At 33.9% G+C, this 288,358-nt stretch overlaps 20 protein-coding genes across 34 annotated transcripts; 9 read left to right on the top strand and 11 right to left on the bottom strand.

The window, feature by feature from the left end:
* Positions 1-95,314: 95,314 nt before the first annotated feature.
* LOC149376039 (laminin subunit alpha-1-like) lies at positions 95,315-106,781 on the top strand. Its single transcript, XM_089589709.1, has 31 exons — positions 95,315-95,348; positions 95,435-95,541; positions 95,935-96,118; positions 96,201-96,544; positions 97,021-97,218; positions 97,591-97,761; positions 97,846-98,006; positions 98,551-98,685; positions 98,802-99,069; positions 99,166-99,337; positions 99,960-100,181; positions 100,281-100,534; positions 100,618-100,729; positions 100,795-100,939; positions 101,020-101,332; positions 101,408-101,568; positions 101,653-101,791; positions 101,869-102,109; positions 102,174-102,347; positions 102,432-102,598; positions 102,748-102,906; positions 102,996-103,144; positions 103,212-103,499; positions 103,647-103,815; positions 103,901-104,323; positions 104,433-104,620; positions 104,738-105,070; positions 105,148-105,457; positions 105,557-105,995; positions 106,125-106,493; positions 106,578-106,781. The coding sequence occupies exons 1-31, from the start codon at positions 95,315-95,317 to the stop codon at positions 106,718-106,720; spliced, it is 6,672 nt and encodes a 2,223-aa protein (XP_089445835.1). The 3' UTR covers positions 106,721-106,781.
* Positions 106,782-108,227: 1,446 nt separating this feature from the next.
* On the bottom strand, positions 108,228-114,072 carry LOC106636212 (uncharacterized). The gene is made up of 4 exons (XM_089589703.1): positions 113,782-114,072; positions 113,435-113,568; positions 108,647-108,953; positions 108,228-108,371 (listed from the first exon to the last, which is right to left on the bottom strand). Exons 1-4 carry the CDS (start codon positions 114,070-114,072, stop codon positions 108,228-108,230), a joined length of 876 nt encoding a protein of 291 aa, XP_089445829.1.
* An 11,425-nt stretch (positions 114,073-125,497) lies between these two features.
* Patronin (calmodulin-regulated spectrin-associated protein patronin) lies at positions 125,498-184,717 on the bottom strand. 8 transcript variants are annotated; one of them, XM_023391288.2, is made up of 27 exons: positions 183,940-184,717; positions 181,683-182,051; positions 149,229-149,324; positions 147,034-147,249; positions 145,900-146,369; positions 145,704-145,819; positions 144,778-144,888; positions 143,383-143,464; positions 141,222-141,501; positions 139,589-140,213; positions 139,305-139,471; positions 138,132-138,365; positions 136,126-136,256; positions 135,905-136,058; positions 135,635-135,824; positions 135,290-135,555; positions 133,745-133,895; positions 133,390-133,670; positions 132,979-133,272; positions 132,662-132,898; positions 132,381-132,558; positions 131,663-131,782; positions 130,795-130,890; positions 129,873-129,971; positions 128,499-128,690; positions 128,145-128,427; positions 125,498-128,050 (listed from the first exon to the last, which is right to left on the bottom strand). In XM_023391288.2, the coding sequence occupies exons 2-27, from the start codon at positions 181,935-181,937 to the stop codon at positions 127,906-127,908; spliced, it is 5,469 nt and encodes a 1,822-aa protein (XP_023247056.2). In that variant the 5' UTR covers positions 181,938-182,051; positions 183,940-184,717; the 3' UTR covers positions 125,498-127,905. The 8 variants fall into 8 exon arrangements, with proteins under 8 accessions (XP_023247056.2, XP_089448600.1, XP_089448605.1 ...); XM_089592474.1 differs by having other exon boundaries at positions 131,678-131,782; XM_089592479.1 differs by having other exon boundaries at positions 141,276-141,501.
* An 875-nt stretch (positions 184,718-185,592) lies between these two features.
* On the bottom strand, positions 185,593-188,364 carry LOC106636213 (uncharacterized). Its single transcript, XM_014348534.2, has 7 exons — positions 188,146-188,364; positions 187,927-188,024; positions 187,554-187,763; positions 186,998-187,409; positions 186,723-186,920; positions 186,320-186,662; positions 185,593-186,217 (listed from the first exon to the last, which is right to left on the bottom strand). Exons 4-7 carry the CDS (start codon positions 187,319-187,321, stop codon positions 185,859-185,861), a joined length of 1,224 nt encoding a protein of 407 aa, XP_014204020.2. The 5' UTR covers positions 187,322-187,409; positions 187,554-187,763; positions 187,927-188,024; positions 188,146-188,364; the 3' UTR covers positions 185,593-185,858.
* A 3,332-nt stretch (positions 188,365-191,696) lies between these two features.
* Nopp140 (nucleolar and coiled-body phosphoprotein 1) lies at positions 191,697-196,700 on the top strand. 3 transcript variants are annotated; one of them, XM_089588801.1, is made up of 5 exons: positions 191,697-191,893; positions 192,645-193,946; positions 194,032-194,328; positions 194,970-195,189; positions 195,244-195,452. In XM_089588801.1, exons 1-5 carry the CDS (start codon positions 191,792-191,794, stop codon positions 195,444-195,446), a joined length of 2,124 nt encoding a protein of 707 aa, XP_089444927.1. In that variant the 5' UTR covers positions 191,697-191,791; the 3' UTR covers positions 195,447-195,452. The 3 variants fall into 3 exon arrangements, with proteins under 3 accessions (XP_089444927.1, XP_014204075.2, XP_014204076.2); XM_014348590.2 differs by lacking the exons at positions 194,970-195,189; positions 195,244-195,452 and adding exons at positions 194,675-194,755; positions 195,616-196,700 and having other exon boundaries at positions 191,699-191,893; XM_014348589.2 differs by having other exon boundaries at positions 194,970-195,452.
* Positions 196,701-197,849: 1,149 nt separating this feature from the next.
* On the top strand, positions 197,850-212,500 carry LOC106636215 (uncharacterized). The gene is made up of 5 exons (XM_089592517.1): positions 197,850-197,891; positions 206,787-206,968; positions 208,254-208,420; positions 211,963-212,131; positions 212,308-212,500. The coding sequence occupies exons 1-5, from the start codon at positions 197,862-197,864 to the stop codon at positions 212,498-212,500; spliced, it is 741 nt and encodes a 246-aa protein (XP_089448643.1). The 5' UTR covers positions 197,850-197,861.
* Positions 212,501-217,108: 4,608 nt separating this feature from the next.
* LOC106636319 (uncharacterized) lies at positions 217,109-219,801 on the bottom strand. The gene is made up of 3 exons (XM_014348683.2): positions 219,218-219,801; positions 218,363-218,746; positions 217,109-218,156 (listed from the first exon to the last, which is right to left on the bottom strand). Exons 2-3 carry the CDS (start codon positions 218,736-218,738, stop codon positions 217,600-217,602), a joined length of 933 nt encoding a protein of 310 aa, XP_014204169.1. The 5' UTR covers positions 218,739-218,746; positions 219,218-219,801; the 3' UTR covers positions 217,109-217,599.
* A 484-nt stretch (positions 219,802-220,285) lies between these two features.
* Positions 220,286-222,425, top strand: Naa40 (N-alpha-acetyltransferase 40). The gene is made up of 4 exons (XM_014348686.2): positions 220,286-220,342; positions 220,617-221,008; positions 221,122-221,280; positions 222,099-222,425. The coding sequence occupies exons 1-4, from the start codon at positions 220,337-220,339 to the stop codon at positions 222,187-222,189; spliced, it is 648 nt and encodes a 215-aa protein (XP_014204172.2). The 5' UTR covers positions 220,286-220,336; the 3' UTR covers positions 222,190-222,425.
* Positions 222,426-223,583: 1,158 nt separating this feature from the next.
* On the bottom strand, positions 223,584-228,248 carry alpha-Man-IIa (alpha-mannosidase 2). 2 transcript variants are annotated; one of them, XM_014348677.2, is made up of 8 exons: positions 227,775-228,248; positions 227,380-227,562; positions 226,649-227,283; positions 225,549-226,580; positions 225,170-225,478; positions 224,547-225,081; positions 224,319-224,471; positions 223,584-224,241 (listed from the first exon to the last, which is right to left on the bottom strand). In XM_014348677.2, the coding sequence occupies exons 2-8, from the start codon at positions 227,506-227,508 to the stop codon at positions 223,660-223,662; spliced, it is 3,375 nt and encodes a 1,124-aa protein (XP_014204163.2). In that variant the 5' UTR covers positions 227,509-227,562; positions 227,775-228,248; the 3' UTR covers positions 223,584-223,659. The 2 variants fall into 2 exon arrangements, with proteins under 2 accessions (XP_014204163.2, XP_014204164.2); XM_014348678.2 differs by having other exon boundaries at positions 227,380-227,559.
* A 1,891-nt stretch (positions 228,249-230,139) lies between these two features.
* On the top strand, positions 230,140-234,986 carry Wdr37 (WD repeat domain 37). The gene is made up of 5 exons (XM_014348679.2): positions 230,140-230,691; positions 230,777-230,902; positions 231,210-231,975; positions 232,061-232,307; positions 233,690-234,986. Exons 1-5 carry the CDS (start codon positions 230,418-230,420, stop codon positions 233,819-233,821), a joined length of 1,545 nt encoding a protein of 514 aa, XP_014204165.2. The 5' UTR covers positions 230,140-230,417; the 3' UTR covers positions 233,822-234,986.
* Positions 232,641-241,182, bottom strand: Arv1 (ACAT-related protein required for viability 1). The gene is made up of 4 exons (XM_014348684.3): positions 240,959-241,182; positions 236,133-236,286; positions 235,429-236,014; positions 232,641-233,982 (listed from the first exon to the last, which is right to left on the bottom strand). Exons 2-4 carry the CDS (start codon positions 236,214-236,216, stop codon positions 233,855-233,857), a joined length of 798 nt encoding a protein of 265 aa, XP_014204170.2. The 5' UTR covers positions 236,217-236,286; positions 240,959-241,182; the 3' UTR covers positions 232,641-233,854.
* Positions 237,620-240,812, top strand: LOC106636318 (aldo-keto reductase family 1 member A1). Its single transcript, XM_014348682.2, has 4 exons — positions 237,620-237,781; positions 239,541-239,708; positions 239,789-240,142; positions 240,217-240,812. Exons 1-4 carry the CDS (start codon positions 237,710-237,712, stop codon positions 240,592-240,594), a joined length of 972 nt encoding a protein of 323 aa, XP_014204168.2. The 5' UTR covers positions 237,620-237,709; the 3' UTR covers positions 240,595-240,812.
* A 3,306-nt stretch (positions 241,183-244,488) lies between the features above and the next one.
* LOC106636216 (uncharacterized) lies at positions 244,489-246,100 on the top strand. Its single transcript, XM_089589682.1, has 3 exons — positions 244,489-244,802; positions 245,405-245,678; positions 245,960-246,100. Exons 1-3 carry the CDS (start codon positions 244,489-244,491, stop codon positions 246,041-246,043), a joined length of 672 nt encoding a protein of 223 aa, XP_089445808.1. The 3' UTR covers positions 246,044-246,100.
* Adss (adenylosuccinate synthetase) lies at positions 245,723-252,461 on the bottom strand. Of its 2 annotated transcripts, none has more exons than XM_014348578.3 (7): positions 252,325-252,461; positions 252,033-252,254; positions 249,749-249,851; positions 248,506-248,869; positions 247,974-248,366; positions 246,654-246,910; positions 245,723-246,565 (listed from the first exon to the last, which is right to left on the bottom strand). In XM_014348578.3, exons 2-7 carry the CDS (start codon positions 252,237-252,239, stop codon positions 246,516-246,518), a joined length of 1,374 nt encoding a protein of 457 aa, XP_014204064.1. In that variant the 5' UTR covers positions 252,240-252,254; positions 252,325-252,461; the 3' UTR covers positions 245,723-246,515. The 2 variants fall into 2 exon arrangements, with proteins under 2 accessions (XP_014204064.1, XP_014204065.1); XM_014348579.3 differs by having other exon boundaries at positions 252,033-252,243; positions 252,325-252,460.
* A 5,762-nt stretch (positions 252,462-258,223) lies between these two features.
* Max (MYC associated factor X) lies at positions 258,224-259,677 on the bottom strand. Of its 2 annotated transcripts, none has more exons than XM_089591055.1 (4): positions 259,372-259,677; positions 259,214-259,270; positions 258,838-259,075; positions 258,224-258,562 (listed from the first exon to the last, which is right to left on the bottom strand). In XM_089591055.1, exons 1-4 carry the CDS (start codon positions 259,408-259,410, stop codon positions 258,369-258,371), a joined length of 528 nt encoding a protein of 175 aa, XP_089447181.1. In that variant the 5' UTR covers positions 259,411-259,677; the 3' UTR covers positions 258,224-258,368. The 2 variants fall into 2 exon arrangements, with proteins under 2 accessions (XP_089447181.1, XP_014204132.1); XM_014348646.3 differs by having other exon boundaries at positions 258,224-258,547; positions 258,841-259,075; positions 259,372-259,673.
* An 81-nt stretch (positions 259,678-259,758) lies between these two features.
* On the top strand, positions 259,759-265,098 carry LOC106636283 (ribosome biogenesis factor Nop53). Of its 2 annotated transcripts, XM_089598834.1 has the most exons (4): positions 259,759-259,835; positions 263,447-264,236; positions 264,309-264,817; positions 264,899-265,098. In XM_089598834.1, the coding sequence occupies exons 2-4, from the start codon at positions 263,466-263,468 to the stop codon at positions 264,972-264,974; spliced, it is 1,356 nt and encodes a 451-aa protein (XP_089454960.1). In that variant the 5' UTR covers positions 259,759-259,835; positions 263,447-263,465; the 3' UTR covers positions 264,975-265,098. The 2 variants fall into 2 exon arrangements, with proteins under 2 accessions (XP_089454960.1, XP_014204127.2); XM_014348641.2 differs by lacking the exon at positions 259,759-259,835 and having other exon boundaries at positions 263,296-264,236; positions 264,899-265,097.
* On the bottom strand, positions 265,070-267,568 carry LOC106636217 (uncharacterized). Its single transcript, XM_023391273.2, has 8 exons — positions 267,393-267,568; positions 266,850-267,121; positions 266,623-266,776; positions 266,303-266,482; positions 265,865-266,231; positions 265,674-265,789; positions 265,353-265,491; positions 265,070-265,267 (listed from the first exon to the last, which is right to left on the bottom strand). The coding sequence occupies exons 1-8, from the start codon at positions 267,566-267,568 to the stop codon at positions 265,070-265,072; spliced, it is 1,602 nt and encodes a 533-aa protein (XP_023247041.2).
* Positions 267,569-267,934: 366 nt separating this feature from the next.
* Positions 267,935-270,581, bottom strand: LOC106636218 (uncharacterized). The gene is made up of 7 exons (XM_014348539.2): positions 270,466-270,581; positions 269,983-270,254; positions 269,719-269,872; positions 269,380-269,629; positions 268,716-269,015; positions 268,453-268,632; positions 267,935-268,153 (listed from the first exon to the last, which is right to left on the bottom strand). Exons 1-7 carry the CDS (start codon positions 270,579-270,581, stop codon positions 267,935-267,937), a joined length of 1,491 nt encoding a protein of 496 aa, XP_014204025.2.
* Positions 270,582-271,097: 516 nt separating this feature from the next.
* On the bottom strand, positions 271,098-275,744 carry Hrd3 (HMG-coA reductase degradation 3). 2 transcript variants are annotated; one of them, XM_014348574.2, is made up of 7 exons: positions 275,503-275,744; positions 274,689-275,426; positions 274,233-274,480; positions 273,661-274,140; positions 273,344-273,572; positions 272,855-273,261; positions 271,098-272,691 (listed from the first exon to the last, which is right to left on the bottom strand). In XM_014348574.2, the coding sequence occupies exons 2-7, from the start codon at positions 275,257-275,259 to the stop codon at positions 272,245-272,247; spliced, it is 2,382 nt and encodes a 793-aa protein (XP_014204060.2). In that variant the 5' UTR covers positions 275,260-275,426; positions 275,503-275,744; the 3' UTR covers positions 271,098-272,244. The 2 variants fall into 2 exon arrangements, with proteins under 2 accessions (XP_014204060.2, XP_089446485.1); XM_089590359.1 differs by having other exon boundaries at positions 274,689-275,744.
* Positions 275,745-276,256: 512 nt separating this feature from the next.
* Positions 276,257-277,087, top strand: Spase12 (Signal peptidase complex subunit Spase12). The gene is made up of 3 exons (XM_014348576.2): positions 276,257-276,438; positions 276,602-276,661; positions 276,748-277,087. The coding sequence occupies exons 1-3, from the start codon at positions 276,394-276,396 to the stop codon at positions 276,931-276,933; spliced, it is 291 nt and encodes a 96-aa protein (XP_014204062.1). The 5' UTR covers positions 276,257-276,393; the 3' UTR covers positions 276,934-277,087.
* The last annotated feature ends 11,271 nt before the right edge of the window (positions 277,088-288,358 follow it).

The following is a 288,358-nucleotide window of genomic DNA, read 5'->3' as shown; positions in this document are numbered from 1 at the left end:
AGTAACCAACGCTTATTTTTTCTAAGTTTCAGTAAGCAAGTAATACACATAAGATAAGAAATAAAAAATATCCATCGTGACATCTGAAAATGAATAAATTACGAAACTCACCTCCAGAGTCTCTAACAAGGAAACTGCGTACCTAAGCTAAGATATTAGGACTTGGGTTGACAAACACTCACGTTTTATACTCTGTGGGTTACGATACTCAAAATTTATTTAAAAATTAAAAAAATACTCATGAGTTTGAAGATAAAGTAATTTCTACACTAAATTAATAAAAAAATTGTTGTAGGGCTACGTGTTCCATGGTTTAAATAGCCATGGATCAAAATCGTCCACATTTGGGAAAGCTAATGAAAGCAATTGTGATGCAAGCATAAAGCTGTATGTGAATTGTTAAATTTGTAGTACAGCCTGATAAAAAAAAAAAATTAAATTAAATTTTGAAAAGAAGTGAAAATAAATCAATAAAAAGTAAAAAATAGTAGTAAAAAAAAAAAACAAAAAATAAAAAAGTTACTGATAAAATAAAAAAAAAAGAAGTAAAAAAAAAAAAAAAAAAAAAATAGTAAAAAAATAAAAACATAAAACTGTAAAAAATAAAGTAATGAATATAGTAAATAAATAAAATGATGAATAAAAAAAATAGTTAAAAAAATAAAATAAAATAAAAAAGTAAAAAAATTCTATCTGAGAGTCCTTTCACACCGCAGGTGTTAGGCCATTCCATCCATGCGAGCACGAAAGGAGGATCGAACCTCGACGCGGGTGGTTTAGCAGCCATGCAGACGAGTCGCTCAGACCGCGCGGCCAACTTTGCGCTGTTACTACATCGTCTTAGTTACGGAGTTACTATCGTCCAACAGCACATTGCATGTGTTTGTACTACTAAGTGTTCTCGATCTCTCTCACATACTTTACTGACACATGCAATACAGCTCACACGTACAACAATAAAGCCATGTATATCTTATTTACAACTTATTTAAGCAAAATCTCATGCTGAAAAAAATATCATCGTAAAGTTAAGGAGTTAGGGATTCTAATTGAGATGATCAGGCTATTGGGAAATATCTTGATATTAATAAAAAAATTATTGACTTTAGGCAACCATATTTTCCGTGTATTCTCGTAACTGCGTGGACTCGCCATCCACACGGAAAGACCGAGTTCATTAAAAATCCTCTATTATACTTAGTTATGAGTTTTTCATAGCTTGGTACGGTTTTTCCCCGTACTACGTCTGTCTAAAACCTACGCTCAAGTATGTTATGTTAAATCTCCTTCTACTGCGTTAGGTATAAGTTTATATGAACACTAAGTACGGTATTATCTCATGTAAATAAATAAGTAATTGAATAATTCTACTCTCATAAAAAAATATTAGTGAGACATTGTAATTTCCAACTCACTAAAATATTTTTAACAAAGTCATCCATGATCCACTGTTAGGTTACTTTTAATATTTATAGTAACAACATTAACAATTCATCACTGCACCAGTATCCTAATTAACTGTTACTTATTTTTTTAACGCTGGTACATACATTTATTATGATAAAAATAATATTACAATGAATATGGATAATTTTTAATGTACCTACAGGTATATTAAAAATGCATACCTCAAGAAAAAAAAAACTGCTCTGCGCACTATTGTACGTCGTTAACATCTACTGGATACATCTTTTTTTCATAGCTACAGTTGGTAAGGGAAAAAGTCGTACCACCGTCACTAAATACTTGTAATGATATCTTAAAACTCATATACATGGCACGAAATTCAAGACCACTTAAGGTGACACTAAAAATTCTTGTGTTAGTAAGCAACAAATATAACGTTGGTGTAGTAATTCTTACGAGCAAATAAGGTAAAAGTACGTATTATGAATACAAATTTTATTACTATTATTGTAATAGCTCTTATCTTTTTAATAATTACGCGTGGAAAAATAAAATGAGTACTATTTGACGGGGAAACTTTCGATTTAGTAAATGCTTAAAATTAGAATTTAACTGAATAATTCTATTGACTATAAATTAATAATTTCAACGATGCCTTTATGTACATAGTATGGAACCCTTATTTTATCATTGTCCGGGTGTTTCATAATGAAAGTCCATATTATGAAACAATGATAAAATACGTAGTAAAATGTCGAAAAACATAAATACGCATGAAATAATGAGGTGAAAATGTTACAGAAATAAAAATAAAGTGTGAAATAGAAAATTAAAAAATTTTATTGCTAAAATATTAATACAACGAAGAATATCTTTGAAGAATACCCTTTGGAAAACACGAAAATTATTGTTTTTGTCATATAAAATGAGATTTAAATGTACTATTAACAAAAAGTAAAGTTGAAAAAGAAATTTTTAAACCATATCTATTTAAGGTTTCTCATTTTTAATATTTCGTATTTTACTATTCAAGTTTTTCGTTTGCTCAGTAAGCTGTTTTTTTTCTTCTTGTAATTTTTTTTTTCTGCTGCTTGTTCTTCTTTTTTGCTTGGTGCCACACAACCCGAGCCGCTTACTGGTCGCTTTGTTAATCAATATGATAAATAAAACAACACGAGCGATAATAACCACACAACCCGAGGCGCTCACAGGTCGCTTTATTACTTAATAAAATGAATTCTAAGACACAAGCGCCAATCACCACAAAACCCGGGGCGCTGACTGGTCACTTTGTTAAACATTATAATAAATAAAATAACACAAGCGCCAATCACCACACAACCAGGGGCGCTGACTGGACACTTTTTTAATTAATATGATAAATAAAATAACACAAGCGCCAATCACCACACAACCAGGGGCGCTGACTGGACAGTTTTTTAATTAATATGATAAATAAAATAACACAAGCGCCAATGACCACACAACCTGGGGCCCTTACTGTTTGCTTTAATAATTCATATAATAAATTTTATGACACAAGCACCAATCACCACACAACCAGGAGCGATTACTGGTCCCATTATCACTTTATAAAATGAATTCAAAGACACAAGCGCCAATTACCACACAACACGGGGCGCTTTCTGGTCACTTTGTTAATTAATATGATAAATAAAATAACACAAGTGCCAATCATTACACAACCTGGGGCACTTACGGTTCGCTTTAATAATTAATATAATAAATTTTATGACATAAGCGCCAATCACAACACAACCAGAGCATATATATATATCATGACCATAATATGAAACGCATAGAAGCGGTCATTTCAAGATATGGCACACACTAAAAATATGGTACACAATTTGAAACACGGTTGTAATTAACTTTACTATTCGTTTATTGAACTAAATTTCAGGAAATGAATACTTTAGGGACACTATTTTATAATAACAAATAAATTTTATCACCTTTAGCGACTTTGAAATACGAATACAACAATAACAAAAACTGCCTTGTTCCTGCCATCATCATTCGTGATTTTCGTTGATTTCGAGTGATTTTGGTAAGGGACAGAAGGTTTGCATTATTTTTAATATTAATGTGTATGCAATGATTTATATTTTTATTTTTCCGAAAAGTGCGTATTTTAGTTATTTTTAGGGTATTTTTATTTAACGTCATTTAGTGACTATGTACAAAAAAAAGGCATATTTACATACTTGCTTCATATTATGGACAGCTTTTGCGTTTGTTTTATAATACGTACATTTACCTTATTGTAGTAGGGGATTTTCAATAATCTCGGTCTTTCCGTGCAGCCACAAGTTGGCACTGGGGGGTTTTTATGCACAAAGCCCATAGAATTAGTAACTTAGCTATGTGTAAAGAGACCAATTTCTGCCTTATCATCGCTGAATATCTACTGTCAGTTGAAAGAAGAAATGTGAAGTTTTCTTAAACATTTAAATAAATTCGTTACTAAATTGAAATTTTCAATGTCAAAAAATTTGTTAGATACTCAATCTATATTTTAAAAATTTTATAAAAAAATATTTTGTCGAAGTTAAAAATCACTAACAGGAATTTTTTGGGGTAAAAACTAGCGTAAAATAATTAAACATAAATTGAGTAATTAGTAAATCTAATAATTGAAAACATTTTATTTTTTCTCTATGAAAGTTGAAGTCATCAAGTAGATAATCGTGTGACATTATTTTATGGTTTTTTATAGTCATAATAAAATTCAGCAATCACTCGTCTAGTACGTATGTATATTACTATTCCTGAAAAATTATGATATCCCCTTAAAAATAGTTTTTTACAAACCTTAAATTTTAAGTAAGTTTAATGTATTGAGTTCATATTTCGTAAGGAATTTCTGAACCTTCATACACACTGGCTATGAATAGTATTCTTCCTAATGAATGTGTAGCCTTAACAAGTTCTGAAATCAAGATATAAACACGGTTAAGTTTTTTCTGCGCAGCATACATTTTGTATAAAAAAAATCTTGTTCCGACTATTTCGAGATACACATGTCTCGTTTTCGTTGTTCTTACGCCTTTTTGACCTATATTTTTTAGTACAGTTGTAGACTAGAATTAAGGAGACTTAATTAAACCAAAATACATAAATACATAAATACAAAATACATAAATACATCAGGCATACCGGCAAATATACTTACTTTTCAGTATTTAAAAATTCGAGTATGCAAATCTAAAGTTAATAGAAGCACGGTCGCCAAGGCTTCGTCTGCTTTCTCAAACTTACCTCGATATATGTACGTATGTACTTTATTATGTATGTATTGATCAAAAAAACTATTTGAACGTTGTCTGAGCTTAAATTGTTGAATCCATTATTAAATAAATATTCTTATCACCTATCCCGCAAAAAATGATCCTTTAAGTCTTAGTTAAAAGTTTACCAAGACGCCAATCACTAGATAATAATCAAGTCGTACAGTTAAATACGTATAATGATATTTGCATATTCCTTCGAATTGACTAGTAAAATAGAATGACTGTCTTTCAAAAATCCGTCTTTTATAATTTGCAATTTCAAATTACAATAAGAAAGTAGTTTTTTTTAAGAAAATAAAGATTAAGTTGAATAATAAGATTCATGCGTTGATAATACTTCTTTATAAGTAACAATCGTTACAATTTTAGGTTACATACAAAATAAATTCATGTAAATATTTATCTAGTCCAAAAACATTTGTTTTAAAGTCATGCACTCAGAAATTCAATAAAAAAAGATTTAGTAACGTTTATTAGACAAGTTCTTTTCTCTTAAGTTTTTATTCTTAATTTATATCAATTTGGATATTCAAAGATTACACATTAGGAATACACAACAGTGAATACACAATGATAATAACAATACAACATTTTTCCATAGTTGATTCTTTAATCTTTGAGCATTGAGAGAAATAAATTATTAGCTTTATTGACCATTACGACTACTAGCAGTTAGAGAACGTACTTAGATGCTCTTGAAATCAGCAGCATCTTAATCGAATTAGAAAATACTAGACTATCATCGTTTCACATAGCTCTGCTAACACCCAAGGTTATTTATGAGAATGTGCAATGGTAGTCACATAGCAAACATATTTTAAAAATGTAATCACGTGAGGTGTGCCCAGAGCAGGGTACATAATTAATGTTTATAAGTTCGGTGCTTTGGACGAAAGTTTTTGAGCACATAATACAGCAGTACGAATGGTAGGTGTTGACATGCTTCTTAACATCCCTTTTGTTGGAGAAAGAATTTGAGCAGTACGGACAGTTGTTGAGTTTTCTGTCTTTACAATTAAAAGGCATCTTCAAAAATTAAACATCATTCAAACCAAACACAATATGTACTGTACATAAAAATCATTTACTAGAGTACACAACGAGATAAATATGACATAAAAAATTTCCACATATCATTTACACAATCAAATCTACAAAAGTAGGATTAAAATTTAGATTAATAATATAACTTTCAACATCAGTTACTGAAATAAACTGAAACCCACATTTTTTAATAGTTCTATTGATAAACCCAGCTTTCGCATAGAAACAGGACATTTACCTTGTATACAACATTTTATGGTATCGACTGGTTAACTTAATGGATGTATCATCAAAGATTAAAACCAAATGTCTATCCTATGATTTAAATGGATGTGATATCAAAGATTAAAACCAAATGCCTATCCGTTACCAAGGTCGTTTTTTAAAACAAAGTATCCGCCTCATAAATTGTATTTGCATCATGATAAGTGACACCATATTTTAAAAATTACCAGATTGGCTAAAGACACTCGTTGGGTTTGAAACTCAAAATCGTTTACTTCCTCATAACAAGAGATCAAAAAAGCCTTTCTACTGAAGTAACCAACGCTCATTTTTTCTAAGTTTCAGTAAACAAGTAATACACATAAGCTAAGAAATAAAAAATATCCATCATGACATCTGAAAATGAATAAATTACGAAACTCACCTCCAGAGTCTCTAACAAGGAAACTGCGTACCTAAGCTAAGATATTAGGACTTGGGTTGACAAACACTCACGTTTTATACTCTGTGGGTTACGATACTCAAAATTTATTTAAAAATTAAAAAAATACTCATGAGTTTAAAGATAAAGTAATTTCTACATTAAATTAATAAAAAAATTGTCGTAGGGCTACGTGTTCCGTGCTTTAAATGGCCATGGATCAAAATCGTCCACATTTGGGTAAGCTAATGAAAGCAATTGTGATGCAAGCATAAAGCTGTATGTGAATTGTTAAATTTGTAGTACAGCCTGATAAAAAAAAAAAATTAAATTAAATTTTAAAAAAAAATGAAAATAAATAAATAAAAAGTAAAAAATAGTAGTAAAAAAAAAAAACAAAAAATAAAAAAGTTACTAATAAAATAAAAAAAAAAAAAAGTGAAAAAAAAAAAAAAAAAAAAAAATAGTAAAAAAATAAAAACATCAAATTGTAAAAAATAAAGTAATGAATATAGTAAATAAATAAAATGATGAATAAAAAAAATAGTTAAAAAAATAAAATAAAATAAAAAAGTAAAAAAATTCTATCTGAGAGTCCTTTCACACCGCAGGTGTTAGGCCATTCCATCCATGCGAGCACGAAAGGAGGATCGAACCTCGACGCGGGTGGTTTAGCAGCCATGCAGACGAGTCGCTCAGACCGCGCGGCCAACTTTGCGCTGTTACTACATCGTCTTAGTTACGGAGTTACTATCGTCCAACAGCACATTGCATGTGTTTGTACTACTAAGTGTTCTCTATCTCTCTTACATACTTTACTGACACATGCAATACAGCTCACACGTACAACAATAAAGCCATGTATATCTTATTTACAACTTATTTAAGCAAAATCTCATGCTGAAAAAAATATCATCGTAAAGTTAAGGAGTTAGGGATTCTAATTGAGATGATCAGGCTATTGGGAAATATCTTGATATTAATGAAAAAATTATTGACTTTAGGCAACCATATTTTTCGTGTATTCTCGTAACTACGTGGACTCGCCATCCACACGAAAAGACCGAGTTCATTGAAAATCCTCTATTATACTTAGTTATGAGTTTTTCATAGCTTGGTACGGTTTTTCCCCGTACTACGTCTGTCTAAAATCTACGCTCAAGTATGTTATGTTAAATCTCCTTCTACTGCGTTAGGTATAAGTTTATATGAACACTAAGTACGGTATTATCTCATGTAAATAAATAAGTAATTGAATAATTCTACTCTCATAAAAAAATATTAGTGAGACATTGTAATTTCCAACTCACTAAAATATTTTTAACAAAGTCATCCATGATCCACTGTTAGGTTACTTTTAATATTTATAGTAACAACATTAACAATTCATCACTGCACCAGTATCCTAATTAACTGTTACTTATTTTTTTAACGCTGGTACATACATTTATTATGATAAAAATAATATTACAATGAATATGGATAATTTTTAATGTACCTACAGGTGTATTAAAAATGCATACCTCAAGAAAAAAAAAACTGCTCTGCGCACTATTGTACGTCGTTAACATCTACTGGATACATCTTTTTTTCATAGCTACAGTTGGTAAGGGAAAAAATCGTACCACCGTCACTAAATACTTGTACTGATATCTTAAAACTCATATACATGGCACGAAATTCAAGACCACTTAAGGTGACACTAAAAATTCTTGTGTTAGTAAGCAACAAATATAACGTTAGTGTAGTAATTCTTACGAGCAAATAAGGTAAAAGTACGTATTATGAATACAAATTTTGTTACTAATATTGTAATAGCTCTTATTTTTTTAATAATTACGCGTGGAGAAATAAAATGAGTACTATTTGACGGGGAAACTTTCGATTTAGTAAATGCTTAAAATTAGAATTTAACTGAATAATTCTATTGACTATAATTAAATAATTTCAACGATGCCTTAATGTACATAGTATGGAACACTTATTTTATCATTGTCCGGGTGTTTCATAATGAAAGTCCATATTATGAAACAATGATAAAATACGTAGTAAAATGTCAAAAAACATAAATACGCATGAAATAATGAGGTGAAAATGTTACAGGAATAAAAATAAAGTGTGAAATACAAAATTAAAAAATTTTATTGCTAAAATATTGATACAACGAAGAATATCTTTAAAAAATACCCTTTGGAAAACACGAAAATTATTGTTTTTGTCATATAAAATGAGATTTAAATGTACTATTAACAAAAAGTAAAGTTGAAAAAGAAATTTTTAAACCATAGTTATTTAAGGTTTCTCTTTTTTAATATTTCGTCTTTTACTATTCAAGTTTTTCGTTTGCTCAGTAAGCTGTTTTTTTTCTTCTTGTAATTTTTTTTTTCTGCTGCTTGTTCTTCTTTTTTGCTTGGTGCCACACAACCCGAGCCGCTTACTGGTCGCTTTGTTAATTAATATGATAAATAAAACAACACGAGCGATAATAACCACACAACCCGAGGCGCTCACAGGTCGCTTTATTACTTAATAAAATGAATTCTAAGACACAAGCGCCAATCACCACACAACCCGGGGCGCTGACTGGTCACTTTGTTAAACATTATAATAAATAAAATAACACAAGCGCCAATCACCACACAACCAGGGGCGCTGACTGGACACTTTTTCAATTAATATAATAAATAAAATAACACAAGCGCCAATCACCACACAACCAGGGGCGCTGACTGGACAGTTTTTTAATTAATATGATAAATAAAATAACACAAGCGCCAATGACCACACAACCTGGGGCCCTTACTGTTTGCTTTAATAATTCATATAATAAATTTTATGACACAAGCACCAATCACCACACAACCAGGAGCGATTACTGGTCCCATTATCACTTTATAAAATGAATTCAAAGACACAAGCGCCAATTACCACACAACCCGGGGCGCTTTCTGGTCACTTTGTTAATTAATATGATAAATAAAATAACACAAGTGCCAATCATTACACAACCTGGGGCACTTACGGTTCGCTTTAATAATTAATATAATAAATTTTATGACATAAGCGCCAATCACAACACAACCAGAGCATATATATATCATGACCATAATATGAAACGCATAAAAGCGGTCATTTCAAGATATGGCACACACTAAAAATATGGTACACAATTTGAAACACGGTTGTAATTAACTTTACTATTCGTTTATTAAACTAAATTTCAGGAAATAAATACTTTAGGGACACTATTTTATAATAACAAATAAATTTTATCACCTTTAGCGACTTTGAAATACGAATACAACAATAACAAAAACTGCCTTGTTCCTGCCATCATCATTCGTGATTTTCGTCGATTTCGAGTGATTTTGGTAAGGGACAGAAGGTTTGCATTATTTTTAATATTAATGTGTATGCAATGATTTTTATTTTCATTTTTCCGAAAAGTGCGTATTTTAGTTATTTTTAGGGTATTTTTATTTAACGTCATTTAGTGACTATGTACAAAAAAAAGGCATATTTACATACTTGTTTCATATTATGGACAGCTTTTGCGTTTGTTTCATAATACGTACATTTACCTTATTGTAGTAGGGGATTTTTAATAATCTCGGTCTTTCCGTGCAGCCACAAGTTGGCACTGGGGGGTTTTTATGCACAAAGCCCATAGAATTAGTAACTTAGCTATGTGTAAGGAGACCAATTTCTGCCTTATCATCGCTGAATATCTACTGTCAGTTGAAAGAAGAAATGTGAAGTTTTCTCAAACATTTAAATAAATTCGTTACTAAATTGAAATTTTCAATATCAAAAAATTTGTTAGATACTCAATCTATATTTTAAAAATTTTATAAAAAAATATTTTGTCGAAGTTAAAAATCACTAACAGGAATTTTTTTGGGGTAAAAACTAGCGTAAAATAATTAAACATAAATTGAGTAATTAGTAAATCTAATAATTGAAAACATTTTATTTTTTCTCTATGAAAGTTGAAGTCATCAAGTAGATAATCGTGTGACATTATTTTATGGTTTTTTATAGTCATAATAAAATTCAGCAATCACTCGTCTAGTACGTATGTATATTACTATTCCTGAAAAATTATGATATCCCCTTAAAAATAGTTTTTTACAAACCTTAAATTTTAGGTAAGTTTAATGTATTGAGTTCATATTTCGTAAGGAATTTCTGAACCTTCATACACACTGGCTATGAATAGTATTCTTCCTAATGAATGTGTAGCCTTAACAAGTTCTGAAATCAAGATATAAACACGGTTAAGTTTTTTCTGCGCAGCATACATTTTGTATAAAAAAATCTTGTTCCGACTATTTCGAGATACACATGTCTCGTTTTCGTTGTTCTTACGCCTTTTTGACCTATATGTTTTAGTACAGTTGTAGACTAGAATTAAGAAGACTTAATTAAACCAAAATACATAAATACATAAATACAAAATACATAAATACATCAGGCATACCGGCAAATATACTTACTTTTCAGTATTTAAAAATTCGAGTATGCAAATCTAAAGTTAATAGAAGCACGGTCGCCAAGGCTTCGTCTGCTTTCTCAAACTTACCTCGATATATGTACGTATGTACTTTATTATGTATGTATTGATCAAAAAAACTATTTGAACGTTGTCTGAGCTTAAATTGTTGAATCCATTATTAAATAAATATTCTTATCACCTATCCCGCAAAAAATGATCCTTTAAGTCTTAGTTAAAATTTTACCAAGACGCCAATCACTAGATAAATATCAAGTCGTACAGTTAAATACGTATAATGATATTTGCATATTCCTTCGAATTGACTAGTAAAATATAATGACTGTCTTTCAAAAATCCGTCTTTTATAATTTGCAATTTCAAATTACAATAAGAAAGTAGTTTTTTTTAAGAAAATAAAGATTAAGTTGAATAATAAGATTCATGCGTTGATAATACTTCTTTATAAGTAATAATCGTTACAATTTTAGGTTACATACAAAATAAATTCATGTAAATATTTATCTAGTCCAAAAACATTTGTTTTGAAGTCATGCACTCAGGAATTCAATAAAAAAAAATTTAGTAACGTTTATTAGACAAGTTCTTTTCTCTTAAGTTTTTTTTCTTAATTTATATTAATTTGGATATTTAAAGATTACACATTAGGAATACACAACAGTGAATACACAATGATAATAACGATACAACATTTTTCCATAGTTGATTCTTTAATCTTTGAGCATTGAGAGAAATAATTAATTAGCTTTATTGACCATTACGACTACTAGCAGTTAGAGAACGTACTTAGATGCTCTTGAAATCAGCAGCATCTTAATCGAATTAGAAAATACTAGACTATCATCGTTACACATAGCTCTGCTAACACCCAAGGTTATTTATGAGAATGTGCAATGGTAGTCACATAGCAAACATATTTTAAAAATGTAATCACGTGAGGTGTGCCCAGAGCAGGGTACATAATTGATGTTTATAAGTTCGGTGCTTTGGACGAAAGTTTTTGAGCACATAATACAGCAGTACGAATGGTAGGTGTTGACATGCTTCTTAACATCCCTTTTGTTGGAGAAAGAATTTGAGCAGTACGGACAGTTGTTGAGTTTTCTGTCTTTACAATTAAAAGGCATCTTTAAAAATTAAACATCATTCAAACCAAACACAATATGTACTGTACATAAAAATCATTTACTAGAGTACACAACGAGATAAATATGACATAATAAATTTCCACATATCATTTACACAATCAAATCTACAAAAGTAGTATTAAATTTTAGATTAATAATATAACTTTCAACATCAGTTACTGAAATAAACTGAAACCCACATTTTTTAATAGTTCTATTGATAAACCCAGCTTTCGCATAGAAACAGGACATTTACCTCGTATACAACATTTTATGGTATCGACTGGTGAACTAAATGGATGTATCATCAAAGATTAAAACCAAATGTCTATCCTATGATTTAAATGGATGTGATATCAAAGATTAAAACCAAATGCCTATCCAATACCAAGGTCGTTTTTTAATACAAAGTATCCACCTCATAAATTGTATTTGCATCATGATAAGTGACACCATATTTTAAAAATTACCAGATTGGCTAAAGACACTCGTTGGGTTTGAAACTCAAAATCGTTTACTACCTCATAACAAGAGATCAAAAAAGCCTTTCAACTGAAGTAACCAACGCTCATTTTTTCTAAGTTTCAGTAAGCAAGTAATACACATAAGCTAAGAAATAAAAAATATCCATCATGACATCTGAAAATGAATAAATTACGAAACTCACCTCCAGAGTCTCTAACAAGGAAACTGCGTACCTAAGCTAAGATATTAGGACTTGGGTTGACAAACACTCACGTTTTATACTCTGTGGGTTACGATACTCAAAATTTATTTAAAAATTAAAAAAATACTCATGAGTTTAAAGATAAAGTAATTTCTACATTAAATTAATAAAAAAATTGTTGTAGGGCTACGTGTTCCATGGTTTAAATGGCCATGGATCAAAATCGTCCACATTTGGGAAAGCTAATGAAAGCAATTGTGATGCAAGCATAAAGCTGTATGTGAATTGTTAAATTTGTAGTACAGCCTGATAAAAAAAAAAAATTAAATTAAATTTTAAAAAGAAGTGAAAATAAATAAATAAAAAGTAAAAAATAGTAGTAAAAAAAAAAAACAAAAAATAAAAAAGTTACTAATAAAATAAAATAAAAAGAAGTGAAAAAAAAAAAAAAAAAAAAAAATAGTAAAAAAATAAAAACATAAAATTGTAAAAAATAAAGTAATGAATATAGTAAATAAATAAAATGATGAATAAAAAAAATTGTTAAAAAAATAAAATAAAATAAAAAAGTAAAAAAATTCTATCTGAGAGTCCTTTCACACCGCAGGTGTTAGGCCATTCCATCCATGCGAGCACGAAAGGAGGATCGAACCTCGACGCGGGTGGTTTAGCAGCCATGCAGACGAGTCGCTCAGACCGCGCGGCCAACTTTGCGCTGTTACTACATCGTCTGAGTTACGGAGTTACTATCGTCCAACAGCACATTGCATGTGTTTGTACTACTAAGTGTTCTCTATCTCTCTCACATACTTTACTGACACATGCAATACAGCTCACACGTACAACAATAAAGCCATGTATATCTTATTTACAACTTATTTAAGCAAAATCTCATGCTGAAAAAAATATCATCGTAAAGTTAAGGAGTTAGGGATTCTAATTGAGATGATCAGGCTATTAGGAAATATCTTGATATTAATGAAAAAATTATTGACTTTAGGCAACCATATTTTCCGTGTATTCTCGTAACTACGTGGACTCGCCATCCACACGGAAAGACCGAGTTCATTGAAAATCCTCTATTATACTTAGTTATGAGTTTTTCATAGCTTGGTACGGTTTTTCCCCGTACTACGTCTGTCTAAAACCTACGCTCAAGTATGTTATGTTAAATCTCCTTCTACTGCGTTAGGTATAAGTTTATATGAACACTAAGTACGGTATTATCTCATGTAAATAAATAAGTAATTGAATAATTCTACTCTCATAAAAAAATATTAGTGAGACATTGTAATTTCCAACTCACTAAAATATTTTTAACAAAGTCATCCATGATCCACTGTTAGGTTACTTTTAATATTTATAGTAACAACATTAACAATTCATCACTGCACCAGTATCCTAATTAACTGTTACTTATTTTTTTAACGCTGGTACATACATTTATTATGATAAAAATAATATTACAATGAATATGGATAATTTTTAATGTACCTACAGGTATATTGAAAATGCATACCTCAAGAAAAAAAAAACTGCTCTGCGCACTATTGTACGTCGGTAACATCTACTGGATACATCTTTTTTTCATAGCTACAGTTGGTAAGGGAAAAAATCGTACCACCGTCACTAAATACTTGTACTGATATCTTAAAACTCATATACATGGCACGAAATTCAAGACCACTTAAGGTGACACTAAAAATTCTTGTGTTAGTAAGCAACAAATATAACGTTGGTGTAGTAATTCTTACGAGCAAATAAGGTAAAAGTACGTATTATGAATACAAATTTTGTTACTATTATTGTAATAGCTCTTATCTTTTTAATAATTACGCGTGGAGAAATAAAATGAGTACTATTTGACGGGGAAACTTTCGATTTAGTAAATGCTTAAAATTAGAATTTAACTGAATAATTCTATTGACTATAATTAAATAATTTCAACGATGCCTTTATGTACATAGTATGGAACACTTATTTTATCATTGTCCGGGTGTTTCATAATGAAAGTCCATATTATGAAACAATGATAAAATACGTAGTAAAATGTCAAAAAACATAAATACGCATGAAATAATGAGGTGAAAATGTTACAGGAATAAAAATAAAGTGTTAAATACAAAATTAAAAAATTTTATTGCTTAAATATTGATACAACGAAGAATATCTTTAAAGAATACCCTTTGGAAAACACGAAAATTATTGTTTTTGTCATATAAAATGAGATTTAAATGTACTATTAACAAAAAGTAAAGTTGAAAAAGAAATTTTTAAACCATATCTATTTAAGGTTTCTCTTTTTTAATATTTCGTATTTTACTATTCAAGTTTTTCGTTTGCTCAGTAAGCTGTTTTTTTTCTTCTTGTAATTTTTTTTTTCTGCTGCTTGTTCTTCTTTTTTGCTTGGTGCCACACAACCCGAGCCGCTTACTGGTCGCTTTGTTAATTAATATGATAAATAAAACAACACGAGCGATAATAACCACACAACCCGAGGCGCTCACAGGTCGCTTTATTACTTAATAAAATGAATTCTAAGACACAAGCGCCAATCACCACACAACCCGGGGCGCTGACTGGTCACTTTGTTAAACATTATAATAAATAAAATAACACAAGCGCCAATCACTACACAACCAGGGGCGCTGACTGGACAATTTTTTAATTAATATAATAAATAAAATAACACAAGCGCCAATCACCACACAACCAGGGGCGCTGACTGGACAGTTTTTTAATTAATATGATAAATAAAATAACACAAGCGCCAATGACCACACAACCTGGGGCCCTTACTGTTTGCTTTAATAATTCATATAATAAATTTTATGACACAAGCACAAATCACCACACAACCAGGAGCGATTACTGGTCCCATTATCACTTTATAAAATGAATTCAAAGACACAAGCGCCAATTACCACACAACCCGGGGCGCTTTCTGGTCACTTTGTTAATTAATATGATAAATAAAATAACACAAGTGCCAATCATTACACATCCTGGGGCACTTACGGTTCGCTTTAATAATTAATATAATAAATTTTATGACATAAGCGCCAATCACAACACAACCAGAGCATATATATATCATGACCATAATATGAAACGCATAGAAGCGGTCATTTCAAGATATGGCACACACTAAAAATATGGTACACAATTTGAAACACGGTTGTAATTAACTTTACTATTCGTTTATTGAACTAAATTTCAGGAAATAAATACTTTAGGGACACTATTTTATAATAACAAATAAATTTTATCACCTTTAGCGACTTTGAAATACGAATACAACAATAACAAAAACTGCCTTGTTCCTGCCATCATCATTCGTGATTTTCGTCGATTTCGAGTGATTTTGGTAAGGGACAGAAGGTTTGCATTATTTTTAATATTAATGTGTATGCAATGATTTTTATTTTCATTTTTCCGAAAAGTGCGTATTTTAGTTATTTTTAGGGTATTTTTATTTAACGTCATTTAGTGACTATGTACAAAAAAAAGGCATATTTACGTACTTGTTTCATATTATGGACAGCTTTTGCGTTTGTTTCATAATACGTACATTTACCTTATTGTAGTAGGGGATTTTCAATAATCTCGGTCTTTCCGTGCAGCCACAAGTTGGCACTGGGGGGTTTTTATGCACAAAGCCCATAGAATTAGTAACTTAGCTATGTGTAAGGAGACCAATTTCTGCCTTATCATCGCTGAATATCTACTGTCAGTTGAAAGAAGAAATGTGAAGTTTTCTCAAACATTTAAATAAATTCGTTACTAAATTGAAATTTTCAATATCAAAAAATTTGTTAGATACTCAATCTATATTTTAAAAATTTTATAAAAAAATATTTTGTCGAAGTTAAAAATCACTAACAGGAATTTTTTTGGGGTAAAAACTAGCGTAAAATAATTAAACATAAATTGAGTAATTAGTAAATCTAATAATTGAAAACATTTTATTTTTTCTCTATGAAAGTTGAAGTCATCAAGTAGATAATCGTGTGACATTATTTTATGGTTTTTTATAGTCATAATAAAATTCAGCAATCACTCGTCTAGTACGTATGTATATTACTATTCCTGAAAAATTATGATATCCCCTTAAAAATAGTTTTTTACAAACCTTAAATTTTAGGTAAGTTTAATGTATTGAGTTCATATTTCGTAAGGAATTTCTGAACCTTCATACACACTGGCTATGAATAGTATTCTTCCTAATGAATGTGTAGCCTTAACAAGTTCTGAAATCAAGATACAAACACGGTTAAGTTTTTTCTGCGCAGCATACATTTTGTATGAAAAAATCTTGTTCCGACTATTTCGAGATACACATGTCTCGTTTTCGTTGTTCTTACGCCTTTTTGACCTATATTTTTTAGTACAGTTGTAGACTAGAATTAAGGAGACTTAATTAAACCAAAATACATAAATACATAAATACAAAATACATAAATACATCAGGCATACCGGCAAATATACTTACTTTTCAGTATTTAAAAATTCGAGTATGCAAATCTAAAGTTAATAGAAGCACGGTCGCCAAGGCTTCGTCTGCTTTCTCAAACTTACCTCGATATATGTACGTATGTACTTTATTATGTATGTATTGATCAAAAAAACTATTTGAACGTTGTCTGAGCTTAAATTGTTGAATCCATTATTAAATAAATATTCTAATCACCTATCCTGCAAAAAATGATCCTTTAAGTCTTAGTTAAAAGTTTACCAAGACGCCAATCACTAGATAAATATCAAGTCGTACAGTTAAATACGTATAATGATATTTGCATATTCCTTCGAATTGACTAGTAAAATAGAATGACTGTCTTTCAAAAATCCTTTTTTTATAATTTGCAATTTCAAATTACAATAAGAAAGTAGTTTTTTTAAAGAAAATAAAGATTAAGTTGAATAATAAGATTCATGCGTTGATAATACTTCTTTATAAGTAACAATCGTTACAATTTTAGGTTACATACAAAATAAATTCATGTAAATATTTATCTAGTCCAAAAACATTTGTTTTGAAGTCATGCGATCAGGAATTCAATAAAAAAAGATTTAGTAACGTTTATTAGACAAGTTCTTTTCTCTTAAGTTTTTATTCTTAATTTATATCAATTTGGATATTTAAAGATTACACATTAGGAATACACAACAGTGAATACACAATGATAATAACGATACAACATTTTTCCATAGTTGATTCTTTAATCTTTGAGCATTGAGAGAAATAATTAATTAGCTTTATTGACCATTACGACTACTAGCAGTTAGAGAACGTACTTAGATGCTCTTGAAATCAGCAGCATCTTAATCGAATTAGAAAATACTAGACTATCATCGTTTCACATAGCTCTGCTAACACCCAAGGTTATTTATGAGAATGTGCAATGGTAGTCACATAGCAAACATATTTCAAAAATGTAATCACGTGAGGTGTGCCCAGAGCAGGGTACATAATTAATGTTTATAAGTTTGGTGCTTTGGACGAAAGTTTTTGAGCACATAATACAGCAGTACGAATGGTAGGTGTTGACATGCTTCTTAACATCCCTTTTGTTGGAGAAAGAATTTGAGCAGTACGGACAGTTGTTGAGTTTTCTGTCTTAACAATTAAAAGGCATCTTCAAAAATTAAACATCATTCAAACCAAACACAATATGTACTGTACATAAAAATCATTTACTAGAGTACACAACGAGATAAATATGACATAATAAATTTCCACATATCATTTACACAATCAAATCTACAAAAGTAGGATTAAATTTTAGATTAATAATATAATTTTCAACATCAGTTACTGAAATAAACTGAAACCCACATTTTTTAATAGTTCTATTGATAAACCCAGCTTTCGCATAGAAACAGGACATTTACCTCGTATACAACATTTTATGGTATCGACTGGTGAACTAAATGGATGTATCATCAAAGATTAAAACCAAATGTCTATCCTATGATTTAAATGGATGTGATATCAAAGATTAAAACCAAATGCCTATCCGTTACCAAGGTCGTTTTTTAATACAAAGTATCCGCCTCATAAATTGTATTTGCATCATGATAAGTGACACCATATTTTAAAAATTACCAGATTGGCTAAAGACACTCGTTGGGTTTGAAACTCAAAATCGTTTACTTCCTCATAACAAGAGATCAAAAAAGCCTTTCTACTGAAGTAACCAACGCTCATTTTTTCTAAGTTTCAGTAAGCAAGTAATACACATAAGCTAAGAAATAAGAAATATCCATCATGACATCTGAAAATGAATAAATTACGAAACTAACCTCCAGAGTCTCTAACAAGGAAACTGCGTACCTAAGCTAAGATATGAGGACTTGGGTTGACAAACACTCACGTTTTATACTCTGTGGGTTACGATACTCAAAATTTATTTAAAAATTAAAAAAATACTCATGAGTTTAAAGATAAAGTAATTTCTACATTAAATTAATAAAAAAATTGTTGTAGGGCTACGTGTTCCATGGTTTAAATGGCCATGGATCAAAATCGTCCACATTTGGGAAAGCTAATGAAAGCAATTGTGATGCAAGCATAAAGCTGTATGTGAATTGTTAAATTTGTAGTACAGCCTGATAAAAAAAAAAAATTAAATTAAATTTTAAAAAGAAGTGAAAATAAATAAATAAAAAGTAAAAAATAGTAGTAAAAAAAAAAAACAAAAAATAAAAAAGTTACTAATAAAATAAAAAAAAAAGAAGTAAAAAAAAAAAAAAAAAAAAAAAAAATAGTAAAAAAATAAAAACATAAAATTGTAAAAAATAAAGTAATGAATATAGTAAATAAATAAAATGATGAATAAAAAAAATTGTTAAAAAAATAAAATAAAATAAAAAAGTAAAAAAATTCTATCTGAGAGTCCTTTCACACCGCAGGTGTTAGGCCATTCCATCCATGCGAGCACGAAAGGAGGATCGAACCTCGACGCGGGTGGTTTAGCAGCCATGCAGACGAGTCGCTCAGACCGCGCGGCCAACTTTGCGCTGTTACTACATCGTCTGAGTTACGGAGTTACTATCGTCCAACAGCACATTGCATGTGTTTGTACTACTAAGTGTTCTCTATCTCTCTCACATACTTTACTGACACATGCAATACAGCTCACACGTACAACAATAAAGCCATGTATATCTTATTTACAACTTATTTAAGCAAAATCTCATGCTGAAAAAAATATCATCGTAAAGTTAAGGAGTTAGGGATTCTAATTGAGATGATCAGGCTATTAGGAAATATCTTGATATTAATGAAAAAATTATTGACTTTAGGCAACCATATTTTCCGTGTATTCTCGTAACTACGTGGACTCGCCATCCACACGGAAAGACCGAGTTCATTGAAAATCCTCTATTATACTTAGTTATGAGTTTTTCATAGCTTGGTACGGTTTTTCCCCGTACTACGTCTGTCTAAAACCTACGCTCAAGTATGTTATGTTAAATCTCCTTCTACTGCGTTAGGTATAAGTTTATATGAACACTAAGTACGGTATTATCTCATGTAAATAAATAAGTAATTGAATAATTCTACTCTCATAAAAAAATATTAGTGAGACATTGTAATTTCCAACTCACTAAAATATTTTTAACAAAGTCATCCATGATCCACTGTTAGGTTACTTTTAATATTTATAGTAACAACATTAACAATTCATCACTGCACCAGTATCCTAATTAACTGTTACTTATTTTTTTAACGCTGGTACATACATTTATTATGATAAAAATAATATTACAATGAATATGGATAATTTTTAATGTACCTACAGGTATATTGAAAATGCATACCTCAAGAAAAAAAAAACTGCTCTGCGCACTATTGTACGTCGGTAACATCTACTGGATACATCTTTTTTTCATAGCTACAGTTGGTAAGGGAAAAAATCGTACCACCGTCACTAAATACTTGTACTGATATCTTAAAACTCATATACATGGCACGAAATTCAAGACCACTTAAGGTGACACTAAAAATTCTTGTGTTAGTAAGCAACAAATATAACGTTGGTGTAGTAATTCTTACGAGCAAATAAGGTAAAAGTACGTATTATGAATACAAATTTTGTTACTATTATTGTAATAGCTCTTATCTTTTTAATAATTACGCGTGGAGAAATAAAATGAGTACTATTTGACGGGGAAACTTTCGATTTAGTAAATGCTTAAAATTAGAATTTAACTGAATAATTCTATTGACTATAATTAAATAATTTCAACGATGCCTTTATGTACATAGTATGGAACACTTATTTTATCATTGTCCGGGTGTTTCATAATGAAAGTCCATATTATGAAACAATGATAAAATACGTAGTAAAATGTCAAAAAACATAAATACGCATGAAATAATGAGGTGAAAATGTTACAGGAATAAAAATAAAGTGTTAAATACAAAATTAAAAAATTTTATTGCTAAAATATTGATACAACGAAGAATATCTTTAAAGAATACCCGTTGGAAAACACGAAAATTATTGTTTTTGTCATATAAAATGAGATTTAAATGTACTATTAACAAAAAGTAAAGTTGAAAAAGAAATTTTTAAACCATATCTATTTAAGGTTTCTCTTTTTTAATATTTCGTATTTTACTATTCAAGTTTTTCGTTTGCTCAGTAAGCTGTTTTTTTTCTTCTTGTAATTTTTTTTTTCTGCTGCTTGTTCTTCTTTTTTGCTTGGTGCCACACAACCCGAGCCGCTTACTGGTCGCTTTGTTAATTAATATGATAAATAAAACAACACGAGCGATAATAACCACACAACCCGAGGCGCTCACAGGTCGCTTTATTACTTAATAAAATGAATTCTAAGACACAAGCGCCAATCACCACACAACCCGGGGCGCTGACTGGTCACTTTGTTAAACATTATAATAAATAAAATAACACAAGCGCCAATCACTACACAACCAGGGGCGCTGACTGGACAATTTTTTAATTAATATAATAAATAAAATAACACAAGCGCCAATCACCACACAACCAGGGGCGCTGACTGGACAGTTTTTTAATTAATATGATAAATAAAATAACACAAGCGCCAATGACCACACAACCTGGGGCCCTTACTGTTTGCTTTAATAATTCATATAATAAATTTTATGACACAAGCACAAATCACCACACAACCAGGAGCGATTACTGGTCCCATTATCACTTTATAAAATGAATTCAAAGACACAAGCGCCAATTACCACACAACCCGGGGCGCTTTCTGGTCACTTTGTTAATTAATATCATAAATAAAATAACACAAGTGCCAATCATTACACATCCTGGGGCACTTACGGTTCGCTTTAATAATTAATATAATAAATTTTATGACATAAGCGCCAATCACAACACAACCAGAGCATATATATATCATGACCATAATATGAAACGCATAGAAGCGGTCATTTCAAGATATGGCACACACTAAAAATATGGTACACAATTTGAAACACGGTTGTAATTAACTTTACTATTCGTTTATTGAACTAAATTTCAGGAAATAAATACTTTAGGGACACTATTTTATAATAACAAATAAATTTTATCACCTTTAGCGACTTTGAAATACGAATACAACAATAACAAAAACTGCCTTGTTCCTGCCATCATCATTCGTGATTTTCGTCGATTTCGAGTGATTTTGGTAAGGGACAGAAGGTTTGCATTATTTTTAATATTAATGTGTATGCAATGATTTTTATTTTCATTTTTCCGAAAAGTGCGTATTTTAGTTATTTTTAGGGTATTTTTATTTAACGTCATTTAGTGACTATGTACAAAAAAAAGGCATATTTACATACTTGTTTCATATTATGGACAGCTTTTGCGTTTGTTTCATAATACGTACATTTACCTTATTGTAGTAGGGGATTTTCAATAATCTCGGTCTTTCCGTGCAGCCACAAGTTGGCACTGGGGGGTTTTTATGCACAAAGCCCATAGAATTAGTAACTTAGCTATGTGTAAGGAGACCAATTTCTGCCTTATCATCGCTGAATATCTACTGTCAGTTGAAAGAAGAAATGTGAAGTTTTCTCAAACATTTAAATAAATTCGTTACTAAATTGAAATTTTCAATATCAAAAAATTTGTTAGATACTCAATCTATATTTTAAAAATTTTATAAAAAAATATTTTGTCGAAGTTAAAAATCACTAACAGGAATTTTTTTGGGGTAAAAACTAGCGTAAAATAATTAAACATAAATTGAGTAATTAGTAAATCTAATAATTGAAAACATTTTATTTTTTCTCTATGAAAGTTGAAGTCATCAAGTAGATAATCGTGTGACATTATTTTATGGTTTTTTATAGTCATAATAAAATTCAGCAATCACTCGTCTAGTACGTATGTATATTACTATTCCTGAAAAATTCTGATATCCCCTTAAAAATAGTTTTTTACAAACCTTAAATTTTAGGTAAGTTTAATGTATTGAGTTCATATTTCGTAAGGAATTTCTGAACCTTCATACACACTGGCTATGAATAGTATTCTTCCTAATGAATGTGTAGCCTTAACAAGTTCTGAAATCAAGATATAAACACGGTTAAGTTTTTTCTGCGCAGCATACATTTTGTATGAAAAAATCTTGTTCCGACTATTTCGAGATACACATGTCTCGTTTTCGTTGTTCTTACGCCTTTTTGACCTATATTTTTTAGTACAGTTGTAGACTAGAATTAAGGAGACTTAATTAAACCAAAATACATAAATACATAAATACAAAATACATAAATACATCAGGCATACCGGCAAATATACTTACTTTTCAGTATTTAAAAATTCGAGTATGCAAATCTAAAGTTAATAGAAGCACGGTCGCCAAGGCTTCGTCTGCTTTCTCAAACTTACCTCGATATATGTACGTATGTACTTTATTATGTATGTATTGATCAAAAAAACTATTTGAACGTTGTCTGAGCTTAAATTGTTGAATCCATTATTAAATAAATATTCTTATCACCTATTCTGCAAAAAATGATCCTTTAAGTCTTAGTTAAAAGTTTACCAAGACGCCAATCACTAGATAAATATCAAGTCGTACAGTTAAATACGTATAATGATATTTGCATATTCCTTCGAATTGACTAGTAAAATATAATGACTGTCTTTCAAAAATCCGTCTTTTATAATTTGCAATTTCAAATTACAATAAGAAAGTAGTTTTTTTTTAAAAAATAAAGATTAAGTTGAAAAATAAGATTCATGCGTTGATAATACTTCTTTATAAGTAATAATCGTTACAATTTTAGGTTACATACAAAATAAATTCATGTAAATATTTATCTAGTCCAAAAACATTTGTTTTGAAGTCATGCACTCAGGAATTCAATAAAAAAAAATTTAGTAACGTTTATTAGACAAGTTCTTTTCTCTTAAGTTTTTATTCTTAATTTATATTAATTTGGATATTTAAAGATTACACATTAGGAATACACAACAGTGAATACACAATGATAATAACGATACAACATTTTTCCATAGTTGATTCTTTAATCTTTGAGCATTGAGAAAAATAATTTATTAGCTTTATTGACCATTACGACTACTAGCAGTTAGAGAACGTACTTAGATGCTCTTGAAATCAGCAGCATCTTAATCGAATTAGAAAATACTAGACTATCATCGTTTCACATAGCTCTGCTAACACCCAAGGTTATTTATGAGAATGTGCAATGGTAGTCACATAGCAAACATATTTTAAAAATGTAATCACGTTAGGTGTGCCCAGAGCAGGGTACATAATTGATGTTTATAAGTTCGGTGCTTTGGACGAAAGTTTTTGAGCACATAATACAGCAGTACGAATGGTAGGTGTTGACATGCTTCTTAACATCCCTTTTGTTGGAGAAAGAATTTGAGCAGTACGGACAGTTGTTGAGTTTTCTGTCTTTACAATTAAAAGGCATCTTCAAAAATTAAACATCATTCAAACCAAACACAATATGTACTGTACATAAAAATCATTTACTAGAGTACACAACGAGATAAATATGACATAATAAATTTCCACATATCATTTACACAATCAAATTTACAAAAGTAGGATTAAATTTTAGATTAATAATATAATTTTCAACATCAGTTACTGAAATAAACTGAAACCCACATTTTTTAATAGTTCTATTGATAAACCCAGCTTTCGCATAGAAACGGGACATTTACCTCGTATACAACATTTTATGGTATCGACTGGTGAACTAAATGGATGTATCATCAAAGATTAAAACCAAATGTCTATCCTATGATTTAAATGGATGTGATAACAAAGATTAAAACCAAATGCCTATCCGTTACCAAGGTCGTTTTTTAATACAAAGTATCTGCCTCATAAATTGTATTTGCATCATGATAAGTGACACCATATTTTAAAAATTACCAGATTGGCTAAAGACACTCGTTGGGTTTGAAACTCAAAATCGTTTACTTCCTCATAACAAGAGATCAAAAAAGCCTTTCTACTGAAGTAACCAACGCTCATTTTTTCTAAGTTTCAGTAAGCAAGTAATACACATAAGCTAAGAAATAAAAAATATCCATCATGACATCTGAAAATGAATAAATTACGAAACTAACCTCCAGAGTCTCTAACAAGGAAACTGCGTACCTAAGCTAAGATATGAGGACTTGGGTTGACAAACACTCACGTTTTATACTCTGTGGGTTACGATACTCAAAATTTATTTAAAAATTAAAAAAATACTCATGAGTTTAAAGATAAAGTAATTTCTACATTCAATTAATAAAAAAATTGTTGTAGGGCTACGTGTTCCATGGTTTAAATGGCCATGGATCAAAATCGTCCACATTTGGGAAAGCTAATGAAAGCAATTGTGATGCAAGCATAAAGCTGTATGTGAATTGTTAAATTTGTAGTACAGCCTGATAAAAAAAAAAAATTAAATTAAATTTTAAAAAGAAGTGAAAATAAATAAATAAAAAGTAAAAAATAGTAGTAAAAAAAAAAACAAAAAATAAAAAAGTTACTAATAAAATAAAAAAAAAAGAAGTGAAAAAAAAAAAAAAAAAAAAAAAATAGTAAAAAAATAAAAACATAAAATTGTAAAAAATAAAGTAATGAATATAGTAAATAAATAAAATGATGAATAAAAAAAATAGTTAAAAAAATAAAATAAAATAAAAAAGTAAAAAAATTCTATCTGAGAGTCCTTTCACACCGCAGGTGTTAGGCCATTCCATCCATGCGAGCACGAAAGGAGGATCGAACCTCGACGCGGGTGGTTTAGCAGCCATGCAGACGAGTCGCTCAGACCGCGCGGCCAACTTTGCGCTGTTACTACATCGTCTTAGTTACGGAGTTACTATCGTCCAACAGCACATTGCATGTGTTTGTACTACTAAGTGTTCTCTATCTCTCTCACATACTTTACTGACACATGCAATACAGCTCACACGTACAACAATAAAGCCATGTATATCTTATTTACAACTTATTTAAGCAAAATCTCATGCTGAAAAAAATATCATCGTAAAGTTAAGGAGTTAGGGATTCTAATTGAGATGATCAGGCTATTAGGAAATATCTTGATATTAATGAAAAAATTATTGACTTTAGGCAACCATATTTTCCGTGTATTCTCGTAACTACGTGGACTCGCCATCCACACGGAAAGACCGAGTTCATTGAAAATCCTCTATTATACTTAGTTATGAGTTTTTCATAGCTTGGTACGGTTTTTCCCCGTACTACGTCTGTCTAAAACCTACGCTCAAGTATGTTATGTTAAATCTCCTTCTACTGCGTTAGGTATAAGTTTATATGAACACTAAGTACGGTATTATCTCATGTAAATAAATAAGTAATTGAATAATTCTACTCTCATAAAAAAATATTAGTGAGACATTGTAATTTTCAACTCACTAAAATATTTTTAACAAAGTCATCCATGATCCACTGTTAGGTTACTTTTAATATTTATAGTAACAACATTAACAATTCATCACTGCACCAGTATCCTAATTAACTGTTACTTATTTTTTTAACGCTGGTACATACATTTATTATGATAAAAATAATATTACAATGAATATGGATAATTTTTAATGTACCTACAGGTATATTAAAAATGCATACCTCAAGAAAAAAAAAGCTGCTCTGCGCACTATTGTACGTCGTTAACATCTACTGGATACATCTTTTTTTCATAGCTACAGTTGGTAAGGGAAAAAATCGTACCACCGTCACTAAATACTTGTACTGATATCTTAAAACTCATATACATGGCACGAAATTCAAGACCACTTAAGGTGACACTAAAAATTCTTGTGTTAGTAAGCATCAAATATAACGTTGGTGTAGTAATTCTTACGAGCAAATAAGGTAAAAGTACGTATTATGAATACAAATTTTGTTACTATTATTGTAATAGCTCTTATCTTTTTAATAATTACGCGTGGAGAAATAAAATGAGTACTATTTGACGGGGAAACTTTCGATTTAGTAAATGCTTAAAATTAGAATTTAACTGAATAATTCTATTGACTATAATTAAATAATTTCAACGATCCCTTTATGTACATAGTATGGAACACTTATTTTATCATTGTCCGGGTGTTTCATAATGAAAGTCCATATTATGAAACAATGATAAAATACGTAGTAAAATGTCAAAAAACATAAATACGCATGAAATAATGAGGTGAAAATGTTACAGGAATAAAAATAAAGTGTGAAATACAAAATTAAATAATTTTATTGCTAAACTATTGATACAACGAAGAATATCTTTAAAGAATACCCTTTGGAAAACACGAAAATTATTGTTTTTGTCATATAAAATGAAATTTAAATGAACTATTAACAAAAAGTAAAGTTGAAAAAGAAATTTTTAAACCATATCTATTTAAGGTTTCTCTTTTCTAATATTTCGTATTTTACTATTCAAGTTTTTCGTTTGCTCAGTAAGCTGTTTTTTTTCTTCTTGTAATTTTTTTTTTCTGCTGCTTGTTCTTCTTTTTTGCTTGGTGCCACACAACCCGAGCCGCTTACTGGTCGCTTTGTTAATTAATATGATAAATAAAACAACACGAGCGATAATAACCACACAACCCGAGGCGCTCACAGGTCGCTTTATTACTTAATAAAATGAATTCTAAGACACAAGCGCCAATCACCACACAACCCGGGGCGCTGACTGGTCACTTTGTTAAACATTATAATAAATAAAATAACACAAGCGCCAATCACCACACAACCAGGGGCGCTGACTGGACACTTTTTTAATTAATATAATAAATAAAATAACACAAGCGCCAATCACCACACAACCAGGGGCGCTGACTGGACAGTTTTTTAATTAATATGATAAATAAAATAACACAAGCGCCAATGACCACACAACCTGGGGCCCTTACTGTTTGCTTTAATAATTCATATAATAAATTTTATGACACAAGCACCAATCACCACACAACCAGGAGCGATTACTGGTCCCATTATCACTTTATAAAATGAATTCAAAGACACAAGCGCCAATTACCACACAACCCGGGGCGCTTTCTGGTCACTTTGTTAATTAATATGATAAATAAAATAACACAAGTGCCAATCATTACACAACCTGGGGCACTTACGGTTCGCTTTAATAATTAATATAATAAATTTTATGACATAAGCGCCAATCACAACACAACCAGAGCATATATATATTATGACCATAATATGAAACGCATAGAAGCGGTCATTTCAAGATATGGCACACACTAAAAATATGGTACACAATTTGAAACACGGTTGTAATTAACTTTACTATTCGTTTATTGAACTAAATTTCAGGAAATAAATACTTTAGGGACACTATTTTATAATAACAAATAAATTTTATCACCTTTAGCGACTTTGAAATACGAATACAACAATAACAAAAACTGCCTTGTTCCTGCCATCATCATTCGTGATTTTCGTCGATTTCGAGTGATTTTGGTAAGGGACAGAAGGTTTGCATTATTTTTAATATTAATGTGTATGCAATGATTTTTATTTTCATTTTTCCGAAAAGTGCGTATTTTAGTTATTTTTAGGGTATTTTTATTTAACGTCATTTAGTGACTATGTACAAAAAAAAGGCATATTTACATACTTGTTTCATATTATGGACAGCTTTTGCGTTTGTTTCATAATACGTACATTTACCTTATTGTAGTAGGGGATTTTCAATAATCTCGGTCTTTCCGTGCAGCCACAAGTTGGCACTGGGGGGTTTTTATGCACAAAGCCCATAGAATTAGTAACTTAGCTATGTGTAAGGAGACCAATTTCTGCCTTATCATCGCTGAATATCTACTGTCAGTTGAGGAAGAAATGTGAAGTTTTCTCAAACATTTAAATAAATTCGTTACTAAATTGAAATTTTCAATATCAAAAAATTTGTTAGATACTCAATCTATATTTTAAAAATTTTATAAAAAAATATTTTGTCGAAGTTAAAAATCACTAACAGGAATTTTTTTAGGGTAAAAACTAGCGTAAAATAATTAAACATAAATTGAGTAATTAGTAAATCTAATAATTGAAAACATTTTATTTTTTCTCTATGAAAGTTGAAGTCATCAAGTAGATAATCGTGTGACATTATTTTATGGTTTTTTATAGTCATAATAAAATTCAGCAATCACTCGTCTAGTACGTATGTATATTACTATTCCTGAAAAATTATGATATCCCCTTAAAAATAGTTTTTTACAAACCTTAAATTTTAGGTAAGTTTAATGTATTGAGTTCATATTTCGTAAGGAATTTCTGAACCTTCATACACACTGGCTATGAATAGTATTCTTCCTAATGAATGTGTAGCCTTAACAAGTTCTGAAATCAAGATATAAACACGGTTAAGTTTTTTCTGCGCAGCATACATTTTGTATGAAAAAATCTTGTTCCGACTATTTCGAGATACACATGTCTCGTTTTCGTTGTTCTTACGCCTTTTTGACCTATATTTTTTAGTACAGTTGTAGACTAGAATTAAGGAGACTTAATTTAACCAAAATACATAAATACATAAATACAAAATACATAAATACATCAGGCATACCGGCAAATATACTTACTTTTCAGTATTTAAAAATTCGAGTATGCAAATCTAAAGTTAATAGAAGCACGGTCGCCAAGGCTTCGTCTGCTTTCTCAAACTTACCTCGATATATGTACGTATGTACTTTATTATGTATGTATTGATCAAAAAAACTATTTGAACGTTGTCTGAGCTTAAATTGTTGAATCCATTATTAAATAAATATTCTTATCACCTATCCTATAAAAAATGATCCTTTAAGTCTTAGTTAAAAGTTTACCAAGACGCCAATCACTAGATAAATATCAAGTCGTACAGTTAAATACGTATAATGATATTTGCATATTCCTTCGAATTGACTAGTAAAATAGAATGACTGTCTTTCAAAAATCCGTCTTTTATAATTTGCAATTTCAAATTACAATAAGAAAGTAGTTTTTTTAAAGAAAATAAAGATTAAGTTGAATAATAAGATTCATGCGTTGATAATACTTCTTTATAAGTAACAATCGTTACAATTTTAGGTTACATACAAAATAAATTCATGTAAATATTTATCTAGTCCAAAGACATTTGTTTTGAAGTCATGCACTCAGGAATTCAATAAAAAAAGATTTAGTAACGTTTATTAGACAAGTTCTTTTCTCTTAAGTTTTTATTCTTAATTTATATCAATTTGGATATTTAAAGATTACACATTAGGAATACACAACAGTGAATACACAATGATAATAACGATACAACATTTTTCCATAGTTGATTCTTTAATCTTTGAGCATTGAGAGAAATAATTAATTAGCTTTATTGACCATTACGACTACTAGCAGTTAGAGAACGTACTTAGATGCTCTTGAAATCAGCAGCATCTTAATCGAATTAGAAAATACTAGGCTATCATCGTTTCACATAGCTCTGCTAACACCCAAGGTTATTTATGAGAATGTGCAATGGTAGTCACATAGCAAACATATTTTAAAAATGTAATCACGTGAGGTGTGCCCAGAGCAGGGTACATAATTGATGTTTATAAGTTCGGTGCTTTGGACGAAAGTTTTTGAGCACATAATACAGCAGTACGAATGGTAGGTGTTGACATGCTTCTTAACATCCCTTTTGTTGGAGAAAGAATTTGAGCAGTACGGACAGTTGTTGAGTTTTCTGTCTTTACAATTAAAAGGCATCTTCAAAAATTAAACATCATTCAAACCAAACACAATATGTACTGTACATAAAAATCATTTACTAGAGTACACAACGAGATAAATATGACATAATAAATTTCCACATATCATTTACACAATCAAATTTACAAAAGTAGGATTAAATTTTAGATTAATAATATAATTTTCAACATCAGTTACTGAAATAAACTGAAACCCACATTTTTTAATAGTTCTATTGATAAACCCAGCTTTCGCATAGAAACGGGACATTTACCTCGTATACAACATTTTATGGTATCGACTGGTGAACTAAATGGATGTATCATCAAAGATTAAAACCAAATGTCTATCCTATGATTTAAATGGATGTGATATCAAAGATTAAAACCAAATGCCTATCCGTTACCAAGGTCGTTTTTTAATACAAAGTATCCGCCTCATAAATTGTATTTGCATCATGATAAGTGACACCATATTTTAAAAATTACCAGATTGGCTAAAGACACTCGTTGGGTTTGAAACTCAAAATCGTTTACTTCCTCATAACAAGAGATCAAAAAAGCCTTTCTACTAAAGTAACCAACGCTCATTTTTTCTAAGTTTCAGTAAGCAAGTAATACACATAAGCTAAGAAATAAAAAATATCCATCATGACATCTGAAAATGAATAAATTACGAAACTAACCTCCAGAGTCTCTAACAAGGAAACTGCGTACCTAAGCTAAGATATGAGGACTTGGGTTGACAAACACTCACGTTTTATACTCTGTGGGTTACGATACTCAAAATTTATTTAAAAATTAAAAAAATACTCATGAGTTTAAAGATAAAGTAATTTCTACATTAAATTAATAAAAAAATTGTTGTAGGGCTACGTGTTCCATGGTTTAAATGGCCATGGATCAAAATCGTCCACATTTGGGAAAGCTAATGAAAGCAATTGTGATGCAAGCATAAAGCTGTATGTGAATTGTTAAATTTGTAGTACAGCCTGATAAAAAAAAAAAATTAAATTAAATTTTAAAAAGAAGTGAAAATAAATAAATAAAAAGTAAAAAATAGTAGTAAAAAAAAAAAACAAAAAATAAAAAAGTTACTAATAAAATAAAAAAAAAAGAAGTGAAAAAAAAAAAAAAAAAAAAAAAATAGTAAAAAAATAAAAATATAAAATTGTAAAAAATAAAGTAATGAATATAGTAAATAAATAAAATGATGAATAAAAAAAATAGTTAAAAAAATAAAATAAAATAAAAAAGTAAAAAAATTCTATCTGAGAGTCCTTTCACACCGCAGGTGTTAGGCCATTCCATCCATGCGAGCACGAAAGGAGGATCGAACCTCGACGCGGGTGGTTTAGCAGCCATGCAGACGAGTCGCTCAGACCGCGCGGCCAACTTTGCGCTGTTACTACATCGTCTTAGTTACGGAGTTACTATCGTCCAACAGCACATTGCATGTGTTTGTACTACTAAGTGTTCTCTATCTCTCTCACATACTTTACTGACACATGCAATACAGCTCACACGTACAACAATAAAGCCATGTATATCTTATTTACAACTTATTTAAGCAAAATCTCATGCTGAAAAAAATATCATCGTAAAGTTAAGGAGTTAGGGATTCTAATTGAGATGATCAGGCTATTAGGAAATATCTTGATATTAATGAAAAAATTATTGACTTTAGGCAACCATATTTTCCGTGTATTCTCGTAACTACGTGGACTCGCCATCCACACGGAAAGACCGAGTTCATTGAAAATCCTCTATTATACTTAGTTATGAGTTTTTCATAGCTTGGTACGGTTTTTCCCCGTACTACGTCTGTCTAAAACCTACGCTCAAGTATGTTATGTTAAATCTCCTTCTACTGCGTTAGGTATAAGTTTATATGAACACTAAGTACGGTATTATCTCATGTAAATAAATAAGTAATTGAATAATTCTACTCTCATAAAAAAATATTAGTGAGACATTGTAATTTCCAACTCACTAAAATATTTTTAACAAAGTCATCCATGATCCACTGTTAGGTTACTTTTAATATTTATAGTAACAACATTAACAATTCATCACTGCACCAGTATCCTAATTAACTGTTACTTATTTTTTTAACGCTGGTACATACATTTATTATGATAAAAATAATATTACAATGAATATGGATAATTTTTAATGTACCTACAGGTATATTAAAAATGCATACCTCAAGAAAAAAAAAACTGCTCTGCGCACTATTGTACGTCGTTAACATCTACTGGATACTTTTTTTTTTCATAGCTACAGTTGGTAAGGGAAAAAATCGTACCACCGTCACTAAATACTTGTACTGATATCTTAAAACTCATATACATGGCACGAAATTCAAGACCACTTAAGGTGACACTAAAAATTCTTGTGTTAGTAAGCAACAAATATAACGTTGGTGTAGTAATTCTTACGAGCAAATAAGGTAAAAGTACGTATTATGAATACAAATTTTGTTACTATTATTGTAATAGCTCTTATCTTTTTAATAATTACGCGTGGAGAAATAAAATGAGTACTATTTGACGGGGAAACTTTCGATTTAGTAAATGCTTAAAATTAGAATTTAACTGAATAATTCTATTGACTATAATTAAATAATTTCAACGATGCCTTTATGTACATAGTATGGAACACTTATTTTATCATTGTCCGGGTGTTTCATAATGAAAGTCCATATTATGAAACAATGATAAAATACGTAGTAAAATGTCAAAAAACATAAATACGCATGAAATAATGAGGTGAAAATGTTACAGGAATAAAAATAAAGTGTGAAATACAAAATTAAAAAATTTTATTGCTAAAATATTGATACAACGAAGAATATCTTTAAAGAATACCCTTTGGAAAACACGAAAATTATTGTTTTTGTCATATAAAATGAGATTTAAATGAACTATTAACAAAAAGTAAAGTTGAAAAAGAAATTTTTAAACCATATCTATTTAAGGTTTCTCTTTTCTAATATTTCGTATTTTACTATTCAAGTTTTTCGTTTGCTCAGTAAGCTGTTTTTTTTCTTCTTGTAATTTTTTTTTTCTGCTGCTTGTTCTTCTTTTTTGCTTGGTGCCACACAACCCGAGCCGCTTACTGGTCGCTTTGTTAATTAATATGATAAATAAAACAACACGAGCGATAATAACCACAAAACCCGAGGCGCTCACAGGTCGCTTTATTACTTAATAAAATGAATTCTAAGACACAAGCGCCAATCACCACACAACCCGGGGCGCTGACTGGTCACTTTGTTAAACATTATAATAAATAAAATAACACAAGCGCCAATCACCACACAACCAGGGGCGCTGACTGGACACTTTTTTAATTAATATAATAAATAAAATAACACAAGCGCCAATGACCACACAACCTGGGGCCCTTACTGTTTGCTTTAATAATTCATATAATAAATTTTATGACACAAGCACCAATCACCACACAACCAGGAGCGATTACTGGTCCCATTATCACTTTATAAAATGAATTCAAAGACACAAGCGCCAATTACCACACAACCCGGGGCGCTTTCTGGTCACTTTGTTAATTAATATGATAAATAAAATAACACAAGTGCCAATCATTACACAACCTGGGGCACTTACGGTTCGCTTTAATAATTAATATAATAAATTTTATGACATAAGCGCCAATCACAACACAACCAGAGCATATATATATTATGACCATAATATGAAACGCATAGAAGCGGTCATTTCAAGATATGGCACACACTAAAAATATGGTACACAATTTGAAACACGGTTGTAATTAACTTTACTATTCGTTTATTGAACTAAATTTCAGGAAATAAATACTTTAGGGACACTATTTTATAATAACAAATAAATTTTATCACCTTTAGCGACTTTGAAATACGAATACAACAATAACAAAAACTGCCTTGTTCCTGCCATCATCATTCGTGATTTTCGTCGATTTCGAGTGATTTTGGTAAGGGACAGAAGGTTTGCATTATTTTTAATATTAATGTGTATGCAATGATTTTTATTTTCATTTTTCCGAAAAGTGCGTATTTTAGTTATTTTTAGGGTATTTTTATTTAACGTCATTTAGTGACTATGTACAAAAAAAAGGCATATTTACATACTTGTTTCATATTATGGACAGCTTTTGCGTTTGTTTCATAATACGTACATTTACCTTATTGTAGTAGGGGATTTTCAATAATCTCGGTCTTTCCGTGCAGCCACAAGTTGGCACTGGGGGGTTTTTATGCACAAAGCCCATAGAATTAGTAACTTAGCTATGTGTAAGGAGACCAATTTCTGCCTTATCATCGCTGAATATCTACTGTCAGTTGAAAGAAGAAATGTGAAGTTTTCTCAAACATTTAAATAAATTCGTTACTAAATTGAAATTTTCAATATCAAAAAATTTGTTAGATACTCAATCTATATTTTAAAAATTTTATAAAAAAATATTTTGTCGAAGTTAAAAATCACTAACAGGAATTTTTTTAGGGTAAAAACTAGCGTAAAATAATTAAACATAAATTGAGTAATTAGTAAATCTAATAATTGAAAACATTTTATTTTTTCTCTATGAAAGTTGAAGTCATCTAGTAGATAATCGTGTGACATTATTTTATGGTTTTTTATAGTCATAATAAAATTCAGCAATCACTCGTCTAGTACGTATGTATATTACTATTCCTGAAAAATTATGATATCCCCTTAAAAATAGTTTTTTACAAACCTTAAATTTTAGGTAAGTTTAATGTATTGAGTTCATATTTCGTAAGGAATTTCTGAACCTTCATACACACTGGCTATGAATAGTATTCTTCCTAATGAATGTGTAGCCTTAACAAGTTCTGAAATCAAGATATAAACACGGTTAAGTTTTTTCTGCGCAGCATACATTTTGTATGAAAAAATCTTGTTCCGACTATTTCGAGATACACATGTCTCGTTTTCGTTGTTCTTACGCCTTTTTGACCTATATTTTTTAGTACAGTTGTAGACTAGAATTAAGGAGACTTAATTTAACCAAAATACATAAATACATAAATACAAAATACATAAATACATCAGGCATACCGGCAAATATACTTACTTTTCAGTATTTAAAAATTCGAGTATGCAAATCTAAAGTTAATAGAAGCACGGTCGCCAAGGCTTCGTCTGCTTTCTCAAACTTACCTCGATATATGTACGTATGTACTTTATTATGTATGTATTGATCAAAAAAACTATTTGAACGTTGTCTGAGCTTAAATTGTTGAATCCATTATTAAATAAATATTCTTATCACCTATCCTATAAAAAATGATCCTTTAAGTCTTAGTTAAAAGTTTACCAAGACGCCAATCACTAGATAAATATCAAGTCGTACAGTTAAATACGTATAATGATATTTGCATATTCCTTCGAATTGACTAGTAAAATAGAATGACTGTCTTTCAAAAATCCGTCTTTTATAATTTGCAATTTCAAATTACAATAAGAAAGTAGTTTTTTTAAAGAAAATAAAGATTAAGTTGAATAATAAGATTCATGCGTTGATAATACTTCTTTGTAAGTAACAATCGTTACAATTTTAGGTTACATACAAAATAAATTCATGTAAATATTTATCTAGTCCAAAAACATTTGTTTTGAAGTCATGCACTCAGGAATTCAATAAAAAAAGATTTAGTAACGTTTATTAGACAAGTTCTTTTCTCTTAAGTTTTTATTCTTAATTTATATCAATTTGGATATTTAAAGATTACACATTAGGAATACACAACAGTGAATACACAATGATAATAACGATACAACATTTTTCCATAGTTGATTCTTTAATCTTTGAGCATTGAGAGAAATAATTAATTAGCTTTATTGACCATTACGACTACTAGCAGTTAGAGAACGTACTTAGATGCTCTTGAAATCAGCAGCATCTTAATCGAATTAGAAAATACTAGGCTATCATCGTTTCACATAGCTCTGCTAACACCCAAGGTTATTTATGAGAATGTGCAATGGTAGTCACATAGCAAACATATTTTAAAAATGTAATCACGTGAGGTGTGCCCAGAGCAGGGTACATAATTGATGTTTATAAGTTCGGTGCTTTGGACGAAAGTTTTTGAGCACATAATACAGCAGTACGAATGGTAGGTGTTGACATGCTTCTTAACATCCCTTTTGTTGGAGAAAGAATTTGAGCAGTACGGACAGTTGTTGAGTTTTCTGTCTTAACAATTAAAAGGCATCTTCAAAAATTAAACATCATTCAAACCAAACACAATATGTACTGTACATAAAAATCATTTACTAGAGTACACAACGAGATAAATATGACATAATAAATTTCCACATATCATTTACACAATCAAATCTACAAAAGTAGGATTAAATTTTAGATTAATAATATAATTTTCAACATCAGTTACTGAAATAAACTGAAACCCACATTTTTTAATAGTTCTATTGATAAACCCAGCTTTCGCATAGAAACAGGACATTTACCTCGTATACAACATTTAATGGTATCGACTGGTGAACTAAATGGATGTATCATCAAAGATTAAAACCAAATGTCTATCCTATGATTTAAATGGATGTGATATCAAAGATTAAAACCAAATGCCTATCCGTTACCAAGGTCGTTTTTTAATACAAAGTATCCGCCTCATAAATTGTATTTGCATCATGATAAGTGACACCATATTTTAAAAATTACCAGATTGGCTAAAGACACTCGTTGGGTTTGAAACTCAAAATCGTTTACTTCCTCATAACAAGAGATCAAAAAAGCCTTTCTACTGAAGTAACCAACGCTCATTTTTTCTAAGTTTCAGTAAGCAAGTAATACACATAAGCTAAGAAATAAAAAATATCCATCATGACATCTGAAAATGAATAAATTACGAAACTCACCTCCAGAGTCTCTAACAAGGAAACTGCGTACCTAAGCTAAGATATTAGGACTTGGGTTGACAAACACTCACGTTTTATACTCTGTGGGTTACGATACTCAAAATTTATTTAAAAATTAAAAAAATACTCATGAGTTTAAAGATAAAGTAATTTCTACATTAAATTAATAAAAAAATTGTTGTAGGGCTACGTGTTCCATGGTTTAAATGGCCATGGATCAAAATCGTCCACATTTGGGAAAGCTAATGAAAGCAATTGTGATGCAAGCATAAAGCTGTATGTGAATTGTTAAATTTGTAGTACAGCCTGATAAAAAAAAAAAATTAAATTAAATTTTAAAAAGAAGTGAAAATAAATAAATAAAAAGTAAAAAATAGTAGTAAAAAAATAAAACAAAAAATAAAAAAGTTACTAATAAAATAAAAAAAAAAAGAAGTGAAAAAAAAAAAAAAAAAAAAAAAAAATAGTAAAAAAATAAAAACATAAAATTGTAAAAAATAAAATAATGAATATAGTAAATAAATAAAATGATGAATAGAAGAAATAGTTAAAAAAATAAAATAAAATAAAAAAGTAAAAAAATTCTATCTGAGAGTCCTTTCACACCGCAGGTGTTAGGCCATTCCATCCATGCGAGCACGAAAGGAGGATCGAACCTCGACGCGGGTGGTTTAGCAGCCATGCAGACGAGTCGCTCAGACCGCGCGGCCAACTTTGCGCTGTTACTACATCGTCTTAGTTACGGAGTTACTATCGTCCAACAGCACATTGCATGTGTTTGTACTACTAAGTGTTCTCTATCTCTCTCACATACTTTACTGACACATGCAATACAGCTCACACGTACAACAATAAAGCCATGTATATCTTATTTACAACTTATTTAAGCAAAATCTCATGCTGAAAAAAATATCATCGTAAAGTTAAGGAGTTAGGGATTCTAATTGAGATGATCAGGCTATTAGGAAATATCTTGATATTAATGAAAAAATTATTGACTTTAGGCAACCATATTTTCCGTGTATTCTCGTAACTACGTGGACTCGCCATCTACACGGAAAGACCGAGTTCATTGAAAATCCTCTATTATACTTAGTTATGAGTTTTTCATAGCTTGGTACGGTTTTTCCCCGTACTACGTCTGTCTAAAACCTACGCTCAAGTATGTTATGTTAAATCTCCTTCTACTGCGTTAGGTATAAGTTTATATGAACACTAAGTACGGTATTATCTCATGTAAATAAATAAGTAATTGAATAATTCTACTCTCATAAAAAAATATTAGTGAGACATTGTAATTTCCAACTCACTAAAATATTTTTAACAAAGTCATCCATGATCCACTGTTAGGTTACTTTTAATATTTATAGTAACAACATTAACAATTCATCACTGCACCAGTATCCTAATTAACTGTTACTTATTTTTTTAACGCTGGTACATACATTTATTATGATAAAAATAATATTACAATGAATATGGATAATTTTTAATGTACCTACAGGTATATTAAAAATGCATACCTCAAGAACAAAAAAACTGCTCTGCGCACTATTGTACGTCGTTAACATCTACTGGATACATCTTTTTTTCATAGCTACAGTTGGTAAGGGAAAAAATCGTACCACCGTCGCTAAATACTTGTACTGATATCTTAAAACTCATATACATGGCACGAAATTCAAGACCACTTAAGGTGACACTAAAAATTCTTGTGTTAGTAAGCAACAAATATAACGTTGGTGTAGTAATTCTTACGAGCAAATAAGGTAAAAGTACGTATTATGAATACAAATTTTGTTACTATTATTGTAATAGCTCTTATCTTTTTAATAATTACGCGTGGAGAAATAAAATGAGTACTATTTGACGGGGAAACTTTCGATTTAGTAAATGCTTAAAATTAGAATTTAACTGAATAATTCTATTGACTATAATTAAATAATTTCAACGATGCCTTTATGTACATAGTATGGAACACTTATTTTATCATTGTCCGGGTGTTTCATAATGAAAGTCCATATTATGAAACAATGATAAAATACGTAGTAAAATGTCAAAAAACATAAATACGCATGAAATAATGAGGTGAAAATGTTACAGGAATAAAAATAAAGTGTGAAATACAAAATTAAAAAATTTTATTGCTAAAATATTGATACAACGAAGAATATCTTTAAAGAATACCCTTTGGAAAACACGAAAATTATTGTTTTTGTCATATAAAATGAGATTTAAATGTACTATTAACAAAAAGTAAAGTTGAAAAAGAAATTTTTAAACCATATCTATTTAAGGTTTCTCTTTTTTAATATTTCGTATTTTACTATTCAAGTTTTTCGTTTGCTCAGTAAGCTGTTTTTTTTCTTCTTGTAATTTTTTTTTTCTGCTGCTTGTTCTTCTTTTTTGCTTGGTGCCACACAACCCGAGCCGCTTACTGGTCGCTTTGTTAATTAATATGATAAATAAAACAACACGAGCGATAATAACCACACAACCCGAGGCGCTCAAAGGTCGCTTTATTACTTAATAAAATGAATTCTAAGACACAAGCGCCAATCACCACACAACCCGGGGCGCTGACTGGTCACTTTGTTAAACATTATAATAAATAAAATAACACAAGCGCCAATCACCACACAACCAGGGGCGCTGACTGGACACTTTTTTAATTAATATAATAAATAAAATAACACAAGCGCCAATCTTCACACAACCAGGGGCGCTGACTGGACAGTTTTTCAATTAATATGATAAATAAAATAACACAAGCGCCAATGACCACACAACCTGGGGCCCTTACCGTTTGCTTTAATAATTCATATAATAAATTTTATGACACAAGCACCAATCACCACACAACCAGGAGCGATTACTGGTCCCATTATCACTTTATAAAATGAATTCAAAGACACAAGCGCCAATTACCACACAACCCGGGGCGCTTTCTGGTCACTTTGTTAATTAATATGATAAATAAAATAACACAAGTGCCAATCATTACACAACCTGGGGCACTTACGGTTCGCTTTAATAATTAATATAATAAATTTTATGACATAAGCGCCAATCACAACACAACCAGAGCATATATATATCATGACCATAATATGAAACGCATAGAAGCGGTCATTTCAAGATATGGCACACACTAAAAATATGGTACACAATTTGAAACACGGTTGTAATTAACTTTACTATTCGTTTATTGAACTAAATTTCAGGAAATAAATACTTTAGGGACACTATTTTATAATAACAAATAAATTTTATCACCTTTAGCGACTTTGAAATACGAATACAACAATAACAAAAACTGCCTTGTTCCTGCCATCATCATTCGTGATTTTCGTCGATTTCGAGTGATTTTGGTAAGGGACAGAAGGTTTGCATTATTTTTAATATTAATGTGTATGCAATGATTTTTATTTTCATTTGTCCGAAAAGTGCGTATTTTAGTTATTTTTAGGGTATTTTTATTTAACGTCATTTAGTGACTATGTACAAAAAAAAGGCATATTTACATACTTGTTTCATATTATGGACAGCTTTTGCGTTTGTTTCATAATACGTACATTTACCTTATTGTAGTAGGGGATTTTCAATAATCTCGGTCTTTCCGTGCAGCCACAAGTTGGCACTGGGGGGTTTTTATGCACAAAGCCCATAGAATTAGTAACTTAGCTATGTGTAAGGAGACCAATTTCTGCCTTATCATCGCTGAATATCTACTGTCAGTTGAAAGAAGAAATGTGAAGTTTTCTCAAACATTTAAATAAATTCGTTACTAAATTGAAATTTTCAATATCAAAAAATTTGTTAGATACTCAATCTATATTTTAAAAATTTTATAAAAAAATATTTTGTCGAAGTTAAAAATCACTAACAGGAATTTTTTTGGGGTAAAAACTAGCGTAAAATAATTAAACATAAATTGAGTAATTAGTAAATCTAATAATTGAAAACATTTTATTTTTTCTCTATGAAAGTTGAAGTCATCAAGTAGATAATCGTGTGACATTATTTTATGGTTTTTTATAGTCATAATAAAATTCAGCAATCACTCGTCTAGTACGTATGTATATTACTATTCCTGAAAAATTATGATATCCCCTTAAAAATAGTTTTTTACAAACCTTAAATTTTAGGTAAGTTTAATGTATTGAGTTCATATTTCGTAAGGAATTTCTGAACCTTCATACACACTGGCTATGAATAGTATTCTTCCTAATGAATGTGTAGCCTTAACAAGTTCTGAAATCAAGATATAAACACGGTTAAGTTTTTTCTGCGCAGCATACATTTTGTATGAAAAAATCTTGTTCCGACTATTTCGAGATACACATGTCTCGTTTTCGTTGTTCTTACGCTATTTTGACCTATATTTTTTAGTACAGTTGTAGACTAGAATTGAGGAGACTTAATTAAACCAAAATACATAAAAACATAAATACAAAATACATAAATACATCAGGCATACCGGCAAATATACTTACTTTTCAGTATTTAAAAATTCGAGTATGCAAATCTAAAGTTAATAGAAGCACGGTCGCCAAGGCTTCGTCTGCTTTCTCAAACTTACCTCGATATATGTACGTATGTACTTTATTATGTATGTATTGATCAAAAAAACTATTTGAACGTTGTCTGAGCTTAAATTGTTAAATCCATTATTAAATAAATATTCTTATCACCTATCCCGCAAAAAATGATCCTTTAAGTCTTAGTTAAAAGTTTACCAAGACGCCAATCACTAGATAAATATCAAGTCGTACAGTTAAATACGTATAATGATATTTGCATATTCCTTCGAATTGACTAGTAAAATAGAATGACTGTCTTTCAAAAATCCGTCTTTTATAATTTGCAATTTCAAATTACAATAAGAAAGTAGTTTTTTTAAAGAAAATAAAGATTAAGTTGAATAATAAGATTCATGCGTTGATAATACTTCTTTATAAGTAACAATCGTTACAATTTTAGGTTACATACAAAATAAATTCATGTAAATATTTATCTAGTCCAAAAACATTTGTTTTGAAGTCATGCACTCAGGAATTCAATAAAAAAAGATTTAGTAACGTTTATTAGACAAGTTCTTTTCTCTTAAGTTTTTATTCTTAATTTATATCAATTTGGATATTTAAAGATTACACATTAGGAATACACAACAGTGAATACACAATGATAATAACGATACAACATTTTTCCATAGTTGATTCTTTAATCTTTGAGCATTGAGAGAAATAATTAATTAGCTTTATTGACCATTACGACTACTAGCAGTTAGAGAACGTACTTAGATGCTCTTGAAATCAGCAGCATCTTAATCGAATTAGAAAATACTAGACTATCATCGTTTCACATAGCTCTGCTAACACCCAAGGTTATTTATGAGAATGTGCAATGGTAGTCACATAGCAAACATATTTTAAAAATGTAATCACGTGAGGTGTGCCCAGAGCAGGGTACATAATTGATGTTTATAAGTTCGGTGCTTTGGACGAAAGTTTTTGAGCACATAATACAGCAGTACGAATGGTAGGTGTTGACATGCTTCTTAACATCCCTTTTGTTGGAGAAAGAATTTGAGCAGTACGGACAGTTGTTGAGTTTTCTGTCTTAACAATTAAAAGGCATCTTCAAAAATTAAACATCATTCAAACCAAACACAATATGTACTGTACATAAAAATCATTTACTAGAGTACACAACGAGATAAATATGACATAATAAATTTCCACATATCATTTACACAATCAAATCTACAAAAGTAGGATTAAATTTTAGATTAATAATATAATCTTCAACATCAGTTACTGAAATAAACTGAAACCCACATTTTTTAATAGTTCTATTGATAAACCCAGCTTTCGCATAGAAACAGGACATTTACCTCGTATACAACATTTTATGGTATCGACTGGTGAACTAAATGGATGTATCATCAAAGATTAAAACCAAATGTCTATCCTATGATTTAAATGGATGTGATATCAAAGATTAAAACCAAATGCCTATCCGTTACCAAGGTCGTTTTTTAATACAAAGTATCCGCCTCATAAATTGTATTTGCATCATGATAAGTGACACCATATTTTAAAAATTACCAGATTGGCTAAAGACACTCGTTGGGTTTGAAACTCAAAATCGTTTACTTCCTCATAACAAGAGATCAAAAAAGCCTTTCTACTGAAGTAACCAACGCTCATTTTTTCTAAGTTTCAGTAAGCAAGTAATACACATAAGCTAAGAAATAAAAAATATCCATCATGACATCTGAAAATGAATAAATTACGAAACTCACCTCCAGAGTCTCTAACAAGGAAACTGCGTACCTAAGCTAAGATATTAGGACTTGGGTTGACAAACACTCACGTTTTATACTCTGTGGGTTACGATACTCAAAATTTATTTAAAAATTAAAAAAATACTCATGAGTTTAAAGATAAAGTAATTTCTACATTAAATTAATAAAAAAATTGTTGTAGGGCTACGTGTTCCATGGTTTAAATGGCCATGGATCAAAATCGTCCACATTTGGGAAAGCTAATGAAAGCAATTGTGATGCAAGCATAAAGCTGTATGTGAATTGTTAAATTTGTAGTACAGCCTGATAAAAAAAAAAAATTAAATTAAATTTTAAAAAGAAGTGGAAATAAATAAATAAAAAGTAAAAAATAGTAGTAAAAAAAAAAAACAAAAAATAAAAAAGTTACTAATAAAATAAAAAAAAAAGAAGTGAAAAAAAAAAAAAAAAAAAAAAATAGTAAAAAAATAAAAACATAAAATTGTAAAAAATAAAGTAATGAATATAGTAAATAAATAAAATGATGAATAAAAGAAATAGTTAAAAAAATAAAATAAAATAAAAAAGTAAAAAAATTCTATCTGAGAGTCCTTTCACACCGCAGGTGTTAGGCCATTCCATCCATGCGAGCACGAAAGGAGGATCGAACCTCGACGCGGGTGGTTTAGCAGCCATGCAGACGAGTCGCTCAGACCGCGCGGCCAACTTTGCGCTGTTACTACATCGTCTTAGTTACGGAGTTACTATCGTCCAACAGCACATTGCATGTGTTTGTACTACTAAGTGTTCTCTATCTCTCTCACATACTTTACTGACACATGCAATACAGCTCACACGTACAACAATAAAGCCATGTATATCTTATTTACAACTTATTTAAGCAAAATCTCATGCTGAAAAAAATATCATCGTAAAGTTAAGGAGTTAGGGATTCTAATTGAGATGATCAGGCTATTAGGAAATATCTTGATATTAATGAAAAAATTATTGACTTTAGGCAACCATATTTTCCGTATATTCTCGTAACTACGTGGACTCGCCATCCACACGGAAAGACCGAGTTCATTGAAAATCCTCTATTATACTTAGTTATGAGTTTTTCATAGCTTGGTACGGTTTTTCCCCGTACTACGTCTGTCTAAAACCTACGCTCAAGTATGTTATGTTAAATCTCCTTCTACTGCGTTAGGTATAAGTTTATATGAACACTAAGTACGGTATTATCTCATGTAAATAAATAAGTAATTGAATAATTCTACTCTCATAAAAAAATATTAGTGAGACATTGTAATTTCCAACTCACTAAAATATTTTTAACAAAGTCATCCATGATCCACTGTTAGGTTACTTTTAATATTTATAGTAACAACATTAACAATTCATCACTGCACCAGTATCCTAATTAACTGTTACTTATTTTTTTAACGCTGGTACATACATTTATTATGATAAAAATAATATTACAATGAATATGGATAATTTTTAATGTACCTACAGGTATATTAAAAATGCATACCTCAAGAAAAAAAAAACTGCTCTGCGCACTATTGTACGTCGTTAACATCTACTGGATACATCTTTTTTTCATAGCTACAGTTGGTAAGGGAAAAAATCGTACCACCGTCACTAAATACTTGTACTGATATCTTAAAACTCATATACATGGCACGAAATTCAAGACCACTTAAGGTGACACTAAAAATTCTTGTGTTAGTAAGCAACAAATATAACGTTGGTGTAGTAATTCTTACGAGCAAATAAGGTAAAAGTACGTATTATGAATACAAATTTTGTTACTATTATTGTAATAGCTCTTATCTTTTTAATAATTACGCGTGGAGAAATAAAATGAGTACTATTTGACGGGGAAACTTTCGATTTAGTAAATGCTTAAAATTAGAATTTAACTGAATAATTCTATTGACTATAATTAAATAATTTCAACGATGCCTTTATGTACATAGTATGGAACACTTATTTTATCATTGTCCGGGTGTTTCATAATAAAAGTCCATATTATGGAACAATGATAAAATACGTAGTAAAATGTCAAAAAACATAAATACGCATGAAATAATGAGGTGAAAATGTTACAGGAATAAAAATAAAGTGTGAAATACAAAATTAAAAAATTTTATTGCTAAAATATTGATACAACGAAGAATATCTTTAAAGAATACCCTTTGGAAAACACGAAAATTATTGTTTTTGTCATATAAAATGAGATTCAAATGTACTATTAACAAAAAGTAAAGTTGAAAAAGAAATTTTTAAACCATATCTATTTAAGGTTTCTCTTTTTTAATATTTCGTATTTTACTATTCAAGTTTTTCGTTTGCTCAGTAAGCTGTTTTTTTTCTTCTTGTAATTTTTTTTTTCTGCTGCTTGTTCTTCTTTTTTGCTTGGTGCCACACAACCCGAGCCGCTTACTGGTCGCTTTGTTAATTAATATGATAAATAAAACAACACGAGCGATAATAACCACACAACCCGAGGCGCTCACAGGTCGCTTTATTACTTAATAAAATGAATTCTAAGACACAAGCGCCAATCACCACACAACCCGGGGCGCTGACTGGTCACTTTGTTAAACATTATAATAAATAAAATAACACAAGCGCCAATCACCACACAACCAGGGGCGCTGACTGGACACTTTTTTAATTAATATAATAAATAAAATAACACAAGCGCCAATCACCACACAACCAGGGGCGCTGACTGGACAGTTTTTTAATTAATATGATAAATAAAATAACACAAGCGCCAATGACCACACAACCTGGGGCCCTTACTGTTTGCTTTAATAATTCATATAATAAATTTTATGACACAAGCACCAATCACCACACAACCAGGAGCGATTACTGGTCCCATTATCACTTTATAAAATGAATTCAAAGACACAAGCGCCAATTACCACACAACCCGGGGCGCTTTCTGGTCACTTTGTTAATTAATATGATAAATAAAATAACACAAGTGCCAATCATTACACAACCTGGGGCACTTACGGTTCGCTTTAATAATTAATATAATAAATTTTATGACATAAGCGCCAATCACAACACAACCAGAGCATATATATATCATGACCATAATATGAAACGCATAGAAGCGGTCATTTCAAGATATGGCACACACTATAAATATGGTACACAATTTGAAACACGGTTGTAATTAACTTTACTATTCGTTTATTGAACTAAATTTCAGGAAATAAATACTTTAGGGACACTATTTTATAATAACAAATAAATTTTATCACCTTTAGCGACTTTGAAATACGAATACAACAATAACAAAAACTGCCTTGTTCCTGCCATCATCATTCGTGATTTTCGTCGATTTCGAGTGATTTTGGTAAGGGACAGAAGGTTTGCATTATTTTTAATATTAATGTGTATGCAATGATTTTTATTTTCATTTTTCCGAAAAGTGCGTATTTTAGTTATTATTAGGGTATTTTTATTTAACGTCATTTAGTGACTATGTACAAAAAAAAGGCATATTTACATACTTGTTTCATATTATGGACAGCTTTTGCGTTTGTTTCATAATACGTACATTTACCTTATTGTAGTAGGGGATTTTCAATAATCTCGGTCTTTCCGTGCAGCCACAAGTTGGCACTGGGGGGTTTTTATGCACAAAGCCCATAGAATTAGTAACTTAGCTATGTGTAAGGAGACCAATTTCTGCCTTATCATCGCTGAATATCTACTGTCAGTTGAAAGAAGAAATGTGAAGTTTTCTCAAACATTTAAATAAATTCGTTACTAAATTGAAATTTTCAATATCAAAAAATTTGTTAGATACTCAATCTATATTTTAAAAATTTTATAAAAAAATATTTTGTCGAAGTTAAAAATCACTAACAGGAATTTTTTGGGGTAAAAACTAGCGTTAAATAATTAAACATAAATTGAGTAATTAGTAAATCTAATAATTGAAAACATTTTATTTTTTCTCTATGAAAGTTGAAGTCATCAAGTAGATAATCGTGTGACATTATTTTATGGTTTTTTATAGTCATAATAAAATTCAGCAATCACTCGTCTAGTACGTATGTATATTACTATTCCTGAAAAATTATGATATCCCCTTAAAAATAGTTTTTTACAAACCTTAAATTTTAGGTAAGTTTAATGTATTGAGTTCATATTTCGTAAGGAATTTCTGAACCTTCATACACACTGGCTATGAATAGTATTCTTCCTAATGAATGTGTAGCCTTAACAAGTTCTGAAATCAAGATATAAACACGGTTAAGTTTTTTCTGCGCAGCATACATTTTGTATGAAAAAATCTTGTTCCGACTATTTCGAGATACACATGTCTCGTTTTCGTTGTTCTTACGCCTTTTTGACCTATATTTTTTAGTACAGTTGTAGACTAGAATTGAGGAGACTTAATTAAACCAAAATACATAAAAACATAAATACAAAATACATAAATACATCAGGCATACCGGCAAATATACTTACTTTTCAGTATTTAAAAATTCGAGTATGCAAATCTAAAGTTAATAGAAGCACGGTCGCCAAGGCTTCGTCTGCTTTCTCAAACTTACCTCGATATATGTACGTATGTACTTTATTATGTATGTATTGATCAAAAAAACTATTTGAACGTTGTCTGAGCTTAAATTGTTAAATCCATTATTAAATAAATATTCTTATCACCTATCCCGCAAAAAATGATCCTTTAAGTCTTAGTTAAAAGTTTACCAAGACGCCAATCACTAGATAAATATCAAGTCGTACAGTTAAATACGTATAATGATATTTGCATATTCCTTCGAATTGACTAGTAAAATAGAATGACTGTCTTTCAAAAATCCGTCTTTTATAATTTGCAATTTAAAATTACAATAAGAAAGTAGTTTTTTTAAAGAAAATAAAGATTAAGTTGAATAATAAGATTCATGCGTTGATAATACTTCTTTATAAGTAACAATCGTTACAATTTTAGGTTACATACAAAATAAATTCATGTAAATATTTATCTAGTCCAAAAACATTTGTTTTGAAGTCATGCACTCAGGAATTCAATAAAAAAAGATTTAGTAACGTTTATTAGACAAGTTCTTTTCTCTTAAGTTTTTATTCTTAATTTATATCAATTTGGATATTTAAAGATTACACATTAGGAATACACAACAGTGAATACACAATGATAATAACGATACAACATTTTTCCATAGTTGATTCTTTAATCTTTGAGCATTGAGAGAAATAATTAATTAGCTTTATTGACCATTACGACTACTAGCAGTTAGAGAACGTACTTAGATGCTCTTGAAATCAGCAGCATCTTAATCGAATTAGAAAATACTAGACTATCATCGTTTCACATAGCTCTGCTAACACCCAAGGTTATTTATGAGAATGTGCAATGGTAGTCACATAGCAAACATATTTTAAAAATGTAATCACGTGAGGTGTGCCCAGAGCAGGGTACATAATTGATGTTTATAAGTTCGGTGCTTTGGACGAAAGTTTTTGAGCACATAATACAGCAGTACGAATGGTAGGTGTTGACATGCTTCTTAACATCCCTTTTGTTGGAGAAAGAATTTGAGCAGTACGGACAGTTGTTGAGTTTTCTGTCTTAACAATTAAAAGGCATCTTCAAAAATTAAACATCATTCAAACCAAACACAATATGTACTGTACATAAAAATCATTTACTAGAGTACACAACGAGATAAATATGACATAATAAATTTCCACATATCATTTACACAATCAAATCTACAAAAGTAGGATTAAATTTTAGATTAATAATATAATTTTCAACATCAGTTACTGAAATAAACTGAAACCCACATTTTTTAATAGTTCTATTGATAAACCCAGCTTTCGCATAGAAACAGGACATTTACCTCGTATACAACATTTTATGGTATCGACTGGTGAACTAAATGGATGTATCATCAAAGATTAAAACCAAATGTCTATCCTATGATTTAAATGGATGTGATATCAAAGATTAAAACCAAATGCCTATCCGTTACCAAGGTCGTTTTTTAATACAAAGTATCCGCCTCATAAATTGTATTTGCATCATGATAAGTGACACCATATTTTAAAAATTACCAGATTGGCTAAAGACACTCGTTGGGTTTGAAACTCAAAATCGTTTACTTCCTCATAACAAGAGATCAAAAAAGCCTTTCTACTGAAGTAACCAACGCTCATTTTTTCTAAGTTTCAGTAAGCAAGTAATACACATAAGCTAAGAAATAAAAAATATCCATCATGACATCTGAAAATGAATAAATTACGAAACTCACCTCCAGAGTCTCTAACAAGGAAACTGCGTACCTAAGCTAAGATATTAGGACTTGGGTTGACAAACACTCACGTTTTATACTCTGTGGGTTACGATACTCAAAATTTATTTAAAAATTAAAAAAATACTCATGAGTTTAAAGATAAAGTAATTTCTACATTAAATTAATAAAAAAATTGTTGTAGGGCTACGTGTTCCATGGTTTAAATGGCCATGGATCAAAATCGTCCACATTTGGGAAAGCTAATGAAAGCAATTGTGATGCAAGCATAAAGCTGTATGTGAATTGTTAAATTTGTAGTACAGCCTGATAAAAAAAAAAAATTAAATTAAATTTTAAAAAGAAGTGGAAATAAATAAATAAAAAGTAAAAAATAGTAGTAAAAAAAAAAAACAAAAAATAAAAAAGTTACTAATAAAATAAAAAAAAAAGAAGTGAAAAAAAAAAAAAAAAAAAAAAATAGTAAAAAAATAAAAACACAAAATTGTAAAAAATAAAGTAATGAATATAGTAAATAAATAAAATGATGAATAAAAGAAATAGTTAAAAAAATAAAATAAAATAAAAAAGTAAAAAAATTCTATCTGAGAGTCCTTTCACACCGCAGGTGTTAGGCCATTCCATCCATGCGAGCACGAAAGGAGGATCGAACCTCGACGCGGGTGGTTTAGCAGCCATGCAGACGAGTCGCTCAGACCGCGCGGCCAACTTTGCGCTGTTACTACATCGTCTTAGTTACGGAGTTACTATCGTCCAACAGCACATTGCATGTGTTTGTACTACTAAGTGTTCTCTATCTCTCTCACATACTTTACTGACACATGCAATACAGCTCACACGTACAACAATAAAGCCATGTATATCTTATTTACAACTTATTTAAGCAAAATCTCATGCTGAAAAAAATATCATCGTAAAGTTAAGGAGTTAGGGATTCTAATTGAGATGATCAGGCTATTAGGAAATATCTTGATATTAATGAAAAAATTATTGACTTTAGGCAACCATATTTTCCGTATATTCTCGTAACTACGTGGACTCGCCATCCACACGGAAAGACCGAGTTCATTGAAAATCCTCTATTATACTTAGTTATGAGTTTTTCATAGCTTGGTACGGTTTTTCCCCGTACTACGTCTGTCTAAAACCTACGCTCAAGTATGTTATGTTAAATCTCCTTCTACTGCGTTAGGTATAAGTTTATATGAACACTAAGTACGGTATTATCTCATGTAAATAAATAAGTAATTGAATAATTCTACTCTCATAAAAAAATATTAGTGAGACATTGTAATTTCCAACTCACTAAAATATTTTTAACAAAGTCATCCATGATCCACTGTTAGGTTACTTTTAATATTTATAGTAACAACATTAACAATTCATCACTGCACCAGTATCCTAATTAACTGTTACTTATTTTTTTAACGCTGGTACATACATTTATTATGATAAAAATAATATTACAATGAATATGGATAATTTTTAATGTACCTACAGGTATATTAAAAATGCATACCTCAAGAAAAAAAAAACTGCTCTGCGCACTATTGTACGTCGTTAACATCTACTGGATACATCTTTTTTTCATAGCTACAGTTGGTAAGGGAAAAAATCGTACCACCGTCACTAAATACTTGTACTGATATCTTAAAACTCATATACATGGCACGAAATTCAAGACCACTTAAGGTGACACTAAAAATTCTTGTGTTAGTAAGCAACAAATATAACGTTGGTGTAGTAATTCTTACGAGCAAATAAGGTAAAAGTACGTATTATGAATACAAATTTTGTTACTATTATTGTAATAGCTCTTATCTTTTTAATAATTACGCGTGGAGAAATAAAATGAGTACTATTTGACGGGGAAACTTTCGATTTAGTAAATGCTTAAAATTAGAATTTAACTGAATAATTCTATTGACTATAATTAAATAATTTCAACGATGCCTTTATGTACATAGTATGGAACACTTATTTTATCATTGTCCGGGTGTTTCATAATAAAAGTCCATATTATGGAACAATGATAAAATACGTAGTAAAATGTCAAAAAACATAAATACGCATGAAATAATGAGGTGAAAATGTTACAGGAATAAAAATAAAGTGTGAAATACAAAATTAAAAAATTTCATTGCTAAAATATTGATACAACGAAGAATATCTTTAAAGAATACCCTTTGGAAAACACGAAAATTATTGTTTTTGTCATATAAAATGAGATTCAAATGTACTATTAACAAAAAGTAAAGTTGAAAAAGAAATTTTTAAACCATATCTATTTAAGGTTTCTCTTTTTTAATATTTCGTATTTTACTATTCAAGTTTTTCGTTTGCTCAGTAAGCTGTTTTTTTTCTTCTTGTAATTTTTTTTTTCTGCTGCTTGTTCTTCTTTTTTGCTTGGTGCCACACAACCCGAGCCGCTTACTGGTCGCTTTGTTAATTAATATGATAAATAAAACAACACGAGCGATAATAACCACACAACCCGAGGCGCTCACAGGTCGCTTTATTACTTAATAAAATGAATTCTAAGACACAAGCGCCAATCACCACACAACCCGGGGCGCTGACTGGTCACTTTGTTAAACATTATAATAAATAAAATAACACAAGCGCCAATCACCACACAACCAGGGGCGCTGACTGGACACTTTTTTAATTAATATAATAAATAAAATAACACAAGCGCCAATCACCACACAACCAGGGGCGCTGACTGGACAGTTTTTTAATTAATATGATAAATAAAATAACACAAGCGCCAATGACCACACAACCTGGGGCCCTTACTGTTTGCTTTAATAATTCATATAATAAATTTTATGACACAAGCACCAATCACCACACAACCAGGAGCGATTACTGGTCCCATTATCACTTTATAAAATGAATTCAAAGACACAAGCGCCAATTACCACACAACCCGGGGCGCTTTCTGGTCACTTTGTTAATTAATATGATAAATAAAATAACACAAGTGCCAATCATTACACAACCTGGGGCACTTACGGTTCGCTTTAATAATTAATATAATAAATTTTATGACATAAGCGCCAATCACAACACAACCAGAGCATATATATATCATGACCATAATATGAAACGCATAGAAGCGGTCATTTCAAGATATGGCACACACTATAAATATGGTACACAATTTGAAACACGGTTGTAATTAACTTTACTATTCGTTTATTGAACTAAATTTCAGGAAATAAATACTTTAGGGACACTATTTTATAATAACAAATAAATTTTATCACCTTTAGCGACTTTGAAATACGAATACAACAATAACAAAAACTGCCTTGTTCCTGCCATCATCATTCGTGATTTTCGTCGATTTCGAGTGATTTTGGTAAGGGACAGAAGGTTTGCATTATTTTTAATATTAATGTGTATGCAATGATTTTTATTTTCATTTTTCCGAAAAGTGCGTATTTTAGTTATTATTAGGGTATTTTTATTTAACGTCATTTAGTGACTATGTACAAAAAAAAGGCATATTTACATACTTGTTTCATATTATGGACAGCTTTTGCGTTTGTTTCATAATACGTACATTTACCTTATTGTAGTAGGGGATTTTCAATAATCTCGGTCTTTCCGTGCAGCCACAAGTTGGCACTGGGGGGTTTTTATGCACAAAGCCCATAGAATTAGTAACTTAGCTATGTGTAAGGAGACCAATTTCTGCCTTATCATCGCTGAATATCTACTGTCAGTTGAAAGAAGAAATGTGAAGTTTTCTCAAACATTTAAATAAATTCGTTACTAAATTGAAATTTTCAATATCAAAAAATTTGTTAGATACTCAATCTATATTTTAAAAATTTTATAAAAAAATATTTTGTCGAAGTTAAAAATCACTAACAGGAATTTTTTGGGGTAAAAACTAGCGTTAAATAATTAAACATAAATTGAGTAATTAGTAAATCTAATAATTGAAAACATTTTATTTTTTCTCTATGAAAGTTGAAGTCATCAAGTAGATAATCGTGTGACATTATTTTATGGTTTTTTATAGTCATAATAAAATTCAGCAATCACTCGTCTAGTACGTATGTATATTACTATTCCTGAAAAATTATGATATCCCCTTAAAAATAGTTTTTTACAAACCTTAAATTTTAGGTAAGTTTAATGTATTGAGTTCATATTTCGTAAGGAATTTCTGAACCTTCATACACACTGGCTATGAATAGTATTCTTCCTAATGAATGTGTAGCCTTAACAAGTTCTGAAATCAAGATATAAACACGGTTAAGTTTTTTCTGCGCAGCATACATTTTGTATGAAAAAATCTTGTTCCGACTATTTCGAGATACACATGTCTCGTTTTCGTTGTTCTTACGCCTTTTTGACCTATATTTTTTAGTACAGTTGTAGACTAGAATTGAGGAGACTTAATTAAACCAAAATACATAAAAACATAAATACAAAATACATAAATACATCAGGCATACCGGCAAATATACTTACTTTTCAGTATTTAAAAATTCGAGTATGCAAATCTAAAGTTAATAGAAGCACGGTCGCCAAGGCTTCGTCTGCTTTCTCAAACTTACCTCGATATATGTACGTATGTACTTTATTATGTATGTATTGATCAAAAAAACTATTTGAACGTTGTCTGAGCTTAAATTGTTAAATCCATTATTAAATAAATATTCTTATCACCTATCCCGCAAAAAATGATCCTTTAAGTCTTAGTTAAAAGTTTACCAAGACGCCAATCGCTAGATAAATATCAAGTCGTACAGTTAAATACGTATAATGATATTTGCATATTTCTTCGAATTGACTAGTAAAATAGAATGACTGTCTTTCAAAAATCCGTCTTTTATAATTTGCAATTTCAAATTACAATAAGAAAGTAGTTTTTTTAAAGAAAATAAAGATTAAGTTGAATAATAAGATTCATGCGTTGATAATACTTCTTTATAAGTAACAATCGTTACAATTTTAGGTTACATACAAAATAAATTCATGTAAATATTTATCTAGTCCAAAAACATTTGTTTTGAAGTCATGCACTCAGGAATTCAATAAAAAAAGATTTAGTAACGTTTATTAGACAAGTTCTTTTCTCTTAAGTTTTTATTCTTAATTTATATCAATTTGGATATTTAAAGATTACACATTAGGAATACACAACAGTGAATACACAATGATAATAACGATATAACATTTTTCCATAGTTGATTCTTTAATCTTTGAGCATTGAGAGAAATAATTAATTAGCTTTATTGACCATTACGACTACTAGCAGTTAGAGAACGTACTTAGATGCTCTTGAAATCAGCAGCATCTTAATCGAATTAGAAAATACTAGACTATCATCGTTTCACATAGCTCTGCTAACACCCAAGGTTATTTATGAGAATGTGCAATGGTAGTCACATAGCAAACATATTTTAAAAATGTAATCACGTGAGGTGTGCCCAGAGCAGGGTACATAATTGATGTTTATAAGTTCGGTGCTTTGGACGAAAGTTTTTGAGCACATAATACAGCAGTACGAATGGTAGGTGTTGACATGCTTCTTAACATCCCTTTTGTTGGAGAAAGAATTTGAGCAGTACGGACAGTTGTTGAGTTTTCTGTCTTAACAATTAAAAGGCATCTTCAAAAATTAAACATCATTCAAACCAAACACAATATGTACTGTACATAAAAATCATTTACTAGAGTACACAACGAGATAAATATGACATAATAAATTTCCACATATCATTTACACAATCAAATCTACAAAAGTAGGATTAAATTTTAGATTAATAATATAATTTTCAACATCAGTTACTGAAATAAACTGAAACCCACATTTTTTAATAGTTCTATTGATAAACCCAGCTTTCGCATAGAAACAGGACATTTACCTCGTATACAACATTTTATGGTATCGACTGGTGAACTAAATGGATGTATCATCAAAGATTAAAACCAAATGTCTATCCTATGATTTAAATGGATGTGATATCAAAGATTAAAACCAAATGCCTATCCGTTACCAAGGTCGTTTTTTAATACAAAGTATCCGCCTCATAAATTGTATTTGCATCATGATAAGTGACACCATATTTTAAAAATTACCAGATTGGCTAAAGACACTCGTTGGGTTTGAAACTCAAAATCGTTTACTTCCTCATAACAAGAGATCAAAAAAGCCTTTCTACTGAAGTAACCAACGCTCATTTTTTCTAAGTTTCAGTAAGCAAGTAATACACATAAGCTAAGAAATAAAAAATATCCATCATGACATCTGAAAATGAATAAATTACGAAACTCACCTCCAGAGTCTCTAACAAGGGAACTGCGTACCTAAGCTAAGATATTAGGACTTGGGTTGACAAACACTCACGTTTTATACTCTGTGGGTTACGATACTCAAAATTTATTTAAAAATTAAAAAAATACTCATGAGTTTAAAGATAAAGTAATTTCTACATTAAATTAATAAAAAAATTGTTGTAGGGCTACGTGTTCCATGGTTTAAATGGCCATGGATCAAAATCGTCCACATTTGGGAAAGCTAATGAAAGCAATTGTGATGCAAGCATAAAGCTGTTTGTGAATTGTTAAATTTGTAGTACAGCCTGATAAAAAAAAAAAATTAAATTAAATTTTAAAAAGAAGTGGAAATAAATAAATAAAAAGTAAAAAATAGTAGTAAAAAAAAAAAACAAAAAATAAAAAAGTTACTAATAAAATAAAAAAAAAAGAAGTGAAAAAAAAAAAAAAAAAAAAAAAAATAGTAAAAAAATAAAAACATAAAATTGTAAAAAATAAAGTAATGAATATAGTAAATAAATAAAATGATGAATAAAAGAAATAGTTAAAAAAATAAAATAAAATAAAAAAGTAAAAAAATTCTATCTGAGAGTCCTTTCACACCGCAGGTGTTAGGCCATTCCATCCATGCGAGCACGAAAGGAGGATCGAACCTCGACGCGGGTGGTTTAGCAGCCATGCAGACGAGTCGCTCAGACCGCGCGGCCAACTTTGCGCTGTTACTACATCGTCTTAGTTACGGAGTTACTATCGTCCAACAGCACATTGCATGTGTTTGTACTACTAAGTGTTCTCTATCTCTCTCACATACTTTACTGACACATGCAATACAGCTCACACGTACAACAATAAAGCCATGTATATCTTATTTACAACTTATTTAAGCAAAATCTCATGCTGAAAAAAATATCATCGTAAAGTTAAGGAGTTAGGGATTCTAATTGAGATGATCAGGCTATTAGGAAATATCTTGATATTAATGAAAAAATTATTGACTTTAGGCAACCATATTTTCCGTGTAGTCTCGTAACTACGTGGACTCGCCATCCACACGGAAAGACCGAGTTCATTGAAAATCCTCTATTATACTTAGTTATGAGTTTTTCATAGCTTGGTACGGTTTTTCCCCGTACTACGTCTGTCTAAAACCTACGCTCAAGTATGTTATGTTAAATCTCCTTCTACTGCGTTAGGTATAAGTTTATATGAACACTAAGTACGGTATTATCTCATGTAAATAAATAAGTAATTGAATAATTCTACTCTCATAAAAAAATATTAGTGAGACATTGTAATTTCCAACTCACTAAAATATTTTTAACAAAGTCATCTATGATCCACTGTTAGGTTACTTTTAATATTTATAGTAACAACATTAACAATTCATCACTGCACCAGTATCCTAATTAACTGTTACTTATTTTTTTAACGCTGGTACATACATTTATTATGATAAAAATAATATTACAATGAATATGGATAATTTTTAATGTACCTACAGGTATATTAAAAATGCATACCTCAAGAAAAAAAAAACTGCTCTGCGCACTATTGTACGTCGTTAACATCTACTGGATACATCTTTTTTTCATAGCTACAGTTGGTAAGGGAAAAAATCGTACCACCGTCACTAAATACTTGTACTGATATCTTAAAACTCATATACATGGCACGAAATTCAAGACCACTTAAGGTGACACTAAAAATTCTTGTGTTAGTAAGCAACAAATATAACGTTGGTGTAGTAATTCTTACGAGCAAATAAGGTAAAAGTACGTATTATGAATACAAATTTTGTTACTATTATTGTAATAGCTCTTATCTTTTTAATAATTACGCGTGGAGTAATAAAATGAGTACTATTTGACGGGGAAACTTTCGATTTAGTAAATGCTTAAAATTAGAATTTAACTGAATAATTCTATTGACTATAATTAAATAATTTCAACGATGCCTTTATGTACATAGTATGGAACACTTATTTTATCATTGTCCGGGTGTTTCATAATGAAAGTCCATATTATGAAACAATGATAAAATACGTAGTGAAATGTCAAAAAACATAAATACGCATGAAATAATGAGGTGAAAATGTTACAGGAATAAAAATAAAGTGTGAAATACAAAATTGAAAAATTTTATTGCTAAAATATTGATACAACGAAGAATATCTTTAAAGAATACCCTTTGGAAAACACGAAAATTATTGTTTTTGTCATATAAAATGAGATTTAAATGTACTATTAACAAAAAGTAAAGTTGAAAAAGAAATTTTTAAACCATATTTATTTAAGGTTTCTCTTTTTTAATATTTCGTATTTTACTATTCAAGTTTTTCGTTTGCTCAGTAAGCTGTTTTTTTTCTTCTTGTAATTTTTTTTTTCTGCTGCTTGTTCTTCTTTTTTGCTTGGTGCCACACAACCCGAGCCGCTTACTGGTCGCTTTGTTAATTAATATGATAAATAAAACAACACGAGCGATAATAACCACACAACCCAATGCGCTCACAGGTCGCTTTATTACTTAATAAAATGAATTCTAAGACACAAGCGCCAATCACCACACAACCCGGGGCGCTGACTGGTCACTTTGTTAAACATTATAATAAATAAAATAACACAAGCGCCAATCACCACACAACCAGGGGCGCTGACTGGACACTTTTTTAATTAATATAATAAATAAAATAACACAAGCGCCAATCACCACACAACCAGGGGCGCTGACTGGACAGTTTTTTAATTAATATGATAAATAAAATAACACAAGCGCCAATGACCACACAACCTGGGGCCCTTACTGTTTGCTTTAATAATTCATATAATAAATTTTATGACACAAGCACCAATCACCACACAACCAGGAGCGATTACTGGTCCCATTATCACTTTATAAAATGAATTCAAAGACACAAGCGCCAATTACCACACAACCCGGGGCGCTTTCTGGTCACTTTGTTAATTAATATGATAAATAAAATAACACAAGTGCCAATCATTACACAACTTGGGGCACTTACGGTTCGCTTTAATAATTAATATAATAAATTTTATGACATAAGCGCCAATCACAACACAACCAGAGCATATATATATCATGACCATAATATGAAACGCATAGAAGCGGTCATTTCAAGATATGGCACACACTAAAAACATGGTACACAATTTGAAACACGGTTGTAATTAACTTTACTATTCGTTTATTGAACTAAATTTCAGGAAATAAATACTTTAGGGACACTATTTTATAATAACAAATAAATTTTATCACCTTTAGCGACTTTGAAATACGAATACAACAATAACAAAAACTGCCTTGTTCCTGCCATCATCATTCGTGATTTTCGTCGATTTCGAGTGATTTTGGTAAGGGACAGAAGGTTTGCATTATTTTTAATATTAATGTGTATGCAATGATTTTTATTTTCATTTTTCCGAAAAGTGCGTATTTTAGTTATTTTTAGGGTATTTTTATTTAACGTCATTTAGTGACTATGTACAAAAAAAAGGCATATTTACATACTTGTTTCATATTATGGACAGCTTTTGCGTTTGTTTCATAATACGTACATTTACCTTATTGTAGTAGGGGATTTTCAATAATCTCGGTCTTTCCGTGCAGCCACAAGTTGGCACTGGGGGGTTTTTATGCACAAAGCCCATAGAATTAGTAACTTAGCTATGTGTAAGGAGACCAATTTCTGCCTTATCATCGCTGAATATCTACTGTCAGTTGAAAGAAGAAATGTGAAGTTTTCTCAAACATTTAAATAAATTCGTTACTAAATTGAAATTTTCAATATCAAAAAATTTGTTAGATACTCAATCTATATTTTAAAAATTTTATAAAAAAATATTTTGTCGAAGTTAAAAATCACTAACAGGAATTTTTTTGGGGTAAAAACTAGCGTAAAATAATTAAACATAAATTGAGTAATTAGTAAATCTAATAATTGAAAACATTTTATTTTTTCTCTATGAAAGTTGAAGTCATCAAGTAGATAATCGTGTGACATTATTTTATGGTTTTTTATAGTCATAATAAAATTCAGCAATCACTCGTCTAGTACGTATGTATATTACTATTCCTGAAAAATTATGATATCCCCTTAAAAATAGTTTTTTACAAACCTTAAATTTTAGGTAAGTTTAATGTATTGAGTTTATATTTCGTAAGGAATTTCTGAACCTTCATACACACTGGCTATGAATAGTATTCTTCCTAATGAATGTGTAGCCTTAACAAGTTCTGAAATCAAGATATAAACACGGTTAAGTTTTTTCTGCGCAGCATACATTTTGTATGAAAAAATCTTGTTCCGACTATTTCGAGATACACATGTCTCGTTTTCGTTGTTCTTACGCCTTTTTGACCTATATTTTTTAGTACAGTTGTAGACTAGAATTGAGGAGACTTAATTAAACCAAAATACATAAAAACATAAATACAAAATACATAAATACATCAGGCATACCGGCAAATATACTTACTTTTCAGTATTTAAAAATTCGAGTATGCAAATCTAAAGTTAATAGAATCACGGTCGCCAAGGCTTCGTCTGCTTTCTCAAACTTACCTCGATATATGTACGTATGTACTTTATTATGTATGTATTGATCAAAAAAACTATTTGAACGTTGTCTGAGCTTAAATTGTTAAATCCATTATTAAATAAATATTCTTATCACCTATCCCGCAAAAAATGATCCTTTAAGTCTTAGTTAAAAGTTTACCAAGACGCCAATCACTAGATAAATATCAAGTCGTACAGTTAAATACGTATAATGATATTTGCATATTCCTTCGAATTGACTAGTAAAATAGAATGACTGTCTTTCAAAAATCCGTCTTTTATAATTTGCAATTTCAAATTACAATAAGAAAGTAGTTTTTTTAAAGAAAATAAAGATTAAGTTGAATAATAAGATTCATGCGTTGATAATACTTCTTTATAAGTAACAATCGTTACAATTTTAGGTTACATACAAAATAAATTCATGTAAATATTTATCTAGTCCAAAAACATTTGTTTTGAAGTCATGCACTCAGGAATTCAATAAAAAAAGATTTAGTAACGTTTATTAGACAAGTTCTTTTCTCTTAAGTTTTTATTCTTAATTTATATCAATTTGGATATTTAAAGATTACACATTAGGAATACACAACAGTGAATACACAATGATAATAACGATACAACATTTTTCCATAGTTGATTCTTTAATCTTTGAGCATTGAGAGAAATAATTAATTAGCTTTATTGACCATTACGACTACTAGCAGTTAGAGAACGTACTTAGATGCTCTTGAAATCAGCAGCATCTTAATCGAATTAGAAAATACTAGACTATCATCGTTTCACATAGCTCTGCTAACACCCAAGGTTATTTATGAGAATGTGCAATGGTAGTCACATAGCAAACATATTTTAAAAATGTAATCACGTGAGGTGTGCCCAGAGCAGGGTACATAATTGATGTTTATAAGTTCGGTGCTTTGGACGAAAGTTTTTGAGCACATAATACAGCAGTACGAATGGTAGGTGTTGACATGCTTCTTAACATCCCTTTTGTTGGAGAAAGAATTTGAGCAGTACGGACAGTTGTTGAGTTTTCTGTCTTAACAATTAAAAGGCATCTTCAAAAATTAAACATCATTCAAACCAAACACAATATGTACTGTACATAAAAATCATTTACTAGAGTACACAACGAGATAAATATGACATAATAAATTTCCACATATCATTTACACAATCAAATCTACAAAAGTAGGATTAAATTTTAGATTAATAATATAATTTTCAACATCAGTTACTGAAATAAACTGAAACCCACATTTTTTAATAGTTCTATTGATAAACCCAGCTTTCGCATAGAAACAGGACATTTACCTCGTATACAACATTTTATGGTATCGACTGGTGAACTAAATGGATGTATCATCAAAGATTAAAACCAAATGTCTATCCTATGATTTAAATGGATGTGATATCAAAGATTAAAACCAAATGCCTATCCGTTACCAAGGTCGTTTTTTAATACAAAGTATCCGCCTCATAAATTGTATTTGCATCATGATAAGTGACACCATATTTTAAAAATTACCAGATTGGCTAAAGACACTCGTTGGGTTTGAAACTCAAAATCGTTTACTTCCTCATAACAAGAGATCAAAAAAGCCTTTCTACTGAAGTAACCAACGCTCATTTTTTCTAAGTTTCAGTAAGCAAGTAATACACATAAGCTAAGAAATAAAAAATATCCATCATGACATCTGAAAATGAATAAATTACGAAACTCACCTCCAAAGTCTCTAACAAGGAAACTGCGTACCTAAGCTAAGATATTAGGACTTGGGTTGACAAACACTCACGTTTTATACTCTGTGGATTACGATACTCAAAATTTATTTAAAAATTAAAAAAATACTCATGAGTTTAAAGATAAAGTAATTTCTACATTAAATTAATAAAAAAATTGTTGTAGGGCTACGTGTTCCATGGTTTAAATGGCCATGGATCAAAATCGTCCACATTTGGGAAAGCTAATGAAAGCAATTGTGATGCAAGCATAAAGCTGTATGTGAATTGTTAAATTTGTAGTACAGCCTGATAAAAAAAAAAAAATTAAATTAAATTTTAAAAAGAAGTGGAAATAAATAAATAAAAAGTAAAAAATAGTAGTAAAAAAAAAAAACAAAAAATAAAAAAGTTACTAATAAAATAAAAAAAAAAGAAGTGAAAAAAAAAAAAAAAAAAAAAAAAATAGTAAAAAAATAAAAACATAAAATTGTAAAAAATAAAGTAATGAATATAGTAAATAAATAAAATGATGAATAAAAGAAATAGTTAAAAAAATAAAATAAAATAAAAAAGTAAAAAAATTCTATCTGAGAGTCCTTTCACACCGCAGGTGTTAGGCCATTCCATCCATGCGAGCACGAAAGGAGGATCGAACCTCGACGCGGGTGGTTTAGCAGCCATGCAGACGAGTCGCTCAGACCGCGCGGCCAACTTTGCGCTGTTACTACATCGTCTTAGTTACGGAGTTACTATCGTCCAACAGCACATTGCATGTGTTTGTACTACTAAGTGTTCTCTATCTCTCTCACATACTTTACTGACACATGCAATACAGCTCACACGTACAACAATAAAGCCATGTATATCTTATTTACAACTTATTTAAGCAAAATCTCATGCTGAAAAAAATATCATCGTAAAGTTAAGGAGTTAGGGATTCTAATTGAGATGATCAGGCTATTAGGAAATATCTTGATATTAATGAAAAAATTATTGACTTTAGGCAACCATATTTTCCGTATATTCTCGTAACTACGTGGACTCGCCATCCACACGGAAAGACCGAGTTCATTGAAAATCCTCTATTATACTTAGTTATGAGTTTTTCATAGCTTGATACGGTTTTTCCCCGTACTACGTCTGTCTAAAACCTACGCTCAAGTATGTTATGTTAAATCTCCTTCTACTGCGTTAGGTATAAGTTTATATGAACACTAAGTACGGTATTATCTCATGTAAATAAATAAGTAATTGAATAATTCTACTCTCATAAAAAAATATTAGTGAGACATTGTAATTTCCAACTCACTAAAATATTTTTAACAAAGTCATCCATGATCCACTGTTAGGTTACTTTTAATATTTATAGTAACAACATTAACAATTCATCACTGCACCAGTATCCTAATTAACTGTTACTTATTTTTTTAACGCTGGTACATACATTTATTATGATAAAAATAATATTACAATGAATATGAATAATTTTTAATGTACCTACAGGTATATTAAAAATGCATACCTCAAGAAAAAAAAAACTGCTCTGCGCACTATTGTACGTCGTTAACATCTACTGGATACATCTTTTTTTCATAGCTACAGTTGGTAAGGGAAAAAATCGTACCACCGTCACTAAATACTTGTACTGATATCTTAAAACTCATATACATGGCACGAAATTCAAGACCACTTAAGGTGACACTAAAAATTCTTGTGTTAGTAAGCAACAAATATAACGTTGGTGTAGTAATTCTTACGAGCAAATAAGGTAAAAGTACGTATTATGAATACAAATTTTGTTACTATTATTGTAATAGCTCTTATCTTTTTAATAATTACGCGTGGAGAAATAAAATGAGTACTATTTGACGGGGAAACTTTCGATTTAGTAAATGCTTAAAATTAGAATTTAACTGAATAATTCTATTGACTATAATTAAATAATTTCAACGATGCCTTTATGTACATAGTATGGAACACTTATTTTATCATTGTCCGGGTGTTTCATAATAAAAGTCCATATTATGAAACAATGATAAAATACGTAGTAAAATGTCAAAAAACATAAATACGCATGAAATAATGAGGTGAAAATGTTACAGGAATAAAAATAAAGTGTGAAATACAAAATTAAAAAATTTTATTGCTAAAATATTGATACAACGAAGAATATCTTTAAAGAATACCCTTTGGAAAACACGAAAATTATTGTTTTTGTCATATAAAATGAGATTCAAATGTACTATTAACAAAAAGTAAAGTTGAAAAAGAAATTTTTAAACCATATCTATTTAAGGTTTCTCTTTTTTAATATTTCGTATTTTACTATTCAAGTTTTTCGTTTGCTCAGTAAGCTGTTTTTTTTCTTCTTGTAATTTTTTTTTTCTGCTGCTTGTTCTTCTTTTTTGCTTGGTGCCACACAACCCGAGCCGCTTACTGGTCGCTTTGTTAATTAATATGATAAATAAAACAACACGAGCGATAATAACCACACAACCCGAGGCGCTCACAGGTCGCTTTATTACTTAATAAAATGAATTCTAAGACACAAGCGCCAATCACCACACAACCCGGGGCGCTGACTGGTCACTTTGTTAAACATTATAATAAATAAAATAACACAAGCGCCAATCACCACACAACCAGGGGCGCTGACTGGACACTTTTTTAATTAATATAATAAATAAAATAACACAAGCGCCAATCACCACACAACCAGGGGCGCTGACTGGACAGTTTTTTAATTAATATGATAAATAAAATAACACAAGCGCCAATGACCACACAACCTGGGGCCCTTACTGTTTGCTTTAATAATTCATATAATAAATTTTATGACACAAGCACCAATCACCACACAACCAGGAGCGATTACTGGTCCCATTACCCTTTTATAAAATGAATTCAAAGACACAAGCGCCAATTACCACACAACCCGGGGCGCTTTCTGGTCACTTTGTTAATTAATATGATAAATAAAATAACACAAGTGCCAATCATTACACAACCTGGGGCACTTACGGTTCGCTTTAATAATTAATATAATAAATTTTATGACATAAGCGCCAATCACAACACAACCAGAGCATATATATATCATGACCATAATATGAAACGCATAGAAGCGGTCATTTCAAGATATGGCACACACTATAAATATGGTACACAATTTGAAACACGGTTGTAATTAACTTTACTATTCGTTTATTGAACTAAATTTCAGGAAATAAATACTTTAGGGACACTATTTTATAATAACAAATAAATTTTATCACCTTTAGCGACTTTGAAATACGAATACAACAATAACAAAAACTGCCTTGTTCCTGCCATCATCATTCGTGATTTTCGTCGATTTCGAGTGATTTTGGTAAGGGACAGAAGGTTTGCATTATTTTTAATATTAATGTGTATGCAATGATTTTTATTTTCATTTTTCCGAAAAGTGCGTATTTTAGTTATTATTAGGGTATTTTTATTTAACGTCATTTAGTGACTATGTACAAAAAAAAGGCATATTTACATACTTGTTTCATATTATGGACAGCTTTTGCGTTTGTTTCATAATACGTACATTTACCTTATTGTAGTAGGGGATTTTCAATAATCTCGGTCTTTCCGTGCAGCCACAAGTTGGCACTGGGGGGTTTTTATGCACAAAGCCCATAGAATTAGTAACTTAGCTATGTGTAAGGAGACCAATTTCTGCCTTATCATCGCTGAATATCTACTGTCAGTTGAAAGAAGAAATGTGAAGTTTTCTCAAACATTTAAATAAATTCGTTACTAAATTGAAATTTTCAATATCAAAAAATTTGTTAGATACTCAATCTATATTTTAAAAATTTTATAAAAAAATATTTTGTCGAAGTTAAAAATCACTAACAGGAATTTTTTGGGGTAAAAACTAGCGTTAAATAATTAAACATAAATTGAGTAATTAGTAAATCTAATAATTGAAAACATTTTATTTTTTCTCTATGAAAGTTGAAGTCATCAAGTAGATAATCGTGTGACATTATTTTATGGTTTTTTATAGTCATAATAAAATTCAGCAATCACTCGTCTAGTACGTATGTATATTACTATTCCTGAAAAATTCTGATATCCCCTTAAAAATAGTTTTTTACAAACCTTAAATTTTAGGTAAGTTTAATGTATTGAGTTCATATTTCGTAAGGAATTTCTGAACCTTCATACACACTGGCTATGAATAGTATTCTTCCTAATGAATGTGTAGCCTTAACAAGTTCTGAAATCAAGATATAAACACGGTTAAGTTTTTTCTGCGCAGCATACATTTTGTATGAAAAAATCTTGTTCCGACTATTTCGAGATACACATGTCTCGTTTTCGTTGTTCTTACGCCTTTTTGACCTATATTTTTTAGTACAGTTGTAGACTAGAATTAAGGAGACTTAATTTAACCAAAATACATAAATACATAAATACAAAATACATAAATACATCAGGCATACCGGCAAATATACTTACTTTTCAGTATTTAAAAATTCGAGTATGCAAATCTAAAGTTAATAGAAGCACGGTCGCCAAGGCTTCGTCTGCTTTCTCAAACTTACCTCGATATATGTACGTATGTACTTTATTATGTATGTATTGATCAAAAAAACTATTTGAACGTTGTCTGAGCTTAAATTGTTGAATCCATTATTAAATAAATATTCTTATCACCTATCCCGCAAAAAATGATCCTTTAAGTCTTAGTTAAAAGTTTACCAAGACGCCAATCACTAGATAAATATCAAGTCGTACAGTTAAATACGTATAATGATATTTGCATATTCCTTCGAATTGACTAGTAAAATAGAATGACTGTCTTTCAAAAATCCGTCTTTTATAATTTGCAATTTCAAATTACAATAAGAAAGTAGTTTTTTTAAAGAAAATAAAGATTAAGTTGAATAATAAGATTCATGCGTTGATAATACTTCTTTATAAGTAACAATCGTTACAATTTTAGGTTACATACAAAATAAATTCATGTAAATATTTATCTAGTCCAAAAACATTTGTTTTGAAGTCATGCACTCAGGAATTCAATAAAAAAAGATTTAGTAACGTTTATTAGACAAGTTCTTTTCTCTTAAGTTTTTATTCTTAATTTATATCAATTTGGATATTTAAAGATTACACATTAGGAATACACAACAGTGAATACACAATGATAATAACGATACAACATTTTTCCATAGTTGATTCTTTAATCTTTGAGCATTGAGAGAAATAATTAATTAGCTTTATTGACCATTACGACTACTAGCAGTTAGAGAACGTACTTAGATGCTCTTGAAATCAGCAGCATCTTAATCGAATTAGAAAATACTAGACTATCATCGTTTCACATAGCTCTGCTAACACCCAAGGTTATTTATGAGAATGTGCAATGGTAGTCACATAGCAAACATATTTTAAAAATGTAATCACGTGAGGTGTGCCCAGAGCAGGGTACATAATTGATGTTTATAAGTTCGGTGCTTTGGACGAAAGTTTTTGAGCACATAATACAGCAGTACGAATGGTAGGTGTTGACATGCTTCTTAAAATCCCTTTTGTTGGAGAAAGAATTTGAGCAGTACGGACAGTTGTTGAGTTTTCTGTCTTTACAATTAAAAGGCATCTTCAAAAATTAAACATCATTCAAACCAAACACAATATGTACTGTACATAAAAATCATTTACTAGAGTACACAACGAGATAAATATGACATAATAAATTTCCACATATCATTTACACAATCAAATCTACAAAAGTAGGATTAAATTTTAGATTAATAATATAATTTTCAACATCAGTTACTGAAATAAACTGAAACCCACATTTTTTAATAGTTCTATTGATAAACCCAGCTTTCGCATAGAAACAGGACATTTACCTCGTATACAACATTTTATGGTATCGACTGGTGAACTAAATGGATGTATCATCAAAGATTAAAACCAAATGTCTATCCTATGATTTAAATGAATGTGATATCAAAGATTAAAACCAAATGCCTATCCGTTACCAAGGTCGTTTTTTAATACAAAGAATCCGCCTCATAAATTGTATTTGCATCATGATAAGTGACACCATATTTTAAAAATTACCAGATTGGCTAAAGACACTCGTTGGGTTTGAAACTCAAAATCGTTTACTTCCTCATAACAAGAGATCAAAAAAGCCTTTCTACTGAAGTAACCAACGCTCATTTTTTCTAAGTTTCAGTAAGCAAGTAATACACATAAGCTAAGAAATAAAAAATATCCATCATGACATCTGAAAATGAATAAATTACGAAACTCACCTCCAGAGTCTCTAACAAGGAAACTGCGTACCTAAGCTAAGATATTAGGACTTGGGTTGACAAACACTCACGTTTTATACTCTGTGGGTTACGATACTCAAAATTTATTTAAAAATTAAAAAAATACTCATGAGTTTAAAGATAAAGTAATTTCTACATTAAATTAATAAAAAAATTGTTGTAGGGCTACGTGTTCCATGGTTTAAATGGCCAGTGATCAAAATCGTCCACATTTGGGAAAGCTAATGAAAGCAATTGTGATGCAAGCATAAAGCTGTATGTGAATTGTTAAATTTGTAGTACAGCCTGATAAAAAAAAAAAATTAAATTAAATTTTAAAAAGAAGTGGAAATAAATAAATAAAAAGTAAAAAATAGTAGTAAAAAAAAAAAACAAAAAATAAAAAAGTTACTAATAAAATAAAAAAAAAAGAAGTGAAAAAAAAAAAAAAAAAAAAAAAAATAGTAAAAAAATAAAAACATAAAATTGTAAAAAATAAAGTAATGAATATAGTAAATAAATAAAATGATGAATAAAAGAAATAGTTAAAAAAATAAAATAAAATAAAAAAGTAAAAAAATTCTATCTGAGAGTCCTTTCACACCGCAGGTGTTAGGCCATTCCATCCATGCGAGCACGAAAGGAGGATCGAACCTCGACGCGGGTGGTTTAGCAGCCATGCAGACGAGTCGCTCAGACCGCGCGGCCAACTTTGCGCTGTTACTACATCGTCTTAGTTACGGAGTTACTATCGTCCAACAGCACATTGCATGTGTTTGTACTACTAAGTGTTCTCTCTCTCTCTCACATACTTTACTGACACATGCAATACAGCTCACACGTACAACAATAAAGCCATGTATATCTTATTTACAACTTATTTAAGCAAAATCTCATGCTGAAAAAAATATCATCGTAAAGTTAAGGAGTTAGGGATTCTAATTGAGATGATCAGGCTATTAGGAAATATCTTGATATTAATGAAAAAATTATTGACTTTAGGCAACCATATTTTCCGTATATTCTCGTAACTACGTGGACTCGCCATCCACACGGAAAGACCGAGTTCATTGAAAATCCTCTATTATACTTAGTTATGAGTTTTTCATAGCTTGGTACGGTTTTTCCCCGTACTACGTCTGTCTAAAACCTACGCTCAAGTATGTTATGTTAAATCTCCTTCTACTGCGTTAGGTATAAGTTTATATGAACACTAAGTACGGTATTATCTCATGTAAATAAATAAGTAATTGAATAATTCTACTCTCATAAAAAAATATTAGTGAGACATTGTAATTTCCAACTCACTAAAATATTTTTAACAAAGTCATCCATGATCCACTGTTAGGTTACTTTTAATATTTATAGTAACAACATTAACAATTCATCACTGCACCAGTATCCTAATTAACTGTTACTTATTTTTTTAACGCTGGTACATACATTTATTATGATAAAAATAATATTACAATGAATATGGATAATTTTTAATGTACCTACAGGTATATTAAAAATGCATACCTCAAGAAAAAAAAAACTGCTCTGCGCACTATTGTACGTCGTTAACATCTACTGGATACATCTTTTTTTCATAGCTACAGTTGGTAAGGGAAAAAATCGTACCACCGTCACTAAATACTTGTACTGATATCTTAAAACTCATATACATGGCACGAAATTCAAGACCACTTAAGGTGACACTAAAAATTCTTGTGTTAGTAAGCAACAAATATAACGTTGGTGTAGTAATTCTTACGAGCAAATAAGGTAAAAGTACGTATTATGAATACAAATTTTGTTACTATTATTGTAATAGCTCTTATCTTTTTAATAATTACGCGTGGAGAAATAAAATGAGTACTATTTGACGGGGAAACTTTCGATTTAGTAAATGCTTAAAATTAGAATTTAACTGAATAATTCTATTGACTATAATTAAATAATTTCAACGATGCCTTTATGTACATAGTATGGAACACTTATTTTATCATTGTCCGGGTGTTTCATAATAAAAGTCCATATTATGAAACAATGATAAAATACGTAGTAAAATGTCAAAAAACATAAATACGCATGAAATAATGAGGTGAAAATGTTACAGGAATAAAAATAAAGTGTGAAATACAAAATTAAAAAATTTTATTGCTAAAATATTGATACAACGAAGAATATCTTTAAAGAATACCCTTTGGAAAACACGAAAATTATTGTTTTTGTCATATAAAATGAGATTCAAATGTACTATTAACAAAAAGTAAAGTTGAAAAAGAAATTTTTAAACCATATCTATTTAAGGTTTCTCTTTTTTAATATTTCGTATTTTACTATTCAAGTTTTTCGTTTGCTCAGTAAGCTGTTTTTTTTCTTCTTGTAATTTTTTTTTTCTGCTGCTTGTTCTTCTTTTTTGCTTGGTGCCACACAACCCGAGCCGCTTACTGGTCGCTTTGTTAATTAATATGATAAATAAAACAACACGAGCGATAATAACCACACAACCCGAGGCGCTCACAGGTCGCTTTATTACTTAATAAAATGAATTCTAAGACACAAGCGCCAATCACCACACAACCCGGGGCGCTGACTGGTCACTTTGTTAAACATTATAATAAATAAAATAACACAAGCGCCAATCACCACACAACCAGGGGCGCTGACTGGACACTTTTTTAATTAATATAATAAATAAAATAACACAAGCGCCAATCACCACACAACCAGGGGCGCTGACTGGACAGTTTTTTAATTAATATGATAAATAAAATAACACAAGCGCCAATGACCACACAACCTGGGGCCCTTACTGTTTGCTTTAATAATTCATATAATAAATTTTATGACACAAGCACCAATCACCACACAACCAGGAGCGATTACTGGTCCCATTACCCTTTTATAAAATGAATTCAAAGACACAAGCGCCAATTACCACACAACCCGGGGCGCTTTCTGGTCACTTTGTTAATTAATATGATAAATAAAATAACACAAGTGCCAATCATTACACAACCTGGGGCACTTACGGTTCGCTTTAATAATTAATATAATAAATTTTATGACATAAGCGCCAATCACAACACAACCAGAGCATATATATATCATGACCATAATATGAAACGCATAGAAGCGGTCATTTCAAGATATGGCACACACTATAAATATGGTACACAATTTGAAACACGGTTGTAATTAACTTTACTATTCGTTTATTGAACTAAATTTCAGGAAATAAATACTTTAGGGACACTATTTTATAATAACAAATAAATTTTATCACCTTTAGCGACTTTGAAATACGAATACAACAATAACAAAAACTGCCTTGTTCCTGCCATCATCATTCGTGATTTTCGTCGATTTCGAGTGATTTTGGTAAGGGACAGAAGGTTTGCATTATTTTTAATATTAATGTGTATGCAATGATTTTTATTTTCATTTTTCCGAAAAGTGCGTATTTTAGTTATTATTAGGGTATTTTTATTTAACGTCATTTAGTGACTATGTACAAAAAAAAGGCATATTTACATACTTGTTTCATATTATGGACAGCTTTTGCGTTTGTTTCATAATACGTACATTTACCTTATTGTAGTAGGGGATTTTCAATAATCTCGGTCTTTCCGTGCAGCCACAAGTTGGCACTGGGGGGTTTTTATGCACAAAGCCCATAGAATTAGTAACTTAGCTATGTGTAAGGAGACCAATTTCTGCCTTATCATCGCTGAATATCTACTGTCAGTTGAAAGAAGAAATGTGAAGTTTTCTCAAACATTTAAATAAATTCGTTACTAAATTGAAATTTTCAATATCAAAAAATTTGTTAGATACTCAATCTATATTTTAAAAATTTTATAAAAAAATATTTTGTCGAAGTTAAAAATCACTAACAGGAATTTTTTGGGGTAAAAACTAGCGTTAAATAATTAAACATAAATTGAGTAATTAGTAAATCTAATAATTGAAAACATTTTATTTTTTCTCTATGAAAGTTGAAGTCATCAAGTAGATAATCGTGTGACATTATTTTATGGTTTTTTATAGTCATAATAAAATTCAGCAATCACTCGTCTAGTACGTATGTATATTACTATTCCTGAAAAATTATGATATCCCCTTAAAAATAGTTTTTTACAAACCTTAAATTTTAGGTAAGTTTAATGTATTGAGTTCATATTTCGTAAGGAATTTCTGAACCTTCATACACACTGGCTATGAATAGTATTCTTCCTAATGAATGTGTAGCCTTAACAAGTTCTGAAATCAAGATATAAACACGGTTAAGTTTTTTCTGCGCAGCATACATTTTGTATGAAAAAATCTTGTTCCGACTATTTCGAGATACACATGTCTCGTTTTCGTTGTTCTTACGCCTTTTTGACCTATATTTTTTAGTACAGTTGTAGACTAGAATTAAGGAGACTTAATTAAACCAAAATACATAAATACATAAATACAAAATACATAAATACATCAGGCATACCGGCAAATATACTTACTTTTCAGTATTTAAAAATTCGAGTATGCAAATCTAAAGTTAATAGAAGCACGGTCGCCAAGGCTTCGTCTGCTTTCTCAAACTTACCTCGATATATGTACGTATGTACTTTATTATGTATGTATTGATCAAAAAAACTATTTGAACGTTGTCTGAGCTTAAATTGTTGAATCCATTATTAAATAAATATTCTTATCACCTATCCCGCAAAAAATGATCCTTTAAGTCTTAGTTAAAAGTTTACCAAGACGCCAATCACTAGATAAATATCAAGTCGTACAGTTAAATACGTATAATGATATTTGCATATTCCTTCGAATTGACTAGTAAAATAGAATGACTGTCTTTCAAAAATCCGTCTTTTATAATTTGCAATTTCAAATTACAATAAGAAAGTAGTTTTTTTAAAGAAAATAAAGATTAAGTTGAATAATAAGATTCATGCGTTGATAATACTTCTTTATAAGTAACAATCGTTACAATTTTAGGTTACATACAAAATAAATTCATGTAAATATTTATCTAGTCCAAAAACATTTGTTTTGAAGTCATGCACTCAGGAATTCAATAAAAAAAGATTTAGTAACGTTTATTAGACAAGTTCTTTTCTCTTAAGTTTTTATTCTTAATTTATATCAATTTGGATATTTAAAGATTACACATTAGGAATACACAACAGTGAATACACAATGATAATAACGATACAACATTTTTCCATAGTTGATTCTTTAATCTTTGAGCATTGAGAGAAATAATTAATTAGCTTTATTGACCATTACGACTACTAGCAGTTAGAGAACGTACTTAGATGCTCTTGAAATCAGCAGCATCTTAATCGAATTAGAAAATACTAGACTATCATCGTTTCACATAGCTCTGCTAACACCCAAGGTTATTTATGAGAATGTGCAATGGTAGTCACATAGCAAACATATTTTAAAAATGTAATCACGTGAGGTGTGCCCAGAGCAGGGTACATAATTGATGTTTATAAGTTCGGTGCTTTGGACGAAAGTTTTTGAGCACATAATACAGCAGTACGAATGGTAGGTGTTGACATGCTTCTTAACATCCCTTTTGTTGGAGAAAGAATTTGAGGAGTACGGACAGTTGTTGAGTTTTCTGTCTTTACAATTAAAAGGCATCTTCAAAAATTAAACATCATTCAAACCAAACACAATATGTACTGTACATAAAAATCATTTACTAGAGTACACAACGAGATAAATATGACATAATAAATTTCCACATATCATTTACACAATCAAATCTACAAAAGTAGGATTAAATTTTAGATTAATAATATAATTTTCAACATCAGTTACTGAAATAAACTGAAACCCACATTTTTTAATAGTTCTATTGATAAACCCAGCTTTCGCATAGAAACAGGAATTTACCTCGTATACAACATTTTATGGTATCGACTGGTGAACTAAATGGATGTATCATCAAAGATTAAAACCAAATGTCTATCCTATGATTTAAATGGATGTGATATCAAAGATTAAAACCAAATGCCTATCCGTTACCAAGGTCGTTTTTTAATACAAAGTATCCACCTCATACATTGTATTTTCATCATGATAAGTGACACCATATTTTAAAAATTACCAGATTGGCTAAAGACACTCGTTGGGTTTGAAACTCAAAATCGTTTACTTCCTTATAACAAGAGATCAAAAAAGCCTTTCTACTGAAGTAACCAACGCTCATTTTTTCTAAGTTTCAGTAAGCAAGTAATACACATAAGCTAAGAAATAAAAAATATCCATCATGACATCTGAAAATGAATAAATTACGAAACTCACTTCCAGAGTCTCTAACAAGGAAACTGCGTACCTAAGCTAAGATATTAGGACTTGGGTTGACAAACACTCACGTTTTATACTCTGTGGGTTACGATACTCAAAATTTATTTAAAAATTAAAAAAATACTCATGAGTTTAAAGATAAAGTAATTTCTACATTAAATTAATAAAAAAATTGTTGTAGGGCTACGTGTTCCATGGTTTAAATGGCCATGGATCAAAATCGTCCACATTTGGGAAAGCTAATGAAAGCAATTGTGATGCAAGCATAAAGCTGTATGTGAATTGTTAAATTTGTAGTACAGCCTGATAAAAAAAAAAAATTAAATTAAATTTTAAAAAGAAGTGAAAATAAATAAATAAAAAGTAAAAAATAGTAGTAAAAAAAAAAAACAAAAAATAAAAAAGTTACTAATAAAATAAAAAAAAAAGAAGTGAAAAAAAAAAAAAAAAAAAAAAAAATAGTAAAAAAATAAAAAAATAAAATTGTAAAAAATAAAATAATGAATATAGTAAATAAATAAAATGATGAATAAAAGAAATAGTTAAAAAAATAAAATAAAATAAAAAAGTAAAAAAATTCTATCTGAGAGTCCTTTCACACCGCAGGTGTTAGGCCATTCCATCCATGCGAGCACGAAAGGAGGATCAAACCTCGACGCGGGTGGTTTAGCAGCCATGCAGACGAGTCGCTCAGACCGCGCGGCCAACTTTGCGCTGTTACTACATCGTCTTAGTTACGGAGTTACTATCGTCCAACAGCACATTGCATGTGTTTGTACTACTAAGTGTTCTCTATCTCTCTCACATACTTTACTGACACATGCAATACAGCTCACACGTACAACAATAAAGCCATGTATATCTTATTTACAACTTATTTAAGCAAAATCTCATGCTGAAAAAAATATCATCGTAAAGTTAAGGAGTTAGGGATTCTAATTGAGATGATCAGGCTATTAGGAAATATCTTGATATTAATGAAAAAATTATTGACTTTAGGCAACCATATTTTCCGTGTAGTCTCGTAACTACGTGGACTCGCCATCCACACGGAAAAACCGAGTTCATTGAAAATCCTCTATTATACTTAGTTATGAGTTTTTCATAGCTTGGTACGGTTTTTCCCCGTACTACGTCTGTCTAAAACCTACGCTCAAGTATGTTATGTTAAATCTCCTTCTACTGCGTTAGGTATAAGTTTATATGAACACTAAGTACGGTATTATCTCATGTAAATAAATAAGTAATTGAATAATTCTACTCTCATAAAAAAATATTAGTGAGACATTGTAATTTCCAACTCACTAAAATATTTTTAACAAAGTCATCCATGATCCACTGTTAGGTTACTTTTAATATTTATAGTAACAACATTAACAATTCATCACTGCACCAGTATCCTAATTAACTGTTACTTATTTTTTTAACGCTGGTACATACATTTATTATGATAAAAATAATATTACAATGAATATGGATAATTTTTAATGTACCTACAGGTATATTAAAAATGCATACCTCAAGAAAAAAAAAACTGCTCTGCGCACTATTGTACGTCGTTAACATCTACTGGATACATCTTTTTTTCATAGCTACAGTTGGTAAGGGAAAAAATCGTACCACCGTCACTAAATACTTGTACTGATATCTTAAAACTCATATACATGGCACGAAATTCAAGACCACTTAAGGTGACACTAAAAATTCTTGTGTTAGTAAGCAACAAATATAACGTTGGTGTAGTAATTCTTACGAGCAAATAAGGTAAAAGTACGTATTATGAATACAAATTTTGTTACTATTATTGTAATAGCTCTTATCTTTTTAATAATTACGCGTGGAGAAATAAAATGAGTACTATTTGACGGGGAAACTTTCGATTTAGTAAATGCTTAAAATTAGAATTTAACTGAATAATTCTATTGACTATAATTAAATAATTTCAACGATGCCTTTATGTACATAGTATGGAACACTTATTTTATCATTGTCCGGGTGTTTCATAATGAAAGTCCATATTATGAAACAATGATAAAATACGTAGTAAAATGTCAAAAAACATAAATACGCATGAAATAATGAGGTGAAAATGTTACAGGAATAAAAATAAAGTGTGAAATACAAAATTAAAAAATTTTATTGCTAAAATATTGATACAACGAAGAATATCTTTAAAGAATACCCTTTGGAAAACACGAAAATTATTGTTTTTGTCATATAAAATGAGATTTAAATGTACTATTAACAAAAAGTAAAGTTGAAAAAGAAATTTTTACACCATATCTATTTAAGGTTTCTCTTTTTTAATATTTCGTATTTTACTATTCAAGTTTTTCGTTTGCTCAGTAAGCTGTTTTTTTTCTTCTTGTAATTTTTTTTTTCTGCTGCTTGTTCTTCTTTTTTGCTTGGTGCCACACAACCCGAGCCGCTTACTGGTCGCTTTGTTAATTAATATGATAAATAAAACAACACGAGCGATAATAACCACACAACCCGAGGCGCTCACAGGTCGCTTTATTACTTAATAAAATGAATTCTAAGACACAAGCGCCAATCACCACACAACCCGGGGCGCTGACTGGTCACTTTGTTAAACATTATAATAAATAAAATAACACAAGCGCCAATCACCACACAACCAGGGGCGCTGACTGGACACTTTTTTAATTAATATAATAAATAAAATAACACAAGCGCCAATCACCACACAACCAGGGGCGCTGACTGGACAGTTTTTTAATTAATATGATAAATAAAATAACACAAGCGCCAATGACCACACAACCTGGGGCCCTTACTGTTTGCTTTAATAATTCATATAATAAATTTTATGACACAAGCACCAATCACCACACAACCAGGAGCGATTACTGGTCCCATTATCACTTTATAAAATGAATTCAAAGACACAAGCGCCAATTACCACACAACCCGGGGCGCTTTCTGGTCACTTTGTTAATTAATATGATAAATAAAATAACACAAGTGCCAATCATTACACAACTTGGGGCACTTACGGTTCGCTTTAATAATTAATATAATAAATTTTATGACATAAGCGCCAATCACAACACAACCAGAGCATATATATATCATGACCATAATATGAAATGCATAGAAGCGGTCATTTCAAGATATGGCACACACTAAAAACATGGTACACAATTTGAAACACGGTTGTAATTAACTTTACTATTCGTTTATTGAACTAAATTTCAGGAAATAAATACTTTAGGGACACTATTTTATAATAACAAATAAATTTTATCACCTTTAGCGACTTTGAAATACGAATACAACAATAACAAAAACTGCCTTGTTCCTGCCATCATCATTCGTGATTTTCGTCGATTTCGAGTGATTTTGGTAAGGGACAGAAGGTTTGCATTATTTTTAATATTAATGTGTATGCAATGATTTTTATTTTCATTTTTCCGAAAAGTGCGTATTTTAGTTATTTTTAGGGTATTTTTATTTAACGTCATTTAGTGACTATGTACAAAAAAAAGGCATATTTACATACTTGTTTCATATTATGGACAGCTTTTGCGTTTGTTTCATAATACGTACATTTACCTTATTGTAGTAGGGGATTTTCAATAATCTCGGTCTTTCCGTGCAGCCACAAGTTGGCACTGGGGGGTTTTTATGCACAAAGCCCATAGAATTAGTAACTTAGCTATGTGTAAGGAGACCAATTTCTGCCTTATCATCGCTGAATATCTACTGTCAGTTGAAAGAAGAAATGTGAAGTTTTCTCAAACATTTAAATAAATTCGTTACTAAATTGAAATTTTCAATATCAAAAAATTTGTTAGATACTCAATCTATATTTTAAAAATTTTATAAAAAAATATTTTGTCGAAGTTAAAAATCACTAACAGGAATTTTTTTGGGGTAAAAACTAGCGTAAAATAATTAAACATAAATTGAGTAATTAGTAAATCTAATAATTGAAAACATTTTATTTTTTCTCTATGAAAGTTGAAGTCATCAAGTAGATAATCGTGTGACATTATTTTATGGTTTTTTCTAGCCATAATAAAATTCAGCAATCTCTCGTCTAGTTCTTATGTATATTACATATATTAATCTTCTAACCATGTAAGAATGAAAAAAGGTTTTTTACGAATTAATGTCTCACCCGAACCTTAATAATAATTTTTAGTAATAGTACCTTAATAATAATTTTTACACTACTCTGATGAAGATTAAAGAAAATTTTTTTACACTCTCCATAAAAAGTAAAAATAATGAACATTTCTTAATTAAATAAAGAAAAAACAAAACATATTATGTTCCTGAAAAAATCGAATTAAAAAAATTGTTACATATTAATTACTATAAAATTGTTACAGTCTTATAATTAATTACATAAAATTAATGTTTGATTACACTGCAGAGATTTACACTTAAAATTTATTAAATAAATTAAAATATTACCATGAAATTCAAGACATACAAAACAGTTTCTAAAAGAGGTTTTTTAAAATCGCGTTGAACTTCAAAATATCTGGAGTAACTATTTACCTATGAATGCCTGTAAGGTAAAGTATCCAAGTTATGGACACAGGCATCGTCAGGACCAATTCTTGGGCAGTAAGAGAATAATAATATCCCAAAGAAATCATGGTACAAAAATAGTCAGAAACAAATCTATTTACATTACCTAGGATCATAAGTGCATAATAAATCAAGTTATGTGTTGATATTCTCAATGCACCATCAGAAAAAAGTATTCTCCTGCACTGCATAATCTTGTATCCATAATTACCTCCTTTTTATTTGACTGTACAGATCCTATAGTTGGACACTTTTACAGTGTGAGAAGCATGATTATTTTTATGGATATACAACATGTGTTATATAATTGTTATACGATTCCTGTTTTTTTTTTTTTTTTTTACATAACAGGTGTCCAAAATCACCTCCATTTGCTCTGTCATTACCCAATCATTGGACATTCGTTTATTTTAAATGTGTGTCCAAAAACTGGTTCCGACGGTCCAACATTACCTTCTTCAATAATAATCCTATCCAACAACTGGGATATCATGAAAGAGTATTTTTTCTATCTACTTTATTTAGTTTGTTTACAACTTTTTTTTACATGATATATAAAAAACTCAAACTATTAGTGGTGAACTTTGTTTCACGCTTTAATGAGACAGTTATTTACAAATGGGAACACAAATTGTAATTTATTAAAAATTTTCTTACATTCTAAATTTGTGGACACTACCATAAAGGAGAACGTTAAATAAAGTTTTTCAAATAAACAAGTTTATGACTTGTACGGCACTATATTCCGTTATTAAAGATACAAGCATTTGTTACTCTTATAAGAATTTACTATCGTTTTAAACAATGTCTATAGTTTTCATTGTCAAACGGATACAGGCTTCCCACGTATAACGTACGTGCGGATGTACACACAGAGAACGCCGCCACCCCCAAGCGGAAAAAAGCTAATCGACAAAGCTCAAAGTAAGTTAAGTGGAAAGATTTCACGTTTCGAGTATCTCTGTAGGCAAGCCACGTAAGTAGAAGAACAAAAAGTAAAAAAAAAAAAATAAGAAAAGAAAAAAAAACGTGAAAAAGGAAGAAAACTAAGTGCTTGAAGAGGTAAGCGCGTTCTCGCGCTTCTTGAATATTGTACGTACACACTCAACACGTGTACACATGTACGCCGTAAGTACATGCGCCAAGAATTTTATCTCGTTCGGACCCACGGGTGATTCCGTGTTGGCAAACGAGAGCCCTATCTCCGTCTCCCGCGCTGCTATTAAGCAAGCCATCCTTCTCCTCCTTCTCTTCCATGCACGAAATTTCACATAGGAGACTTATCGCTCGGGAACTCGCGCAGCATCTCATACGCAGACGCGCGTGCTTAATATATGTTAGCCGTGCGTGCAACTTTATCCAGTGCAGTGCTAGACAGCTCGAGCAGGATGCAGAAATTCATAGATAAACGCCCACAGATTAATTTTCTAGGTTTCATTGCTGTTATTACTTTCTTTTAATCAATGCGCGCGACGTGATCTTATCGCTTTGGGCCTGCGAACGTGGATTCACGGCGAGTTTTTTTTTCCTTCAAGTATCATTGGGTTACTGTACTGTTGTACGTAAGGGCGCGTGTGTTTATTATCGTGTTAACGCACTGACTCATTTTGCACTCGTGGATCATATAACTTATGCATCTAAAGAATGCAAAAGAAAGTACACAGCGTGTTTTTGTCGTCTCTCAAATTTTAAGAGATTCGAAAATCAATTTTTGGTCGTGTTCGATTGATAAATTTTACTTAATATCTCGGACAAAGCTGGTTCTAAGTTTTTCTTCAATTTAATATTTAAAAAAACTTTTTTTTTTATAATTGTTATAAATATATTGGGAATCAATTCAAGTATGGTTTAACAAGCATTTAAAAATGCCTCTGTTTGAATAATCTGTTAATGCAGTTTTAACACAATTGAATTTGTGGTTATTATTTGTAACTATTCAATAAAACAAATTTCTTGCGTATGAACCTTTGAAACATCACTATTATTTCAACATTTAAAACAGTTGCTACTCAATTCATGAGGTTTTATTATAATACGAATATAGGTATTTCAAATTCATAATTACCTTTTATCTACATTTGATTTTTACTATACTAATATAAGCAAGATAATTTGTACTTGAGGCTCTTAATTAATGACTGTATACCATAAAATTTAGAGCGAAAAACGTACTTTTTAAACATTATTTGAGATTAATTCATTACACAAATCTTAACGGTATTAAAAAAGAGAATGAAAAAAAAAATTTTTTTTTTTGATGTACAACTTTTTTTGCTATTACTTAGTGGCTAAAGTAAAAATAATTTAAAGTAAATCCATATGTTCTAACTAAAAAGTAATTTAATTTTATACAAAATAGTATAACAAGTTTATATTAAATTTATATTTGAATCGGCATACAGTTTTGAGACATTCTTACATACTTGGTATTTTTCAATCGTACTTTTAGTCACGTTTTTTATTTGAAGGGCTGTTTTGACAATTGACCCTTCTCTTTCACAATCTGTACAACTTGGCTATAAGTACCATATGCTAATTATTCGACAAGTAACACCATACCAATAGTGAAATAGATGTTCCAGCACCAGATTGTTTACAATAATTTTGAACTTTGTAAACAATAATTTCAAATTTTTTTTAGCTTTTTTAATCTTAGAAAACTTTTTTTATACCTAGTATGCAAAGAAAAGTAGAAACTCATTTAAAGAAAAGTTTTGGAAAAAAATTTACTGTTAAACTTCTGGTGACGTTAATTTTCGTAAAAATTCAATACATTTTTTATAAAAATAAATTATTATTTAATGAAAGCTTATGAGCTCATAGATTAAATTTCTTTTTTCTGCTGTAGTTCTTATTAAAATAAAGAGTCCAAATACCAATGCTAATGGTGTACTGCTCAAGCAATGCATAGCGGTAGATATGTTTTCACGAGCAGAAAATCGTAAAAAACGGCCCATGACTACTATTTGGCTCCAATGTATAATTAGTTGCATTACTGTCCTACGTTCTTTGCACTAGTAGTAGAGTGGAGTCCGAAATATTAGAACTAACTACTACTTTTATCCTGATATCTGGTATTTTGACAGGTCAAGAAAATAATGAGAATTTTTTCGTACATATTCAGTGCCAAAAAATCATAGTTTGGATTTAAGCAGTATCTGACTTTTATTCAATGCTCGTTCTATTGTGTTTTTTTCGTTAATAGATATATTTGAGATAGTAAACAACACCAGGTGTCTAAAGCTTTAATGATTATGATCTTATAATAGGTGTGTTTTAAGAAAACATTTTTTTATAATTTACTGCATTACAGATAAATTTTTCCTGCTATTTGTACAAGCTCGTAAAAACTCATAAACTAAAATCATAATTCCTTCCATTCTAGTTGGCTATAAGCTTCCTCGCTATTGTGTCAAATATTGAAGAAAATTGTATCCACAACAGAAATTTTTAAAAACAATATTGGACTTCAAAATGATGAGGACTTGCGTTATAAATGAAAAAATAATACAAAAACACATTTTTGTTGTGATGGTAGGTTTACCTCGAAGATCTCACTAAGCCACGTTGCTTTTCTAGCATATACATACATACCTTTACTTAATTTTTTTTTAACTTGTTCTCTTTATCAAAAGCTCATTGGATTTCAAAAATAAAATAAATTAAGTGAAGTATGTTTGAGTTCTACTGGTAAAACGCACGAGTGATGTGATAGAAAATACCAACCTTGTAATTTCTTGCATTGTCATTTTTGTGAAACTGTACATCAAATTATGTTAAGGAAAGCTGTAGAAAATAAATAAAGTCATTGAAATATTCTTTTTTAATCTACTTCGTTATCTGTCTGAAGCTCTTTACGCAGCCTTGTTTTTGTAATTATTAACATCTACACAATCCCATTTTCAATTTTCATTGTTTTATACTTACATATAGCACACTTCATACTACGATTAAAGAATGCTCACAATATTCTTATTTTGTATATGTATAAATTAGTTCATACTTCGTCAAATTGTAAGCATACTTGTCATTTTTTTTCCTTTTATTGGGATAACAGAAACATTTTTTATATACATTAATGAAAAACATTACAACCATTTACAATTCAGGTATTTTATAATTAAAAAGCTAATTATAATCATCGTGGTTGAGAGATTTGAAATTAATTGCAAGTTATGTTAACAGTAATCAGCTGGATATTATTTTTACATTTTACTACTGTATTATAACTGCCGTAATTTGAATAAAATAATGGAATACGTTGCAATTGAACTTATTATTTAGAAAACATAATAATTAATTAATATAATAAATTATGATTTATTTAGGATATGATAATTTTCGTGTATTGATAAAAATACTTACAGACACGAATAATGATCTTTTGAGTGAAAAAACATTAAAGACTTGAAATTGGAGATCTGCAGTCTTGCAATGGTGCGGAAATAATAAGAGCTTAAACATAGTTTTATTATTTTTATAACATAATTTTCAGTTGTCAGATTATGAGCTTTAAATCTTACTTAATATGTCAAGCTATCAAATATAATGTTACCGTTATACATCGTGCATTTAATCAAGGTAGAGTTTATCTTTTTAATCTGTATCGAACATAAAAGTATTTGAAAATTATAATAATAAACATAATATTAAAAATTGCAATAAAGATAAGAAAATTTTCAATTATTAATCTATTACCTGTGGAGTGGCTGATTCAGCAGACTCAGTTAGTAATAAGATCATAACTAAGATGCCAAATATTGCTAATAACGATACTACTGAAGTGAAGACGGTAGTATTATTACTTTCATTAATAAAAAAAATTGAAATGTCTTGACAATAACGCAAAAGTGCCGCGATGTATGCAACAATACATAAAAATATTAATGTTGAGTACAAATCTGATACATCTTTTGATATTTCAATCAATGGTACAAACAATTTTCGTAGTTTTAATGTGATTGCATATTTTTCGCGTTTACTAACGAGGTTGTAATCAATGCTTGCCATATTAATAGACTGTTTAAAAATATTTTTTAAATAATGATCAATAATTTGGAATAAAACTCTTATTGAAATAATAAAAAATATGTACTGAAATACTATTGAATTTATAATGATAAGATCAATTTCTTTTATTAAAATTAACACTGGTTTTTTTAAATTATCATAAAACAAAAAAAAAGATTACCACAACCACGTATGAAGTATACTTAAAAAGAATATAGCAAACATATTTTATAATTCTGTGGAAAATTGTTTTATTATAATTTCATTGTTTTCTAATCCTTTAACTGAAGTTTTTATACAATTTAATTTTTTTTAAACAGCAACGTACTTTTTTTGTTTAACAATAGATTGAATCAAGATAAAATTGACCGAAAAAAAAAAAACTATATTATAAATGTATGCATACACTTGGGAGATTGGGTGTTTAATTTTACATAACATTTTCAGAAAATGTTGTAGGTAAAAACATTGAGAAGTGATTAATAGTATTAGTAAACAATTGTTGTAGATTATTCCTTTTTAAGAATATTTAAAAGGTCATTGTTTAAAATTATTGTTCGTTACTGAAATTTCTTTAAAATTCATAGTTATGGTCCCAAATATTCTATTGTAAAAGTAAAAAAACTTTATGAACGATGGTTTTTTCATAAACGATATCTTCTTTGGTCTTCTTCGTTTCAATGTTTTATTAATCATGATAACGATCAAGTGATTTGAACTGAAACAAATAAAAATAACTGATAAAAAAAACTAACCTTTTTTTCAATTCGATTTGATTTGTAATAAAATATAAGTTTTATAGTGACACTATCTCACCAACAGAAAGATCCTTTACCCCAACAAAAAATCAACTGATATTTATTTTAGTGATGTTCAATGAATGTACTCTTTGCTATTAAGTCAACAATAGAAAGTAACAAGGGAATATTTATTGATTTTTTGTCACTGTACATCAATAAATATCTTAGCCCGTCACGTGTTCCACAAACAAAGTACGAAACAAATTAAGTGAAGTACATATTAATTTAGACTTCATTAGTGAAACGTATGAGTAACAAGTTACAAGTAACAAGATACTGATCTTGCAAGCCCTCATATTGTCACTTCTGTGAAATAGTATTATTGAAAGAAAGACATGATATAAAGGCTATAGACAATATGTAAAGAAATTGCTATATTAATCTTTTATTTACTTGTATGTAATCCTCGTTCTACGTGGTCTCATTATTTTTTTTTAGTTTAAATATACATTCAGTTCTCAAATAATCAGTATTACAAAAAATCATTTTTTACTTCTATTATAAAAATTATTTTTTTAGTTTTAATTAATTTATTATCTAAATTAATTATCTAACTTCCTTCATATTTGAACACAAAAATCCATACGAGTCCATTAGACACACTCTGATAATCTCTTTGTTATTGTATACCATGTGACATGTAAATAATAATTATCACACGTGTGTGTATGTATTTATGATAAGTTTTACGGGTACAACTCCTTACATGCACACGTGTTAAAAAGTGAGCTGAATCCTTTTCCCTTATATTGTACATTCCTTCTTTTTTCTAACTTTTCAAAGCGCTTGCCATGTAAGATGTAGTACACATATACACATATTACATAAAGTATTATAAAAATGTAAATGATAAAACACGAATAGTTCCACTTTTGAATCCGTGTCATACTGCAGGATAGCATCAAGAAAATGCAAAAAAATTAATTAAATAATTCAAATAATTATTTTCAATAACACACTGTGAAAGGATCCTCCGACACAGTAGTAACAATAATAACTTAATCTTGCAAAGTTTCTCTTACGTAATTAATAGAACACATAATCATGATACTAAACCAAATTACATCTACATACTCTGAATACTTATGTATAAACAATGTGATATAATTCGTTGTTACAACTATATTTTTTGAATACGGTTTTATGGTACATTAATGTAATTTATGAGGACACATATAATGTTTCGGACGGTAATATACAAATTATGTTAGTTTCAAGGATTAATGAAAGTCTAAATGTAAGATATTAGAGTTCTGATTAATTTTATTTATTTATTCATTTCTCTATACATACAAGTGGCTCCAAAAAGATTAAAATAATTAAATAAAATAAAACAACCTTGTAAGATATCACTTGCAAAGTGCAATTACAATAGTATAAATCGTTATATTTGTCAGTAATTGCTATTTAAAACTATTACTAATACTGATTGTGAGACATCCAATGTTCGTAGAAATTTCTCACTTAATTGTTCAATTACATGGAAAAATTACTATTGCAATTACTTGCAAACTACATTACAGTTAACTGAAAAAGTTGCCTCTTATTGCGCATAGGTTGCAGATAAATGGTTAACAAGGTGATACTATAGTGATTTTACTGTGATTAACGAAGGCCTGACTGTAGCTACATATTTATAAGAATATCCCAGATTTAAGAAAATAGTTATTTATAATCATAAGTTGTTAAAGATATATAACATCAGTTCAAAGAACACATAGACACTAAACAGCTAACAATTATTTCAAATGTCTTTTTTATCGTACGGTTGCTGGAGTTGGAATAAGATTATTAAATAAGTTGAAATTACACTCATTATCTGAAAAATTAAATACACCAACTTCAGATAATTTAATACGAAATTACCTCCTTACGCCCATTAAATATTGTAAGTTTTAGGACATAGCTTCGAAAAATTAAATAAAAACTTACCGATAAAAATAATGCTCTTTTTAGTGAAAAAACATTTAAGGCTTGGAATTGGAGATCCGTAGTCTTGCTATGATGTGAAAACAGCAGAAGCTGAAACGTAACATATTTATTCCAACTTTGTTATTCCTTGTTTTACTCATCATCAGCTTTATATCTTACTTGATATGTGGTGCTATTGATTTTTATGCTATCATTATTCATCATGCACTGGATCAAAGTAGTATTTACACTTTTTGTCTAAGTAAATTATAATAGTGTTATGAAATTTTCATACTGGAAATAAGTAATGAAATTGCAAGTATTCAAAATTTACTACCTGTTCAATAGCAGATTCGGCAGACTCAGTTAATACAAAAATCATGATTAGGTGATCGAAGATCATTGTTATGTAGAGAATTGATTTTGACTTGGGAGATTCAATGTTTTCATCAATAAAAAAATTAAGAACAACTTGACCATAACGCAATATCCTCACAAAATACGTAAGAATACATAAAAATATCGCGGTAGAGTACAAATTTAATACATCTTGAGCTATTTCAATCAATGGTATGAATATTTTCCGTAATTTTAATGTGAACAGTAGTTTGTCTTGTTCTCTGACGAGATTATAATCAATACGTGCCACATTAGGAGACTGTTCAAAAATATTTTGCAGTTGACAACATATCATTTTAAATAAAACCTTAACTGAGATGATAAAGAATATGTATTGAAACACTACTCCATCTATGATCATAAAGTTTGTTATTCTTATTAAAGTTAAAATTGGTTTCCATGAATTTTCGAAAAATAAATAAAAAAGTAACGTAATGATTACATAATAAATAATCTTAAAGAATAAATAAAAAATATATTTTATGTTTGTTTGTGAAATATATTTGTCACCATACATATTCCCATTAAATTCTCCTACTGCTTCTTTCACGGAATTGAATTTATTTAAAACAGTTATGAGCGTATTTTGATTAAAAATACTTTGAACCAAAATTGAATTGACTGATAAAAAAAAGACTATATTATAAATATATGCAAACACCCGAGAGACTAGGTTTGGGTGTACATCAAATACTTCAACAAAAGTTCTTAGGTACAAATATTGAGTTACGAGTAGAAATATTAATAAACAAACGTTATAAATTATTCCCGCATAAGAAAATGTAAATGACCATCGATTAAAACTATTGTTTCTAATTGAAATCTCTTTGAAATTAAAGGTTATGGATCCAAGTATTCGATTATAAAAGAAAAACAGTTTTACAAATGATAACTTTTTTACAAACGAGAAATTTTTCGATCTGCTCCTTTTTCCTAATTTTTGGAACATCGTAACTGCAAAAGTTGTGGGCTGAAATAAATGAATGTAAATTTGTAAAAAGAGAACAAGAAAACTTTTTAAAATACGATCATTTTTAATAATAAAAAATATCCCACCAATACTTAGAATTTTAGTTCCATCAAAAGTTAAGGAAGTATGTAATGTTAACTTATTGAGTCTAAATATTACATCGAGATCTAACCTGTTCGAAGCTCCAAAGCAGACTGTTTATGAAAAGTATTCCAAAAGATTGACAAAAGTCTATTTACTTTATTTGATAAAGGAATCCACCGATGGTTTTCGGTGATGTTCAACGAATGTACTCATTGACGTTAAGTAAACAGTAAAAAGTAATAAAGTTATATTTGTGGTTGTTTTTTTTTAATATAGATAAATAAATTTCGGAGCCCGTCACGTGTTCCAAAAACAAAGTACAAAACAAATTAAGTGAAGTACATATTAATTTAGACTTCATTAGTGAAACACATGTGTAGCAAGTTACGAGTCAAAGACACCCATTTGTTAACCCCTCATGTTTTCACTTTGATGAAATGGTATACCAAATTATTTTATGGAATGCTTTGCTGCATCGTATTATTGAAAGGAAGAAATGAGAAAGAGGCTATAGACAATATGTAATGAAATTGCTATTTTCTTCTTCTAGTTACTGGTATGTAATCCTCTACATGGTTTCGTTGTTTTTTTTATTTTAACTATACATTTGATTTTAAGATAATCAGTATTTCGAAAGAAACTTATTTAATTGTATAGTAAAAATTATATTATTAGTTATAATTATTTTACATTATTTTATTCATTTTTTGTCAAGAATAGACTAAATTTAATTCCTCTTGTACACAAACTCGATATACTTCATATACAAAGTTTGTGAACAAGATATCTGGACAATGAACAAAGTAACACAAATGTGTATGACATAGACAATAAATGGATTGCTAGCGTCAATTTTAATTTTCGCTAGTGTCATACTCGCTTCACGCAGTCATTTTGTTTTTCAGTTATAAAAATATTTATAATCAAAATTCTAAAATAATCTTACAAGATATTTTTTTCTTGTAAGCAAGATTTCTTTTTATTTATTTATTTTTTTTTTTTTTCGTTACTTCGATACAGAAACATCAATATTCGTAGAGCTATCGTTTTTATTTCTTATTATTTTAATAGTGTACATAGAGCTCTGTACAATTAATGTTTATGTCCTGAAAACTTCTTCTACAAACATTCGAACCAAGCGACCGTTTGAAAGAACGCCACCACTGGCAATAGTCGGAGTCACTGGACCGGAGATGATACACGACAACATACAAAACTAATTTTTAAATATTTTTAAACATTCAGTAACTGTTACTGTTTGGATAAATTATGTTAGGTAATCAAAAATAGAGTATAAAATATTTATTTAAAGTAAAATCATTAATTAAAAATTATTGTTCCACATCTTTTGTTGTAGCGAAACATGATTTTTTTAATTAGAAGGGTGAGAAGGGGAAATTGTGTACCAAGAAATGGCAACATGTAAAAGAAATGTTATTTTTATTTTTTTCTTACCAACAGTTAAGCATTTACGTTGTCTCATTGTTTTTCTGTTTATAATAATAACAAAATACTAAATTAATCTTTGCCAAATAAGAAAACTTTAGTGATTATCTTTATCTACTGGAATTCTCTTTGTTAAAGTATATAATCTGTTCTGTGAGTAATTACACGTTAATTATTGTTTTTTTTTTTTTTTTTTTTTTAATTTTTATGTATCCACACTTGTGTACTACACGTTTCATACGAACGCATTAATACATAAGACTAATTTCTTTCCTTTAAATTTCTTCTTTTTACTACGTTTCCAATACTTTTGCATGTAAGCTGTAGTACTCATAATATACACATAGGTGCACAATGTAATGTAACAATAAATACGATAATTATTTAAAAATTAGATAATTTTACTATAAAACTCATGTTTTATTGTAGATTTGCATCAAGAAAACTTCAAAATTAATTAAATAATTCAAATAAGTTTGCAATAACGCAACTATAATAGGTTCCTCTGATGTAGAGGTCGCAATAATAACGATATCATGTAAAGTTTCTTATGCGTTACTCATAGCAGAAATAATAATATCGAACTAAAAATTCCACCTTCCTACTCTTAATATTTATGCAAAAACAATGAAGATACACTTCGCTGTCATAAATATTTTTTAAATACTAATGCGATTACATCAAAACTGTAAACTACATAACAGTTTTTTTTAACAAAAAAAGCTGCCTATTATTGCGCATAGATTGCAGATAAATAGTTAACAAGGTGATACTACAGTGATTCCACTGTGATAAACGAAAGCCTGACTGTAGCTACATATTTATAAGAATATCCCAGATTTAAGAAAATAGTAATTTATAATCATAAGTTGTTAAAGATATATAACATCAGTTCAAAGAACACATAGACACTAAACAGCTAACAATTATTTCAAATGTCTTTTTTATCGTACGGTTGCTGGAGTTGGAATAAGATTATTAAATAAGTTGAAATTACACTCATTATCTGAAAAATTAAATACACCAACTTCAGATAATTTAATACGAAATTACCTCCTTACGGACATTAAATACTGTAAGTTTTAGGACATAGCTTCGAAAAATTAAAAAAAAACTTACCGATAAAAATAATGCTCTTTTTAGTGAAAAAACATTTAAGGCTTGGAATTGGAGATCCGTAGTCTTGCAATGATGTGAAAACAGCAGAAGCTGGAACGTAACACATTTATTCCAACTTTGTAATTCCTTGTTTTACTCATCATCAGCTTTATATCTTACTTGATATGTGGTGCTATTGATTTTTATGCTATCATTATTCATCATGCACTGGATCAAAGTAGTATTTACACTTTTTGTCTAAGTAAATTATAATAGTGTTATGAAATTTTCATACTGGAAATAAGTAATGAAATTGCAAGTATTCAAAATTTACTACCTGTTCAATAGCAGATTCGGCAGACTCAGTTAATACAAAAATCATGATTAGGTGATCGAAGATCATTGTTATGTAGGGAATTGATTTTGACTTGGGAGATTCAATGTTTTCATCAATAAAAAAATTAATAACGACTTGACCATAACGCAATATACTCACAAAATACGTAAGAATACATAAAAATATCGCGGTAGAGTACAAATTTAATACATCTTGAGCTATTTCAATCAATGGTATGAATATTTTCCGTAACTTTAATGTGAACAGTAGTTTGTCTTGTTCTCTGACGAGATTATAATCAATACGTGCCACATTAGGAGACTGTTCAAAAATATTTTGCAGTTGACAACATATCATTTTAAATAAAACCTTAACTGAGATGATAAAGAATATGTATTGAAACACTACTCCATCTATGATCATAAAGTTTGTTATTCTTATTAAAGTTAAAATTGGTTTCCATGAATTTTCGAAAAATAAATGAAAAAGTAATGTAATGATTACATAATAAATAATCTTAAAGAATATATAAAAAATATATTTTATGTTTGTTTGTGAAATATATTTGTCACCATACATATTCCCATTAAATTCTCCTACTGCTTCTTTCATGGAATTGAATTTATTTAAAACAGTTATGAGCGTATTTTGATTAAAAATACTTTGAATCAAAATTGAATTGACTGATAAAAAAAAGACTATATTATAAATATATGCAAACACCCGAGAGACTAGGTTTGGGTGTACATCAAATACTTCAACAAAAGTCCTTAGGTACAAATATTGAGTTACGAGTAGAAATATTAATAAACAAACGTTATAAATTATTCCCGCATAAGAAAATGTAAATGACCATCGATTAAAACTATTGTTTCTAATTGAAATCTCTTTGAAATTAAAGGTTATGGATCCAAGTATTCGATTATAAAAGAAAAACAGTTTTACAAATGATAACTTTTTTACAAACGAGAAATTTTTCGATCTGCTCCTTTTTCCTAATTTTTTTAACATCGTAACTGCAAAAGTTGTGGGCTGAAAGAAACGAAGTAATTTTTAAAAAACAGAACAAAAAAATTTTTTTCCATGTAAAATCCGATACAATATCTAAAATAAGATCATTTTCATAAATAATAAATATCTGACTAATACGAAGAATTTTGATTCCAACAAAAGTTAAGGGAGTGTGTAATGTTATTTTATTGAGTCTAAATATTACATCGAGATCTAACCTGTTCGAAGCTCCAAAGCAGACTGTTTATAAAAAGTATTCCAAAAGATTAACATAAGTCATAGGTTTTTTCTATTTACTTTATTTGATAAAGAAATCAACTGAAATTTTTTTTGTGATGTTCAACGAATGTCCTCATTACCATTAGGTAAATAGAAAAAAATAATAGAGAATATTTATTGATTTATTTTACTATACCTTAATAAATTTCTGACTCCCTTACAACAAAGTACGAAATAAATTAAGTGAAGTACATATTTTGGCGTCATTTGTATAACGTATGAGTAACAAGTTACAAGTAACAAGATACTAATCTTACAATCGCTCATATTGTCACATCTGTGAAATGGTATTCCACATTATTTTACTAAATTATAATTTCCAAATTATATGAAATGCTTTGTTGCATCGTATTATTGAAAAAAACAAATGATAAAGGGGCTATGTATAGACAACAAATAGATTGCTAGTGTCATTTTTAATCTTTGTTTGTGGCACGCTCGCTCTACACGGTGTTATTGTTTTTCTGTTGTGTACATGTGTGTGTAATCAAAATTATAAATAAATCTTGATTATAGAAGCTGTTTTTTTCCTTTTACAACCTAGATTATTACTATCGTTATTATTATTGTCATTATTATTATTATTTTTTTTTTTTTTTCATTAATTTAATTTTTTATTTAGAGCAGGGGATGCGAAAATATTAATATTCGTGTAGCTAACGTTTTTGTTTTTTATTATTTTATTAGTGTATACAGAGCTCAGAAAAATTAATATTTATGCATTGAAAACTTTTCCTTTTTTTTCAAATAATATAGTTCACGTTTGCTGTTCAAAATGCGAATGAAGAAATAAAGGAACGAATTAATGTTTTTATATTCATCGTACTTGATTAATAAATTCGAAAAACTTTATGTATTATGTCTGTTTTTGTGATTATTATTATCTACATGGTGCAATTTTTATTTTCATCATGCTATACTCGTAAGGCGCACAACTTACTGAAATTGAAGTATGTTTACAATATTCTCATTATGTAGATGTATAGGTAAGATCACCCTTTATCAAACTGTGGTGACATTGGTCTTTTTTTTATTCATTTAAATTATGTAAGCACACAATTTTTTGGGTAAATAAAATTTTTTATTTCATTTACAGATTTTGAAGGGCTGAAATTATCAATTTTTTTTTGTCTTAATTATAAACGGGTTTATACCGTCATGGTGGCACAGTGGTAGAGTTACAGCTTCGTTGATCAAATTTTTATTGTTTAATGTAATTGTTTTTTCAACCACTTTCAATATTTTTTCTAAATTTTTTAACACTTAACTATTAAACTTTATTATGTATGATCGCTTGAACTTGCTACACAATTTTTTTCAGCTGAATAGGAGTATGTGGAAAAAAATTTGATGTTCGGTTTTTGTTTTGCATCAAATGTTTTCGTCACAAAAATAAATCTCCCAACAACATTTTATTACTCTCATTGTAGTTATCTCGTTAAATATCTTTATTCACCCTCTATCTCATAGAAAAACGTTGTCTCTGTGACTAGCAAACTGTCAAATGATCCAACTCCACCCTTGAACAGACTATACCTGTTGTATTTTCTTTATTTTAATATAAGCTATTTCTGAAACGTAACATACATTTTCTATTGTAAGGGCGCACGTTCTCTTCTCTCGTGCTTTACACGATGATCAAAATAAAAATTAGATGGTTTTATAAATGAATTTAGATAGATGCAATATATACACAAATTTTAAATGATTATTTATCGAAATGTACGTTACAACGTACAAAGTACGTCCAATATGTATAGTTCTATTTTTAGCAAATTTTGTTTTACTATTGAGTTAAAAAAAAAAAAAAATTATTGTTTTTTTTATTTATTCATTACAGATTGCAACTGCAACTCACTCGGATCGGTTACAACCCACTGTGATATCGTCTCAGGACAGTGCCAGTGTAAAAAGAACGTAATTGGCAGACAATGCTCGAGCTGTTTGGTAAGATTGGTCATTTCAAAAGCCTGTACAAACTTTTAAATTTTATGTCAATTCATGTCTCTGAAAAATCACACGAAAGAGAAAATTGCCATTGAAAATAAATGTTTTCACGGAGCACCTTGGAAAACAAAAATCCTATTGGTAATTCTTATTTGTGGCATTTACCCATCATGGATTACCATGGTATCTGAATGAAACCGTTGGTTAGATATGTATTTTCTTTATTCATTAAAAATATCCTGGTAATCTCAAATGTACAATTTGATGGTAAAGCACGAGCCGCGTATGCATTAACGTAAGCTGTTATGTGCCCGAATCCAGTAAAACAATGTGTTCGAGCAGTAAATAGTCAAACTGTCCTCCCCGTGCAAGTGTATACACGACCTCTTTTAGGCAAACCACTGGGGTCTCGTGACAGGCGCCGGTTGCTCGCCTTGTGAGTGCGACCCCGTGGGCTCTCACAACGCGACGTGCCACGATGCCAACGGACAGTGCCACTGCAAACCCGGAATAGGCAGACTGCGCTGCGACTCGTGCCTACCCGGCTACTATGGTTTCTCTCAAGACGGTTGCCAGCGTAAGCTCCGAAGATATTATATACCATATTCCCCCTTTGTTTCGCGGACCAAATGTTAAAAAAAAAATTTTTTTTAAAACAGCGTGCGAGCCGTGCGATCGTCCGGGTCACATCTGCGACCAGAGCAACGGGAGGTGCTCGTGCCCGGCCCTAAGCACCGGGGAGCGCTGCGACAGGTGCAGACCCGGGAGCTACGACCTACGTCCTGGGCTGGGTTGTCGGAGTTGCGGTTGCAGCTTGGCGGGGTCGCAGAGGCAACAGTGCGCCCAGGTGGATGGGCAGTGCCCGTGCAGGGAAGGCTTCGAGGGCCGTGGGTGCGACAGGTGTGCCCCAGGGCACTACGACTATCCGCACTGCCGGCCCTGCGGGTGTGATCCACAGGGCACGGTGGGACAGTGCGACGGACTTGGGCAGTGTCCCTGCAAGGTGAGCCTCCAACGGCTTGATGTTTCAGCGCCGATTTTTTTTTTTTTTTTTGTTTTTTTTTTATGGAATTCGATGCTGCCATCGCCACAACTAACCGTCAATGATAATCAAGTGGTAGAATCGGTGATTATCTTAATTTAACTGGTGTTGGCTGGTGATTCTGTGACAGTCGGCTGAAATATATTCTCCAGTCAATAATGCGTTCGCTGACATTATCAATACGTTTTTCACTGATTCGATTCAAACAGTCCAGGTTTTTCAATGTTTTCCTACATAGGTACCGTTTAAGTGCAGCTGTTTTGAAATAAAATTGTTGAATCCAGCCAAATCAGTAAAAAATTTAACGATTTTGTCAGTGGAAGCTATTTTTTAATACTCAAACTCCCGATGCTTCGAAGAGTTAAACGATAGGCACATTGTTCCAAAAACTAATTGAATAGCAAAATTGAACTACAACACGACGATTTGTGCACCAGACGAACGCGGTCGGGCGACGTTGCAACGAGTGCTCGGAGGGTACCTTTGGCCTGTCGGCCGACAACCCGGATGGCTGCACCGAGTGTTTCTGCTTCGGCCGGACGAGCGAGTGCCGCCAGGCGAGCCTCAGCTGGGGCCAACGCCGGCTGCCCCGGCCTCGGGTCCTCTACGTCAACGATACCGTTAACGAAGTCGTTGTAAGCCATCAGCCCTTACTTGATTTATATCTCCTTTCTCCCCCCCCCTCCACCCTCGCTACTCCTGTCTCGCTCTCCTGGGGCTCATAAAGCGCGTCCCGATGCATGTACATGATCTTCCTCCTCCTCCTCCTCCTCCTTCGTCCTTTCCAGACTGCTTCTTCTTCTTCTTCTTCTGCTTTTCCCTTGAAAAATACAACTCGACATCGTATGCATACACTCGCGAATGTAAATATGTGTGTGATGATCGATAGCCGCGCGTATGAATGAAAATGCATGGTGTGGATGAATCGTGCGTGAAGCCACGCGATAACGATCATCGTTTCGGGGGAAGCCTTTGAGAATAATATACGTACCCCTTTGGGTGTACAGATCACAAGTTACGGCTCGTCCCTGGTTCTGCCGTACTTCAACAGCGGCTTGAACAAAACGAGTGGCCTGTACGTCGTGCCCGGTACAGATGGAGACGTCACCCTGCCCGTCAACTTTTACCGCGAGTGTCCCATCTACTGGCAACTGCCGGATTTCTTTTTGAAGGACAAGGTAGTACACATGGACACTTTTTTACCTCGTTTTAATCACGTCAAGAAGTATCAACGAAAATAATGATTAATTTGCCCCTCAAAGGTCACGTCGTACGGTGGATTCCTTCGGTTCACTACGATAACCGACGGTGGATACGTATTGCGATCGAGCCATCGGTTTCCGCTCGTTCAATTGCAGGGCAACGGGATAGTGCTCGAACACTTTCCGGCCAACTCGAGCAACGACAATGGTCACGTCGTGAGGTAATGAGCTTTTATACATCTCTAATAAATATAAAGTGGGTGTTGATGATTTTTTGCTCATTTTTGGCTATTTCACAAGTTTGGTTGTCAACTGTTTCGGAAACTTTCTTAGGATATGTCTAGGGTTTTTGTATTACGTTAAAAGGGTCCTCCCAAGTCCTTTTATTTTGATGTTGCTATGAATTTTATACAAGTGCTGCAAATTGCGAACACGATGACTATTCTCACAAAGGAACGTGTTCTTGGAAAACACATTTGATCTATGTGAAAATCCATGCTGTCCATAGATTGACAGCTATAAATTTCGATAGGGATATTAATGAATCTTTTTTTTTCGGCCATCAATGTCAGCTATGGAGTTGCTTTTATAAAATCGAAACACGAAACTACCAACCGTTGTCGTGTCTTTTAACAATTTTGATAAAACTTTACGCTTGATCATGGACAATTGGATTAAAAACAAAAATTTGAAATTGTACTTTGTAAGAAAATGAAGTTCCACAAGAACTGGCAGCGATTCTTGATACCGATTTTTTGCCATTAGGTTACACGAGTCGTCGTGGCGATTGAAAAACAGGGCGGATGTACAGGTCACGCGGGAGATCCTCATGGTGGCCCTTCAAAATGTTCAACGCATTTTCGTCAAGACATCCGACTTCACGGACTTTTCCAGAGCAACGTAAGCACACCCCCACAGTCTCTGTACAAAACTACCGCGTGTTTTTACTTACGAGTATTTTTTCACTACCTTTCTTCAATTAAAACAAAAATTCTGAATCACCGAATCACCAACAGCCTTCTAGAGGCTTCGATCGACACGGCAGTGCCGACAGCGTTCTCGCAACCCCTTGCCAATGGTATAGAGCAGTGCGACTGTCCGACCGACTACAACGGCACCTCTTGCCAGGACCCGAGCCAGGGCTACTACAGATGGGTCGAGGTCAACGTGACCAGTGTCATAAGCGGCTCCTACGATGGCTACATCGAGCTCGTCGGACGTGCCAGGGCTTGCGAGTGCAACGGCAGGTCCGAGCTCTGCGATCCCGAGACTGGACACTGTCTGGTGTGTATGACGCTCATAATCTTCTCGCACAATGGAATCGTTATGGGTTATTTTTTTTTACTTTTTGTGACTTATCGAAGAATTTTATTGCAACAGGGATGCGGGGAAAACACGTCGGGCCCCAACTGCGAGATCTGCGCTGAAAGCTTTTACGGCGATCCAAACTTTGGTGGTTGCAAGGAGTGCCCGTGTCCCCAAACCGATAAAAAGTTCTCCAACACTTGTGTCCTGCGACCGGACAACGAGGTTGTTTGTGTCTGCAAACCAGGTTCGTAACGAAATAAATGTAATCAATCGAATTGGTGTTTACTTGAAAGTCCGTAATGAAAAGGTGATAATGATATTCCAAACGAAATAAATAAATCTATATGAAAATCAATTAAAACTAACTTTTTTTTCATTATCACCTTCTTGAAATATATGTTCTAGAGAAATCACGAGACGTCATAAATTTAAGTAAACTCTAAATATGAAACAGTGAATAATCGCTATTTCTTATAGTTACAAGTAGTAAGGACAGGTTTTCACCCTTTTTTTTTTTTTTTTTTAATTCTGTAAACGATGTACAAGTTGTTTGATAATGCTTTTGAATGTTTTAGTAATACCGAAAATACTTTTTCAACTATTATCTTGTTGAATGACTTTAAATCTGACAATCCACTTGAGAAGGCTAACTGTATTGGTCAGCGTAAACTAAGTATAGTGATAAGATAAAGTAGTAAAGTTTCACTAATTTTGGAATAGTACTATTTCACAATTTAGAAAGTGAGATCATCAGTTATTTTCCCTCATGGCCTCAACGCTATACAATTCCAATATCCCAAATATGCAACCAAACCTAATTTAAAAAAATAAAATAAAACAAAGCATCCTTGTTCCGTCAAACGCAGGGTACGCAGGGGCACGTTGCGAGCGTTGCTCGTATGGACACTACGGCTACCCGAGTACACCGGGCGGACGCTGCGAGCCGTGCAATTGCAACGAAGCGGGCAGCGCCAGCGACGAGTGCGATACCGAGACCGGCCAGTGCAACTGCAGGCCCGGATCGACTGGGCGCGATTGCTCCCAATGCACTGCCGAGCGTCACGTCTTCGTTGGCCCGAACTGCGTTTGTGAGTTCCCACGTCAAGACAAGATTTTGCATCTTTTACCCAACAGCAGTGCCCGAACGTAAAAATAACATGTCTACTTTTATTTTCATCCAAAAATAGCATGCAACGACAACTGCACCGGTTTGCTCTTGGACGATTTGGATGACCTGAAGTACGAGCTGATAAACGCGACGACCCACATTTCGGCCGGTTACATAGCACCGCCTTGGGAAGAGTTGGCTTACATGGACGACAATGTGACGAGCTTGTACGGGGAGATAAAAGCCAGGAGGCGAATCGAGGACGAAGTGAGGAGTATTCCCTGGGACGATTACAAGCTCATGGCGAAACGGGCTGAATCTCTGTTGAGTAAAGTAAGTTTCCTTGTCAATTTTTAACTCGGTAAATATCGTGATTATATTATTATGTATGACAACATTGTCACGTGTGTCGGAAGGTAATTGAGAAGGTCAACGACGCCAGGATAATAAAGTCGCAGAGCGGTGACATTCAGAATAACGCCTACAGTTTGAAGATGGAGATCGAGGGATTGAAAAAAGATATTAACGGTAAGGATGCTGCGAGAGAAGTAAATGGATGGTTGGGGATTATGTATACGTGTCTTTTTTTTCAGATACGATTTTCGAAGTGGTTTACTACGGGAACGATGATAAAAAGGTTGAGATTAAAAAGGTTCTTAAGGAAGCGAAGCAGATTTTGAATGAAATAAAACTTCTCGATTTGCCGAAGCAAACCAAAGTATTCGAGGTTTTAACCAAGTAAGTTTGAGATTCGTAACGCTTTTTTTTTTTACGTACGATACAACAGAATTACCAAAATTTTTGTTTGTAAATAATAGCGAGTGCACCGAGTACATTGACTGGCTGGATAGCTTGCTTGCTTTGATCGAACCGTTGGACAGTGCGAAAGAGAAAGCTCATGATTTTTCGGTAAAAATGAAGGATATGATGAAAATAATGGAGAATACGATGGAAACTATGTTCAGCTACGATACATTGTACAATGAAATCAATATGACTTACGAAGTACTGTCGTACCAACAAGAAGAAATCAGTGACATAAGTTCAGAAATCAATGGGTCACTTAACAAAGGACAAAATCTCATTGTCGAGGCCAAAGGATGTGTCGTCGATAGCGAAAACAACATACAGGTAACTTTTGGAAACTCCTAGCGTGCTACTACAACAATAATGTTATTTCAATATTTTACCATAATTTCATTGTAGGATATACCAGAAATAAAAAATAAACTATCAGAAGCTACGACCAACCTTTCTACTAAAGAACAAATCCTATACAGGTTGAATTACGAATATAAAAATAAGTACGTGATACCAGCAACATCTCACGCTCAAAATCTTTCCAACTACGTTGATCAATATGTGGGGTAAATTATGCTCTCAGAAATATTGTAATATAAATATAGTATTGTGAGGAAACTGTTTAAAAAAAAAAAAACTCTTTTGCACAGGTTATTCTCCGAAACAAGGGCTCAAGCAGCCAATCCTTTGAAAGCAAGTCAAGCTTACAAAAATATAGTTGACGGGCTGATGGAAGCTGAACAAGCAGCATACGATGCTAACGATATACTTGACGACGTTCATCGAAAGGTGCAACCATTATTTTTGCAACTACTCGCGTAATTAATTATTGTATTTGAAATAATGTTTGATTCGTCTACACGAAGGTATATCTTCGTGGTCCAGATTCCGATACGTTGTTGGATAATGCTCTGGATGTAGCAGCACGATCAACAGAACAAGTGGAAAGGACTCGAAATCACTATCAACCGATTTTTCAAGCAAGAGGACAATTAGAAAATCAAAAACAGGCAGTTTCGGACTTGAAAATATCCCTTAACAGCTCGGGCACGAAAGATAATCAAATCAACCTCAAACTACGTGAATTACAGAGCGATAGTCGAAGGAGTAAGTTATGAAACAATTGAAAAGCTAATATTGGAATTCATTCGATTCATTAATTTGTTTTTAGTACAAGAAAGATTAAATGATATATTGAAAGAAAATCAGGAAACAGCTGCGTCCATTGTCCAAACGAGACAGCTGATTTCGGATTATCAACAAGGTATTATCGACGTGCTCAATCCAAAATTGCAGGATTTGAAACGCGAAGGGGATTCTAAAATAAGCCTTGCTAGTGAAAAACGTAAGTTCATATACTTAGAGTATTAGATAGTGGTGAATCATTTAGGCAGTAAAAGTATATTAATTTATACATTTGCAACCGTAGTCGCCGAAGCTCAGAGCAATATCAAGAAAGCTGATGCCAAGCTGACAAGTATGACGATAGCTGCCATAAAACGGCAAGAAGAGTTTGATAAGTGGAACGGAACGTTGGCCAATAAACTGCAAATTCTGAAGGATAAGATTGCTGAAGCGAGAAATACGGCAGATGGAGTAAGTTAAAAATTATCTTTAAAAATGTACTTCCTACCATCTTAGAATTTCAAACTTAAAGATGCGTTGTTGAAAAAAGATTTTAAAAAAAAAAACAAAGGTTTTAATTGTTGCGAGAGAATTGTTGGTGTACTAGAATAACTTTTCAGATTCGAGTTTCCATAAAATCCGCTGAGGGTAAAAGATGCACTAGGTCTTATAGAGTAAGGAATTTGCAACCGTCGTCTACCACAACGATCAGTATGACGTTCGCCATTCCTCACAATCGAAAAGAAGGAATATTATTTTATCTTGCAAGCAGTATAAATGTAAAAGAAAACTATTGAAGTTCTAAAGCAAATGATACGTTGGATTGAACTGTATTAAAAACCTGCAAATTTTTAAATCTGTTTTTCAGGATGATTTTATGGCTTTGGAAATGTTTAACCGCAAAATAAGATTCGTATGGAACGTTGGTGGGGGCGTTGGAATGATCATTCATCCTGAAGTTCTGGAAACTGGGAGTCCTGAAAACGATTCATTGTGGTATCGCATCGAAGCCGAAAGGTATATCATTTATATGATTCATTAAATGCACCTTTATTTCGAAACATCACACAATTTGTCATTTCAGGATAAGGCACATTGGCAAGTTAAGTGTGATAAAGCAGTTGACCAAAACAAGCAAGTATTCTGCAGTCATCAACGAAACCAGCTCGGAATTCGGACTCTTCGATGTCACAAGCATGGATCGTGTGTGGCTTGGCGGTCTTTCAGAACTGCAGATGAAACCACCGGAATTGCTGGCTTCAAACGGCTTGCCAGGATGTGTTCACCAACTTCTACTCAATGGAAAACAGATCGGTCTGTGGAATTTTATTAGCAACGAGCCAGACGATGCTTGCCGGCCTTGTGTTGAAGGGTAATACAATGTACTTTGGTATCAAAAGTCAAATCTTCATATAATTGTTGATGTGTTACTATTTTGCTAACAGTTTTATAACATCTTCTCGTAAAATATACTTGTATGATTGAGCTGATGTAATTATACACGTACATCTCTTTGTAGGGTTGAAAACATAGGTAATGATCTTGCATATAGTTTCAATGGCGAAGGCTACGCGGTAAGATCACGAGTGATATCTGGTCCTTACAACAAATATATTTTTGGAGTCTCCATTAACTTTAAGACGTACGATGAGAATGCCATACTCTTCTTAGCCATTGATCCCGATAATGTAAGAATGAAGTTACTTTTTTCTGTAGCTTATAACATTTGGCGTACATCGGTCTCATTAAAAAAATATATATTGTTTTCACCAGCCCAATGGTCATGTCATGATATTTTTGAGGGACGGTCGCGTAGTCCTTCACATAGTTTATGGTAACAATATCAGTATGGAAATGACATCGTCGTCCCGCTACAACACTGGAAATTGGACGAAAGTGGATGCCTTTCGACAATTCCAGTCACGTAAGAACACCGAAAAGTGCAGTTTTAGCGTCGACGGGGAGTACGACAAAAAGATCGGAGCCCCGACACCTCAACCCCGACAGGAAGATATACCTGATTTATCGAATGCTAAATACTTTTTCGGTGGTGTACCACCCAGTTTTCGCATCGATGGATTTTCTCTGCCAACGCACTTCCCCTTCCTCGGATGCATGTCTAACATTGTTGTGCAAGAAGGATACGATCCTATGGCTGAGCATTATTACGGCGTTGAGCCTGGCTGCAGGCGTAAGGTTGGACTTAAAGAGTTTAATATTCATCGAACTAATCACAAATAGAAAGTTAATCATGAAATAAACCTAACGAGGTGCACTACTAAAATGGTCTTTAATTTTCTCGCAGCGAATGAATACCGTTGGTTTTTATGGAGATGGTTACTTGGAACTTCCTGGCCATCAGCTTCGTAAAAAATTTTCTTCCATCAGCTTTTCGTTTAGAACGTTGCAAAGCAATGCCATGCTTTTGTTGTCGACGTTCCAGGGACCTGAGGAGAAACTTTTTGGCATTCCCGATCCTGATCAAGATTTACTTATGGATACTGATAGTTCTAATAATACTAATGTAAATAATATAAATAAATTAATACTACAAAAACTTCTATGTGCACTTTCAACTGGCAAATAACACATACTTGATTGTCTTCTGCAGAAGGACAATTATTACTCTGTAGCTATAGTCGACGGTCACGTGCAATTTAGAATAAACGGAGGTAGAGGTGAGCTGATCCTGTTGTCCAACGGAACATTTGACGACGGTAAATATCATATGGTAACCGTGACAAAGAGAAGAAAAGACGTTGAACTTAGGATAGATGACGCTTATCAAGTGAATCGAAGACTACCCACGAGTGCGGCGGTCAAGGCACCGGAATCCGGTGGTCTGTACATTGGCGGGCTCCCACACCTTATCAACAATACAAAAATGGTATTTACGAATGCGCCACTGATTGGTGCGATCAAAGACATCATTTTTGATGAAGAGTAAGTGTTTTCCTTACAAAATAATTACGGTAAAACTAAAATTTTCACACTAATGAGTGTGTTTTTGAATCTTTCAGTAAAATCGTAAGTTTCGATGAGGCTTTGAGATTCGAACACGCGTACATTGGTCGTGCGGGTCCACTGATGGGCAAGGATTCTCCAGCATACTCATCATCGGCATCTCTGTCCAGAGGATTGTCTACTCAACCCGAGGGTTGTCAAAAGATCCCTTACTATTCTCTGGAACCCGGTGCGCTTAAATTTGGGGACAAACCTCAAAGTCACACCCAATTGTACTTAAATTTCGAAAATTTCTGGAATCAGAAGAAAGTGATAGAGTTCGATTTTAGAACTTACTACCCTAACGGTCTGCTTTTTATTACTCCGGTAAGTGAAACAAAGAAGAAGAAATGGGCATCGATTACTATTCATTGGTACAAATTTCGTTCGATTTGCTTCATTGGTGGCTTTTATCTTCAATTTCAGGGAATTCGTATTAAAAACTATTTGGTAGTGATGATCCGAGACAGCCAACTGCTTTTGATAATCAAGAGCAAACAAAAGAAGGAAATGCTATTTAAAACTCCGTTCAACGATGGCAACTGGCATCACGTGACGATCGGTCACGATGGCAAGAAACTGTCGATGATCGTCGACACGCAAACGCCAATGTCTGTAAGAGTGCCGAAGAAAATTGGTTTAACCAACGTCATGTACATCGGTGGTATACCAGAAAGTGGAACTCCGTTGCCGGAACAGATTGTCTCTAAGCTAGAAACTCTCAAAGGATGCATACGAGGCTTGAAAGTCAATGGCAACATTTATGACATGGTAGGCTCCACCAGCAGGCCAGTTAATGTTGGCCAATGCTTTCCAAATGTCGAGAGCGGCGCTTATTTTCAAGACGAAGCATATGCCGTTTACAGTAAGTTAAACGTATCTCAAATTCTTAATAACAAAAAAAAAGTGCAGTTTGGACTTGTGATGAGCAAATATATTTCAACAAACTTGTAAAATTATTAAACCACTCTCTAATGCTAATGTCCTTGTTTAGAAAAAAACTTTGAACTCGGACCCATCCTGGAGTTACAGTTGGAGTTTCGCACCTCGGAGTTGACAGGTGTATTGCTGTCCATAACGAGTTCCGAAGGCACGCCTTCATTATCTCTAGAGTTGTACAACGGGAAAATCTTAATGTCCAGCGACTTTGGATACAATCAAGTATTGCACGTAGAACAAGAATTCAAGAACCCGTACACAGTATGCGACAACCGGTGGCACAGGATTCAAGCTATTTACAACGACGAAGAGCTCACCCTTAAGGTCGACGAGTTCGAACAAAAGTATGGATTGCCAACTGAAGTCAGCGGTCACTTCATTGGATCTGTTATCACAAATGCTCTCTACATCGGTGGAATACCAGGTACAGGAGATGTTGTATCTTAGAAGTACTTACAAAAATTCGCATTTGTATTGTAAAAAATGTTAATTCCTCGTCTGTTTTCAGATTCTGCGCCTAAAGGAACTTTAATGACGCGGGATTATTTTAACGGATGTCTGCGTAACGTCCAGATTGGTGGCGAACGACGCGATTGGACTGATATGTACGAGCTCTACAACATTCATTTGAATTCGTGTCCAGTTCAATGAACACAAAAAATTAAAAATGTGTAAAATTTAAAGATTTATCAAAGCCAAAAGATGCTAAGAAACTGCCATATTATAATTAAACAAAAAAAAAATTTATAACTAGTGTAGTCCAATTGATGATGGAGATAAAGTCTCACAATCAAAAGGATCTCGTTTTGAAGCGTAGCTAGTTTAAAAATAATATATTATCAGAGATGATCGCGATGTACATTAAAAATGACTGTAATTAAACTTTTATCTTTTAAAACCTTTTTTATTCGCGACATAATAATATATTAAGGCTAGACAAGTGACATAATAGGTTTAAAATAAAAACAAATTTTTTTCGTGTTTATTATTATAGTACAGCAAGTCAGACCATTTAGGATTAAAATAATCTATCGTACTGTTCTTTTGCATTTAATTTATCTCTTAGAAATAGTATAACATCAAATAAATAAGAGGCGAATCGTGTGTCCAATGAAAAACAAGCATTGTTGTATGCATCTAAGTTTGAAAACGTTACAGATTTGCAATTTGTATAATATTGTGTATTACTTTCATATTAATTTCGAGGAGAAGTGTTATCGTACTTCAACCGAACTCTAGGGTAATTAAATATAAAATCGCACGTAAGCCATCAGTATTTATTATATTATTATTTATTCTCGGTTAAATTTAAGAGATATTATGTTTTATACTTAGCAATAATGTAAACGATAATTAATCCCACGTTTTATAGACTAAATTAGTTAATTAATTCAAAGATAAAAAAATCTAGAAAAAGTTTGTTTCACGCAAAAATATTGTATGAAATAAATAAACAAAACTCGACAGTAAAAATTCTTAAATGTTAAAGTCTTTTTTTAGTATTGATTCATTACTAATTAACCCGTCACTTTTTTTTACATTATTTATTATTTCAACAAAATAGGTAACGATTGCAGAAAATTATTGGGAATATAAAGAGAAATCACAAAAATCAGGAGTTAAATCTTTCAAATACATGTATTTAGTGTATGCATTTATAAATACCATATAAAAAAGCAAAGCCGGAAATTTCAGTCAGAATTATAGACACTAGCTCAAATGCAGTAATAAACACACAGAAATTGATATCGAAACAGTGAAATAAATTCAGAGATGTAGTTACACATATAAGTTAAGAAAATACTTAAGAAAATTTAATAAAAGAGTGAAGATAAAGGATGGAGGTATAAAAGATACAGGAACAAAGACACGATATAATCATGAAAATACGAGATAAAAATAGTGATACTCACAATAAGATAAATGTTTTTATTAAATAAATAGATCGATGTTCACACATTGATTTTTTAAACAACCGTACAGAGGAAAAAATCAATAAAAATCAATCAGTTAAAAATTCGTTTATTATTTTTCAATTACAATTGCACGGGTTGACAAGCAGAGTACACAGAGAGCCTTGTATAAACATTAGAAAACATGGACTAAAATTCAAATCGAATAAAGTTTTAAAACTTAGCGTTATTGGAATATTTGAATATTATGATTTGAATTGAAAAAGTATTACTAAATATGTGGCTATAGATTGAGCAATGGACAGTAATAAAGATTTATCCAATAAAAATAAATCGAAAACAGAAAACTTAATTGTTGTATGTAATAAGTAATGAGAAAACTGATTGACCTAAAAAATCATTTTTTAAATAAGTTTTATAATTTTTTAGTTATAGAAATAAATAATTTTTTTTTACCTTAGCAGCTAGTTTTTCGTCTTCGACCCTCATCAGATAATCATTCAGTACGTGACCAGTTTTCTTACTCTAGTTTATTAACATTTATTATTATTGTTATTACTATTATTATTATTACTGTCAGTAATATTACTATCATTAATATTATCATTATAATTACATTAACCTATGTCTATAATGATATAATTATAAACAAATATATTTATACCTCCTGCACAACGGCACTGACAGCAGTGGTTAAAAAAACCACAGTAACAGCACAAAGTGACCAGTAGAAAAGTACATGAGTAAACATCAACTTCGAAAGATCACTTTTTCCCAAAACAATTGGTTTTGCTAGTGTATAAGCTGGAAAAATCAAGGCTACAAAAATATTTATCGAGGCCAGAAACATAGGGTACGAGTATAAATCAGACAAATCGCGCGACAGTTCGCTCAGGAGCGAGTACAGTTTGTGCAACTGTTCCAGCCGGTCAATTTTCGTGGTCTCGTATCGTATCAATGACAATCGATCGCTGTACCAACACAAAGAGTGTTTGGAGAAAATTAAAAGACTGATGTTTAGTTTTTTGAAGAAAAATTTTGTCAGGTGTAAAATTAGCGTGTATTGCATGAATAAGTTGGTGATCGTTATGACGCAAGAGTACATTGATAAGAAGTAAATTAAGAATTCATAGTTCTCGATGAAAGCAGTAAATATCAGAAATGACCAAATTGAAACGTACGTAATAAACACGAGTATTATTTGCTTCGACGTTGTGTTGTCAATATTATCGCGAATTTCGATGCCGATCGATCTCGAGTGACGTATAATAGTGCCGATTTCGTTACCGATTTTTACCGATTTTTCTCGATTAATGCAATACATTAAGATAACAACAGCAGACGAGACAATTGATAATATGTCCTGAACGATATCGATTATCCTGTCAAAATCGATTCGTAAAAAGTTTTTGTAATAAAATAAAATAGAAAATACACAGAAAATTGTGATTGTCAGCATCAACATCATGTTATAAACAACACTATATTTACAAGAGGTAAACAGTTGATACGGAATAGTATTGTTGTTATTCGTTGCAGTTTTAATATTCAAATTTAAAGGTGCGATTCCAAAAAATTTAAAGTAATAAAACAAAAATTTAAGGAGAAATTGTTTATCAAGCACATAATTTTTAAAACACATTTTTTATGAATTTTAGTCCGTATAGTTTAAAACCACTGAACATGCACTTTTTTTACTCGATTATCATAACAGTAATCGCGTTCAATAAGAAACATTAGCCTAATTAAAATAAAAAAATAATGTCACTCAGGTAATGAAAAGAACAAATTAGATGCTACGATTAACTATTATTTTTTTATATGCTAATGCATACTATAATTGAACATAAGACATCAAAATGTCACTATTTGATTTAAAACTTTATTATCTTTAGGACGTTAACACGATTGTGAAGAAATAAGCAATTCGCTATTTGGTGGTAGCTACCATAATAGATTCAAGTTAATGCAACTTTTTTTATTAGTTGTGAAATCTTTTTACTAAATGCCTATTTTTTACTAAATATCTCATTCAAAGGAGCTATAAAGAGATTTCTTATCTACCACTTTATTTTATCTGCTATGTGGGATTTAACATGACGCTCTCCAGCTTACTGTATTAAATTTGTCACACATCCTTTTATTTTATACCCATATGGAAAAATTTTTTTAACTGAGCAACCAATACTTTGAAACTAAAAAATTTCTTTTATCTCGTTCCGTTAAATATTTTATTTAATAAAACGAAATTTGTGGTAATTTAAAAAACATTTTATTCAATTGAATATTTTTTTTAGTATGGCGAATTTTTAATACAACTATATAAAATACTTTTTAAATTTACTAATTTTTTTTAATTGTAATAATACTTCTTCATTTGATATTCATATCAAGAGGATTACAAAAAAAAGCCATTTTGTGGTGGTGGACACATTGGATTTACCATGATATTCAATATACTGTATTATTATGGTATTAAGAGAACCAGAGGTTAGCTAAGCATGATTTTAGTACTTGAGTAAATATCGAGTTGTTATAAAAACGATTTCCAGATTTCTCCCAGACAAACAGACAGTAAACAAAAAACAAAAGCTAGTAAATAATATTTATTTTGAAACAGTTCATATAACCATCAACAATAATAGTACTACAAAATGTGTAGACATTCAACATCTCAATAAAATACATATATTACCCTATTTCTAAAAATTAAATAATTGTAACAACTAACGCATATTGACATGTTTATACCGCAAAATATTTTCTTCTGAATATTACATTTTTAATACATATAAATGTTGTATACGATTATTTAAATTCATAGATATCATATTTGATTATACGAGGCATTATCTTCATATCGTATAAACAAAATATTTGCAAATAATCATTTTTACATAATTATTCTCAGCTAACTGTTATACACAAGTTTGAATTATTTAATTCAGCAGATCATTTTTTACATAATTTTTAGGTCTGTCTACCTTTAACTTTATGTAATATTTAATTCACTAATATGCATATAAATTTTCCAGTCTCCTTGAGAAAATCTAAAAAACTCAGATATATTGTAATCAGTTTACATTTGGTCACGATATAGTTATTCGATCAAACCCCTACACCACGTTTTATAATTTTTTTTTTTTTTTATTTCAATCTTGTCTAAAATATTTAATAAATGTCTTAACCACATTATGTATGAAAAAACGTTTATTCATCCGCATCATTAAAATATAAAAGTGTTTAAAAATTTGTAGAACCACATTCATATACATAACTAAATTCTTATACGCATCTGTATAATCATTGTAATAAGCTTACATATGGTCACTATATAATCCTTCGATCAAACCACCACACCAAATTTTTAATAAATTTTTTTTTATTTTAATCTTGTCCAAAATATTTTAATAAGGCTCTCGATCGCATTATATGTATGAAAAAAATTTACTTATCCTCATAACTAAGATATAAAACTGTTTGAGAAATTTTAGAAAGATATATTTATCCTATAAAAATTACATGAAATTCAAAATATTGATTTTCCCATGCATACATAAATACTATCACACGTACATAAGAAAATTCTTATACACACCTGCATAAGCATGGCCATTTTTTTTAATTTGTAGATATTATTGAACTCAGCAAAGTAATAATAAAATAAAGTTTGACAATTCCCTTAGCCCAATGTAATATAATTATTTCAACATCATTCTAAATTAAGATAATTAAACAATACTAGAATTATACTACTTTTTCTAGTTTTAGCTTTTCGAAAACATCCGTTTAAAAAAAAAATTGGATCATAAAATAATTCTGATTACATGTACGCCACATACAGTGCACATAAATCCTGCCTATCCCATTCAAAAAATTAAGGGTAAAAATATCCGCACTTATGGTGAAAGCTGTTGCACCCTAAGCAAGCAAGACATGATCACTGTTCGTTTGTACGCGCTGACTTCATTGAGCGACATTTGTGCTGATTAACCAAATGAGTTATAAGATCCTCGTGTTTTGAAAAACCTGACGAGCAAAAAGAGCAGTGGTAAGGGTGATAGGTTTTAACGTGTCTAACAACGTCCTTTTTTCGGGAAAAAGAGTTTGTGCAATACGGGCAGTGCTTGAGCCTTTTGCGCGTGTAGTTGGAATCTTTCTTTTCGCTTTTGAGAATATTCGACAACAGCATGGTGGAAAAGATGGACAGTAGCAGATGAGTCATGGCTTATTTTTGTTTTTTTTTGTTTTTTAAGGTCGTACTTCTGGTTTTGCTGTAAGTTAAAGACAAGGAAAATATGTTTGATAAGTAGTCATGTATGGATGAAATGGAAGAAATGATAATTGCTGTACCGATTATTATTACATTTAACTTAAGAAATCTGAGTTTAGTGATTTTTCTTTTATTCAATTTATAAATGCATAGTAAAATTAATTGCACACGCTTCGATCATTAATCCATTATCTCATCAAGATATAGTTTTAAAATAATAGTAGTTTACATAAACAAAATAAAAGTAGCGCATGTAATAAAATTTAGAGGAAATTTAGATGCCCTTGAATTTAAATATACTTACGCACTGGTTCATTATATCAATGCACATCGAATCTGATTAACAACATTAATTTAATGACAATGGGATTAACATCCTGATGCTGAGTTTAAAAAATGTTTTAATGATAAATTGTGCCATATGTATATTTAGAAAATATCGAACATTTGCGATGATAAGCCACAGTTTAGGACAAAAAAAATTTTTTCAATTACTTCATATAATATAGTATCGATTGAAATCTTTTAAAATTTAATATATTACAGTTTAAAAGAGAAAAAAATGTAGAAATGTATTTCAAATGGTAATACGAAAAATTTTTCTCAGTAAAAAAAGTACCTCTAACAAAAAAAAAATTGTTCAAAGTGTTTAAAAATGTATAAAATAATTCTACTTAACTCTTATAAGCCACAAAATTTGAGAGCAGGAATAAATCACAAAATTACGTTCATTTTTTAAATACGACTATGGTTCATTGAAAAAAAACATATGTACATCATAATGCTATGCATTTCGTAGTGTTAAAATTTTTAGTGTGATACAAAAATTTGATGTATTTCTAAACGTAACTGTATAGTACAAGTACAGAATCAACAAATCCCAGAAATATGCAAGCAATCTTATTTTATTAAATTTGTCTTAATTTATTGCTAACATAAATCAATTTTTCTCACTACACGTACATAATTGACCTTTTCAGTACTTGTTCTTTGTTTCTTATTTTGGTGTATTTGAGGCACACAATAACATAAAAGAAATATTTGCTAAACTATACTTAAAATGTTTGTTAAAACAAATTTCTCGTCTTCGTGGTTAGAAAATATCAAAAAGAGTACCTAAGTATGAGTAAATTTTTATGTCCAAATTATATTTAAATATTTAAATATTATGATAATTTAAATTGAAAAAGTATCAATAAATACGTGGCTATAGATTGAGCAATGGACAGCAATAAAGATTGGCCCAATGAAAATAAATCAAAGACAAAAAACTTGATGGTTGTATGCGATAGGTAATGAGAAAACTGGATGACCTGAAAAACCATTTTACAATCAGTTTTACTTTCGCTCAATGATTTATGAATTTATTTTTACCTTAGCAGCAAATTTTTCATCCTCAACTCTCATCAAATAATTATTGAGTATCTGTCCACTTTTTTTACTCTAGTTTATTTACATAATATCATGATTATTAGATCAATCTCAATTCGTATCTGTAATAATACAAACTTAAAATGAAGACCCACCTCCTGCACAACAGCACTGACAGCAGTGGTTAAAAAAATCACAGTAACAGCACAAAGTGACCAGTAGAAAAGTACATGAGTAAACATCAACTTCGAAAGATCACTTTTTCCCAAAACAATTGGTTTTGCTAGTGTATAAGCTGGAAAAATCAAGGCTACAAAAATATTTATCGAGGCCAGAAACATAGGGTACGAGTATAAATCAGACAAATCGCGCGACAGTTCGCTCAGGAGCGAGTACAGTTTGTGCAACTGTTCCAGCCGGTCAATTTTCGTGGTCTCGTATCGCATCAATGACAATCGATCGCTGTACCAACACAAAGAGTGTTTGGAGAAAATTAAAAGACTGATGTTTAGTTTTTTGAAGAAAAATTTTGTCAGGTGTAAAATTAGCGTGTATTGCATGAATAAGTTGGTGATCGTTATGACGCAAGAGTACATTGATAAGAAGTAAATTAAGAATTCATAGTTCTCGATGAAAGCAGTAAATATCAGAAATGACCAAATTGAAACGTACGTAATAAACACGAGTATTATTTGCTTCGACGTTGTGTTGTCAATATTATCGCGAATTTCGATGCCGATCGATCTCGAGTGACGTATAATAGTGCCGATTTCGTTACCGATTTTTACCGATTCTTCTCGATTAATGCAATACATTAAGATAACAACAGCAGACGAGACAATTGATAATATGTCCTGAACGATATCGATTATCCTGTCAAAATCGATTCGTAAAAAATTTTTGTAATAAAATAAAATAGAAAATACACAGAAAATTGTCATTGTCAGCATCAACATCATGTTATAAACAACACTATATTTACAAGAGGTAAACAGTTGATACGGAATATTATTTTTGTTATTCGTTGCAGTTTTCTTATTCAAATTCAAAGGTGCGATTCCAAAAAATTTAAAGTAATAAAATAAACTTTTAATAAAAAATGGTTCATTAAAAAATAAATTTCTAACACGCATCTTCAATAGAATTCCATAGGTCTGTATGGTTTAAAAAACACTGAACATAAATATATTGTACTCCATTATCGTGACCACACTCGCATTTAATGGACATTTCTTGATTAAAGTGAAAAGAATGTCACTCAGGTAATGTAAAAAAGAATTTAGACATCATAATTGATTTTTTTTTTCATTTGCTAATGAAAGTGAACAAAAATGTAATACTAAAAATATCTAAAACGTTCAAGTAATATACGAATGATAATACTGTCTAGATGTATGTGTCAAGTGTAATAAAGCTAGAGTTTGCATAATGGGTAGGTGTGATACCATCGGTAACTAGTTACCTCTCAATATGCATGGAATAAATAATAGAAACTTTTTTTTACCAAACAATTTTAATAACTCTTGCTCTTTTAAAAATGAAATGCATATTATAAAGTTCTTATAGTATTCAATGTTTTGAAAAGTATTTAAAACTCGTACCTCTGAAATTCTACACTCTTCAGACTTGATTCCTTCCTAATTTAGTAAAATAAAAGGGACCTATTTTAGTTTTAACAGTCCTTTTTTTTTGTTCAATAAATATATCAATTAAATACAATGAACTAATAAGTTGTTTAATCAATATTGAAAAAAAACAGATGTCTGATAGGTACTTCATAAGGTATGACGTTAAAAAATATATGAATGTCTTATGATCAAGAGAAGTTAATATCAAACCTTGTAAGATAGTAAGGTAATCACTTATACTTGACATGATAGACACATGCAAATTTAAATGTGGTTCCACCTTAGTCGAACCAAAAGTTTTAAAATGTGAGCATTGCCATGTTTATAGGTGTATGCATATTTAATCATAACTTACTTAACTGCTGTATCAGTGAAAAATACCCACATTGACTACAATTAACAGCTAACTGTACCTGTTTAAAAAAAATTATTAAAATATTCTGGATTTGTAGATTCACTGTTTTATACCAGTTACAGTTACGCTTTAGTGTTAAAAAAAAGACCAAAAATATTAACTTCCGAAATGCAGTTGTTTCAGTGCTAGAAACTTCGAAAATCATGAGTTTTGATCATTGCGTAAATGACACATCAAGTAACACGACTATCGAGTAATAATAAGCAATAGGATAAATAAAGTTGTTTGTTATTAATTTAATTGTCGTAGAAGTTAAAAACAATAATAAATATTAAATTACACTCATCTGTGCTTTATTAAATAACACACGTAGTTTCTCATCACAAATTGTAAAATTTATTCTGATTTATGCTGCTCACCTTCCACCTTCATTCGATAGTATGTAGACACTGGGAGATATGTATTGTTAATCAAAAGTTAGTACGAAAACTGAAATCAAAATATTAACCAAAATCGAAATAAAAGCATGATCCGTACAATCAAAAGCTAAAAATACGAATGTGTAACACATGATTCCCAAATTCATAATCTATAATCAAAAAGATATTGTTAATAGTGTAATAATTGATTTTTGCTGAGCATATTTAGTCAGATGTTGTTTAATCTATACTTCTTGGTAGTATATGAATAACAGTCTAGTAAATGCCAGTACGCTTTTCGTAGAGTCATGAATAAAAAAATAATGTACTCAAGTAAATAAATAACACGAGTGGGCTTAACTATATATTATATATGCAGCATTTTTATTTATCAGTGCGTAAGTTAAGAGCTGAATAAAAATATTATACATTCACACTACTTACACCTTGATATACATATAAATCAGCAAAATAATGTTCTTTAAAAATTAGTTAATCATTTTTCTTGAAGTGAAGATCTGGTTCAAAAAAATGTTTGAAGATAAAGTAAAATAAAAACTGTTGATGATTTGGCCACAATTTTAACGATCAAATTTTAATTATCGACGTGTATTAATTATACTTCGATTTCATTAAGTAGTATAACGGAAGCTACAAAAGTGCACCCGTAGATGGAGAGCTGGTAAATCTGAAATTAAAAATAATTAAATTCTGAATTAAATATGAATTACCATACAACTACTTGAAGTATTTATTAACTTCTTAACTAAAAAAAAAAAAAAAAAAAAATGATTATTTAATTAAAATTTTTATCTTACATAAAATTTTTTTTGCGTAACATTAACAGTATTTCGATTTAATATACTAACATTATAAAAAGATGTAGAAACTACCACTAAATTTATAAAGCTTGGGTGTAAATCGTCAGACAACAGTATAAAGATTCAAGGTAGATGGCCGTATAACCGTGGACGATGCACAGTGGGGCAGAATCCAAAAAAGCTGGCCAAAATTAAAAAAAAAAAATTTGCTAGATAGGATTTTTTTTCTTTGGGTTGGCTAGAGGACACCTGTACTAGTAAGGAATCAGTCACGAAAGGTTAGATTTTCTTTTACGGACTGTGAAATATAAGTTGGAACTTTACTCTTACTTGGTTGTTGTGAAAAAGTTATTTTTATTAAAATAGTTGCACATGTCCCAGGCGACATAATAAATTCAACTATTCCCTGTTGTTGCGGTCCAATAAAAACCAATAAAATTTTACAATGGGATTTTTCTATTAGTTTCTTATCGGTATTTGCACCCGTAAATCCAAATAAAATCCGAAATGGTTAAAAATAGATTTTCTATATCATTTATTATAACTAGGACATGATTGAACAAAAATAAATTGACAAATTTATGTCATACCATCCGGATGGTAACATCAAAACGGGGGGATTAGAGTATTTTATATGTAAATTGAAAGAAAAGTTAGTTATTAATTTTTATTAGAATTTTGTAAAAAATACTTTAGTCCCCCCGTTTTGGTGTTACCATCCGGATAGTATGACATAAATTTGTCAATTTATTTTTGTTCAATCATGTCCTAGTTATAATAAATGATATAGAAAATCTTTTTTTGACCATTTCAGATTTTATTTGGATTTACGGGTGCAAATACCGATAACAAACCAATAGAAAAATCCTATGGTAAAATCAATGAATTTTTTATTGGTTTTTATTGGACCGCGACAATAGGGTTAAGTTATTGCAGTCGGAAAAAATGGAACCAAATTCAGAAGGTATGTAAAGTGTAAAAAAATTTTTTAATATACCAAATGAGCAAGTATATAATATTAACACAGTAGCACCTCTAGATAATTGTTATGAAAAAAAATTGTGTAATTGCTATACGTTTTAAACAAAAAGTAATATTGCCCCGCATTGCCCCGCAAAAAAACCTGCTGGATATTGTAGGTAAAATTATTATGTTTCATATAAAAAAAAAATTGGCTGCCCCAACCTGCCCCCCTACGTTTTAACAAAGTTTTAAAGAAAAAAACGATGATAGTAAAAAAACTACCGCAAAAAGCAATTGAAAGAAATCCCATGTATCACTGCTTAGTATTAGTTCAACCTATAAAAATTTGTTTTATTCTTAAATATATGTACATTGTCGTTTGTTTATGAATGCATGTACATGTATAGATACATATACATGTGTGAGTACAGTGTATACTGCCTTATTAGTCCGGTCAAATTGAACTTTATTTGGAAACTAATTCTAAATACAAAACAAAAACATATTTGAATCTACAGTATATGTGTACTTAAATATGTTTATGTATGCATGTAAGTGTACAGTGTATACTGCTTTATTAGTCCAGTCAAATAAAACTTTACAAATGTTATGGCATAAGGATTGGGTAAAAAAAATTTGTACTTGACAGTGAACTATAATATGATTTATTGCCATAACAATTTTCAGACTGCAGCAGTCCTGTTGTTGAAGCCTTGACAAGAAAAGAATTGTATGAAGCTGTGAAACACAATTTTAATATGGAAGCATCTGAAGTTTATTTAATTGTTGAAAAGCTGATGTCCAGTAAATTACAGTCATCATACAGTCTAACAGAGACTTATAAAAGTGATGTGAGAAGAACATTTTCCAAAATTAAAGGAAGGTGGACTGCCAGTAAGAGAACGGAATCACGATTTTTAGATAATAATGCAGAATGGTTGAATGGATTTATTGCACTACAAACATCAGAAATGGTTAACAAAAAATCAGGTGCAGGCAGACCTTCATCAAGCTTTGAGTCTTCATCCGACAGGAGTAAGCGCCGAAAGACTGAAATACTGCGTACACAATCATCCACGTCAGAACTTGCATATGCAACTCAAATGAAATTGCGTGCTGAAGGAAAAGTGGATGCTGCAAAATTTATACAAAAGGTAACAATAGGAAGTCCCACGAAAGCAAAAATTTGTCGCAAATCTATGGAGGTTTCTGAGGATATAAATGTATTTACTGCTGATGAAGCACTGTCTTTACTTATTGAATTAAAACTGTCTAAAAATCAATATCAATCATTGCGTAATGCTTGTTTGAAAAAAAATGTCAAACTTTTTCCGACGTATAAAGAAATTTCAGCAGCTAAAGAAAAATGTTATCCTACATGTTCTATGGAAATAAGTGAATCCAAGGTTGAAGTGCCAGTCCAACCTCTGCTTGATCATACAGCTGATAGATAACTGGAGTTGACGAAGATCTGATTAATCAATTCTACATCATTTTACAAGCCCTGTCATCTGGTTTTGATATAAATGTTGAAAAATTCCATCAATATTCATTGGATGTCTGAAGATGCCCAAGAATCTTGTAACAAATTAATTAAACAATTTCGTGAAAACTTTGCGAGAAAATTTTCTCGAACTAAAACAATACATGATGTATTTTCGAGATTCTTGGTAAACTCTGACCCATATATATCCAGTTGTTGAAAAGTACCCGCAAAATCCACTAAGGCCATGTCAAAAGAAGTTTTTACTCTTCTACAACCTCCACGATCTATTATTAAACACTATCTGTATTATTACGTGTTAATATATTAAAATAAACACTAATTTTAACTTTGACAATTTCGTAGGCTATACTATAAATATATTTTGATTTATACAGAAAAAAACTGTCGTGCATAAACAGCATAAATAGTTCTTAACTGTTTCTGTATTTTTGATCAGACTCTTGATAGTTTGGATTGGCTCGATACTCAAACATTGTTTGTATACATCAAAACACTAAATAATTTAATATTAGTTGATCACTCTATCGTAAGAAATTGTTTTTTTTTTTTTTTTTTTTTTTTTTTCTAATGCAAAGTATTTTTGATTAATTATAGTAATTTACAAACCGTATACAGTGCACAGACTGCCTGTCTATCCCACACAAAAAAATTAGGGATAAATACCTGCAGTTATTGTTGAAGCCATTGTATTCTTATCCACAAGCCACTATGATTGTTCACCTTTACGTGACTTCATTGATCGAGTACTGTGCTTATTGAGCACATGAATTATGTTATCTCGGTGATTGGTAAAAGTCGATGTGCACGAAGAGCAACGGTAAGGGTGATATGTGCCAACGTGCCTTTTAATATCCTCTTTACGGGAAAAAGCATTCGAACAGTACGTGCACTTGTTGAGCTTTTTACTTAGGCAGGTTGAATCCGGTTTGACGCTTCCAACCATGTTAGTTAATAATACAGAGTAGAGGCTGTAGTTGTGTTTGCTTTTTGTGATCTGGAATTTAAAGAAAACGGAAAAAGTTACTTTTAAAAAATCCACTTTCTACTCTTTAGGGTTTCAATCAGCAAAAAATTAGCTGCATACAATTTATTTCTCAATATTACTATTTTCGGTTACATACAGCAGTTATCCTTTAAATTAATTTGGATACGCAATATTATTGTTAATATGTATTATCATTACTTTGAATCAATTTGGAAATTATTTTGTAAAATCATAGTACTTGATAAAAATTAATATTATACTACTAGGTAGTTGTAAGTCTTGCAGTCTATAATATAACTATTACGTAATATGCACATTACAATGATAACAAATAGAAAATAAAAAAATTTTGTATTTATTCCATAATTGTAAAATTTATTAATAATACGACATATTTACTTTTGATAACTGCTACATGAGTACCCAGTTGCGCTTGATCAAATAACAAATATGACTTATGATGCTTACCTTCAACTCAAATTAGATAGTATACTGTAGTCAAAATATCATCTATGTCCACTTGTTACTGAGGGGAAAAAAGTCTCAATCAACACGATCAAAAGTTAATAATGCGAAAATATTCACAAAAAAATGATTTCAAATACTGTTTAAGCTACGCTTCTTGGCAGCATATGCAACAGAATGAAAGCCTGAAAAGTCAGTACGTTTTACGCAGAGCTATAGTGGATTTACCCAAATTTATAAAATGTAATAGATATCGTCTTAGAACATAATTTTAAAAATAGTTTTTTAACATCATCTAAATAAGTGAGCTTGGAGTCATACAGTAAATTTAATATTGTTCCCGGTATTTTTTATCATAAAAATATATAATTGTACACCTTGAAACTCTAATCGGGAAATAACCACGTAGATGATAAATTTTAAAAAGTTATTGGAACGACTTTTGGCCTCAATAATTTTTTTAATAATAACTAATTTTTTTAAACTACTTTAGTGACACTACTCGAAATGATTACGTTGTTATTTTTACTCTGTTGAATAAATTATCATTCCACATTTTATGACCGATAGATCAGCTCAAAAAATATCATTTTAAAATAATACCATTCGAAAAATTTCATACTATTATCATGCATCAATAAAACGCTGCAAACTTCGTTTTTTTATTTGTTAGACTGACCGAGTCAAGAAAAAAATGTATTTATTCTGTCTAATAATTAAACCTTAAAATAATAATTTTTATTTATTTTATTACATTTTTATTGTCTATAAGTAAATCTTACTGTAGTATTTTTACTTAAAAAACTAAAATTCTCTTGCAAAATATATTTATCTTGTCAACATTGAATAAGCTTTAACATTTCATCAGCTTTACATGAGTAAACACTTAATACTTCTGCAAAGTTTGTTAAAAAAATATTGCATTCATCAATACAAAAAAGACTCGTCTCATGTATAATATAAATTTATATGTTATCAAATTGCAAAAGTTTCAGTAATTTCTTAATAATTTATAAAAGGCTGACGATATAAAAATCATACGATCATATCTTAAAAGACTGATCGTCACGTGACTGACGCTTTTTTATTCGTTTGTGATTGGATAAAACCAGTCGAGGGTATTGTTTAGCGGGATTTTTCTAAGATCAATTGCATTAAATCGCAGAAAAAATAAAAATGGAATTAGTTTATCGTACAAATATAATTTTTTAATTAATACTTAACTATTCACATTAATATAAGTGAGTAGAAACGTAGCCACAATAAAGCAAATCGCGCAAAGTACGTTTAAAATAATTGATTTAGTTAAAAAATAAATTTTATGTTACTATTTTCTACTCGTATACTACACTGAGGACCCCCTCTTGCCTCTCACTCTCCGAAAAAATACTTTTGAACCTCCTGAAAAAATAGTGATGCGTCACTGTTTCAAAACGTGATTTGATTGGCCGTCGATGTTTGGAAAGTTAACATATACGTTTTTCCTTACCACATATAGATATACTACAGCGTTCTATTAGTGCGGTTACCGGTGTAATAGCACGATAACTTTATTTTTATAAACAAATTAAGCTTTTAACTATCATACATTGCGCTTATTATTCGATATTTCATACATTTTACTAGCGCGTTTTTAATGCGAAAACAACGATTGCAGAGATGCGAAGCTTATTAGTTATTTTAAATTGCATAAAAATATTAATTTTTGAAATTTATTTTCACTGTACTCATAACACAGCTTTCAAAACAATAATTATGGTTTTAAAAAACACGATAGACGTGTAACGTATGTTAAATTTATCATGTATTTTCGAAAAGTGAACCATGTACTTTTTCAAATTCAAAATTTTAATTTATGACAAATTATTAACGTAATTTTTTAATGTAATGAATTAATTATTTTTATAAATAAATACTAAAGTACAATATACTAATCTATATACACGTATGATCAAGCTCATATTTTCAAAAGCTTTTTATTTTCAATAAATTATTTTATTCGCTTTTTTACCAGTGTTTTTATATAATAGCTACATTTCATCCCTTTACTCTTTATTGCGCATAAATTATTCTTACAAACTGTATCCTTAACCTGATTTAGCATCGTAAATTATTTTCTCGGCGATACTCCTCAGAAAAAAAATCTAGATCCTATCCTGAAATTTAACTCTCGATCCTTCGAGTCGTATTGCGTATACAAAGTTGGCACACTAACCACTGATTTTTGACATGTAAAACTTTCAGGCTTGTTTTACACTGATACATGGTGGAAAAAATTCATTGTTTCTTTCAACAATTAATACAGAAGCCTTCCCTTATAAATATTTTTGTAGTTTAAAGTAAAGAACAAAAATCAGAGAAATATCTTGTTTCGAAGTTTCAGTAGTTCAGGTCAACGAATAGTCAGGCAAAGTCATTATCAAGTTGTTGTTCTGATGTAAATTCATGACAAACCGTAGTTACAATTTAGCCAAATAGAAAATTTTAAAATAATATCACAGTTTGATAATCATTAGCTTTTTGTGAACATATAATTTTATAAAATATACCATTTTGAAAGGAACAAACGTAGGAGCTAATTTACTTACGTGAGCCTGTTTCGATCTTTCGTGTATCTTGTAATTCTTACAACACAATGTTTAATATAAATTTGTAGTTGTAAATTAAATCTGGAAATTTTATGGGTCGATAAATACTTGATGCACATGAATTTTTTCACACTAAATTAAAAATTTTTTAGTCATTTGTTACAGAAAAAAAAACTGCAATTAATATTTGTGGTTAATTGTGAGTATAAATCGATTTTTTTTATAGACATCATAATAAAATTTATTATAGTTATTAATTAATATGTTTGAAGTCTGGTACATTGATATGCTTTTTATTTTATTTATTTTTAGCAATTTTATTGGATTGAAGCTTGAGACCTCGTTATTTATTTTTTACTGTGGACGATAAAATAAAAACTAAGACTTTGGACTCATTACTGAATTACTATTCTATTTATCTTCCATTCAATCAATATTTTGAAAAAATTTATTAATCTTACTACAGGAAAAAAAATTTTTGAATAGATAAATTGACTGAGAAATATTTTGGTATAAACTGCCTAGGTATGGTGAATGAATTAAAAAAAAGAATGTCTCGTACTTAAATAATCTCCAAAAGTTTACATTAGATTAGACTTACATGTTGTAGATAGCTTCTATTCGTTTCCTTGTACAACCAGTTAACAGTTACAAGTCTAGAAAATTTTTTTAAAAAGAAAAATTATACTAGCTGTAAGACTGTAAGATTTTGTAAATTTTTAATTTATCAACTTACTTGTAATCCTCGAAAAAATACGATTTGCAACCTTTTTTATTACACCAGAAAAAATGGTAATCTCACTCTAAACACCAAAAAAGTTTTTTAAAAATCTTAAAAATCAGTTTTTAGGGCTGGAACTTAAAAAGTTAAGGTCTCTAACTTAAGTCTATAAAAAAATTATTGGGTCTTAGAAAAACACCATTTTAAAACTATTTTTATTTATTTTTTAATCTTAACTCTTCGAACACTAAAGTAAACCTTAAAAAATATTGTTACCTGGGTTTCTTGATTAATCAATAAATTAATCAATTTTTTGTTTATAACCTTTACAACACAAATTACACTTTCAGCCAGTTATTTATTTTTCAACAATCAATACCCAATAATTCAAATATAATATTTTCGTACGGAAAACTGGTAAACAAAAAAATTAGATGCTCACTAACGCGTACCATAGACAGAAATACTTAAATATCCTTGAATCCCTTTTATAACTTAATTTCAAGATTTATTCAGTCAACGATATATAAGTTTCACTTCACTTTTTGCTGCTTCTGCGTAAAATAATATCTAATCCCCGCAATGTATTGCTTTGCAACAAATAAAAATTTGAAAAATAAGGATGTAACATAAATATTAAAAAATGAATAATTTACGTTTTTACATATGTCTAAGGATATTAGTATAAGGATAATCTTTTGTAATAATTTTATAAGCAAAAATCAAACGACTATTGGTTATTTCATTTTTATTAATGACATCTTTTTTCAAAGATATACTAACAGTAAAATATTATTCGAATTTTACTTGTGTTTCATAAATATATATATGTAGCGGTTTTTCTTCTTTCGATTCGTCGTATGTATACATATAAAAACATAAATATTTACAGACATGAATAAATTACCATGTTATAAATAACGCCTTGTAATGTTATATATTATGTTATGACTTCAAATTACATGTTTAAGAACCACCTTCGCAAACTATATTTATAATTAGTAAGGGCAATTTTCTTTTCGTTTGAGAGCAAATTAGATTCTTTTTTTTTTTTTTCTATTTTTGTATAGTTTATAGTTTTCATTTTCCTTGCTCTTTTTTCCAAAGGCTCTCATTTATTCGGTCAAACATATCTTGTTAGTATTTTTATTTTTTTCTCAACAGCTTCATGGAGCTCCGAAAAAATTGTTTATATTTTGTTTTTTAGCGAAAAATATAAATGCTAAGCCCAAGCTGCTTGATACAGTTCATAAAAGTCATCTCTCTGTTTGTATGACATTTTAACACACTTCATTGTGTCTTAACGAGACGACGAAACTCTTATAAATAATGACTATGTTAAATTTCATCAATCATTCTCGTCGACTTTAATTCTCTGCCATTGATGTACTCAGTAAATTTTTTTTTCTTTCATTACAATATTGTCATATCGGGTTTTTGCAAGAATTAAATTTGTTGCTACATTATGTCTATGATTTTTATAATGTAAACTTTCAATTTTACAAAGAACTTTGATTTATCAGTTGCTTTCGAAATTTATAAAATTGACTTTTTAAATTATGGCACTGAAAATTTACCAATGCATAAAATGCCCTCATATACGTGTAAATGCATGAATTTTATTTTCCTACATGAATTTGTTTAAAATTACCCATCAGAAATATTTTAAAGTCATTAGAAATACTAAATAGTATAAAATAATCCAGTTAAAAATTGTACGTTAGCGAAAAAATGGTCACCACTGCCGTTAATTTCGCAATTTTCGTAAGTTTGGCAATAACGATGCAAAACTATTTTCCTACGTATTATGTAAATATTTCGATATTTTCGTATCATTATAAGAATGAAAATGTTTGCAATGCAGTATGAATGTGATAGGCATTAGAATTAAAAAACAAAATAAAAAAAACATGCCAGAGAATTAAGGCGAGGAACCGCTCTTTAATGTGACATTCACACCATGGATTCGACAATGTATTTTGTCTGAACGAATAATTGTCATTTTGTAATTTATTTTATTTACTCTCGAAATTTTTTTCAATTTATTGAAATCACTGTGTGTTTTGCAGAAATACCCTCTCTATTTATTTTTATGCCAAATGTTGTGTTTGGCAAAAAAATAAAGTTGGAATTCCAATGAATTTTGTAACTGGTAAACAACATTTTTCTGCGTTGTAAATAGGGAAAAATTAATGACGAAAAATAATTAAAATAGTACCAATTTTATTTGATATTCAAGTTCAAACCAAGTATGTAATCTTGAATTCAAAGATAATTCGTCATAATACTGCGATTAAAGTTCCTCGTAAAAATTCATAAGCTATTACTCTTGCACAGAACACAATACTGTTATAAAAGAAGTTCGTTAGACTTTAAACAATGAAAAAAAAGTTTCAAGATGAAAGGTATGTTCGAGGTATGTTTTTAATTATATATTCAACTACTTTGGAAATTTTAACATATAATATTTTATTTTGGCATTAAATTGAAGAAAAGTTATTTGATATAGAGCAAGCGTTCTGCTTTACACAGTTGTTTTGGTTTTGTGTAACTGAGTACAAAAAAATGTTTATTTTAATAAGATTCATCCTGAATTTGATATAATTTATTGTTTAAATTTCATGCCTATGGATTCAAACGTGTACAATGTTGATGTACAATGTAAAACTGGCTTGTTCTGTAATGAAACGTGGAATTTCAAATTTTATCTTAATAACGCATTGGAAGTTTTCACTCCAATCTGACAATAAATACTTTGTATATAAACGGTCACGTCAAAAAAATGGAATTTAACACGCATCTTTATGAATAGAAAACTACAAAAAAGTATTTAGTATATTAAAAATGAATTTCTCTTGAATAAAAATTTTTAAGTACATCGCAATATTATTAAAATTTACATCTAAAACTTAAACAAAATCGTAATGAACTACAATTAACATAGAAAATTGTATAACTTCAATGACTTGCCGAATGCCGTACAATTTTAAGAAAAAAAACAATCATTTTTAATGAAAACATATTGACAGGTAGATCATTGTCGAATTGAAGAATCAAATGAATCTACTTTCACAAATGGAAAAGAAACCAATGTTTAGGATAAGAAATTATATTAGTAGTTGGCTAACAAGAATAAATACTATAATACAGAATTATAGGTAAATTAACTTAAATTTAAACTGAATAATCAGGAGAGCGGCGACAATGATTGAAAAAAGAAAAAATGTAAAAAGTTTTTTTTCTTCTTTACGTATATAAACTGTACATATATAATATAAACTAGCTATGTATAGTCTTATGCAAGATAACAAGATAAAACGTCGCGATAATGAGTTAGTCGCCGATACAATAAGCGTTGCCGATAATTAACAATTCCTGTATAGTAAATACCGATATATTTTATAGCGATAGAACATACATCGGTGCTGACGACGTACTCCTGACGGTAATTAAAAAACAAGCAAGTCTTAAAGCAACGCATATTTATATATTTATAAAAAAAAATGTTAACGCTCGATAAATTGTTTACACACATCGAAAAACGATCGTACGAACGTCCGCTGTCAGCACCGATCAGTGACGAAGTTGTTTATTTTTTCTTTTTTTTCATTCCTCTATTTTCTTTTTCTCTCTATATTCATTCTTCGTTCATTCACCTACATACGTATTATTATTTAACTTTTTTTTTTTTTCTTCCTCTCAATACAAAACTGACTAAGAACGCAGCGCGTTTTTTGTTACAATTTAATATGGGCCTGTATTAAAATAGTAACTATGAACAACAGAGGGCACGTTAGCATAATGTTAAATTTGTTTCTCGTGTAAAACTATATGACGAGCGCCATATCCTTTTTGTTTGGTAGATTCACCTTTTTGCCTTGCCAAAGGCTATTGTGTATCGTAAAGGCGTCAATGGTGACAGTCAGGTGTTTCGTGTGTACCTGGGAAAAGCATTTTCCACCAGAATTGTATCTGAAAAAAAATAAAACAAAAACACCATAAACTCCTGTCAGTCCTATGTCAAATGAAAAAAAAAAAAAAAAAAAAAAAAAAAATAACTACTCACTTGAAAAACTTGTCGAACATTTTATCCACCACCTGTTTCGGCCCGGTCCCGTACAACTTGCTGATCTCGTCTCTGTCGGGGCAGTACGAGTAAAGAGCTCGGAATTGACAACCAGCGTCACGGAAGAGTATGAGGAAGTGCTTGCTCTCCGACCTTGAAATCTCGTCGAGTACTCGGCTCTTCGCCTCTCTGTTTACCGTACCCGGGAACACACAATATTCCACGGCGTTGAGCATTATCATACGATTCGACTTGGTAGCCGGCTGCTTGTATAACCGCGGACCTGAAAATCATCACAAGGACGATTAGCTTATATGTGGGAGAACATTTGAAAGGTACGAGGAGTTTCATTACCGTTGTAATCCATCATGGAACTGGGTGTGCTGCTGATGTCACTGCTGCCGTCGTCGAAGACTCTTCGCTTGGTCATGAGACCCGGTGGTAGGGAACCAGGTCCCGAGGGCGATGGCAGGTGTCTCATGCTTCCCATGCCGGGACTGGGCGCGCGTCTCGGTGGCGTTGCTCGGCCTAATCCACTGTCCGTATCTGCGGGTGACAAGATACATTAGATATCGTGGGATTTTTCCACAATGGATGGCTGTCATGTGATGAAAAAAAGGTTAAACCAAAATGTTAAAAACCCATTAAAAAAACACCCTTCGTCTTAATACGATGTATTAATTGTTTTATTATTTTTTATTTTCCTTTTTTTTCTATTGTCAAAAAGAAAAAAATTAAGTAACTTGTCAAAAGCACTATTGATTAATCTAAACCACCACCGATGCTAACATGTAGAGTATTAGGACAACAAACTTTTTTAACAAGATATCATACTTTTTTTTCTTGTTTAAATCATTCATATGATGACATTAACAATACGTGATGATAACTATTAATTAAATGACATTTGATTCGAATGATTTCTATGCTGCACCTTGAACTACGACTAATATTTATTATCATGTCAACAAACAGCAGCATATCTCCAACAGATTGTGAAAATTACAAATTATCATTGCGCCAAAAGCTCACGAGTGTATTATATCTAGGTTTGTTGTGATGTAAGAAAAAAGGTACTTGGAAAAAATGGATCAAAAGAAAAGCTTATTCAAAATGTAACTTTAAAACGTGTTAAAGTACTACGGCTTAATTTTAATTTTTTTCCAGGTACCTTTGCACAGTTCAAAGCTTAAGTATATTGTGGGTAAACTTGACTACGTAGGTCCAAAGCAACAGCAGTGCTGTAAGGGTACGTGTGTGTGCAGTATTGAGGTGTAAACGCAGTATATTATAGGTAAGTGTGGTGTTTTTTCAACGCTTCCACCAAAAAATTAATTGTATCTATTTGTTCTGCCAGCTGCCACCATGCGAGAGAGAAAGAGACAACTATGTGTGTGATGTTATGGAAAATACGGTTAAACTTTAGTATACGTTTATTGCATAATAATTACGTAAAAATGCTAAAAAGGCCTATGTAAGAGAAAAAAAAATGTTGTTCAATTGTAACATATTATGCTTAGTGTGTGTCAAAGGAAACATATATAAAAAAGACTTGTATAGCATCATGATAACACATAAACAGAGTATTAAAAAATGTACAAATAATGTCGACTGGTCAGGGATATGATGATATTAATAATATAATTATACATAAAAAGTAGTATTATTATTATTATTATAATATATGTGTGTGTATATGTTTCCAAGTGTCACTCTGGTGCTCCTTACCGCACAGATTCATCAACGAACTAGATTTTCTTCCTTTAAAGTTTTGGTAACTTGGATATTTAGGCCTGCCTCTAACTTGTTGCTGAACTTCCTGCGCATCTGCAATTAATATGCAACGTTTCCGTTGTGTTACAATCGCTCACACACTCTTCTCGTACGATTGATTTTTGTATTAACATTTTTAATGCTTGTTTTTTTTGGGCGATTGGGGGGGGGGTGAGGGTGGAAAAGAGATAAGAATGCTTGGCATAATTATCATTACTTGTACCTTTGATTACAATGTTAACACCTTACGTCTCGGATACGTTGACTACGAGCCGAGCATCAGAGCTCAAGTTACATACACATTACACATACAATGAAATATAGGCAGTGCATACTTCTGGTGCGGATGATAAAATATTGCATTCAAATTTATATGAGGTACATAATATTATGTGGATAGTAAAAGCTGGATAATAATATTCAACACAAATTACATCCTACTCGCATTTGACAACCACATACGAAACGAAACATAATATACACTAGCACAAAAAGAAACTTAAAAGTATGTTTGTGAGTTTTTTGTTATAGAGTTTGGTTTGTATTATGTGGTTTTTTTAAATTTTTTTTATTGTTCTTGTATCCTTGCTGTAAATGAGCTTTGTTTTACGATTATACGCTCATACCACATAGCTATAACGAGCCTGTAAAAAAACAATCAGTCTCTACGCAACTATATCGCTGGTAAAATTATAAACAATCAAAAATCAATAGCCGGTGCGCATATAATGAGTATATATATATATATATATATATATATATATATATATATATATATATATATATATATATATATATATATATATATCAAGCGAGACGAGTAAACGGAAAAAAATTAAAAATAAAGTATAATGAGCCCCAAAAGAAAAAAACTCACCTCGTGACGTTTTGTAGGAGCCACGCCGTCCCAACTGGATGCCGCTTCGCGACGGCGAAGAGCCTCTACCATCGTCAGGTGAATCTACAGAAGATACTAAAATAGAGGGCAACAAACTATTATATAGTACAGTTGATTTAAAGCTTTATGATTATGGTGGACTAATGGATGATGGTTTTAGTAATGGGAGATGAAAGTTCGACGCACGGAACCTTTATTATCATTTTTATTTTTTTATTATTTCTTTTTTTTTTTTTTTTTTGTTAATGCACGATGTTGAGATTGTGATGGGGTGTTATTATTTTCTTCAATTCTATCTAGAGGTACTAACAAAGATGCAAATGATGGGCATGCAGTGCTTACGGAATAGAAAGTAGGTATGAGCGTGGGGATGTTCAAGAGATATCGATGTGTTGAATGATGAATGAGTGAAGTGAAAAGTCTAAAGAAATCAGTCAGTGAAAAAGATTGAGAATTAAAAATTATGTATCCGAATACAACTTTTGTCTTGTAAACACGTGAATGATTGCAATTGAAACTGTTGTTGGAATTTCCAAAATTTACTATGTACTTTGTAAACAGAATGTTGTTGCGAAACTCAAGTTTATTCATGTTGTAAAAATGTAGTTAACCATTATTTTTTTGAAACGTAATGAAAAACAGTTGATAATCAAGTAGATGTTACAAAGTGATCAAGATATGACAGAATGAAAGATCTCGTATGATGCTAAATAACGAAAACCTCACGTTAAAAAGAAAAAACAATTATAATATATGTCCTGCTTTCATTCAAAGTAAAGTGAAAATAATGCACAGACTATAAGCTAAAATGTTAGTGTCGGTGGTGTATGTGTGATCATGTGCATACCCCTGAGGCTGCTACCTCGATATAGGGAATTGGAACGCCGTTCCTCGAGATGCGCCGCAGTGAGACTGTCTTGGGAGCCTCGATAGTAGTCTCGCCTCATTGTCGGTGACATCAGCGACGCTATATAAGTGTTTCAAGTGCCAAACAATTGTCAATCAGCTCAAAATTTCTATCCTTTCGTTCTTTACTTAAAAACTTGTACTTTTTGTAAAAGATGGCATTGGTGGAAATTAATCGTTTAATCAAATACTGATCCCCTCTGTTACTTTACGAGATCACAAAACCAAGTACAGGGTACAGGACAGAATTTTTTGAGCTCGTCTTGTTTGTGTTTAAGATAAATAAATAAATAAGTAGAAAACACACGTGAAAAAACATCAAGAAAGCTCATTAAGGACGTAAAAACGTGGCACTATCTAGAGTATCAAAAAATGCTTTTTACATATAAAAACTTATGCCATGCAACATACGAACATTAGCGACATTAATCAACTATGACAAATTTATTAACACTGATAATCGAGGGGGGTCGGCAAACTCCTAAAATTCAGTTCACTTACAAACTATTTCTCGGAATTCGTTCACAAGTGTGTAAAAACCAATCGTTAAGTGACACGAGTAATTTTTTCAACTTTTGATAACTGATCAGAGCTCGAATATCCGAGAAACATGTACCAATATTCATCAACGATTTCTGCAATGCAGCTGTCAAATTTACCTGTACTCAGATTCGAAGACGAACCCTTTTTCCCCCTGCTTGGCGTTAACACACCAGAGTCCAAATCCGTACCAGCATCGACGTGTATCGTTTTCGGTCGCGGTCGACCGGAAGCGGCCTTGTTTCGGAGCTTAGCTGGCTTCAAAGCGTTCAGCAAGTCTTTGTCAATTACTTTACCCTGATTGAAGAAAAAAAAAAAAAAAAAATTACATCACTATAATCTGAACTCAACTGCGCCGCTTGTTTTTTCGACACAGTCTTTATCCAAAGAATTTATTTACTTCTCTCTCAGCTTCTTCTATGGCTTTCTTCAATTTATACTGCTCCAGAATAGCGGCTCTTCTTTGCCTTTCTTCCTCTTTCTTCCTTGCCTTCTCCTCTTCTTTCATTTTCTCCTCTTCCCGGCGAGCTTGCAATTCCGCTTCTTTTCGCTCCTTTGCTTCCTCTTGCTGCTGCCTTCGTTGCAGCGACAAGAGCATTATCTTTTCCTTTTTCTTTTCCATTTCATCTATGGAATTCTGCAAAGCACGATACAATAAACAACTGCGGCTCAACGATTTCTCAAAGAAAACTAATTGGGCACAAAAATCACACTTACAGGATCTGGATTCGCCAGCTGGTTGCCTATGACCAGGCCGACGCTACTATGCCGACCGTCACCTTCGCTTTTCTGCCGTTCCCGCTGTCGTTCTCTGGCTATTTCCAGCTGCTCCTCCCTTTCCCTCAATTCTTGCTGATGTTGGTCGCGTTCTTCGGCCAATCTCTGTTTTTCTTTCTCCAAATCTTTTTGTGCGCTTTGACGCTGTCTGTCGAGAGTCGCGCTCACGGGTGGCGACTCATAACGTGCCATGTAATCCTCCTGATGATCCAAATACGCGGATAAGCTTCTTTCCTGCAATAATCACCAGAAATTGTTGTAACATAACGTCACCGAGCCGACAGAACTACCAAAAAAAGATATCTTGAACTTATTGCTGGAAGCATTTTCATTTGGTTAACTTTGACTAACCTTTTTGGGAGAGGCTTTTTTCGTCCTGAGCGAAGGTTTGGGCTTTTTAGGTGCGTCGTCGAACGAGATGTAAAAGCCCTTCTCGCCGGCATCGCTCGAGTCCAATGGCACAACTTCCGCTGCGTTGCCGGACGGCGACGGAGTCGTTTCTCGCAGTGACGTGTGAGGTTGAAACGAGTTCCTCGACAGCGATGGCCTCGTCGGCGATGGTATCCTGTACGTTCGGCTGCCCGACGATATATTCAAATTTCGAATGCCCTGGGTGAACTCTTCTTCGTTGGCTGAAAAGACCAGTCGTGTTTCGTTGGACGGTTTATCAACACACAGTAATTATTCCGCACTAGTGCGAGCTTACCCAAATATGACATATTTTGTGGCTCCAAGTCTTCAGGTGGCATCGAGTTCATTTTCTTATCCAAAGGACTTTCACATGACATTGGCATGTGGTGCATGTTTTGCCTTTTAACATCTGAACTGTCGTTCATCAACTGACTTATTCGATGAACCTTGAACAAGTATAATTTTTATTATACGACAAATAAACTGATCAATTTTGTTTCGCGTGTAAAGAAAACAGAAATGTATAGAAGCAGTACAGGGCAAAAGAAGTTCCAAAGTACTAATAATAGATGCTTTATTATTCAAGTTTGAGAAACTCTGATAATGTGAAATACGGCCAGTCGGTGTTTTTGGGGGTACTAATTTTTTAAACGCCAATCGAAGCTGAACGCGTGATTTTGAAATAATTTTAATACATGACGATAGAAGAAAACAGATAACACTGGAACGGCGAGTCCCGATAAGGCACGTCAATTATGTGAAAATAAAAATGTTGACAGCTATCAACACAGTCTTTTTAATTATTTAATGCGTTAGAAACGTAGCGCACTGGATTTTCATATTTTTCATAATCACTCCAACGCGTGTTTGAACTCAGCATCACGTAAAACAATCAAACAAACGTGACAATCGTATCGAAGAAAAATTACACAAAACAAAAGGAAAAAAAAAGAAAACACAGCCTCCCCCCCCCCCCGGTTAGTATATTACACATGTACAAACACCCACGAGCCTACTAACATCGGCAGCTGGAATAACAGCGCAAGATGAATGAAAACAGATACACTCGTTTCGTGCAGACATTAGAAAACACCGGGCACTCAAGTGTGTTTGCAGGTGACGTGCGTAATACAGTGTAGATTGGGAAAGACCGAGCACTAGAACTGCAGACAGCAGTAAGTGCACGAAGCGCGTGTGGGAGAGAGAATAGAGCGGGTACCTATAAGTAAGTAGTTTGTGTATCTGTATATCCGCGCTTTGACCAGCCACGCTGCAGGGCTCTGTGCACTCCCGGTATCTATCTATAAGTGGCGCCTTACATCACCAACTGGTTTTGTTGCCTTCCCCTCTTCCTTTCCCACTGTCTTCTTTTTTTTTTTCTTCTTCTCTTTTTCCCCGTACACACCCACCCGCGAGTTGTTCGGCGAGCAAAGGTATATTTGAGATGTGTTTTCTCAATGGGGAAAAAGAATGGTATAAATATACACGTATGCGCGAGGCTCGAATCCGCGCGCTCGTAAAAGCGGCTATGCATACAATGCTGAGCGACTCGGCATACCGGCTGGTTAAAGTGCAGAGTGAGGAGAGTATCGGTGACGCGTTGCGAAAATTGTTTTACGATTAACTAGTGCGTGAAATGAATTGGAAAAAAATCATGCGCAGCTCGTGTTGAAGGAATAATATTCTACGCCGAAAAATATTACCATTCACGTACTGTTGGGCGTTTTTCGTTTTTGCCATAATTTAATTCAATAGTAAGAAATAAAATGTTTAATTTACACGATTACACATCCCCCCTACCCTCACCTCCAGTCTGATAAAATAATAACAAAGAACTCACAGCATTGCGATGTTGTGGACTAGCAGAGGATGGTGGCGTCTGATTAAAAAGCGTTTGCGCGACCGGGTACGAAGACATGTGATGCTGATTGCTCGGCAAGCTGTGCTCGCCACCGTTAAGGTATCGCTGCTCCTGCGACGTGTCATGTAAAATAAAGCCCTTTTGTTGCTGTTGCTGTTGCGGCGGTGGCTGGGGCTGCTGTTGCATCGGCATCGGCATGCCCCACGCTCTCGTGTCTTGATACATGCGCGAGTCTTGTTGATACACTGTAAACAATTGTTTGTCAAGAGTGGATTTTATTTTGTTTGTTCTGATTGCACATTTAAATCAATGACAATTTGCCACCTGAGGGAGGAACATAACGCGTGTCCATGGACTGATTGTATCCAACGGCAGACATATCGTTTCCTAATTGTATTGGCTGTGGCTGACCCCACGTACGTCTTGGCACTTGTGGTTGATCGTGAAGGTAAAACTGAGACTGTTGTTGCTCGTGTACCCTCTGCGTCATTGGATTTGGCGGAGTCACGCCGTACTGAGGAATAAAGAGAAAAACATTGACGCCACAAAATCACGAAATAAAGAAGAAGAAAAGAAAAAGTGTTCAAAACTAACGTGTAAATGTTGCTGACTAAGACTGTGAAGTTGTTGCAGCTGTTGCTGCATTTGTTGCTGATGCTGCGTCATCAGGTGATGCTGTTGGATTTGATTCTGCTGGTTGGCCAGACGCTGAATGTCCTGCTGAATTTCGCTCAAGCTGTTGTTCATACTGCAGAGAAGAGGAAGATTAATAAAGTGTTCAACCAAATGGATCGTGATACACACAAGACACTCACTGGGATATCGATTGATGGTACTGTTCGTAGTCCATGTTCTCGATGTCCGGCGTCCGGCGCGTCTCCACAAAGGGCGCGGCGTCCTGGTCAAGCCACTTGTGCTCCACGTCCCGCACATCTTCGCTGATCTCCTATTTGTTTTTTTTTTTTTTTTTTTTTTCAGATTTGTTGAAAAACACAGATTTATATAGTAATTTGCTCAAAGTATATAATTAAATTATTTATTGAAAAAAAGAAGGGGAAGAAAAAAAAAATGTGTATTCTCGTTAGAAATATACCGTACATTTTTGTACATGAAATACTTGGCCACTCTCCGGAAGCTCATGTTTCATCGTAATCGTGATGAAAATCATCAAACCGACGAGATAAACTGACCCATTACCAAAAGAGAAAAATTTTTTCATATAAATAACAGTAATTTAACCGGATCAAAAACCATACGATACGCAAACGGAGAAAAGACACTTTGGCAGCAACGACGAAACGCCAGTTACTTACATAATAAAAAAAAAAAAATAATAAAAAAGAAGAAGTCGAAAAGAGACAAACTCGCCCACGAGACCGTACAGGTATATGTAAAAATCCCATTTGTCCTTCCTGTTTGATCAATAGGAATATATATATTGTGTACAACTTAGGAAAAAGAAAAAAAAATAATCTAAGTACAGGATGATGTCAAGGCTCTTAGCCCAGATATTGCACAGTCCTGTCTCTCGACTGTATATCCTTACACGTGCATCAATCATATTTGCGGAGGAAATCAATTGTACACGCTCGCGAACGAGATCCCAATGGGAGTCTCGCATCAGTTTAACGGAGCAACAACCACGGCTCAACTTACAAACCACATTTGCACACAGTTAATATTGTAATATACCATCACCACCACCTTAATAATAATAATAAATAAAAGTGCATAAAGTTAAATCAACGTTAAGCAGTAACAAATAAAATTAACCCACAAGCCCACGGTATAAAATAGGTGAGTAAATTATAAATGCGGGAACTATTGGTCACTAAACATTATATAGTATGTACGTTCAAGTGTATCGATATATTATGCGAGTTAAAAATGGTTTCCGATATTTCGTCGCTTGTGTCATTGGTTTTTTGGTACAAGGTAGTTGTTGATTTAACAAGCATAAAAGGTATAAGCAAAAGAGCACTATAAAAATGTATGTAATTGCTCAACAATGGTTCGAATAAAAACTTGACAAGTGAAAAAGTTTTGTTGCACTTTGCACTCTCGGACTCGCAAAATAATCACTCTTGTACTCCGATCACGTGGTTATTGTGAAAATAGAGTTTTTACTGTAATTTTTTTTTTTCACATGGATCACAGTAATTTTGCTGAGAATATAATATTAGATTTTACGATGTTTTCGGTAAATTATCGGAAAAACAGTGTGTTAAAACCAACAGAGAGTGCAAAGTACAAGGAACAAATTCTAACACGTAACATTCGCAGTGAAAATGACCAATCAACGAAACAATTAATCATGTCACAAGCATAATTACTTAAATTCCTGACAAAAGTATACAAGTACTCGAGTCGACACTTTTCTTTTCCAACAACAACATTGCAAAGTACTAAATTGCCAAACTAAATTTCGCAATGATAAAAATAATGAAACGTGAATTCATGGACGAACGGAAAAAATTCAATGTCAATGTTCAATACCCACGATTGCACAAATAATTTACAATAAAGGGTAAATAGCCATTAAACTTTCCCAGTTCTTCAATTATTTTACACTGTTTAAAAATATTTCAATTTTTGTCAAAAACCCATATTGTACACTAATGTAGCCAAACATGAAATTTTTTCCAGGAGAAAAAAAAAAAAAAACTAGTGGAGAATGACGTAAATGTCCCGTATTTATGGTAGAAAATCGGGAAAAGGGAGCAAGTTGACACCTATACAATATATGTAACATGGGAACTGGGCTGGCCGCCGTTGCTGCTGCTGTCGTAGTGGTTGTTGTTGTTCAATGATGATTGCCTACCTTTAAAGAGTAGGGCCGTGGTGGCCTGTCCGTAGAAGGTAAGTGCTGATTATTGCCTAGAGCGGACTTCGCAGGAGAAGAAGAGGAAGAAGAAGAGACGACGGACGAGTGCTCATCGACGGCAATGCACTGGCTACTACTGCTAGTTATGGTCGCACAAGTAGGAGGAGGAGGGCCCATATCCACAGGACTGTCGCCACCGGATGTCGACGAGGACGGGGACTTAACTTTACCCTGCAACGAGCCAACCACCACACAAAGGCGTGCCTGGTTAGGTACTCACACACAATCCACCACCACAGAACATCTTTCTGTTGATTAAGTACTTGCTATAGCTTGCTTTTTTTTTTTTTTTTTAGTTCATTGTCACATTAAAAGCGACATTTTAGTTTTGTGCTTGGGTTGCTTGGTGAGCTTGACCATTTCTCTTCTGCTGCTCAACTTCATTGATATACTGAATTTTGACTTGACTTTAGAAGTGACGATCAATGCCGATGTTTCATGAATGCGACATGTGATATCGATAAGCAAGATTTGCCATGGCATTTGGTGTACACAGCAAATATCATGCTTTCTATAATGTCAAATTTTATGGATCAGTGGCGTGATTTTTGCTGTGTACTACTGCTGTGTCATTTGAATCTCTAGCAATGCGATTTAGTGCAATGATTTTACTAATCTAAACAAAGCACTTGCTCTATGGCACACAATGCCAAAGTTAAAAATACGAAAAGACAGTCAATTCTGTAGTTTTTCGTTTTCTATAATCATCCAATGAAGTTAAACATCAACAGAATCTCAGCAACACAAGTTATACTTGTGCGTACAGAATTGGACAATCATTGCGAAATTGTGTATACTTAGCGTGCGGTGCATATTAAAGAGGAATTTTAATAAAAATATTAAATCAATTGACATACGCATTATTTAGTAGTAAGTAAATGAAACGTGATATTCATGCAGCGGGCATATTTTTTAACAAACTCCGTGAACTTGATTAGAAATTGAATTGAAGAGGGTAAATAATAGTAACAAAAGTAATCGTACAAACACACTCAAATACACTCCAGAATCGTCGAGAGGTCGCATACGTATATTCCAAACGCTTCGATCAAATTACTCAACCAAAAAAGAAAGGGGGAAACAACGGGAGGATTGGAAGAAAAAACTTACCTTCGTGACAGCCTGAAGAAACGCAGCTTTCCCGACCTTCTGTCTTCGTTTCGACATGACGATTTCTATTTTTCGCTTTTCGTTTTCGATGTGTCGTTTTTTCTCCTCCAACTTCAGCCGAATGTTGTTCAGCTGGGATGCCATGACCACGTTGCCGTTGCTTTCATCTAAAAGAGAGCACAAAAGCACACGTTCACCACACAGCGTCGGTAATTTCATAAAAACTTCATCCCCCGGCGCAACACGCGAGAGCAGAGATACCGTAATGCGCATCGCATAAGCACCTGTGGAGGATCGTTCGGCAGTGACCGGCTGCTGTTGCCTCTGCTCCTGCCAGCTCGTCATATTCGGCAGGGTGGCAAAAGTGGCTTTCTTCTCCACGTAGCCGTTGTTGTGTTCGCTGGGCGCAGCTGGTGGCTTCTTACTGGTCTTGGTCAGTAGCGGCTCGACCCTGGAGCTCTGTCTTGAATCCTTGCTCTCCTGGTAGGTGAGATTGATCCCCTTGTCCGAGCTCTTGCTCAGATTCGCGAAGCTCGCCATCTTCGTGATACTCCCGTTGCCGCCGATCGTGCTTTCGGCGCTGGACTCGCTGTCCGGCATCGCGGCGGGAGTACTGCTACTGGTGGCGTTGCCACTGTTGGCCGCGCTCGTGCTGCTGCTTGTACCCTCGTTCTCCGTGGAATGTAGTATATTCTTGAGCGACACGTGCCGCCTGAGCCTCGCCGGAGGTGGCGCGTCGTCGTTGTCCGCGTGCCCGTTGTCAGCGATGATCAGGTGGACGCCGCTGCTGTACGCGTCCTGGATGCTGGAGCGGGCCGGCAGTACCGGCTCGGCTACGAGCCTCGGGTGCCGGGGTATGTGTTTGGCCACCACCTTGTCCGGGTTGCGGCCGATGTTGTGCAGGTTGTCCTGGAACGAAAAATAACAACACACCCACACCTCGTATCTCGTTACATTCGACACCCAGTGTGCTGCTAGTCGACTCGCCAATGGGGAAGTTGATTTCGTCGCGAGCTCCGGGTTTTTAGGGTGTGCAAAACTACGGTTCTGTGGTGTGCGGCTATATAATGGCAAGGAGAGCGGGTGTCTAAAGCTCGGGACACCAGAATTACGAGGTTCTAGCCAAGGATTACTATCGTGATGGTTGTATAAAATGTGGTGCTCTAGGCGATTGCAGGTGTACATGATGAAGCTTTGAAGATTTGTTTTTTTTTTTTTTTTTTTTTTTTTTAATTTACTTTGCGAGTACGCAGACTTATGTTGAAGCTTTTTAATGAAAGATCAAGCAAAATGTTTGGAAAATCCAACAAAAACCCCACAATAAAAATGATTGATGATGTGCACAGCATTACAACAGATAGATTGTTAATCACTTTTGAGTTGATAGTGATTTAATGAAAACCAATTGCAAGGAATGACTATATTTGTATGCAAGGCATTGAAAAATCGTACAGCTCATATTTACTGTTAATGTTTTTAAAACAGACAATAAAAATATTGTTAACCACTTAAGAGAGAGAGTTGCAAATTTTCAAAGTTACATTTTCAAGTGGATTAATCAAAGTTACATTTTAAACTAAATATGACTTGCATAAGAGACGATTAAATGTACTCTGTGAGGAGCTTTGCGACACTCATTGGCGAGACTAGCAGCGAAAAAGTATAGTTATGGACTAATTTTCTATGTCAAGCGCATATAAGTAACTCTCGTTCCACAAGTGTGTGAGGATGAAAAAAAAAAAAAAAAAAAAAAAAAAAGTAGAAAATACTTAATAACAAAAGAACCAAAACAGACAATACAACGGATAACAGAAGTACGAACAGATGAACGAACAACGAACAAACGAGGAGTAGAAGAAGAAGAAGAAGCCTCTAAGTAGTAATAAGAGAATATAAAATAATGTATCCTAATCTTACTCTAATAGCCTCAATTTTTTTTAATAACGTCTCGTGAACAAGATTGTTTCTCACTTGGGACCCTCCGAAGTTTTCTATTGTTAGTTGCGAGTCTTCGGCCAGGGTGACGCTATTGCGTCGGGATCTTCGACCTGCGTACGAGCTCCGCCGCTGATCTTCCCAATTGCTCGGCCGACCAGCGGCCTCCGTACGTATCAACGTTTTGTCATCGCACACTGAGCTCAGCGTTGGCACTCGGTTGCGCGGTGGTACCGCTGGAGCCTCGTCGCCGGTCATTTTTCTGTGAACACAACCGAAAAACGTGCGTCGTTTTTCCAACTTTAGTCGTACAATTTTATAATATTTTTCCTTTGTATTTTCTACTTAATTCGTGGTTATTAATATTAAAACAAGCTTTTAACTGGTCATTTCAGTTACGAGGTCTATCTGACCTGTTTATCAGCTCGAACATGCAAAAATAAATTTACAGAGGGAATCGAAAGTCCGATAATGGCAGCTATAGTCAAATAAGGCATGTGGCTCACTGAATTTCGTCATTAGTTTTTAATCAAGAAGTTAACAGAGTTCCCTCAATATATATTATGACCAATGACTAATTTTGACCTTATCAGGAGAAAGTATACTTTATCAAAGTGGTGTCCAGTTAATTGCTTCTACAGTATATCTTATAATAGTTATATATTTAAGAATTAGGAATTCTCATTAATTTTACTTAAACACCAAAAATTTCATAATACAAGTATTATTCGACTAATTGCAAATGCGTGTTCCACAAACAATAGGAGATAACCTAATTTGTTGACAGATGCAAGCACAATTTCCAAGGTCAGGCAGAAATTAAATATGCAAAAGTAATTAGACTAACGTGGTTGGATAGTAGCACTGAGCTATATACCTACAACACACAACAAATTCGTAACTTCAGTCGTACGTAAACAAACTTGACAAAAGCTTGTGAGTATGTGTCCATGAATTGAGTTAATCTTGCAATAAATTTTACCAATGACGTTAATACAAAAAAAAAATGATACGAAGTTGCAAATTACCCGTTTGAAGTCAATTTCTCCATGTTAAACTATAATGTAGGAGTCTTAAAAGAATCACTTCTTAAAACCATTGGATAAAACTGATCACTTGCACGTTAAATAAAAAAAAAAAAAAGAGCTCGAGTAGACTTTCGATTCCCGACTGTAAAGATAATTAGTCTTTATTTTAAATCGCACAGCATACAAGTCTAAATGACAATGATCAAATTTGCTTTGGTTAAATCATAATTGCACTTATCAATCAGCTGATTGTGAAAATATAGGTTAGAGTGGCCGGCAAAGAAGGTTAGGTAATCAAGCGCTGTATTTTGAATTTTCGCAATTAGCTTATGCAGTGAGACGTTTGACTGTTGTTTTTGTGTCAGTAGTGAGTGATTAAATGTTAATACGTATCTTGCAATTAGCTGTTAAATTTTGCAGTTAATTTATAAATTACTCAATCAATTTCAATACTAGATTTTACAATGAAAAATTGTATCACACACAAACCGTAAAATTTAATATTTTTCTTCACCATCCACAGCAATTACTCATTTAGAATTTATATATTATACACAACTATTTTATGCGTAAATATATAATTTCCATCAGGGTGTGTTTAGTTTTTCTGACATATAAAAAAATTGTGTTAATCCCAAAATATACTAAAACTACATCATAGCTTTGACAATTTGTGTAAGTTTGTACCTTTTACAGATTAATTATCCTGCAAGTACTTGATAACTTTATAGAGTAAAAAATTTCAGGTACTTTTGATTTTTCGCCTCCGATTTATTTTTTGAGAGCAAGTATTGTAATTTTTGTAGCTTCAATTTCATGAATATTTATTTATGCAAAATTCTAATACTCTTAAATTATGTATGCTTATTTACAGATTTTTATTTACACGCCAACCATGTAATCACTAAACTAATATTTTGAAATGTAGGAAAGATTGCAACGGACTTGAAATAATAAATTGCTCATGTTTTACATAACTGAATGAAAAAAAAATTTTAGAGATAAAAAAAGGTTTAAAGACAAAGTATGTTGTAATTTACGTCTGAAATAATTTTGAATTTAAATTGTAGTTAAGATTAAAACACTTAAACTAGTAATTAATAATAACGATATACCTTTCATCGTTTTGATGAGATTCCACAGTTTGCTGCATCGATTGTGACTTTTTTAACATGTTTTGTACCACTGGCTTGGTAACTAAAATTAAAAAAAAATCTTATATAGTAATCGAAAATTTGACAAGTAGATATGAAAACACTCATTACTACAAACTTATCATCTAAAACAACAAACAAACACAAAATAGTGCAAACAAAATGATCATATTTATTACAACTATATGTATTACGTTGAAATGCAAACTATTCGATAAAGTGATGAATTTTTTTGACATGATTAATGAGTTAAAATGTTAACATTTCATACAATTATTCGTGTGCAGTTTCATAAATTTATACATCTACAGCAAACGATAATGTTAATATTAGTTTATATTTTTAATAAATAAAAAATACGGGTTTAGATGCATTAAAAACCATGGATTTAATCTAAAAAAGTAAAGAAGAAAAATAAAAATAAAACCATAGCTCTAAGTAATCCGATAAAAATAAAAAAAAATTATAAAAATCATCTAAACAATGCTATTAAACACACTTACTATGGATGATTAAAAAAGAATACAATATAATTACAAAAGAGTTGCACTGAAAATAATAATTAGTACGATTATATTTTCACTGCGCTAACGACATCGAAGCATTTGAGCAAATTTGCAACAGAAATATTCCCACCAAAGCTTATAATGAAAAAAAAAAAAAAAAAAAAAAAATGGAGTACAGCAAAAACTAGAAAAACAATGCAAGTGATAAAAATGTGAGTGCAAAATAATTGCAAAATAATGTGAATGATTGGAGTGCACTGGAAGTCCTTTGGGTGATTCAGTAATCACCATTGGATCGAAAATAGATAAACATCATGCCAAGTAAAATTAAGATGAAAGCTAGCAAGCGTTGTCATTAGCACCATATAAGCCATGAGTCTGTTTTCAATATTTTGACACAATGCACATCTTTATGGATTTTCTGAGGTGATATGATTTTTTTCGTTTTTGTATCGATGAGTTATTTTGCAGTACCAATGAATCTTGGCACAAACTCATTCGGTGGTAATTAGCAGTTGTAACTTGAGTCCAAGATTCTTTAACGGTTCAAATGATCGGACAGTGCGGATGTTTGGTAAAACAATGCAGACACTACGTAAAAAACAAAAAAAATCCCTAACGGAAGGACATTCTCAAACAGTACTATAACACATAAAAAAAAAAAAAGTGATAAAAATCACAAGATAAAATAAACACATCGACACTATTGACTAACTCGACGAGGATAAAAAACAAAAAAAAAAAAAAACAAAAAAAAGAACAAAGAAGGAAAATGAAAGAAAAAAGGTTCAAACAAATCGATGACACAATATGCATGAAGTTGTTGAAGTAGCCGGGTGTTAAAAAGTACCTGTGAAGCCCGGGGCGGACATGGAGAGGTTGCTTCTCAGATCAGGTATCGGAGTGACGGACTGCGGCAGGCTCCGCTTATGGGGCACGCCGTGATTATTGCGTGGGAACTCTGTGTATGCGTCGAGAAAGGCGATAGAATGTGTTGGGTGGGTTTTTTTTTATTATTTTTTATTTTTTTTGTTTTTTTTTTCCGAAGCCATCGGAGCGAGATTGAGGATTGTTTTTCAAGGAAGCACGACGATTACCACGACGCCCCGTGTGTCCAGAAGAGTTTTGACACAGACATGTGAGAGATCAACAAAACACGTCAGTTATTTTATTTCATTTTCTTAAAAATACTCCTGTATAGAGATTCATTGCTGTTGTTGTTGTTGTTATTGCTGGCCATTGCTCTTTACCCCCGTTTGGCACGTATGCGCGTGTGCTTGTTGGCAGCAACCGAGAGTTTTAATTTTTGGTCAATTTAGTGCAACGGCAACACATACAGCCCAAAAACAGCGTGCGCGCGTATATAAATCGACACCGAAAAGAAGCATTACACGTCACTTTGATTGCACACAAATCGATGAAAAAAATATACAATATTTTACAACCAATGTACACTGCAATGAATAAACGAATTTTTTTATTTTTTTTTTATTATTTTCTCACAAACCGAAGCAAGAAAAAAGCATTTGTCTGCAATCAAAATACACGAACGCAGTAGTATATTTATATTGAAAAAAAAAAAAAGAAAAGTCGCAAGTAAATTTCGAGACGTGCTGGCCAGCCCATCCATCAGTGGTTTTGTACAAAATGTATTATCTTACGACCCGCCACCAAATCAAATAAAAAAAAAAAAAACTGATTATATTCATCCCGATTTGCGCCAAGATTTTACTGTCATCCCACCAAATTGTATCTCGAGACGGATATAACACTCACCGTCCAAGTACTGCTGCGCCTTGTCACCGCCAGGGTAGCGCACGCATTTGGCCGGATGTATCTCCAGGACGTTGTACATGTCGGCCAGAAAGACAACCAGATTTTGCTTCATGGACCTGATGGGGGGGGGGAGACTCGTGTCAGCCACTTGTTTACGATACAATGGGGGGGAAAAAAAAAAAGAACCAACACGTACCCCCTCATGTAGGTAACGTCCTCGGGTTGCATGTGGAAGATCGGGTAAGGCAGACACCGCAGGCAAAACGCGTGTACGAGGGCGAGGTTGTGCAGGGCGTCGGCGACGGAGGGCCTCTTGGACACCCGTATGTCCGTCCAGCTGAGCTCGTTCGGGCAGTAGTAGGCGACGACGGCGGCCAGACCAACGCCGTCGCACAGCGACTGGAGGTCCTTGGCTGGGGGCAATTCGGGCAGTAGCTTGCCGTTGGCGGCCGGGTCCTGCTGGTGTTGCCCCGATTGGATTTTGGCGACAAGGCCGGCCGTGGCGTGGCTTATCCAGAGCAGGAGGCCCCGCTCGTGGTCCTGGGGAGGACTCATGTGCTCGGGATGGGGCTCGAAGCGCTGCACCGCGGCGAGCACGCGCTCACCTGTCACCACCTCCTTCGCGTACAAGACCATCAGGCCTTCTATCACAGCCATATGCGCGGACTACACGGGAACACGTGCAAATGTTTTAGTTGCAGGACTATTTTGTGCGCGCGTGTGTGTATATTATGTGGTATACGACGAGAGGTGTTTTTTTTTTTTTTTTATTCGTTCATAATTTAGTAATTGAGAGTGTTTTTTAATTAAATCAATGCAGATACTTGAATTTATTTTTTTTTTTTTTTTTATTGACCGAGAGTATTCTTTTACTTTGGTTTTTTGTACTTGAAAAAGCATTTTTTATTTTTTATTTTTATTTTTTTTGACAAGTAGTGTGCCCACCAATTCTAGTTATTCAATTTTCAAATTTTTAATAAGCGTTTTCAAAATGAATCGACATGATTTTTGTAAGCATTTGACTCTTTGACCATCACTGCTGAATTAGATAGTTTAGGACAGATTTAACCCATTTTTAAAAGTCGCAATAGTTCAATTACTTAATAGAGATGGTGAAACCATTCAGCAAATCGATCATAGTGAAAGCGACATCTACTTATAAATTTTTGTAAAAATTATAAAAAAAAACAAAAATAATAATTTTTCCCATTAGAAAACATACAAAGACGAGTAAAATACTATTGCTCAAGTGAAGAAAAAAAAAAAAAAAAAAACACCCCCTTGTCACCCTTGTAAGTGTACTTTTGCAAAACAAAGGTTTGTAAATTACCATTTTGAGTGGTGAATTCTGGATGAGGTTGGTCTCGGTGAGCGGTGTGCTGTTTGGCTCGGCAACGTAGACACCCTTGCGCGCCAGGGCCTGCAGTATGCCGGTGTGATTTTGATTGTGGTAATTTGGGTCCGAGTATATGTTCGCCAGGGCCAGGCAGTACAGTTCCGCGTTCGACAGCGCGTGCACGATTTGCGGCTTCAGGTGCTCCTGGTCCTGAATAACGTTTGTTTTTATCAATTTTTTTTCATTTCTTACACTCCATTCGCTCGATATCTTGTTGATTTTTTTATTTCATATTGCAACCGACTGACTCTTCAAACGAATACGCTCATTTTCACCGCGACAGAAAAAAATTAGAAAGTCCAACCGATTTTTTTTTTATCGTACAACAAAAAAAACACCAGTACAATCCTAACTCAAGATTTTCGACTCGCCAAATTTGAGCACATAAAAACATGTGCGGTGTCTTGAAATACGGCCCGGCCCGCTGAATTTCCGGAAGCGATCGGCAAAGTACACGAGACCGGAATAATTGCTCGTGGGAGGAGGACAATTATTTATAGCTTGGGCGGAACCGACAAGATAATTGATTCCCGATGACTGTTGGCCATGTGAGGAAAAGTTTTGGAGAGATCCCCTTTAATTGGGCCGCTTTAAACGCTATCGCTACCAATTTCCAACGATCGCTATTGCTGGCAAGTACGGCCATGGCTGTTTTAAAAAAGAATTCTCAAGCAACAATGGATCTTCGATTCGTTGTTGTTACTGTTTGTTCGACTAGAATGTTAATTATACCAAAGTTTATACTTCACTGAAATTCAATAATATATATTAAATTTAATAATTTTGTAACTTTAATTAGATGACACGAACATTAAAATTGGATAGTAATTTTTAAAATATTTTATGTGTGTGAATTTTTATAGATAAGTGTATTTAATTATTTATTACTATTATCATAATACGTTCAATATGAGAACGCAATTTTTAAATATTTATGTAAAATGTATAGTTTAATGAGTAAATATTATATATTAAATTTTAATTATAATTTTGTAAAATACGTTGAATGAATATTATAAAATGATTCCTACAATAAGAATTATAATTGTTCAACAATATACTACAATTTTTGAATACTTGTAAAAATTTATTTCAAACTTGATAATTCCGTAGCTAGAAAAAAATATAATTCACGAAACAATCAAAATTTGTGCTGGTTTATAAAACTAACTAGAAAAAAAAAATAATAAAATTTTGCAATTCATGCACTTTATAAAGTATAGCAGGGATCATCAAGTTAAATATGATTATGTTAAATTTTTTTACTAAAAAATACAATTCAATACGTAATCTTGTTAACATCAATGAGAAAACGTAATTATTTATTAACAAAAATATTTATAAAATTAAATGAATTTTTTTTTTAACACTATAAGTTATATTTTATCAAATTTACCGTAAAACCGATAAAAATTTATGAATTAATTTGCGCCTAATATACCGAATTAACGAGCCGAGCATGGAATTCATTCCAAAGTCCGTGTTTTTTTATTTTACGATAAAAAAAATAATAATAATAATAATAAATTGTAAAAAAGATTTATTTTGAAATCAACTGCGTGCAACGAAAAATTTGTACGTGAAAATAAACCCTGAAAACAATTTACAAAAGAATGCACGAAAAGCAGGGCCAACCCGATGCGAAACAAACTAGTTCACCAAACTCGTAAATTCGGAATTACAAAACGCGCATAAGTACTGAAACTTTCTCAAAAGTTCGCGCGCCGCTCAAAGATGATAATGCCTTGGCACTGTTACATGTATACGCCACTAGCTTTTTACAGGTGTATTATGTTCTGCCAACTAACTTCCACGACTTTTTTTTTTTTCCTCGCACATGCACATATTTAAATATATACGAGGTATGAAGTTAATCGCTTAAAACAAGATCATAGCATATTCACCGCCCTTTTCTTACGTAATACGGATTCTTATTTATTACGCCGCGTACGAGCGTATGAATTTAATTAGAAGCATCAAAGTGCACGAAAAAAAAAAAAAAAAAAAAAAAAAAATCTAATTTAAGATTAACGGTAAGCACGCGAAGGAAATATTTTTTTCCCACATATAACTCAAAGTACAGCCGCATGGAAAATGTGTATATTAATAATAATGTGCGAATACATTACCTCGTGATCGCGGTAATAAGGCTCCCGAAGTTTGTCGGGTACGCGGTTGTTGTAAGCCTTCGAGAGGAGCCATTTCACGGAGGCACGTTGTTTGGCCTGAAACGAGAAAATGAAATTATGACTTTTCCATTAGCAAACAGTAAATTTAGATGTAATTACATTTTTTAAATTATAATAATAATATTACATCTTTATAAGTTTCAAGGTGGTCGGGAGCGTGTAGTTCAAGGTCAAAAGAAAAATGTTAAAAATTTATTTAAAAAATATTCCTACATGTGTTTGAAAAATATTGTTCCTAAATAATGTAAGAATGATTTCATTGGCTATACCTTATAAAGAACGATTTAATAATATTTTATTTTGTTTTTTATTTCAAATTATTTGAGCATGTTCAATACAATACAATATTGATATCGAAATCATTTAAAATAAAAAATTATGTATGATATTCCATAAAATGATTACATTTTGGTGGAGAACCAAATCACTTATTGAAAGATGTTATAAAAAAAAAAGTTACAGTTAATTTTTAAAAATGGGTGCTTGATTTTTTATATACAGTTGAGCACATATAGTTTCCAATCCTACTAGTAAATATTTTCTAGTACTAAAAACAAAGTTACTAAAAATTAAACTTAAAATTTGATTCCAAGATTATTTCATAAACTCATGGATTTTCATACACGAGTGTACATGATTACAGATCGATTTAGTTAAAGAAGGTATAAATGATTTCGAGGATCAAATATCCAAATTTAAGTATCGGAATCTGCTATACAGAAGGGTTGAGAAATGTACAGGTGTACCCATCTGTTCCTCTCTCGAGTTTTCATATTAATTTCATAAAAAACAGAGAAAAATGGGAGCTGCTCGAGACGCAATTTCAAAAAATTTTACGAGTACAGACGCTCCATAAAATACTTCACACATGTAGAGAGAGACACACACACACACGAGACAGCTCGTTCTCGCAGCAGCTGCAATTGAAGTCTAAAAACGAACAATTGACCCAGTTAGGTCGCCTCGCAGTAGCTCGCGCGTCCCTTCTCTAATCGAGTAATAGGGAGTGTCGAGGTACAATCGGTTTTCGTACAAATGAACTGCTTGTCGCGCGTTCAAGAAGCAGCAGAGGAACAAAATAATACGAAGAAAATGGTATCATCATTTGGATGTGCTAGCATATAATATAAGTACACTTGCCAGGTGCGTTGCGCAACAGCAGCACAATTTTTTTTTTTTTTTTTAGTGAAACGTATCGTTGAGTGCAGTTAAAATTTGTTTATTTATTTGTTTTTAAATCGATGCTTCGATATTCGTACCTATGTCTGGCTATTCTTATCACGTGTTACACGAAAACAAAAAAAAACCTCGTCCAACGAGTAGTACGCGGTACGAGATAAATATACACGCATTTGCATATACGTATGTGTATACGAGCGTGCGGAAGAAAATTTATTCCTCGTTTATTCATTTTTATTTTTTTTCCAAAGCGGCGTTTCGATGTGATGATAAATACGTGATTTATACCCGTCTCCTGGAAAAACAGTAATTTTGGAGAGAGAGAGGGGGGGAGGAAACGGCTCACGTCCGACAACCGCGAAACTTGGAAGTTAAACGACCTGCAGAGTCACGTATATGATCATTCAAATTGCGGGCTGAACTGAATCTTCGTAAGTAGGGCGACGATTTCGGGATTTTTTTTTCTTCTTCACGGATACGTGCCAACGCGTACGAGCTGTTAAAGGGTTACAAACCAATATTTTTTTTTTTTTTTTTTTTTCAACAAATTATTTCTTATTTCTCATAAAAAGAGTTGAAACTTATCGACAAGCAATAGCTCTGAAATAAAAATATAATGAATAATAAAAAATCTCATGCTCGCGGACCCGCTTGGGAGGATACCTAAATTGAAAGCAGCTCTAGCGTATAAGAAAAAAAAAAAAAAAAAAAAAGAAAAAAAAGCTCGAGGAAATTCGGGAAAGCGCATCCACGCCCACATTGAACTTAGCGAAGCAGATGTGGTGTATAAGCACGATAAAAACGAGCGATGTATACTTTGGGACGTAGCTCCGCTGACGTGTAAATGAGAAGCCGACGAACGAGGCGTGAAATTATGCGGATAAAGAAGAAGAAAAAAAAAAAAAAAAAAAGAACTGCTACTTCTGTCGACGCGACGTGTTCTTCTCCTATCCGAACGTGAAAATAAAATATGACAGCGCACTATACTAGGTACATTATCTGACGCTTTGATATCTGTATAAACGATTGCGCTCTTGTACAGCTGCACGAGCTGCTGGCGTATCTTCGAAAACAGAACTGCCCCTGTATATCGGAGACACGTGCAGACTGTATGGATTTGCCTTACGTATATATGGGTAAACGTGCGTGTGTCGTACTGATGCACTCTCGAAGCGTAATATGTACGCGATGTATAAATATAGTCCATACTTTCGGCTGGTGATGGTCGGGTGTAAATTTGGAAATTAAGTGCAGCAACGGAAGAGCGGGACTATGTGTTCAAAAGGGGGATTGTCTCCGTCGTCGTCGGGCTCCATTAGTTGCGTAATCGTTGGATTGATTTTCCTTTACGCCAGTGACTGCATATATGTATTCTTGTCATTGACTGAGACATTATCGAAGCCAGGAGTTGACATTCGTACACTATTACCGGTTACTTGTGCATTTTTTCTTTAATTTCTCAAATTCGAGCATTGGCACCCACTGCTGTATACACGTAAATGCATTTTCGGTTCATGGTCCATCGGAAGCATCTGAATTACTCTAGACCTCTGATCGTAACTCCAACTTAATGTATAAGAGATTTTAACTATATCCACGCCCCTTCCAGGAAGCTTATAGGTACCACGATTTCAACATATTGTAGGACAATTCTCTTGCCAAAAAAGGTCTTCCTTCTTGAAGATCGTCGGAACCTCTCACCAACTCTTGCCTTCACAATTGTGAATACCTTGTATTCCCTTCGGTATATCTATCAGTACCAAGTGCATCGATTGGTTTTACTTCGAAACGTGACCTGTAATACGTACATGTTTCAAGTGCAAGCTCTTCGAAGCTTAAAAAATGATCTGAGAACCCATGAACATCTTGAGACATTTTTTTACTGGTAAACTTAGTAAAGATAAACCATAAATGAAACCAAGTACTTCAGTACCTTCATGAAATTGTACCCATTTTTAATTAAGGCCATGTTCACGTCTTACTTTACGCTTTTTCCAAATTTACCAAAAACAATGTCACCTATTGATCCTTTTTATTTTTTTCTTCTTTTTCTCAAGTAAACGTCATCCCTTGTCTGGTCAGTCTTTTTTTTTTTTTACTTAACATGTAAGTGACTTTACATCAAAGTCAGCGCTGGCAGCTGGTACTTATGACATACACATCATAGGGAACTTTAAAATTAAAATCCAAGAAGGCTGGTTGACTTGGAAAGAATAACCACGTCGACAAATGTGCCAAATAACAACCCCTTGCCCAACAATGGGTGATGATTAATATCTTTCCATCTGATGGTCATCATACTTTCGATATTCAATATGTCGAATTTATCAAAACGTTATCAATCATCCCAGACAACTACGTTGCGTCCAAGATATACCTAATCCATAAAGAATCTCCCAGCCTCGGTGTGATTCGCCAACATAAAATCAACGTTTTTAAAACAAAAAAAAAGTAGTGCAAAAAGCTACGAGTCCCCCAAATGGGAAGAAACAAAGAATCCGATGAGCTGAAAATCGTTTCCGTCAGTCGTGTGCAGATGAGGGATTCGCGAGTAAATAACGAGGTCACGCTCTTGGACAATCGGGCCGAAAACTACGGGTATACTCGAGAATATCTCCTCCTGGTGCAAGTGTAAGCAGCTATTTTTTTTTCTCTCTCACACGTTCGCACATGAGAGCCAAGCCAAGAGGAGTACCGATAGAAAGAGGGAGAGAGCGCGAATAAGTTTACGGGCCGTTGGCTGCATCAAGCCTTCCGTAATGTGGTGTCTGTTGCACCGGGACGACGAGTGCACAACACGTTATTTTTTATCCATACGTGCACCCACCACGTGTATACATACACACGAGTATACACCTTTCGCGCCACACCACCACGTGGTGTGTTTTACCAATACATAGCCGTGGTCCGCTTTGGCTTGGATGTATATATTCCACACTGCGTGTCTATAAGGAAGTCGCTCTCTTGTACATGGTACGCTCTCCTGGAATGTGGTGCGCGTATATGATGCATCCGCGGATGCATTCCTCCGTTAAAGGAACTGGAAGAAGAGGGAAACAGAGCAGGTACCGCGTGATGCTGCCACGGCGAGGTGTTTGAAAATATATTTTTCTCTCTCTCTCTGATTAATTGAGCTCCCCTACCATTTTTTTACACGACTGGGACGGTAACTTGTGGACATGATTTTTTTTTGTTCCTAAAATAGTTAACCAGGCTGTGGTGCTTATTCCACACTTGGTCCAGAAGAAGAGTTTCATGGGTAAGAGTGGGACTGAGACGTAGTTTATCATGCACTCACACTGTAAACCCAGAAATACTTGTGTACAGAGGTCATGTAAAAAAGCAGAAAACGAATTCACTGGTGTAGTCGCTGAATTAACGCTTCTTATCCACCATTAGCAAAGAAGTGGCTTCATCTTCGGACGTCTCGGTGAATTGTCGACAGAACGAAAGTGAGCTTCGGAAAACAGGTACACCTATATAAAGTGAGAAATTACCCAAGAATTAAACCACAGCAGCAGTTCACTGACCGTACAGCCGCTCGTTCACACACGCAACTCGTTACAAAATGTATATATATTCGGTAAGAGAGAGAGAGAGAGAAAAAAAAATTGTTTTACAGCCTCAAAGTTCAGAGCTAAGGATTCTACGGTGGATATAGCCAGTGGCTGCACTTTATAGCGTAATTGGGTGTCCGGCAAAATGTATCATTAAAAGAGAAATACAGTCATTAGCCTCTGTTATTTAATTAAACGTATATCATTGCGTATTAGTATTATTACCCTTTTTTTTTTTTTTTTCTTTTTTCTCTCCTACCGAGTTTCATGTAACTTTCATGCTTGAAATCCTTTAAAACAACTAAATTTTGACATTGAAAATGATGATTTTACCACAATAATCGATAAGAAATTAAACTTAAAATAAATAAGAAAATAAACATTGCCCAGGCAGTGGTGGTTGTCCAAACGCCGTCCGAAAGCACCCTGCGGTAACCCCCGAAACCCCCGGGCATTGCTCTTAAGATTCAAGTGGGAGTATGGGTATAAAATTATCCAACGCGTGTAAATTGTTTAGCGCACACCAATGAAAAAACATAATAATAATAATGATAATGTACGCGCAAGGAGAGTCCTATTTATAGATCGATAAGGCGCTTGGGCGAAAAAGGAGAACACGTACAAGCAGTGTATGCAAATTCTTTGGGGTCATACGGGGCGATGGAAGGGAGGAAACTGCGCCCGTGCACGCAAACTAGGCTACGCACACACTGTATTAATGACGTCGCGCGTCGACAATATATATTTATGTGTATGCAAGGTAGACGACAGTATAGTAGTGTTAAATGTATATATATACACACTGGCTGGATTCGTTAAAGAGTTGTGTATACGATATGCGGATACACGTGATAAATTGCATGTTTAGATTCAAGAGAGAACGTTGGTATGACGTTTCCTTCATGTTATTGTACAATGCCATACATTCAAGTATAGTGAAAAATTGGTGATGATAAAATTCTCTCAAAACAGAGTATTCAGCAACATTCGCTTTGCCAAGACTAAGGGGAATCGCAAGAAACACCGACACCCTGACACCTACGTCATATACAAATAGTCCCGAATTTTATCGCTCTCAGTGCTAAGAAAAAACTTTTTTCTTTTTTAGCCACAAAATAAGTATACATTTCAGGTAAATCTTTCGCTCAGCTTTTTTAAAGCAAATTTCCTACGCATCGCCGATAAACTTTTCAAGATCCTCGAATCATCCTTCCTTGCCGGGCAGCGTTAAAATACACTGCATGAAACCACGAGCCCCTCGCGCACTCAAACCCAACTCAAATGCAAAATAAAAGTACTAAAAAAAAAAAAAAGTCCCAGTGGACGAGAAAAGGTAATTGCAAAAAAAGTAATGAAAGCGATAAAAAACAGCACAGTTCACTACACTCTTTTGCCGGGGAATCCAAGAGAGAGAGAGAGAGAGAGAGAGAGATCCTTATCGAGTTTGCGTTTCATGCGAAGTGGTTGCGCGGCGTCGGCCAAAGGCCTTGCGCGCACACAACTCTCCGCATACACGTACTTAGCAGAGAGTCTCGCTTGGCCGAGCAAAAGCCGCAGCCGAAGAGGCTCAAAATTCGCGGCCGCGTGCCTTTTATTACCATCATCGCGATCATTGTTGTTGAAGAACCGCGAAGTTAGGGGGGAGCCGTAAAAGACATTGACGAGCTTCAAAACGCGTTTCCGCGGTGTTGACCATTTGGGCTTGAAAGGGGGTGATGGAGGAGCCGATGGTTTTGCAAAAATTGAAAATCGACAGGCCGCTGATTTATCCACTCCGTAGCTTCGTTTATGACTCCCTTGGGTGTTTTTACACGGTGGCAACGGCAATGCCCATCGGATTGATGTTTGGAGTGTATCGGTGTATACCTACTCTTTAACGAGAGTGTATATGGTTTTTGCGCGGTGATTTTATTGCGTGAGAGGTGTCGGGCAGAGTGGGCTCTCTCGTGCTAATGTGTCGGATGTCGTTAGCGGCGAGTGTGAAAATTGACCAGAGATATATTTATGCTGTACTATGTGACCTACATGATTTGTTTCAAAGTAATAATAATTATTTACTCATACTTGTACATTTTGCTAAAGTATGCATATAAAATTTAAAAATATTGAAAAAACCACCACTTTAATATTAAAGCAGGTGGTACACAGTCAAGATATGGCTTTGAAAATAATTTGACATAAATGTACCTTACAAAGAGAAGTAGTAAAAATAAACAATGTATAGAGGTTTCAAGGGATAGTAAAGATAAAACTATACATTCAGGATGCCCCTAAATGCAAATGAATTACAAATAGAAAATATATGTAGTACTACAAGTAATCAAATAAAATAATAGAAATATAATTTTTAAGTATAGAAGAAATATAAATCTTACATTGTGTACAACATCGTATTGTATAGGCGAGTGTACAGGTAAATAGTGAAACTTTTTTTACTTTTGGGCAGATGTTTTTGCATCATTTAAGACAGTGTAAACTTATTTAGTAAAAAAAAATTTGTGCTATCAGGTCATACGTAGAGGTTATCGTTTTACAGATAATGTTAAGTCTGATTATCTTTTTGGTTTTTTATGATACTAAATACTTTCTTGTCGTTATTTTAGTTACTTTATTATTACTTCGTGTAGTTGCATATTTATAACTTTGAAGCAGTGATATTAAAATTATTTAAAATTTTCAGAGATACATTAAGAATTTAATGTAAAATCGTATGAAGATGGCAAATAATCTCAATTGTTGTACACTCGTGCTTATCGCACTGTTTTGGATCAAGTGGTTTTCAAGTCCCACAAGTGCGTAAAAGACGACGATAACGTGTGATGACTAACAGTAAAGTGGCTTATTCATTGCGGGACACGTGACAGGCAGTCGCATACACACTCGACGATAATGATATATCACCATACTTTCGTAAAACAAACATTTTCATCGTTTGGTCTGGGTTGTAACATTGAACCAGGCAGTGGGTCAGTTCAAGGACCGTTTTTTGCCATATAATTTTTTTTTTTGTTCATGTGTGCGAGTAGATATCGAAATCGAGTTACGAGAGTAAAATATAGTAATCGCGTTTTGACAAACAATGTTTTCTGTTCACACGATTGTCCAAGATATAGCCCGTGTGACGAATTGACGCGAACGAAGAAATTTCTCTAGATTTACGATACGATGAGACATCCAATTCGTGACGATTTTTCAAAACCAGATAATCTACGTAAGGATGTGGAGTATGAGAAAATTGACGCGGTATCCCAGTTAAGTGCACTGATTTGTCGATAAAACAGGAAAGGGAGATGGGCGATTGGGATTAGGGAACCTCATTGTCCTCTCTCCCCTTGCAAATTTTGGTTCGACTATGGGAAACAAAAAAAAGAAAAATCGGTTGATCAAATTCAAAACTTTCTACGCGCGAGGACGTAGCTCCGAAGCCACATTCGTCAACTCACACGGACTCTGGGAAACCATCGTATATGTATATATGTACACACGCTCGGGACTTTTTACCCGTGATGAATTACGACTAGTGTACGCAACGCGCTCCCCGGTAATGACGGCTTTCCTTTTACGCTCAAAAGAAACGCTTCGGGATCTCTCCTCTTTCTCTCTCCCGCAAATTGCATTCCTTACGTACTTCGTACGAGACCCTAACGGACTATAATGCCCGAAGAGAGGAAAAAAAACACCCCAATGGATACACACACGTATATACGTGTGTATATATGTATTTATCAGGTTATATGATATTGTGGCCTTATACGCTGCAATTGTACTTTCTACAATTGAATTTGTCCAAGACTGGGTCGCTGTTCTCCAAGCCAGTGTATACACGGATCTTGAGACAAACTCCCGATAAAATTAACTTCGTCGTTCTCCCAGCAAAAACTATAAGGTGATGAAAGCTCTTGGGTCGCTGCTACTGCGATGTAAGTACTCCGTGGAAAAAATGTTCATACAAAGTATCCGTCGATGCGAAGATTTTAATTAATGGCTGAGGAGTGATTAATCGATGAGATTCAAGTGTAATTTAACATATTAACACGATGATTTTTCAAGCTTTCCTCTATTGATGATAACAAACGGCGAGTCTCTGTAGTGGCTATCAACATATTTCATTCAACAATTAATCAACAATGTTCGCAGTAATTCCTCATCTCAATTTATGTGAGACTGCATTATACACATCCTTTGATTGTGAGAATCATTTCAAAATTTTGATTTAAAAAATCCATCCTTAATACGTGACTGCCAACTTGAAACGTCAGATTATCTGTATCTACTTGAATTTGTTGTAAGTCTCTTTAAAAAAAGACATTGGCAATTATTCTGAAATTTTAACAGGTTACAGGCGTCATCTGGATAAGTCTCTAACAAAAATCTCAACAAAACCTGGCAAAAATCGTTTGGATCACCAAATATTTCAAAGCACAATGCAAACATCAACAATAAAAAAGTTTAATCAAATAACGCGCGTCTTTTGGCGTTCGATTTTTAACGAGAGTAAAAAATGTAGAGAAGAAAAAAAGAAAGAAAGGAGATATACGCCGAGGAGATATGTCACGCCTTTGTGCGGGAGGAGACTCGGTAGGAAGGCTTTTTCTCGCGCACATTTGCCATGCATTCCGGCCACGGACGTCGGTGATTTTTCTTTTTTTTTTTTTTTTTTTTTTCTTTGCTGCGCCTACGTTGTGTTGTGTGTGTATATTGGTTTTTATCTATCGCTACTCTCGTCGTTTTCATTTTCTCGCAGTGGGGTGACGACGCCTCGATCATTGTTTCGAAAGACCCTCGACTTTTACAGATTTTCTTTTATGCACTAATTTAGTTCTCATTGTATGGAGTTGATGGAAAACTATTTTTAGACATTAAAAAAGAACGATGGCAGATCTCATTTAGTTTCATTTCTACAATGTCGAGTCGCTTGAATTTGTGGTCACACACGCTTCGACCATTCAAATGCCCACTTCATCGAGAGACACACCTAAATTCATGTTTACCAAAAACTATAAAATTTTACTACAGAATCTTTTGGTGGCACTTTCAACCACGCATGACTTGCACGTTTATACATTCGTGCCAATTGTAGCCAATGTTCGCTAACACGAGTCACAACAGCCGTAAAACTGAAAAAATCGTTTAGCTTAAACATTTTTTTCGACTAAATTAAAGAGGTCTTTTGCCGAACTTTTGAATCATTCGTTTGCTGCCTAGTAGTAAGTATTGTATTGCTTTACCAATTTTTTTATATGAAAAAACATGCGATTTTTAATAAGTTGATTACATTTATTCACAAAAGTCAGAACAACGATTCCTCATCAATTAAGGTACATCAATCACAAAATAGTATCCAAGTAGTGTACTTCATCACGACGATGATTAGCAAATGATCTTTTTTACTTCTTGCAAGTTTACTTTCACGATTGTGCACGTTAATTATGGCGGAGATAATAGAAACTTTATTCTACACTTGAGATTGAAACAAGTACAGTATAATTGTTACATTACACACAATTGCATAAGCATATAGTAAGAGTATATAAGTATCAAATAAACAAGCAGAGACAGTTCAGTACACGTGTGATACGTATATGCTTTTGGTTATGGTTATTTGTTTATTCATTTTATATCCATATTAATGCGTTGACACAACATCTGCTCCATCTCATCAACACACGACGTCAAGGATTTGCATTTCGTCACGTAAACCTGTTAATATGGTATTCGATGTGTTTCGCGCCCACGCGAAAAAATTAAAAGTAACTTGCACAACGACAACGAACATTGTGTAAGTGGTCGTTGAGTTTTATCGGGACCCACTGTTATTTTTTGTTCTTACCTTTTGCGAGCTATTATTTTTTCGTACCGGACACACACACACACGTGTGTAAGAGAAAGCTTTTTTGGGTGATATAACGAATTTGAGTACTTTACGCCCACGAGTGTAACAAACGATGATGCGAGATATTTAACAGTCTTTAATACCCTATTGTTTTTACAGGTTGCTACGACTCTCTTTCTCTATAAAAGTTAAACGCGTGAAAAATGAATTTATGCGCATTGCCATTTCAGTGTCTTTTTATTTATTTATTTTTTTGTTCAATATGTTAAACCTTCGGTAGCGCGCGTGCGGATGGAAAAAATTAAATCCCACGCTTCTCAATCTTGGGTAGAAACAAACTCTGAATTTGGTCGATTCCTTGAAAAACGCTTTGCAAGTTCATCAGTTTATTTAAAACCAATGGCAAGTGTCAATAGTATAAAATTTAGCGATGCCGTTTTATGAGTTTATCATATATTTGCTTTTCAGCTGGTAAAACGTATGTATTTTTTTTTTTTTTTTTTTCCAATCCAATGGTCCAACGACGACGACGACGACGCAACTCTTGTAGAGCACTTGGAATCTTACAAGGGTATCTTACATAGTCGCGACTTCACGGACAATTAAATCCAGCTCGAGTCTAATGCGCTACGATTTCTACCGAACAAAAGTGGTCTATAGAGAGAGAGACGGGAGAAAAGGTGGTCGCGTTGGCTCGTCCACATGATGGTACAGAAATAGAAAGACTCGTGGACCATCGCATAAAATTTTCATTCGATTCGGACTGCAACGATTAGTGGTCCGGACGCGCAGAGAAAAAACAAGAATCTTTACTATGTATATACAAAAACATACACCCATCAAATAAAAGATCGAGTGTTACGTGACTCGAGCCTTTTTTTTTTTTTTTTTTTTTTATTCGTTCCGTAATTGGCTGGAACTAATAGCGCGGCTTGTTTGGCATTTTCGAGCATTAATAAAAAATATAGATAACATTCGTTCGTCTATTTAGTACTACGTCCTCTTACAATGTAATGGGAATTTTATAATATGTGTAATATTTGAACAGAAAATCTTTAAAGCCTATAATGTATGTTTAATATATTTATTAATTGGTATGTTTCCAAATGCAAATCAATTTACAATATTTTTACTCTCTCGACATATGTTTCGTTCTTCTTTTTCCGTCACGGTTTGTTGCCTCAATCTCATTTGCATTGCATTTTTTCTAATTTGTTCAATAGCACAATAAATTTTGATTTAATTACCTCTTTTATCCTTCCCTATCCAATCTTTGTTTTTATTGTTTTGTCGTTTCATTTACATTTTGGTCTGTATTCGTTTTTGGTTTTGGTATCAACGACTACCGTCTCAGTCTTTTTGGTTCTTGCTCCGTACGTGACTTCAAAATTTTTTCTAACTCTCTACTACAATGGCACATTTCAGCTTTTATTTCTTTTGTCATATCTCTCTTGTCCTAAAAATTTCACTTGGTCATAATTTATCAATTCCTTCTACCCACTTTTTTTTTTTTTTTTAAGTGTTTTCCTGTCATATGTCTAAAAAACGTATAATTATCGCTGTACGTCGATATAATATCCTATGCTTCTACTAAATTTCTTGTTTTATTCTCGCTAAAATACTTTTCTTTATCTTTTCCTCGATTTTGTTCATTTTATTACTTTCATATTATTATCATTACTGCATTCTCAACTTCCTGGCACACCCTGACTTCTTGGCCCATTTCTACAGCTATTACTGTTTAATGTTCCTCTTAATCTCTTTTTTTTTAAACAATCTGATACCCACCTATCCTCTACCTCTTTTAAAACCTCATTTATTTCATCTTATATTTTTTCGTGATTTAATTGTATCGCAACTAAAATTAATCCAAAAATAGTAATGACCATTATAATTTATTACAATTCTGTAGGTGAGACATACTTGTACATATTTAAGAAAGAAAAATTATGTACAAATGAGAAATTAATTTTCACTTGATATCATCGTAATATGACGTACCCATATTAACAATCAAACAAAAGTGTGACAATGATGACCGAAATAACAAAAAAAAACACGAGAAGCGTATCTATCTTACCTAGTATTTTTTTAAAAACAAAATTGTTAAATGAAAAAAAAATTACTTATTATTTTTTGTTGGTTAACGATAGTGTTCCTGTGTATTTATGACGATACTTTTATCGAAAAAAGGCAAGGTCTCAAGCTATAAGCTCCACTTGATAAGGCGACCCTGGCTGTACAAACCAAGCCACAAAAACCTTGCTATAAATCCAACAGTCTTTCCGTAAAAAAAAATTTTTTTTAAATATGAAAATACATATATATACTTTCTCATGGTTTCAAATGAATCTCATCAATAATTTTTTCGTCCCACGTTTTACCAGCGCTTTTAACACGATGTAATTACAATGAAAGCCGATAATGCATCACGCAAGTATCAAAGTACCATCGTTACCACTGACACAATTAAAAGGCCAAAAACACATCCCATCAAGGAGACGCGTCACGTTCATTAACTTTTTTCCCCCGTCTCCTTCTCTCGTGTCCACCACCGTTAATTCGCGATATAATTCAAGTTCCCTCTCGGCATACGTACGCACTCACTGCAAAATCGAAGAAATAACTCCCTGCTCGCAGGCTACATGAAACCGCGCTCGCGGCAAAAACCAAAATTGATGTACAAAATACGAGGAAAAGCCAAGATTACGAGAGCGTATTACAACGAGCCCGTTCGAAATCATTACCGCATGTGTATATATACCACCACACCGCGGCGGGCAATTTAATCGAGGAGGGGAAAAAAAAAAAAAAAAAACAATATTATCGGTACAAGTGCCCACAAACGATCTGAAAAATGAGTGCTGCCCCCATACCTTACTCGGGCTACCGTCATTAAATCCATAAAGAGTCACCCATAAATAACCGGGACGCTCATAAAAGAGCGCACCACCTTACCGCCCGTGGCTACCCATCTCATCCCGATCGAGTTTGCGTGCAGAGCACAATAAACAAAACAAAAAAAATCGCTTGCTCCTTCTGTATACGATTATATTTATTTGTACAGCTACATAATATGTACTTAATACACGGTGCACAGAGAGAGAGAGAGAGAGAGAGAGTCGGAAGAGTCGATTATCGCTATACACCTTATAGAAATGCGTCCGCCTTGTTTTTTTGGTAGAGCACGTACAAGTAAGTATTATTGTGGTGGTCGTCGCGTTAATTTTCACCGCAAGCGTACATACACATCTCCACCGTATAGAATAATATTACGATGTACCAATATGCGCATGTGTACACATCAGGTGCGGTTCGTCCAGAGAGAAGGAAGGGGCTTACCGTTGCACGTAAAGCGAGTTACATTATAAACGCGTGTGTACCTATATATACTAAGAGAGGCAAAGAGGAGAGAGAGAGAGATTAGCATCCGATTCTTAAAAGGCTCGTGGCCTCGGTAGCGCGAAAATTTGCATCCGCGACGATATGATGCCGCGCTGGCCTTCTTTTTCTCTTCTTTCTACTTTGCCGGATGACGCGGCGCGACTTTGCTCGGTCGTCGCTGCCGCGTGTACTTACATGCTATATGCTGTCGCCGGCGGCGGCGTCGATAAATAATTTCGAGGTCTGGTATAATTGCGTTGCACGCGCGAAAGATCGAAGGAGCAAAGTTGTGGCGCTATCGGAACGAATGGAGCGGTGAGAGGAGACGTTTGGCATTAGGTATAGACATGGATGTGCGGGGTTCTCCCGTTGACGGAGCCATGAAAGAAAAAAGAAAAATTAAAAGAGGAAACTCGGCGGTGCAACGTGAACGATGTTCTTTGACGCGTGCCGATTTTTTTTTTTTTTTTTTTTTTCCAAGCGCATATATATGCGTAAGCTGTACGGGTCTCGATGGGAGATATTGCGGCTTAGTTGTAGGATGCAAAAATAAACTACAAGGCTTTTACAATGCGAGACCTTACAATCTTTGTTTTATAACAAAAACGGTCGATTAAACATCGGGAGTTTGTCCACACGAATTTTTTTTTTTTCAAACATCTTTAATATATTAATAAAAACATAGGTCAATATCTCTCATCTCTTTTACGTAAAAAGTTACGAATATAGTAATGTTCACCGTTCGACCAAAGTACGGAGTCTCTCTTCGTTAAAATTAATTAGTAAACTGACCTAGTGAGGACATTATAATTGTCAGTGTCAGTTTCCATTATACTAAGATGGAGTTTGAGTTCTTGTGGTACGTATGTATCAAATGACCACTCGACGGAAAAGGTTGTTTTTATTATTTTTACAAGTAAATAAGTGAAAATAAGGTCACTGATTCTCCAATGACTTTAATTTTCGTACATCGCAGATAGTTCAATTAATTATTATTTAGTGAAAAGTACAGCACTAACCAGTTAGTGACTGGTAAGAGAAAACATTTGGAGGTAATCAGTACTTCAATATTCATTGATTCGGCAGTTTTTGATTGGAACTTGTGTGAATTGGTAAATATTGAATGATTACTAGGCATTTTTCAATAAGTATCAGTAAGAGAAAAGAAAGGGAAAAAATTTGCCGAAAATAGTGGGTCAAGATCACCAGAATCTTGAAATATAAAAGCGAGAGGCTACGAATCGTGGGACGCCCAAATGTGACAGGGAAGGATCTATGATACGTGACAAATATATATGAGATTTGTTTTTGCATAACTTGCCTAAAGATGAGATTTTTTCGATTTCACGCCCACCACCTACAAGATTTCGAAACGAGACGTAATGGATGTATCAAAACTATATTTCTAAAACGTAAGAATTGTAACGTGAACTAAATTTATCATAAAACTTGGAATGAACTTGATTATTTATTACTACAACTGTTGCCCGGATAATGTCACAAATCTTTGTTTGAAATACATTGCAGTACAAGCATTACAGGTTGTTGTATTATACTTGACCAGTTCGACAGATTACATGGACGGATGTTATTCATGTTTGGAATATCCCATAGTTTTCACGACACCATAAAGTATACTTATTATTATCCTTCAACAATATAATAATAATGCATCCTTTAAAACAGCTCGAAATCGTTGTACCGTTGTGCACCTGCTTTCATGATCAACTTAAGCGCATCAATATACCCTTGTAATTCGCGGCAAGGGAAGAAAAAACAAAAATTACAGGCCACAGTTAACACGCCAATGGTCGAACCCACACGTACAGGGACGCAACGCCCGTTCACACGTTATCACCACCCCGACCCTAGCCCACAAAATGTTAAAATTTGCAATAAAAAAAATATCAGTACACGTATTTTGAACTGCACATTTCGCCTGTACAAATTATTTTAATTGCACACGTCTGAAATGGGCAAAAAAAATTAATAAACATCAGCACTTTTAGGGGGACACTAAACGGTCCATATCTTCGTAATGAAGGCTTGTATTGAACTGCACACACTTCAAAAAAACTGCACATTACACGATCTTAACTGCACACTCAAATTTTGTAATTGCACACCATTATTTAGTTAATAAATCGATAAAAACTAAATGTCGTAGCTCTACTGTAAATTGTTGTGCATTACTGCGCATGCGCGTGACTATTGGCCAATCATGTGCGTTACAGTGTGCTTGCAGTACTTGCACGTTGGCGGGTATTTACAAAATATTATTTACGTAAATGTAATCGTCCTTTTGTATGTAAACATAGAAATGTCTATGTATGTGTGTATAACTACATGTTTACAACGAAAGCAGCAAATCTGGATAATATTGAGGCAGAAATTAAATAATCTTTATAGAAATAAATATAACAAGAAAAATATTATTGATCATGGGTCATGTTATCCATGGATACAACATGTATGTATGTGTGTATATACACTCCATTGCTAATGCAGAGTGCACCGACATTACCGATGGTGTAAATAGTATTACGGTTGAATTCCAACAACCCAATAACCAATGTATTTATTTTTTTTTATATATATACAGGAAGATTAAAAAAAACTTTTATCCATCTAGAAGTTACAAATATGTTTTGAAACTAAACATGATTCCTTGAAAAATATGTAAAGATTTAATTAAAAAATTTTATTTAGGACTAGATGTATCGTGCAAATATACTTTTGACATGAATAATCACTTTTTTGGCTTTAAAAATTATGCTTTGATCAATTGAATTTACAAATTTACCCCGGAATTATTTGTATTTACACATGAAAAAAAGCACAAAGCTTTCACCCAGCTAAATTAATAATGATTGAAAATAGATAGTATGTAGAATCAGGTATCACATTGACTGTCTCAGTAATAGTGCAAAAAAATTTAATCATCAGGGAATTCTGCACGAAGTCATCAAGTATCGTCAATACAATGCGGAAAAATTTTCATTCCCAAAGACGACCACTTTGACCAAATACTTACCTTGGACGGCGTCTCCCGGAAACTACGGCTTAAAAACTTGTCTCAACTCAATGGTACAATGATGAAAAAATAATTCACTACGAAAATTCACAAAATGACGCATAAATACTTACATAGAAAAATACGTTTTTAGCAAAACTTTACTTTGAAACATGGCGTGCATAACACAAGCGACATGGATATGAAAAATGAATTGTTCGAGCAGCTAGTCGGTTTGATTGATCTTGTTGCTCATCCAGAAAACGTGCTGATTCATATTTTGCTTAAATACGGTTACGATATTGAAAAACTTTAGGTTCTCAGTCCTGTCGAGCTTATAATTGTAAATATAGTAACTTCTAAAAAAATAAAGTTTTTTTTGTATTATTTACTTCAATTAAACTGATGTCTCTATTTTTTCAGCTCTACACGTGTATTGATAATCAAACGTCGCACGAGTATGATTTTAAAAAAGCCTCGATTTATTAGATTACATAGATAAAAAAAAAGAAGAGATATCTTACAAAAACAAGATTTGGTCTCGGGCAACATTAAATAAACAAATCAACTGTTTTTATTTCTTTTACAGCATTATTGAACACAACACGAAAATAAACACTTAGTTGTGCAGTTAATCAGTCTCAAAAATTCTAATAGTAGATATACAGCACTTTTTACCGGATTTTTGCGGATGCAAAATTGGAAACTCATCGAAAATTTTTCTCGGCTTCAATCGCCACACCCCTAGTCTATACTTGTACCTAGAAATTATTTGACCTGGAAACATAAACAGCTTTTATGTTAAGGGAAAGTTGCCTGATTGGTTGATGATATTCAGATTGTTGTAAAATTTTATTTTTCACTTTCTTATGTAAATATAGTGTTGTCAGAGTATTATTTATTAAAATATTGAACAAAGTGAAAGTTAAACTCTACAAATGTGTTTAAAACGTAGTGTTTATGCAGCATAAAAATTATTATGTATGTATTACGTAGAAAATAAATATTTTAAAAAATGTATACAGGAGTTCTAAAAATTAATTGACCTTAAATTGGATACAAAGGGTTTGTTGCTGATTTTGCAATTCAACCAATCAACATGCACATTATGATGGTCTAGATATTTTGTCGAAAAATAAAGAAAGCTAGACGTTAATTGAGATGGTTAAGTTTCTAAAGTATAGAACAATGCATACCTAATTAAAAAAATTTTAATTGAATTTTTGTGCTTTTTTTCATGTGTAAATACAAATAATTCCGGGGTAAATTTGTAAATTCAATTGATCAAAGCATAATTTTTAAAGCCAAAAAAGTGATTATTCATGTCAAAAGTATATTTGCACGATACATCTAGTCCTAAATAAAATTTTTTAATTAAATCTTTACATATTTTTCAAGGAATCATGTTTAGTTTCAAAACATATTTGTAACTTCTAGATGGATAAAAGTTTTTTTTAATCTTCCTGTATATATATAAAAAAAAATAAATACATTGGTTATTGGGTTGTTGGAATTCAACCGTAATACTATTTACACCATCGGTAATGTCGGTGCACTCTGCATTAGCAATGGAGTGTATATACACACATACATACATGTTGTATCCATGGATAACATGACCCATGATCAATAATATTTTTCTTGTTATATTTATTTCTATAAAGATTATTTAATTTCTGCCTCAATATTATCCAGATTTGCTGCTTTCGTTGTAAACATGTAGTTATACACACATACATAGACATTTCTATGTTTACATACAAAAGGACGATTACATTTACGTAAATAATATTTTGTAAATACCCGCCAACGTGCAAGTACTGCAAGCACACTGTAACGCACATGATTGGCCAATAGTCACGCGCATGCGCAGTAATGCACAACAATTTACAGTAGAGCTACGACATTTAGTTTTTATCGATTTATTAACTAAATAATGGTGTGCAATTACAAAATTTGAGTGTGCAGTTAAGATCGTGTAATGTGCAGTTTTTTTGAGGTGTGTGCAGTTCAATACAAGCCTTCATTACGAAGATATGGACCGTTTAGTGTCCCCCTAAAAGTGCTGATGTTTATTAATTTTTTTTGCCCATTTCAGACGTGTGCAATTAAAATAATTTGTACAGGCGAAATGTGCAGTTCAAAATACGTGTACTGATATTTTTTTTATTGCAAATTTTAACATTTTGTGGGCTAGGGTCGGGGTGGTCACGTTATCATATGTTATACCCATGATGATCAGCTATGTCCCATTACAGTAGGCTCGGCGCTGAAAATATATACATATGTCACGTATATATTATATATACACAATGGTAAAAGACGACGTGTAGCGTTAAGGAGGCTTGGGCGTTTGGTGTCGTATCTATTGAGGGGCCCCTGTGGGGTACTTGTCATACAAATGATTCTTTGTAATATTTTTTTTATAATCATTTTGATTATACACATGTGTGAACAAAATAGCAATAAAACGCGGAAAAGTCATTCGGAAAATCGATATTAAAAAATTTATTAGTTTTCCCAAGGTACCTTGTGTAAAGATGACGGCCCTGCCACGATAAAGGTAACAACACTGTACTCTCTTGCTCTCATCTGCTATTATATACCTATACTTGTGTTAGACTTAAATTTTCATGCTTGTATGTTTATGAATGTACAGCGCATGCGCACTTACAGTACCTGAACAAAACAATTCTCATGTTCGATGTTTTCCTCGCTATTTTCTCAAAATTTAACGTGTTGATCCTATTCTTTTTTTTAAATAATAGATTCTTTATACTTTCAAGTACATGTACCAATTTAATGTGTGGGCCCACAGCTTTTTATTGCGGTACGGTAGTCTATTGAATTTCGGGTTCCGTAAGGTTGCGTGTTAAAATGACGAATTTTCACAAGCGATTTTCTCGAAAATAAATGTGTTGACCTACCTATTTTGTTTTGCTAAAAAAATCTAGCAAACTTTATCTATATAATCTCTGAATTTCAGACCTAGCCAGCATTTAATTCAAAATCGCCCAAGCCTCCTTAAAAGCCGCGGGCTGCTGCTGGGCAAACTCTCCCGCGAGTAGGTCGCTAGGTTGCTCGGTCGATCGCGAGGAGGAGATTGCGCGCCCGACGACCACAGCTGTACAAAGGTACGGCTGGAGGAGGAAGAAGGGGAGAGAGCTCTCTCGCGAGCACGTATATACGTGTATAATATATATACATGTATAAGTGCAGCAGAGAAAGGCACGCCACGCAGAGGTATCTCTCTCTCTAGGCTTGTAGCTTGTGGGGTTGTACCGTGTGCTCTTCCAAAGCTTATCACTTGTACAACCTTCGGGAAACTATTGCTATTACCGGTGCCCATTCTATTGTGTATATTATGCTGGTTATCCGTGGCTGATTTTGGTGGCTGTGGCTCGGTGGTATTTCGGTTTCGCGCGTCCCCTTTTTCGGCGAGAGATTCGGCTCGACGATACTTGGCACGGAAGTTCGGGCTCGCGTGCCCTATGCTATAGGATCTCGGGCGAATGCTCGGATACAGGCAAAGTGAAAGCTTAGAGAGCTGGACTACATGCGTTGGTATAATGTGCATTGCATATATTATATACATACACAGTTTTGCGGATTTTATAGTTTATCCCACGGGTATACGTAAAAATCTTTGTGGAAAGAAAAAATTTAGGGTGAGAGTAATTTTAACGGAACCGGCAAACTGTCGATTATTACGAGGTACAAATTGTTCAAGGTTTACGGAGGACATGCGATGCATTTCATACGATTTGTATTGTTATTCCATATTGTTTAACTACATACGTTTTCAACCAAAAAGTGGAAAAATTAATACTGTAAAAGTGTTGAATTTTGTAAAATTTTATACTTTTCAAAAATGAAACCACCCATTTTTCTTGTTTTTTTTTTTTTTTTTTTATTTTTTATTTTTATATAGAAGAAGTGAAACTGAACCATTTTTACTTTCAAGTAAATAAATAGTCATTTCTGCTGTACAGAGTGGAATTCACTCAAGTAGTTCTTACATTTTTTAAGTATAAATCTGATATGTGTCATAACAAATTTATGGAGTTTCTGCAAGTGACACGTATTGTCACGTATTTCTACAACTGGATGATAAATTTAGACGTGATGTGCAGGTAGTTCCTGGTAGGAAGCGTACAGACAACTCTAAGTTGTGTCGTTTAAAAGTGGCGACGATCACAACCTTTGCGACTGAAAATTTTAGATCATCGCACAAAAGTTTGCTAGCTCGCACTCAACAACCAATATTGAGTTAAAATCCAGTGGTACGTTACATTGGCAGCATCTTTGGTGTTCAACGACCATGAAAATATTTTATCAACGAATAGCAAAAAGTACTTTTGTTTATTGCCGACGTACTTGAAATAGCCAATATATTATACAATGAAACCAAAAAACAACACTTTAGGGTGGTGGTAACTAACTTTAAGAAATCCAGATAAAAATGCAACATGTACTATAAAACTACAAAATGTGGCTATCAACGATTGTAAATTTGATGTATCGAAGCAGGTGAATATATAATTCTTATAAAAGATTACAAGGCTTAGTTTGTATGGATTTATACCTCGATGATTATGTAACTTTCGGGTATATATGTATAGAGTGTAATTCAAAACTTTGATATCGATTCGGATGAACTTGAGATAAATACACACATTCAACGCTACGGTTTAAAGGGTCAAACTGTTTCGTACGCGGAGCACCTCGAGCAACTGAGCGCACAATTGGAATAAAAGTAGGATAATCAACAAATTCGTAACGCCGCATCGACCCAATATAACGATTTACAGCAAGATGAAAAATCCATGTCACGTACGCAGTACTAGTAAGAAATAGAAAAAGAAAAAAAAAAAAAAAAATAGTAGCTTCGGCTAGTATTTTCTCACACATCGCGAGGTGATTAAACCGAAGAGTTGGAAAAAAAGACAGTGAAAGTCCAACGTCCCAAGCGGCCTAGTATCGGCAAAACAACAACCGAGATTTCATTACCAAGTTAATAGAGTCATTCGAAAGCATCGCCAAGCACACGTGTGTGTACCTTATACACGGCACTTGGATTCGTATATACAGGCAATCTAATGCCGACGAGTCGATCGTGCCGATCACTGTATAGACAACGACACATACACACACGCAGAGAGTTCCACTGTTTAATACAAATACCCATCGACTCGCTTCTTTTCTCCTCTATGTATATATGCGCTCTCGAAACTCGCCATGTTCCCTCTTTACTATATATTGTTACGTGTATGTGTATACCTTTACATCTCACGGCGTGCCTTGGATTTCTCTCTGCATGTGTGTCCTGATTGCCTCCTCTCGCGACTCTCAAGTTCACTTGTCCTATATATTCGTACAAACGCATCTTCAAAGTGCTCTCACACTATCGACTAATGCTAATGTTTTTTTTTTTTTTTTATCGATACTCGAGTATACCACGTATAGGGCTTGAATCGTGTCAAGAAGCTTTTTCCTGGATTTGGACGTAAGTATACCACCGTTTGATGAACTTTTCTGTCATTTTTGCTATGCTACACCTTTCGATGTTCGATGACCGCAAGAAAAATTTAGATACAATCACATAAGTATCCTCTCTGCCTGAGTACGCGTTGGCAAATACGAAAACCTCTCTGAAGCGCAGCAGCATCAAACAATACACCCGCGCGGCGACAACCGTGTAACCAATTATGTCTACAAACAACAGCCTTAAATATTCATGAATTGTGTACAACGAAAGAGGAAGAAAAAAAAAAAAAAATTAATTACTCCCGTTACATTCATTTAAAGATGTCGCGGTTAAATAACATTTTAATCGAGATCTGTTGATTAACATAACTCGAAACCTCCATCCGCGCGTTTCCTGTCTCCGATGAACGTAAGTGTATAGCACTCGAGCAGAGTGATAATGATTATATGTAGCCAGTAATTGAGAAAATATTTCTCAACGTGTAATCGATGGATTTGTATGAAAAAAAAAAAAATAAATAAATAATGATAATAATAATTTGAATTCAGCAATGTGTAAAAAGCACATAGGTATAGTCGTGTCGTAACGGAGTCAAGCCTCGGGCGACGAAAACAAAAGCGTGTATTACAATAAACAACGTACACACCCCACACCAACGGCACACAAATCATATTGTGATCTGGTGAGCTAATGGAAAATCTAGTGGCACGAAAATGCAGAACTATTATAGGTACGGAATGCGAGAGAGGGAAGAAATAAGATAAGATATGCGTATAAGCGCATTGGTCTGGCGTATCTAATGACGGAAATATCACTGCACTTGCACTATAAAGTGGCGTATGGAGAGAGGAAAGCTTTTTTTTTTTTTTTTTCTATACGAATCTCTTGAGAAATGCAGTCGTGTATAGCCGTCGTAGCCCACGTGCTCCGGTGTTGTTGCGACAAGCTGTGCGTATTATGTATACGTACGAGAGATAGCGTGTATTATACAAATTATGTAGGTACAACGCTATATGGGATTTCGCGAGATAAATTAAACAGCTTGTTACATATATGTAGTAAGGACTATATGGAGTGACTGTTTGTATATACATACGTAACGATCGTGAGATGTGTGTGCGTGGGCGTGATGTGGTATACATTTAGACAGATCGATAAAATCGAGGTGCAGGTGGATGATGGTGCAAACTGTGTGATTTTCATTACTTTTTTTGTGCTCTCTTCTGATATAGGGCGTTATTTGCGCGATGATTGGCCGATTAACCCCGCCCTATGGGCACTGCCGGTGGTGGTATTATTAGTTTTGATTTTGCACGCCTGTCCATCAATTGGGTTATCGATTTTCAAGATTTTGCATCGGTTTTTAAATGAAAATCCATTTTTTTTATAATTTTAGGGTTTTCTTATAGAGTTGGAACAGTATATTTTTATTTTATTTTTGACTGTCTTCGTTGTCTTTTTATTTGTAATTGGCAAACAGACTTTGATGTAATTTTTTTTTTCCTGAATAAAATGCATTATTTTGTCTGAAAATTATTTTTACTCATTATCATATTTACAATGCAACGCTGAGAAAAATTGTTTGTTTGTTTTTTTTTTCTAGCAATAAGTTTTGAACATTCAAATTCACCGATAAGTATTTGAAATAATAAAAGTATTCGATACTTTCACTCACTTTGTGTTCCTAAATTATTTTTTTCTTCCATAGTCCAATTCACTGTTTTCGCTGGGGAAAAATTTTGTTAAGCCCATTAGTAATTTTTCGTTTCTTTTCAACATAAAACCAATGCATCAAATTACAAGCAAAAAATGTACGTTTGTCTGCAAAACAAACAAACAAAGCGTCGCAGGAGTCAAATGTCAAGGGACTAACGGGGAAGCGCGCCACCGTTGGCGCAGTCAATAACCCAAACAGAGTTATGCAATGGGTTCATTCGCGGTTAATCCGAGGATGCACCCGCTTATATGCACTTAGAACAACGTGGAAAAAAAAAATGTTGCAAAAAAAGGGAGAGACTTTGTGCACTGCTCGAATGCATTACGTGTATACTCTAAACGGGTCTAGGGGCTAATTGTGAGCGACAACGGTATACGCAAAACGGCATGAGCCTTCGGCGCGACAAGCGCATAACACACACACATGGGACGGGACAACGGTACCCGGTAAAACGCAAGAGGGAGAGTCGCGTGTCCCACTCCTTTTAAAGCTCAATGCCTATCTCTCTCTCTCTGTTTTGTGCACCAGCTCTATACTCTCTCTCTCGCGAGCGAGCGGCACTTGCAACGCGTGTTTTATCGCATAGCAAAAAGAGGAGGAGGAGATATTACTCGTGGGCGTTGAGTTAAGAGAGAGAAATGCTTCTGATGGCTGTGTGTATTGTATCCGCAGATGCTTCGCACGCCCCTCGCGTGTGTGTCCTTCGGTGGCGCGAGACTGAGAATACTTGGAGGCTCGTTTCATTTTGCGAGGAGAGCAACGCTTTGTAGATTTTATGGTGGCGCGATAAGGTTCAAGTACCTATTATGGGATGTCATCGGGGAGTGTTGTATTTCGTACTTTGATTTCAAATGAATGGTAGCAAGTCTGGGCACAATTTTTTAAAATAAAATGAAAAACTAGTAGTAACCAAGCAGTACAATAATACTAATGAATTTTCCAGGATTAAGTACTGTACCTAACGAAGGGATTAGCTACTCTTAGGGGTGTACCTCATTTCTCTGTTGTGAAATGCCCATCGGACATAACTTTTATGTTTTTTGTTCCAAACAACTAAATATAAAAGCAGTTGTAAGTAACCCCTGGATTAATAAATTTCATGATATGGACTACCAAAAATCGAAATGAGGTATCTATGTAACTTTTTTTCCCCTATTTTGAATCAAATGTAAAAAGAGAACAAATGTATCATTTTTCATGATGAATATTAAAATTAAAATTTTTTGTTACAAAGTTCAACACTGAATAGGCTTAAAATAATTTTCACACAAGGTATGCTAAGATGCAATAACAGTTGTTACGAAATTTCATAATAGGGACAAGTTATGACAAAATACGGTGAACTATTGAGCATCAGCTTCGATTATATAGATATATATTAATCAAGACGATGTTATGAAACTCTAAGAGCCTGTAATTGAATCTCATCTCGAGTACTTGTAATAAAAATTTGCGTCAAATCTCTACGTCAAATGAAATAGAAAAATAATATTTATGAACACAAGACGCAATCATAAAACCGCGAAAAACTAATTATATACCGATAAAGATTCACCAATAGCTTTGTGTTCAAACTTTCGATCACCATAATCTCAAAAACAGTGTTGCTAAACCGAGCTAAACCTCCTCAAATCGCAATGTAACATTCCAATCTCAAATGATACCTTTGGTCTTTCACAGAATTCTCAACTCAATCGTCAAAGTACCTCATGGTGAAAAGAAAAAAACGTCTATTTTGCAACGACAGTCTACACTTTGCAATTTGATTTCTCAGAAATCGTACCGCCCAATTACCCTGTACCAAAATTAATTCGTAGCCATTTTTTTTTTTTTTGCTTTTCCAAGCACTCCTCAAGCCAAATCGATGTATTGTAACAATTTTTTTTTTTTTTTTTACCCATCTCCAACTCAACCGAAAGGCAAAACAAAAGAGAAGATACGTACATGTCCTTTCCTGCGACACGTGTGCGTTCGTTCGTACAAAAACAAAGAAATAAATCTTTGAAACGGCACGCAAGCGATGCATCAGACGCGCACGATCTCCGCATTACTAGCACCTCCTCGAGCTCCATGCCTGTCATTGCTCCGGTGAAAAGTTCCGAGAACGTCAAAATGAGAGAGAGAGATTGCAAATAAAATGTCCATTATTGCCCCCCGAGTCGCTCGAGATGGGCTTTTCTGCCTTTGCAATATGAAGCAAAGCAGACTGGCAGGTGTATACACGCACGACGCGTATATGGAAGTATACGCTCGGGTAACTGAACCGGTTGTTTAATGTACGGCCCAAAACAGATTCGTCAGGTGGATGTGGACGCGTATTTATTTAACAAGCTGACGCGTCGTTACCACCTTGGTGCAACCGGTACGCGGTGGTGGTGGTGGCCAGTGCGATTTCGTTGGGATTAAACACGCTTGTTTTTGAAAAGAGATAAAGAGGTGGGGGGAGTTCATGGTGCCGTTGAAATTTTACGCTCCCCATAAGGACCAACAAACGTTATAGCTTCGGTACAATTGATTCAAAAAGGGGAATAACAATCTTGTCAAGATTAGTTTCGTCATTCGTTTTTGGCTACACGTATCTTGGTACTTTCTCGTATTTTAAAACAACACGCAGCATTGATGGTATATCTTGTCGAATCCTTTTAACATTGACATTAATTTTTAAGTCGGATACTTTGAAATTCGTGTGAAATTATTATGATACTTAACGGTTGGGCCACTGGAGTGCCTTTAAAAAGCCACTATAGGGATTCTCCTAAATGCACGCGTTTGCGTACTTCATATGCATCTGAAAATAAGAATATACGTACGTAGTATAGGTATGTTAGAATATGAATAAATAGTCTTAGCAAGTCCCATTTCCTTCTTGTTCCTATATTTTTGTACGGCCGTAATACAATGACCCATATATTTTATATGAGGATATTTTTCTTTTGAGCGCATTTGAACAGGGGGGGATATACCTAGTCCATCAGGGGCTAAAAGGAATCAGTATGTTTTCAACAACCAGCTTTGTAACGCATCCTGACGAAAAGAAATAAAATGAAATTAAAAAAAAGAACGAGCCCTTACCAAAACAAGACGGAGTATCCAAATCATTCGGAACCAGAATCAATGGACCACCACAACCATCGACAAGGTCAGCTCGCTCATCGCTCTGTAATACTCGATCGGACAACGTTTAAAGCACTTGTAACGATTTCAACGTCAAAAAAAAAAAGGGGGGGGGGAAGATCGACGGAGAACCACTTACGGGTGACAACAGCTAAAAAAAAACAAACGAAAAAAGAGGAAGGAAGCACTACTCGACACTGTATATTAGCTCTGGCAACAGCATTAGGACAAGCGTGTGCTGCGAGCAGGGGCGATCATTGACGACTGAAGATGGACTTTTTTACTCTCTCTCTCTCTCTCGCTCTCTTGTTTCTCCTCCGAGGAGTGTAGAGCTATCCGTTTGCAAGTGCAGCCCAGGAGCTCGCACTGTTTCGCATGTGGATCGCCGGGCACGCACCGGTGATTTTTCTCTTTTCTTTCTCTCCTCCTCGCGCATTAACCGTGCAGCTCTGTGTATATATACATATATGCACGCCTTTTCTTCCTCGTCGTCGTCTCTCTCTCTCTCCCTTCCTTCCTTCCTTCTCTATCCCGTACAGTATACTTATTCAGCGCAGCTTTATGCCATGCACCGAGCGAACAAGTGCATTCTTTTCCCTCCCGCCTTATACTTATTAGCTTCCCTCTTTTCTTGCCATATATATTGTATAATTAGCGTCTTGTCGGCTTACAAGCCGATGCGCTCCTGCTGCACTGCCGTATACGTCGATGCGCCTCATCGCGCTTCCGCTAACGATTTGCCTCCTTCCTCCTCGTGCCATACTTTTTCTTTTCTCAGCCTGATTATTGCCATTGCTGGAGGTGGTGGTGGTGGTGTATGTGACAACTCCATCTACATTATCAAACACTTTTCATCTCCTTTTTTTTATTCTGAGCGATTTTTTTTTACTTTGGTTGAGTTGAAATGAGTTTTTGCCAGTCAAACCATTTGCCAAAGGGCTTCGAGCTTGGTACCTAAAGGACATTTTTTGATAGTAATGCATCAAAATATACTTTAAATGTACATTCTACGGGTAATTATTTGTAGCGTTTTACGATTACCTACATCATGTATAAGTTTAAAAAATGTTTACACGTGGACACTTTAATACAACATATTGTAGTAAATAATTAAAGAGCTTCGTGCAACGCGACTCCAAGTGAAATTCTCAAAATTAGCGTCGCCACTTGAAATTTTCCTTTCTCGGCAGGGCTATACTACTATCCAGCCCAGAAATTTGGACCTGCCCCTGAATCGGTCGATCGGCCGTTGAGAAACCAAGTGAAAGCCACAAAGTTTCAAAAGTCGCGCTGCTATGTATGCATGTATATTTACAGACTTAGAACGTATTTTCGCTAATTTCGTCGAGCACCCGAAACCATAATATACACGCAAAAAGAAAAACTTTCCATGTGCACATGTATATACATGCTAACAATTAATTGCCTGTGCATGTTGAGTATCGATCGAAGATCCTATTTTAAATTTACGAGAAAATTCACCGCGAAACGTTGAAAATACCTCTTTCAGAAAAAAAAAAATATGTATATACGTATAAATGTGTACATACTTGGCTAATAAAAAAAATTGACGCTCAAATTAATCCAATTTACAGTCTGCGCCCAACAAACTGGATTATACCTAAATCAAATTACATGTTGTAGGCATCTCTCTCTCTCGTTTGCTTCTTTTGCACATAAGCATCCCGTTGTTTTATTTTCTAATCAATCTACTCGTCCCGAAAAATGTTCCCAAAGACGATACCCTGTAAAATCCATCGGAAGCAAAGACGGGACCACCAATAAAAGCAAAAGCCACCAAAAGAAAACGACTCGTGATGCCGATCAACATAAATATGAAAACACCTACGCGCCCGGCCGCCGCTCTCTCGAGGATACATCGATGTTATACAACTCGGAAGATTTTATCTCTGGACCCACGGCATCAGCCGAAAGGGAAGCCTTCACGAGCGGCGCCCATAGGCACGTGAAACATCATCGGAGTGATGGCAAAAAAAAAAAAAAGGAAAAATAATCCAACTCCTTACACCGCCCATGAGGACAAAATAAAATAAAAGCTCGTTGGCGGTGTCCGAGGTATTGCTCAAATCGCGTAGGATTGGAATCACGCTCCCGCTTGCTCGTGCGTGTACACACACATATATATACGTAATAATAACGCGAGAGGCCCGAGAGAGAGACGAACACCTACACCTTATCCTTGGCGCGTAAGAGCCAGTTTGCATCAACGAGAGAGACACACACTTTTTTCTCTTCTTTCACATGGTCTATGCAGATATTATATACACGAACACACCTAGAGAAAAAGATCGAGGGGAATCAACTGGTTTTTCACAGAGATAGAGGAGGTATATGGGTAAACCGTAGAGGAATTGTGTCAGTTCTTGATTTCGCTGGTTTTTTTTTCTCCCTTTTTTCTTCTTCTTCTTCTTTTGGTTGCGCAACTCGCGCGCGCGACGACGACAGACACGGGGATTTGTTTCTCAACACATATATACGCGGACAGTACGAGCAAGACTCACGTAAATCGTGGTGACTTTGATGTTGCAGGTCATCTCTCGGACGTCCTCGGTCTCGAGCTTCATGGGCCGGTGGGTCGCTGTCAGAGCCAACATGATGGAGCTCGCGTTTTGTCCTGCACCACGACGGCGATTGCGACGATCGAGGGATCAAAGTATACGCTACGCTCCTTCCTTTTTTCCAACCGAGCGCATCGCGATGGGCCTTATTTCCCGTCGCGGTTGGCACAACACACATTGGACATTATTATTACTGGGCACCTTCACTTTTCACATTGAGGCATTCGTCGGGCTGTCGATGACTTTTTGTTGGCACTTTTTTTTTTTTTTTTTTTTTTTCCTTTCATCCGATGGTCACTTTGTTTCGTTTGGTCGTGGCAAGTGAAGACCGGAGAGCTCCTTACGCGGGAATAAAGGCACACTGGGCTACACGACTACTTACACACGCGTTTCGTTGTGTACTCGTTGTCGATTTAAGGCACTTTCTGCGCAATACGAGATAATACATATTATACATTTACAGTGGAAAGATCGAGAGACGTGGATTACTGCGAGCTTGACCCGGGTGGGATGGGTTTGCAACTTGCGCGGCGTATATATAGTTTGGTATAGGTGTTCTGGAATATTTGAGGTGTAAAAATTATCTGGACGGTTTCATTAGACATCGGATACAAGCTAATGAAGTAAATACGTGCCGAACTCGAGAAAGTTAAGGGAAGACTCGGTGGTGCGAGGGGGGTTTTCTAGTATTTCGGAGCATCGTAGCTGTACTTGCGTTTTGAACTTTGTAACAACTTTGGAACTTTGCTTTCTTCTTTTTCTTCTGTTTGACTTTGAACAATTTGGGTAAAACCCCGCAGCGCGTCTCACCTCGTTATTGACGGCCGCTTTGAAACTTTCATTAAAGGGACGCGACGTTTGTTTGCTCGGATATTGAAATTAAAAACAATTTTTCTCTCTACTTATATAATTTTGCATCTCGCGTGCTGAATAAGAATTACCGAGTATAGTGAAAAGTATACCTGGAGCAGTAAAAAAAAAAAAAAAAAAAATACCACTGTACCAATGACAATGACAATTACAGTGGACTTCAAGTAACTACTCTAAAAATTGTACAATTTAACACTCACCGGTAACTACATTGAAAACGACCGTAACTTGTTTCAATTTTCACGTTTACAAAAAAAAGAAAAAAAAAAAACCATCAGAAGCATTCCAAAAATACACTACTGCGTTTTCGATCAATCGATCAAACACCAAGTACAATATGCACCGCAGAACACCCAGCCAACTATCACCGCGAGCGCCCGTTGCTTTCTAAGCCACACGCCAAACCTTCTCCGATAGTAAAAGGGAAAGGTGGAGGAGGTGGCCCCCGGCAGAGGTCAAGCTCGCAGCAATCGAGCCCAGCTGCAAAGGATGAAACGAATAATCACCGAATACGCTCGGTCGTCCGTGGAGAGGAAAAAATAAAGGAAGAAGAGCAAAACGGAGCGGTCGTTTTAACACAAGCGATCCCGCGATCGCGAACGCGACGAGCGAACTAAACAGAGGAGAGGAGAGACATGCCGACGCGAAACGCCTGGAAGAGCGTAACGGACTGCGGTGCTGCTCGATCGGCCGCCCGCTCGCGGAGTGTGTGTGCACACCTAGTCTATCCGCTCCTCGTCGCCGTTGTTAGTTCTCTCCTCGGATGATGATGAGGACGGCGAGGGGGAAACGCTGAGCTCTCTCTCTCCCTCTCTCTTATACTCCGGTGGACGGTATAAAGGAGCCGGGTTTGATGCATCCAGAGTAGCTTAGCTGTAGGTATAGGTGTATATACTTGTACTCGGGCGCGTGTCGGCGACTCGAGCGCTTGCCCAAGTGTATACCTCGGTGCAGGATTCCACTTTGCGAAAGAGTTCGATGGAAAGTGCATCTGGTTTTATCTCGGTGGGCATTCGTTGTTTCAAAGTGCACTCGTTGCTGTTGCCACCAATTTTCTCTTAAATCGAGAGAATTTTCTTGCGGAGCAACCATTTTTTTTTCGACCCACTGGCTTGTTTGTTATTTCCTTTTTTTTTTTTTTTATTTCTCCTTTCAACTTGTTTTGTACGTCTATCGTAACGAGGGGGAGGGAAAGTAAAGTAAGATGACATTGTGACGGTCGTTACGAGTTGTTTTTGTAGTTTGGAAGAAGAGTGACGATATCATTATGAAGAATAGTTCGGATATTCGATTGACGCTTAAAATCAATGCGTTGATTAATTCATGCCATGAACTTGTAACATGAATTGCTAACGAAATAGTATATTACAAACACCTGGACTTTTCTACTCGTGTTCTAATACAATAATCCACTGTTGATGATAACAAATGTATCGTAGTTCAACTGTGAAGTGGGTGAAGCCTGAAAAGTGCATGCAAAAAATCAAAAGTTCTTGAAATTGAACAAAAAAAAAGTGACTTGATCCATTACCTTAATGATCATTTTTGAGATTTGCCCAAAGGTTCATAACGTTTTTTTGGACTCAAAGGCAACTTTATCACAGTACTTTATCGGTTAGGAATAGGTGAGTGTATTTCAATGAAAAGATAAAACACCAACCTGGCGAGAATCGATGGAATCCGTGGAGTGCTCGGAATCTCCGCTGGCAGAAGAAGAATGTTGCTCGCCAAAGAGCCCTTGGCTTCTTCGTCTCTCATCTGCCATGTTACGATCCATGGAATTGGAAACATCGACAACCGCATGAGCCACTGGCACTACAAATTCGGGCTTGCTGGCCTTTTGGTCTTCAATACCGAGGAGACATGACTCTTGCGTCGTCTTGCTACCAAAGATTCGCGATATCACACTCCACATTCAATAATCACAAAATCCAGGCTCTCCCTCCAACAAACTGTAATTTCCATTTCTCTTTTTTTTCTCCACTTCAATTCCTCATCGTAGATTCCAACTGTTCTTACTCACTGTTTCCTAAAAAGAAAAACAACGATTTAAGCAACAATCTTAGATTTTCTTTTTTCTTTTTCAAACAAAACGGAGCACCGCAGCAGGAGTTTCATGAGACATTCATTGAGTCACGCAAAAATTCGCACACACGTTGAATTGTGCTATACTACAGAGTACAGACACGAGCATCAGAGACTCACACATCGCGCACGCAGAGCAAATCCGAGGAAACGAGGAGAGAAAAGCGAGCAATGACCGAGCAAAGTCCGGTAATAAGCATGTAGCAGTACGCAGATAGAGAGAGAGAGAGAGACGCGCACCATCACGTAGACCGTCGGGTTCTCTCGGAAGTCGTCATCCCCCCGGCGACGTGCGCTATCTCTATTTTTACCCCCCGAAAAAGTCAAAAAAGCACACACACGTCGTCATCCTCTCGGCCCTTTCACGCGACGACCTGGAAGCAAAAACCCAAGAGACGCAACTCGAGTATGAGAGAAAATAACACAAGTTATACCGCAAGTGTTGTGCACTCACACTGTACATATAAGTTTTAGTGTACAGTCGTCGCGTCCACGCGCCGCGCACACACAGAGAAAGAAAGTATCGATTATTTTCACCCGTGTAGTTTTATTGCACGTATACAGCTGGAGGATATAGATTTTTTCGAAAGTCCAAAGTCCGAGATGATCGTAGAAATGCACCCTACGTGATCACCCATCTAATCCCGCGCGTGTGATGACCCATGAGGGGCGAGGAAGCACGTTTTTCGCTCTCTACGATATATTATACCGTAAGCACGTCATATATTTGGGGAGAAGCTGCACGCGATGATTTTACAATAACCGGAAAAATAAGCTTATGCTTCTTGTGCTGGAGGAGCAGAAGTTAATTGAATTTTCAGGGTGTGTATACATGCTGTTGCAGAAGACATCGACAGCCACGACTTTAAATTCATACACGCATGATGTGTAATATCTATGTACACAAAAATACCCATCTCACCACGCGCGGTATGTCCCTCCTCCCCTTCCACTGTCTCACTGTAAATACAAAACAAAAAATTTAAAAGACTCGATGTGTCATTAAGCGTTACGGCGAGAGCAGCACGTCACGTCAGAAGCCAAAACTGTGTACATATATATATGATTCACCTGTCAAAAACGTATCGCGTACAATTTTGTCGTATGATCGGAATATAAAAAGAGCGAACAAAAACAATGTAATCCAAAACTCCATCCGTGTATATACAAAACGGCTAATATATATACATCTGCATGTATATATACCAGACTAATGTTTATGTATAGCTGTCTGCTTGACAGCAGCAGCCGAGCAGCGGCGTCGTCGCAAATATATACGTATCACCCCCGATATACCCCCTTCGTGTGCAATTTTCTCTCACTATTATCACATCACACACCTTTTCCATGTTATCGTCATCATTATTTTCATTAATTTTCTCCCAGTACACCGGTATACCTAAGTACAGGTACTACTGCTCTTGAATCATGGTTTTCCTCACCGAGTAAATTGGAGTACAATTTATGTATGTATATACTTTTGCAAAAAATAAAAGGTGTACGCGTCGCGTCAACGCACTCAAGTACAACGAACGTATACACACATAAAAGCGACGACGAAAATGCACACAAGGTAGGAATGTATGTAGAGGTGTGTGTACATATAGATGGAGAGGATGAGAGAGAGAAGAGCCTACGGTGATGATGGGAAAGGTCGCTCCCCCGCTGCCTCCGCACTCCGCGCACACGCACCCTGTACCCGCCCCCTCGACCACTGATATTACACACACGCGATCTGATTCCCTGGCTACTAGTGTATCGTATCATCATACATACCTATATGCGTGCACTACACTTATACACTTAGTTAGAGACATCCCTTCGAAGCTCACCTCGTTCTTGGTATGCCTCGTTTACTGGAAAATCGCTAAATCCATATAGATATTATATTGATGGAAGTGTATCAACCCCTTTGATACTGATATTGTATTTACGTATAGATGGTAGGTATACGTATAGTAAATATGAGCTGATCCCAATAATATAGTGGAGGAAGTGACGACTGATATATGCTGTGATGCTCACATCAAATCGGCAGCGGTACTACATCTACTCTCTTAAAAACTAAAGAGGTTTAGGTGTATACAATGACTTGTATTGTTAAGTATAACTTGGCACATTTTTGTTTCACTCATTCGAGAGCTTATCATCTTCGTCTATTTTACAGGACTCACTCTCTCTCTCTTCGATCCGCACCGTATATGAGTTTAATTATAATTGCATTCGATCCCTCCAAGAATAAAGGCCGCGGGTGAGCCGACCCAAAAGAGTGAACTCGACTCTCTGCTGCAGTTAGTTTCTTCACGTGCACGGCACTTTTGTATGTTAACAACAGAAAAACTATAACGAAAAACAAGACAACAAAACTAAACAGTTCACTACACAACACTATGTAATGTATACAATGTATAGGTGTAGGTAAATGCTTGGGCGTGCGTGTATAATGGCAAGCAAAGGCAACGCGATGAGCAACAGAGCAATGTTTAACAACGCTTATTGGCTTATTTCTTTTTTTACAAGCCTTTCCTACTTCCTGTACTTTTCTGCAACTACTACACCTCAGTATCCGCAGATTCGCAGATATATCTCAAGTGATGCTCTCTTATTTGAGAGAACATGGCGAAAACTATATAGGTAGTGACACTCTCTCTAAACATATCTATACCTATGAGTCTGCCATTTTCAGTCAGACAGTGCGCGGCATGATTGATTTAAACCTGATGCATTTTTTTTTTTTTTAATGTTTACGCAATTAAAACTCTTAATAATATGCAATACTTAATACACAACACTGATAAAGTTTAATAAAAATTATTTTAGATGTATTAACATGAAGTAAAAAGAAAATTCATCGGGTTTAAATCGTGCCTCTCATTGTTTGGATAAAAATGGTGGACGGTGACGGAACCCTATAGCAAAAATTGTTACTTCAGGTTACCGTACAAGCGGTACAAGTGACTGTTGTTTTTGTACTTTTTTTTTTTTCCATTTTCCAACACGAGAGTTGTTTAAATGAAGATGCTGAATGGCAAATACTTCCTACAAACACCACAAAATTTTAAAGTTTGAATAACAAGGGTAATTTAAAGGGAAATAGTTTTCTCTGCTTGTGACCATCATTCAATATGTGATGACCTGTTTTTCAGGGGTATTTTAATTTCAATACAGTTGACTTTCTATTGATGAAAAATTCGCACGATGTATAGGGAACATTAATTACTTTAATCTCTGAGTGAAAGACAGAGTTAATGAGATAGCCATCGGAAAAAAATTTTGCATCATTTCCAACTTTAATCTATGGTTACTTAAACAGAAACTCGGTACATTTTATTTGAATTATTATTATTTTTTTTTTTTTATTGTAACTCATAAAAGTCATCATCACATTATGTACTTACATTAAATTATTACAATTGCTTTATTTTCTTCACAAACAAAAATGAGTTTTCAATCTAACTTTGAAAGTACAAACGTAACTAGTGATTGATAAGTCAGTGCAAAAAAATATATTAAATAAATTAATATCCAAAGTACCTAAAAACTCCACTATAATTATTTTTATAACTACGCAACAACTATGCATAAAATATTAATAACACGTTATACAATATCATTCAAGAACACTTTAATAATGTACCTTGTTAATCGCGTTATGCATGAGCCAGGGGCTTATTAACATTTAATCATAAAACTAGACCCACATCATTCATTAAATTCATTATAAAAATATAGTCATCTAGCAATTTACGTGCTAATCCTGAACCATTCTTTCTTCTTGAGATTTCAATACACTCGTATTCTGCTTCTTGAATATTGGTTCAGCTCTAAGAGTCTCTGATGCCGCACTATAAACATTACTTTCACTTACGGCGTTTTTATTCTCAATTACAGAATCTGGTAACGTGTCAATAAAATCTTCGTTCAGTAAATTAGAACAAATCACTAACGCTTCGTTCATTGTTATAAAATCCCTATCTAGTCTGTCCCAAGTTTTGTACATTTTTCTTTCCCTCTCTTCATCCTGAGGAACTAAATAGTAACTTAAAACTTCACCTCTTTCCAATAAATAAAGATCTAATCTTGTTTTAACTAAAACATTTTTTATTTTTTCTGGAAAGAAAATAATGAAACAAACATACAGTAATAAATATCATTGATGCATAATATTAAAAACTGCATAAAAATATATTAATACAGTTTGCAAATACTTACCAATAAATAAATGAGGAGACAATTCCTTGCCTATTTTAAAATTTAGTCTATATTGATAGCATTCTAAAAAATTCTTCATAAAATGTTTAAATCGATAGATACTCAAAGCTTCTGGTGTCCATACGTTTAACCATTCTTTGGTGTAATAATCAATAAACGAATCAAAATAAGTTCCATGCTTGGATTTACATTCAGTCATTAGACGATTGAAACTGGATAAAATGTAATCTCGTGGTAAAAGTGACAGAGCCATAAATTTTCGCAACACCACATGCTTTTCTGCGTTCTTGGTCCTATTGAATTTAACTGCCGCATGGGTTCTTATTGCATTCTCGAATATACTCTAAAATAGTAATCAACTATTAGTAATGTATCGTAACTCTTTTGCTGTTGATGTTCTTACTTGTATTTGATGCAAAAAAGATGGAATGATGTCAATGTTTGGTAGAGCATTTTTTAATCCATTCTGTATATTCTGATCATAATCTACTACTGCAACTTTGGGATTAAAATAAGGAAATAAAAGTTTTATAAACTTGAAAAGTATTTGATAACAAAATTCTTCGTCCCCACCCATTAATATCCAAAAGCCTGCTAATGCCTATGTAATACAGTAATACAGTAAAAGTTTATAATCAAAAAAATGCAATTGAAGGTGGAGTTCAATTGAATACTTACTTTTTCATACTTTTCAAACATAATTGTTATCAAGTGTGTTCCACATTTTTTAGGAACTATCGATACCATTCTATGAACTATAATATGTCTAGCGTCACTGATAACATCCATCAAATCATTGTCGTACAACACAAGGTGTCTGTATCGCCCATCATTGATTAATTTAGATGTAATTTGATGTGAACGGTTTCTGTCTGAAATTACTGTGCTGTAAGTACATAGATTATGATTTTGACTCAATAGAGAAGTAAAGTGTTCCACGTCTTTGATTTCTTCTTTGGGTAAACTGTTTTGAGATTTATTTTTGGACGAAGATGACTTCATTTTTATTTCAGAACGATGCTTCGCGTTCCACCTTCTAAATGTGTAAGACAACGATCTGTAAGATTGATTTGAAATCACCTCTGGATATCTAAAATTAATTTATTATCATATGTATCAAAACCAAACATCACAATATTTGGTTGGTTTATTTTAAGTTAACATAAGTGAAACAAAGTTTTATAACTTTATTTATACACTATTCTTCATTAAGCAATGATTAATTTATACATACTCTCTGGAAAGCCTTTCGTAGCACTCTTTGAAAGAACCAAGATTTTGTTGGGCAGCTACTTTTATGGCGCTGTTTAGTTTACTCTTGTCCTCTAATAATTCATCTGGAGGATGATTGTGTTGGCTAATTTCTTTAATTCTACCATTATCCAATATAATACGACCTCTGCATTTCAGTTTTAAATCACTTTTTTTTGAACAAGCCAAGTAACTGGAACCAAAAGAAATTTACAACGCATTAGTTCTTTCACTGTAGGATGGATCTAAAATGTTTATGTTACAACATGAAACTAATGGGAGTCAACTTTCACTGTATTAATAAACATTTGTAGACATAATATATGTACATAAAATTTTAAAATAACATTGAATACCTTCATGGTTTCCAGTGATTTTCAAATTTCAATAGTCATCAAAAAATATCGTTACGAAGCTAGGTTACTTCTTAACGATATTTTATTCTACATGTTACCTAAGCAAAAAATGGGATCTTTCGTACTGAGCAGATGGTATGTCGCTAAATTTCTTTAAAAAAATCACCTAATCGTTATCAACTACTACAAAGTAAGTAAAAGTTTCGTTTATGCACTCACCAACGGTTTTTTGTTTTATATTTCAAGCGGTACGCATAACCATTGTGAATTCGAGAAATTTTAGTTCCATCTTTATAAGGCAGTTCGAATAGATCGATCGTTTCCATTGTATTTTTTTATTAAATGTGTGCAATTCATTTTAATCTAAGAGAGATTACGTATTTCGATGGCATAAGAGGGCAGTAGCGCAGCTGTTTACATATAAATTTATCTATTAAACTTAAACAAAAAAAAAAAAGACGTGAGCAAGTTGCGGTGGACGGTAAGACCGAAAATTTGGTAAGTTTACACTGACTGGTCTGTCGATTATGTTAAACCATATTAAGTAGAATATCTATATACTTTTGAAGGTCGATTTTCGGGTGAAAGGTAAACAGAATATTAGCCGCAAATAGTTCAAACAATGTTATCTGATTATTTTCTATCTGCAATATTAGTTGCGGCTGGTTTATAATTGACTACATGGCTCTACTATATAAGCAGAGTAGTAATTATTTGGATCAGCGCCATCTAGCGTTGCGGATTTCTGAACTAAAAAGTGGCCCTAAACTTTTCAGCCAGAGCTTTAGACGTAGAGCCATTTAATCACTTATAAACCAGCCGCAACTCATTTTGTAGCTATAAAACAAAAAAATAATAATACATGTGTTTTTGGCGGCAAGTTAAAAATTTATTTTGTACCAAAAAATCGACCTCCTATGTATTTATACTTTTAAAGATAAAATTTCGGCAAAAGATAGATTGTTAACTTGCCGCCAAAAACACATATATCGTTATTTTTTTATTTTATAGCTTTATCATGCATTGCGGCTGGTTTATAATTAACTAAATGGCTCTAAACGCTAAAGCTCTGGCTGAAAACTTTAGGGTCACTTTTTAGTTCAGAAATCTAAAACGCTAGATGGTGCTGATCCAAATAATTATTACTACTTGTAGCAGAGCCATATAATTATTTATAAACTAGCCGCAACTAAATTGACAGAGAGATATTAATAAGTCGACATAATTGATTTTGCGGCAAGTTTACAATTTATCTTCTATCCGAAAATCGACCTCCAAAAGTAAAAATATGTAAATATGAGGTCGATTTTTGGATAAAAGATAGATTGTAAACTTGTAAACTTGCTGTAAATCGACCATATTTACCAGTCAAATTTCGAGTAGATTATATATAACAGTAAAAGGTCTGAAGTATTGTACTTTTGTAAATATGGTCGATTTTGTAAGCCATATAGGATAAGTAGAATATTTATACATTTGGTGATCGATTTTCGGATAGAAGATAAACTGTAAACTTGCCGCAAACAGCATTAATAATGTCAACTTATTAATATCTCTCTGTCAATTTAGTTGCGGCTGGTTTATAATTAATTAAATAGCTCTGCTACAAGTATAGTATAATTATTTGGATCAGCGCCATCTAGCGTTGCGGATTTCTGAACTAAAAAGTGGCCCTAAACTTTTCAGCCAGAGCTTTAGACGTAGAGCCATTTAATCACTTATAAACCAGCCGCAACTTATTTTGTAACTATAAAATAAAAAAATAACGATACATGTGTTTTTGGCGGCAAGTTAACAATCTATTTTATACCAAAAAATCGACCTCCTATGTGTTTATACTTTTAAAGATAAATTTACAAGCATAAGATAGATTGTTAACTTGCCGCCAAAAACACATGTATCGTTATTTTTTTATTTTATAGCTTCGTCATGAGTTGCGGCTGGTTTATAATTAACTAAATGGCTCTAATCATGAATGCTCTGATTTAGAATTTTAGGAGCCACTTTTAGCCAAAAAGTAAAGACCGCTAGATGGCGCTGATCCAAAATAATTATTTCTAGTTACAGTTAAGTCATTTTAATAGTTATAAACCAGCCGCAACGAATCTTAAAGATAGATAATAGAAAGTTAACATTTTTTGTGCTACTTGCGGCAAGTTTACAATTTATCTTTTACCTTAAAATCGACCTCCAAAACCATCAATATTCTACTTATCTTTTAGATGGCTCATAAAATCGACAATATTTACAAAATTACAATACTCTTGACCTTTTACTATTAACTAATGAAAGAACAGCCCTTCAACTTTAGATTTCCAATAAACAGTTAACTTATATAATATGTACATAGCAAAATTTGTGTTACAGAAATCGTAAATCACGATCAAATATACACGTAAATTAATCAGTCGAAAAGATACAACTGAAGAAAAAAGGTCTTAAAAAGAAGCAGCCACACGAAGAGTCTCCTAGGAATGGAGCATCGGATCTCACTAATTGAAAAATACATTTATTACAGAGATGTAAATTTTAAGTGTTTTAAGTAAACAAAGAACCCAACCTTCTCTGATAAAGTGAGATCCAATGCTCCATTCTTGTATGAGACTTTTCGTGTGACTGTGCTTCTTTTTCAGGCCTTTTTTCTTCGGTTGTCTCTTTAATGGACTGATTAATTTGTGATTACATGAGTTAATGGTAAAAGGTCAAGAGTATTGTAATTTTGTAAATATTGTCGATTTTATGAGCCATCTAAAAGATAAGTAGAATATTGATGGTTTTGGAGGTCGATTTTAAGGTAAAAGATAAATTGTAAACTTGCCGCAAGTAGCACAAAAAATGTTAACTTTCTATTATCTATCTTTAAGATTCGTTGCGGCTGGTTTATAACTATTAAAATGACTTAACTGTAACTAGAAATAATTATTTTGGATCAGCGCCATCTAGCGGTCTTTACTTTTTGGCTAAAAGTGGCTCCTAAAATTCTAAATCAGAGCATTCATGATTAGAGCCATTTAGTCAATTATAAACCAGCCGCAACTCATGACGAAGCTATAAAATAAAAAAATAACGATACATGTGTTTTTGGCGGCAAGTTAACAATCTATCTTATGCTTGTAAATTTATCTTTAAAAGTGTTAACACATTAGAGGTTAATTTTTTGGTATAAAATAGATTGTTAACTTGCCGCCAAAAACACATGTATCGTTATTTTTTTATTTTATAGTTACAAAATAAGTTGCGGCTGGTTTATAAGTGATTAAATGGCTCTACGTCTAAAGCTCTGGCTGAAAAGTTTAGGGCCACTTTTTAGTTCAGAAATCCGCAACGCTAGATGGCGCTGATCCAAATAATTATTAATATAAATATACTTATAGTAGAGCCATGTATTCAATTATAAACTAGCCGCAACTAATCTAATAGGTAGAAAATTAAAAGTTGACGTTGTTTGTGCTGTTTGCGGCAATTATACAATTTATATTTTATCCAAAAAAAAGACCTTCAAAAGTATAGACATTCTACTTGTATGGTTTAATAAAATCGACCATATGGCACTACTTAGTGATGATTACTATAATTACTACACATAACTTTACGTATATATTACACCGTGGACCGTGCTCTCTTTACCAGAATGATAAATTCAGAGGCTGCGTATTCCTTGAAGCTTGAAGGCCACTTTTCAGTTTTCGGCGTTTTCGCAAAAAACCGAGAAAATGAATACCGTTAGATGGCGCTGATCTTGAACTTTTCGTTTTTTTACACCCACCCCACCGACTCGGCTCCGCTCGCGAGCCCTCCGAGGTTTCCGACAATTCCGAGTCACAGATCACAGCAGTTCATAGTTTAAACAACATTTAACGACGACATGGCCGGCACTGAGGACTTGGGCATTAACGCCCTGGTCTACGATTATCTGCTAAAGAAAGACTCGAGTCTCGCCAAGGTTTTCCAAAAGAAGACGAACGCCGTAAGTTATATCCTTTACCCTTGTTTATTGGGTGATTTATTTCTTGATATCGAAGACCGGCTACACCGCCACCTCGTGCGCGTGTTTTTGCGGCCCGCCATTCTGCTCCTTCTCAATACCACGTGACGGCCCTTTCTTTGCCTTTTTTATATGAAAACATTTCGATGTTTAATAACTATCAATAAGTACCAATTGATTTCATGGAGACAAAAATCTGGTATCTTATATTGCACAGCCTCACACCGGTGTAGCATAACCGATTGCATTTTTTGTTATATTGGAACTTGGTACCTTTTTTTTTTTTTAAACTTCTACTTAATGTAGCGGTTTGCCAATTAATGCCGTCAATTGAATCTTAAATTGTGTCCTGGTAACGTACTTACTTACTTATGTAAATTCAAACGCTGCGCATGAAAAAGGTACCACATGTCCAACGACGTGCACGCTAGACGCCGTCACATTGCACCGCACTTTATTAATCAGCTAAAGTTCAAGCAGTGCTTTAATTAATAAATAAAATATGCTGTTTTTCAATGCAAGTTTTCTCATAAAATGAGTGGCATGATCGTTTTGCCACTATAATTGTAACATTCAGGTTCATAACCTAAAAATACACATATCGTAACATATTCTAGAAAACCTTACCCTTCAAATAAACTAATGCAACGTTATCCAATCAAACTGTTTCAATGTATTAAAAAAAATAAATGTATTATTTAATGGTTAATGTTTGCTTTTGGTATCGTTTTAGCCTGCACTTGCCAAAGGATGTCCATCAATATCAGAGGTTTTTAGTCATTATCAGAAAACTTCAGCCAAAAAAGTTTCCGTGAAAAGTGTTAAACAGAGTAATGGCTCGACCTCGAGCTCTGAAGAAAGTGATGACGAAGAGCCCAAAAAGACTGCTCTTGTCAATGGCAAAGGCCCAGCAAAGCAGCCCGTTGTTGCTAAGAAGGCACAATCATCGGACGATTCCTCAGACGATTCAAGCAGTGACGCTAAAACACCGGCAAAGCCTCCAGCTAAGGCCCCAGCTAAAGCTGTAGCCAAAAAAGCCTCATCTTCAGATGACGATTCTTCCAGCGAAGATGAAAAGCCAAAATCCAAAGCTCCTGTCAAACCGGCAGCTGTGCCAGCAAAGACTCCTGTCAAGCCCGCTGCTACGCCGGTAAAAACCCCAGCTAAGGCACCTGCAAAGAAGGAATCATCTTCTGAGGAGGATTCTTCAAGCGAAGATGAAAAACCAGCACCCAAAGCTAAGGCTGCCAAAACTGCAACAACTAAGGCTGTTGCTGCTACCCCAGCTAAGGCTCCAGTAACTAAACAATCCTCTTCCGACGATTCTTCTAGCGAAGATGAGAAGCCAACTCCAAAAGTCGCTGCCAAACCAACACCGGCAAAAACTCCAGCAAAGGCAGCAGCAAAGAAAGAATCTTCAGATGATGATTCGTCCAGCGAGGATGAAAAATCTGCAGCCAAGGCACCCGTCAAGTCTGCTGTAACACCAGCAAAAACGCCGAAACCAGTTGCAAAAACACCAGCAAAGAAAGAATCATCCTCGGACGATTCGTCAAGCGAAGATGAAAAACCTGCAGCCAAGACCCCAGTCAAGCCTGCTGCGGTGCCAGCAACAAAAGTGAAACCAGCAGCCAAAACCCCGGCAAAGAAAGAATCGTCCAGTGATGACGATTCTTCGGATGAAGAAGCCAAGCCTGTGGCAAAAACACCTGTTAAACCAGTTGTTGCTGCCAAAGCTACTCCTGCGAAGCCCGTTGCAAAAAAAGAATCTTCTTCCGATGATGATTCCTCGGAAGAAGAGAAATCACCGAAAAAATCTGCTCCGAAAGCGGTTATAAAACCCGCCGCAAAACCACCGGCTAAAAAAGAATCGTCTAGTGAAGACGACAGCAGTGATGAAAATGAACCTCCTGCGAAAAAAGTTGCCGCAAAGCCAGCAAAGAAAAAATCCTCAAGCGAAGACTCAAGCGACGATTCGGACGAAAAACAAGCTAAACCCGTGAAAGCGGCAGCAGCAAAAGCCACGCCTGCAAAGGTAAATACAACATATGCTTGTAGTTTTTTTGTTTACATCAAATAATTTTTTACCGGTATTTTTTAAATCAAAAAACGATTTATAGGCACCAGCAAAGGAATCTTCAGACGATGACTCTTCAGATGATTCTGAAGAAAAGCAACCAGCAGTCGAAACTCCAGCTAAGGTTGCCAAAAAGTCAAAGAAAAAAAAAAAGTCGAGCGATGATGATGATTCCAGTGAAGAACAAGAAGTAAAAGCTGAAAAGGTGGCCTCGCCGAAGAAAAATGAGAAAAAAAGGAAACACAGGGACGAAGAGGAAGAAGCTGAACAGCCAGCGGCTAAAGCCTACAAAAACAACTACAGTAACTTTGTAAAAGGTGGTCAAGAAAATGGTGAAAAGGTATGTAAAATATTTGATTGTTTTATTTTATTTTATATTATTTGGTCTTACGTTTAGGTTTTAACATAAGAAAATCAAGATAAACACTGGTTATTTTTAATCAAGTTGGTGCTAATTGCATGTTTCTACTCAAATGTATTAAGATGCTTTAAGCTATTTTCTATCAATAACACGTGTTGATAAGGAGTTTAGACCTCTCTGAATTACCTTTTTGCTTGGATCAAGTAACATAAGGGAATTTAGAAGTTTAAACCATAGTTTGGTTACAAAATTTAAAATTAGACTCTCTTCTTTAGTAAAATTATTTTATAACTTAATGGGTTTTTTTGTGTATAATATTTTACAGAAGAACGTACCATTCAGACGAGTTAAAGATGATGAAATAGAGTTGGATCCTAGGCTGGCAAATAACTCATTTGAGGCAAAGGTAAATGCTTGGAAACATCAAAAGAGAAACACAGGTCAATTGTTTCCTAGCATTCACCGTTGTGTATTGTCAAGATCACTAGCTTGAAATTAAAAATACAGTGTTTGAACAATAATAAAAAAAAAAAATAAATAAAAAAAAAATTACAACATAGACCAACCATCATACTCATGCTACGACGATTGACCTGTTGTTTCTCTTTTGTCATTTTTAGGAAGAAGATGGTGAACAAAACGGCGACTTTAAGAGGCATAGTGGTGGCGATAACTTCAGGGGCCGAGGCGGTTTCGATCGCGGAGGTCGCGGTCGTGGAGGATTCAGAGGTGGACGCGACGGCGGTGATCGTGGCGGTTTCCGAGGTGGTTTCCGTGGTGGTCGCGGCGGCGGTGGTTTCCGAGGTGGTCGCGGCGAAGGGGGTGGTTACAGAGGTGGCCGTGGCGAGGGAGGTGGTTACAGAGGTGGCCGAGGAGAGGGAGGTGGCTTCAGAGGTGGTCGAGGCGGTGATCGGGGAGGTCGTGGTGGGTTCGGTGACAGAAAGTCGTGGGGTGGCAACGACAGAGGTGGTAGAGGAGACGGTTTCAGAAAATCGTGGGGCGATGGCGGTAACAGGGGCGGTTTTAACGACAGAAAAAGTTTCGGCGATGGTGGTGACTCGAAACAGCAAAACAAGAAAATAACATTCGACGATTGAACTTAGGTAGTTATTTGTGGTTTTAATATGCACATTGAGGCATTATCATGGATTTTCAATATTTATTTCCTTATCTCGTTAGAAGTATTTAGTACTACTTACAAGTGACATTCTACTCTAAATACTCAAAAATGTTTTTTTTTATTGTTTATTTTTTTTTATTTTACAGAAAAATTCAAGAGGCTCATGGGGAGAAAAAGCAAACTTAGATTTAAAATATACGAGAGGTAAATCTTTTCGACACGAAAAGACCAAGAAGAAGCGTGGCAGTTATCGAGGCGGACAGATAGACACGAGTGTAAATTCCATCAAATTTGACGATTAAGTCTCGCAACGTGCTAATGAATAAGTATAGTATTTTTAATTGCGCCATATCTATAGTTTATTGTGGAAATTCATATATTTTATTCACTCCAACAACACTAGATGACTTTTCGTTCTTATTTTCACAAGTTAACTAACTCCTGTTCACATCTCTTGTAGTTTCTTAATCTTCATGTATTAATTTTTTTATCATATCGTAGTGTCTCAATTCTTTGACCTCATTATATTAAATTATATTGAAAGGTGAAAAACGAATTTCATCAATATTTTTAAATGATTAAGATTATATTTAATTGTTCCAAAATATTGACGGTACATTGTACAGATTACATGTTGCGACTTTGTCCAAACAAATAACTTATGGATATTTTTGTTAAAACTATGCTTTACACGTATATCATATTTTTTAAAACTAATGTTGATTGTTACTCAAATTAATTTACTTAAGTCCATTACAAAATTGATTTTACTGTTTCAATTACGTTAATATTTTTTTTTGTCTATAACCACACAATTAGCTTATTCGTTTCAATTCAGTTTAAAAAAAAAAATTCACAAGAGGATACACATCATTAATCCTCGCTATTTAGCAGTTCAAATTATGTAATGATTTATAAATACGAACTCCTACTTGGTTTAAAAATATGTGCTAGATGTGAATTTAGGTAATGAGTGTATACTTTTCTTTACTTTGTAGTTTTCTCATTCATAAGCTAGTAAAACATTTTGTATGTAAGGAAAGTGCTGAACTGACTGTTTTATTTAAATTTACAAAATAAATGTAAGTCATTAGATAGCATTACACTGGAGTAAAAAATTTTGTACCTAAACGTCTCGTACGTTTACAAGACTCCTATTGATTGTAAAAAAAAACATCAAATATTAATGGATTGAAGTAATAGGAAAGCAAATACATTTTTAAAATATTAATTGTTCAGTATTTTATTCTAAACCATTTTGTCCACGTACGTATCCGTATACTTTGATTTTAATCGCGGCTTTTCATTCCGTTTCATATCTACTATCAATCACTTCTACTATAGATTCAAAAATAGAATTCAGGTCCATTGCTTAAAGCTGTGACGTGACCTCTTGAACACGATAAACAAAAGTTTGTTAAATTGTTTGTCGCTCCAACATTTGTTTTTGCTTTTAACCAATGTACAGGAAACATTCCGCGATACCCCTGAGAAAACGAAATTTAAAAAAAAACGGTATCAGCCAATTACTGGCGTCGAAGGAAAAAAGGCCGAGATCGGTAGAGGTACATGGGATCAAAAAAAGCTCGACTTATCACGATCGACGAGAGAAAAACATTGGAATCCGCGCAATGCAAAGAGAGCGATACTCTTGCCCACAGAGAGAGAGAGAGAGAAGAGGAAAAGACGAAACGAGAGCGCGCCCGAGAGCCTAGAAAAAGAGGAAGCAAACTTATTTTCTAGAGGAAAAAACCGAGCGGACAAGCACACAATACTATACGTGTAGGGCCTCATCTATATATGTGTGTGTGTGTATAGGGTCCCGCATAGTTCTAGAGCACACCATATGCTCTCCATCCTCATCGTACCCTTCTTTCTCCGAGAGAGCGATGTGTACATATATATACGTATTATAGCAAGAGCCGGTTCCTCCTGTAGGCAGCGAGCGAGAGATATCTTTCTTCCCTCCTCTCTTTTTCCTAAGCGACTTCTGGGCCCAAGAGAGAAGGTATGTGGGAATAGGCCGGAAAGACTCGCGCCAGTCAACCTCTGGACATCCACCTGCGAGGATCCCTCTCCTTCTTTTTCTCATAGGCTCGCGGTGCCGATTCTTATATACTCGCGAGTACCATTTGCACGCGTTTACGGTGACATGGGACTACTGTTGCTGTTGCGCGGCAGTTGCGCGACCCTGTGACCCACTTTTGTCGAATCGGCCAAACGGGTTTTTTTTTTTTTTTTTTTTCTCACTTTCGTGTGTATAAGTACTCAAAGAACTTTTTTTTCTCTCGAGGACAACGTGGACTCTTGGTCGTACCGTTGATTGGAAGGTAGTGCCCGTTGGCGCAGCTTTTGAGCTTTTCGAGATCGACAGAGCGGAGCGATCGCTGACATGGCGAGGACAGGAGTTTTTGCTTACGGGGTGAGTTGTTGTTTGTTAAGTACGTAAATTATTCCCTTTTTTGGCGACTACCAGCGGGAAACAATAATCGGCTACACTTAATAGCCCGTTACCAAAGTGCATAAGATGGAAAAAAAGTCCATACCTATGTACTATGTCACGCGCAAAGCGGCGATCGAAGCTTTTCAATTATACCCGACATGTGCTCGTATGTATAGACGAGAGCAATAATTCGCGAAAATGGTTTTTTTAAAGGGAAACAAATTACATAGATGAAGGTAACCGCAAACGCTCACTTAACGAAGGGATACAAATGTATACTAGTCCGGCTGTCAGTTGTACACTCCAGGAAGAAAATCCAAAGAGAGTACTGAGATCTTTTTTTTTCTCTTTTTCTTATTCTTGTGGTGAAAAATCAATCTCTCTTCCCCTCCTTGTATTTTTCTCGCTTTTTTGTATCTTTGACTCCAAAAATACACCAACCCACATGTTGGATTCCTTCGTCGAACGTAACCGATTTTTTTTGTCGTTTCCGAACGACAGCTTGTTAAATCGTTCGGAGCTCTTTATTTCCCGTTCAAACTGAGAAACACGGGGCTGTTATCCCAATCGATCGCGTGGTGTAATAAAACGATCGAGGAATACGCGAAAAAGATCGGCAAAGCAAAAAAAGTTAGGGGGATCGGTAAGGAGCTCGATTTCGCGGATTCGAGTGTATACTCTTCCGAGATGATGTTATAATCGAGTGTTGCGAAAGAAGCGCGTCTCCCGCGTGATGATCGAGCAGCATTGCGATCGAAGGATCGATTTCCAATACCGATCTCCACCGCCCAGATGACCATTATCTCGATCGGCGAACGGATGAGACGGAGCGTTTTACAACAGGATGGTGGAAGTTATTAAGCAAAGGTCCATAACGCGTACTTGTATGTATTTGTACGCAGTTTACATTGACGCGTGATTCGATCAGCTCTCCTCGCGTACCCGAAAATTCCAGTTTTACGCGGCGTGTAGGTCCGACGATTTTCGTGTGGTTGTACGCACGTGTATACATATATACAAGTACACCGTTAACCGATGACTGGGCTCCACATACCTGCAATTCCACATGTGTCTGACTGTATTTTTTTTACACGCGATTGGAATCGGTAAAATTTGCCGCACAACTGTTGATCGGTGAGAAGTCGGTTAAAACCTATTGGAAAATCAATCCAATGGCGATTTTTTTCTCATTGTAAATGGCCGAGAGATTCCATTGGAGTTAATTTTCATGTTTTTTGGAGAAAGAAATAACCTTCGAACCTTTGCCAAAAGCACATGGAAGCTCTTTCACGCTTAATTTTTCTCTTATGTATGTATACGGGTATGCGTGGCTGTGACTCTGAATGGAGTGCAGTGCCCCTATGGTGTGCTTAACCATCGCGGCACGCGACAACTGTTGAATATGTAACGCTATTATACAAAGAAGCGCCGCGCTTACGGCTTTAGTTGGACATTTTTTCCCTGGTTGTGTTATTTTTTTCACAAAAACCCTGTCCCATTGAGATTCGAGTGATATTTTTTTGTTTCTCCCCAACGATCGATTTTTACTAGCTAAAACCTGAAAAATAACGTAAATATCGATTTATGATACATGTACTATCGTTTCGCCGGAGCCTTTCTTTGCATTCCGTTAGATTTAAAATCTTTCGGCTGTTTGTTGCGTTGTTTTTTTTTTTCCACCTCTGTACCGTTGTTGAGATGACGTGTGCTCTTTTCCGCTATACGTATACATTTAAATCTTACAAAATATCGTTTCAAAAGTTTGCGGCTTGCCTATGAGTCGATGTTTATTTGATCAAAAGCATCCTTGATTATTTATGTGTAAAAGGTCTTTGCACTAATTTCAAAGTTAAAAATATTATATAGGCTCACGAAATCAGTACTGTATCGAATCTCACCGAGTCACGATTTTTTTTACTTGAAGATAAATTGTATAGAGTTACAATGGCATATTGTCAATGTACAGGGTACGCATATTTTCAAGTGATTTGCGTTACGTTCCAATAAATTCAAATGACGTTTAACGCTCGCATTAAATTGCGCGTCGGATTATCGTTGGTATGACTTAATTCACGTATACATAATTCTTGGTTCATGCATCATACACTCGACAGACCATATGGTTTTATGTGACGTTAGCACAAAAGTGATGGTAAATTAAAAATTTTTTTTACTCTGTATATACAAATAAAAATGGAATGATTTAAAATAAAATAATTATGCTTGTAATGCCATTTGATTAATTTATTAACGTAAAAATATTACTTTGCAGTTTGTGATAAAGATTTATGCATACGTGCCACGTATTATACGGAAACCATTCACCGTCATCGATAACAGGGTCCCGCGAAAAAAAAAAAAAAAAAATTAACTTGATGAACTGTGCTTCGAATAAAAAAAGAAACGCGTCCGACACGATCGTAATTAACGTAAAAATACACGCCACAACGAAATTAAGCTGCTGAAAAGGCGTAAAATGAGATGAAGGTACATGCGATCGGTTGGCGTGTGAATTTACCGATTCTCATGCCGATGAACGGAGCACCTTGCAACTTGAGAGGATGATTTGTGACTTTGCGTGCGAAAACCGTCCTCCTCGATACAATTTCATCGGTGGCTCTTCGAAAGAGATCCCATTCATTATGTAAGATGCTTCGTCGACTGATGCACCTGTGCGAAAAAAACTCCCGCTTTTGTTGGCTTCCTCTTCTGGATTTTATTTTTTTTTTTTTTTTTTTTCGTTGGATCATTAACGGTGCGGGTTGCCTTGGCTGGGGAAGAGTACCGCGTTTATTCGCTAATGAAAATAAATTTTTTTTTTTCGAGTGCAACGGTACGGCATTTTTATCATTCATTCATTCATGACTTTTTCGTAAAACAAGGAGATATTTATAAGAATGAATTGTTTTTTTTTTCCTCGGACTATTTTTTATCCATTGAACGACCCGCAAGTTGTCAATATGTTATCTACTGCTTCAAAAGTGAAGCGTCGATTTTTCTTGTACCTATGGCGAGAAATTTAAGAGATCTTCCTCGTTTGTTCACTTTGAGGCTAGTTTTTCTGTTTCACTCGAGCACGAAAGCAAACGAAAGAGTTGTTAGTATTCTGGTTGTTGATGAAATGCGTGTTAAACTGTTTTCATTTGCAAGTGTGCCAACGAGTGCCTTCGATTTTCACGAGAGCAAAAAGTAGATGACCCAACTTGATCGTCAATTTTTTTTTTTTTTTCATACAACAATTTACATTTGGATTAAAGTTGCGTGGGTCGCAACCTCATGATCATGTATGAAGCAATTGTTTCATCGTTGGCTAAAAACTTCCTAGCGCTTAAATTGAAAAGTTAAAAAAAAAGTTTCATTTAATTTTTCGCCATGGTGATTTTAGAACTTGATATTTACATTATCGGCAACTGAGAAAATTTGAAGGTTAACAAAACATAAATCAATTAATTTTTAACTATTTTATTGGACCAAAAAAGTGATTTCCATACGCTAAGAGACGTAAATAAAAAACAATAAACTCTAGTTATACACGCGTATATTTACTACACCATAAAAAAAAAAAAAAAAAAAAAACCTGAAGCTACAAACAACGGCAGTATTCAATGAACAAGATATCCACTCGTGAAACAATGCGTATAAACCCAGACTCTTAACGGCAAAAATCGTTTCTCGCGGCTCGTTAATCCCCCTGATCGGTATATTGATAAAACACATACCTTTCTCTCGTAATACAACTCGCGTAATGTTGGCAGAATAACGAAAAAAAAAAAACAAAAACATTCAAGCGCTGCCGACGAGTCGATCGCGCGAAAACTTTGCTTTCCACGGCGTTTTCCCTCGACGCCCATCACAGTGAAATCGCGTGGAGCGTGAAACACGCATAAATACCTATAAGCATCGATGGCGACGACGTGCGAATTTATATAAATTTCCTCGCGCGTATCCCGGTAGTATTTTTTAAACATTCCACGTGCCATGCACGTCGCATTTGGAATTATTCATTGTCCGCTCGTAAAAAACCAGTACTTGGTTTATTTATCGGACGCTAAATCGGGTGTTCGCTTATAGCCTTTACGCGAATGTGTACTACTGCAAGCATTGTGGTACTGTTCGAGTAATGGGAGCAATTGAAGTCTTGACAATTTTCTTCAATTATATATCGTATAGCTCAGAGCACCGAAAAATTGTTTGGATACTTGTTCAAATACTAATTGCAATGTAATTTTTTCCTGAACATGTGATACGTTATTTTTATGTTTTTAACTTGAAATAAAAAAATTATTTAATTTTTTTTTTTTCTGAAAGTATGCAAAACTATTTTTGGGCTGGGAAATTTTTTTAATGCACAAGTATTAATGACAAAAAAATTTTTGAATAAACAAAAGTACAGTTTATTTTTAAAATAAAACATTATTCCAAAATAGTTAAAAAGTTACAAAATAATCGTGGCGTAGTCAGCCAGCATGCTAAAGGATATTTTTTTTTTTTTCTACTTAACGAAGTAATAATTGAATAAATTACGTATGGAATTCCAATAAACAGATGTAAATTTTAATTTTTTATCCCTTTGTTTATCATTAACATTACGATTACTCTGAAAAATTGAAAAATATATTTTCAATTAAAATTGTATGTATGAATGAAATGGCTCAAAATTCATCGGTACATCTAACAATATAGTTTTTCATTCTCGATGGAGGTACTAACACTTATGTTTCATTCAATACCTCGTGATTGTTTTGATGATTTTACACGTAACTCATAAAAATCTAAATTTTTTCTTTGACGACGGCTATAGTTGTCGAAAAATACAGAAAATTCTTTGTATTATCCTTTTATAGAACAGCATCACTGCCATATGAGTTTAAATAAAAAAAAACAACAACAGTTTCAATTACCGTACCTTTTTTAATAAAAATAAAAATTCAACGTGCTCCGTCGACAAATAACCCCCCCCCCAAGTTTAACTAGAAAACATATTTTCTCCATCCCACGGTCCACAGAGCACATCGGACCCTCTCTCTCTCTCTCTATGAAGAAAAGATTACATCAGAGGCGTGCGTCGTCTCGCCTCATCAAGCGCGATTTCGATAAAACATCTAGCTATGTAATAAGCAAACAAAAAAAAAAAAAAATACCTCTCCCTTCCACTCGCTCTCCTCTGGCCCTCGATGCTTCGCTCACACAAATATATTTATACGATAAACATACTCAAGTACTGATTTCTCGAATGTCAAGAGCTTAAAAGCACGAGCAGAGAGAGAGAGAGAGAGTCGATGTATGTGTACAGCATGTATGATTTTACATACATATATATATATATATATATATATATATATATACACGTATACTCACACGTTGCGGCGGTCCATGACACCTGTTACGGTCAACGACCAGCCTTCAGAGTGTTCTCTCTCTCTCTCTGAAAGAAAAGAGAGGCGCAATCTCCTCCTTCTCTTTCATCGTATCTCCCCTTCTAGGAAGCAAAAAGGCTGCACGGACACTAAAAAAATATACGAGCAACTCCGCGAAAAAAACATTCGCCCGTGTGTGGGGGTTTACAAAAATTATTTTATTTCTCGGGGGAAAACGCGTCTCCGGTTGGAGACTTTTGATATGGTATTAGAAATAACAGCAAGTACAGTTTGGATATGGTATACGTGTGTTTTTTTTTTTTTTTTTTTTTTTATGTAAGGAAAATTCGCTTGGAAACCGTGTTTTTTGTTTCAATCTGACAAATTGCGTAATCGCTCAAAAACAATTGGCTGTAAAATATTCTGGAATAATGTATGTTATACGCGTTATGCAATAGCTCGTAAGGATTTTAAAAACATTTTTAAAATATATTTATCATCAACATTTCGAAGTGTACAAAATAAATAAAATTGAAGGAGGAGCCAAAGCGACTGCACATATTTCCAAATTTCACCATATTTATCAATGGTACGGTCCGGGAAAAAAAAATCATTGTCCCAAAAGTGTGGCTCGCAAAAATATTTTGTCCTCCAATTTATCGAATACTTTTTTGCGGAATCGCTCGTATATATACCAAGGAGAGGCTCTTTTCAAGGCTACATGCGTTACTATACGCTGACGCAAGGCCTTTAATTCGATTCAAAGCCCTTCAAAGAGGTAAAATGTTTAATAGTCCAACATAGGACAACGCTCCCTTCACCACAACATTTGTAACTCATCAAAAACAATTTTGCCTTAACAATACAATTACATCCACAATAAATTGCTGTTTATAAGCAAATCAAATTAATCGGCATCTATAAAAACCAAACGCACTTTTTGTGGGGTATTTTCTCTTCCAACCCTTTTTTTTGCGCCTGTTTGTCCTTTATATTGCTCCACGCGATAACGGTCCCGATTTACTTTTTTCCGCTTCTCCCGAGTTCGATCGAACGATAGTCTCTTCAGTTTTTTTTTTTCTTTTTTTTTTTTTTTTTTTTACTGCAAAGCGTATTTACAATTATTACGAGATTTAACGCGGCAGAGGAGACCGAAAAGGAGATTAAAAAATAAACATTATCCCTCGTGCTCGTTTGGGTCTTGCTACAGGGCGTTTGCAGTTTTTCTCGGTCAATGTATAATATGTATAAAATAGAAAAAACAAAGTCTTTCATCAAAAATGAATTTCAAACAATGGCAAAATCCAACCATTTGTGTCCATCCAAAATTCGGTGGGAAAAAAACCCCCCGTTAAGATACGAATCGATTTCACGCCCAGCAAACCTTTTTATTGCTTTTTTCCCATTATACCTCCAACGTAAATGGGTGTAACGAAGAAGGTTTTCCTTTTTTTTTTTTCTTTCATTCAAACAAACATCACTAAATCGCACCATTTCCATTTGCTCATTCCCATGTGATGGAAAAAAAAGGGTCCACGGCGAAAGTGACACGAACAACGCGTCACGTATTCTTGATGCATCGCAATGCATAACAATAATAATATATATATGATTTCACTTGCGTTACCGATCGTCGCGTCGTCAGAATACCAATGGGGCGATGAATTTCACTTTGTACCAGCTCTCTCGGGTTGGAGAAAACTGATTTTCGGACACCGGAAGACATTTTGGAAAAATGGCCCCGACCGGATATATATATACATATATTTTTTACGTGCATGTACGTGCGCTCGCGGTACATATCATACGCTGTGTGCTTTCACTCATTTCGTCTTTTGGTTTTTTGTCTTCTCCTTTGAGTATATGCGTATATGTACTTATATTTATCTTATGTGTATTATACGTACAGCACATAAGCACACGCGTACTTGCTGTATATATACCCTGTACTTGTAGTACATTCAGACGACATAACGGAATTTATGTAGATCGCAACCCAGAAACCTCAAATCAATGGAATATGTCCAAGAATTCCCACGTGCATTGTCAAATTTTTGTTGCTTTTCGTAACGACGAGATTTTGGTTGTTTTTTTTTTTGACTATTTTAAAATATTACTTTATATGTAACGCGTTCCCCCCACTTGTTACCCATATAGTTTTTACATTTTATGTATTAATAAGAAATATTGATTAAAAAAATAGAAATCTGCATGCTCTTCTCAATTGAAATCGATGAAAGAATAAAAGGTCAATGGGAATATGTTATTTTAAAATATTCTTTTTTAATGGTTGGACATGAGAGATGAATAGATTTTACCAACAATATTGCAAAAAAAAAAAAAAAAATATGATGAGCACAGGTAATATCCCACAGGTAAACGGAAATTCAACGGGAGCGCATTTGGGCTTGATACGAGTTACGCAATTTCGTCCTGCGGCTTCCTCAATTTGCTCGCTCGCGGGAGGTAGTGGGTATATTTTGCATCTTGTACTGTAAGAGTATACTTACACTATAGAATCGGTGTGCGGGGCGTGTGTGCACGAATCGAGTTGATGTTTTTTTTTTTTTTTTTTTTTTTTGCTATTGCAGCTGCGCGACGACGACGCAGGCGACTTTTGCCGGCTCTTGAAAACGGTATAGTGTAATTTATACAATTTAATTCACTGTGACCGTGAACGGGGAGAGAACGTGCCCGCCAGCTTGCGTACGTCACATTACCGTAGGCCCACATATATATGGCAGTGCTAGCTTACACCGTTTGTGGTTTTTTTTTTTTTTTATTTTTTTTTATTATGGCTTCTGGGTGGAATGTATCTTGATGGATGAACGATGGTGGGTTTCATGGATGAGCGTGACGGTGCAAAAAACAAAAGTCCAGCGTTAGAGTCTTTCGAAACTAAAAAAAAAAAGAAAAGTTTTTATTTCAAGAAACCCTGTTTTTTTTTTTCTCAGGAAAGAGAGAGGAAGAGGATTATAGGATAATGCACAACCAGAAGAGGGCTAAATGAAAAAAACCAGTACAAAGATCATTAAGTAGTTAAAAATTACCCAAATGTAATTTTTCTTTATCTTGATCGCCAACTGTAAACAAATATAGATGTATTATTTTTTTCGCAATACAATTTTTTTTTTTTTTTTTTTTTTTTTTTTTTTTTTTTTTTTTCATTACTATTGAGTACATACTACATCCATTGTATATATCAATGCACAGTTGTCAAAAAGAGTACGCTAGAAATAATATATATGTACTAGAGCAACAAAAAACAAATAAAATACATTCACCCACAGAAAAAAAAAAAATAAAGTACCTAGATCTCACGTGCAGCCGGAGTAAATAATTATTTTTCTTACGACCAAGAGAGAGCCTTTGCTTTGAAGATGAAAAATACAAACGAGCAAAAAGCTCACTGCGCGAATGTTATCAAATATGCGGGACGTATGAAAAGGCAATTAAGGACCCGCACTGCAGTCGAACGAGCTGTAAAAGGAAAAAAAAACAACCTTTTTGTTAGCAGATGTCCGGCCGTCTGTGGCTGTCGGTGAGGCTGTCGCTGTTACTGGCCCTGCTAATCACGGAGACGAGGGTACTAGCGGCCAAGAGGTGCGAGGGCACGGGCTCGGGACTCAAGTACGTCTGGGGCGACGCGCTCACCGACTCGCCCGACTGCCTCGGACCCAACAACATGCAGTACCCGAGGTAAGTCGCATCAGATTTTTCCTTTTTAACTCGTCCATCACGCGGAGCCGTAAGATAAACATATAGATGATCGAGCTTTCTGGTGCACGAAAATGTTTTTTAATCTCATCTCCAAGGCGACCCGATGGAAAAACAGTAGCAGCAACACGGATGTCATGTTTATGGCTGTGTATATGTATAAATTATACATATACAGTTGTAGGAGAAGATATATAAGATGATACGTAACGGACGGAGCATCTGTTTAATGGCACCTCATTCGTTTCTTAACCGTCGTAAAGTGCAATCGTGTATAGAGTATATAGCTACGAAGTAATTGACATAGGATACATTTGTACATAACGAAGCTTCGAGTAGGCTGAAGGATTCATCATTTCGTCGTTATTTGGTTCTATTTTTAGCTTACATTTAGCTTGCAGAAAGGTTTTTTCTCGTATTTATGTTGCAACAGGTGCTTCTGATCGGTATGAAAAATAGTGAGTAATGTTACAGAAGGAGAAAAAAATAATCATCCGTTACGGGGTTCAAGTTTTTCATTTGTATATTAAGCTGGTCTTACTTTGTTTATTTATTTTTTTTTTTAAATTGCGCGTGATTAACGATAAAAAATCGGTATTACGGGACTATTTTTAGAAATACCGGTTTTTCAAAAAAATTCAATCACTTTTCTTTGCACTACTTTTTTTTGTTTAGCAATGGTTGAAAAAAAAAATTAAAAAAAAAAAAAACGTTCGACCGTTATAAAAAAAAACGTATTTAGAGATTTGAAATTTTTTCTAAAAATTTGTTTGAGCACCTGCTGATTTTGCGATTTTTTCCATGAAACTTTTAACTAGAAAAAATTCAATTGAATATAAATGTACATTTTTTCCAAGTGTTTTACAAAATAATAATGCAAAATAAAAGTTAACCACATCCATTATTTATTTAGGACCATCAAACTCCGTCACAAAAAAAAAGTGACAGCAATTTTATAACATTTCAACTATTTACTACACGTTGGAACAACGGATGATTTTTTTTTCTCGAAAATTAATCACGTTCGGAGCATCGAATTACAGGATCACCGAATCGACCTACATTTACACCTACACCAAAAATGACGAAGTCAAAGAAAAAAAAAAAAAAAAAAAAAAAAGCAGAGATCGTGTAACCATAGCTCGCAGCATAAAATCGCGTACAATAGCAGCAGTCGCTTTATATACGACACGAAAAGCACGTATTATCCTCCGACCGCAATATAAGCCAATAACGAAAATTCGAAAAATCTGAATTCCGATTGCAGCGCGGCGATATCTCGCAGCTTCAAAAGCCTGTGGTCGGGCAACAGCCGGACGGCCAGGCACTACCAGCAACAGCGCACGATCGACCCGGCATTGACGAGGCAAGCCCTCCTCAACAACTACAGGGCGGCCCAGGGCGATTACAGCATAGCCGGCAGTTCGCGTTCAGGTGAGTTATTGCAAGGAGACGCCTCCTCCTCCTCCTCCTCCTATATATACCGTATACTTCGTTCATTGCTCTATTGTCTCGATCGGGGAAAAAATTAAAAATCGGCGCCGAGGGAATTCGAGATCTGTATCTGTGCGCAATCTCACCCCGCACCGACTGCCCTGCAGGGCTGTTGTGCTTATCGCGCTTTGCTTCTCCATAAAGAGCTTTTTTTCCGCTCACTCGTTTCACCTCTGGCGGGATCGGATGAGTCGTATAGGGTGCTTTTTTTTACTTACACATACCGATTCTACGGGTTGTATATAGGGTGTGGTTCGTGAATATGTTTCCGCGTGTATTATGTGTTTGGATTTTGATTTTTTTCGATCCTATATATAGGTAAGAGATATGGTTTTGGTGACCTGTTTTTTCGATAGGATGCCACTTTTTTGTAAAATAAAACCGGTAACGGATGCCGAACCGTGTACTTATACACGAGGTCGTTGACGATTTTCGAAATTACCGTTGTGCACATTATGAGAGACCGTGTGTGCTTGGGAAGAGAGAAAGGGGAAAACAAAAACTTTGATTGCCCCCCCCCCCCTGACACGAGAGGTAATGGATAGCGTTACTGCAGTCCGTTGCGTTGATTTCGTCGTTATAAAATTAAAACAAGATCGCGTTGAAGTTTGCAATAAATAAAAAAAAAAAACTGTGTCCATGTGTATAATTACAATTTGACCATTGGGTACCGTTTATCAGTACAAAACAAACAACCAACGAAGCTGCACTACTTGTATTTACCTCTTTCTTTCCTTTCATAACGATACCGATCTTAGATGATTGTTATTCTCAGAGGAATCAAAACCAACGGGGACGATTGTTATGTAATGTACGATGTTGTCTATTCCGAAGGTTGATTTGAGAAAAAGAAAAAAGAACTGGTACACCAAAGTGTAATAATAAATTTGAATTTAGTTCAAGCTCTTAAAACAGGTGTATAAGATAAAAATGGGAATTTGAAAACAAAAAAATATAAAATTTCATTGGTTGTTGAAATAATCCAAGTAATGCCTTTGGTAATTTATAAACACCTCTGTCTTATTAAAAAGCGGCTCGTGTGACTTTTTGGACAAACGAGAAGCTCGGTATATTCTTTGTCTTTCACCAACAAAGAGAAAAAAAAAAAACCTAGCCTTGCACGAACTTTAACTCTATACCGATCTTCCTAAAACCCTCGTTAGATCGACCTCGCGAATAACAACAATACGGGATTTTTTAACGGCACAAGCGTATGCAAACGCCTTTACCAGCTTATTTCGCTAATTAGGCACGTATACATGTAGGGTATATTATATCCTTGTACACGTGCACGTACAAACGCGAAAAAAGAAAACAAAGAGAGAGAGCAAATGACTTTCCAAGCTTTTGTTTATACGCAACGCGACTGGCTAGAACATCGTTCGCATAAATTATAGTGTAATATAATAATATATAATGTGTGTTACTCGCGTATGAGTATATATATATATATACACACTCTATACGTGCGTATAACATATATACTTACGAGGAATTCAGGTTCACGGTGTAGCTTTAAGGTCAATGAAATCGCCGCGTATTCGCGTGCTACGTGCACCTATATAAATATATATATGTGTGTGTAAGTATGTTAAGAGAGAGAGAGAGTGCATGTACAAAGTGTGCCGTTTGTATACGTATAAATGTATGTAAGTAAGGAAGTAGGGAAAAGCCTTCGGGGGCGTTGGAATTTTTCTGAATATTGAAAATTGAAAGGACGAGGGGGAAATAAGGAAAATACCTACCATCTATATATATATATATATTATATACTGCAGGTGTTGTAATGTGGGCCGACGCGCGAATTCCCGAGGCGTATAAAGTGTTTACCACCTACAAGTATGCGTGCGAAATTCCCGATTGAAGATGTATATTATGATTGCCTGATGGTTGTTATATAAGTATAGAAGTATATTATATACACATTGTGCGCGCAGGTGTATGTATATATATATATATATACACGCGGCTTTGTCCTTATGACACGAAAACCCGATTCGCAAGCCGATGTTAATTTGTATACATTTAAAATGTAAAGGGATCGGCAACAGTTGCCGGGCTGCTGTATACAAATGTAAAGCGCGTGAACGAAGTAGCCCTTGTTTATTACATTTGTATATGAAAATAAGTATATACCGGTATATTCCTCACGAGCTTTTGAGCAATCGGTAAATTTTTTTTTTTTTTTTTTTGCAAGCGCAGTCTCTCTTTAAGGGTCGTTTTTACGGGGCTCTTTGGTTTTCGAGGCGCTGCGAATCGCCAAGTATATAGCCTACATCTTTTTAAGGAGAGATCATTACCACCACCCACAAAAATGTACCGAACCGTGACGACCGATTCCACCATACACCGAAACACACTAAAATCCACACGCGCGACTGTCTCTCTCTTATTTCTCGAGTGCGTATCTCCACATAAATATATACATAGGTAGCGTATTATAACGGGACGCGCACGACGGACGAAAGAGCAAACGAGAGAGTATGGAGTCGCGAGGTAGAGGGGAAGAGAGTGTAATCGGTGACGCGTTGCTCTTTCGCGTCCTCCTTCTTTCTTCTCCGCTCTTCCAATGTATATATACGTATATATTTTGACTAACTACCGATATACGTACCCCACATAGTCATGCCGATCTTTCTCTCTGTGCTATATTGCGCCTACCTGTATTTTGTACGCTCGTTAATACCGGCGCATCGTTTCTCCTCCTCGTTTATTACCATCCCCGTGGATGGGTACTATTTTACATCCTCCTTTCTGTCACGAGCTCACCTGATGCACTCGCACACAACTCGTCCTCGTTACCTTTACAGAGGTAATTGTTTACCCGTCTCGTGCCTCTCACTTGGGATAAGTACTAACGCTATACAAATGGACGAGTATATAAAGCAGATGGAAAAAAAAAATGACTCGCCGAAGAGAGTGCAGTGGGTCAGTAACTCAGATGGTGCGAGGGGGGATGTATACTTAATGACGTTTCTCACGCTGTTCCTGTGTATACTTATATCATCCACTTCGACGGATTAACGAGACACGTGCGCGCAGTTGCCGAGCGAAATATAATAGTATGTAACCCAAGGCGCGTTGTTTTTTTTTTTTGGCACGTGTGCTAGTTTCTTTTAATATTAGTATAGTGAGGAATCAACGTCCATTGGGGTTGTTAATACTTTTGGCGCGAAGGAAAAAAAGATCGGTAAGACATTGGATCGCCGAAAGGGGAAATAATTCGATACGTAAAGCGCGACCAACAAAACGTTTGACTCGCCTTTGTGTATCATTATTTCGGAAGGAAGACCATCGTGTATAAGATGTATATACCGATCAACCGATTTTTCGATCTCAATGGAACTCCCAGCTAATGAATCGTTCCTTACAACAATAACCAATTATAATAGCTATGTAACTGCACTTGCCGAAAGAAAAATGTATGTTTAATACTGTTTTCTTTCCGTTTTTTTTTTTTTTTTTTCTTCCCTCCCACGCAGCTCGTTCGTTCTCGCCGAAGGACGCCTGCGGCTCGCCCGCCCGACTCTGCAAGACGAGGTACAACACAACCGCGCCCATGTACGGTGTCAGCCTGACGAGCGGCCAGCCCGTTACGATCGTCCAAAAGTTCCCGGATCTCCTCCAACAGGTCGTCTTTGAAGTTTGCGAGTGAGTATATTACGCATACGTACACACATGTGTACCGATCACACGCCTCGAATAAATGACGATCGGTAACCACAAAAGTCCATTTGCAACGATTCGCAGTGACTTTGAATAATTGTCAGACAATAATTTAATAACCGATCAATGCTTATACGTAAATAATGTTTTTCGAATTGCAGATCAAAAGAATGCGACCTCGTGCACGGAGAGTGCACGCAGACGTACGTGCCGTACCTGTTCCTGGTGATACCCCTGGGCCCGGTCACACTAACCGGCCAGGACTACGTCCTCGTGGAGAGCGGCTGCGTTTGCAAGCCCAAGAACAGCTACTCGGCTGACAGCTCGGACGTCGTGTCCGTGCCCTCCTACTGAATAACATATTGATTTGGTTTTTTTTTTTTTTTTTCTTTTTTTTTCTTTCACGTTGTTGTTTTCGTTAAACACGCGCCGTGTTGGACTTTAGGCATATACATATATATGTACAACGGGATCGGCAACGAGAGAGAGAGAGAGATAGAGAGAGCGATTTATGCCGATCTCGGAGGATTTTATCGCACGGAGATCGATTCGCTGTGCGATGTGTGTGCGTACATGTGTAGTGACCGAGGACTCGAGAGTTTGCGTGCAATTTCGTTAGAATCATTGTAGATTGTACCGTAAATGAGAGTGCGATGCATGCCCCCTCCCCCATGTCTCTATTATACTTATACATATAGTATATCTGTCGAGTCGCCGATCGCGCATCTTTAGGTAAAAGCGTTTGGGCAATAAGTATGTTGTGAATGCCCGAGTTTACGTAAACTAATGTATTTTAACAAATATGTATTAGCTTATTTATTTATTCGTCACGGTTATTCACGGCGACTCGAGTGACCCACGTTAAGTTGAATTGGTGAACAAAAAGAAAAATAACACGAGGAAAGAATTTACCGGCGCGCGCGACCGCGTAGCCTCGAAAAAAAAAAAAAAAAAAAAAAAAGTAGTAAAAGGCAGGTATACGGTAAGTCTCAGCCGATCGCTTCTGTAATACGACGAGGCGGACGAAGGAGAGAGAGAGAGAGATGAGTGTCCGGAGATCGGTCGTAATACACTTATAGCGATGACCGGTACCGTGTATATACGTGTATATACGACACGGGCCGCGAGTACAGCCGGTTTTTGCGGTTTTTTCTCTCAGATTTTTTTTTTTCGTTCACGTATATATATATATATATATATATATATATATATATATATATACACACACGTGCAATGTCGATCTAATATGACACTTTTGTTCCGGGGAATGGTCGATTCGTCCGCGTTGCCGATTTTTTCTTTTTCCATCGTTTTCCAATTTTACTTTTTTTAGTTACTAGAGTACTATCGGGATACAAATTTGTGGGAGGAGCGATGGGGGTTTATTTACAAGCAATAACCGCGTATCAGACGTGCTTGACTTCACTTCCGCCAACGTGACACGAAACGCGAACCAAACAAAAAAAATTGTCTGCACCTCGTAGTTTGGTGAAACCGATGTTGGGTCCTCGATCGAACGAGGATCGAGCGATAGGTTTTGTTTGAGCTTTTTAAAATTAGCGATCGATTTGACGCTCGAAACGAGTATGTTTTCGCACTGGCAACGCGTTCGATTCCAACCGCCCTCCCTTGTTTTTCGACTCGATGCGCGAACGTTCTTTCACCATCTGATATATTATATATAAATGTGCAAACGAAAAATCGCGCTTGACCCAAAAATTTTGTAAGTGAGAAAAGCTCCGTGTCTGCGTGTTTCCGTCGCGAGTGTCATTATTTACCCGAAGAGAAAGAAAAAGAAATCCACCGCCTAATGATTCGTAACGGTTTAACGGATCCGACGACGTCGGTGTCGGCCGAGTTAACATAGTCGAGGAATGCCGAGGTGTTCCTCCAGTCCTGATATCTTATACCTGTCCAGCTGTACGAGTTTGATTTTTTTTTGTTGTGTGCGCGTGTTGCGTGTGTCTTTTATCTATACTCAATTTTATGGCTTAACTATATACTTGTACATTGTGTCGTGGATGGGAGCCGATCGGTATATGCATAAGGTACAGGTGAAATGACAAAAATGCGCGTGTGGTTGCGGACGAAATTATTTGTTGATACCTAACATTATATTACTCACTGTTAAAGACTAAGAGAGAGAGAGTTCACGTCGAACTCGTCGCGTGTGTACATTTTACATCAAGACTTTGCGTGTATGTTCGATAGATTTTAATTCTGCAATAACTCGACATCGAGAAAATTATTTATTTATTTGCATAAAATAACGATATAGGTACATATATTTAAGGAAAAGAGTAACCCCGTAACTTTCATCCGATACTGTGTATAATCATCGGCTGAATACAGTGGGCAGTATAAATATACTGTGTTCTGCGTCTATAACAATTTTTTTTTTTTTTTTTTTTATCTACTGTATAATAAGTTGTTTATTGTTTATTACATCGCCGCGTGTAAGGTTTAGTTAGAAAATTTAATTTTAATCGTAAAAAAGTATATACACATAAAATGATATATATTGATTCGATATGCATTTATAAAAGTGTAAAGATTATATAATATATATGATGTTCGTAAGATCAGTCCTTGTCGCGATAATTTTGTATGAATAAACTAGTGATTTTATTAACATTTCTTTGTTTCCTTATTGAATAAAAAGAGAACAAAAAAGTCCGATAATCCAATACCAATCATTACCGATTTCCTGATCATACCGATCACTACTCGTCAGACACAAAAAAAAAAAAAAAAAAAAACACCCGAAATCGGCCTCCAACACCCAACATCATGAATCATTACCGATCACGGTTCGTTAGAAACAAAAAAAAAAAAATCGGTAAAATCGCCATCCCATACTCGTACCAATAAAATTCCGCGTCACGAGGCGGAAGAGCCATCACCACGAAATGTGGAACTCGGCAACACTTGTCCGTTGAATGCGCGTGTACACGTATGTATTATATACACAGAAGAGGGCCACTGACCCAATGGACCCGTCCTCCTCCTCCTTGTCGACGCTCGGGACTGTCGTCGATCCTACACGTGGGGGAGAGGGGGGTAGCGGCAAATTCCAACGAGAGAGTCGCCGGCGAGTGTATATATAATACACATTTAAGTCCCCGCTCGCGTGTGAATGTGCGGGGTGTACCGTTATCAGCCCCGAGCCCCCCCCCCCCGCCACTGTGTCTCGTTATATTCTCTCGAGGTTGTACCAAAGTGTATACATACATATATATACATACCAGAGAGGTGCGAATGCACGTGAGCGTATACGTATAGACATGGCGAAGGTGAAGGCCCGTCGTCGCGGCCTTAGCTTACTTTATTTTCCCTTTTGTGGGTATACGCGAGAGAGAGAGAGAGAGAGAGAGGATCGTGCATCGGGCCCGCGGGCGGGCGCCCCGATATTTATTCCTTTGGCCTCTCTTTCCCTCGCGGGACACGACTGACCCATTTGCACCGATATTTTCTTCCTCTCCTCTTCGATGCCACGCGATCTGTCTGTGTATATAGGACATCTCGATCGTGCTTCACTTTTTTTTTTTTTTTTTTTTTTTGGAGCTCTATTCGGCTACTCGCATCGGCAAGTTTTTGGCTGATTTTAGTGGGTTAATTGGAGCATGTGTAGCCTTTGTTTTTCTTACTTCCTGTCGATTATACCGTGTTTCAATCGTATCTTTCGTTATTTCGTCCTATTCAGCTACCTGCAGACTTGGGCCCAATTTTGTTTTATGGGTTATTGAAATTGAAAATTTGATTGTAATTGAAATAGAATCCGTACCCAAGTCTTAATCTTTGTCTGAATGGAGGAAAAAGGGCTCAATCCGTTATTACCTCATAGAAGCTTTTATCATTAGCATTACGTACTCCGTAGCGATACTTTTAATTTGAAAAATAATAAAAATCTCAAAATTACAAAAAAAAAAAAAAAGAAAAAAAAATCATTTCGAAAAACTGTTCATTGAAACACGTACTTAATTCTGATCACAAAAGTGCCTTTTGAACACAACTTATTATTTACGTATATCCTTACATATAAATGATTTTTTTCTAAAGATGTGAAAGGTTTATTAGTACATGCAAAACTGTCGGTAAGGATTAAATAGTTTTTAGACCCTTTTGATTTGGATTTTCGTGACTTACTTATTAAAATCACTCATTTTCGAGGAATTGTCAATTCAGAATTAGGGTGTACTTATAGGTTGCAATTAATAATATTCCTTTGGATGAATTTTTTAACGTAAAACTATACTTTTCTCAAAAAAAGAGTAAATATTACAAAACTTGGTGAGTACTAGAATAAAATATTTTTGTCAAAGTGTCTAAAAAGCGCGAGAGTGTAAAAAAATTGTTTTGTTTACTTTTTTTATATGCAAACTATAATATAATCTTCAGAAAGCATTTGGAAATATTTTTACGAGCGCTACTTTTATCTAGTTCATATGTCAAGTATCAACAATAAGGTATAACTTATTTGAACGGTTCAAATACGAGTTTACGGTGCTTTTACGCGGTAAAGATGGCACCACTATCCAATCCCTCTTTTCTCTCTCTCTCTCTCTCTGCATGGGCTGCTGCTGCCATGCTGCCTGCTTTTCCGTAATTGAACTTGTCAGTTTTATTTCAAAAAAAATACATTCAACCAAATCTAATTTTTTCCATACCATGTATACACCTAGTTTGTTTCTTCTTCAATTACATCTCTTTTATTTGTTAAAAATTAATTTCACATGTGTTAAACAAATCTAATATTTTATGTTGTGTGGTATGCGGCAATGTAAGTTTATTTTCTAATTTTCACATTTCACTGGTTTAGTATTTCATATTTGTGCTGTAACTCAAACCTTGCAATAGTTCTTAATATAACATGATTATAATGGTATGTAAGTTCGGTACAAATAAACGATGGAAGACTTTTTTTTAGATTATATCGTTTATTTTTATGAAAATAGGCAATATATCAACAATAAAATATATACGTTTTCATCACACAACTGTTTCACAGTATTAAAAATGTCTTGTACATTTGTACAAGTCCCTATTTTAGTCGTTTCGTTAAAAAATTTTTTTTAATTTACAGACAACTGCATGAACTTTAACACAATCAACTGATAACTTTAAACATTAACCGAACAAGTGATAAAAATTTTTCGACCTTTCCAGGGCACGTATTTTTGTCATAGTCTGGCGTGTATCGCATCCATCTTAAAAAAATATTTCGTTGAATATAAAAATCAATCGTACAATGTCTACATAATCCTTAAATTATGGAAATAAAATTGCGTTTACAAGCGTAATGAAAGCAATATCGACGGCGGGTCTCCCAAAATTCTGGCAACACCCAGAGTATAAGCTAGCACCAATTGCACATTATTACAATCGCTGCGATGTTTGTGTTGATAATAAAAAAAAAGTAAAATAAAGTAAAATAAAAAAAAAAAAAATAATTATCATTGATCCAGGCCGAAGAGTTTAAGAGCCGTGAATGCGGTTGCAAGCGCGACTTCTTCGGGCTTTTTGCGCATGAAAGCTGCGACCATCTCTACGATGGCAGGCAGGGCACAAGGCTCGTTGCGCTGGAACGTGCAGTAGCGTTGCAAGAACGTCATAGACCGTTCCGTCAAGGCGTCTTTTATGTGGGTTGGTAACTTGCTGGCCCGTGTATTTGGGTACATGAAGGGCGCATCCGTCTCTACGAGAATTCGGTCGAGCGTCACTTGGCCGCCCTCCAGTAACTGTCGCACGCCACTGTCCGATTTGTCCTTGCACAAGTAGCCCGTTATGCCGAGATAAAAACCGTGGTCGAGGTATACTTGTGCCTCTTCGGCTGTGCCAATGAACGAGTGAATGAGTACCGGAGGTAGTCGATCTGTATAGCGATCCAGAACTTCCAGCACATCGGCTTGAGCTCCTCGCTCGTGAATGATCAATGGCTTGCTTATGCGACAAGCAAGCTCTACTTGCTTCTGAAAAACGGACTTTTGAACTTCGGGTTCTGAAAAGTCTCCTGAAAAATTAATTTTTAAACGTTTTAGAAGCCATCGATACAATAGGTATTCAATTATGTTCACTGTTGAGATTTCTGTTGTTAGAAAATTTGATTTATTGCCTCAAATAAGAATGGATTGTATAAGAGAAGCTATTATACTCGGGTGTAATTGGAATAAATATTGTTATGAAATCGTTTAAATCAATAGCTTGTGCCTCACTTACTGTTATAATCTAACCCACACTCTCCAATGGCAACGCATTCAGGATTATTGGCTATACTTTGTAATTCTTCTAGGGTCTCTGGATCTTCCCAAGATTTGGCATCGTGAGGATGAACTCCAGCCGTGGAATACAAGGTACCGGGGTAAATTCTTGTCAAACGTAAAGCCTCCTTACTCGATCGTATGCTCGCTCCTGTGACCATTATTTTCTGAACCCCTGAGTCTTTGGCTCTCTGTATGACACTGTCCAAATCTCGACTGTACTTTTTGTTTGTTAGATTTGCTCCTACATCCACTAGAACGTAATTATCATAGCACTCAGTCATTGCTTCCACGGCTTTCTCGTCCATTTTTGAACCACTTGCGTCTTCCGACATTAGTGTGCCTGGAAAATTATTTCAAATGGAAATTGTTACTATACCAAATCTTTTCCTTTATCACAAGAGATGCTATTTTAAAAAATACAGATTTATCCTCTACACAATCTCTTATGATGAAAAAATGCAGATGAGATAAGCCACGATTTCACAGGTACAAATTTATTTAAAACAGAGCTTTAAAAGAAAAACTGAGGAAAAGATACACACAGATGAGCTCCAAAAACCAACTGCATAATTAACAAAAGCGACTGTCAATAAATGTACCAATTAAAAAAAAAAAAAAAAAAATCATGTCAAGTTTTGGGTAAAGAAGGAAAAAAAAACATTCTCTGGAACTCAACTAAAAATAAAACTGACACTAGACTGGCATATTGGCAGCCGCTGAGCACGAAATTTATAGGTACACCGAGAACTCTCTCCACGCCCATTATACTTTATTACTCATATCCTTAGATCTAAAAAAATGAATGGCTTACGTTTTAGGCCAGCACTCGTTTGCTTTAATATCTATTGTGGAAGAATTCGCCAATGGTCCAGCTGGGGTTGATTGAGGAACTCGATGACGTCGTCGATGCGTGTGTGCGTTGCTTGATTTCCGTCAGAAGCAGACGAAAAAAAAAAGGGAATCGGTCATCGGTTCACTTGATCGTGAAAACAAATCAAAACAATCTCGGTGCACTGCACTGCACGCGCGGAGTCGCGGACTCCCTTGCGTTTGCTTCGTTTCCCCGTCGTCGTCGTCGTCGTGTGCGCAAGGTTATACACCTATATTTTTGTACTTATCGCGATACGCGATACCTTCGTCAGGGGCAATAATTGGGTACCAAGATTTTTTGTGTTGAAATAAAAAAAGAAGTATCGAGAGAGTACGTAAACTTGATAACTTTTAAAAACTGCAAATGGGGAGAGGCTCACGCTGTATAATCTATTTGAATTGATAACTTCCGTGACTCTTGTTGTGTCTCACAAGTCAAAAATTATCTTTCATCATCATCTCTCCAGTCCGCTCATACTTATATCGCCGTTGACGACGACGAGAATGAACATTCTTTCTTCTATTGCATTAAGTATCTCGCCCACCGTAAATTAAAGTACCTATCTAATGTCCGCCGCAACAATCGGAGTTCAGAGTACTACAATATAGTTATATGTATAATAAAAAAAAAAAATGACAATTGACAGTTCGGAGTTCGGACTCCAGCGGGCATAAAAAATTCATTGCAAACAGCAAATTAATCACCTAATTTTTGGTAAAATTATAAGATTTGTATCATAACATAATATTATAAATGAATTTTATACAGAGAAAAATTTCATACAGTTTCGGATTAGGTTATGACATTTCCAATTAATTATTGTGAAACAAAGCATATAATTGATTATTAAATAAAATTAATTTTATGGCTGTCAGTTTAAATTACCAGCTGAAATTATATGTAAAATTTATGAGACTTGTCCATGTGAACGCACCCTAAGCTAAATCTTCGGAGTCGGAGTGTTTTTTTCCCGCGCGAATAATGTTTACATGCAGTGTCTCTCTGTGTTCTAAACACACTGATGCCGACAGTGCCGACTCCGAAACAACTCAGCACACGATGAAAGTAAGTTCGTTATTTTTATTTTTCTATCAAAGTTATTTATCTAGATTTTACATAATTTTTTAAATACGTTTATAAGTCATTGTTTAGTTCTCAAACACATTAATTTTCCAACTGCTTATTCAAAGCAAAATTGGTTATATGTGATCTTCTGTCTCTGCCTTAGAACACTTGTATTTGCGACCTTGGAAAAAAGTTTCTCATTAGATTTATTGCACGTTATGAATAATTGAAACATTAAATATAAACAAAAAGTTGAAAATGTTTTGTCTTACAGAACAAAACACCACGTAAGACAAGAAAACAGCTTCAAGCAGAGAAAGAAACTGCCTCTCAGAATTTGGTGCAAAAAGCAAACGCCAAAGACGATCCGCTAGAAAAATTGACGAAATTTCACAGTCTCACCCTAAATGATGGGTCTACGGTCGAGTTGAGCTGCAGCCGTGTCACAGAACTTTCTGGTGAGACCATCGTTTGGATATTTGATCTGATGGAGAGAAACATGAAGACATTGTACATAGAATCGAGTTGGGGCTGGGACGAGCACAAAAAACAGACTGAGCTCACGGAAGAATGTGCTTATTACTTGATTGCAACTCACCGAGGTAGAATGGTTGGTTTTTCACATTTTCGATTTGACATGGATCATTCTGTGGAGGTTTTGTATTGGTAATAGTTGTTTCTTTTTTTTAAATTTCTTTTTGAGAAATCCAGTATTTCTTGGAATAATCAATGCCTTGATATTTTTTAAATAAATTCTTTATTCAATGCATCGTATGCAGTTATGAACTACAACTAGAGCCATCGGAAAGGCGTAAAGGAATTGGTCAATTTATGATGCAAGCTCTTGAGGCCATGGCTACCGACAATCAAATGCAAAAAGTTGTTTTGACAGTACTTACAAAAAACCCCATAGCCTGTTCATTCTTCCACAAACTCAGGTAATTGGTTTTACAAGTATTTCTTCAAGCTTTTGTATTCAATCGACCGCATACAATACAAAATACAGCTTAATTCTGATTTACTAAGTTGCAAATGACATTTTCATTTTTCACACAAAATTCTTTAAAAAATACTAAAAAATTTTCCATTAAAACTGCACTTGTATAGATATACTTTTCTATTATATCGAACTTCACATCTCTACCATCTACAAGCACAGACACAATGTTCATTATTTTCTTCTAACAATTGCTGACATTATTCTGACAGTAAAGTTGTTAAAAAAAAATCAATCTACACACATGCTCATTAAAACTCTAAATACTGCCAGTCCACTACTTATGTATGTATAGATATAATTGCTTAATGGAAACAAATATTTACAATAATTATTTTTCCTTTCTAATCTTAAAAATATTTGAGACAACTTGCACTATATACTATATAAAATGCATTACGTATAATTTGTTTAAATATTCTTAATTATTGTTAGCTGCATGAATTTTGTTAGTTTCAGAAATTATAAATGAAATTTCTATTTCACTATCTCCTATGGTTATTAAAAATATACTTTTTAGAGCTGCATGATTTTTTCAGTGGAAGAATATGTTTGTTGTATCACACAATGTTGTACCACACTACTTGCACACTACTTGCAATACTTAAGGACTATTTAAAAGTATATAATTGTACAGGAGATTCTATAATTGCTTACGGGATTATTGTTGTATTGCACATGACTTATTAAATTCATACATCTATCAAGAAAAAAAGCAATAGGTTTACAGTATTTTAAATAATTATAATACTGTTTCAGATACAAAATTGACGTGACAAGTCCACCATCCTCAGAGGACACTACTTATTGTATTTTGAGTAAGCAAATCTACGTACAGCATAAGCGATAGTAGTCTCGTTATTTTAATATTTATTTATTTTAAACGAATCAATTGATGTAAAAGTTTGAAAAATCCTCAAATTTTTTTGATAATGTAAACAAGCATTCGATTTTTAAAATGATGTTTATATTTTTTTTTAATAAGTGTTTTTTATTTTGCAAAAATATATTTTGATAAAACTCACGAAAACTGGCAGTTTTTTTCTGATTACAGTTTTCATTAATTTTTTAATGATCACCAATTATGAACACGTGTAAGTTATGTTACATACGATATGCAACTTCCCACGTGACTAATCAATTTCATTAAAAAATTGAAAAAAAATTTTTTTTGTACAGATACAAATTTTCATAATCTTTACTTATATAAAATAACCTAACAAAATCAATCAATTTTCATTTGATAATTTTTTTTATAAACTAATAATTTTTTCCAAATAATCACACAGCTCTTATTTTGGATCCCATAACCTGTTTGATACTTTTGACAATTTTCAACATGTATGACATGAAAAAATCTTCGAGAATAGCATCAGTTTAAAAATATTATGTGCATTAAGACCCTATTAAGTATTTTCTATTGAAACATAATTTGTTTTCAAAATGACTGTTCTTCATGTATCACAGCATGGGCAATTATATTGTATTGCCTGAGCTTACATTTTTTTCCTACTTATAAGTTTTATACAGATTTTACTCTTACAAAAGAGAATAACACTTCGTTTATAAAGTATTTCCGAAATGTACTTTTTTCACATACTTTGAAAATACAGTGTCCATTATTTTGGCAATTGAAATTAACTATAGTACATTTGAAAACTAAAAAAAAAGATTTTGTCTATAGAGTTGACTATTAAAATGTGTGAGATTATAGATCGACTAAAGTGCACTTTTTTCTACAGTTTTAGAGATTACATATACATCAGGTGCAGCGAAAAACAGCAGAAATATAAGCACAAGAAGTAAATAAAAAAATCAGTACAAATTAAGTCTACGAAACACATAAGTTTCAAATTAATTTTTCCAAGTGAATGTTTTTCAAAAGCAAAAATAATTTTGACTTAAAGTTTCCTATATCCATGACTGATTGACAATAATAAATACAGTTTCTTAGAATTGTTGATTGATTGAAGGGCGAGTAAAGTTTCAAAAATAAATATTTCGCAATTTTTCTATAGTATTTGTCGAGCTTGGCAGCTCTTTTGCTCGACCAGCTTACTTAAGTGAATTTACCATCCATACACAATATATGCCGCAGATTTTTATTATGCTAATATACCCAAGTTGAATATTTGAAATTATCAGCTGATCGTCCTTAACTGTCTATTTTGTGATTTAATAAATAATTCTCAAAAATCAGCTGCTCGAAACACTAAATAGATAAAAGTTAAAATGTTGAAGAAAAAAAAAAAAAAAAAAAAAAATGTTAAACTTTAATACTATGTGTAAACATGCTAAAGATCTTATGCTTCTTTGCACCTTAAGATTTGTAAAACAACAATGAGAGTAGCTCATGTGGGCACAAGCTTACCATCGGCGACTGCAACGAAGATTCGACTTTTGTGAACGTGAGCGGCGTCTTGCTAATGGTCCAATCTTGCATGGATACAATAAACTTACTTAGATCAATATCACCAGTTTTCGCGACCGGGAAGCGTTGCTGCAAGCTTTTATCGCCCCAGCAGAGACTCAACCCCTGACGATGCAACACTAAACCTACACCTTTGCCCGCGCCGTCGGGAATATCAATAACGCGTAGACTGACGACACTCAAGTCTACTGGAAAGTTGGTACCGAGCGCCGAATAGTTCGGATTGAGATTTAACGGAGCCATTTGTCGTGGATGCAAACCAGTTATTGGATGAAGCATGTCATCCAAAGATAAATGTCCAGCGAGAGACAGAAGTCCCGCCGGATGTTCAGACGGTGTCTCAGAGTGCGCGCAATTTTTTTGGCGTTTTTCAAGGATTAAAGTGAATTGATGGAAAGTCAACAAGTTGTCTGTTACACCCTGGCTCAAGCCCCGATTGTCGTCTTGCATTAATTTTCGATCTTGTATGATCTAAAATCAAAAACAATATACTCTTAATTTAAAGAAACAATATTAAACTGATGCCACATTATTAGGAAATTTCATACTTCAAACTGTCCAGAAGACATAGAAGAAGCTCCCAAAGGTTGTCCAGTTACTATGGTCATTCTCAGATCGTCGTCTGAAATGTAGCCAGCTGCTGCCAGAGGATAGAAATTACCTTGCGTTGGAATTTTCGAGAACCTTTGTCTTTTAATCATCTGCAAAAGAGAACGTCAACGATACAATTCGAGAGAATAAGAAAGGTGTACCAGTATCGAAACAACGATGCTTACGTTCAAACCATTCAAGTCGGTGTAAAACACGTCTCCCGAAGCAATGTTGGTATTGATTCTCATGGCCAGTTCAAAGTTTTGTGTTTCAGTAACGTCAACTTCGTTTGTAATGTGCAAGCCCAGTCCATCGCTACCCGGTGAATTGTAAAGAGTACATATGTGCTTGACGTGGGGCAAATCCGTAAAAACTCGAGAAAAAATGGGTCCCGTGATCAGATGAACAATGCGATTGTGGTTGTTGTCAAAAACTGGATCAGGCTCGGGCTTGTCGGGCAGAAACAGGTAGGCTCCACTTCGGTCCTGACCGACCCCTCGCGTTCCGTACTTGACAAACTCCAAGCGCACTGGATGCGTCATTTCATCAATTCGCAGAGCCTTGAGCAAGCCTTGGTTACCAAAGGACGCGGACAACTCGGGTCGCTGGCTGATGGAGAATTCTTGCATGCGTGGGAATGTTTGTACGGCGTCGAAACCAGGTACCACTGATAATGGGATGGCTGTGTTGTATACCGTTACATTTGCCAGATGGCATTCCCTGTTAGAAAACACAAGAGTAAATTTTTTAACTAACCATTTCGATGGAATCATTTGTATCTGTAGTAAAGTATACATGTCCAACATACTCTGGCAAATTTTGTCCGTGCAAGGAATGAACTACGTATGTGGTGACGCCAAAAGCAGGTATAGTGACTAGAAAAGACAATTCGTATCTCGCTGCAGACATAGCTGCTGGGCTGACCCAGACCGGCGAGATCTGACACGTGATCGGCCGGCCCGTTCTATCCGTAACTCGGACGTACGGTGTCGACACGTACACGCTCTCGACTCTCGTTCGCGATCTTGGAAGTGAGTTGTAAAACAAAACTTTTTTCAGAGGAATGTCACTGCCAAGTGAAATAACGTACTTGTCTCCCGGACTTGTGTGATAAGACCTGTGGGGAAAAAAAACAGTCAAGCGATGCGATTTTAGCAAGAAAGTACCAAAAAGTTCATCATATTTACCTAGTCTTATCTAAAGACAGGTAAGTATCATCAAGATCGAGGGCCGCCTTTTGCGGAGTCCTCATTAGATGCATGATCGATTGCTGAAGAATATGAGCCGAGTTATTGAGTGCGACAATCATCTTTTGCGCATAATCGACGACAACGTGATCTCTGGCAGTGCCGGTGACTCCGTCGTGATGCTGGAAAAGCGAATGCCAGCGTCTGGCCACGTCTAGCCTTGCAGCCATTCTCTCCTGGAGCAGATCGTTACCCTTCATCCAGGCTATCGTAGCCATCAACTCCGAGCCTCTGAGCGCTCCCAGCAAAACCCTATCCAAGCGCTTGTGAAACGGCCTCGAGGTATAGTAACCGCTCCAGTAGTTATCGTCACGATCGGAGTACGTAAAAAAGTCACCACTCAGGCTGGGGTACGAATTTACGTCCTCCTGGCGCCTCACCGCCTCGAAGTAATCTTTCAACGTACCGAACTGTATGTGCACGTTCATTTGTCGGTCGCTGTTCATGTAATCGAACAACTTTTGGTAATTGTTGAATTGAGCGTCCCACTCGGTGACATGGGAATAGCGGAAGTCGTCGCCCAGCGGCGCCAGCACAACGTTCGACCTATACAGCTCGGACTTTTTTCGATACTGTTCGAGTAGCACGGCTGCACGTTTACCAACGTTGGACTTTGAGATGGCCTTGGGAGGTATCTTCCAGGGACAGCTGAAGCCAAAGCTTGGCAGCCGGTAAAAGTCGAACTGGCAGCAGATCTTGGGATCTGGGCCGCAGGAGTGCGGGATGTCGTAACTGTAGAAGGGCATCATGTGCGTGAATATTTCGCTAGAGCCGTCATTGTCCCACAGCTGCCGCCAACGGAATTCCAAATGCTTGTCTTGTGCCAACTTTTTCTTCACAGAGTAATGAACCCTCTGGATAAGGGTGTTCTCCAGACCAGCTTTTTTTAAGAGATACGGCATCGTGGGAGAGAGCCCAAAGGGATCTATGGCCCAGCCGGTCTTGGGTATGTAATCCAAATTTGCTTTCAGCCTGTGAAGTTTTTATTTTTTTCTGGTTAACAGATCACTCTAAAATTTATCTATGAAATTAATACTCACCATTGATGTCCCTCGGTTAATTGTGTAAGCTGAGCCATCCAGTGGGATACTGCTTCGTCAGGCATAACGTAGCCCCCAGCAACTATTTCCAATTGACCGTCGTGCACAAGTTGCTTAACTGTTTCACGAGTAGCTTGAGATTGATCGTCCCACCAAAGTTTAAGGTATGAGATTTCTGCCCAAATAAATTTCTTTCTACTATCGCTAGCTAACTTATGTACCATATTGTCAAGTACACCTTGCGTTTGGTATGAGTAATATTTTTCAAAAGTATTCAACCATCCCGGATCATTGTGAGAGTGTGGCACCACAAAGACCTGCAGCTTATCTTTAGAGGACCATTCTCTTTCGTTATATCTGATATCCCAACCTTGTTTCCACGATCCACCATCTGGATTGTCAAATTTCAGCTGGTTGTAAATATCCAGCATTTGAATATCAACTTCTGGTAACTGTCTGAAATTCACGGTGCACTCTGAGGGTTCGCCAGACTTCATATGTAAACCAGTACTATCATCTAGCTCTGCAGTTTCTCCATTTCGCTTTTTCTTCACTTGAGAAGCTGCCTCGTGGTGATGATTTTTAAACTTGTTTTCCAGTTCCAATAATCGATTTTCAAAATGCAACCATTGATTCTGCAATTCATAAAAATGTCACAATATAAATTTCTCATCGACAAAGTAGCGACAAAAATTGGTTTAAAAAAAGAAAAAAAAAAAGAAGGCACTTACGTCCTGAAAATTAGTCTTTGTGCCACGATTTTGAGGAAGAAAAGTGACATCGAGTATCAGGTAAATCATGATGCAGCAGGCCACAAGCAGGCCTGCTCCAAGAGCAGCAAACAATTTCTTTGCCTTCATAGTACCTTCTTCTTCGGCCTCCTTAGCTAATTCTAATTAGCTTTACTTGCACTTCTGGCCAAAGGTACAAAAACATATGTGATGTGACACATTAATACGATTATGTTAATGAACAGGGAGGCAAGACGGGGGGGGAGGTAAGCATGTAACAAGAAATACATCACTTATGTGCTCGGTTAGTTAGTTAACCCCCGATTTTCGAGTCAGAGAAATTATTTTGCAAAGGAGTAAATGTTGATATTCAATTTAATAATTAATATACTCACACGCAGTACTTTGTAGAGAGAGCATGAAATACGAATCATTCGAAAACGACTAGTGCCACGAGACAACAATAGGTATTAGAACCAAGTAATGTTAATATAGTTGATAATCTCAGGCAGATATGGTAGAGATTCGGCGGCCGTGGCAGCAAAGGTGGGAGACGAATGTCACGTTCGAAAAGGCACTGTGAAATCTATGACCCATTGTACTTAAGTAGGGCTGAGGCTGAGATTCTAGGTTTTTCCAATTTTCGTATCTTCGGTCTTCGATGAACTATAAGTACTTATACCAACTTCTTATAAGAATCCTATAGGATTCTCTCACAAATCAATTGGGATTTCTCTCTCGCAGTCGAGCTGCCGTTCAGGCTAATCAGGCTGCTCAGGCACCGAGACATCGACTGGTGAGTTTTAGGTGTGTTTAGTTTAGTTACTTATGCGGAACGCAACTCTGTTAGTTTTAGTTTTAACCAAATAAAATATACAGGTATAAAGTATAAAGTACTTAAGTACCTATACCTATATTTATACTGTTCAGGGACCGACCGACGGACCGACGACCGACCGACCGTCCGACCGACCGAGATTCGGCGCCCAATACTAACCTTCCTTTACCAAAAATACATAGCTGTTGTATATCTATATTGGTATTTTGGGCAACCCGGGGACCCCGGCCACCCTGGGGGTCGCCCAATCTTGGTCTAGCGAACAAATCTAATATCATGGTGCACAATGCACAAGTAGCACATTTGCACAACATGCACTCATGCCATGCACTTGGATCCTTGGATGATGGTGAGGTGAGTTAGTGTGAGGTGCTTCAAAAAACTATAACCAACCTAACCTACAGCTTTTCGGAGCATCCCGAATAGCCCGATGCCCGAGATAGAACTTAGAACCAATAGCTGAGGTCGAAGAGTGGTCAAAATTTTAACCAGCCGCCACTCTCATAGTCTCATCAGAATTGAGAAACCTTATGATTCGAGGAGATCCGAAATATTTCGGTCATATTTCATAGTGGTGAAGAGTTATGCGGTAATTATAGAAGTGCTGTATAGTCTTTTTTATTAACTAGCCGCAGCTTACACCAGTGGATAGAAAATAAAAAGTTGTCGACCAATATCGCCATTTGTGGCAAGATTAGAATGCATCTTGTACCCGAAAATCGACCTCCAAAAATATAGACTCCCTACCCGACCTTATCTGTAATACTCATCTAAGATAATAGATGAGGCATTATAGATAACGTTGTAGATAAGAAGACAATATCTACATTTTTGTAGGTCAATTTTCGAGTACAAGATGCATTCTAATCTTGCCACAAATGGCACTAATAGTCGACAACTTTTTATTTTCTATCCATTGGTGTAAGTTGCGGCTAGTTAATAAAAAAGACTGTACGGCACTACTATAATTACCGCATAACTCTTCACCACTATGAAATATGACCGAAATATTTCGGATCTCCACCTCTCCACGAATCATAAAGTTCCTCAATTCTGGTGAGAGTGGCGGCTGGTTAAAATTTTTACCACCCTTCGGCCTCAGCTCTTGGTCTAAGAGCCGAGAGCAGCCGTCTGCCGTAGGTACAATTCTGATGCGTACCACCCTACCCCCCGCATATTTGCTTCGTCCATGAGACCGTCAGACCATCACCCATTGCCGGATCGCCCATCGATATCGATTGCCACCCACTGAACTGAAATGATTCATAAAATAATACTGCGTAATTTTAGATTTTATAGCTGATTTAAGTATTTTGGAGCATATGTCAGAGTGAAGTGAATATTACCTATATGTTAATGTTAACGGAATGTTAATAAGGTAAAAAGTCATCAAGTCAGTGATGTGTATTGTATTATACTGTGTGCGTGAAATGGGAGCATATACTTGATTTACCTACCTTTTTATTCTGCAATTTCTCTATTAAATACTGTTCTTAGCCCTACGTAAGATTATATTCAGATTTACAGTACATCTAATCACATTTTTTTTTTGTTTTGTTCAAAATTTTAAGATATGAAGCTAGATTCTTCATTATCAAAAATCACTTAGGAAAATGTTTTCAGTGTAAATTTCTCGCGAGACTGAATACTTTTTAGTTCAAGATGGCAGCTATTGCATAATATATCACAAAATAAGTTGTGCACTTGTCAAATTTAGCTTGTCATAATCATTGTTTATATTTTAGACATTGTTGGAATAACTTTACATTGTCGGGTCTGTGTGTTATTAACTCTTTAAGCATAATTTGCTTGTTGAATATATATTCATTGTATCAATTAATTTACGTTAATACTAGGTCGAATATCTTCTTTCTATGTGTTTTTTTATGTTTTCATATATTTTTATTTACCATTATAGAAATATCTGTAAACAACCACATCCAGTCAAAACGGTGGAGGCAGGAATAATTGAATATTTGACAACCCATCGTCATTTGGTTTCATATTCCACCACGTAAACCATTTATACCATTGACAAGGAATCTCTGCTGAAAATAAAATAAAAAAAAAAAGAAGTTTTGCCCAAATTTTCAAGCAAGTTATACTGTAAAAGGCAGCGATTTATGTCGCGTGAAGATCGCCCGAGACGCCTCAGTGTTGTTCATCGCGAGCTTTCTTGTCGTAAGTCATAGTAAAAACCATGCCCGGAGAACCTCCAGTCACCACAGGCAACAAATCCAGTGGCAAAGTCAAAAGAATATCGATACCTCGCGTACAGAGCGGCACAGATACAGAACTGCAGTCCCAGCAGAGCGGATCTACTCCACTTCAACCAGTAACGGTGTCCCAGTACGCCAGTTTTCGCACAGACGTCGAGGACAGCGCCATACCTCCAGTACTGCGTTCAAAATTATTAGACCTCTTCCAGCAGATTGAAAAAGAATTCGAGATGCTCTGTGCAGAGAACTCTGGCCGTATGTTTCTCACCCAGATTTTTATTTACTTACATTCATATAATGCTGTTTCGTTAATTTTCTAAATAATTTGTACCATTTTTAGTGCAAGAAAAGATAGAGGCGTTGAACGAGAAGCTGGAAAGAGAATGCTATGGATCTGCGGAGCGAAATCTACCTACTGGAGATTTCCAAGATTTTACATATGCTAAGACTCTTGTTAAAAGTAAATGTAAGTCTCACAAATGGTTTTCAGTTTAATTCAATTCATCGCTTGATATCAATTTTTTTTTTTTAAGAGAACATGAAACCAATGAAAAGCTTTTTATGATAAAAATAAACAAACTCAAACTGTTTTATATGCATTACCAAGCCAAATTGTAGTAGTGCCTATGACGCGCATACTGGTCCATAATTCCTTTTGTTACTGCTTTTTGCTCTTGCTGGCTTTGATAAAAGTAGTGATTCGATCAATAAAAAACAATGCCAAAATTCTAAAGTAAAATAAAAAGTCAAAAGTCTCTTTGTCTATGTTTCAGCTCTCACCGGTAATCCCGCTCACAAAGTCAAAGCGTCGCACAAACTGAAAGCTCAGACGAGTAAAATAGTCTCGAGCTTCAAAAACCCAACAATGACGTGCAGCATGCAGCGGGAGTACCGGGGACATCGAGACGGTGTCTGGGAAGTTTGTGTAGGCAGATCTGGCCAACCGGTAATCGCGACCGCCTCTGCCGATCACACGGCCCGCGTCTGGGGTATAGACAGCTGTCGTTGCCTGCTGCATTACACGGGCCACAGTGGCTCCGTCAATTCCGTTAGATTCCATCCGTCGAGAGATCTGGTGCTGTCGGCCAGCGGTGATGGCTCAGCTCACGTTTGGCAGGCGGCAGTCAACTGGGATCTGCCAAAAAGACCGTCCACAGAGGACGTCGCTATTTCCGGAGGGGATCGCGGCTCCGGACCGATGGGCGGAGACAGCTGCCCTCCTCAAGAGGAGGAGGCGACTCCAACCCTCAGAACTCCCATCAAAGAACTTTTGGGCCACACAGGAGTCGTCATGGCAGCTGACTGGCTTTTTGGCGCTGACCAAATTGTGACCGCCTCCTGGGACAGGACTGCCAATCTGTACGACACTGAAACCGGAGAGATAATACATACTCTCTGCGGCCACGATCAGGAGTTGACCAACGTTTCGACTCATTACGCGCAACGCCTGTGCGTTACTTCTAGTCGGGACAGCACTTTTAGGCTCTGGGACTTTAGAGAACCCATTCACTCTGTATCTGTATTCCAAGGGCATACCGAGTCAGTTCTTTTACTGGGCACAATTTATTATTCAGTCACCCAGGTAGCATAGCTCGGTCGTTGAACTCTTTCTTTTTGGTTTTAGGACGGTAACTTCAGCGGTTTTTACGAGAGAGGATAAAATAGTCTCGGCTTCGGACGACAGGAGCGTCAAAGTTTGGGAATTGCGGAATATCCGAAGTCCGTTAGCCACTATCCGCGCCGACAGTTCGGCAAACAAATTGGCTGTATCAAGTACTGGAATGGTGGCTATTCCGCACGACAATAGACAAATTCGGCTATTCGACCTGAATGGCCAGAGATTGGCGCGATTGCCCAGAACGAGTCGACAGGTAATTTCAAATGAAATTTAGATTTGTTACTCTAACTTATCTCTATCGTATTTGCAAGAAGTAAATAATCCCATCCCAGAGACTTAAAGTAGTAAGCTTCAGAGTTCAAAACCCTTATCTATCATACATAGTAAGCTGCACATAAATATATTATAACGAAAAAACACAGTGCGAAATAGATGTGTAGTCGTCAGGAAAAGGAAAGCCGGAGCACAAAAATTGAAAATAAACAAGAGGTGAATTATTAGTAAAATGTTTAATGGTAGTAATGTCTTTTTGAGTTACGTTGCAGGCCGTCGATACAAACCTTTCTCGCTCGCTATCATTCGACTATACTGGCCAAGCTGGGCGGCCCAGCCTGGGCCGCGCTCATGCACTCCTCCCTTAGTCCCTTCTCTCTCTCTCCCCGCTTCGCATTCGCACCTACCCCTTCCTTCCCTCACTCCTGTCTCTTTCTTTCTTTCTCGCATCTGCACTCGCATAGTATTTCAAATTGTTCGCATTTATAATAGTTTTAGCTGATTAAACACATTCGCCAAATGAATTAAATAATATAATAATAATAATAGTTACAAATAAAATTCACATAATATCTCGTCTATTCGACTCGCGTGGACAGAACTGGTAGGGCAAGTTGCATATCAAACATTTGCCGTCGATCTGACTCAAGGCTGTCGCCCTGCGGAGCCGCGTTTCTTAGCCTGACGGCCCCAGCCCTACCACTTCGCGCGTAGGTCCGTGCCCATTAGTGACCTTCATTTTCGAGGAGCAAGCTCCACGAAGTCCATGTTTTCAATCAATGGCTTGACTACTACCAGGCATCCCCTGCGTCAGCTCAAGACCTGCTCCTCCTAGGCTTAGCCCTACGTGCTCGCCCCTGCCTTCACCACTTCAGTCCTTTCATTTTGCGCATTCTCCTCCCACCATCACTGTTATTATGCCACATCGCATGTGCTAACGCCTTTTTTGATCGCTTACAATATGTATATATTTCATTTGTGTCCAGTACTATAAGTATGTTTAACACATATTGTTTATATCTTTAAAAAAAATTTGCAAAAGTTATAATGATTTTTATTTAAATAATATAAAATATTTATTATAAAAAACTACATATCTTACTTCATAATACGGCAATTCTTTTAAGCCAGACAATGACTACGTTTATGAATACTGTTAAATTTAGAAAACTCAGGATCGAAACTTTTAATTTAAAAAAATTTTGATAAAGCTTATTTGATAAGTCTAAAATTTAATATAGATAATCTGTATTAAAATTTGACATTCGAGAATAGAAACCGATAACAATAATATAAACTTGCAAGTATTGGTGCAAAAAAAAAAATAATAATAATAATACATTTTACGTAATAATTCCACAGGGTCATCGACGAATGGTGTGCTCAGTTGCCTGGGCGGAAGACAGCAACAGTCCCTGCAGTCTGTTTTCCTGCGGCTTCGACAGGCTCGTACTTGGCTGGAGCATATTGCCAATCAAAGAAAAGGATGCTTGAGACACAATGCGCGATCGCCGTATACGCATGACCTTAAGTTTGCAACAGAGTCACGTTGGTGGTCGGTAAATACTGTCCTAGTATTTTGTAAACGTAATTGTGGACCCAGAGCCCGACAGTCAGTGCGATCAACGAGCTTGCTCTTCCGCTTTCGCAAACGACTAAACAAAATAATAAAATATAAAAAGTTGAAGTTACTCGTCCGGGACTTGAGTTTACGTGTTGTATTGAATTTAAAGCATCAACATCGTATGGTGCAAATGTTGAATTATTTTTGTGAACGCAGGCTTTGATTTATGTAGATATGTACGTGTAAATGTAGGTGTACATACTCGGTTGTAGTTGGATCAACAAAACCGTGCCGGAAATGAAGAATACTAATATATCATGAAAAAGTATTACAAAGTGGATTGAAATTTATTTTGCGATGCTGTGCAGGCATGCAGCCAAAACAAAAGCTGTTGGTAGACATAAGTTATAACTATGCCATTGGTATTTTTAGTTGGCAAACGCATGGTGATACAAAAACCAAATATAAATAAAAGATTTTCGTTGAATTATATAATTTTTAACAATCGTGTTTAGTCATTCAGAAATGCGACATAAATTTCAAGAAAAATTGTATTGTAATAGAATACTTAACTCGTAAGTAAATATGAAAAAAGCAAAAAAAAATTCAATCGAAGTAGATCCAAATGTTATCTTGGATTTTTTGTTCTTAATAATAATGGTCAATATTAACAAAAAAAATTTTTTTTTTCAAGTAGATATCTTCGAGTAAAATAACGTTGTTTGCTATTTAAAAAAAAGATATATAACAAATAGTGTAATCGGTGTTAAATGCGAAAATTTGAGTGTAATCAATTTTACCAAGGTGCTATTTTTCAGCTATATTCATGGAAATCAATGTACCTATGTAATTGTAAATGTTAAAGCTATATCGTGTTTGTGTGTGTTAAACTGCTTGTAAACTTAGCAAACATAACAGTATAGAGGAGCATAGTAATTTTAGGAAAGACGTGTGATTTGTTTATCAAAAGTTTGATCGTATTATAGATAAATTTGTTATTTTATTTTTGAAATTTTATAGTTTAAATGGACGAGTATTTATTTAAGTGGTGTATATTTTAACATAAGAGAAAATAAATATCAATAATGATTACAATATGGTTACAAAATAAATGGTTATTTAATCGCATGATCACTTTTTATTAATTAATTTATTCGCTAGATTGTGTATTATACTGAATCATAAAAAATAAAAAAATGTGAAATAATATAAGGAAAATAAATAAAAAAAATTATTTATTGTCACAAATTTCCGATGTACATACAAAGTGAATTGTTTGGCGCGTTTGTGAAAGCAGTCAACTCTTATCGTTAATTACGGTAACATCGTACCATAATCACGCACGCCATGACTGAGTATGCTAAATGTAAATGAACACATGATAAAAAAAAGCGTAAAAAAATAAAAACTCAGTAAAATCGTATCAATGGTGTTAGCATTTTGGCAAAACAATTTGGTCAACGTGGAGCGAGTGTTGTGAGTAGAGTTCCTCGGAAAACCGCGCAAAGTTATTACTTAATTCTTCTGAAACTCAAACCTGAGTAAGCCGTGAGCAGACAGAGCACAGTGTACCCGTAGATGAGGAAGCCGTGGGGTTCGGGATCTACGTGGTGCCACACGATACTGAGGAGATCGAGCAGCTTGGCACAGCCGCCGATCACGAGAGCCCGAACGAGGTGTTTGGGCTCGTAGCTCGAAGGTCGGCCACCGAAGACGCGCCAGCGAAGCTCCGTGAAGAAGAGAACGGCGCAGACGAAGCCGCCGAGGGCGAGGGCCGTGTGGCCCAGCAGAAAGTAAAAGTCACGCTCGCTTTGAAAACCAACGAGGTCCATCGTCTCGTTTCTAAACTCAAATTTGTACTCTGGTCTGTGGTTGACGCTCGACAAGAGAAGAGGTGAACTCGGCGATGGTATCAGACCCGAGGCTTTGAGCTGCTCTTCACGGTTCGTCCATTGGCGGAACGACTCACCGAGGATCAGGACGATCAGGAGCTTCCAGTACGCGTTAAAGTCGTTGTTGTAGAGCAGGTGACGGTAGGCCGGCTTCTCCAGCAGTACGAGGTCCACTAGCACTATCACCGGGTCATACTCTACATACTTGTCGGCGAATTTGCCGCAATTTTCCTGAAAGGCCATGAGATGGTTATTACTATATAGATAATTCAGTACCCCCGAAGCGGTTATTTATGGTCACCTAGATTTTTTATGAATACAAACAAATGTCAAGTTATATACTACTTACACATTTTACGATTTTTAGTACGCTCGGACTGTAGCGCCGGTAAAGCTTGTCCACGTGAGCGCCACAGTTTATGCAGGTGTACATTTTTCATTGCCTCTTTCCTCGCGTTTGGGCCATTGTTCTTTTTTCATTAATGGTACGTATATAAATGTGCCTGTTGGTAAAAAAAAAAAATTTTTCAATCCTAATTAACCATACACTTGTATGAGCAATTACATAAAAACAAAGCAAACAAAAATTGTTAAATAAGAAAGAAATTATCGGAAAATATGTGGTAGTGGTATATAGAGTATGCAGTAAATTATTCATAAACATACAAAGTTTCTCTCGGTAAATAATCGGTTATTGTACGGCAACCTTGCCAGTACCTAATTGGTGTACAAACGAATGATCGATTTTGTGGGTGTACTGTACAATAATGTAGATCGCAAATATGTATTTGAAACTCAATGGCGATGCCAAATTATCACTCGAGGCTCCAGAATCGATTAGCTTTTTTTCAATTACACGTGGAGATTTGAAGAAAAAATCGCATAAAAATTTCTAAGTCTGAATCTCTAAAACTTTCGCATTCTCGGAATTTAATGGTATTTTATTGCACGTTATTTATAAATAAATCACAGATACAAGAATACATAGGACTCGAATCATATGTTATCCACAGTATCCAGCGAACCCATCAACTATCGGATGAATATATGTATATAATTTTTATCATACAAATAACAAGAATCGCGAACAATCGTTGATGTGTTACATAAACTATGTTCCAGCTAATCGTTAATAGCGTATACATGTAACCTCGAGAATAAAAAAAATGCGATTGTATCGCTACTCTGTAAGGACAATGCAGCGCTGGTACATTTTATGTTTACGTTTAAGTGTATATATTTAACGGGTCGAACAGGAACAACGTTTTGTTTCGAGTCGATGAAAAAACAGAATAGGGATGCTTTTGCTACTGAAGTAGTAAAAATAAAATTAGTTGGGGATATTGTGAGGTAATCGCTTATACTACTATGAGGTCAAACTAAAAAAAAACAGAGATGATTGAGTTAAATTAATTACAGAGAAAAAAGGTATACTTATATATCCAAATACGCCGTATAAGTAGTACAAATAAAAATTGGAATGTCTATAATAATCCGACGACTGTAGTGGAAGTTTCAAATTGAAAATTACTATGAAAAAAATTAAAGATCATACAATCGTAGATTCGTAGTCAAACGTAATTCTGGTCGTAACGAAAACTCCGATCATTGCTATACCTACCCACAAGGAAAAAAAAAAAAAAAAAAAAAAAAATGGCACACAAACTGACATTTGCCGCTAGACGTGTGATTAAAAAGAAATGATGTACCAAGTAGCGGTCGTTTCAGCCGGCCATTAATTGAAAAATAATGTTGCCCTGCGTCTATGATAAGAACATGTCTAGTCGACCGAGTGAAAGTCACATCGTGACGGGAGCAACGGGACAGAAGTGCTTCCCCACCCAGGGGCTGCAGAGTATAGGATCCCTCAGTCCGTCCGAGTCCCTCCGGTGGAGAGGACGCGCTTAGTTAAAACACAGGATAGCGATGAGCGAGTCGACGAGCGTGGTTCTGCCGAACGGCCGGTGTGCACCTATCGTCGGCTTTGGCACCTGGCAGGTGAGTGAACTCTCGCGATGGGGAAGGACCAACGGGAGTTTTCGAGTGTACCTCGTCGGGTTTGGCTGACCGGTTTGCAAGAGCACCTTTTCTACCTTTCTTTCTTTGCTTTTCGGGTCAGAAAACTATCAAGTAGAGGATGAGAGGTTGAATGTTTTTTTTTCTTTTCTTCCTTTCACACGCTTTTGACAAATGTTTCCTTTTTCATATTTCATGGGAGTTCATTGACTACTCAGTTTCACGGGGAATCGGAGGAAAAAACAGTTGTGTACATTGGCCAACTAATGTATAACTTGGGACATTTTTCGCTGAAAGTGTAATACTTTCTTTATAATAAAAAAATAATAAATTGACAGTTTGACAAAAATTTTTTTTTTTTTTTAGCAAATAACAATAACCTACTTACTATTAGTAAAAAAAAAAATACAAACTAATATTTTGCACTAATAAGGATGATTTTAATTGGGAAAGAAAATCTTTCAAATTATTTTCAAATCCAGAAAACAATTATATCCGAGTATTTGATAAAATTTGACAAAACGGGGTTGGGAGAGGGTTGATTTGTGATTACAAATGCGTTTTAAAAAGATTTCATAAGCATTTTGGTACTTTAACATTTATGAGAACGGAAGGTACCTATGAATCGATGATTTTTTTAAAACAATAATTTCTTTTTTTTGCTTGTATCGAGAAAAACGTTGAGAAAAAAAAAAGAAACGATACAATTTCCTATTTTGTTCGTTTGCATTCTCAATAATAGCTACTTAGAAATTAAAAAAAAAAAAAAAAAAAAACTACACAATGCGCATAGAAACGCGCGACCTTCCCCGTTTTTCTAAGTATACTTTAATCGTTGACTGTGCAATATTGCAGCATATTCTCATGTCAATGAATGAAATATACGCGTAAGTCCAAGGACTAATTTATCTTTTATAGCATCTCAGTTAAAAAAAAAAAAGTTTCAATTAAAATATTTTACATACGATTATACGTATAGTTGGTTTCTAGTGATTAATCAAGTTTTGCAAGAAGGAACTTCTTCTCCACCAACTTTTGTTTGAAAAAAAAAATGAGCCAAAAAACATTAAAAATTGGAGCGATTCACTTGACTGCCTTCAGCAGTCTATACAATACAAAATTACACGTAACAGTCGATCGATCGACCAAAAAACCGCACCTTTCGATTGCCACATTGTAAGTATACAATGGAATAAAAAAACATGACGAATCAAGTCGAAAGTACCTAAGATTTAGCGCTCAATCACAATCATTGGGACATAGAATACTAAAAAAAGGGAAACTGTTAAGTTTTCGTACCTCAATTCCTTGTACGAATGACTTTCAACAAAACATATAGAGACTAAAATCCTTTGTTGGTCAATAAATGTGTTATCTACCAACCATGAAGAATCAAATTTCCGAGCTTGAAAAATTCACGTAAACAAACGTTTATAATGATTTTTTCAAGGTACAGTCACTGATTGTTATAGTAATACAGCTTGCACGTGACCTTGTAAAACAATGTTGTGAATATTTATTAACTTTCCAGATGCGTTTGAATTTATGCACTTTTGCTAGCTTGCGCTCTTTCAAAGATCGAACAATCCATTATCTACTTTTACAATGCATCGTGATAAAATTTTTTAGTATTGTTGTTTTACGGAAAAACAATAAAAATCGGCATCCTTGAGCTCTTGGTTACAATGGCTAAAACAATGTTCTAGATCGTTAATTTTTTCCCTCACGATAATTGTTTTAGGCATCTGAGGAAGAATTGGAAGCTGCTATAGATAACGCTATAGAAGCTGGTTACAGACACATTGATGCAGCTCCAGTTTACCTGAATGAACACGTGATTGGAAGAGTTCTGAAGAAATGGTTCGACTCTGGCAAAATAAAGAGAGAAGATTTTTTTATAGTCACAAAAGTAAATTTAATACTCATTGTGAAGTCTAAATAAGTTTTATAAGTCTATGTTAATATTTAATTTCTTTTTTGTGCTTAAAGCTACCTCCAACTGGAAACAGACCCGAGAGCGTTGAAAAATACTTAAAAAAGTCTTTAAAAGACTTACAATTGGAATACTTGGATCTCTATTTGATTCACACGCCGTTTGGTTTTGTCGAAGAGGGAGACGACTTGCACCCTAAATATGAAAACGGCGACATGAAAATGGATATGGCCACAGATCATCTTGCTGTATGGGCAGAAATGGAGAAGCAAGTAGTAAATGGCTTGACTAAAGCAATAGGATTGTCAAACTTCAACTCAAAACAAATAGACAGAGTACTGAAAGCTGCCAAAGTACCAGTCTCGATGTTGCAGATTGAATTGCATTTATACTTTCAACAGAAAGAAATGGTACAAAATATTGAAACACACATTTTTCAAGTATAAATAGCACAAGTTGACCTATAATTACACTATTTTTCCAGGTTGATTTCTGTAAGAGCAGAGATGTTCCTATAACAGCCTATTCACCGCTTGGAACAAGAGGTTTGGTACAACTGTTGGGCAAAAATGACACTCTTCCTGACTGTATGGCAAACTCAAAAGTTTTAGAAATAGCAAAGAAGCACAGTAAAACACCAGCACAAATTTCATTGAAGCATTTGATCCAAAAGGGTGCCATTGTGATTCCTAAGAGTACTAACCCACAACGTATAAAAGATAACATTCAATTGTTCGGTTGGATGCTCGATGCTGAGGATGTCGCAGAACTTGATAATTTGGACCAAGGTGCAAAAGGGCGTATCTGTGACTTTTCATTCTTGCCCGGAACCAACAAGCATCCGGAGTTCCCATTCAAATAAATTTTATCAATATCTCACTAAGGTGTTCAAATAGAGTAATTGATTTCAGTACTGTATTTGAATTACAAAATATTACAACCCGTGTACCTTGTAAACAATAATGCTTTTATAACCTTAAAATTACAATTGTTATTGTGTCACTTTGATTTTTCTTCAAAAGTATTCACTTTCAGTTTTTAAGATAAACTTAAATTACTCTCTAAAGTAGGTTAAAATATGTTAAGAATCTTTATATTCATGAAATAATAATTAAAGGTGCAAAGTAAAGTATTCACTCCAAAATGACGTTAGAAGAGTTAATTATTATGTTACATCATTAAAAATAAAGTAATTAACATGCAAAAAATTTTTAAATACTACTTACTCATGTGCAATTTCAATCAATTATTGTCTATAATACCCTATTATTTTTACTAAGCCTTCAAGAGGTATCTAAGCCCGCACACCTTAACTGCAAAAGTTGCAAACAGCTCAAGTTTTACACTATACTAGCAATTTAGTATTAATTTTTGGCTTTTGCGAAAAGTCGAGCTAAAAATTTTTATATTCAAATCAAAAGTTTTTAAGTTAGTTTATTGGCTTTGTATTTTCTTACATATGCCAGTCAAATCAAAAGATGGAAAGTTGAAGATCAGCGCCATCTAGCGTTGTGAATTTCTGAACTAAAAAGTGGCCCTAAACTTTTCAGCCAGAGCTTTAGCGCGTAGAGCCATTTGGTCACTTATGAACCAGCCGCAACTCATTTCGTAGCTATAAAATAAAAAAATAACGATACATGTGTTTTTTGGCGGCAAGTTATCAACCTATCTTTTACTCGAAAATTCATCTTCAAAAGTATAAACACATAAGAGGTCGATTTTTTGGTAGAAAATAGATTGTTAACTTGCCGCCAAAAACACACGTATCGTTATTTTTTTATTTTATAGCTACAAAATAAGTTGCGGCTGGTTTATAAGTGATTAAATGGCTCTACGCGCTAAAGCTCTGGCTGAAAAGTTTAGGGCCACTTTTTGTCTCAGAAATCCGCAACGCTAGATGGCGCTGATCCAAATAATTATTACTAACTATACTTACAGCAAAGCCAAATAATTTAATTATAAACCAGCCGCAACTAAATTAACAAAGAGATATTAATAAGTTGACATTATTAATGCTGTTTGCGGCAAGTTTACAATTAACCTATTACCCGAAAATTGACCTCAAAAAGTACAAATATTATACTTATCTTATATGGCTTAAAATCAACCATATTTAACAGTCAATTTTTTAGTAGATAATATACATAATAGCATAATAATATTATAGTAGAGCCATGTATTCAATTATAAACTAGCCGCAACTAATCTAATAGGTAGAAGATTAAAAGTTGACGTTGTCTGTGCTGTTTGCGGCAAGTGTATAATCTATCTTTTATCCAAAAATCGACCTCCAAAAGAAACAGATATTCTACTTGTATGGTTTAATAAATTCGACCATATGGCACAACTTAGTGATGATTACTATAATTACTACACATAACTTTACGTATATCTTACACCGTGAACCGTGCTCTCTTTACCAGAATAATAAGTACAATCAGATCAGAGGCTGTCTTCCGCAAATGCTGCCAGCAGTTACGCTATACGTATAGTATAGGTCGTTGTAACGCTAGCGACAACCTGCGAACTGTCAGTGACTATTCGGCTCGGTGGGTTCTGCATGTCAACAAACTCCGAAATATCGGGTGGCATGGGAGGGAAAACAGCAAAAATTAATAAATTATCGAAGTTTGTTGACATGCGGCACCTACCGACAATCAACAGTTTCAGTTTCCATGGCCATGGCCCATGGCAATATGGCATACATTTCGTACATCACAGGCACGTTAAACGATGAATGCTGTGGCATCAATTGAGAGATTCTCGATGATTTTTTTTTCTCCAGTAACTGATAAACAGTGACCTGACCATTGGAATATCTCTGAGAGGCGTATGAAAAAAACAAAAAAACATGTCATTTTCACACAACAGGTAGCTCGCCAGATGCGTGTGATGGTCGAGCTGTTGAAGGAAGACGAGCGCGCGAGTCGTGAAGTCAACCGGCTTGAACTAAATACTGAAATAAGAGATTGATCTTTAGCCATAAACGTTATTGATTGACAAAAATGGCCATTGACTGATTTTGTAAAAGAATAAACGACCCATAGAAACGGCTACTGGTACTTTTATTACCAAAAATGGCCACACTAAAAATGTTTCTCTATCTACCTTTACGACTGCAGTCCCCGGAAATCGGTGAGGACTGGACATTGGAAGATGCTGCCGATCAACCGACGATCATTAAATAAGGCCTAAATGGCCATTTACGACATTTTGATTGATGATTTTCGAAATAAGATCATACGGTAATTTGTTTTACTTTTTGTATACTGAACGATTGTTTCTTAGAATTTTTATTAATATGAGATATAATGTTAATATGATGTCAGATCGTTGAATAAGGAGCTGTCTTTGGCTCAATGGTTTTAGAGTACTTTGCCTTAGAAACACGGCTGCTCAAGGAGGGGAGTCATGGGTTTGAATTCCAGCCGGATAACGCAGTTTTTTTTTGTACGCTCAAGCTTAGGGTAAGAACTTCGCCAAAACAGTATAACATTAATAACCCACCATGTCTGAAAAAGCTATAACTGTACTAAGTACATCCATGTAAAGCGTATATAAGACATGCAAGGTGTAAAAGTTCTATTAAATAAAGTTCAAATACTTAATTCAGATGGTAGTTATACAACATAAAGGAAGAAAAGTAAATAGAATTAAACTTACCTGCAAAAATGAACTTTTAACGGCTCAAGGTGTGAGTAAATAAAATTATCAACATCACTCTTTTCAAGCTTCGATTGGCATGTACCTACCTGATTTATAGAATCACACGTCATATTGTATAAGAATTATAAGCCAGAGATGAGGAATAACGAAATCTTAGATGATAAAAGAGAGCCAAAGTGAAACTTGAACGGTCCCCATTACAGGAAAAAAAAAAGCAAAGCAGTGGCGCAACATCTCTTTTCTCTTCATTGAAAGCACAAAAACCGAGCACGCGCCACAATTTCGTGGAGTTTATATGTACATTCATGCAAGGAGCCAATATTTACATCAGAGCAAACGAGAGTATTACCGGATTAGAACGAGAAAAAGAGAGCCTCTCTCTCATCATCAGGCTCTGCGTGACCCCCGTGGCTTTTCGATTAGCCAGGCTTCGCTGCACCTAGTATGTACCTACATCTGCGTGCTCTTCAGAGCCTTATAGTCACATGAAAAAAAGAATCGACGACGCTTACAGGACGACAACCACCATGCTATTATACAAGGAGTAGTTACAGACAAATGTACATTAGGTAGTGGTGGTGGTAGTCGCTAGCCGGCCCGGGAGCCTCCTGGTGTATCAATTACATTGTTGTTATTGGGGTAGAACAGGCGAGCCAGCCACCCCGAGATGCGGTCGGAAGATAATACACTGGCATAAGAGCATGCACAACAAAAGGAGGGTTGGTAGGGGGTCAGGTACTACCTCTACCTCTCTCTCTCTCTCTGTAGGCCCCAAAACACAAATGAACATGTAGGTATATGTGTATATACATGTACCGACCAGGAGAAGCTCCAGCCAGGCGTGCTAATACGCAACGCGATAGCCATCTCGCAGTTGCCGACAGCATATAGGGTATTAGCTATTAGCAGTGCAACTATGCGGCTAATTTGGATTTGCGCCGGCGAAATGGATACCGAGGCCCAGAAGAGGCGCGCGCCCGAAATAATAATAATAATAACGATAAGGGATACGGCACAAAGATTGAAAAAGTTTCCCGTACGGGGCTACTGCTTTTGCTGCTCCTGGTTCTACACTTCTGTCAGTTGCAAAATGAGCGAGGAGCCGCGAGGAGTTATCCCGGCGCCCAGGCGCGAGTCTAGTGATTTCAGCATCGAGAGGATCCTTTCCAAGGATACCACGCCATCCTCGTCATCGTCGACATCCGCAGCCGCAGTCAAAAGATCCTTTCCATCGTTAAGTCCAGCTTGTACGAGCGTTGTCGATCAGGATCTTCTGACTCAGCATCCTTCTGGCTCCTTTGGCGTCCGGAACAAACTTGATTGGCTCAGGAACTTTTGTGACCTTCAGTCAAGTAGAGCGCGACTACAAGCTGATAAATCCAAGTTGGATGCAAATATTAACAGGTTGGGTACATTGATATAATTTTTGCGAAATCTCATACATGCTGTTTGCGCGAAAACTTTTTCAAGAAAAACATGCAGTGGTGGATTAGGCAATTTTACGATCGAGCAAAAAAAAGTAATTTGTTTTTTTATTCAATAAGAATAAAATGTTGTGTCTATCGTTTTAAGTTGAAGAGATAAACTATAAGCACAAATTTTTTAGACTTCGTAATTAACAAAAACCAGCCAATTCTTAACTAATATTTTTAGGTCTAATGTCTGTTGTTGTTTACTGATTTATTTAAATCAGTTTATTGAATCCAATTTTTTTTGGTTTAATCCGTTTTAATTAAATCAAACGATTAATATTTATCAAATTCTATTGTACGATATTCCTAGAATACAAGAATAATTTATGTCGTAAAAAAATTTCTGTTAAAAAGACACTTTAAGCATCATTATTTTTCGTGAATACCGTACACTGCAAACATTATCGATTTGTCTCCAAGTTTTTTACTATTAACTGTAATTATAAAAATGATAGAAAGCAGCATTTTTTGTCATAATAATTACCGAAAATTCTTGAAACTAAAACAAGTTATTTACTTTTGTCGTGGATCCAGCACTGGAAACGTGACACGGCACAAAACAATAAATCTAGAAGATTTTAATGGCGAAGAACTTTCATGGTTACGGTGTACGAGATACTGTCCACCAAAATTACCAAGAAAATCAAGCGTCGGTAAAAACCTCAAGAGAAAACCAGGGTCGCATCCAAGGATACCATTTACGAAATACCAACTCGAAGTTTTAGAGGACAAATACAAAAGCAACGCTTATCTAACGAGAAAAGATGTTGTTTACTTGTCTGATTTATTGCACCTGCCTCAAAGTAGAGTAAGTGTTTGGCTTTTAAATAATGATTATTACTTGTTTTCTCATTTGAGATTCTTTATTTCTACAAAACGCTGAGTTCTTATCGCAAAAAATATAGGAAATTTTTGAGCATTGAAAAAAAAATTTTTTATAACATTATTGCAAAGCAACGTTGTTCTTTCAAACGGTGATATTGATTGGTGTTATTTTACAAAAATATTTTCAATTAACACACTGCGATACATTACTGTTTTCAAAAATACTTGCTATATATTCAGAAACAAATAATCGTTATGTTTCAGATAAAAATTTGGTTTCAAAATCGGCGCGCAAGAGCGAGACGAGAATCTCAATCAAGTGATCAGACACATGCAATCAAATTATAATCACGGATTTTCACAACTCGATTCGGCATTGAGAAGTGTATGTATATATAAGTAGTAAAACTTGAATGACCGTAATATACATAAGCACACTATGAAATTAATTAAGTGATAACCGAGGGTTTATAAATATTTGTACATTTTTTAATTCATTACAGTACAACGGAGAAAAATACTCGGGAATAACAAAATCCCCGTTCCACACGACTCGGATTAGAGTTCATCTAGATGAATCTTAGCAAGTCATCTGTTATTATCATTATTATTATTATCATTCTATATATATTTTTTAAGAACGTACCAGACTTTTTCTTCAATGCAAGGCTCATTTTTGCCTTACATACTTTAAGTAACCTTGTTTCAAATTCCTTTACGTTATGTGTGCGCATCAGCTCCATATTGTAAACAATACAGTAACAATTAACCTTAATAATACATTAGAACTGGCGCAATGCCGTCACTCCTCACTCGAGTGTCAAATGGCAATTATACTTTCTCGGCCAGCACCCACACCAATCCATTTAACTGTAAATATGAAAAAAAAAGAAAAAAAATTTTATAAGTAAACGAATAAAAATAATTAATCGATGAGATTTGAGAAATGATTATTTACCCGGAATTTCCAAGCAATCCTCTAGGATTTGTACGTATTTTTGAGCACTCAATGGTAAATTATCAAAAGAGCGGACTCCTTCCGTGCTTGTCTTCCATCCCTCAAACTCCTCGTAAATCGGCTCGACTTTCGCCAAGTCGGTTACACTGCTGGGGAAATAATCAATCACTTTACCGTTCAGACGGTATCCGATGCAGACTTTTATCGTTGGCAATGTATCTAAGATGTCGAGCTTGGTCAGGCATATAGCCGTATAACTGAAATAGATAAAATTTACTCGTGTTTAAAAAAGATTAAAATGTCATGCGCATTTTTACTACTCTCGGAACACACGTTTCATTTAAAATCATTGATAAAAGTCAATTGCTAATAAAAGTAACAACAGAATATTAAATAGAACAAAAAATTAATTTTGCCAAAGGCTTTTTCTCATAAGTACTTAATATCGGACTTCAAATTTGCCTAAAACAAAAGACTAACTAGCTGGACCATATACTTATACCTTAAATCTAGAAAAAATAGACTCGATATAGGGATATAATATTCAATGGTAAAAAACATTACTCCTTGAATTTCATATCCCCTGAATTTTTCACATATTTTCGTCCATCATCATTTGTTAATTTAAAGCACATTGTACTAAATAATGCAATGCACACGGTCTGTGTAGGCAAAAAATGTTTACAATACCAACAGAAAGAAAATTAAAAATGATTTATTTCTTGTCAAAAATACATTATACATGATGGGAATTTCACACAGCCAATTTTAAAATCACTTTCATGAAATAAAAAGGCTAAAAAAATGATTCGTTTATATTATTGCAACAGAAAGTAATGTTGAAAAAAAAAATATATATATATATAACAACCTCGGCGTGAGATTAATAAAATAAATAAACAAACAAGTTAGTAAAGATAAAGAATTTTAAAATTAATTTTCTGCAAAGAAAGTTTAAAAACTAAAATTATTTAAATATTTTTTTATCATTAAAAACAGATTGTAACATGAATTAATATCAGATTGGGAAAAGGCAGTACTAATAAATATGAATAAGCGAGTTTTTCATTTATTTTGTGAGTAAAACAAGAACGAAGAAAAAAAATCACAAATATTGATAAAAATAGAGCAGTTAAAAGTTTAGTAGTGGGGTAGGAGATGCGCATTACGTAACAATTGCTGCTGACGGGTATATTATTCTCTCTCCCAAAAAATGACTTATTAAGTACGTATTTATCAAAGAAAAAATAATATTCAAAAAGCGCTAAGCCCGTTGTCAATATTTTGCAACGAGACAAAGAAATGATATACAGCACTCACCCATTAACGATTGCTGTGAACTTCAGCAATGCCACATCAAGCCATCCACAGCGCCTTTTTCTTTTGGTTGTGACTCCGAATTCAGCCCCTCTTTTCTGCAATATATCACCCGTAGCGTCCAACAATTCAGTAGGAAATGGTCCATCACCGACTCGCGTGGTGTAGGCTTTTACAACAGCCACGATGTCGCCAATGACAGTTGGTGGTATTCCAAGACCAGTACACACGCCACCAATACTGCAATTCGAGCTCGTAACGTACGGATACGTTCCAAAGTCTATGTCTAATAATGCTGCATTAGCACCTTCCACCAATATCTTCTTGCCCTTCTTTACCGCGTTGTGCAAATAATGAACTGTTTCCTTGACGAGCGGCCTAATACGCTCTGCGTACCTTTAGTAAAAAAAAACATTCAAAGATGACCAAAAGATCTGAGAAAATTAACATCTACAACAGTTCAGTTGGAGCATTCAATTTAAATTAAATATAAAACTAAAAATGATGTGCTTCCAATAAAAATGAAAGTACCAACCCTTTGTAACGCTTCAATTCATTTTCGACATCAACTTTCAAAGAGGGGAAAATTTTTTGATGGGATGCAACCAGAGTTACAAATTTCTCGGAGAACTTGTCAAAGTCCCCGACAAGATCTCCTATTCTAATGCCAGTCCTTGCAGCCTTGCTGGCGTATGCCGGACCAATGCCTTTCTTCGTCGTGCCCAGAGAGCCTTTGCCCTTTTCAATCTCCTGCAGCTGATCGACCTGTTGGTGAAAGTCAAAGACAATGTGGGCTCTGTCCGATATGATGAGTCTGTCCTTCCATTCCCTAAGGCCTTGAGCCTCATTTTCTTCCAGCTCGTCAAATAAGCCTGGCAAATGAATGACGACTCCATTTCCTGAAAGCAGATAAGTCAAGTGTATGAGAGGACAATGAAATGCGATCGCTAACAAGCAGTATTCTGCTTTGTTAAATCAATAAAATCGCAATAATATCACAAGGTTGAAAAATAGATCATAACAGTTTGCTTTTAGAGAGCAATTAATCTTTACATGAAACATTTATTGTACTTGAGTAGTAGATAGATCAATAAAAGTGCAGTTACATGAAAATTATTTCAATAACCCTTGTTTCGTTCTTTTTTTTAAATTTTCTATAATTAAGTAAACTAATCAAATAGTTTTTATAAGTAACAAATATAATAAGCTTTACAATGTTATTGGAAAAATCACAATTTTCGAAAAGAAATGAGTTATTTGGAAATAATGATTGAATGTTTCAATATTTGATTTTAATTTAATATTTCTTCAAAGCATTAAAATTATGAAATTAATAAAACTTTGTAATTTTTATTTCAAAGTAATGTTCCGTGTTCATTAATTAAACTCCGCATTTATAATACAATTTTGCTAATCTTCTTAATTAATAGTAGCAGTAGGTAGATAAGTAATCTTACATGATTCAATGAACGTTTTGTGTCTAGTACTTATTTGAAATGATGAAATTTCAAAGGACAATCGTGCATATTCACTTTGATAACACTTGAAAATAGTTATCTAGATTAAATTTTTTTTTTTATTTCATCAATAAAGCAAAAAAAATTATGATTTTTTACTTTTAAGTATAATTTGAAGTATTAAGTATCATTTGACTTAATAGTCTAACTTGAAATATTTGTAAGTAGTATTGTTAAAATATTATAAAACAAAGTAGAAAATTTTATTTGAAGAATAGAGCCAATGTATTTAAACATGGATCGATTTAAATAAATTATTACCTATAATTGATTTACATCTGGGATTGATTATTCCACTAGGTAGAAGGTGAAAGTGGTATTCGGCACCTTCTACAACTACAGTATGACCTGCATTACTTCCTCCCTGTGAAATTACAGTAATATTTGAAGCACAGGATTCTTGGAATCTCTGAGCATAATATTAATGCCTAATTTTCTTCGCATAAAAGTGGAAAAAATTGAGCTTTAATACGACTACTATTAAAAAATTGTGCCTCTTAAATTGCTGGTTATCACACATAAAAATTAATGTCTTTCATCAAAAGCAAATAATGGTAAAACAAAATCATATATTTCGAAATTTACACAACTTTATTTCTCCTTTTGATGATGATTAATAAATGTAATATTATATTTTCATACCATATTTCACATTCTACTTGAGATATGTGTAGCTCTGATGAAAGAAATTCATGATTATATTTTGATCGTATATGAAGCAGTAAACATCTCAAGTGATACAAATTTTATGGACTAAAAAATTTACAGTATTTAGGTATAAATATTCAATGAATGAAAAATAATCACAATTATGGGATGTGATTAGCTTATTACAAAAATTATCTTAAAATTGAACTTGAAAAATCAAAAGTATGAATGGCTTTGATAAAAAATAGTGATATAACAAAAACTACTAAAATTGATAAAAAGAAACTTAATGGTTACTAATTAATTTTTAAATTACTTTGCTTATACTATTTTGAAAAAAATATATATATATGTTTACGTATGCATGTATATTTACATGTAGGGAAGATAAATTGTGGAACAGCAAATAAAATGCATGAATCATTTAGGCATGATAATTTCGATTTGTAAATTGCAGAGCAATCGTAAACTGTTAGTAATTACTTGGCTAACATAGGATCTGACATCTTGCTGTGAAATCATACGTCACAACACAAATAGTTGCTTATCTATAGGCATGTGACATTACGTCATACAAGTCACAAGATGCTTGATAAATAAAAGCCAATGACTTAAAAAAGTTTGTTTTTGTCTAATTGAATCTCGAGATTAGCCATCTTTTAACGAGAATGTTATTAAAAAGCAATGAAGCTTATCAATTAAGACTTGTATGAAAATCAATTGAAAAGTTTACAAACAGGAAATGACTTGTGGAATGAGATAATGCTAAGTATACGCTTTTTCAGTTTATTTGCAAGTTTACAATTTAACTCTTAATTAATTTCAAAACTTAAAATTTATCTTTACACACGGGGTTATACATCTGGAGATAATTATAAAAATAATTACGAATAAAACGATTTGATTGACAAGTTATTGAGAATCTGTGACTAAAAAAATTCTGAAAATTATAAAAAAAAAATAATAAAAAAATACCTATAGATGTTGAAAAAATATTGATACTACTGTAAAAAACAGATGATTTTTAGGTAGAAAAAATTATTTTTCGTCGGTTTCATGAAATTAATGGTTGTATTGAGATAAAAGCGGCAGTTTAAGAGCATCATGTCAAAATAGAGTAAGGTATTAATTGATTTTTGTCAGAGATCCATATATACACTGGCCCTTGGCAAAGACCTTGTTAAAGACCTCTATTCAGGGATGAATTCTTGCAGCAGAACCAAGAGAGTTGAAAAATCATTCGACACAGCTTTGAAAGTGATCGCAGAGCTCTTTCTAGCCATCACGCATGTGTCTGGTTGTCTGTGTTACAAGCAGCAATTTTCTGCTGGCCAGAGAACAAGGTAAGCAGGGAAAAATGAAATAGATATAAATAGAATTCGCTGCTCGCTCTTTTCAATTCATGTTTTAACGTAGATGCAATGGCAGCCGCCAATTGTAAAACGAAGCGTGCGTGTGTGTCGCACAACAAAGGTGTAGAATATTTATATTATATTATATCTAGTGGAGCAACAATAAAAATGAGGAATGGCAAAGAGGAAAGAGAGAGCAGAAGAAAAAACGAATCATAAGTCATATAAATATACTTAGTTGATATTTTCAATGGTCCTCTCGTATAACCTCTCTCTCACTTTCCCTTTCATTTTGCGCTACAGATATGCGTAAAGGTTGTGTTCCGCAGAGGAGGCGACGTGCGAAACACGAGAAAAAAAAAGTGGACTGAACAATAGAGTATCAAATACAAAAATAAAACAATTTTTAAAGTTATGCGTAAGAACGTAGGTTGCGGTATTATGTGGGTAGGTATTTATGTCAAAAAGTAAAAAATTATTAATTAATAAATAGATGGGACGATGTAAAGATTTATAAGCAATGTAAGGAGTAGCCTGTAGCTTACCTGACACCTGCAGACGAGGTCGGCCTCGGTGGCGAGCATGTCGACGACCTTGCCCTTGCCCTCGTCGCCCCACTGGGCACCCAGAACGACCGTAACCTTGGCCTGTTGGCCAGGCAAACCAGCTCCGGAGACCCGGGGCTTTTTTCGGAGCAAGTCGGCGCTACCTCCTCCACCTGCCTCGCCGTTTGTTTGTACCGTCGCCGACATGGTTCTACGTGCGAGCTGTTGATGCTGTACTTGTAAAACTACCAGATGATGAGAGTATGTGCACCGAAGTATGGTGTGTACACACCTAGTGCTCAACTGGATAAGAAATGGAGTAGTCTACTTCTCGGTCTGCTCCCGATGGCTCGGACGCTATTTATTTATGATGAGTGCTGATATAGTACGTACACGACGCAGAGCGGCCGGGGCTCGAGCTCTGACTGACGACAACCGCAAGAGCCAGAGAGAGCTTCGAAGTGATCACTTCCCCTCATCCTCCCACTCCTTTCGTCTCGCGAGGACGCAAGCCAAAAGTCGCTCAATTTTCAAGCATTTTACAGTAAAATCAAATTTTAAATCGACCTGGAGTTCATTGAGATTCTCTGGGTATACTTATCTATAATTTACTTGCAAAGTGTTCTTTTCTTCCGTTTGAAACACTCTATACTTAGTTCGATTCTTTTTTTTCCACATAAAATTCTCACGGGATTGTGATAGTAAGTATCAAAGTAATTTCCACATGGAATAAAACTCACTTTCCCACGTGATTCCTCCCAGACTCCTTAAAGATTCCACCAGACTCTACCGAATTTTATAGGGACTCCATACTATTGATCACTTTGAGTTTTGTCTAGATCGCATTTAAGTATTTATGGGGACTTTTTAAGATTGTTAATATCAATGGTTGCAAATATTTTCACGTAACTTGAAGTTTGGTCAAGGCTTCGATTAATTTGCAAGAATCGTTTTTCACGGCTGAATAACACCTCCTACTTGGTAATAAAAAAAAAAAAGATTATTTTTTCAAGTAAAATATAAGAATTGTGTTGTGAAGAAACATCACAGTTAATCATTACCTCTGATAGTAAAAGTGACTCTAATCGGCTTATGTGATATATTGATCAATATAAGAAACGCCTTATTTATAAGGTAAAAAAAAAAAGTTAGTGTATATTTATTACTTGCAATATATTTTTGCCTTAAAAAACTGAGATAATAAGAGTGATTCATACTATTTACCTGATTCTTCTTACCCTTTTGCCTTGCTTGCGCAGGACAAATATTTACTCCAATGGTCTTACATATTTTTGTTTTCCAAAGGGCCATGCATGCTATATGTATATGAGATAAGTAAGGTATTTTTGACCTGGATCGGGTGAGCTTGTTGTCGAGGGTGCTATATTACGTCGGTTTTCGGAATTTCCCTCTGCTACGAATACCCCACCAACCGAGGAACCGAGTGTTTGAAACACACACACAACTTACAATCATCTGTACGATAAATGCCAACTGTATACGAATGCACATACATCCTAATCTGGACCAATTGTCTCTCGATGATAAAAAAAAAAAAAAAAAAAATAAGATTGAAGCTTTTGTGACATTGCACCACAGTTGAAAAATACTTTCAATCTATGGTTTGAACAGTCGTACCAAAAAACATGAATTGCCTATAGAGTATCTTCACATTTAATGGACAATGTGGGTGTGTTTTTGTTTTTTAAGCCATTCAACGAAATTTCCATTTTAATAATCGCTACATATTTTTCTTATCATACAGGTTTACACCGGAATAATCCATCGGTATGCGTTTCAATGAAGCTCAACTAATTAATTTACATTGGTTAAACGGTACGCAATGCACGGCACCCCACTGAGTCTTGTTAACTCTAATAAATTTTAACTATTTTTAATTCCATCGGTAGTTGTATTAAAATTTCAAAGAACTTTGTTTTTTCCGATACGGTATAGGAAAAAGAAAACAGAGGATTCAGATATCCGTTGGTGTCAAACAAAGACGTCAAGCGACAAATAAAATGTATAATATCTGTGGGTGTTGAGTTACTTTGTTGGCGATAAATCGTTTGACGGAGGGTAACGTGACCCAGCGTTTGGAGATTACATATATATTTTAACGGACAACGAATCCTCTTGTGTATTTTTCATGCCAATGAGTGACACACCCCTCTGATGCTCAATAAATAAAAAAACAATGCCAAAAAAATTTGTCCGAAAACGCTGTCGCAAGGGGCGCTAAATAGCTTCGATGGCACGATAAAAGCCTTACACGTATCAGTCACCGACTGGAAAATAGGAAATACCATTTTTTCATGTGTAAAAGATACGAATAAAAAAAAAAAAAAAAAGGAAACTCGCGTTTGAGCGTAAAAAGAATAACATGTGCTGTGTATTTTCATTGAACATCGAGTAAAATAAGTATATAGTGTCACCATCGTCACTCCGTTGTTATCACGATTCGTGTATATTCGCACTCCCGCGGCTCCGATGCGCACACCTGAGTATACATAGATGTACATCTATACCCTAGCTACAAGTTGATTTATGATATAAAAAAAAAAAAAAGTCCTACGTTGGGGCGATACGAGGTATCCGATCGGTAATCAGAGAATAATAATATAGTATGTATAGGTATGTACATAAGGTATACAACTTTTCCTACGGATTCTCCGCCAACACAACTGCGTGCAACAGCAGATGATATGGCTCAACTCGCTCCATCATCTTTTATATATCTTTTACCACCTTTGGTCTCAAAATATTATTTTTTTTTTCTCGTATTTTCACTCACGTTACGTATGCTATTGGATGCCTGTACCTATATAGAATTATATTATTCGTCGATTTTCAATTATACCTACGTACAGCGACCGAGGAAATGTACAGAAGTGTCTAACAATTTAACTTACACGGCTCTGAACGACAAAAAAACTATATGTTTATATAAGCCCTTAGAACTTGGAATTGTTTTTTTTCATACTTAGAGAACTTGTGTGTTGAAAACCAAAATTTCGAAAAGTTAGGGAAAATTGTATTATGAATTTTTTAACCATTGCTACTTTGGTTTTTAACGTTTTGGTACTTGAATAAACACAAGAACTGTAAGGAAGCACTTTTTTTTATACTTCCATAAAACGAGAAAACCAGGAATTTCGTTACAAACTATCAAATAAAATATTAGTTTAATAACTCTTGTTAGTAATATTTATACCATTATTACGTATCGGGGAATTGAATAGCGGATATATTTTTTAAAATTTAATTAAAAAATGTGAGACATGAAATATAGTTGCGATAAAACGAAAAAATAAAAAAATAAAAAAATATTTACCCTTTCGCGTATTGAAGCGCAATTGGAGATAATTCTCTTCAGCAGAGAGAGCGTAGAGTCTCACCTATACTTCCGTACGTTACACTTTGCCAATTAATCACAAAACTGTTTGTACGAACAAAAAAAAAAAAAAAACACATACACATATATGTGTAAGGTATAAACTTTCAGCGAACTCATTGGTTTCCTTATACAAAAGCACGGGGCGTCGCGTTTCTCGGGAAAGAACCTGCGCATTGTAATATTTTTAGCATATCACTAAGGTATTTTACACACGTATGCAATAATGTGCCGAACAAGAGCTTTTTTTTCACCCGATCCTCAACCCACTCCAACTTTTAAATATTGACGAGTCGACATGGACGGATGTATCCTGGTAAAAAAAAAAAAAAAAAAAAAACGGGTAAACAATATTACGCTCGAAGCGCGAGTAATTTGGTCCCCAATGTTACCCGTGCACTCAACTTCAAAGAATCAAATATCTCTTTTCCTATAACCATGCAAATTGATATTTTACTCATTACAAATGTTAAAACATTTTTTTTTTGTTTTTTTTTTTTTTTTTGCTTCTAAGTACAGTAACATTAACTCTTTGTTTTTTTACTTTTTGTATTCGCGATAAGAAATTTCTCAGAAATGACAGTACTAAAAATACCACAAGATCTTTTATTACTTCAATCACGATACAAATTTATTTTGCGTTTATTAAGCTGTTCAAGAACATTCGTATAGCTTTCAGTACGAGTTTTCCTCGTGTCTGTAAGTATAACTAACTTCGTGATGGTAATTTGGCATAAATGTATCCTAGCTCTTTTGGCTTGTGCGCTGACGTGCATTCGTGATGACCCGAGCGTTGAAGCAAAGTCGTGCATGAGCATTTATTAAAATGCATAGTTATAGGTATACAACGAAAAAAAAAAAAAAAAAAAAAAAAAAAAAACATTGCGCGTGTCAGAGATAAAAGGCGCCTTTATCGTCGTACGAGTTTGTGTATAATAATCGTTTTTTTGTTCTGCATGACTCAAACGACTCTGTTTGAATGTATATTTCAATGCTGTGAGTATAAGATGCAATCGCTAGAAAATTATTGAATTAAAAAAGGAAAGTCACCATTACCGACACTTGCAATTGTGTGTTTGCTTTTTTTTTATAAGTAAACAAAAAACAACGTTAGCGAAAATTGAGATTTATAGAAGCCTTTGCAGTACATTGTCACTTTGGTGAGGTAAGCCATTATTTTAACGACAAAGAAACTTAATCAAATATTTGTTTTATATTTAAAATGGGACAATTTGACGTACCATTTTATCTACTTTTACCGTAACCGACCAAAATAATAAAAGTTTTTGTTCAGTGTATCGTACCAGATGCCATTAATCCTTAATATCGGGCGCGTGTCGCGTGCGCAATAATAATCTATGCAGCAAATGTCCCGTCAACTAAAAATAAACTTTTAACAACCATCTAATTTTGTGGCGGACGATTAAATGGCTAACGTTTCGTAAAGTTGAGGGATTTTCGTGTTTACAGTGCCTAGTGATTATTTTTTTGATGCTACACGAGAATTTTTCCTCTACGCCACTATCACGAGGGAAAGTCACTTTGAAATATTTTTTTTTCAAACACATAAATTCAATAAGTTTTTACGTAAACATGATACAAACATTACAAAAATCATTATTTTTTTTTAATGTGCGAATACACAATGAAAAATGTCACAGTACTTTCATCAACACATAATATAAATAAATAAATGTTTAAGTGATCCAAGGGGTAGAAAAAAATATAGATTATGTATCCAAAAACAAAATTTTGTTCGAGATACCAACAATGTAAGTGTAAAAATTTATAAACATCATCTTCGCCTGTAACACGTATGAGGAACATTTACTTCAGAAAATCTCAACATGGAAAAAGTAATACAAAATTTTTTTTTCCGAAATTCTGAACATAAATCGGTAATTGGAAGAAAGAGTGAGATTATAGCGGTATTTTCATACTGATGTTACAGACCGATATCAGAAGTGCTGTGGCCTGAAGGTGAGTATACAACATGCCAACTTTTCCAGGCAGGCTGTTGGGGAATTCCCCAGATTCTACTCCTATATTGCTCTTGTTTGGTATTATCACGGAAATTTCAGAGGCGCCTATCGAGTTTATAAAGAATTGATAAAATCGATCTGTTGTTTCACACTTTAATACTCAGTTACCTGGGTTTTTTTAATGACAAGTAAATGGTAGGACAAGGTAGAAGGCAAAACTTCAATTGAGGTGCTTTTATATTATTCCACACTGTGTTTTCTTCAAAAATAATCGTTTCAGTAACACTACTCTACATGTGTTAAAAATTCCAACAAATGGTTCTATTCATACAAAAAAATCGAGCTCAATCATTACTGTAAGATACACAATTTTTAAATCATATATAATAATTACGACTGGCACAATTTTCATCGAATCAAAAAGTGTTATTCCAACAGACTGGTCGTTGGGATGGTAAACAACTCAAGGGATCAAAGGTTTGATTTTTGCTAAAGTACCATGTCAACATTGGCTCTTGCAAAATGATTTATTTTCCTTAAATTTCTCCTTGAGATTTTATCGGGAAACTCTTTGGGGTTTTTCTTTACCCTCAGAATAAAGACCAGAGTGGAATTGCAAGAGTATTAGGCATTTAAAAGAAAAAAATTTTTTTGCTCTGGTGAGAATTTTAAGCACTATTGAGAAGTGATGTCTTTTACATTAATTTTTTTTACTTTAAATGAAATTAAAATGAATAGAATATAACAAAATATAAATACATGTTACACAGAGTAAATAATGAAAGCTAGATTTAACGATACAGATTGGTGTAAGTACCCCATGTATATTTTTTTAAAATCATATATACATATACGTATATAATTATAATTATATACATATTACTTATAACAAATCGATGATTATATTAAAATTGAAAATGAGAAATATTAATTAGAATTTAAGTGAGATTTTTACATGAGTCAATGATTCATGCTTGCAACTTTGAATTTTTTTGGATGCCGAACTGGTCTGTGAGACTCACTGTCCGTTGATTCTGTGTCAGAGTCATTGGAATAGTTGATATCGCCATCAGGTTTGCAAGCATTGAGTGCCTCTAAACCAATTTGACCACTAACTTTAGCTCTTTCTAAAGCAAGTACTGAAAAATATAATTACATTTGGAATATCCAATTAAATATTTTACAAACGTATGTTTTTATAATCATATAAAAGATAATTTTTGTCCCAATATACAACCAAAGTAATGAAATGATTGCAGCATTAATAGCAAAACATTTGAATAGGATAAATGTTTAAATTGTCAACACCAGTTAATTCCTCCTTACATTAATAAACAACAGTTTAGGAGAAATATTAGGTATGGTTACAAATAAGTACAACAATGACATTCATCCTCCCTTAGGAAAGCAAAAAAACATAAAAATCACTTACTCTGTTGCTCCAGTCTAGCATTTTGTTTCTTCATGTTTTCAATATCAGACTGGTGAGAGTTATTTCTGCGCTTCATGGTCTGAATGTACTCAGCTGCCTTTTTGAGTATCTGAGCCCTGCTCACAGCCTTCTCATTGCTCAGCAAGGGTACAGCATCTCTCAAACTGGAAAAACTATCTTTGATGTGGTCTCTCCGTCTTCTCTCGAGTGCATTGTGATGAGCTCTCTTTTCAGCCTAAAAATGAGACAAAGAACAACTTGCAAGTAACATGATCAGTGGATTGTTTTTGTTGTCACTGTCAAGCGTTACAACATAGTCCATGGATAAAGTAACAAAAGATGTCTACTAAATGGATTTATCAGGATCACGTACCTGTGAAGAGAACTGTTGATTATTCGAGAGCCTATTCCTAGGATCGTCATCTCCATCCTAGAAAACATAAACACAGGATTAGAAATCTCGAGCGCAGTGCGTATGCATGTACTTGAGCCAATCCCCAAGAAAGATAAAAAATCCCCTCTGGAGCTTACATCGCTTTCTATGTCGATGTCCCTGTCATCGTCACTCATTTCGGATGATGGGGACGATAGTGTAGGCGCAATGATGAAGTTTTGAGTTTCACGTTTAAGTAGAACAAAAAAAGTTTTAGATTATTTATTACGGACTTAACCTTAACAACGCGCTTTTTAATGCCACTTCTTCTCTTTTCTACAATACACACACTTCCCCTCCTTCTCTCTTGGTCCTGTCCTGTCACGTCAATCTATCTTTATGCACGCATGTATACCTATATAAAGTGCATTGTTGCGCACAATATGCGCACCAGAGAGCACCTCAACAGAAAATCTACGATCTTACATATACATAAGACTGTGATAAGACTGAAAGACCATTGATATATGTTTAATATATTAATTACCTAGGTAAATGCAAAGTAGAGGATTTTAACAGCTTTAGAGATCGTAAAAAATTCAACGATTTCAATAAAAAAACTGTAAGTAATTGTCATGGTACTGTCATTTTCTCCAATTTTTTCGGGAGAATAAAGGCAACTTGTAAGTATATCTCTGTAATTAACACACGTTATTGACAGATATGATACATATCTATTGTTTATGTATCATCTATCACACTTATTAAGAAGTTTGATATATAATTATACTTTTTTTATTTTTCATATTTATGCATGTACTGTGTACCGATAATGTATGAAACTATTTTACCTTGCCGTGCTGTACTGCTGAGTGCTGCCCACTTGCGTTATAGTTGCGTACCACAGTCTATTGGGTGTTTTCCGCAATCGTCACCAGCAAGTAATTTAAGGTTGCGCTCTACGCTACCATCAGGTCGATAAGTTAACTACCTTGAATTAACTTGCGCTCTGTTCCGTAATCTGGCCGCAGTTAAAATAGCAGACGACAGTCAACAGCGATGAAATCTTCACTTTTTTCTCGACTTTCACGTCGTCTGCTGTTTTAACTTGCAGATTACGGAATATATTTGTTGACTTACTGGCCTAACGGTAACGTTGGGAGCGCAAATTTAAATTACTTGCTGTTGACGACGATTGCGGAAAACACCCCAAGCGGCGTTACCACCACGACCTACGTAACTTTACAGCCTCTGATTTTATCATTCTGGTAAAGAGAGCACGGTGTAAGATGTACGTGAAGTTATGTGTAGTAATTAAAGAAATTACTACTAATTAATGCCATATGGTCGATTTTATTGAACCATATGAATATCTCTATTTTTAGAGGGCGACTTTTGAGTAAAAAATAGATTGTAAACTTGCCGCAAACAGCACAAACCACGTCAACTCTTCATTATCTATCTACAAAATTAGATGCGGCTGGTTTGTAATTATCAAAGTGACTTTGCTGTAAATAGCAATAGTTATTTGGATCAGCGCCATCTAGCGGTCTTAATTTTTTGGCCAAAAGTGGCTCCTAAAATTCTCAATCAGAGCATTCAGGATTAGAGCCATTTAGTCAATTATAAACCAGCCGCAACTCATGATAAAGCTATAAAATGAAAAAATAACAATACATGTGTTTTTGGCGGCAAGTTAACAATCTATTTTTTACCAAAAAATCGACCTGCTATGTGTTTGTACTTTTGAAGATAAATTTTCAAGCATAAGATGGATTGTTAACTTGCCGCCAAAAACACACGTATTGTTATTTTTTCATTTTATAGCTTTATCATGAGTTGCGGCTGGTTTATAATTAACTAAATGGCTCTAATCCTGAATGCTCTGATTGAGAATTTTAGGAGCCACTTTTGACCAAAAAATAAAGACCGCTAGATGGCGCTGATCCAAAATATTTATTGCTACTTACAGTAAAGTCACTTTATTAGTTATAAACCAGCCGCAAATAATCTTATAAATAGACGATAAATAGTTGACATTTTTTGTGCTACTTGCGGCAAGTTTACAATATGTCTTTTACCTGTAAATGGACCCTAAAAAGTATAAATATTCCACTTATCCTATACGGCTCATAAAATCTACCATATTTACAAAATTGAAATACTTTAGACCTTTTATCATTAACTCGCGGAAGCACAGCCCTTTAACTTTCTAGTTTAAATAAACAGCTAACTTATATAATATGTACATACCAAGATTTGTGTTACAGAAATCTTGAACAATGATTCAATAGATACGTAAAGTAATAAGTCCAAAAAAGACAACGGAAGAAAAAAGGCTTAAAAAAAAAGTTCAGTCACACAGGAAGAGTCTCCTAAAAATGGAGCATTGAGTCTCACTTAATTTAAATTACTTTACAATTTATCTTTTACCTGAAAATCGACCTCCAATACCAACAATATTCTACTTATCTTATATTGTTCATAAAATCGACAATATTTATAAAATTACAATACTCTTGACCTTTTACCATTAACTAATGAAAGAACAGCCCTTCATCTTTAGATTTCCAATAAACAGTTAACTTATATAATATGTACATAACAAAATTTGTGTTACAGAAATCGTAAATCACGATCAAATATACACGTAAATTAATCAGTCGAAAAGATACAACTGAAGAAAAAAGGTCTTAAAAAGAAGCAGCCACACGAAGAGTCTCCTAGGAATGGAGCATCGGATCTCACTAATTGAAAAATACATTTATTACAGAGATGTAAATTTTAAGTGTTTGAAGTAAACAAAGAACCCAACCTTCTCTGATAAAGTGAGATCCAATGCTCCATTCTTGTATGAGACTTTTCGTGTGACTGTGCTTCTTTTTCAGGCCTTTTTTCTTCGGTTGTCTCTTTAATGGACTGATTAATTTGTGCTCACATGAGTTAATGGACAAAGGTCTAGAGTATTTTAATTTTGTAAATATGATAGATTTTATGAGCCATATAACATATGCAGAATATTGATGTAGAAACTTGCCGCAAGTAGCACAAAAAATGTCAACTATTTATCGTCTATTTATAAGATTATTTGCGGCTGGTTTATAACTAATAAAGTGACTTTACTGTAAGTAGCAATAATTATTTTGGATCAGCGCCATCTAGCGGTCTTTATTTTTTGGTCAAAAGTGGCTCCTAAAATTCTCAATCAGAGCATTCAGGATTAGAACCATTTAGTTAATTATAAACCAGCCGCAACTCATGATAAAGCTATAAAATGAAAAAATAACAATACGTGTGTTTTTGGCGGCAAGTTAACAATCCATCTTATGCTTGAAAATTTATCTTCAAAAGTACAAACACATAGCAGGTCGATTTTTTGGTAAAAAATAGATTGTTAACTTGCCGCCAAAAACACATGTATTGTTATTTTTTCATTTTATAGCTTTATCATGAGTTGCGGCTGGTTTATAATTGACTAAATGGCTCTAATCCTGAATGCTCTGATTGAGAATTTTAGGAGCCACTTTTGGCCAAAAAATTAAGACCGCTAGATGGCGCTGATCCAAATAACTATTGCTATTTACAGCAAAGTCACTTTGATAATTACAAACCAGCCGCATCTAATTTTGTAGATAGATAATGAAGAGTTGACGTGGTTTGTGCTGTTTGCAGCAAGTTTACAATCTATTTTTTACTCAAAAGTCGCCCTCTAAAAATAGAGATATTCATATGGTTCAATAAAATCGACCATATGGCATTAATTAGTAGTAATTTCTTTAATTACTACACATAACTTCACGTACATCTTACACCGTGCTCTCTTTACCAGAATGATAAAATCAGAGGCTGTAAAGTTACGTAGGTCGTGGTGGTAACGCCGCTTGGGGTGTTTTCCGCAATCGTCGTCAACAGCAAGTAATTTAAATTTGCGCTCCCAACGTTACCGTTAGGCCAGTAAGTCAACAAATATATTCCGTAATCTGCAAGTTAAAACAGCAGACGACGTGAAAGTCGAGAAAAAAGTGAAGATTTCATCGCTGTTGACTGTCGTCTGCTATTTTAACTGCGGCCAGATTACGGAACAGAGCGCCAGTTAATTCAAGGTAGTTAACTTATCGACCTGATGGTAGCGTAGAGCGCAACCTTAAATCTCTCCATATAACACGTGTTCATCCATAACCTATAACTTCTGTTTACTTCTGACGGTCCACGTTTCTGCTTTGCTCGTTCAAGTCAACGTTGTGATAAAAAAATGTTGGCTGCTGGAATAAAAAAACGGAAAGTCTCGAAAAAGACAAAAAAAGCGTGGAGAAAACACGTAGACGTCAAAGATGTCGATGCCTTCCTCGAAGACCAGCGGTTAGAAGAAAGATTGGGTGAGCCATTGTCTCTCAAGAAGGACGACGATTTGTTTTCTTACGACAGAGAAGGAGACAATAAACTCGAAGATTACAACTACACGACTAAACAGCAGCGAAGAGAATTGCTCAGAAACGCAGAACCGAAATGTTTTGCTATTCTGAAGCCCCACACTGCTGTTCCGGATCCCATTGCCAAAAGAAATCGAGTCAGAACTCCAGAGGAAAGGAAGAACCTCTTAGTGAAACAAAAAGAAACATTAAGAAAAATCAGTGGAACACTGAAGTTGAAAGAAAAAGAGGCAATAATAAACAGACAGTTGGCTAAAAAGAAAAGAGCTCAGAGGCCCAAGAGAGGAGAATTTAATACTGACGCTTGGGAGAAAGAGCCTGTTGTTGAACCAGAGTTGAAAAGCGAGTGGCTCGATAAGGATACAGTGAGGCACACGTTTGCAAATACGAGAAAATTGCTGAAACAAGTTCCCAAGTCTGTACAACAAAAGCCTTCAATAATACCAGCTATAAACGCACCTCATCCTGGTATCTCATACAATCCATCATTTGCTGATCATCAAAAGTTACTCAGAACAGTAGCAGCAGATGAAATTAAATTAATGAAGGAAGAGAAACACTTGGAGAGGGTAACAACACAAATGTTTAGAAAGGTGAGTAGTATTTTTCTTCAAAGTGTACTTAACTTGGAATACATGCTAAATTATTTTATAAATGTATCTTAGGTGACACAAAGAGAAAAAGAACAAGACATCTTGGAGGAAATGTCTCAAGGACTGCCATTTCACAAAGAAGAAAACGTCAGTTCAGATAGCGAAGACGATGATCCTACTGTTAGATCTATCAATCCTCCAGTGCAAAACAAAAAAAAAACTTTGGTCGAACGCCGTAAAATAAAAGAACGGCAGAGGCTTGAAGAAGAGCGTCATAAGCAGAAGATTGAAAAGAAAAAAATTGCTGACATCTATCATCTTAATCAGATCAAGAAAAAATTGACCAAAAAGCAAAAGAGGCTAGAGGCTCTAAAGGAAAAAAGGTTAAAAACTAAAGCAAGAAAAGTGTTTGAACCAAAAAAGTTGAGCAGACACAAGTTTGAGCCTCTAGAACAAGAATTCGTCATAGGAGCTGAGTTAACAGGAAATTTAAGAAGTGCTCAGCCTGTTGGTAATTTGTTGAAAGATCGTTACAAGTCTCTCCAACAGAGAAACATTGTGCCACCTGGTACTGTAGCGCTGTGAGTATTTATTTTTTGTTATATATATGTTATAATTTTATCGACATGTTTCTTATAAAGGCATTGTACTTTTATTTACAGAAAAAGGAGCAAAGCTAAAGTTAAGAAGTTTGTAAAAGCAGATCACAAAATTGATTTGACAAAATTAAGCAAGTGATTTTGTACATAAAAGAAATTCGAACATAAGGGATTTTAGTTGTGTTATGTTTATATATTTCATTAAAGGTGAATTATTTATATACATGACTGTATTTATTCTCTTTCATGATTCAAAAAATCTTCGTACACATCATGGAACCCATAATTAAAATAAGTTTCTTCGGATTCTTCATCTTCCATTATTATTCCTGTTTCACTGAAGGTAATTGACTTTTTCTTATTAATTTCCTTGTTACTACCTACTGACTCATCTGTACTAGTACTTGAACTATCTGAACTGTCATGTTGATCCTTAAATTATAATAAAATTTATTAAATGCATGTCAGACCCAAGTTTTATGTGGATGAAAAATTACGTTGCATATAAATGACGTACTTTTACAATTATTGATGTTCTGTGAGCCATAGCGTCAAAATTGTCTGCTTCCTGATCTAAGTCTTTTATTTCAACATACTTATTTTCCTCGTCGCTTTCAGTGTGCATACTCTGTATACTTGTTGAATCTGATTCCAGCCTAAAAATGTGTTTTACAAAAAGTTGCTTAAACAATTCATCAATTAATATATCACACAATAGTTTGTCTAGATATAATTTGGAAAGATTACAGGTCCAGAGCCGAAATTGCATGTGTTTAAGTAGAAATCAAAAGTATTAGGGAATTTATCAACCAACTATTATTGTAAAATTTTTACTTACAAGTCTAAGCTGAAAGTTGACTTTTGAGAGTTATAATCATCGATCACATCTAATAAATAGTAGGCCAAAGTTCGTAAGTCCCAATTTTTAAAGTTCACAGAAATACTTGTTCGAATCTGCAAGTAAGAAATAGATTACATTTACATTTGCCGCGTTAAATGTTTCCACAGTCAAATGTTTTATGAACTCACGTTTAAAGCAGAACTCACGACGCGTTTCAGCAAATTCAGAACATCACAGCATTTCGTCAGTGCAGATGAGGTTTTCGTTTTCAACTCGTTTGTCAATGTGCATTTAATATTCTCTCGATGAGCAATTACTTCTAGTACACGTCTATAGTAATCTTTCCTCGAAAATTCCAGATTCATGGTTTCCAATAGTTTCAAGCTCTTTTGTTCAAAGCCTTCGGGCTGTTGGAAGGGGTCTAACGTTTCCATCCTGATCACTGTCCTTTTTAATTTTTTCAAAGCTACATTTTGTATTTTTACCGACTGAATATAATTCTGTTTATTCTTCTTTGCTTCTTTAATTTTTCCCACCCAACTGTCCATTTGAGTCCTACAATTAAATTTACTTTCGTTAGTATACGAAATGCATAACATTTGGCCTTTTTAACTACTCGCGCGCACCCTTGCTCTGAGCTGTCTTGTTTCATTCTACTAAAATCATCGAAAAATTGATTCAGCTGATTGTCAAGAATGACGTTTTCACGCATAAGCCGCTGTGTAGTTTGAGGTGCAGTGTTTTTCAACTCGAGTTGAAAGTTTTGAGACACATCGAGTATTCCTTTGTATGCTTCTTTCCTCAAGCTATTATAGTTTTTTTTTTTTTTTCAATACAACAGTTTTAATAAAAATGAAGATGGGAAGGTCAAAGCTTAAATTGCTTTCATGTCCCTTAATGGGTCATTTATGTAGAGTTAAAAATGAAATGAACCATGAATGCTCACTTCTCCTGGTGTTCTATCGACTTGAGTTGAATTTGTTTCAGCTTTTGTTGCATCTCTTCTTCTTTTCGTAAGATCGATTTGTTTTGGCGATCGTACCTTGCCTTTAAATTGTCTGCCTTTGACTTGAAATCTTCTATGGCGTTCACTCTGGCATCTTGAACACACAAGTAAAAAACATTTGGCTCAAAGATAGTAACGATAAGAGTAACGCTATTGTTCATAATTACTTAGAGCTTTGATTTCGGCATAAAATCGAGTTCGAGTCTTCTCATATTTTTCCTCCGACAGTTTTACCGCCAGCAAGTGTTTCGACCTCAGTTCTTCGCTCGAGTTTTCAATTTCTTCGCACTTTTTTTTGTTATCATTGATTCTCTTCACCTCCGATGCAATGTTATTGTTCAGTTCAACAATTGCACTCTCCACTTCACCAGCAAAATCTCCCAAATAACCTTTTGCAAGTTCACAGAGTTTTTCCAATTCTTCGTTTTTCGCTTGCGCACTGATGAATTTTCATCAAATGAAAAAATGTTTAATTTTCTATTTTTTTATGAATTTGCGTTTCACGTGTGAAATTTGCTTATCAATTTTCTGAAATTTGAATCAAGTTCCTGCAGAGCTAAATTTGACACAACCTGGGTGTACAAAAACTTGGTAAAAACAAAACATGTAACCCTCAGAAATCTCAGAGTTAAAAAAAAAAATAAATAAATAAAACGACATTCAAAGAAACTACTATATCGTCGAGCATACAAAAAAGTATAACGAATTACCGTATGATCTTATTTCGAAGATCATCGATAAAAATGTCGTATGTGGCCATTTGGGCATTGATGATGGTTGGTTGATCGGCGGCATCTTCCGATGTCCAGTCCTCACCGATTTCCGGTGGCTGCAGTCGTGAAGGTAGAGAAACATTTTTTCCAACAACTCCATGGGGGTCGACCATTTTAAGTACACTTTTTTTCTTTCGCTTTCAATTACCGTATGATTTGTAAATTTTAATAAATAAAACAACCAAAATGAAAGTAGATACATACATATATTATGAACAAAACTTTCATTTGTTTGAAAATTGATTTTATTTTGTCAATCTCAAACTCGATCGTTCAGCTTTACTTTTGTTTTTGAACGAGTGGACGTCATTGTTATGTACATACGTTTATTACATAAATGGACGAGTAGTGAAAAAAAAAAAAAATTACAATAGAAATATTAAAAAGTGTCGTGTGCTGTTGTACCGGTTTTCATGCATACCGATACACAATTAATACATCCAAAAGAAAAAGAAAATCGATTAGTCAATTCACGCCGACTAGTAATCACCAATGACCCGCGAGTCGGTCGAAGACGAGCAACTCGCGTTACACTCTGTGGATGAATCCTCGAAGCTCGTTGTAGTAGTCGAGCTCTGGAGGTCCTCGCTAGCGACTTTCGACGTTGTCTGGTGCTGATGGGCACTGCTGGAGTCTGCAGGTATGATCCCCAGACTGCCGAGGACGTAGAGATGACCTTCTTCGGGCATTGACTCGCTCTGTAGCGGAAGGGGACGTTTTGAATAAATAGTGTTGCCATTTTTGGTAACAAAAATACCAGTTGCAGTTTTCATTGGTCGTTTCATTCACATGTAAAACCAGTAAATGGCCATTTTTGTAAACCGATAACGCTTGTTGTGGCTAAAGATTAATCTTTTGTTCATTTTAGCGTACGATTATTTAATTACCACAAGCTGCACAATGACTGTTGTTTCTGCAAATTGCCATCTCTGATTTTATTTGTGTGTTCACCTGTTACTATTCAATGATAACTGTAAAATAAAAAGTATGTATGAACCTCCGCAGAATCTTCATCTTGACCATCGTCGAGGGGAGCCCCGCATTTCTCCAAAACCCCACGCAGGGACCAGAGCAGCTTTTCTCTCGCGTCCAGGAGGCAAGAGGAGCAGGCATCACCTGTCTCGCCATCATCCACGATGATACCCTCGCCCTCGCCGTACTCGATTTCCGCCTGAAGCTATAACACAAAATGTCCCGTGTAGCCCACACAGAACCTCTCTCGTCTCAATGGGCCGAAAGAAAAAAAAGCTTCCACCGCACCTCAAGAGCCTCGACGACGATCCTCCTGGCCTCGGCGAGCACAGCCTCGAGCCTCCCCAACTCGTGTGAACTGTTGCGTGCTTCCTCGCGCGCCTCAGCCGCGCGTTCTCGGCTCAACCGGACCTCCTCCTGGAGCTGGCACACCTGTCGCTCGACCTCCGTGTCCGCCTCGGTCGCCAGGATCTCGGCCTGTTCGCCGTAACGGGCGTGCGCCGTTGCCCTGGCAAGCCGGTTGACTTCGCGGCTCGCGCGTTCGTCTTCCTTCAACAGCTCGACCATCACACGCCTCTGGCGAGCTACCTGTTGTGTGAAAATGACATGTTTTTTTGTTTTTTTTCATACGCCTCTCAGAGATATTCCAATGGTCAGGTCACTGTTTATCAGTTACTGGAGAATAAAAAAATCCCACAGCCTTAACATTGTACGACGTGTCTGTGAGTCATAACTCAGGAAGCGAATCGTCAGTTAATCCGTTTGAATGCGCTTATATTCATGTAAACCAATCCGTTATAATATGCAAGTTGTGATATTTTTTTTTCGCTCCTCATCGATGTATCGTTTGTAAGTGAAAATCTTTGACAGTAAGTAAAATCATTGCAATGAAAAAAGACTATAGACATCATCTTCCCGCATCACAGGTATACACCCGGAAAGAGTACATGACCTTTTCAAGAGCCAGTCCGGCTTCAGCCTCGTGGAGCTCGGCCCTGAGCCTGGCGTCGCGCTCGCGCTCCTGGAAGTCGCGTGCCCTGGTGTCCAGCTCGGTGCACTGGCCCAGCAACTCGTCCAACTCGCGGCGCAGCGCCAAATTCTCGCGAAGCGCGCGCTGCGTCGCGTCGGCCAGCCGCAAGCTCGTCGCCCGCCGAAAGCTCTCCGCGAGCTCGGTCAGCCGCTTCTCCAGCTCGCTCTGCATCCTGGACTCAAATTTTTTTTTTTTTTTTTTTTTATTGCTCTTTTATCGCCAGGTAAATACATCTCTAGTGGAACGAGAACAATCATTAACTTTGCCTTGCCGATGATCACTTTTTTTTCCGTCTCGTAGAGCGTCTCCCTGTGCCGGACTTCCTGCTCAGCCATCTGTTTTTCCTGTTGTTCGAACTTTTTCATCAAGTCCAGCCGGGCCATTCGCCAATCCTCGAGTGCGCTCAATTTTCCGGCTTCAACATTTTAAGACATCAAGCAAAAACTATGTGTATATTGTACACGTTTATGAGAAGGAAAAAGAAATTAATTTTTTCAATAAAAAAAACTGGACGAATGAGCAGACCAGCGAGTTTGATCTCGGCGGTGAGATTTTTCTCCATGAGCTTGAACTCCATCTCGAGCGAGTCCTCGCGCTTCTTGTACTCCTGTTCCTTCTCCTTGCGCAGCTTCTCCAGCGCCTTGACCCTCTCCTGGAGCTCCTGGGCCTCTTGGCTCCTCTTCTGCAGCACCTCCTCGAGATACGTCGTCAGATCGGCTTTGCTCTCCTCCAGCTGGCGCAGCTGGTCCTTCAGCCTCTCGGCCTCGGCTTCTAGCTCGGTGTTGCGCCCTCGGAGTCTGAAGAGGACATTTTTTGGTCATATAGATTTTTTTTCTTTCTTTCATCCCAAAAACAATACTTTTTTTTTTTTTTTTTTTTTCGATGGCGATGAACAAAAGGTCTCTGCATGTGAAAAGTGTCGAACATATTTTGCAGTTCACGGTGTATCAAAAGTGTGTGTGTGTCACAAAGTGCAACAATGCTTCGTACAGGTATATGTGTATGTACCTTGCTATTTGTCGATTGTTGTCAACGATTTGTTGCTCGTAAGTGACCGTTTCCAGTTCGCTCAAGGCAAACTTCTTTCTCGGCTTCTTTTCCTTTTTCGATTTTTTTTTCTTCATTTCGCTCCGATGATCCGTCGACTAAGTACTTTTTTTCTCAATCGAGCAATAAAGTTATTTAAATGTTACTTGAAATTTATTTGTACGATTCGAAAGGGTTACAATCGCATCTGTTTAATTATGTAAACACTCGACCAATTGGATTTTGTTGTTTTTCGAACGTTACTTTGTTGAATTCGACGCATCTTGCGTCACCATGGAAATAATCAGACGCATCAGAGCGAGTTTTAGTTTTAAAACACATCGCTTCTTCATTGTAACAATACGTTGCTAGATTTTCATGATCACTAACAGGAATTCATTTTTCCTGTCATTTCGCCGAAAAATCGCGTTCTTGTCTCTTTTACGAATAACGAATTTATTTAATAGTGTATTTTAAACTCATTTTTTTCCCATTAGTATTTGGTGTAAAAGTTCTTAAAATAAAATATTTCAGGAAAGCAAAAAGTTATTTTATTGGTAACTCAAATAATTTTTAGATAAATTACAGGTAAATAAATGCTGGTAGACACGGTGTCTCTTATATAAATCTGTACAATCGTTTTATTTTCAGTTCTTACGATACATAAATTTAATATGCATTTAGAATCATTGTCATAAATACTCAGTAAAAACGACAACTTTTTTCCATAATCAATAGTCTTGGTTGGTTTACAATGACTTCAAAGCTTCTCATAAACACTTCAAAAACTTCAATAATTAAATTTTTTCAAGATGTCCTCTGTGCATCGCATCTAGTTTGCGATAACATTCAAGGTAATATACAATTGAAACAACACTTTGTGATGAGAATGTTTACGTCACGTTATATTCATAAAGACTTTCATGTTCAGAATGAAAGAAGCTCAAGCACTAAACAAATTTATTCTTTGATTATTTACATTTATTAAGTTTAATGACAAATTTTCAGAGGATATTTTACAGGGAGAGGATAGTATTGAAAGTCTGTATTAGCCTGCTAGATACTGATATAAAGAAACATCAGAATTACGGACCATGTACAAATATAATCGATTTCAATTACTGTTAATTCAGATATTAATTAGAAAGATATCAATTAAAAGTAAACTATGAGCAATTTCTTTACTACATGAAGTTATCTTTTATCATTTATTTTTGTCACTTTGAAATTTACTCAATGATATTTAATGATACAGTCACTTAAAAAACAGCTTTTACCCAAAAATATGAACCATTAAATAAATTGGAACAGTGTTATTGGTTATACGTGACTATCATAGATTTAAAATTGTCTCACACAAAGATGCATATTTTTTATACGTGGCTTAAAAAATTACACAAACAAAAAATATAATTTATACAAATTGCATCAAAAACGAAACTTGTGTATTCCTTAATTTATAAACGTTCAACTTTAAAATAATGACACAAAGGGTGATTTAATATATTGAAAGAAAAAGAAGTACACACAAGTTAACTAGTGATTTTCCAACGAATCACTACAAAAGAAACACAACAGTGAAGCCTCTGAATCGTCAAACAGCTCTGTTTCACAGTTCCATTCAGTAACAATGCCCGCGCAGTTTTCATCGCAGCAAAAAAAAAAAATTACCAGTTTAACAAACCGACCCTAAACTTGGTCCCACAATGTTCAATGAGAGTTTTTAATCGTTCTCGCGAAGCACTGGCGCGAGACCGACACTCAGTTAACGGGCACGGCCGCTGGCTGCGGTACCCTTTGCTGCAACAGCTGGGGCCTTCTAAACAAAAGAATGTAACCGAGAATACCACTAAGAATGGCGATGAGTATGAGGTCCCAGCTGTTGACGATCAATTCGTCGATCTTTATAAGCTCCTGGAAAAGAGCAATGTCCTGCACGTAATCGACCCCAAAGAGTACATAGAGCTTGACGAGCGCCAAAGCGACTGGAACTCGTGCGTCCACGTTCGCCTCTGCGGCTTCGTCGTAGCGACGTTTGGCCAAGTGACGATCTTTCTTGAGACCAAGACCCCGCTCGTGCATGTAACCGAGATTAAACATTGCTTGGGCATTGTGTTGTTGATCCGAAGCAGCGTGGTAGTGACTTGCTGCAGCTTCGTAGTCGACTCTGGTCCCACGGCCGTAATAATGAGCATCACCAAGTTTTACCTAGAAAAAAATGAGCGACATACTATCATATAATTTGTTCGTAAATACATTGACAGGTGACAATGCATAACAAGGCTATTGAAAAAAAAAAAAAAAAAAAAAAAAAAAAAATTGATCACCAGTAAGAAAAAGAAGCCTTCAGTGAACCCCATGTGATCATTACCTGAGCAGCCGAGTATCCCTGAGCTGCAGCTCGAGCCCAGAGCGTGAGAGCGCGAACGAGACCCTCCTCTTCAGTAAGTATCATTTGTTCTGCACGATCCAAGATGAACGCAGCATTGCTCTGCGCTACCTCGTAGCCCATCTCAGCGAGTAGATAGTAAGTGACGAGAGCCTCGTCCACTTTGCCTTCTCGGTAATCTGTGTGGGCAGACATTAGCTGTTCGCTCCACTTGCCACGCTCCGCTACATTTTTCATAAGATCGACCGCTGCCGTACAACTCGGCATCACTCCAGTGCCCGTGGCGTGCATTTGAGCGAGATTGTAAAAGGCTAAGACGTGGCCTGACTGACTTGCCAGACTAAAGTACTTGTTGGCTGCTCCAAAATCTCGCTTTACTCCGGTACCACCTAGGAATCAAAAGTTATCAGTTCAAACTTCAGTTATATTCGAAAGTTTTCAATTTCGTATGATAATTTTCAAAACACTTACTAAAATACATATTTCCAAGCTGCAGCTGTCCATCCACCCATCCCTGTTCTGCTGCTTTCGTAAAGTACTGATACGCTTTGTTGGGATCTTTTTCGACCCCTCTACCGTGTAAATACATTAAACCAAGTCCACTTAGGCCCATTGGATTGTTTTGCTCAGCAGCTTTTTCAAAGTACTTCAACGCCGTATCATTATCTTGCTTAATGACATCACTACCTTCCAAGTATATCTGTAAAAAAGTATACGATATTTGTTGTCAAGTAAAAAAAAAAAAAAAAAAAAACACTTAACAAATTATTATGAAAAATTTTACTCACCCTTCCCAAAAAAGCCTGAGCAGATGCGCTACCAGAATTAGCAGCGCTTTGGAAATAATGAACAGCTCGCTCGTGATCGATTGGTACGCCGCGTCCACCTTGATAATGAAGTTGCCCAAGACCAACTTGAGCTTGTTGATCGCCTTTTTCAGCTAAAAGCTGATAATACTCTAGTAGATCTTGATCGAAAATTCCAGAGCTGTAATTAGGACTCTCGTGTTCATCAAGGAGTCTTATTCTGTGCACGACAGGGCCACCACTCAACGACACAGCTTCCGCAACTCGGGTAGCGACTTTGCGGTAAAAGTCGAGAGCTTTTTCACAGGATGCAGAGATGGTCACCTCCATCCAGTAGCGATAACCCATGACCATTTGGGCCCGAACATCTCCACCAAGAGCTGCCATTTTATAGTGTAGAAGAGCTTTTGGTTGAGAGGCATTGACCCCTCCCAGACCTGTTGCATACAAGAAACCCATTCCCTAGAATAAAAGACATTGCGTTTAAGTAATTTTTTGAATATAGTTCACCTGCACCATTCTTACTTTATTTTCAAAGAAAAAATCTATCTCACCGCATGAGCAGAGGGCAAGCCAGAATCAACAAGTTCCTTAAATGTTTGTACAGCAGCAGGTATATCTTGACTAGATGAACGCGAGGAAGAGGAGCCAATGTGAGTGCCAAGTAGCTGGGCCCATGCCTGCATAGAGCGAGCTTCCTTGTGACCAAGGGTCGCAGCAGCAGCTAGTAATTTATAAGCTTCTGCTTTGTTCGTACGAGTTGTATTCAACAATCCTTGGGCTTTTATAAACAATGCCTCCGCTGTGGTTTGAAAATATAATTTGTTAATTCAAATTCCATCGTTCTTTCGTATCAAACATGAAAGAGATACATTTTATCAAATAATAACAAAGGAAAAACAAGTATCAAACTACTGTAACCTCAAATCAATTCAAGATCTAACTCACAGTAGAGCAACAAGACAATAATAACAGTAGACAAAATAAAACACAGAGAAAAGAAGAATCACCTTCCTGCTCTTCTGGAGTGAGTGGCTCTGGAGGATCTTCGGGAGGCAGGTCCTCTAGCTTCACGTCATTCGCAGCGTCTCCCTCTTCTTCTTCGTCCTGGTTGTCGAGAACACTCTGTGGGGAGTCAAAGTTGTCGATAACCTTGACCTGCTCCATGACAGTCTTCACCCAAGACTCAACGGACTCTTTGTCAAGGCTTTCCTCATCCTTGGCCGCATCCTTAGTTCTGAGCTGTTTACCAGTCTTACTATTCTCAAATGGCTCGCCAGCCAGGATCAAACTGTTTAGGGTGTCTCCGAGCTTGGTAATTTTCTTGAGGCGCTCGTAGATCACCTTTAGGTCATCGCGATCGTTCTCCTCGGGCACCTCCTCCACCGAGCTATCTCCATCCAAGGCTGTCTCCTTCTCCTCTTCCTGCGGTTGGCCGGCCGAGACCACAGTCGCGGACGGCTTCTTCTCGGTCTCGGGCTTTGACTTGTCGATGCCTTTCACTAGCACTGCCTGGCAGACAAGCAGTAACAGCAGCAGCAGCAGCAGGGCAGTGCTTGGGCCGTAGCGTTGCTGCTTCATGCCGACGGCCACGTTGTGTTACGTTATCCCCAGCTTCTTCGGTCTCTTCTCTCGTCTCGATAGACAATAGCGTCGATTATTATTCAGAGGCTGGTAGTCATCACGTACAGCTAGCGCGAGGTAGCTGGACCAATGTTAGCCGGCAGCGGCGACGGGAACAACAACAGCTAAAAACAGCAGTATAGCAGTTCTTCTTATCAATCTCACATGATACGACAAAGTGTCAACACAGCATGCACATACGTGGACATTGCTCACGACGACAGCAGACCGCTGCCATCCCTACTTTTAAATAGGTGCCCACGCACCTCGCTTGTGTTTTGTAATTAAAAAAGTTGGATGAGTTGCAATTTAAAGTCGTCAGCACGTACTTAAGACGTAGACTGTAATCATGTAATTTTAAAATTCGTTTTTTAAATACACGACTGCGTGACACGTCAGTTTATGAAATTGCCCTCATTATTCACATACTTGCAACACATATATAAGTTGGCTGACAGTGTTGACTTGACCATGCTACACCTAACCTATAAAGTGTATATTGTTGTTTACATTTTAGGGGATTTGTGTGTTTTCAAGGGCTGATGCATTAAAAACGCGCGCAAACACAGTTTGAAAATTCATGTCTACATTTTATATACATGATAACAATAAGTGCATCGTTTGATACTCTATACCGTCGCAATTATTGGCTTTACTTATGTTGTTATGTCTACATGTTTTTGAATTGCATAAAGCCGCAAATTTAGGCAATTAAACCTTGTATTTTATTCGTAACTATTCATTAGTTTAAAACCAGCCTCGCTAGATGGCGCTGATTGTAAACTCAACTATAGGTGACAGGTGTCACTATATTGTGCTGTAGCTAGTGACTTTCACATTTCACACTCTGTCCCTATAATGTTACTAGTAATTGTATAGTGTAGTGACGTGTACGTAAACAATTTGCACAAAATATATATTTCCATTCGCCATATGGTAACTACATATAGGTACTATGTGCATAACGTAGTATATGTGTTTTTAAATGAAATAAACGTGTGAGAGACTGAGACGTGTCCTTAGCGAGTTAAATACTGTGATTGTTTACAACTCATTTTTAATTGCGAAAAGTTTCACGAATAATTAAGCTCGATGTCTGGAATAATTGATTATTTTCGGAATATACCTCTACACATTGTAAGTAAAATCAGTAAAAGATTTGATTTACTTATGTTTTTATGGTAAAATATCATAAGCCTGTTACATTATAAGACGCATTACAATATTCAGCATTCATTATGAACAATACAAAAAAAGCAATGTAAATATGTTGATTTTTACTCTGTTTGATATTTCCTAGGATTATGATGGCCAAGCTAGAGCTGAAAAATTATCCAGAATAATCATTACTTTGTTTGGTGTAAGTTTATTCGACTTATCCATTTCAAGAACTTTCAAGTGTTTTTTTGTTAATTTCATTGATTATTATTTTTCTCACTCCTACAGGTTGTTGGTTTCATATGGGGATACCTAATACAACAATTCTCGCAAACAATGTACATTCTTGGAGCTGGTTTTGTCATGGCAGCAATTATTACTTTACCCCCCTGGCCAATGTACAGGCATAAGCCCTTGGATTGGCAAAAACCTCAACAATCTGAAGCTCCTATCAAAACGAAAAAAAAGAAATAATACTGCATACAGGTGATGATTTGAAAACTCTTTGAAATACAAACTAAACATCTTACTCTTTGGAATAATACAATAATTGAATGTAAACACATGTCATGTGTAATAATAAATTTTCTTTGTACCATGTAAATTAGAGATTTTTTATTTCACTACAAAATAGTCTGTACTTTTTCTTACAGTAATATGTAAATATGAATACATGTGTGTACATTTAGCTGTATAAATACATACTTAACATGGATTTTTTACCTTGATTTTAATGTACCTTTTAGAGACTAGCATAAAATAAAATTGTCATAAGTGCAAATATAAGACTTATCAAGTATACTCTGTCATTATCTGTGGTATTAAACCTTATATATTATATTGGGTTATTGGGTACAAATACGTGCTTTTGTTTCTTAGAAAATAGTTTATAAAGCTTTAAGTATTGTAATAATAATAATCGTCTAAGTATCAATCAGTAAGAATTAAAAATAGAAGTTAAAATTTAACAACATAATATCAATAACAAGAAAACGATAAGTAAGTAATAATAATTAAATAATAATAATAATGGTAATAATAATCATAACAATGATATTAGTAATGACGCTAGTAATAATAATAATAATAACAACCATAGTATTCATAATAATAATAATCCTTCCAACTAAAAAACGATGAGACCGCGTGAACCAAGTCTCTCATACCAGTTAGGAAATAAAAAAAAAAACCATTTTTTAAATATATTTTGCGTGGTCCCACCATCATTTCTACAGCAAAGTATTCTCAAGTATTATTTAGTCTTAATTTCATTGGAGTGACAAAATAAGGAATAAGAAGATCGGTATCTCCTTTCTTCAACACTCGCACGTTTTACCAATGGAGCCTAATTAGTATGTACTTGACTTAATGTATTTCGTATTGTGTTTTTGGAACATGGAGGGGCTCAGAAATTTATTGATGTGTATGTAGTAATAAAAAATTGACGAGTGTTTTTTTTTTATTGCTTTTTACTATTTACCAAATGGCTAAGGGTACATTTCGTATATGACAAGATTACGGAAATTTTCAGGAAATTTCTTCATTACGAAAAACGACTAGGAAAAATCAATAGACTGTAGTCAATATTTTGAATTACCACGTGTAACCAGTCGACTTTGGAATTTTGAGATACTTAGACCTTAATGCAATAAAATAATACTTAATGTTAAGTTATTAACATAACGTGTGGTTCATCAACTTTTGGTGCAGTAACAGCTTTTTTCTTATTGGTAAGATATTTTTCTTTTATAAATATTAAGTTTCACTAAAAAAGACCGAATTCATGTATGTCCACAAATATTTTCATTTTTTAATTGGTGATTATTCTTTTCAGCTAACAAGTTCTACTGTCATTATGATTGATAAATTAATTAAAAGAAAAAGATCAAAGAAATTATTATCCATGAAAAGATTATCCTTCGTGAAATTGTTTTATTTTTATAATCGAATGCTTGGATCCATAACTTTTAATTTAAAAGAGATTCCAATGAGAAATAATGCCTTCAAACGATGGTCTTTCAAATATTCTTACTTTGGAATAAGCTTTAATATTTTTTTACTAACTTTCCTTCTTGTAACTCAATATTTTTACCTACGAGATTTTCTCCAAGTATTTGACACAATTAAAAATCCTCTCTCCCACAGTTACGCGTACATTTATAATGTAATAATTTTTTTTTCAGTCAATTTGATTTTAATTCATGCTATTATTAAACAGAAAAAGTATATATACATTTTGAAAAAATTGAACTCTGTAAAGGACTCAGTGGAAAGAATAAATGAAATTGTAAATTATGATAAATCAACATCTCGAAGAATTATCAAATATAGTACTTATGTAATTTTTAAGTATTTTGAATACATAACGGCTATAATTTTTCTTTATTTGTGTTACGATGATTTAAGAAGCCCAATATTGACATTCATAAAAGTAATTCACCTCGTAATAATAGATTCAATAGTTTTTCAATACGTATTTTTTACTGTAATTATTCGAATTTTCTTTGAAAAGATTTGCCATTATTTAAAAAACGCTTATGAAAATTCTATTAATATGGCAAGCATGAACTACAACCTCGTCAGTAAACGCGAAAAATACCAAAACACATTAAAATTACGGAAAATTTTTGTACCGTTGATTGAAATATGCAAAGATATATCGGATTTGTACTCTACGTCGATATTTTTATGCATCGTTGCATACGTTGTGTCCATTTTGCGTTGTTATCAAGACATTTTACATTTTACATTTCATGAAAATCAGAAAACTGCAATAGTGAACTCATTATTATCTGTATTAGCGATCGTCGATATCTTAATAATGTTGATGTTACTAACTGAGTCTGCCGAATCAGCAATTGAACAGGTAATAACATATTATTTAAACTAAAAATTTTTATTTTCACTATTTTAATTTTATACCGCTTCTATATGTTCAATACAGACTAAAAAGATAAATTCTACCTTGATTCAATGCACAACGTATAACGACAACGTAAAATTCGATAGCTTAACATATCAAGTAAGATTTGGACTTAACAAGCAAACTACGACAAAAAATTTTCATAAAAATAATATTACAAAATTTCAGATCTTACTATTTTCACATCATTGCAAGTCTGCGAATCTCCAATTTCTTGCCTTAAATGTTTTTCCACTCAAGAGATCGTTACTTCTGTCTGTAAGTGTTTTTACAAATGTACTAAAATTGTCACATCCAAAATAAATCATTATAATTTATTATAATAACTAATTATTATGTTTTCCAGATAATAAGTTTAACGACCACATATTCCATTATCATGTTCCAATTCCGTCAATCATACAATAGTAAAATGTAAAAATAATGGTCAGATAATATTACTGTCTATAAATAATTTGCAATCAATTAAAAAAAATTATATTTATCCCGATGCTGAATATTAACTTTGACATTATAAAATACATACATTTTGAATTATTGTAACATATTTATTAGTGTTATTCTATATTAAGTATGTTCCTATTTTTAATAAATTGAAATATACTGCTAAAAAAAATATATTTATTTTGGTCCATTCTCCTTTACTTTATTATATTTCATTGAACTGAAAAATTAAAGAAAAAAATTTTATTTATATTTTATGTACTTATTTTATTTTTTATACTAGTTGCATTGAAAGTGATTCATACGATGATTGTTGTTTGAAATTTTCCAAGTTATTGTCATCGTTAAAAAGCAGTAAAGTATTCCGTAAAATTATTTTTTATACCATTTCACAGATGTGACAATATGAAGGAGTACAAGATCGGTATCTTCTACTCATACCTTTTGATACCCATGCGTTTTACTAATGACACAAAAATATGTACTTCACTTAATTCGTTTCGTACTTTGTTTTTGGAACATGTGAGGGGCTCAGAAATCTATTGATGTGTATGTAGTAACGAAAAATTATTAATGATTTTTTTTATTGCTTTTTACTATTTACCAAATGGCTAAGGGTACATTTCGTATATGACAAGATTACGGAAATTTTCAGGAAATTTCTTCATTACGAAAAACGACTAGGAAAAATCAATAGACTGTAGTCAATATTTTGGATTACCACGTGTAACCAGTCGACTTTGGAATTTTGAGATACTTAGACCTTAATGCAATAGAATAAAACGTTACGTAGTTCATAAACTTTTGGTACAGTAAACATTTTTTTTTTTTGGTAAAATATTTTTTTTTTTGAATACTAAGTTTCACTAAAAAAGACCGAATTCATGTATGTCCACAAATATTTTCATTTTTGAATTGGTGATTATTCTTTTCAGCTAACAATTTCTACTGTCATTATGATTGATAAATTAATTAAAAGAAAAAGATTAAAGAAATTATTATCCATGAAAAGATTATCCTTCGTGAAATTGTTTTATTTTTGTAATCGAATGCTTGGATCCATAACTTTTAATTTTAAAGAGATTCCAATGAGAAATAATGCCTTCAAACGATTGTCATTTACATTTTCCTATACGGGAATAATATATAATGTTTTTTTCCTAACATTCCTACTTATCAGTCAACATTTTTACATATGGAATTTTTTTGAAGTATTTCGTGGGAATAATAATCGATTCTCCAAAGTGTACGCATATACTTATAATATAGTATCTTTTTTTGCAGTCAATTTAATCTTAATTCATACTATTATTAAACAAAAAAAGTATATAGCTGTTTTAAAAAAATTAAATTTTGTGAAAGAATCAGTTGAAAAAATAAATGACATTAGAAATTATGATAAATCAATATCTCAAAAAATTATTAAGTATATTTCTTATGTAATTTTCAAGTACAGTCAATACGTATTAGCCATAATATTCTTTTGTTTGCATTACGATGATTCAAGAAGCCCAATATTGACATTCATAAAAGTAATTCACCTCGTAATAATAGATTCAATAGTTTTTCAATACGTATTTTTTACTGTAATTATTCGAATTTTCTTTGAAAAGATTTGCCATTATTTAAAAAACGCTTATGAAAATTCTATTAATATGGCAAGCATGAACTACAACCTCGTCAGTAAACGCGAAAAATACCAAAACACATTAAAATTACGGAAAATTTTTGTACCGTTGATTGAAATATGCAAAGATATATCGGATTTGTACTCTACGTCGATATTTTTATGCATCGTTGCATACGTTGTGTCCATTTTGCGTTGTTATCAAGACATTTTACATTTTACATTTCATGAAAATCAGAAAACTGCAATAGTGAACTCATTATTATCTGTATTAGCGATCGTCGATATCTTAATAATGTTGATGTTACTAACTGAGTCTGCCGAATCAGCAATTGAACAGGTAATAACATATTATTTAAACTAAAAATTTTTATTTTCACTATTTTAATTTTATACCGCTTCTATATGTTCAATACAGACTAAAAAGATAAATTCTACCTTGATTCAATGCACAACGTATAACGACAACGTAAAATTCGATAGCTTAACATATCAAGTAAGATTTGGACTTAACAAGCAAACTACGACAAAAAATTTTCATAAAAATAATATTACAAAATTTCAGATCTTACTATTTTCACATCATTGCAAGTCTGCGAATCTCCAATTTCTTGCCTTAAATGTTTTTCCACTCAAGAGATCGTTACTTCTGTCTGTAAGTGTTTTTACAAATGTACTAAAATTGTCACATCCAAAATAAATCATTATAATTTATTATAATAACTAATTATTATGTTTTCCAGATAATAAGTTTAACGACCACATATTCCATTATCATGTTCCAATTCCGTCAATCATACAATAGTAAAATGTAAAAATAATGGTCAGATAATATTACTGTCTATAAATAATTTGCAATCAATTAAAAAAAATTATATTTATCCCGATGCTGAATATTAACTTTGACATTATAAAATACATACATTTTGAATTATTGTAACATATTTATTAGTGTTATTCTATATTAAGTATGTTCCTATTTTTAATAAATTGAAATATACTGCTAAAAAAAATATATTTATTTTGGTCCATTCTCCTTTACTTTATTATATTTCATTGAACTGAAAAATTAAAGAAAAAAATTTTATTTATATTTTATGTACTTATTTTATTTTTTATACTAGTTGCATTGAAAGTGATTCATACGATGATTGTTGTTTGAAATTTTCCAAGTTATTGTCATCGTTAAAAAGCAGTAAAGTATTCCGTAAAATTATTTTTTATACCATTTCACAGATGTGACAATATGAAGGAGTACAAGATCGGTATCTTCTACTCATACCTTTTGATACCCATGCGTTTTACTAATGACACAAAAATATGTACTTCACTTAATTCGTTTCGTACTTTGTTTTTGGAACATGTGAGGGGCTCAGAAATCTATTGATGTGTATGTAGTAACGAAAAATTATTAATGATTTTTTTTATTGCTTTTTACTATTTACCAAATGGCTAAGGGTACATTTCGTATATGACAAGATTACGGAAATTTTCAGGAAATTTCTTCATTACGAAAAACGACTAGGAAAAATCAATAGACTGTAGTCAATATTTTGGATTACCACGTGTAACCAGTCGACTTTGGAATTTTGAGATACTTAGACCTTAATGCAATAGAATAAAACGTTACGTAGTTCATAAACTTTTGGTACAGTAAACATTTTTTTTTTTTGGTAAAATATTTTTTTTTTTGAATACTAAGTTTCACTAAAAAAGACCGAATTCATGTATGTCCACAAATATTTTCATTTTTGAATTGGTGATTATTCTTTTCAGCTAACAATTTCTACTGTCATTATGATTGATAAATTAATTAAAAGAAAAAGATTAAAGAAATTATTATCCATGAAAAGATTATCCTTCGTGAAATTGTTTTATTTTTGTAATCGAATGCTTGGATCCATAACTTTTAATTTTAAAGAGATTCCAATGAGAAATAATGCCTTCAAACGATTGTCATTTACATTTTCCTATACGGGAATAATATATAATGTTTTTTTCCTAACATTCCTACTTATCAGTCAACATTTTTACATATGGAATTTTTTTGAAGTATTTCGTGGGAATAATAATCGATTCTCCAAAGTGTACGCATATACTTATAATATAGTATCTTTTTTTGCAGTCAATTTAATCTTAATTCATACTATTATTAAACAAAAAAAGTATATAGCTGTTTTAAAAAAATTAAATTTTGTGAAAGAATCAGTTGAAAAAATAAATGACATTAGAAATTATGATAAATCAATATCTCAAAAAATTATTAAGTATATTTCTTATGTAATTTTCAAGTACAGTCAATACGTATTAGCCATAATATTCTTTTGTTTGCATTACGATGATTCAAGAAGCCCAATATTGACATTCATAAAAGTAATTCACCTCGTAATAATAGATTCAATAGTTTTTCAATACGTATTTTTTACTGTAATTATTCGAATTTTCTTTGAAAAGATTTGCCATTATTTAAAAAACGCTTATGAAAATTCTATTAATATGGCAAGCATGAACTACAACCTCGTCAGCAAACGCGAAAAATACCAAAGCACATTAAAATTACGGAAAATGTTTGTACCGTTGATTGAAATATGCAAAGATATATCGGATTTGTACTCTACGTCGATATTTTTATGCATTGTTGCGTACATTTCGGCAATTTTGCGTTATTACCAAGAAATTTTAATTGTTTTAACTCATGAAAATCAGGATACTACAATATCGAATTTAGTGGTAGCATTATCAGCATTATTTGATACTTACATTATGTTGATATTGCTAACTGAGTCTGCCGAATCAGCAATTGAACAGGTAATAACAAATTATTTAAACTAAAAATTTTTATTTTTACTATTTTAATTTTATACCACTTCTATATGTTCAATACAGACTAAAAAGATAAATTCCACCTTGATTCAATGCACAACGTATAACGACAACGTAAAATTCGATAGCTTAACATATCAAGTAAGATTTGGACTTAACAAGCAAACTACGACAAAAAATTTTCATCAAAATAATATTACAAAATTTCAGATCTTACTATTTTCACATCATTGCAAGTCTACGGATCTCCAATTTCTTGCCTTAAATGTTTTTCCACTCAAGAGATCGTTACTTCTATCTGTAAGTGTTTTTACAAATGTACTAAAATTGTCACATCCAAAATAAATCATTATAATTTATTATAATAACTAATTATTATGTTTTCCAGATAATAAGTTTAACGACCACATATTCCATTATCATGTTCCAATTCCGTCAATCATACAATAGTAAAATGTAAAAATAATGGTCAGATAATTACTGTCTATAAATAACTTGCAATCAATTTAAAAAATTATATTTATCCCGATGCTGAATATTAACTTTGACATTATAAAATACATACATTTTGAATTATTGTAACATATTTATTAGTGTTATTGTATATTATGTATGTTCCTATTTTTAATAAATTGAAATAGGCTGTGAAAAAAAAAAATTTTTATTTGGCTCCATTCTCCTTTACTATTTAATATTTCATAGAACAAAAAAATAAAAAATAAAAATTTTTATTTATACTTTATGTGCTTGTTTTATTTTGTTCACTAGTTTTATTTAAAGTGATACATATGACGATTGTTGTTTAAAATTTTTCAAGTTATTAACGTCGTTCGAAAGTAATATCAGTTAAACACAGAGATTTTAAAGACGTAGATGCTTCTGTTAACTTATTTTTATATTTTTTTTAATACCGGGTTACCACGACAGCCTACTGGCCTAGTCGCGGGGGCAACCCACTCACCACCTATGTGTGGGGGTGTATTTCCACACCCATCTCTAAACCTTTTTCCTCGCATCCAATCTGAATCCATGGGCACAGTGTGAGCTGTATCTCCGGTGAAACACACCTTGCCAGTTAAGCTGACACTCTCTGCACCGATGGTGCATCGAGTCCATTCACCACTGTATAGTCTTTCCCCGGAGAAGACTCCATTATTCCAGGACGTCCACTCCTCGCCGGTAAGGCCGGCGATCCCTGCCCGACGCCTGGCATCGGGTCCGCTAATCCCTGCCTATAGCCCTAACACTGTTTCGCATTCACCCAGGCCCGAAAACCTGTGGAGCAAGGAAAAACTTCTGGAATTACTCTGAAGGAAAATTCCACGGAAAACCGCGCCCCGAAACAGCCAGTGTTACACAGGAACTTTTCCCGATGAAAACAGTTTTTAAAAAAATCTGCATTCACCGGGAATCGAACCCACGACCCCTAGAACAGCGTTGTATCAGTAGCAAGCACGCTTACCACTGAGCCAACGCCGCTCCTTTACTGTTATCTTATTATTCACTGCAAAAACTTGAACCTGGAAAATTATATTTATGTCCTCACGTTCTTGTACGGATCTCAAGAAACTTGACCCGTTTATCACGTATTTATTATCAATGTTTGATGAAAAACACCCTGTCAACAAAAAATTTTTTGATTCCTTTCAATTGATGAAATACCAGTACTTTTGATACCTTTTTTTACTAGTTATAAATATTTTAAACAGTGTAATTCCAAGGCATGTTTTAACTAATTTAATTTATTAATGCAGTTATGATAATTTTCAATAACATTTGTATATGATCAGAGTAGTTGGATTTATTACCATTACATCATAAACTATAAAGAGATATGTGAGTTTCATTTTGTTCCAAATCATTAAAATTTAATTATAAACATTAATTATCTGTTAAATCAAATATATTATTCAATTCGATCTGATAAGCCAATATCACCTTTTCAACTATAGGTGATGAAATTGAAAAGTATCACAGAATTTTTTGTTGCAAATCACTAAACATTATTGGACATATTTAAGGCCGAAGCATATCAATTTGGCATTTGCATTGTCACGTTCTCTGCTTTTTAAACTTGATTTTTTGAGGATGGACGGAAAAACAACGTAATTGCAATTGTTTCACAGTGTATTATTAAAGCACTGCAAGATACAAAATAAAAAATATACAATTTAGTAACATAAATTAAATAGTAGTATTTAAATAACAAGAAAAGTATTACGCTAGTAATTAAAGAGACATAACATCATTGTACTATGTTATTACTGATAAAAACAATGAAATTTCTTATTCGGTTTTGAAAAAGTAGATACGAGTTGGAAGCTTGAAAATAAAGAAATTTTGTCAACTTTTATTCCATTAATCTATTTGAAATGTACTAATAAAAAAAAGGACAAACAAAAAAGTCAATCACAAAAGTATTGATATTTCCTTAAATAATTCTCAAACAGAAGAACAATGAGACCACGTAGAAAGAGGCTTACACACCAGTAAATAAGGGATGAAAATAGAAATTCCTTTACATATTGTCTATAGCCTCTTTATCATTTCTTTTTTTCAATAATGCGATGCAGCAAAGTATTCCGTAAAATTATTTCTTATACCATTTTACAGATGTGACAATATGAAGGAGTACAAGATCGGTATCTTCTACTCATACCTTCTGTTACCCATGCGTTTTACTAATGATACAAAAATATGTACTTCACTTAATTCGTTTCGTACTTAGTTTTTGGAACATGAGAGGGGCTCAGAAATTTATTGATGTGTATGTAGTAACGAAAAATTATTAATGTTTTTTTTTTATTGCTTTTTACTATTTACCAAATGGCCAAGGGTACATTTCGTATATGACAAGATTACGGAAATTTTCAGGAAATTTCTTCATTACGAAAAATGACTAGGAAAAATTAATAGACTATAGTCAATATTTTGGATTACCACGTCTAACCAGTCGACTTTGGAATTTTGAGATACTTAGACCTTAATACAATAAAATAATACTTAATGTTAAGTTATTAACATAACGTGTGGTTCATCAACTTTTGGTGCAGTAACAGCTTTTTTCTTATTGGTAAGATATTTTTCTTTTATAAATATTAAGTTTCACTAAAAAAGACCGAATTCATGTATGTCCACAAATATTTTCATTTTTTAATTGGTGATTATTCTTTTCAGCTAACAAGTTCTACTGTCAGTATGATTGATAAATTAATTAAAAGAAAAAGATCAAAGAAATTATTATCCATGAAAAGATTATCCTTCGTGAAATTGTTTTATTTTTATAATCGAATGCTTGGATCCATAACTTTTAATTTAAAAGAGATTCCAATGAGAAATAATGCCTTCAAACGATGGTCTTTCAAATATTCTTACTTTGGAATAAGCTTTAATATTTTTTTACTAACTTTCCTTCTTGTAACTCAATATTTTTACCTACGAGATTTTCTCCAAGTATTTGACACAATGAAAAATCCCCTCTCCCACAGTTACGCGTACATTTATAATGTAATAATTTTTTTTTCAGTCAATTTGATTTTAATTCATGCTATTATTAAACAGAAAAAGTATATATACATTTTGAAAAAATTGAACTCTGTAAAGGAGTCAGTGGAAAGAATAAATGAAATTGTAAATTATGATAAATCATTATCTCGAAGAATTATCAAATATAGTACTTATGTAATTTTTAAGTATTTTGAATACATAACGGTTATAATTTTTCTTTATTTGTGTTACGATGATTTAAGAAGCCCAATATTGACATTCATAAAAGTAATTCACCTCGTAATAATAGATTCAATAGTTTTTCAATACGTATTTTTTACTGTAATTATTCGAATTTTCTTTGAAAAGATTTGCCATTATTTAAAAAACGCTTATGAAAATTCTATTAATATGGCAAGCATGAACTACAACCTCGTCAGTAAACGCGAAAAATACCAAAGCACATTAAAATTACGGAAAATGTTTGTACCGTTGATTGAAATATGCAAAGATATATCGGATTTGTACTCTACGTCGATATTTTTATGCATTGTTGCGTACATTTCGGCAATTTTGCGTTATTACCAAGAATTTTT

This window comes from Copidosoma floridanum, unplaced genomic scaffold (genome assembly GCF_036245765.1).
Source record: "Copidosoma floridanum isolate Cflo_tuat_1 unplaced genomic scaffold, Cflo_Japanese_pri ptg000001l, whole genome shotgun sequence".
Classification (NCBI taxonomy): Eukaryota; Metazoa; Arthropoda; class Insecta; order Hymenoptera; family Encyrtidae; genus Copidosoma; species Copidosoma floridanum.
This window is presented reverse-complemented; position numbering and strand designations above follow the sequence as displayed.

Excerpts from the sequence above, each read along its gene's own strand:
- LOC149376039 (XM_089589709.1), top strand. The coding sequence starts at position 95,315 with ATGTACGTTACAACGTACAAAGTACGTCCAATAT. Across the intron at positions 101,569-101,652 it reads TACGTTGATCAATATGTGGG|GTTATTCTCCGAAACAAGGG; the intron begins GTAAATTATGCT and ends TCTTTTGCACAG. Across the intron at positions 101,792-101,868 it reads TTGACGACGTTCATCGAAAG|GTATATCTTCGTGGTCCAGA; the intron begins GTGCAACCATTA and ends GTCTACACGAAG.
- LOC106636212 (XM_089589703.1), bottom strand. The coding sequence starts at position 114,072 with ATGCGATACGAGACCACGAAAATTGACCGGCTGGAACAGTTGCACAAA. Across the intron at positions 113,569-113,781 it reads TCAGTGCTGTTGTGCAGGAG|GTCATCCAGTTTTCTCATTA; the intron begins GTGGGTCTTCAT and ends ATGGTTTTTCAG. Across the intron at positions 108,372-108,646 it reads TCAGTGCCGTTGTGCAGGAG|GTCAATCAGTTTTCTCATTA; the intron begins GTATAAATATAT and ends ATGATTTTTTAG.
- Patronin (XM_023391288.2), bottom strand. The coding sequence starts at position 181,937 with ATGTGGAGTGTGATATCGCGAATCTTTGGTAGCAAGACGACGCAAGAG. Across the intron at positions 132,899-132,978 it reads AGCTGGCGAATCCAGATCCT|AATTCCATAGATGAAATGGA; the intron begins GTAAGTGTGATT and ends CGTGCTTTGCAG. Across the intron at positions 128,428-128,498 it reads TTCCATGATGGATTACAACG|GTCCGCGGTTATACAAGCAG; the intron begins GTAATGAAACTC and ends GATGATTTTCAG.
- LOC106636213 (XM_014348534.2), bottom strand. The coding sequence starts at position 187,321 with ATGAAGTCATCTTCGTCCAAAAATAAATCTCAAAACAGTTTACCCAAA. Across the intron at positions 186,663-186,722 it reads CTTTTTTGCATCAAATACAA|AGTATATTCGAGAATGCAAT; the intron begins GTAAGAACATCA and ends TTACTATTTTAG. Across the intron at positions 186,218-186,319 it reads GTCTCCTCATTTATTTATTG|AAAAAATAAAAAATGTTTTA; the intron begins GTAAGTATTTGC and ends TTTTCTTTCCAG.
- Nopp140 (XM_014348589.2), top strand. The coding sequence starts at position 191,792 with ATGGCCGGCACTGAGGACTTGGGCATTAACGCCCTGGTCTACGATTAT. Across the intron at positions 191,894-192,644 it reads TCCAAAAGAAGACGAACGCC|CCTGCACTTGCCAAAGGATG; the intron begins GTAAGTTATATC and ends GTATCGTTTTAG. Across the intron at positions 193,947-194,031 it reads CAAAAGCCACGCCTGCAAAG|GCACCAGCAAAGGAATCTTC; the intron begins GTAAATACAACA and ends AACGATTTATAG.
- LOC106636215 (XM_089592517.1), top strand. The coding sequence starts at position 197,862 with ATGGCGAGGACAGGAGTTTTTGCTTACGGG. Across the intron at positions 197,892-206,786 it reads CAGGAGTTTTTGCTTACGGG|ATGTCCGGCCGTCTGTGGCT; the intron begins GTGAGTTGTTGT and ends TTTTGTTAGCAG. Across the intron at positions 212,132-212,307 it reads GTCGTCTTTGAAGTTTGCGA|ATCAAAAGAATGCGACCTCG; the intron begins GTGAGTATATTA and ends TTCGAATTGCAG.
- LOC106636319 (XM_014348683.2), bottom strand. The coding sequence starts at position 218,738 with ATGTCGGAAGACGCAAGTGGTTCAAAAATGGACGAGAAAGCCGTGGAA. Across the intron at positions 218,157-218,362 it reads GTGTGGGTTAGATTATAACA|GAGACTTTTCAGAACCCGAA; the intron begins GTAAGTGAGGCA and ends TTAATTTTTCAG.
- Naa40 (XM_014348686.2), top strand. Across the intron at positions 221,009-221,121 it reads TCTGTGGAGGTTTTGTATTG|TTATGAACTACAACTAGAGC; the intron begins GTAATAGTTGTT and ends CATCGTATGCAG. Across the intron at positions 221,281-222,098 it reads TCATTCTTCCACAAACTCAG|ATACAAAATTGACGTGACAA; the intron begins GTAATTGGTTTT and ends ATACTGTTTCAG.
- alpha-Man-IIa (XM_014348677.2), bottom strand. The coding sequence starts at position 227,508 with ATGAAGGCAAAGAAATTGTTTGCTGCTCTTGGAGCAGGCCTGCTTGTG. Across the intron at positions 227,284-227,379 it reads CAAAGACTAATTTTCAGGAC|AATCAATGGTTGCATTTTGA; the intron begins GTAAGTGCCTTC and ends TATGAATTGCAG. Across the intron at positions 225,082-225,169 it reads CACGGACAAAATTTGCCAGA|GGAATGCCATCTGGCAAATG; the intron begins GTATGTTGGACA and ends GTTTTCTAACAG.
- Wdr37 (XM_014348679.2), top strand. The coding sequence starts at position 230,418 with ATGCCCGGAGAACCTCCAGTCACCACAGGCAACAAATCCAGTGGCAAA. Across the intron at positions 230,692-230,776 it reads CTGTGCAGAGAACTCTGGCC|TGCAAGAAAAGATAGAGGCG; the intron begins GTATGTTTCTCA and ends TACCATTTTTAG. Across the intron at positions 231,976-232,060 it reads GTATTCCAAGGGCATACCGA|GACGGTAACTTCAGCGGTTT; the intron begins GTCAGTTCTTTT and ends TTTTGGTTTTAG.
- Arv1 (XM_014348684.3), bottom strand. The coding sequence starts at position 236,216 with ATGTACACCTGCATAAACTGTGGCGCTCACGTGGACAAGCTTTACCGG. Across the intron at positions 236,015-236,132 it reads TACTAAAAATCGTAAAATGT|GAAAATTGCGGCAAATTCGC; the intron begins GTAAGTAGTATA and ends ATGGCCTTTCAG. Across the intron at positions 233,983-235,428 it reads TCTGCTCACGGCTTACTCAG|TCGTTTGCGAAAGCGGAAGA; the intron begins GTTTGAGTTTCA and ends TATTTTGTTTAG.
- LOC106636318 (XM_014348682.2), top strand. The coding sequence starts at position 237,710 with ATGAGCGAGTCGACGAGCGTGGTTCTGCCGAACGGCCGGTGTGCACCT. Across the intron at positions 239,709-239,788 it reads ATTTTTTTATAGTCACAAAA|CTACCTCCAACTGGAAACAG; the intron begins GTAAATTTAATA and ends TTGTGCTTAAAG. Across the intron at positions 240,143-240,216 it reads ACTTTCAACAGAAAGAAATG|GTTGATTTCTGTAAGAGCAG; the intron begins GTACAAAATATT and ends CTATTTTTCCAG.
- LOC106636216 (XM_089589682.1), top strand. The coding sequence starts at position 244,489 with ATGAGCGAGGAGCCGCGAGGAGTTATCCCGGCGCCCAGGCGCGAGTCT. Across the intron at positions 244,803-245,404 it reads TTGGATGCAAATATTAACAG|CACTGGAAACGTGACACGGC; the intron begins GTTGGGTACATT and ends TCGTGGATCCAG. Across the intron at positions 245,679-245,959 it reads TGCACCTGCCTCAAAGTAGA|ATAAAAATTTGGTTTCAAAA; the intron begins GTAAGTGTTTGG and ends GTTATGTTTCAG.
- Adss (XM_014348578.3), bottom strand. The coding sequence starts at position 252,239 with ATGTCGGCGACGGTACAAACAAACGGCGAGGCAGGTGGAGGAGGTAGC. Across the intron at positions 248,870-249,748 it reads CAGATGTAAATCAATTATAG|GAAATGGAGTCGTCATTCAT; the intron begins GTAATAATTTAT and ends ATCTGCTTTCAG. Across the intron at positions 246,566-246,653 it reads GGATTGCTTGGAAATTCCGG|TTAAATGGATTGGTGTGGGT; the intron begins GTAAATAATCAT and ends TCATATTTACAG.
- Max (XM_089591055.1), bottom strand. The coding sequence starts at position 259,410 with ATGAGTGACGATGACAGGGACATCGACATAGAAAGCGAT. Across the intron at positions 259,271-259,371 it reads ACATCGACATAGAAAGCGAT|GATGGAGATGACGATCCTAG; the intron begins GTAAGCTCCAGA and ends TATGTTTTCTAG. Across the intron at positions 259,076-259,213 it reads ATCAACAGTTCTCTTCACAG|GCTGAAAAGAGAGCTCATCA; the intron begins GTACGTGATCCT and ends TCTCATTTTTAG.
- LOC106636283 (XM_089598834.1), top strand. The coding sequence starts at position 263,466 with ATGTTGGCTGCTGGAATAAAAAAACGGAAAGTCTCGAAAAAGACAAAA. Across the intron at positions 264,237-264,308 it reads CAACACAAATGTTTAGAAAG|GTGACACAAAGAGAAAAAGA; the intron begins GTGAGTAGTATT and ends AATGTATCTTAG. Across the intron at positions 264,818-264,898 it reads CCACCTGGTACTGTAGCGCT|AAAAAGGAGCAAAGCTAAAG; the intron begins GTGAGTATTTAT and ends TTTTATTTACAG.
- LOC106636217 (XM_023391273.2), bottom strand. The coding sequence starts at position 267,568 with ATGGTCGACCCCCATGGAGTTGTTGGAAAAAATGTTTCTCTACCTTCA. Across the intron at positions 266,483-266,622 it reads TCGATAGAACACCAGGAGAA|CTTGAGGAAAGAAGCATACA; the intron begins GTGAGCATTCAT and ends AAACTATAATAG. Across the intron at positions 265,492-265,673 it reads TCAACTTTCAGCTTAGACTT|GCTGGAATCAGATTCAACAA; the intron begins GTAAGTAAAAAT and ends ACACATTTTTAG.
- LOC106636218 (XM_014348539.2), bottom strand. The coding sequence starts at position 270,581 with ATGAAGAAAAAAAAATCGAAAAAGGAAAAGAAGCCGAGAAAGAAGTTT. Across the intron at positions 269,873-269,982 it reads CGCCGAGATCAAACTCGCTG|CCGGAAAATTGAGCGCACTC; the intron begins GTCTGCTCATTC and ends AAAATGTTGAAG. Across the intron at positions 269,630-269,718 it reads GTGATCATCGGCAAGGCAAA|GATGCAGAGCGAGCTGGAGA; the intron begins GTTAATGATTGT and ends ATTTGAGTCCAG.
- Hrd3 (XM_089590359.1), bottom strand. The coding sequence starts at position 275,259 with ATGAAGCAGCAACGCTACGGCCCAAGCACTGCCCTGCTGCTGCTGCTG. Across the intron at positions 274,481-274,688 it reads CACTCCAGAAGAGCAGGAAG|CGGAGGCATTGTTTATAAAA; the intron begins GTGATTCTTCTT and ends TTCAAACCACAG. Across the intron at positions 274,141-274,232 it reads GCTTGCCCTCTGCTCATGCG|GGAATGGGTTTCTTGTATGC; the intron begins GTGAGATAGATT and ends CTTTTATTCTAG.
- Spase12 (XM_014348576.2), top strand. The coding sequence starts at position 276,394 with ATGTCTGGAATAATTGATTATTTTCGGAATATACCTCTACACATT. Across the intron at positions 276,439-276,601 it reads GGAATATACCTCTACACATT|GATTATGATGGCCAAGCTAG; the intron begins GTAAGTAAAATC and ends GATATTTCCTAG. Across the intron at positions 276,662-276,747 it reads TAATCATTACTTTGTTTGGT|GTTGTTGGTTTCATATGGGG; the intron begins GTAAGTTTATTC and ends TCACTCCTACAG.